We start from the raw sequence: 287,267 nt of genomic DNA, 5'->3' as shown, positions 1-287,267 counted from the left end.
ATGGCAAACGCTCCCTGTGGTATTACCATCACCGCAATCAAGAATTTAACAGTTCCAGCACCCCCTCCAGCACCAAGTTATTCTTAACCAGTAAACTTAATGATACAAATGTGTTATTTATAAATAATAAATGTGAAGACTTATATAACATTGAAGATTTATAAATGTAACGTGCCATAGCAACTGATTAAAGGAGTAAGATATATATGATTGTGTGTATCTTAACAAATTTCAACATTCATACATAATTTAAAAAATCACAGCAAACACAAAGTTGAAATATAGGAAAACAATCTTAATCCGAGGTAGAGAATCATTAGAAACCTACAGCTGTCATTACATATCTTTTGTAATTAATACACCATCCCTTGTAATTATGAAATGTTGAGTGTTTCCCCTTAAGATCAGGAAGACAATGATATCCTTTCTTGTCATTTTTATTCAACATTATTCTGGAAACTTTCTATTGAAATAAGGCAGCAGAAAAAAAGCACAAAGATAAGAAGAAGAAAAAATTTGCTTATTTGAAGTAGCTAACAGTGTTTTTGTAGAAAAAAAAAATCAACAAAACAGCTACAAGAATAAAACATCCACCAAGTAGCAAGATAAGATTTTGTTTTTGTATATTACCAGTGAAACTATTGAAACGTGAAATAAATTAATTCCATATACAATAGCATAAAATATGAATAAATAAGTATAAGTTTTATAAAACTATGCAAATTCTTTATGCGGAGAATTTAAAAATATTAGTGAAGGAAAGGAGAAGAGAACTAAATACATGGTCAGTTATGCCACGACAACAGATTTTAAGACTCAATCTTGGTAAGATCTCAAGTGACTACATATTGATCCATAGACTTAACGCAGCTTCAGTCAAATCCTACTGGAGTCTTTTACAGAAATTATCGACCTGATTCTCAGATTTATTTAGAAATTCAAAGGACATAAAATAGGCAAGGCAAACTTCAAAAGGAAAAACTTGAGGGACCACACCGTGTGACCTCGGGACCTGCCGCACAGCTGCTACATCTGAGACAATGACCACTGAAGTAGGTCACAGGAGAAAAGAACCTTTTCAATGATTGTGTTCCACCATCTGGATAAACATGGAAAAAATTTAATTGCAACTTCTTTCTAGAACCCTACAAACATGAATTCAAGATGTCATAAAAGCTAAAACCAAGAAGTTTCTGGAAGAAAACATTGAAATACCGTTTCATCATTCAAACTGGGAAGGTTTGTTAGAGTGAACACAAAAGGAAAAGCTGACAGATTGGTCTCCATCAAAACAAAGAAATAAACACTTCTGTGCATTAAATGACATATTTAAGAAAATGAGAAGGCAAGCCACACACTGGGAGAAGAGATTCACAGGCATATAGCTGACAAAGGTCTTGTATTTAGCACATATAATGAGCTTCCGTAAATAAATAACAAAAAGAAAAAAACTCTATCATAATGGGCTATAGCCTTGGACGCTTCATGAAGTAAGATCTAAAAATTGCTGATAAATTGCCGGAAAAACCGGCAGAAATCTTACTCTTAGGTTTGGACCCAAGTGAAATAAAGATAGCCGTCCATAGAAGAACTTACATAAAGTATTTTTTATAGTAGCCCGAACCGGCAACAACACAAACTTCAGAGGAATGCGGGAGCAGTTGTGTTACGTTGACACAATGCAACATGACTCAGCAGTAAGAACAAACTGCTTCATCAACAACCTGTGTGAACCTCTCAAACGCTGGAGTGGAAGAAGGCAAACACGAAAGAGTCCTTGCCGGCCGCGTCCACGTGTATGCACTCGACGAGCAAGGAAATCTAGTCTAAAGCGAGGGAAGGCAGAGGGGTGACCAGGGAGCATGAGGGTTGACTTAAATCTGGGAACAGGGATTTTCGGGGGGCACCGGCAGGTTCTAGATCTTCCCTGGGGTGATGGTCACACAGGCATATTGGTTTCTCAAGTCGTCACAACCTTTGTGCCTCATTGTACACACACGTTATCTCCAAACGTAAACTGGGGAAAGACACCTAAGATTGGCGGGACATTCTTGCTTACGTTGCAGAAGCAGCGTCTTCAGTGACCTGAGGGAAAGATGTAATAGAAGAACATCAGGTGAAGAAACATGTCCTATTAGAAAAGGGAGAAACGTGTCCAAGATTTTTCAGGGTAATTTGGGAAACTTATTTTGGAGGAAAAAATAATACTGCAGTGATTCATGGCTTCATTTTTGGAAATTCAGACATTACCACCATGTTGAAACATTACAAGAAGAATGACGTTTTTGTAGAGACAAAAAGTCCATTTCATGCAGGAACAGCCTGGGGTTTGGCTTTTGACTGTCTTGGTGAAATGAAGTGCGTGTCGCATTTTACGAGCAGACCCTTAAGTGTAACGTTTTCCGTCACCATGTCATGTAATATTATTACCCTATATAATCATAGCAGCCCCTTTATACACTCCACAATGGGGTTTATGGTGTCTGCCGTCTGATATCTGAGCCTTCCTAGTTTCTGAGTCTTTTCTACCTAAAACAAGAGTCCCACCAACTGCATGGGATAACTTAATCTTGCTGTGCATTTATTGCTACATTGTGCCCACACTGCACAGCATTTTGTTATGACTTATTTCCATCCAGCTCTATGCTGGCTCAGCCCCTCCAGATTCTGGTGCCCAACGTTAAGCCTTGGCCCAATGGATGGGGTTTGACTTGCTGTTTTGTCCCCTCTCTGTTTTTCTCTTATTTTTCCTTCCCTTCCCCCACGTTCATCTGCTGTGTCTCTTCAATTCCGCATACGAGCGGAACAGCCTGTAGAGACAGGTAGGTAAGAGAGGTTTGGGTTTTGGTTTTGGTTTTTGTCTTCCCATTTCCTAGTGATGGGCCTCGATCCTTCAGTGAATACATTCAGTCCTCAGCCCCAACCATGACCTGACCTATCACCCACAGCCTCCCGTTTGGGTTGTCTTTGATACCAACCCCAGACTTAACTGGGCCTCGGCTGTTTCCTTCCGGACGGTGGACAGGGGTCCTGTCATTTCCTCACTTTACTCCCACACGTGGGTTACGACCTACTGAAACTTCTGCCTCTGGTTTCTCCCAGGTGTGAGTTCCCCAGCTTTCTCGTAAGCCCGGAAAACCGAATCCCGGGGTCTGAGGCATACCTGCATGGCACCCACATCACCGAAGTCCCCACTGGTGGCCAGAGGAGACGGTAGGAGAGGGCGGAGCAGGGAGAGGGGGCTGGTCTCCCAGCCACTGTCCCAACTCTTCTCAGGCTCACGTGCGCACCGTGAGCCCGGAAAGACGAGGATTTGGGAAAGACAAATGGGACTACCTCCTCCATTTCACTGTCTGCCCGTGTGTGAGTCTTGCGTTTGACTTTTAAGTATCACTCGAACTTTCTTGGAAGACAAGAGAAGAAGGAAACAAGAATGGCTGCTCTGCAAACCTTCACAACAGAAGATCCTGAAGAATTCTTCAAACTCGTGAGGTGCCGTGTGGCTAGCTGCGGTTTCGTTCGTTTGCGTATTAGACCCCACCCGGCGGCATCACTCTGCGATCATTGACACAATACTTATTTTCCCAGTAAAGGAAGATTTATTAAGCTATCTATGTGTTCCTAGGTCGCTTCAAAGGTCCAGCTGTTAACAAAGAAGCTTTCAAGAAAACAATGAGACAAGGAAAAATTAGGGTTACCTAAAGGTACATTTTGGCTAATAAATGGGCCTCATTTAACCAAGGTCATTATTAGTATGTGATGCAGGAGATCTATCTCTTCATTTTATGCATTAGCAACTAACATGTAATGAAACTCTGGAGTGCGGCCACGCCGTTTGAGGCTCTGTGGGGCCACAGTTGTGCGGCTCCTTGCAGTTTGTCCCCGGAGCCGTATCGTGTTATTATGCAAGACCTACCTGAGTCTCTGTGGAGGACAAAGCCCCGGCTGCATCGCCATTGCTGTGGAGCAGAATCCTTGCCCCTGTTGCAGAGTTTCTGGAAGACTCTGCCATGAAAATTAGCACTGCTTGCACATTCTTTCAAGTCTTGTATGTTGGATGTTAAATAACGTGAACGCATGCTTTTATTCACATGTGTGTATGCCGCTGTCTCCAAAAGCTCACCCCTTAATTTCCCTTCAGAGCATTTCCCACCTGCCACAGTGCCCCCCACATCACTGCAATAGACCTCCCGAGGCCCCCAGACGCCTCCATTGTTTCCACCGCATCGGTCAGGGCTCTGCCCTCATCTCACGCGACGGTTCTGCAGGATTTGACGCAGCTGATTCAGTCCCTTTGTTTCCGGCCTCCCCGGTTCTCTCCCTCCCCCTCAGTCTCCGTCATCCCTTCTTCCTGACGCGTCCTGTGTGTCTTAGCACCTGACAATGGGGCGGTTCGGGTTCGGCCTGGACACTGCTCTCCCTGCCCTTCGTCTGCACGCGTCCACCCCGCCTGGGCTTTGGAGCCCGCCGGGGGCCGCTGTCTCCCGGCTTGTCTGTGGGGACGGCACCCCCCCTCCCGCCGGTCCCCAGTCTCCCCTGCACCAATACACGATGCCACCGTCCTCCCCGTAACACCAGTCAAAACACTGAGTTCAGTTCTCTGTTCCCCTGTCTTCTCGATCACCACATGCCTCCTAATCTCTTCTCTGGGTTCTGTTGGCTCAGCTTCCAAACGACACACCACGCTTGACCCTTTCTCACGCCTCTGCTGTCCCACCAAGCCACCCTCCTCTCTGCACTGGCCCTACTGGGACACCACCTGGCGTCCCTGCTGCTGTGACCTCCCGCAGGCAGCTCCTGGACAGCAGCCGCGTGGTGTCAGGAAAGCACAAACCAGCTGACTCTTTCTCTCCTTTACTTTTTAATTTATCTTTAGTCTATTTATTTAAATCCAGCTTCGTTAACTTGCATGCAATACTGGTTTCAGGAGTGGCTCCCAGGGATTCACCTCTTACACACGACACCCGGTGCACATCCCAGCAAGTGTCCTCCTTAATGCAACCCCCATCCAGCCCACCCCCCACCACCTCCACTCCAGCAACCCTCAGTCTGCTCTCTGCATTTAAGAGTCTCTTACGTTCTGTGCCCTCTCTGCATTTATCTTATTTTTCCTTCCCTTCCCTTGTGTTCATCTGTTGTGTTTCTTCACTTCCACATATGAATGCAATCATATGGTATGTTTTGCTCTGACTTGTTTCACTTAGCATAATACACTCTTAATGGGGAAAAGCTGAGAGCCTTCCCCCTGAGACCAGGAACACGACAGGGATGTCCACTCTCACCACCGTTGTTCAACATAGTGTTGGGGTCCTAGCCTCAGCAGTCAGACAACAAAAAGAAATAAAAGGCATACAGATTGGCAAAGAAGAAGGCAAACGTTCACTCTTCACAGACGACATCACACTCTCGTGGAAAACCCGAAAGACTCCACCCCAAAACTGCTAGAACTGGTACGGAAATTCAGCAAAGTCGCAGGATGCAGAATCAAGGTACAGAAATGTGTTGCGTTTCTATACACCAATAATGAAGCAGCAGAAAGAGAAATCGTGGAATCAATCCCATTTGCAATTGCCCCAAACCGTAAGATACCTGGGAAGAAACGTAACCAAAGAGGTAAAAGATCTATACGCTGAAAACTACAGAAAGCTTGTGAAAGAAATTGAAGAAGACACAAAAAAAATGGAAAAAGATTCCATGCTCCTGGATAGGAAGAACACATATTGTGAAAAGTCGATACCACCCAAAGCAATCTACATATCCAATGCAATCCCTATCAGAATAACACCAGCATTCTTCACAGAGCTAGAACAAACAATCTTAAAATGCGTGCGGAGCCAGAAAAGACCCCAAATAACCCAAACAATCCTAAAAATGAAAATCGAAGCTGGAGGCGTCACAATTCCGGACTTCCAGCTGTATTACCGAGCTGTAATCATCAAGACAGTATGGTACTGGCACAAAAACAGACACATAGGTCAATGGAACAGAATAGAGAACCCAGAAATGGGCCCACAAATATATGGCCAACAGATCTTAGACAAAACAGGAAATATATGCAATGTGAAAAAAGGCAGTCTCTTCAGCAAACGGTGTTGGGAAAACTGGACGGTGACATGCAGAAGAATGAACTGGATCGTTTATTTTTTTAAAAGTTTATTTTGAGAGAGAGACAGAGGTCTAGTGGGGGAGGGACAGAGAGAGGGAGACACAGAATCGGAAGCAGGCTCCAGGCTCCAAGCTGTCAGCACAGAGCCCGATGCGGGGCTCGAACCCACGAACCGTGAGATCATGACCTGAGCCAAAGTCGGACGCTCAACCATTCTGTTAAACATAATGAGACCAAGCAGAGCAGAAGGAGGACCAGGCTTCTAAAATGAAGGGGATAGGACATCACCATCCCCTTCACCATAATCGTGTCGGTGCTTGGACTGCCCCTTGCAAATGGCTGGTGGCCTTGTGTGTCAGACCCCAGCCCTGGCCCAGAGATGTCTGTAGTACAGAGCTCAGCTGCAGATCGGGACCTGTCCGGGTCCCCCAACCTCCCCCCCAGGATCAGGCCAGCAGGCAGCTGATATGCAGACAAGGGAATTTTGCAAGAAGACCAGGGAATGAATCCAGCATCCTTCACCTCAGCCCGACTGCTAAAAATGAGAAGAGCAGGAGGTTCCCAAAGGAAAGCCAGGAACAATGGCCGCGTCTGGGGGCCGGGGTGGGGCCGACTGCCTAGAAGTCTCCACGGGAGCTGCCACGAGCTAGCCCAGACCTTCTTCCGCATTGTCCAGTATGGTGGCCACTTGCCACATATGGCCATTTAACTGCAGGAAACTTCAATGCAAGAGAAGATCCAGGCCCTGCATCGCACCAGACATTTCGCTCAATATGTCTCGTGGAGAACATCTCCATCACCCCAGAACGGCCTGTGGACAGGCCACAGAATCAGAGGCAACGCTTTTCCAGGATGCGTGGCTAGCTTCTGGCCAAGGCGGGCAGACTCAGGACTGACTGTCTGTTGGGATTTCTGGGGGGGAGGGGGACACTCGGGGTTTCCTGCTTCTCCCAACAGGAGTCTCTTTGAGAACCCCCGGTCCCTCTCTGGTTGAGCCCACGCACAGCAGACAAGCACCTGCTAAATGCTCGCCGTGGGGACGGCCACAGAGCGCCAAATGGGGCTGATTCCCAAGAGCTACAACCTCAGGTTTGTGTTACAAAACAGGAAACTTATTTTCTTTTAAATCTGAGTTTGATTTCCAGTTGAGTCACAATACCTCCTGTGGCAGATTTCACCGCCTCACGTCCAAGTAAAAACCGGCCAGTCGTGGAAGCGTGAGTCATTTCCATTGGAACCTCGCTGATTCAGAGGCTGGCTCCTGTTTCCTTCCCAGGGTGGCGTCTAAGTGCCAAAGGGGCTTGTGCGTCTCCTGTGTGTCTTCGGCGGAGGAGATGTCTGGTCTGCTGCTCTTCCGGACAACCGTTGGGGCTGCTCGGAGGACGTCACGCCGTCTGGCCTGTGGTCATCAACCTCCACTTCTGCCAAAGCTACAGAATGTCCGTGGCAGCCCTGCCGGCCCAGACGTCGGGTCCCCTAGGTCACAGGATGCCCTGGCTGTCCAGAGACCATCTCTCTCTCCCCCACAGCCCACCCTTTTCTGAGGGCTCTGGGTCCCTGCAGCGGAATGCAATTGCTTGAGTCCGACACGCAAGGTTCTTGCAAATGAAAATTGTTCCTACACCACCTGCGCGAGCCTGTGTCGGGGCCAACGCATCGCGTCCTGCCTCCACCTGATGCTTCCCGAGACCCGGCAGGCCAGGGACCGGCTGGGAGGACAGGCATGGGTGGGTGGCGGGCCCGGGAAGGGGAGGGGGCCGGTGTGGGGCCGTGACAGGCCCCGTCCCGTGAGCCCGATGCCGTCTTTTTTGCTGACCTCCCTGGAAGCATATTTGTAAGACAGTCCTATTCTTACAATCATGTAGAATGCTTCTGGCCTACAGAAGAACCTGCGATTTCTGTAACTCTCTTCCCCAGGAGGGGCTCTGATGGCCTCTATCCCTTCCTGGAAATTCTAACAGCTGGGTGATCTGCTCTGCTTTGCTTTGGGTACGTCCCCAATTCAGACAGAATACATATTTCAAATGGGATTCGAGACACAAGGTGATTATGGTTTGAAGAGATTTAACAAAGAAAATTATTATGAACACCTCAATATGGGTTTCGAGTTCATACATAACATTATTTTACCTTCTCTGTATTCTCTATGATTTTACCCATAGTCCTCTCTACTGAGAATCAGATAAGTATTGGGTGTGAGGACAAAAAAATAAAGATTCATATATATCTGTAACTACAAAGATAAAAATATGATTTATTTCATAAAAAACTCATCAAAATCACAATCAATGTCTATCAAGATATATCAGGCTAGTTCTTTTGCCATATACTCTTAGAGGGTTTGGAAGAGTAGGATGCTAACATATAAAAAAAATCGATCATTTGATTTAACGCGGACTCAGTCGACTTCTCAGAATTTTAAAACTTGACTAACGCAAGTAAGATGTGTGAAATGTACCTACCCAGAGTTAGAGAACCAAGCACAGAGTCACCCGTGCTGGTCCCACACTCCCCCCGTGTCCCGGGAGTGGCAGCGGGAGGGGGGAGTTGTACATGTATTGGTTCTGGGCTATGGGGAAAGAGGAAAACAAGTGACGGCAGTGATCTTTAATAACTAACTGGCATAAATCTCACAGTTTCCAAAAGTAACATGACAATGCATAAACATGTCAAAACCGGGCTTTTCGTGTTTATTTTCAGCGGAGGGACGTGAAACACTGAGCAGGGACCACATCATCCTGTCTCCTCCATAGGAGAGAGAAGCCAAGCCACATTGAAGATCAGACTCAACAGTAATGTTCGCCTTTCTCAAAATAAAATCCTTAATTTTTCCTATTAAGTGGTAATCTCTCAGCCCTTATTCAGATGCTCTCATGAGTAAGAATTAAAAAGGAAAAAACATAATGATAAAAACACTTAAAATACCATTAAAATAGCATAATACTCTCACTCTCCATAGCTATGAACAAATATTTTTCAGGCTGATGTAATTAGGACATTCGTGAATTGCATTCTGGTGACAAAAATAGTTTTCTTTCTGTTCTCAGTCCATATTTAGCAGATCACAAATTACCTGTTCTTTCTTCTTCAGGTGAGAGTAGACGTTGGTTATAACTTGCTTCATTTCTGTTGGATTCACATGTGTTGGAAGTCAAACTATGTTGGCAAGGATGCGGAGAAACGGGACCCCTCTTTCACTGTTGGTGGGAATGCACGCTGGTGCAGCCGCTCGGGAAAACAGTGTGGAGGTTCCTCAAAAAACTAAAAAGAAAACTACCCTACGACCCAGCTATTGCACTACTAGATATTTATCCAAGGGATACAAAAATGCTGATTTGAGGGGGCACATGCACCCCAATGTTTATAGCAGCGCTATCGACAATAGCCTAAGTATGGAGAGAGCCCACATGCCCATTGACTGACAAACGGATAAAGAAGAAGAGGTTTGAATACACACGATGGATTATTACTCAGCGATCAAAAAGAAGGAAATCCTGCCATCTGAGACAACATGGATGAAACTAGAGGGTATTAGGCTGAGTGAAATAAGCCCATCAGAGAAAGACAAGTATCAGATGATTTCACTCATATGTGGGATTTGAGAAACACAACAGATGCACACAGGGGAAGGGAAGGAAAAATAAGATGTAAACAGAGAGGGAGGCAAACCATAAGAGACTCTCAGATACACAGAACAGACTGAGGGTTGATGAGGGTAGAGGGGCTAAATGGGTGACAAGCATGAAGGAGGGCACTTTTCAGGATGACACGAGGTGTCCTATGTAAGAGATGAATCACTGGGTTCTACTCTTGAAGCCAAGACCACACTGTATGTTAAACTTGAATTAAAAAAAAGTCAAACCACGCCTTAAATATATATATATATATATATATATATATATATACACACACATATATACATATATATATAATAAAAATAAATACAATTAGTAAAATAAGATAAAATAAATAAAATAAAATAAAATAAAACAAAATGTAAAATAAAATAAAATAAGTCGTGCCTGAGCAGCTCAGCTGGTTAAGCGACTGACTCTTGATCTCAGCTCAGGTCTTGATCTCAGCGTCCTGGCTCAAGCCCCGAGTTGGGCGTGAAGCCAACTCACCGTTCTCAGAGGTGAGCTGGGGTCACGAGTGGACCTGCCCCAGACAGGCCCGCAGCCGCAACTGCAGCTCAGCGTAGCGACTCTCATGGCAGCTGCCATAAATACAGACACAGTTAAACTCCATTCTACCCACGCGTCAACAACAGGAGGTTCACATCCAATTTCGCTTTGAATTCCTCTGCTCATTTTATCTTTATGGGGCTTTTCTCTATTGTGAACGGTGTGAGGAATTTGGAAACCGGAATTCCAAAGGCATAAAGGAGACGCGCTAACAAAGTGCCTCCGATGGAAGAGGGATGTGCGTTTCGTGCAGTCGGTGTCTCTCTTCTGCTCACACAGGGCATTTGTACAGATTCACCTGCGGGACGGTGCTTCTAAATCACTTGGAATTTTACCACCGCTACTTGTGGTTCCTAAGACACGAGGTTGTTCGTAGGTCGGACACCCTGGGCGACAGGAGATTGGGGTGGGGACCACTCAGACCCTGCTCGTGACATACAGGTTCCAGGTCACCACCCATCAGGTATGAATTTCGTCCCCGGATGCTAATAGGAGAACTCAGTTGAGAAAGGCCATTTTCATCAAGGAAGCTGGAGAAAGACGCAGTTGATGTTCTAATGCCTTTAACATAAGCTTCCAAGGTCCGCTGGCTTTCGGGAGCACAGGAGGCAATTTCTTCAGCCGCCCCTGCTGACACTGAATCACTCACCTTACAGTGTTTCCATCTGTTGGTCACCACAGACGATGAGCCAGAGGGGATAAAAAAAGAAGCAGCCGCTCGTTTATTTGCCTCAAAATCAAACCAAATATTTGTTTGAGGTTCCAAATATTTAGATAACTTGCCCGCTAATTTTTATTTTACTTCATGTTTTGCACATCCTTTCCCAGAGCCACAGTGCCCTCGCTCCACTTTATTTGTTGGTTTAAATGTCTTCTGCAAAGGGAAACTGTCACAGATGGACTTTTTAAAATGAGGACACTGTTGTTCATTTGTGCCGAGTGAAAACACTTTATTTTTCTCACCTTTTCAAATATTTTCCTTAAGCCTCGTTTTTAGCATTATAAGTGGGACGTGTGTATCCTTTTTTTTTTTTTCTTAGTTTATCCCGTTGTGGCTCACTGAATTTTTGAATCTGTAAGACGTTGTCTTGCACCATATTTGGGGAGGTTTTACGAGGCCATGGTTTGGCTTCCAGCGTATGTAAATAATCCATTAATTCAAATAATTATTCTCTGAGCATCAGACCCTCTCCCCTCATCCAGGCACACCAGGGATGCGTGTGTTACATTTTGGATACGGTCCCACAGGGTCCTGTGGCTCTGCCATTGTTTCTATTGCTTTCCTCTCTGTGATGCACGTTGGATAACTGTTACTGATGTGGCTTCAAATTCACCGACTTTCCATCATCTGTATTCCACTCGAAAGCCCATCCAGAAAACTGTCGTATTTTATCCACTTAATTTTCAGTTCCAAAGTTTCTGTTTGATTCTTTTTTTCATAATTTCATACTGAGAACTTCACTTTCTATTCATTTCAAGAGAAACTACCCTGATCTCAAGAGCTTGGTTGTGGTAAGCAGTTGTCTTAAAGTCCTAGATAATTTCAACATGTGGGTCATCTTGGGATCAGGCTCTGTTGATTGTCTTTTCCCGTGAGTATTGGTTACCATTTTCTGGTTCTTTCCATGTCAAATAATTTTGGGTTGTATTCTCGACAATTTTTCATATTATATTATAAAATTCTGGGTCCTGTTGAAATCCTCTGGAAAATGTTAAATTTTGTGGGTTTTGTTTTAACAGGCAGTTGGACCTGTTAGGCCAAGACTGTGTCACTTTTGTGGGCAGAGCTCTGGTTTCACTGTCTGACCACCTAGCTGTGCTGCGTGGAAATGTCCCCCACACTGGCCTCTCACGGGTTTGTCCAGGAGGTGGGCCGAGGTCTATGTCACGGTCCGGTGCTCAAAGTTCAGCGCTTCCCTGCGGTGTTAGAGTCTTTCCTGCACATGCGCGGTTCAGAGGCAAACCTAGGATTCGTGTCGGTTGAGACGTGGACTTGGGATGTTCTCCGGTCAAGCTGGGTCCTCTGACATTGCTCTCAGCTCTGAAGGCCTTGGGGTGTTCCCTCGGGAAGAGGAGGCCTGTGCATGACCACTTGGTGCAGCAGAAACAAGAGAGGGAATAATAAGTAGTGGGGTTTTCCCCCATCTTCGACCGCTGGCCGTCTTACCCAATTCATCACCTCTGGCCAGAAAGACAAGAGTCTCATGGGGATTTGGGTTCTCGCTTTGTCACTGTTACAGGGAGCCTGGGACTTGAGCTGCCACAAGAACAGGGCCAGGAGAGAAAACAGCCAACAAACGGAAGAAAAGGGAAAACAGGAAAATAAATGAAGATTTCCTCCTAGACTCTCAGCCTCCCGGTCTCTGGAGGACCCCGCTTCCGGTCCTCAGACAGGCAGACGGTAAAAATCTCAAGAGTTTGCTCTCAGTGTCTGCGCGTGGGCTCCCAACTAGGCGGCCTTCACGTCTGTCAAAGCTGAGACGTAAAAAAAGAAGCGACCAGTACGGCTCCTTAAATTGTGACTTCCCTCCACAATTCGACTGCTGTCATGAACTCTCAGAGTCTCCGGGTGGTTGCTTTTTGGATTTGTTAAAAAAACAAATTTCAGCTGAGTAAAATTTGTACCTCTTGCTGTCTTTATTCGACAACTTGTGAATTAGGCAGCACCTCATCTAGCAAGCAGAGAGGAGCCCTGAAGAACAAAACACAATGAGCATCTTTTACAGGCAGAAGGAGGCAGGAATGGGACATTTGTGGCAAAGAGCGGATTGAGTCAGGCCAAGTCACCCTCCTACGGGGACAGAAGGGGTCTGTCAGGCACATGACCTCACTGGTGCTGACAAGGCAATGCCAGGGTCTGAAACTGCAGTTAGGTTGAGTGTTAGTTAAGTCTTGGTTCGCTGGCGTGGGACTTAACACAAGTCACTCCAACTGGGGCCTGTTGTTCCTTTTTTAACAGTTTTAATTAGTGGGGTTTTTTGTTGGTGTTTTGTTTTGTTGATAATTGGTAGGAGAAGCAGGCTGCAGAGTGCTTGCTCCCTGGGCAACACCAGAAGTACTCTTTTCTCACAGTCTAAACTTCTCATACTGTATCTATATATTGCTTATGAACTACAGTTAGACTGTGGGAAGAAGAAAGGAAGAAAGAAAGAAAGAAAGAAAGAAAGAAGAAAAGAAGAAAGAAATGAAAGAGAAAGGAAGAAAGAAAGAAAAGAAGGAAGAAAGAAAGGAAGAAAGAAAGAAAGAAGTGGGTTTCTTACATCACCAGAAGAAAAGAAAGAAAGAAAAAAGAAAGAAAGAAAGAAAGAAGAGAGAAGGAAGGAAGGAAAGAAGGAAGAAAGAAAGGAAAGAAGGAAGAAAGAAAGAAAGAAAAGAAAGAAAGAAAGAAAGAAAGAAAGAAAGAAAGAAAGAAAGAAGAAAGAAAGAAGAAAGAAAGAGAAGGAGGGAAGGAGGGAGGAAGGTGGAAAGAAGGAGGGAGGGAAGAAAAGCTTGTGGCATTTTGGGGAGAAAAGAAGACGTGACAGGGTGTTCTCTCTCCTGCATGTGGTATAAAAAGGCACAGAGTACCATCACCCCGGATGAGGAAGTAAAACCAAGCAAAATTTGAGTTTCTTCCTCTCCCGTAAAGACGGAGATCAAAAGAAAGGCCGCCCGTGCCTGTGAGCTGGGTTCCGTGGCGTGTGGTCTGCACATGTGGCCCCGTACGGCAAGCCTGCACCCCGGCAGAGGAGACCCGGGGACCCGGGGCACAGCATCCCCCAGAATCTCCGTTTGCTCCTCCGTGGGAGGCGCTGATAACCTCGAGCCTCCCGCGTGGCTGTGAGAATCCGTGAGACGCCCTGGACCCGCCACACGGGGCATAACGAGGTGCTTTCGTAACATGTACGAATAGACGGCACACGTTACCATACGTGTGCAACCGTGAGCGTCACCAAGGACACAAAACCGCTTTGTGAAAGAGCCCTCTGCCTGGGGGGGGGCCACCGAGTCGGCCCGGGGTGGCCCTGAGCGGAGTTTCCCCTTGTGACAACTCCACACTGACTTGAAGTCAATACGACAAAGGGCTGCGGAGCTTGTCACCTGAGCCACCAGCGGGGGTCCTCGGCACGTGTGCCTTGTCTCTCTCGTCGGCCAAGGACGTTTGCTGTCTCTTCTTTCCGTGTATGTTGGAAAGGAAGTTACCCGGGGGGTGCTTACGGAGTAGCGGGTTTCTTACGTGACCAGTCAGACTTTGCCTCCCTCTGTGCCCGCTCCAAGTGCAGGCCGCCCACCCAGGGACAGGGTAGATTTAATTTTCACCACTATCCCTCTCCTGAGGCGCTTACTGAACGTAACAGGGTCGTGTTTTCGCTCGGTCTGCCACGTCTGTTCCACACGGCCACGTCCGCATGACAGAAATGACATCGGTCCTTTCTGTGAAAGTAAATTAAAACTGTTTGTAGAACATATTGTCAGGTTTCCTTATAATTGCCTCCGTAACAAGGTGAACTGGAGTACGGTGAAAAAGTTAAGAGTTTATTTGGCAAAAATCGATTCACATGGGGCAGCACCAAACCAGAAAGGGAGAGTGGGGTTCCACGGACAGGAGACAGGGGACACTGCTACAGAGAACAGGAGGCGGACAGGAGCAGGGGACAATGTTACAGAGAACGGCAGAAAACCTAGCAGGAAGTTAGGGATCGGCTGCGGCTCGAAGCCCAGCTGGCTGTTTGCGACGCGTTGTCCTTATGTGTCCGCGTGCTCACGTGGGCCGCCAGGGCGTCAGAGCCACCTCAGGCCAATGTCCTCCTTGTTCCATTATTTGAAGCCATCACTCTTTTTATTTGCCTGCTTTCTGCTTTTACAAAGCCTTAGTCTTGGTCTGTACGAGGGACGATGGCCGTGCCGTGAATTCTCTTTTTATGGATGTTGTTCAGAAACTCACAGGGAAGAGTCACCTGTGAGCCCACAGCATTGACTGCTTGGCAGATAACCTTTTACCCAATAAAATGTGCCATCAGCAATGACTCTACGATTATTAAGTAAAATAGACGATTTTGGAATCTATCACTTAGATTAATTACCATCTTTATGAGAGGCAATGTCTCCGTGTGGTTCACTTATCACCACGGACCCCAGGAGGGTATAACTTTGCTGGTTTTGATTTTATGTGATGAGTTCTGTTTTTACAAAAGATGTGCTTAAAAAAAAAAAAAAAAAAAAAAACTCCTGGCACTGATATTTACTAGCTCATTCATGTTCTTTGCATAATAGAACAAAATATCTGCCCTGCATAACCTTCGTCTCTGGGGGGGAAAAGTGCTGTTTTGTTTCACTTGATCTTTTGCAGGTAAATTTAAAATATTCTCAGTCTCAGAAGATGGAGAGTGTGAAATAAACCCAGGTGAAACACGTTCAATTCTGTTACCAGAATGCACGTTCAATCCTTCCTTTCAATGGGCTGTTCCGATTTGTTGTTAAATAATTGTTTATATTGTTTTACTGATTACCATTCTGTGAGTCCTCTTGATTGATATGAATCTTAAATAAGGAAATAAATAAATATCCATTCCGTTTAATTAATAGTGTTCTAAGCAGCCCATGTAAAGAGTATGAAACTTGAATTTGACCCCGAGTTCTAACTAATAGTGTCTATACTTTTATGAAGAAGCCACTCAAAAATCTGAGAGGAAAAGCATATCATTCGATTCAGGGCAGAATAAGAGGCCAGAGGTAAGGGGCGCCTGGGTGGCTCAGTCGCTTAAGCAGCCAACTCTTGATTTTGGCTCAGGTCGTGATCTCACTGTTCGTGAGTTTGAGCCCCACCTTGGGCTCTGCGCTCACAGCGTGAACTTGCTTGGGATTCTCTGTCTCCCTGTCTCTCTGCCCCTCCCTGCTTCTCTCTCTCTCTCGCTCTCAAAATGAATAAATCAACTGAAAAAAAAAAAAGGAAGAAGAAGAAGAAGCTGGAGGTAACTATCAAGGGCCTCAAAACTGACAGAAGATGAGAAAATGGCAATTCTCTTCAGATCATATAAAAATATGTTTAACATCTATTAAAATTACACTAGCATACGAACATTTCTCAAAAGTAAAACTATTATATTTTATAACAGAAGAGAAGCATTATCTAGATGAGCACTCAAAAACATAAAATTATAGAGGCTCCTGGGTGGCTCAGTTGGTTAAATGTCCGATTCATGACCTCAGCTCAGGTCTTGATCTCCGGGTCATGAGTTCAAGCCCTGCACTGGGCTCCACGCTGGGCATGAAGCCTGCTTAAAAATTCTAATTCTAATTTGATTTACTAACATGGGGGTGTATTTACCGCTCAGAAAGCTTTCCAGTCCAAAGGTTGTCTTGGGAACAGAGAGCGGACTCATGGCGGTGAGTGCCTCGAAGCGGCTGGCGGGAGGGCCTCGAGAGTGGAGGACACGGGAGCTGGCGTTTTCTGGAGTCCTGCCACGTGCCGATCACGTTGACATACATTTCTACAATTAATGTTCAAACCCAATCTCTGAGGCAAAACGAAACATCGAGACATTCAGTAGCGAGCCCTATTTCTTGTTAGTTCATAAAGGGACCAAGGACCAAGATTCACAACCAAGATCCCAAATTCAAATTCACTGACTTGAACGCATGCATACTTTCATTGTCCTGTGGCAAAGTAAAGCAAAGAAATGCTGAATTTACTCAGTGTAAAAAAAATTATTATTGCTGCCTAGAATCTACCTTTTCTCCCTCTTGGGTTACTTTTCCCCTTCAAATGAAATAATGATGATAGTAGAGTACATTTCTTTATCATGTTTAATCAGGAAATAAACAAGAAAATGAAATGGGCACGATGGGTTGGCCTCCACATGGATCAACGGATTCCGAGTCCATGAAATCTCATCTTTAAGAAATCACTTTGTCTACCACTCCTTGTACTCGTGATATAGGCCATTTCTCAGATCTATCTCAGTAGACAATATGCTTCTTTAGTTTTCAGAATGCAAATGTCATAATTATTATTTCCACTGTATTCCATGAGTTAAAAAAGACCATAGATACCTACTTTTACACGATGAGTCAGAGATTTTAAAAAATGCCACCCCAAACCTGCACTCTTGGAATATGAAATAATCCTCAAAAGCCTCCAGAGAAAGAGCTCAGAAACATGGCATTGGCTTAAAACCACAATCATATTTTGCAGAAAAATATTTTTAGCTACAAAAATAATTACTACTTTCTTCTACTTTCTTGGTAGGACTATAAAAACGTCAGGCAACCAGTGAAATTCCTAGTCGGGAGATCAGGATATTAAATCCATTTTTTACCATTTTTAACAAGATAACAGATTCATTGGAAAACAGATTTTTTTCCCTAAAAGGCAATTTTGATAAGTTTTTGAATCAGAACAGTATTCGCTTGGTAATCTTGACCTTTCCCCAGATTCCTTTAAAGTGTAAGGAAATCGTGGTGTTTTTTGGCAGTGAGGGAGCCCCTTCTGTTCCGTCAGTGGCAGGAGCAGTGGCGGCCTGGCCCCGCGTCGCAGGTGCGGTGGCCTGGGGCAGCTGGCGCCACGATTCCCGGGGAGTCCCGCAGCGGCCATGGATCTGTCTGCCACCCCAGCAGAACACCTAGTAAGGGCACAGAGAAAAATCTGGGGAGTCTCCGGTGAGAGAGAATTCTAGAATGATTTACATGAGTCCTTTTTCACTTCAGAACGGAGTCCAGGCCCGTCACCTGCGGGTCCACACGGCCCAGAAGTTGCCCCGGCGGGGGTCAGAGGGTCTGGGGCCCTGAGGGACACAGGGAGGAGTCTGGGGGATTCTGCTCCGCTCAGGGGTTTTCTTCTGGTGGTTGTTGCTTGTCAAAAATGGACTCTCCCACCTCTCGCAAAGCCTCTGAGGTTTCCAAGGATGCACTCATGCATCGTTTGGGTTTAAAAATGGAAAAATGAATTTAAATGTTCCTTTTTTTCCAAAACTTACTCACGTCCATTAAGCCACATCAATTTTGCTTTTGGTCTGTGGAATGTAGGTTGAACTGGAAAATCTGTGTGGTTAAGGCGCATATGATGTTATTGGGATCACAAACAAAGGGCCCATCAGGAACGCCTCGGGGCCGTAAATGTTCGACAGGCTCGGCCCGGAGGTTCCCTCTCGGGTCCTCACCGCCTTCCGTTCAGAGCCCAGCCTCACCCACATGTTACGATTTCCTCCCCCCACCCCCAAGTTTGCCCATGTGGGTCACGCAGCTAGACAGACGCCTTCTGTCTCGGGGGCATCGCTCCATCGGTTTCCTGCACACGGTGTCCCCAGCCTGCGCACACCCGTGAGCCCCGCATCCGACGGCAGGGCGGCCAGCGTGGCTGCGTCCGGGGGGCCACGGGCCTGGGCACACACACCCTGGTAGAGGGGAGGCCGCCAGGGCCCGCTGTGCGTGGACATGCTCTGCGAGGGGAGAGGGAGGCTGGCATTGGGGCCGAAGGGAGGGGAAGCAGGTGGGGGGGGGGAGGAGGAGGAAGAGCCCGCGGAGCCTGGAAGATGCAGGATCCGCAGCTTCTGGAAGCCACTACCTCCCCTCGAAAACTTGCACATCCCAGTCGCAACCCTCGCGAGGCCTGGCAGGGGGGTTTATTACTGGATACAGAGCAGGGGAGGGGCCGAGCTCTGCGTGGGGGCCGGCCTGACCCGGGGCGACTGGACAGAGGAGGCAGAGACCGGGAAGGAGACCGGTGGGGGGTGCTCCAGGCAATCTCTGTGAAACTGGTTGTTGGCGCTAAATTCCCTCCCATTCTGGATGGCTGGGGAGGGGTTTGGGGATGCTGGTGACCCCGTGACGGGCAGGAGGGAACCCGCAGTCCTGGTGTCCACACAAGCCGGGTCACGAAGAGCTCTGCCCGGCTCTCGCCGCTTGCGGTGGGACCGGCCCTTGAGGGGAGGCCCTCAGGCCACACCTCACCTTGCCCTTGGGCTCTGATGCACTGGTGGTGGGAGGGCTGGGCGCGGCAAGAGCCTGGGCGCGTCCTGGGGAGTCGTGTCCCCAGAAGGCTGGAGCGCTAGCCCCCAGGGACTGTGAACGGGATCTTATCTGAAAATAGAGTCTTTGCAGTTGCGGGCCAGGTAAGATGGGGTCATATGGACCCTAATCCAACATGACCCGTGTCCGTCTAGGGAGAGGAGATTGGGACCCAGGCACCGGGCACCGGGCAGGATCGAGGCCTAGCTGCTGACTGCAGCCCCAGGGGCAGGAGGGAGCCTCCCTAAGGGCTCGGACGGAAGGGGACATGGCCCGAGACAGGTTGACTCCCGACCACTGGCCTCCCGAACATAAGAGAACAGATTTTGGTTGTTCCGGACCACCAGGCTGGGGGTCTTTGCTTCCTCAGCCCCAGGACCCCCAACAGATGTAAACACCACACAGATCGGAAAGGGGTGTGGAGTGATTCTGTGTTTCCACGAGCCCGGCTTGGGGCTTGAACCCACGAACCGTGAGATCACGACCTGAGCTGAAATCAAGTTGGATGCCTAACTGACTGAGCCACCGCAGCCTCCCTCACTTTTTATTTTAAATGTGCATTACAAAATGAGGTGTTTTATTTTCTCACTCGATTGAATAGAATGTTCTGAGAGCATCCAGATGGTAAAAAGAAATTCTTCTTACTGTGTGTACTATGTCAGGTAATATTCAACCAGGGGATTCTTTTGAGCAGATACCCAGACATGTTTAGGGAACTGGTAGCATGAGTTTCTTTCACCCATGGGGTAACACTTCGGTAGGGTCGACCTCCTGTCCCCCGCCACACCCTCTGCCGGCGGAGAGAGAGTTTCTTAACGGACGCCCTGAGGCCTCAAGGGCACACATGAACCTGATTATTAGGGAACTGTTTCCCCGGCAGTGGTAAGATAAAGTCTTAACAAGTGTTTCCCATTGTTTAGCATTTATTTTACGTTGTAAAATGCAGATTTCTCTCTTCAGCTTGTACACTTGGTTGATGATCACGGGGATGTGATGTGGGCAGCTTGTCCGGTCTCCCGTTCTGACGGTGGTCGGCGGGCAGAGCGTTCACTTACCTCCTCCTTAAACCTGTAAAAGAGTCACCATGAAATCTACCTCGTGCGACGCAACAAACGGGAAAAACGGATGCCGCCAGTTTGCGACCCTCCTTGAGCACCTCAAACCCTCCAACATAAGAGAGGAGTCCGGGTGTCCACAGCACAGACGCGGAGGGGACCCGAGCCGGTCGTTCAGGTGGGGTGGAGACCGCCGGGGGGATTTATTTTGGAGAGAGAGCGAGCGAGCAAGGCGGGGAGGACAGAGAGAGGGAGAGAGGGGACCCAAATCGGCTGTCTGCCGAGACGCACGCGAGGAGAGCCCGGCTGGAGCTGGGATGTGCGCCTTCCCCTCCCCGGCACCAAGTGCCGGCACCCGGGCCCCACCTCTTCTCCGGGGCGCCTTCAATGTCTTCGGGGAACAGAGATCTGTTAGCTAGCTCTTCATGCTTTTATATGCACGTGGCCTTTCGGGATAATCTCAAATTTCCCTGCGGATGTGGCCACGCCCAGAGCCATGTCAGCGTGTCCTTGGTGGTGTAGTTCTGCCCTTCCGAGTCTGGCCGGCGCTGTGACCGGAGGCCCCGCAGGGCCCCAGGAGGCGCCCGCTCCCACCGAGCTCCGGCCCCCAGTCTGCTGTGTGTGTTTTAGCCTCCCTGACATTTCTGCCTTCTCGGCACATCTTTCTGACAGTTTTCCAAGCGACGCAGTCAACGCGCCTTGTCCTAGAAGCCGTGTTCATAAAGGGGCATCGGGGGACAGCCGGCACGGGGCAGAATTCAGAATTAGCTCCTAATCTTTCAGGCAGAGTCTGAAAACATAAGGTACCTGAGAACCTGCAGGGTCTGCTGAGAGGCGGGCCATCCAGGCCATCCACGGAGACCGTGACGGAGGAGGGACAGAGCCGTGAGCTTCTCTGGCCTCCCGGTCCCGCGTCACACGTGGTCGGTGCCACCGAGGACCGTCCCCGGGCCGTGACCACGACGACGCGGGCTCCTGGGGGGACCTGTACCTCCCGGGTGCTGACTGACACGTGCGGCCCAGGAGGCCCCCCACCAGCCAGCAGCAGACTTGGCAGTGACCACAGGTGACTGTAAGTTTTAAGTGACATTCATAATTACAGCGTTCGGGAGCAGACAGAGCTGAGGTATAAATAACTGTGTTCAGGGGAGAGCGGTCAGCTCGTGCTGTGGTTCAGCCCATCTGTCCTCCTGGACGTGCGGCCACCGTCACCCTGCTCTCTTCCCACAGCTCCTTCCAGAGCCTCCTGGAAGAACGTAATGCCCGCTTTGCTGGAGACACAGAGAGACAGAGACAGAGAGATGCAGAGGGAGGGACAGAGACAGTGGGACAGAGAAAGAGAGGTGGACAGAGAGACAGAGACGGAGAGACACAGAAAGGGACAGAGACAGAGGGACAGAGAGAGACAGAGATAGAGACAGAGAGACAGAGACAGAGAGGAAGACAGATGGATGGAGAGAGACAGACAGACAGAAAAAGAGACATGGAGACACAGAGAGGGACAGATAGAGAGACAGAGAGAGAGACAGAGGGAGAGACAGAGAGTCAGAAAGAGAGACAGAAACAGAGGGACAGAGAAAGGGATAGATGGACAGAGAGAGACAGAGACAGAGAGACACAGAGAGGGACAGAGACAGAGGGACAGAGAGAGACAGAGATAATAGAGACAGAGAAACAGAGACAGAGAGAGAGACTGATGGATGGAGAGAGACAGAGAGACAGAAAAAGAGAGACATGGAGACACAGAGAGGGACAGATAGAGAGACAGAGAGAGAGAGACAGAGGGAGAGACAGAGAGTCAGAAAGAGAGACAGAAACAGAGGGACAGAGAAAGGGATAGATGGACAGAGAGAGACAGAGATAATAGAGACAGAGAAACAGAGACAGAGGGACAGAGAGAGACAGAGATAATAGAGACAGAGAAACAGAGACAGAGAGGAAGACTGATGGATGGATGGAGAGAGACAGAGAGACAGAAAAAGAGAGACGTGGAGACACAGAGAGAGACAGAGAGAGAGAGACAGAAAGACAGAGACACCCAGAGACACAGAGAGACACAGAGAGGCACACACAGAGAGGGGCAGAAGGAGGAAGTCACAGGGACGGGCTCAACTGCCGTCTCGTGGATGTACGTCGGCCACCACGGGGTTCAAGCCTGTGCAGAGTGGCCACGTTTCTTGTGGAATCCCGCTGACTCTTCTGGAACGTGGCTCCTCCCCTGTCTCCGCCGGGCAGGCGAACGTGGTCCCCGTCCCCTCCCACTTCATCCCTCCCTGTGAAAGGACCACCTCGTGCGCCCTTCCTCACGCAGCACCTTCCCTGCCCGCGCTGTGGCCGTCACCTCCGCAGCAGCCTGCCCCCAGGCGTCCGCGGACCCTCCTCCCCACGTGCTCCAAACCACACCGCCAGACCCCAGGGTGGGTCCCTGTGCACGTGGCCTGTTGCAGCGTGGCCATGGGCTCCCGAGCCCGACCTGCGGCCCAGCGTGACTGGTCTGTGTTAAATGAGGAAATACAACTCTGGGTGTATTTAGTGCTATCTCTGTCACTATTTAGCACGATCCTGGGAAAAGTCAGCCTTGTTCGAGAGGATACTGGGGTGGAAAGACTGTTCTCGTCCCAGGCCTTCGTCTCTCTGTGTCTCTCCGTTAGGAGCCAGCCCTCCTGACCGCCCCAAGGTCACCCCGAGCACCACTTGGGGTCAGGGTCTTGCTTGGTGAGGAAGGAGGGGCCGGGCACGGAGTCTCCTGCTTGTGTTTCTTTCTCCGCTGAGCCTGGAAAGCCCGACTCGCGAGACCGATGTTGTCCAGGAGGCAGACACGGTCCCAGCGCACCGCGAAGGGAGACCAGGCGGGAATCGGGCGCCGCGTTCACCACGCACGCGGCCCCTCTGTGGCCCCCCAGCCTCCCGCCAGGACCCCAGGTGCGCGGGCCTAACGACAGTCGCCAGCCACAGCTGCCTTTATTGACTATAAACAAAAGGAGAAATATTAAGGGGGAGGAGAACACGGCAACCCAAATGGATGCGTTTGCTTTTTCCATTTCAATCATATCGGGTTGAGAAAGGGCAATTATGGAAAAGAGCAGGGAAATGAGCTTTTCTTGTAACTGTTCCCACGATTCGCTGAATCGCTTCCACCCCACACGCAGGAACCGGCGCTCCCCACGGAGGCACAGAAGCTGCTGGAACCCGGGTGGTCTGGGCCCTGGCCCCGTGGCCCCCAGCATTCTGGGGGTGGCTGCATGTGTGGCTGGCCAGGACAATTTGGGGTTTATGGAGTGCGGTTTAATCCACAAAAGAAAATTCCTTTAATCAGGCAACGGGAATGCTGTGCTGTGTGCACCCAGGACCCGCTCCGACGAGCCTGGCTTGTCTGGGGGGGGCTGGGGACCCCTCCCCAAGCCCCGACTGCAGACACGGGTCCGCCGCGGCCACCATCCCTCCGTGCGCCCGCTGCGCTGCCCAGAGGAGCCGCACCAGTGCGGGGTCCCCCGCCCCCACTCAGCCCGTCACGGGCCACTCCGGGCGGTGCCTCCCCCCCTCCGCGGGCGCACGGATGCAAACGGGGGTGCGCTGTTGTCCTCGCCTGGCTGGGGGCGTCGCGGGGAGGCGGGAGAGAGGGTGTCTGAACCACATTCGCGGCGGGCGAAAGGCGCCCGGAATTCCATCCTCACAGGGAAACGTGACGGTCAAGGCCTGCCCCGCAGGAAGTGCCTCGTGTGTGCACACCCGACGCGGGTTCCTCTCTCTGCTCCCAGGAGCTTTACCGAGGTTGCCGCTGCCGAGTTTACAATACTCAGGGTGGCTGGAAGGGTGGCCTGATGGTCGGCGGTGCCGTGTCGCGGGCACGGGGCACCTGCTTTGCTTTTGTCACCGGCGAGACCGCCCTGGTGTGTCCTGAGAGGAGCCGACCTGGTGGCCTCGGGACGGAGGGCTGCCCGGGAGAGAGTGACAGGGAACCCCTGGTTTCACGAGGTGGGGAACACACAGTCCCAGAGAACTTCATGTTGTTCCCAGGATGAAAATCGCGTCTGCAAAACTCTCTGATTCCTGGAATACAGGCATTGACCCGCTTTTCGGGAAGAGCGGGCCACGATGTCGTAAAACGGATGACAATGACAAAACAACGGAGAGAAGGGAAAGCGACGTCAGACTTCGAAATCGCCTGGTGAGCTGGGGTGCCACCTGGGGAGATACAGGGGAGGAGGTGGGCGAGGTCCGGTCCCTTGGGCTGCTGGGCACCTTTAAAGAGACACTTGCACCTCCCAGTGCGAGGGTGCAGAGGCGTTTGAACAGCCGACCGCCCACCGCGCCCTGCACGGGACAGATTCCTCGCGCTCGAAGCTGCTTCCACATTGTTTACCCTCAAAGACGGGGTTGGGAGAAGATACTGGAAATACGTACGAATTTGGTTAAGAGGCAGAACTGGTCATAGAGAAACACCCCAACCTCTCAGATCCTTTTCTTTCCTCCGTCTGTCTTGGTGATTAAGTTTATCTCTGGGGCCGCCGGGAGAGAGGAGGGCAGGACGCAGGCTGGGCTCGCGCCCACCTCAGTGCTCACGCAGCCGCCGCAGGGCGCGCACGTTCCCTCCAGGGGACTGTTGTGTCCGCGCTCCGGACCAGCTCACTGACTGGAACACTGCGGTCACGGCAGGTGACTAGTACAGGGGGCACGATGGTCCTTCCGACTCCTGCTTCCCGAGGCCCCAAGGCGCTCCCGGCCTTGGTCAATCCGTGTGGGGTGTCCCCCACCAAGAGCGTGTAAACGTGGCGCCGCTTTCTGTGGCCCTTGTTCCTTCACTGCCTGAGCTCCTGTTGACAGGATGGAGGCTGGGCACAGGGGATGCGTTGTTTTCAGCCCGTGTGTCTGTCCCGGACCTTTGAGGGCCCGTCACACACCGAGCGGTCTGTGAGGGGGGTTGACCGGGGGAGGTTCTCAAAGGTGTGCAGGGCTGCGTGGTGGGGCCGTGTCCCCGAGGGAGACACAGCCTGGAGCCACGTCTTGGGGTGAGGCGGTAGGGGACCCTCTGACCTCAGAGCGTCCTCGCTGAGCCAGGCCGAGGTCAGAGAGCAAGGGTGGTCCTGGGTGGGAGCCGCTGGGGCCAGGGGGGGCAGAGAGCTGGAGCCTGGACGGGAGACAGAGCCCCTGGGACACCTCCTGAGCCCACCGGGCCCCGTGCTGTCCTTACTTTCCAATTTCAGCCAGAGATGAGGGGCGGGAAGTTCTGTTAGCACTTGGTGAGCACTGTCCTTCGAGGCTTGCGGCTTCCCCCGTCTTTGCCCAACTAAAGCGGGAAAATGCTTTGGCTTTGGGCGTGTTACAGACCTGGGCTATAGCATTCGTACAGGTCACGGCCCTGGAGAATTCTTAAATATTGTTACTTCGTGTTGGTGCTCATCTAAAGCAAATTATTTTTACCAGGTATAAACACAAGACTTTTCTACCGTGAAAGTTTGCCATTAGAAATGTTACCATGGGAGTGAAATCCTGTGATAATCTGTCTTGCTCTGACTGACTTGGTTCGCTCAGCACGATTCCCTCCAGTTCCATCCACGTTGTTGCAGACGGCAGGATTTCATCCTGTTTTGTGGCTGAGTAATATCCCATCGTCCACACGCCACATCTTCTTTGTCCGTCTGTCAGTCAGCGGACCTTTGGGCTCTCTCCATACTTTGGCCATCGTCGACGGTGCTGCTATAATCGTGGAGGTGCATGTGTCCCTTTGAAACAGCACACCCGTACCCCGTGGATAAATGCCTCGTCGTGCCATTGCTGGGTCATAGGGTAGTTCTATTTCTAGTTTTTCGAGGAAACTCCGTGCCGTTCTCCAGAGCGGCTGCACCAGCGTGCGTTCCCACCAACAGGGCACGAGGGTTCCCGTTTCTCCGCGTCCTCGCCAGCATCTATAGCCTCCTGACTTGTTCACTTCAGCCACTCTGACCGGCGTGCGGTGGCACCTCCCTGTGGTTTGATCGGCATTTATTTCCCTGACGAGGAGCGACATCCGGCATCCTTTCATGTGTCGCTTGGCCATCTGGACGTCTTGTCCGTTTCCTGTCTGCTGTACTGTCACCACCCCGTCCTCCTCGTCGCTACTCGGTACCCCGTTGTTTCGGGACGGCGGGGTCAGGGGTGACAGCTGCCCACCGAGGGCCACCCAGCCACACCCACGTGTGCTCGCCTCTTCCCCTGCGCGGTGTGCACCCCTCGGCGAGCGGATGTGTCACTCCACGTGTGTGGCCGTGTCCTCCGGATGTCTCTCCGGGATCTTCCTCGGTGCAGGTCTGTATCTGTGTCCAAATGTCCCCTTCCTACGAGGACCCACCTCTGCGAAGACCCCGCCTCCAACAAGGTCGCATTCTGAGGGTCTGGGGCTGAGGGCTCCAACTCCCCCATGTGAGGGGGACGGGGCACAGTGCACCCAACAGTAGCAGGTGTTGTGCTTTCCCGACGAAGACGCTGAGCTTCAGAGTGTCCAGGTAATTGCCGCAGTTGACGCAGCGGACAAACTCGGAGATCACGCCGGTGTCGTCATCGGGACAGGACGTACTGCCTCTGGAGGCCGCGGGCTGCGCGGGTTTTCCTGTGCGCAAACACGGCCAGGCTCCGAACCCAGTTACCCGACCTGGGTGCCCGCGCTCCCCTCTCGCCCCCACCCGCGGGGGGTCAGGGCCACGGTCGCCCACCGAGGCTGGTGGAAGGTATTCAACGCTCCAAGCCAGAAGGGAATCTCTGAGCACAGGTCTCTGCGGTGCAGGGGGGGGGGGCCTTTGTGGCCGCTGCAAGGAGACCCCGCGGCGGTGCCGAGAAGAGGCGCCGTCTCCCCTGGGGCCACAGCCCAGGGCTGGAGCCACCTGTGCCCACCCTCCTGAGGGTGCCCGGATGCCCACGAGCCGCAGACACCCACAGCGTCAGGAGGCGGCAACGCCACCCGTTCTTGGTGGGGAACCCGGCGGGGGGAGGAGGCCGGGGAAGCCCCCACCCGCACCCCCGGGCGCCCGGCAGCCGGGCTGCTGCCAACAAGGCGGGGAGGAGGAGAAAGAGGAGAGCGGACGCCGGGATCGCTGTTTTCCTGTCTTCAGGAGCCGGTCGCACAGCAAAGAGCCAGCCGGCAAGGTGCCTCGCTGAAATCCTACTGTCCCCCCGGCAGGCACGCGTCACAAACCCGGGGTCGGACCCCCCACACACAGCGGCTGGGTCACATTTTGCTTTTCGCTGACGTTGAACCGGCACAGCAGGATCAAGGGAGTCTGAATTTCGGGCACGGAAGCTGGAGGAGGCCTCCCTCGCTAGGGAAGCCCTCGGGGCCGCGAGGCCAGCTGTGCGGACGAGGCGTGTGCACCTGCGGGCGTCGGGACCCCAGCAGCTCAGGGACGCGGTCACGGCTGCTTTCCAGGAGGGCCCAGCGCCTTGGCGTCACGGGACACACGTTCTCCTCTCCCTCCTGAAGCTAACGGGCGGCTGCCCCCCTCTTTGATGGGTCCCCACGGAGCGGATGGACCAGGTGAGCCAGTCGCCCTGAGACGGCCAGCCTGCTGTCACGCGTTAAATCGTCCGTCAGCCTGGATGGAGCAAGGCACGTGGCTCCCAGTCACGGGACCGCAGACACGGCGGGCAGGGGTGAGGCGTTCTGGCCCCGAACAGGCAGGCCTGCTGATCTGCACAAAGCCCAGCGCCGAGATCCCGGCACACGGCTCAGTGCCATCCTCCTCGGAAGAGAAACGTGATGACCCCGTTTGACCTGCTGACCGACCCCAGCCGTGACTTCTCTCGGCGGTGAAACAGCTTCCCTCGCCCTGTGTGTGGGGGCGGGGGCGGTGCAGAGGCTCTGCGTCTCCACCGATCGGAGCCGGACTCGATCAGAACAGACCCCAGGCGATTGCAGGCATGTGGGCTTCCCCGTGGTGCTTACAGACAGACCTTCCCATCCCTGCTCTGGCTGCTGCTTTGGGCCGGCCGGCCGAGGGGCTTCCTCACGGCCCCCGGCACCCGCAGGTGCCATCGCCCTGGGACCCGGCTCGGGTGTGGTGCTGCCCGCCCACCTCGGGACGTCCTGCCGGGCTCCTTTCTCCCCTGACCTGAGCCCCCGAGGGCAGGCTGCACAGAGGTCTGGTGTCTGGAAGGAATAATCAAAAACGGTTGGATATTTTCTTTCCTGAAGGTTCTCAAGGACATTTCCTTCTCGGAGAACCACCGCATCTCCCACACCACGCCTGTCGGCAGTTTCACGGTTTGTGAAAGAGACACTGGGGGGTGTGTCCCTCCAGGAAGACTCTGGGCTGGGGGTCACCATTACCATCGGCGTGAATCAGGACGCTCTAAGTCCTGTCCAGCGTGCTCTCTCCCAGGGACAGGGGGGCCATGAACCATGTGGTTAAAATGACAGAAATTTGTTCTCGCACGGGTCTGGAGGCCAGGAGGTTGAGACCGTGGTGTCTGAAACCCACTGTATCCCCTCCTTGCCTTTCCAGCTCCTGGAGGCTCCGGCGATCGGTTCCGTTCCTGGGCTTGCGAAGCGTCCCGTCATCTCTGCTCGGTCCGCACACAGCTTCTCCCTCTGTGCCAGTCCACGTCCAGACTTCTCGCTTGTAGGGACCACAGTGTTGTTGGACGAGGCCCACCCTAACAGCCTCACATTAACTAGAGCTCATCTGCAAAGACCCTATTTCCAAATAGGCCCCGGGTGAGAGCCCTTTCAGAAGACACGGTCCCACGCACGGCGATGCCCTGACCGTCTTGCCTTGGGTGACGATTTCTGGCAGGCCGGCTTACGTCTTTCCCATGGTCTCCCGTCCCTGCTTCCTCAGAGGCTCTGCAAATCACAACAAAGCAAAGAGAAACACCCCAGGAAGAAGTCCATATTTTTTTATAACTTTTTACCTTAATAAACTAAAGAATCACACAAAGCAGCTAAAATGTCCGTTTTAGCAACAATTCCTAGGAGGTGTCATTGTGAGCCCAAACTTTTGCATAAGAACCTAATATTTGTGAAGTTTGACCCCATAAAATGCAAGGATTCAAGGGAGTCTCCATCAATCAGGTAAAGGTAGGGGAAACTTCGCCACAGCATTCCTTGTACTTTTATGAAAGAATCAATTATTCCCAGGGAGTCAGGGTGGCTCAGTCAGTTGGGCGGCCGACTTCGGCTCAGGTCATGATCTCGCGGTCTGTGAGTTCAAGTCCCGCGTAGGGCTCTGTGCTGACAGCTCAGAGCCTGGAGCCTGCTTCCGATTCTGCTTTTTGTTCTCTATAAATACAATTCCTATTTGCCATAGAGAATTAGGAAAACGTAGGCGGATATACAGAAGAAATTTCAGTCCCTTATATTTTTGCCACCCAGAGAGAACCCCTGTTACCATTGGGATGCACTCTTTCAGGCTGTTTGTGCATGTATTTATGCAACTGAGATTATCCTGCATCCACGCTTTCAGACTCTGGTTTGCTCCAGGCAGTATCACACCGTGCGCCGTGTAGACCGTCTGGGGGCTGTCCCGTGCTGAAGCGGCTTCCCCCCTCGCAGCTCTCACACCGCCATCCGTAGCCCTGACTACGCCCCAACTGCCCGACTGCCCGCCAGCCGTCGTCTGGCTACCTGCACGTGGACAGCGTGTTTCCCCAGCAAGGGCTGACCCCCCTCCCAACCCTCCTCTCCAGGCCGCCAGGATTGCTCTGGAGGCACGGAGTACTGTTCGGGGCGTGGACCTTACGCTGCACCCCCTGCCCCCAAGCTGCGTGGGCGGGGTCACAGAGGAGCCCCCCCGGTCTCCATGTCCCGATGCTGAGTTGGGATGACGGTGTCCCCTGGGCTGTCCTGAGGACGCACTGAGTCAGTCTGCCGACGGCTCTCGTGACGGGGCCTGGTATACAGTAAGTGCCACCTAAATTGGCACCATCACCCAGCCCCTCACAGCAAAGGACTGACCTTCCACGATGAGATTTCCGGCAGCCCCACGGCCACACGGGGCTCAGCAGCAGAACCCCTCCGACCTCTCCACCCCCAGTCGTCCTGGAGCGGCCACCACGCGCTCAGTAGGCAGAGCGAACGTGTCCCCTGCTCCTCCCCTGGGCTGAGCACGTCCCCAAGCAGCCTCCCAGCGGCTTCGTCCACACGCGGTGACTGCCGAGCTCCAGCTGCAGGAACCTGAATTCGGTGGGGGCCATGGCAGGGCCCCTTGCTCTCCTGCCCCTACGCCCTTCCCGTCCCCACCCCCCCACACACAGGGGCTGGGCACCTGCTGTCCCCTCTGCTGGTGCAGCTTCCCCAATCTGCACATGGCTCGTGTCTTCCTAGAATTCGGGGGTCAGCCCAAAAGTCACCTCCTCACAGAGGCCCTTCCTGACCCCGCTGACATATCCGCCCCCCAGACCCATTGTCCTCGGCCCCACTGTCCCCTTATTTCCCATTACAGCACAGACATTCCCAACGTTGATTCACTGGCGAGTCTGGTCCATCGTTTCCTCTGTGATGTCAACTCCTTGAGCTCGGAGATTTCCGGGGCTCCAGTGCCGAGAGGAGGGCTTGGTCCCCAGTGGGTGGGAGACGCTTGTCTGGGCGCAGGGGGGAGGTTGCGGATTACTAAACAGGAAGAGTAGGAGCAAATCTGGAAGCTGGGGTTTCTAGCCGCCTCCACATACCCACTGTCCCCACGTGCTCTGAAGGCCGCACCCGCCGCTGTCCTGCTCTGTCACCGCTGTGGCAGCTCAGGCCACTCCATCCGTGTATTTGAACTTTGTGTGCGCTAGTCCGAAAACTCAAGTGCTGTTGTTAGGGAAGAACTTTTATAATCAGAACGGACTCCTTCAATCTTGGTTTTGAGAAGCGGTTCATTCTGTTTGAAAATTTACATGATTACAAGCGTGGGCTTTATTCCATAGGCATTAAAACGCATCACAGACCCTCTGCTTCGGTGAGAAGCCAGAACGGCCCTGAAAGCCCGCGGCCTGGTGTCGCTCAGGGAATCTGGGCCCAGAGAGCGCAGATCTGCACAGTCCGGGAAGGAAGTGCTATCCGCACCCACAGGCGTCCAGGTGATGTGTCGTCATGAGTTCCCCCAGGGACAGACGCCCCTCAGCCTTCCCGCCCATTGAAACCCTTAATGACAAAACAGTGCCAGCTCCTGTCCCCTCACCTCTGCAGGCATGACACATCCCTCCCATTAGCGTGAATAATGAACGGTTCGGGGGTCTGGAGAGAAATGGATCAATGCTTGCAAAGGTCCGTGGCCGTAACACGTCTGTGGGCACCAGGTCAGGTGCTCGTTGGGACGGCTGGTGAGCCTCCGACAGGCGGCCTGTTCAGACCCGTGACTGGTGCGGGGAGGAGACGTGGGGTCAGGACGATGGCCCTTACCCGTCACACTCACACTCCACCCCCTTCGAGCTGGTCCCACGTCGCCGTAAAAAGCGCTGTGGATACAAGGACACAGCCCCGTTATTTAAAACTATGAACTGATAAATCTCAGTCATTTTGAATTTCAGACTTGTTATTAGGACTTTGTAAGAGGAAAGTAGTCTTCTGAAATTTTGGGTCCCAGACTTGGGGTCAGATGGCAGGGTCCCTTTCTTCAAGAGAAACGTGGCCCTGATGCTATTCTACCAAAATATATTTGTCATTTGAAAATTTCTGCTTTGGCCGTTATTATTTAGAAGCATCTGCAAACACCTTAAATCAACAGCGTTGTGGGGCGCCTGGGTGGCTCGGTCGGTTAAGCGTCCGACTTCGGCTCAGGTCACGATCTCGCGGTCCGTGAGTTCGAGCCCCGCGTCGGGCTCTGTGCTGACAGCTCAGAGCCTGGAGCCCGTTTCAGATTCTGTGTCTCCCTCTCTCTCTGCCCCTCCCCTGTTCATGCTCTGTCTCACTCTGTCTCCAAAATAAATAAACGTTAAATCAACAGCGTCGTAAAAAGAAACCTCACAGTGAAAAACTACGGTCCTCGGTGTGATGAGTAGGACTCCACATGGCCCCACAGCTTTCCACGTGTCTGCCCCCTCCGAGCGGAGCCGCCGGGAGACACATGCCTTTGCAGCCTGCCTTCCTCACCAAATTTACTTCGGAAAAGGGATGTTATGGCGAAGATGTCGGAAAAGCATTGGGGCTGATGATTTTTACGGTTGTATTTCATTCTGAGATTTGATCGCTTTGCAGTTGATTTCTTGGGTATTCAGTACCAAGGGTTTATCATTTTCCAGCCACAAATGTCCACTCTGTCGCTTTGTCAGGAAGCAGCTGCGAGGGGCAGCCACACTGGCGCTCGGTCTCGGCAGCAAGGAGGGCTCAGCGGGATGGACGCGTGTGGCAGCAGGTGCCCCACGGACACGCCGGGAGGATGGCGATGGAGTGTTCAGTCGCCCAGAATAATCCTCCAGGGGTGAAATACACGTTTCCCATCAGAGGAGCAACCGATAGGCGTGTAGTGCTTCAGATGGCCTTTGAGGTGGAAAGGCGTACTTTCCGTTCATTAAAGTGAAAGGCGTACTTTTTAGTGAAATGAGCTGAGAAATGCGAGTCGCGGGGACACGAGGATTGAGATGGCGGCCGCGGTCCCTGCGCACCGGGCTTTCCCACTGCTGGGATGCACGGTCGTCCAGAAGCTTCTCTCCCTGCCGCACGTTAGCTGCAGAAGAGGCGGGACACACACGGCTCCTGGGACCTGCATGTCCCGTTGTGCACAAGGAGCACAAAGTTCTCGTTGTGAGAGCGCGGGGTCTGAGAAGGAGGGACCCGAGCTCGGCGCGGGCAGCCAGCAGCAGCTGAGCTGAGAATCAGCACCCCTGAGGGTAATGCTGATTTATTTGCTGAATGTCAAAGGATCCCGTGGACGTGGGTCAAAGCTTGTATTCAGATCTGACCTCTGGGGCGTCTGGAATATTCAGAAGGACACTGCTGTTTTGTGCTAGCCCTCTTTTCCAAGTTTATTTTTATTCAAAATTCAAAATTATTAAAAACAACCTAATTGCTAGATTTAACGTCTCATCTGAGCAAGTTTACTCAATTTCAGAGCAACCTTTTCCAGCTTTCCCCAACGGTTTAGCCTTAAAGCACATTTGGCGCCTCTGGAGAGACATGAATTTTTCCTAGACAAGGTTTTTATGGTTTCATTTTGTAACATTTAACTACATGTTTGATGAAGAAACCACAAAACCCCATGAACCTATATGCAATAATGTCAGATGAAATCCGCTGATTTTGTTCAAGGTTCAGAATTGCCATATGACTTCAGTCAAAACCATGCAAATTAAGACAAAAGCAAAACCGGGGGCCGAATGAACGGTTTGGAGACCACACCAGCCAGTGGGGGGGGGGGGTCGTCCCGCCGTGTCCCGCAGCCGGGGGCTCACACGCCACTGCCGCCGATGCCCCTTCTGGAGAGGCGAGCATCCCTGGCTGCCGTGGGGCCCACCGCAGGGTCCCAGGCTGCATTTGGAGATTACGGAAAATTATCTTTAATAAATATTCCGAGAAGTAGGAAAACGCAGCAGCGGAATTTCCAGATGCAGCCAGGGCGCCCGCCGCACCGAAGCTGTTCTCCAGGAGGCTCAGCCCCACGCTCGGCTGGCCCAGCTCCCGCGGGCGGGAGGGCAGACGACAGGAGACACGAGCCCCCGGCCCCGTTCCCAAGATACTTGCGTGTGTGCTTTCCAAATGCAACAGTTTCATTGAAACTCTCACCTCCGATTATTAAAACCGAGTCTGCCCTTTGCTGTGTGCAAATGGAACTTGGACCACAGTCTGGTCTGCAAACATTTCAGCCAGAAAGACTTTCTGTGCACATAGCCTTCCAACACCCAGCTCGGGGCTGTTATGAAAACCGTGGCCATCGGGACACACGAGAGCCCGTAAACACCCGGAAATGGCCGCACACCTTTTACGTCTCTTATCCCAGGGTGAGACAGTGGATTTGGACTCAGATCACCCGGGTCGGTAAGCGAGTAGAAGTCTACACTCGGCAACACTCAGGACAACGTGCTCTTGCGACAGAAGCAGGGATGTGGCCCAATCACGGGAGGAGAAGCTGAGCTAATCTTCTGTTTAGATTACAAATTTCCACCCTCCATTCGGCTTCTCTTTCAGGCTCCCCACCCCCCTGCGCCCCTGAGCCCCCGGGAAGAGTCCCAGAGATCTCGTGCTCTGGCAGGACCTAAGCTCGAGCTTTCCCCAGTGAGTGTGGGCCTGTCAGCTCCACTCCCTCTCCCTGAGCACAGAAGCGAGTTCTTGGAGCCCAGTAAGTCCCGTTCTCACGGCGCCCTGGAGAGCCTCCTGCTGGTCCTTCCATCCCATTCCATCCCACGTCCTCAGGAAGTCCATCCGCGAGTGAGGGAGGGGGAGAAAGCAGGAGCATTTCCTTGACACTGAGTAGCAAAGAAGTCACACCATGTGCCGTTCTCCTTAGCAGGTGGGAGAGTAGACCATCGCCTCAGCTTTCGGGGGAGCCGGGGGCCCCGTGAACTTACATCACATGCTGGCCCGGCTTCCAGCGCACAATCAGGACGTCGCTGTCAAAGTCACCGCAAAATGTAACTCGTGTGTGCACGGCAGCGACCAGAAGGCAGCCTGCAAAGCTAGTCTGCTTTGGAGGGATGAGAAAGCCGGAGCTCAGGGAGCCCCAGAAAGGCACACACAAAGAAAAGCCCCTCGCGGAGACCCAACCCGATGGCCGTGAGTGGCGCTCTGCAGGGTAGCGGTGTCACGGGTGGGTGTGCACGGACACGTGCTGTGTGACGGGTCAGCCTCCCGCTGCATCAGGAGGCTGCTGATGGGCCCGCCTGGTGACAGGACCTGAGAAAGCAGGGCGTTTCCGCGTGACTTCACGGGCACCACCCAGAACGCCCTTCTCCTCCCGTCACCCATGTCTGCTCCGGGTTCTGGACCCTCCGTCGCGTGTTTTCAGGCATCCCCTCGAGCATCTGTGCGGCATTTGACACCACTGACGAGTGCTTCTGGAGTAACGACTCCCGTCGTTTATGTTTGTTAATACGCTTAACGATTCTGGCACTCTTCTGGGTTCTGCCAGCTGTTTAATTGATTCAGTTTGGAATATTAGATTTTAAATTTTATTTATCGACAGCCGAATGTTCACAGCAGCCTACGGAGCAGGCTCGGTTTCGGCTGCAGCTGCCACAGTTTGCTGGCCCACGTTCCCCGGCCAAACATTCCCCTTTGCCTCGCCATCACCCAGACCATTCCAGCATTGGTCCCTGAGTCAAAGCGGTGACAAACAAAAAGGAAATTTCCAGAAAAGTACATAGCATCGTCTTCTTATTTAAATGACTTCCTTATTTTGCTGAAATTATCCTGCCACTCTAAGGATTTTAAATGATACAGGGACATACCCTCCCCCAAATTCATCGCCAAGAGCTAAGCAGAGAACACACAGCAGTGTCCAACGTGACTTCATCCAAACCAGAAGTCTGTCCTGGAAAAAGGTAGGGCCTACGAAGTGGCTCGTGAGTTTGTGCTGTGTCCCTTGGAGCTCCTTCCATCGTGTTCTGAAGTGATTTAAGGGCAAGCTTAGGAGAAACGACATTTCACACAGGAAGGGACAGTGTCTGAATGTCTTCTCGTACCCGTCTGCTTTACTTCACCTTAAGTCGTTTTGGGGGGACCAGACGGGGGACCAGACAGGACCGCGTCCAGTGAGGAAGCAGACAACAGCCCCCTGGAGGGGGAAGGCCCTAGTGCTCAGCCGCCCTGTCAGAGGTGGAGGCCCGTTTCCCCGGAAGCGGCTAAGCAGATTTTGCTTCCGAACTCTTCCCCCCAAGGGTGTGAAGGGGCTAAAGTCTATATCCTGGTTCCGGGAAGGCAGGGTGGAGGGGTTCTCTGCACCCAGGGAAGGACAGAGCGAGCGGGCGCGCTCCGTGGCACATCTCAGCCCTCCGCCTCCTGCTCTGGGGAGATGATTCGTGCCCGTGCGAGGCCACTGGGAGCTCAGCTGCGTCGTGACTAAGGATCACCGACTCCTCCAAAGGAAGCGAACAGACACCCTCGTGAGGGCGAGCACCCACACGTAAACGGCGTCACCAGCTCAGGTCTGCGTCTGGGATGTCGCTGAAATGACAAATACGGAACTCCCGTTATGTTTCTGAAGGGAACTTCATAACGTGCACACGCAAAAGGGAACGTGCACACGCGACGAAGCAGAGGTAAAAGTTACGCAGATCTAATAAAAACCCTCGACGAAACACTGCTTCGCGGCTCGGAAAGTAAGACAGCAGCTTCTGATAGAAACGCTGTTTTCATAATAATCTGTCGGAAAATTCTCGCCCGCAGCAAACGGCGAAACACAGGAATGTAGGTTCAAAAAGCCTCATAAATCACTTTAGACACGCTCGCTTGGGCCGTGTCTGCGGAGAGTTATTCCAGATTTGGGCTCGCAGGTCCAGGAGGGGGGGTCAGATTAGGCGAGGAGACGGCAGGGCCCCCTCGGAGGGGGACGCCCGGAGAGCGGTCCGGCCAGATCCCGCCAGGGGTGGGGGGGCGGTCCCGGTGCTCAGGGCCACGGCAGGGTGCGTGCTTCCTAACAAGCCAGCTCGGTGCCACGACGAGGACAGCGTGGGTCCCCGGCCTGCCCGCCGCCCACGGAGACGTGAGGTTCCAAGCACACGAACACTGAGAACCTTCTCAACCGTCCCTCCTGGACGTCTTCACCCTGCACGAACCGGGCAGAATGAAAGGGTGACACGAGTCATTCAAAGGGCCCGGAAGCACATTCTGGAAGGCCTAGGACCAGTTTGTTCACCTTCTCCTTGCCGGGTGTGCCACTCTGCGTCCCCAAGTAGCGTCCTGCTGGGTCACAGGGGGTGAGGTCTCCACTGGCCTTGGCCACTGGCGGCCAAAGCAACTGAGAATTCGCAAAACAGCAAGACGCCGCTTCAGCTCTTAGCTCGCCGCTTGCCACTGGAGTTCATCTCTGCTGAAGCCCCAGGACACGGGAGGCGAACAGATACTGTCCACCCGTAATCGAAGGCACACAGAACGTGTCAAGAGGCCCACGGCACCGCAGAGCTGCCGGAGTCCGGGCTGATCCTCACGGAGAGTCTTCCCAGAACAGTAATCTAAAAATGTCACCAGCTCCCGCGCCGTTCCCGGCACCGGGCTCTGCACGTGCCTCTGCGTGTGACACGGCAGGTCGCGCTTCTCAGGAGTGACAAGGCAGGGGTGTGAAAGGCGTTCACTCCCGGGCGCTCTCTTCTGCCACGGCGGGGACAAGGCAGGGGTGTGATCCCGCTGGAACGTGAGGCACGCAGAGCAGAGCCAGATTGTTGTACTTGCCATCGTAGGGGACGCCCTTCCTCGTCACAGAGCCAGGCAGCCGACATGCGTGAGCACACCCACAGAGGCCAACGGAGCCACCCATCGCGTGAGCCACGTTCTCCTCGGCAGACGTCGCCACGTTGTGGTGGGTGGCCAGCTTTCTGTCGGGATACACGACTCCCGCGGCAGGTTCCGCAGGGCTCTTCCCTGCCGACCGAACCCTGGTGCACTTGGCCATTTTTAAAGACAATGCTGCCTTTAAAAAAAGTTTTTTAATGTTTTTTTATTTTTTTATTTTTTTATTTTTGAAGGAGAGAGAGACAGAGTGTGAGCGGGGGAGGGGCAGAGAGAGAGGGAGACACAGAATCCGAAGCAGCTCCAGGCCCCGAGGTGCCAGCACAGAGCCCGACGCGGGGCTCGAACCCACAAACCGTGAGATCATGACCTGAGCCGAAGTCGTCCGCCCACCCGACTGAGCCACCCGGGTGCCCCAGTGCTGTTTTTCTTTTAAATTGCTGCATGGAACAGGGGTTCCCACATGCTCTCGTTTCTTTTACAGCATCTTCAAACGATCGCTCAACTTCCCACCTGATTTTCTTCTCCAGGAGATCTGAAGAAGGCCTGGAAAAGCCCTCGCTCCCATCTGAACCCTGGGCCGCACAGCGTCCCGTGTCCAGTCCTGAGGAATGGGGGGTGACGGAACGAGGTTGCCCCTACTCTGCAAACACCTGAGCGACTCTCTGCCGTCCACGCCGCACATTACAAACGAGTGTGGACAGAAAGCCAGCATCGATCGTAAACCACCAGCCGCCCGATAGCCCGCTCCAAACTTCAGCCTGGGCTGGTGACTTCGGATGGACAATAAGCTCCATTTACATGTGAGAGCAGAGGCCAACACCTGAAAAGTAGGCACCAACCAGTACCCATGCTAATTTTCTACCTCCCCTTTTCATCAAAACCCCTCGGTCCTAACGTAATAAGGAGAGTTTTATTTTTTTAATTTTCTCTCTTTAGAAGAAGTCTCATGTAGGATTCTCTCAATGGTTAGCTACGGTTCCTGCTGACCAATGCTTACTTTGGGTAGGTGATGAATAGTTTAATCAATGCAAAATATATTTCAGAAAGAAAAATTCGTTCAAAAACCCAATAAAAGATCACAAAGCCAGGTAGAGTCAGGGTCACGCTCACTTAGGTTATCAGCGCCACACCCCTTCCAGGTCTCAGATATGTGTGCGTGCACATACACACCTACAGATGTCGGTGGTCTCTCTGGGTAGATTTCGATATTCTTGTAAGTAGAGCAGTAAACATTCACTATTTCTTAGTAGCTCACAACTTGGGGAGTTTCTGATACTTTTGCAAGTCAGTGAAGCTCGTTCATTCAGCATTGACTTAACAACAGTTAGCCACGCCTGGTGCTCCCAGTGAGTGTCTTTAGCAGTTCTGGTAAAGAAGTTTGATCATTCTCCAGGCGCCTGGGGGGCTCAGTCGGTTAAGCATCCGACTTCAGCTCAGGTCATGATCTCACCGCTTATGGGTTCGAGCCCTGCATCGGGCTCTGTGCTGATGGCTCGGAGCCTGCAGCCTGCTTCGGATTCTGTGTGTGTCTCTCTCTCTCTGCCCTCCCCTGCTCACACTCTGTCTCTTTCTCTCAAAAAATAATAAACATTTAAAAATTTAAAAAAAAAGGAAGTATGATCATTCTCAATAAGAAATACCTTGACTTTTGAAGGCACCCTCTCCGCCTTCACTCCCCAGACTCCTCCTGTAGAAGCAAGTAAGGCTGTCATCAGCAGCAGCCAAGATTTAACACAAGAGTAAGTGACTCGACATGGATTTTAGTGAAGGCTCAGGAGCTGCTGTCTGTTTGCACATGAAGAGAACGTCCCGCGATCCAAGTAATCAATCCACCAGGCTGTTAAAAAAATATGACAGCTTTACTGCTTCTCAAAATAGGTCTTAAAAGGTGACACAAGTCACACATGGTGGACCAGACCTTGCCCTGCTGTACACGAGAAGGCCGTGTGAAAACACCACCGGCAACCTGCACTGTTTTCATTGGGTCAACAGCAGCACAATTATCGTCAGGGACAGAACCGGTCAGGGAACAGTCAACACTCAGGTTCCCACAAATCGTGCAGGGATCAGACCTGGGCGTTCGTGTGTCTTCTTGGGCCACGGGTTCGTCTTCTTCACCGAACCAATGATAAGCCCCTTGACGAGTCACTGTAAACAAGTAATTACGTCGAGTAACGGAATTAATCGGCAGTGTAAACCAGCTACGTTATTGAGGTTTATTAATTCCTACAAATATTCCTTCAGAAATCTCTTTTATGCTTTGAAACTTATTTATGGAACTGTATCTTTAAAACAGAGAATCTGCAACACACAGTGTTTACCGGTAAGTGAAACATACTATTTTCAGGAAGACCAACTATGCTCAATTCCCCATAATCTGATGGCGCAAATCAGCTACGCATCCTCTAAGGAAACTCGCCAAGATCAAGAAATGAATTTAGAACAGGAGCTGAGACTTCGGGCAAATGGGTCTGCCGAGCTCCAAAATTATGCCTTTGGAATTTGAAGGAAAAGGAGTCATTTTTGGTTGCCAGAGAAACGGTGAAAAAAAGAAAGATAATTTTCATGTCCCAAAATAAAATGAAACGTGTTTTGACTGGGAATTTAGGAGCCTATTGAGTCACAGAGCATAGAAAACCTATGGAAAGATGCTGTTAACGTAAAATAGAGAAGGAATGTATAAAACCATGGAGCAGAGCTGGGAAAATTTACATTTCAGGTTCCATTAAGATCAATCAGGTCTCATCGGCAACTTGAATCATTCCCTCTGCCTTTTTGAGGGAATAGTATGTTTCCAGATCACCTCTGGACCAAACACGCCCCTGCTCCCTGATGGACTGAGCCCCGTCTGTTCCGAGCGTGAGGACAGAAGCCGCAGGAAGTCTCCGGTAGGACTGGTCTTGTCCAGCCGGGAAAATCTCAGACGCAGAGCAGATCGTCCCCTAGCTACCCGCGACCCTCTGCTTGCTGGTCAAGGGGAAAGCTGTCCCTGGCGGCACTGACTCTCTTCCTTCTTCGAGAAGCTGCCTGGACTACGTTTCCCTGTGTGAGTCGCCGTGTTGAGTGGCTTCCCAACCCCGAAGCCTGGGCCTTTTCTAGCCAGGTCGCACCTGGTACCCCAGCATCTCAGGCCGTTGTGGTTGACACTCCTCTCGATGCCACCTGCCTCTTCCTCGTCCTGTGCTCACGTCTGGGGTACCCGGCGCCTCGCTTCCTTCTCGTGGCTGCTGCAGTCTGACCTTCCTGTGCCTCGACGTTCAGTGGCCTTTCGCTGAAAACAGACTGCCTGGGCTGCGCCCCCTTTAGTCCGACATCCGTCCTGGGGAATGTGCCCTTGGCGAGAGTGGACAGATATACACGTGTAGAGACACTTACGCCATGAGGAAACAAATCACCCCGTCCTCCTTCTCACCACACGTATCGATAGAATACACCCACAGCGGAAAAAAATGTGTCGTTTGAGCCAAAACATGAAGCAGACATTTTCATTCAGTCACACGAGTTGAAGTACGAGTTATAACTGATGGTGTACATTCAAAACGCACCAAGTGTGAGCGCAGGGTTAAACCAAACTGCTCTTCCCGGCCCAAGCCTGTGGCGGGTTGGGCACCATCGGGGGCCACACGGGCTCTGGAAGGACCCGTCCGGGTCAGGCGTGCACCACACGCCGGTCCTCCGATGGTGCGCCACGATGCTCACCTGACCCGACCCTGGACACAAGCTTGGATGCGGGTCCCCCTTTTGCCGCACAGCAGAACCCTATCACGGTGTTCGCTGATTTAAAGGAAACGACCTGTTCCTTTGAAACAGAGCTTCAAACCATCTTAATATTGGAGAACTGAAATGGCAGATATTAGGCCCTTCACACGTGGGTCACGTGCTCACACGACCCTGCCGAGAAAAGGTGCCTCCGGAACATTCCAGAATAATGACCACAGGACAGGGCAGGACCCCATGAGCCTCTAGGAAGTTTGTAGGTTGGTTGGACCACTGGTTTTGTTGTTGCTGTGGCTGTTGTTTGGGGAAGCTGAGCAGGAAGTGGAGAACGTTAATTAAGCACCGACTGCATGCATAATTTCAGGCAAAGGCCCCAACAACACTCTGGAGCAGGGGTTTGTATCCCCATTTTAGCAAGGGCGCTGAGCAGTGGAAAAGAAGCAGTGGACGTAGCGACCACAGGTGGGCCTTGGGGTCGGGGGAGGTGAGCCCTCCGTCATCCCACTCTGCCCCTGCCTCACCTTGCCGCCTGCTGACTGCTGACCGGGCTCGTGGACAAGAAGGATTTTGGAATACGGTAGGGAGTGCCGAGGGAAAGCAGGGAGTTGGAATCCTCCAGAACATGTGAACAGTAGGTCTGCTTTCCATCGATTCTAGCACATTGATGAGCCAGACGTGCGGTGCAGCCACGCCAGGACGTTTCAACACCGAGAACTGGTTCCCGGAGCGCCTGGGGGCTCAGTCAGTTGAGCGTCCGACTTCAGCTCAGGGAGTGATCTCGAGGTTCGTGAGCTCGAGCCCCGCGTCGGGCTCTGTGCTGATGGCTCGGAGCCTCGGGCCTGCTTTGATTCTGTGTCTCCTCTCTCTCTGCCCCTGCCCTGCTGGTGCTCTCTCTCTCTCTCTCTCTGTCAAAAATAAATAAACATTAAAAAATTTTTGATATGAATTTTTAAAATACTGAATTTTTTTTTTAATAGTAACGACAAAGAATAAGCAGGACCCTGCCCCCTCTGCGTGTGTCCCGGCCATCTCCCGCACCAGCCCCTGGTGTCGTCTTCGGGACCCGACGCTGCCACTCTGACTCCGTGCCTTCCCCGAGCTCCCCCGGGGGAGCCGGCCGCCAGGCCAGGGCGAGGCCCAGCCCGCGCTGCTCTCCAGGCCTTCGGGCTCCAGCATGCGGTTCCCATTTGGAGCCGAGAAGCAGCCGTGTTCTCGTGCTAGCTCCAGATGAAAGCCGTCTCCTGAAAGCCAAGGGCTCCAGCGCGAGGTGGCGCCCTCAGGGCCTCCGGCAGCCAAGAGCCACACAGAAGGTGCATTCATCCGAGCTCTGACAGGATGTCCAAGGAGGCCGTCTGCTCCCAGCAGCTTGTGCCGCCTGGACCGCGCTGTCACCCAGGGCCTCCGGAGTCAGACAAATAAACACTGAGCGAAAGTCAAGTGCTTTCAAATTTTGGGGAAGTCGTCAGGCCCTCATCAGGTCTAACATGCCTCAGGCTGCCTCCGTGGAAACCCTGGACCAGCGCTCTCCTAGCGGGCACACCCCGACCGCCGTGGAAAATCACACCTAGCAGGTATAGGAATGACCCTACACCCTCCAGCGTTAAGGGGTGGCCGGGACTTAGAATGAACTGGCCATCAACTCAATATTTTGCACCTTTGCTGCTCTTATGAGCTAACTACCTTTGGGGAACAGAAGAGAAGTGTAGGCTTCTTCAAGACATTTGCTTTGTTTTGTTCGTATCGGCCCGTCTACTGAGTAAGCACAGGGTCAACCATGATCCGACCCAGCCACTCTGGTCCCTCTTCTGGAGGGTGAGGGAGACCCTGAGGCGCTAGAGAAACGCCCCGAGAGCCCCACCAGCAAACACACTGGGGGGCTTGCCGAGACCCCGTGACCCGCAGCCCATGCAGCACGAGATGGCTCAGTCACCACCCAGGCTGGTGGCCCCTCCTCTTCGTGAGCTCGTCTCCAAGGTCCTAGAACTCTCTTTCTTTCTGAAACCTCACTGACCACACTCTGGAGAGACGCCACGCCAGCGTTCACCTGAAAGAGAAGAAAGCGTCTCACACGCGATCTTCGCACAGGCACGTGAGTCTGTAATTACGGCATTTGGGGCACAGAGTACATGCGGGAGGCATATTCGTATTTTTCGGAGTGACGCCAGATCAGTAGCGTGTCTTGTTGGAGATAAAGCAGTTAGTGGCGGAAATGAGGCGGACGACTTTCTCCGTACTTTCTCTTCCTCCGCAGAATTTTCTGTGGATGGAATTCAGGCAGCTACACAGCGTCAGTGAAAACATGTACGGAAGAACAATGCAGTTCAACGAATAATGTTTGCAGCCCAGAGAGTAAACTCATCGTATGAATAATAAAGAGTCTGGCAAAAAAAAGTAGTCAAGTGTTTATTCAGCTTCGTATTAATAAGTGGAATCGCCATGGTAGCTCTTGATACGCGGGTAATGAAGTCCATTTTAAATTCTATCCCAAATGCTGCCAATATCACCGCTTGGTAATCGGTCTTTTTAGTTCCCTTTTACTCTGCAACATTAAACTCCGTGTCTTTCCCCTTTCCCCGTATGCGTGTGCACGCGTGTGTACGGCCTGTGAGGGATGCCGTCAGGTGGAGGAGAGGGCCTGGGACGGGGACCGCAGGACCGCAGGACCGCAGAGGGAATCAGAAACGCCAGAGCCCCTCGCTCCGGAGGTAAGAATTCAGCCAGCTGATGCCTCTGAGCAGAGCCAGGCGCACACGGAACCTGGAAATGCGATCTGGAGGGAAAGAAGACATTCCCCTGGCCATCAGTTCAGAGCCCTGGTCTCCAGGATGACACCGGCCACAGGCCCCTCTCAGGACAATGGGGGGTCTTCCGGGAAGGTTCTTGTCGACAGGTAAGTTCCTAACAAGACGTGCAAATCCAACGTGTTGACGTAGAGCACATTTCAGCCGTGATTCTCATTAACTGTGTCCACGTTGGACACAGACGAGCACCAGAAGGATGGGATCTCCGGGACTTATGCCCCTGATCGTTTGAACGGTCAGCATAGAAGAAATTTAGGAAGTCTGCTACCTGCATCTAACTAGCACTATTTCATTCATACCCAATCCATCAATAACTTCCCCTTCTGTTCATTATTTCAAAGTTTCTAGACATCTGCTCGCTAATTCTATGAATTTACGTGGGGCACAGAAGGTCTCAAGGAATGAAGAAAAAGCAAAATAAAGAAGGAAATGCTTGCATACATTAAAGGCCTTTTGAGACCTGTGAGCTAATGACTAATAAATGAGTTAATAAGTGTTACTGTCTATTCAATCACTTACGTTTTGAAGTAATTTTAAAATACATATCTTTAAAATAAAATTAAAAAATAAAATATCTTCGGGCGCCTGGGTGGCTCAGTCAGTTAAGCATCTGACTCCAGCTCAGGTCACGATCCCACAGTTCGTGAGTTCGAGCCTCATGTCGGGCTCTGAGCTGTCAGCACAGAGCCCGGAGCCTGCTTCGGATTCTGTGTCTCCCTCTCTCTCTGCCCCTCCCCCACTCACGCTCTGTCTCTCTCTCTCTCAAAAATAAACATTTAAAAATATGTAATATTAATTATTATTTAATGGTGCAGATAGTTGACATTTTTTCCTTCTCTCCTGCCTTCATGAAAGAGTTTAAAAGAACATTTCTAAACCCAGAGGAGAAAAAGAGTCCATGTTACTTTCAAATCACTATCTACCTTTTTTTCTTCCTGTTGCAAAGGTGTGTTCATTCTTCTAAAAATTAAAAAAAAAAAAAAAATTCCCCTTTTCTCCCCTCAAATCGACTTCTGGGTTCCAGAAATTGTTTTTATTAAAAAAAACAGAAGCAAACCCCAACCTCGCGTCACCCGGGGTGAAGTGATAAATGTATCCCGTGGAGGGAAGGCCACGTGCCATGTGCCCCACGGACAGACGGGGAGGTTACAGGGGTTCTAGGCCCCGGGCTGTGACTTTCAGAGAACCCGCCGGACACACATCCGTTATGCAGTAATTTTAAAGCGTGAACAAATATACTCCAGGACACGGCCTCAGTCACCATGGACCTCACTACCCCACCGGCCGGGCCCCTCCTCTGAGCCGGGGGTCCAGCGAGGCCAGAGAGCTGGGAGGGGGCTCCGGAAGGGCTGAGGCCAGTGGGACCCCCTGGAACTGTGGCAGAATGTGCGCGGGGCCGTGGCTTGCATGGTGGTCTGACTGGTGTCGGTTGATGGGCACATTCCACCGTGCGGGAGCCACCTGGTTTTAGAAGCGTGGAGTAGGTAGGTGGGTGGCAGCAGTGGGGTGTTAGACGCGAAAGTTGGCATAAGCCCGTCACGTGCTCGGAAGCTAGAAGACGCTCCGCTGCGTCAGTCGTGGGCTAAAGACAGTACCCCCAGAATCACACGGGACTTGCCCCGAGGGGTCGAGGAAACACCAGTTCTCACGATTGGCGCGATGCGGGCACGAGGTCCCTCCAGGGCGACCAGTGGCCTTTGGGCCCCGTACCGGACAAGAGGGCAGTTGGAAGGGGATGATCCGAACGTCAGACGGCGGCATGGACCGTCCGCCCTACTCCCCACAGTGTCTCGTTCTGGGTCCGGAGCCAGACACGGGATGGGCGGGACCCAAGTGAGGGAGCAGCCAGATCAGGGTGCTCGCTGCTCCCGACCCCGGCCTGGGGGCGGGGCCTCCCCTCCCGCCTGCCGTGCTTTGCTGGGCTTGGCGGTTCCCCTGTGTCGCGTCCGTCCGCATCTGTCCCCCTCGGTCACTGGAAATAGCTTGCAGCCCGTTTTCCTGGCCGTGTTGTTCCCCCAGCTTCACCTTGAGCTTCTGTTGCTCTTAAATCTGTGTTCTATTTGCGCCCTTTTGTGACTTGTTCATCCCGATCCCGCTATTCTGTCTTGTAAGCGGAGGAGCAGTTTTATACGGGGTGGCCACCGACTGCGGAAAAACACATCGCTGCCTTTGACAGAAGGAAGCCCCATCCACAGGCCCTCGATCTCGGTGAGCGGCGCTGGCTTGTCGGGAACGGTGAAGAACCTGCCGTGTTGTTTTTTGGCCACGGGCACCTCTGTTCGCTGCTTCTGAGAACCTTCAGGTGACTTTTCTTTTTTTCTTTAAAAAAACCATTTTTTTTAATGCTTACTGATTTTTGAGACAGAGAGAGAGACAGAGCACGAGTGGGGGAAGGGCAGAGAGAGACACGCACAGAATCCGAAGCAGGCCCCAGGCCCGAGCTGTCAGCACAGAGCCCGACGCAGGGCCCCAAACTCACAAACCGCGAGATCGTGACCTGAGCCGAAGTCAGACACCCAACCGACTGAGCCACCCAGGCGCCCCTCAGGTGACTTTTCTAACTGGAGATGCGGAAAGTCACGTAAAAGCAGTGACATATGCACCAGCCACGTTTTCATGGCCTGAGTTAGGTCACATCCGCCCAGGGACACGCGGGAGGAGATCCCCAAACACGGCTTTATTTGCACGGCCTGAACGGAGCTGAGGAAGAATTCACTATTTTTCTGCCTAAATGTCATCACCAAGCTTTAAATAGGTTGGATTCAGTGAGTCCTTGAACACATTTGGTTAATCAGTGTCTCCCTGCCCCTTGGTCTTTAAATGCAACTGGGTTTTAAAGGAAATTATGACTCATCTGTTTCTAATTCTCTTATTCTTGCTGAAACTTATCTAACGTTGCTTTGTAATAGTTATCTGATATCTGAAAGTTTTTGAACTTTTAACTGTTTTCCCAAAGTCAGGACCTTATGTTCAGAAAAACAATTAGCTCAAAACCCTACATTTTTCAACTCTGAACTCATGAGGTTTGCAATGACTTTTATACGTGAGCAAATGTTATTCTCTACAAATAGCTGAGGATTAAATCATCGAATTCCCGTTTTCCATGTGGCACCGTAGGTGGGGAACAAGGAGACCGGCCTTCAGCTTTGCATGGGGGCTGTGCGTCCGCGTGAGCAGCGCCCCCTCTGGCTGGGGACGGTGACGGGCAAGGTCCAGGCGCTGGGACGGGGGTCGGGGGCCTGCCCTCTACAGGATTCGGTCCCCACAGATGTCCACGTTGTGTTTGAGGAGAGGCACTGTTTCTCCCAAAGTGAGAGGCGGGGGTAGAGACAAGGGAGGGGGCTCCCCTCTCTGTCTTCACTGGGGAGGGTCCTCTGTCCTCATTGGGGGGGGCTCCCCTCTCTGTCCTCACTCAGGGGGGGCTCCTCTCTCTGTTCTCACTGGGAGGGGGCTCCTCTTTCTGTCCTCACTCGGGGGGGGGCTCCTCTCTTTGTCCTCACTGGGGGGGCTCCTCTCTCTGTCCTCACTGGGGGGGGCTCCTCTCTCTGTCGTCACTGGGAGGGGTCCTCTGTCCTCCCTGGGGGGGGCTCCTCTCTCTGTCCTCACTGGGGGGGGCTCCTCTCTCTGTCCTCCCTGGGGGGGGGCTCCTCTCTCTGTCCTCGCTGGGAGGGGTCCTCTGTCCTCACTGGGGGGGGGGGGCTCCTCTCTCTGTCCTCACTGGGAGGGGGCTCCTCTCTCTATCCTCACTTGGGAGGGGCTCCTCTTTCTGTCCTCACTGGGGGGGGGCTCCTCTCTCTGTCCTCCCTGGGGGGGCAGGTCACCCTCCTCCTCCCAAGTGCAAGGGAGAGAAACGCACAGAAATTGAAAGTACTTGAAAGGCTTCCTTCTCAGTCACCCTGAAATTAGAATTCCCTCGGGATAACTGGGCTCAGAAGCAGAAATTAATGTAATAAATCACTTGGACGAAGGTGCCTCACACAGACAAAAGTGCTTTTTCTCTTCCTCTTTATCTCTTTCGCAAAAAGGAGATTCTTACTCCAAATAAAGAACCTGGTGAGTTTATTTCTCTGATCCCCACAGGCAGGGAGGGTTGGTCCTGTTAGAGGTCCGTGTTGCTCTCCACTGCAAACTGTGTCCTTGTTGAGGCACATATCGGAGCCGCCGGGGAGCTCCAGAAGCATCTGCGGACAGGGGGCACCCAGGGGACCCCAGGCTGCCCCGGGCTGCTGTCCCCACATTAACCTGGACGCCCCGAGCAGAGGATGTTAAGAAAGAAGACGGGGGGTTAAGTCCCGGAGGCCCCAACTTTCAACTCCAAGACCTTGGACAGATAGATCAAACTCACAAGCCGTGTGTGTCCCCATTTGAAAACCGCAAATAATACTTAGCCTGCTTCCCGTTGAATTTGGTAACAGTGTCTGGAAAAGGAAGTAATGGACCCCAGCGCTCTGCACGTGCCAAGCCATGGGTTATTTTTGTCGTCTGCACATGGCCTTCCCGCCTCTTCCCTGCCCTCGCCCACCTGTCCGCCAGGCGTCGCGCCGGCCTGGAGGTGGGAGTTTGTCTCAGGTCGCCTGGGGTCCCCTCGGTGCCCCGATCAGAGCTGTCGGTGAGGCAGACGGCACGGTGTCTGTGCTCGACAGACGCACCTCCAGTGATCTCTGCACAGTCACTGTGCTGGCTCTTGCCCTGAAAGAATGTGGAACAGCCGCGGGGTGGCCCCTGAGTCGGCGCAGCTGTGGCCCGAGACCCTGTGGGCGAGAGGTCCCCTGCCCGCCGCCGTGGCCGAGCCAGCTGCCACTCGCCCTGCCGGGTCCACAGAGCGGGCGCTTCCCCGGAGGCTTCCCTCGACTCCGCGACAGAGGACAGCTGGGTGCCCCTCCCCTAGCAGGACACGGGACGCACTCTGCACTTCACTGGGAAGCTGCGACCACACAGGACCCGGGTCAGGGAGGTCGACCAGAAGTTTCCAGCCAGACAGCATCCCGGCCCAGCCACGGTCTCTGAGAAGTAACACAAACTCCAATAAAACAGTGGAATTTGGTTGAACTTCCAAGTGACCATTAAAATTCTTCTAACATGACCAGCACAGGGAGGCCGGGTCTCACTTGGCACAGGAGGGACCAGGGCAGAGGCAGCAGGGAGGTTTCTCCTCATGCAACACGACACCTGTTGTGGGCCGGATCGAGTCGCTGGTGTTCATAAAGTATTCGTGAGGGTTTGCTTCCCTTCTCCCAAGGCCCCACCCAGACACAGCTTCGGGACACCGTTCCCTGATTTTATTTTTTTATTTTTTAATATGAAATTTATTGTCATATTGGTTTGCACACAACACCCAGTGCTCATCCCAACAGGTGCCCTTCTCCCTGCCCATCACCCACCCTCCCCCCCATCAACCCTCAGTTATTCTCAGTTTTTAAGAGTCTCTCATGGTTTGCCTCCCTCCCTCTCAAACTTTTTTTTTCTTTCCCTCCCCCATGGTCTTCTGTTAAGTGACTCAGGATCCACATAAGAGTGAAAACATATGGTTCTGTCTTTCTCTGTATGACTTATTTCACTTAGCATCACATTCTCCAGTTCCATCCACGTGGCTACAAAAGGCCAGATTTCATTCTTTCTCATTGCCACGTAGTACTCCATCGTGTATATAAACCACAATTTCTTTATCCATTCGTCAGTTGATGGTCATTTAGGCTCTTTCCATAATTTAGCTATTGTTGAAAGTGTTGCTATAAACATTGGGGTACAAGTGCCCTTATGCATCAGCACTCCTGTATCCCTTGAGTAAATTCCTAGCAGTGCTATTGCTGGGTCATAGGGTAGATCTATTTTTAATTTTTTGAGGAACCTCCACACTGTTTTCCAGGAGAAGAAGAGAAATAAGAAAGATCAGAGCAGAAATAAACAATATGGAATCTAAAAAAATTGTAGAGCAGATCAATGAAACCAAGAGTTGGTTTTTTGAAAAAATAAACACAGTTGATAAACCTCTAGCCAGGCTTCTCAAAAAGAAAAAGGAGATGACCCAAATAGATAAAATCGTGAATGAATATGGCATTATTACAACCAACCCCTCAGAAATGCAAGCAATTATCAGGGAATGCTATGAAAAATCATATGCCAACAAACTGGACAACCTGGAAGAAATGGAGAAATTCCTAATCACCCACCCACTTCCAAAACTCAAACAGGAAGAAATGGAAAACTTGAACAGACCCATAACCAGCGAAGAAATTGAATCAGTTATCAAAAATCTCCCAACACATAAGAGTCCAGGACCAGATGGCTTCCCAGGGGAATTCTACCGGACATTTAAAGCAGAGACAATACCTATCCTTCTCAACTGTTCCAAAAAATAGAAAGGGAAGGAAAAGTTCCAGACTCATTCTATGAAGCCGGCATTACTTTGATTCCCAAACCAGAGACCCAGCAAAAAAAAGAGAACTACAGGCCAATATGCGTGATGAGTATGGATGCAAAAATTCTCAACAAGATATGAGCAAATCAAACTTAACAGCATATAAAAAGAATTATTCACCATGACCAAGTGGGGTTCATTCCTGGACTTCAGGGCAGGTTCAAATTCATTCCCTGCTTTTAAAGAACCTCTGCAGAGTCACCGAATGAATGATGGGAAGGTCGGAGCGAGTGGGTGAGGGGCCTCTGTGTCACTGGCCCTCGTGAGCGCTCGCTAAGCTGTCCTGTGCTGGGGGCGTCACGGCACACCGGGCAGTAGGTCTGTCCGTGTTTTGGAACCACACGATGGTCACAACTAAAACAATCATCTGGAACATGCTGGCCGGGGGTCTGCGTGTTTCCACCCGTGAAGCTCCCATGGCAGTCCTGGGATGCATTTGGGACAGACGGGGCACGTCAGGGTCATGAGCCTTATCTTCCTGAGCTTCTGTGTTCTGCTGGAAGGACACGGTTGGGGCACCATTCCTCCCGTGTGGACACCGTGCCCACAGTGGCCGTGTGTGATTCTGCGACCTGTTAAACTGCTGTTGCCCTCAGAGCAATTCCTCTGGGGCGCTGGGGGGCTCAGTCGTTAACCAGCCAGCTTCAGCTCACGTCATGATCTCATGGCTCCTGAGTTCGAGCCCCACATCGGGCTCGGTGCTGACAGCATGGAGGCTGCTTGGGATTCTCTCTCTCTCCTCTCTCAAAATAAATAAATGAACGGAAAAAAAAAGGGAATTTCTTTTAGCAGCCTTAAACGGAGTCTGGAGGAAGAACCCCCCCACCGCCGCCCGTCCAGTTCAGACCCGTTTCCTTCAGGAGCACATTCCCTTCCTATTTTGCTCCTGTACGTCTTTGCTTCACTGTTGCCGAGACGCCCCACCCCCGACCCCAGTGTGGACGACGAGCTCATCGGAGCCAGAGAAGGCAGTGGAGTGGAAATGCTGGAAGTAATCAGCCCGGAGTGGTCCAGACACTCACCCCTGGGCTCTGAGTGTCCTGTGCATCGGCCGACAGGCACCAACCCCACATTTTGGTGGAGAAGGCCGCAGGCACTCTCCGGCTCCGAGGGCCGCACGTGATTATTCAGAGCCATTTCAGGTCTGACGGGTCAGCAGATGGCCGGCTTGAGTGTCACAACCAGGACCGGGTGCCCGGAGCCCCCAGGACATGGGGAGCCCATCTCAAGACCACATCCATGCGGTGTTCGGGGACACGGCCACGCGCCAGCCCCTTCTGGCAGCCCCTGCCAGAGCTCCCGTGCCACAGCCTCCAGGACGACTCCCGTATCAGAGGCCCAAAACATTGTGCAAGTGTCAAAGCCTGAAAACGGTCTTCTTCAGACCCCTGGGCGTATGGGTTTCAAGAATGGACCTGCAGGCTGTGGGCAGTGCCACTCGGGCATGCCACGAGGCATTTCTGGGGCTTGGTTCCCTCATGGGATCCACACGAATTTGTTGTCTTCTGCAGCTCTGTGATCCCCGTGGTCCAATCACGAGTATTGATAACCAGCATGGTGGGTGTGTTTAACCGGGAGAAGCTGAATGAGTTAAATATAGAAAACAAGACAATTCCAGTCTTTCTACTTCTTTATGGAGCCTTTACGTATGATGTCAGTGATGTTGATGGGACGTTTATTTTTTAGATAAAGTTGCATCTGAATCAGTAGACTGTGATAAGTGGATGGTCCTCCGTAAGGTGGATGGGCCTCATCCAATCAGGTGAAGGCTGTAGGAGACAAGCCTGAGCTGCCTGGAGGAGGAGGGAAGTGTGCCAGCCTCTCAGCGTCCCCCGGGTCTGCACCTGTATGATGTGCACACACCCCTCTGGGTTCTGTGTCCCCGGGTGTCCCTCTGACTAACACAACGAGCAGGAACCGGGTGAAAGCCTTCCCTAAAGGGACGATTGCTGGGGCTCTCGCCCCGGAGGTGGCCTTGCCATCATGCTGACTGCCGCCCGCAGGTCTGGGAGGTGCTGGTGTCCGAGCCCATTCGGCTCAGCTGCCCGGGGACAGGGCCGTGCCCATAACTAGACAGCCCCCACTCTGTTCATCTCCGCCGCCCGCTCTGAGCGTCCTGATGTGTCCTGATGCCACAGCAGAGGCCCTAAGTGACGCTGCTGGAGGGATCAACGCCAGCGGCACATCCCGGCCGCCCTCATCCGACGCGGAAGGAGGAACGAGGACACAGGTGCACGTGGTCGGCCCGAGGAACGGCCCCAGTGACCCAGTGACAACTTGGGGGACGTAGCACAGGCAAGGGAGGGAGGCCTCGGAGAATCCTGTGAAACGCTTCTCAGAATCAGTCCACTCCGTGTTGAGGAAACTGGGTGTGTGTTCGCCCCACCCCTGTCCTTCATGGCTTTGGGTCACCCGGCCCCCAAGCCCTGCCTCTAGTCGGGGACCCTCCCCTGGCAGAGCGCAGAGGCCCGCACTTGCCGTGTGGAGCTGTGTGTGTCTGCGGGAACCAGACCAGCTCGGCGGCCTCAGCGGGGGGCCGGGGGGTCCTGGACCCCTGGCGTCCTTCCGCGGCCGCTGCCCCGCGGCTCTGTGAGAGCCCGTCCCCACCGCTGTGTCGACAGAGACTCCCTTCTTTGAAACACGGAATAACATCACACGAAAACATAGGAGCCCCAGGCAGCAGCACAGGGACGGGACCAGAGGTTTGGGGCCAGACATGGACTTTCCCTGCCGTGTACGTGAAGGTCAAGTGGTGGGAGACCCTGGCCAGTGGGCAGCCGTTCTGCACCCTTGGAGGGGTGCGAGACCCAGAAGCACCAGCCGACAGCGTCCGGGGAGGACACCCATCCCCCTTCTACACGCACACGGACCCTCCGGGTTGTCCCGTCCCCGCAGTTCTCAACACACGCTTGCGATGGATACGTAATCATGACACAGTGCGCTCAGGCACGCACATCGCAAACCTGGCTTAAAGATGTGGCCGACCCAGGACATTCCATATGGGCAATGCCAGCACAACAGAAGAATGACAAAATTGTAATAAACCCTTCCCATCGCCGACTCCTTTCATCTTCGTAAAAGAAGCTAATTGTAACCTTGACTCTGGCCGTCTGATGGAGTCCCACGGCCCGAGTGTGCAGCGTCCTAGAAGGAAGCCGGTGGAAATCTGCAAGTTTTAGCTTAGCTCTGCTTACCATCAGCCTGGCTGCTGCTGCCCGATGCTTTTACAGTCCTGTGCGGTCCCTCCCGCTGCAATGCTTTGAAAAGAATCCCAAGGCGGTAGGGAGGCCACTGTTATTTCACCTCTCGGTCTTCAGCAGGACATGAGGCTTCAGGAGAGCATTTAAACATAAAAACAGACCCAGGAAAAATCCACATTAACGCTCATGTGATAATTCAGGCCGTATGCCTCACGTTGTACACGCATGATTGATGTTAACCGAAAACAAAGTCTCACTGAAAACAATTGCAGCTGTCAATGAACACTCGCTCCACATTTGCATGTTTTAGAGAATTCCAGGGCCGAGAAATATGGAACCCACTGTCTTTTAACCATGTTCTCTTGTGATCCGTAACACTGGGCAGCCTTTGGTACAACCGTCCAGAGTATCGCGCTTTGGAGTGCCTTGTGCCTTCGGCCGCGCTCCCTTGGTTGTGTCTAGTTAGAGATCGGACTGAAACCCACCAGAATGAGGCTGAGGGAGGCTGCTTACAGCAATAAGAATGGGAGAGGCTGAGCCTGATCGCTGTGTCCAGAGGGAGCGCAGGAACACAGTTAGACGTCCACAATGACGTAGCCTCCTGATGGCCTTCCCGTTTTATCAGGGACAGATGGAGCCACGGAATTCAGCCGGGCAGTGCTGGACGTCGCCGTGCTAAATGCGGGGCTAAGCCCACTAAGCTGAGAGCTTCTCCAATGGTGGAGCTCGAGCTGTGCTTGGAGGCTGAGTGGCCGTGAGGCCCGGGCACCGAGGGCACCAGAGAGGGCGCGCACAGGGGCCTCGTGGCTCGTGGATGCACCGTGGGGAGAGGCGCTCCTGTGTCTTCGCATACCGGGAGGACGTTCTCCCTGGGAAACACGTTACCAGTCTCTGCTTCTCCATCCAAACTTCTCCCACGTGGTGGGGCCTCGCGGGTGTAAACACTTGAGAGAGACAGAAACAGGCCGACCGGTAGTATTCCTCAAGTTCAGGACGAGAGTGAAGACGGAGAAGTACCAGGAGTTCGGCAGGAAGCACGTGTCGTGTTATTACACAATGTGAATGACTGACACCTGACCCGTTCAAACGTGGTCCAGAGACTGGAACCGCTGGCAGGGACCCGTCGGGTTCCAGCACCCTGACAAGGAGCCGGACAGATGAGGCGATGCTGAGTTAGCGAGCCATGCAGCGGAGTTCCTTTCTTTCAGAATAGTTTCCTACGGAAACACTAGCTTAACTGTTCCTTCTGTCGTCATAAGACGTGTGCTTGAGCAGAACAAAATCAGGTGAGTCACCCGGGCCGTCATGCTCCCGGAGCGCGGGGAGCGCGGGCACGGGGCATGGTCGGGGGACTTTCGCCAGCCTGTTCGGGCCATAGCTGGACCACTTGCGAGGCACGGGTTCCCCCCGAGACGCAGCAGTGCGCGTCCTCAGCGGGTGGCAGGGTGAGGCGAGGCGCCCGGAGGCGGGGAGCGTCCCGCGGGGATGTGCAGGGACAGTTCCTGCGAACTGCAGAAAGGAGGCAGTGCGGCCGGGCGCCCCGGGGCCCCTGGGCAGGAAGGTCCTCAGAGAAGTCAGGCACGAGGATGTGTTCACACATGACCCCTGCATTTGCGGGAAGTCAAACACTAGAGGGCAGGACGGGGGACCGAACAGCTAAAAGGTGACAACTCTCTCGAAAGAGAAACAGAATTGGTGAGAATTCGTTGCCTCTTTTCCCAGTCACTTCCCCGATCTCTCTGTGTTTCCCGAGACTTCTCCCCTGCTCCCCTCCCCCTGCCGGCTGCCTCCTCCTCATCTTTGCGCCTTTTCCTTCCCTGCCTGATTTCTTACTTGGGAAGCTGGGATTTTCACGGATGCAGGCCGGGCGCCACCGCCCGGGGTCCGCCCCTCTCCATGCAGGGCCAGGAGCTGTGAGCCCGGGGGCCCGGGAAGCCGGCACGTCTCCTCCGCACGGCCTTGCAGCTAGCTTGGCCTCGGGCCCGTGGCGGGGTGCTGGGGAGCCAGTTACCCCTGCCCTGCGCACAGCTAGGAGAGGGTCCCCAGAGACGGGCTCTTCCCTGATGGCAAGGTTTTCCCCTGACGCAGCTGGTGCCACGTACACGTCACGGACTTTTCTGCCGGACAGACTGGATCGGAATTCAAGTTCTGCCCCTCGGCCGAGCGTGTGAGCCACGGAAGCACACACGGATGTGCTCGGCGGTCTCGTGCTCGTGACACACGTCCGTGTAAGCGTTTCAGTGAGTGATCTGAGAGTATCTGAACAACGGTCAGGGCCGGCGGGCGTCAACATTCACAGCTGTTTTTCGTTTCGTAGTTACGAGGTGCCGTTCATCTTTCCAAACCCTGTCTGTATCATGTCCCATCGAGGCCCCCCGGGGGCTGGGGGGACACTGATCTGGGCGCAGGTGACAGACGCAGAAAGTTCAGACTCTTAGAGCAAACGGGCTCCAGAAAGGGACGGGGCTTCTCGGGAGCTGAAGGTGCCTGTGGGGTTGGTGTCGGCAGAGACAACGTGATTCGGGAAAAACCATTTACACGGATCATGTCTTGCTCACGGAGGCTCTGAGCCTTGGTGCTGAGAGTTTCTAGCGGAGCAAGGTCGTCACAGGGGGGCCTTCAGCTGTCAGAAGGGTTCAGTCAAGTCCGCCAATGGCACCTCTGTGATACAAGTGACTTATGCAGAAACTTCGGCTTTTAAGAAATACTTATTTGTATTTTTTAACTACTACACACCCAAAAATCTCAGCACCCCCTCCCACACACACAATTGAACACTTGCCATTTCCTTCACCATCAATGTGTTTGCTAAATAAATAAGTAAACAAACAAGATGTACTCTGTCAGCCAAAAACCTTCAAAGGATCTATTGTTAGAGGAAATAAAATTTTTAAAAATGTTATGGAATTAAGCTTTGTTTAAAGTCTTAATATTTAAATTTACAAAGAGAACTTCACGTCTGTTGTGGTTCAGATTTCCTCATTCTGCTGAAACCTGCTGTTAATTTGGAAATGTATATTGGTTTCTCCTTTAAATTTTCATTAAATGTTACCTAGCCCACATGTGCACCGCATGGGAACTAGGAGCTGGGCTTTAATATAAATGGCATGTCCATACACAGGCAAGTTAGAGTCAGACGCACAAGTGGAGGGGAGGGTAAGTTTCCAGGAATGCCCGAGGGGCTCCCTCCACACATTCAACCCCGCGTTGTCTGTGCTCGAGCCTCTCTACTTGTCTGTCCCCTCTCCAGCATTCCCTCCTGTCCCTACTGTCCATCGGTACCACCAAGCGCGTCACCTCCTCCTTCAGCTGTAGTCACTTGTCTACAGTGTTTACCCAAGGTCTCACCCGACCCTCCCAAGTTTACTTCTAACTCCTCACTTCCTAATGAGCTTACTCCAAATGGTCCATATGGAGAAGTTATGGACTGAACTGTGTCCCCTCAAAATCCATAAGTGGAGGCCCTAAGTGCATAACGCAAGTGACAGAGGACGCCAGGCGCAGAGGAGAAAGGAAACTGAGAGTCACCAGTGTCAGTGGACGGAAGGGACCTTGCACGCACAGAGGGCCTCATCCACTAAAGGAAAAGGAAGAGGCACGTCCTCTCCACTGACGTGGAGAGACTCCCCTCTCCTGAACCACGGGAACGGAGGGGATGGACCAGGTCCCACATATTTGCGTGATGGGGATAGGGGGGACTCTGCCTGCGGTCCTGAGGTGACAGGGTGAGAAGCTGAAGGGGTGCAGGGTGGAGGTGGGGAGCCAGGGGAGGAGCAGGGACAGTGAGGGAGTGGCGGGGGATGTGGATAAAGATGTGGCATCATCTTGGAGTGAATGGGAGACAGAGTCGAGACAGAGCAGCCCAGGATTTTCAGACGGTGACAGGAGTCGGCATAATTTTGTATTTTCCCTGCAGCAATGCTCCACTGCGTGGAGCAGAGGTCCTGTCACTAGGTTGACTCAGTGCTGGAGTTTTCCCCACGAAGGTCCCAGAGAATGCGGTCAAAGAGTTGAGGACTTTTGCAAAAGGGTAATTCTAAGGACAAGCCATGGACGGTCACCCGTGCAGGGCGGGAAGTTAAGGTAGCAAGTGGCTGGTGACTGGAATGGATCCAGGGCGGGGTAGGTTCCGGGGACTGAAGGGGCATTTCCAGGAAACGTGGGCATCGGATGCATGCATGTAGGCGCGGCGGGAGCGCTGTCCAGATGGTCTCCACGGTGTCTCGGGGAGGACGGGTACCGCCGGGGAGGGAGGGCTCACTGCAGAAACAACCAGGGATCTGGCGTTGGGTGGAGATCGAAACTGTGAGCCAGGCGCTAAATAGTCAAGGGAAGTGCGTGGGAGCCCAGGATGACACGGGCACCATGCTGTGGGAGACAGCGTGGGACCAGCCAGGAGACCCTCAGGAGCATCCCTGCAAGGAGGAAGGCCTGGGGTGCCGGAGGCTGCACGAAGTCAGGAAAACCTTGACCTTCCCGCTGGGACCTGGTTATCGGCAATCCCATGAGACGGACGTTAATGTTCTCATGTTCCAGGGGGGCCCTGAAGGCCGGACTAAAGATCCTGCCCAGGGTCACGGACTAATAGAGCATCCGGCAGGGTCACACTTGCCCTCCCCAAATCACCGTCGCCCTGCAGGAAAGACCGCACACGTCTTCCACTACCTTCTCTCTGAAAATGGCGTCGATGGTTCATCAGCACTCCGCGATCGTGAACGGAGCCCTGGGCTGCGCACGTGCTGTGCTAGAACGGTACTAGGAGAGCACCCGGTGTCCTCAGTACCGCCCCGGGAATGCTGGCAGGGAGCCCTTGGATTGGCACTGGAAGAGGTGCCCAGAGGTCGTATGATTGGTGCCCACCTCCCAGTCAGCCCCTGTGACTCTGTCTCAGAAGAGAAAACCTGCTTTAATTGATTGAATGCGTGCAGTTTATAATCAAATAAGAATACTTTGGGCTCGCTGCCAGAGCATGTCAATCTATGGGGCTTTTCAGCACCCTAAAGATAGCCATCTGGCACGGTTAAACGCTCCTCCTTTCCAAGTTTTATTTACATGAATGGTTTTGCTTTTAACACTCAACGTGCATTTCATCAGCAAGATGGGACACAGCCCTGTGCCCCATTCTCCGAAGAAGCAGGCTCTGCAAAACATAGGCGTGTTTAGCATTTAATAGCAAGATAAGTTCTCCTCCAGTTTTTTCAAGCATTTGAAAGACCAAAGAGCGTGAAAAATAGCGTGCCCGCTGCAAATTCATCAGATGACATTTCTGTGTCACAGTAAACATACAAAAAATAGAAAAATCAGAAGAAAATTTTCTGATAACTAAGAGACATACCCGAAGAGAGTGGAAATAAACTTGTTGAGAAGGAACTATGTGGATTTAATCACGGAGGAGGTACTGATTTGATGTGAGTGCTAAAATACAGACGATTCTCCGGGAAAGCGAAGTTTTTCATAATTGGTGAGCAAACCGTGAGCGAATTTCATGACCCGAGTGGTGTTTGCTAAAAATATGATCTACGGTTTTGGACGTATGTCCTTTAGAGACATACTTGGCATGTGGATTCTCAGACTTCAAGGAAGAAATCACGGACGGGTGGATTCATGTCATAACTTACACGTAAGGAATTCTCAGCGGCCCCCACGGGTGTCTAGTGAATGATAGTGAGCCCCACCAACACGTTCCAAGCACTCGGGAAAACAGACACAGAAACAGCAAGTTCTGGAAATGAGAAAAGGGTGAGATTGTTCAAATTTGGCCAAAGAATAATTATAGTGACTGACACTGTGGAGAGCCAATGTGAGGCCAGAATGGCATTACCGGACGGGAGTCTGGGACAGTGTGACAGCGCGGTGTGGGCTGACCCACGCGTGGGGGCTGTGACTGCAGCAGGAAGCTCCCGCGCCCCTCGCACTGGACTTCGACATCAGCTGCTCGCTTCCTGGCCAGCGTTTTCAATCCTCTGTTTTTATTTTCTTTTCTCAGGAACATGTCTTGAGACTTGTAATTAATGACAGGCTACCATTTATTTATTTTTTTAAAAGCTTATTTATTTTGAGAGACAGACAGGGAGAGAGAGAGCGTGTGCCCACGTGTGAGTGTGGGGGGGCAGAGAGCGAGGGAGAGAGAGAACCCCAAGCAGGCTCCGTGCTGTCAGTGCAGAGCCAGATGTGGGGCTTGAACCCTGGAACCCTGGGATCGTGACCTGAGCCAAAGTCAAGAGACGGACGCTCAGCCAACTGAGCCACCTGGGTGCCCCAAGGATGTGACTCATTTCTAAATATTTCATTCAATAGACATATTTTCCAGGCAAATATAGTTGGAAAACTCTAGAGAGCCAGGGATGCAGTAGAGGACGTGATCTCGCCTTTATTCCCTACAGTGTTCATGGAGCAAAGGGACCGTCTTCGTCCACCCAGACAGCAGCTTTTGAGCGCGTGTCCATGTGACTTCCCCGTGCCTCAGGGAAGGGGATGTCTGAGTGACAGGCTCTGCCTCGAGGACCTGGCAGAAGGGAAGTTCAGGAAGGGCTCCCTCACCGGGCTGCGGCGTTTCTGGTATGTGAGCGGGGGCCCCAGAAGGAACCGCCTTCCAGCGCCGGTCTGAATGTCAGAACCGGAACGTTCTGCGTCTACTTCGTTCCTCTTTCCCAGCCAGAGAAGGAGCTTCCCGCGAGGCGCAGAGGGTGCGGAGTCCGGCGTCAGAGCGTCCGGAAGCTGCCAGCTGCGGAGATCGCTTAGGTCAAGGTCGGAGGGAAGTCAGTCCGCTGTTGAGATGCCACCCGGGCTTACGCTGGCCCGGCCCCAGGGACAGCAGGACTAACAGGTCAGAAAGGCCGTTTCCTTTTAAATTCTCGTTCGAGTGTAATGGACACGCAGTGGCACATTAGTTCCAAGCGTACAATACAGTGGCTCCTGAATTCTGTACATTCCTCAGCGCTCGTCGCCGTACGTGTCCCCCACGTCCCTGAGCTATTTCTTTTGACATCAGAAATAAATGGATTGCCAGACCCAATCCCAACCCCATCTTAAAACACATTGAAATTATTTATTTTAACTCACTTTTAGAAATATGTCTTTTATCATAACGGGGGCCAGTTAATAAAATTACTAACCAAATCAGAAAGACCATTTTCGTTGATGAAAAAGTAACAGACTCGCCCTGTTTTAAGCCATAAAACTCAGTCCTTCTGTTCTAATGCTCAGAGAATCATGAATATGAACCTCGAAACTAAAGCATTCGGAGTCTCACCCCGAGGCACACTTACAAGATCTCAGAAGCAATAAAAAGGCATGTCTCTTAACTACCGTAGCCACAGTTCATTGAAAAGGCCATGTAAGCACAGGTTGGTAGGGAATATAAAAAATTCCATTTTTTTCAGCAAAGAAACAACACATCGACTCAGCATAATTTCAACTGGAAGGTAAGGAAACAAAATATTTGTTCTGAAGGTAAAAAAATTAATAACAAGATGTATAAAACCCCGCTGCTGGGAAACACCCACGAATGGAATTAAGTTGTCCACCTGACCAGTACTTAACCTCTGGACTTCCAGAGAAAGTGGGCACAAAAGAAGGTATTTGTGTCACATAAAATATATAAGCCGGAATGAAAATCGTTGCGAGTGTTCCAGGAACTGTCGGAGGGCGGCTGTGGCAAACACCTGCCAGCCGCCTGCCAGGAACGCCTTTCCCTCGGCCTTACCGGCCCAGCTCCTGTTTTGTCCCTGGCGGCAAACGTGGTGTTAAAATCCGAAGCCAGGGACGCAAGGGAGGGACACCGGGGGCAAGAAGCCCGCTGGATGGGCTCCGGGAAGCCTCGAGGCAGCAAACGTGCCACGCTCAGCGGCCACAGGCCTGCTGCCGGCGCCCTCCACCCTCCGCCGTGTCCGCTGGCACACAGGGAGATGCTGGGGGCCTCCAGGAAAGCCTCGCTCCCAGACCCCAAGGGGTCTGGCTGAGTCGGCCAGGCCTGCCTGCAGCCTGCCTGCTCGTACGGCAGGAAAACGGCCCTTACAGCACCACGACCTGGCTTCCTAGCCTCTGTTTCTTACCAATGAAGTCAATTCCCAATGAGAAGATTCCCACGTTTCCACCTCTAGGGAGTTTCCTTCTGTAGGAACCACCTGCCATCTGTACCCTGGTGTGTGCTATTGGGCTTCGGATCCGGGCCTCCCCGTTGGGCTTCGGATCCGGGCCTCCCTGTCCTTGATGCTTCTTTCAGGGGGACGCTCAGAACCACTTGATACAAACCAGCCTGACCCGTAAGTTTGAGTTCAAGATGCCTTCGATAGATGCCCGTTTTAGACCAAACGGGTCACACCGTCAATAACCGGGGAAGCCTTCAGCTCTGTGTGGTTGTTCGACAGCATGGTCTGAGCTCTCGCCACGTCTGACGTCGCACCCCGACACGCATCCCCTGTGCACACGTTCTGCTACGCCTCTGAACACCGAGCGTTGCCCACGGGAGATTCAGGGCACACTTGTGCGCTAGAGTGCAGACCAGGTGCTGGGCTCCCTTTCCCCAGGAGGGACCCACCCCCACACGCTGCCGTGACCTCTCGCTGGGAGCCGTGCCTTTCCCCGCCCCGCGACTCGTTCCGACCCCGCGATGGGCTCCGGCAGCAGACACGGGCCGACGGGTCACAAACTAAGGCTGGAACGGGTTCACGCCGCCAGGCCCGCTCCGTCTCACGCACAGCCTTGCGAGGACACGCCCCTGACGTGGTCCCCACGCCGAGGGGATGGGGCAGACCTGCAACCCAGTGTGAGAGGCACAGAGGCAGGTCGGGCCCGGCCCAGACTAGACTGCCCTGCCCCGGCCAGCGCAAGAGTCTGAAAAAGGACACACAAGGGCTGTTTTAAGCCACGGCGTTCCGGGGCTGCTTGGTCCCAGCATTTTAGTAAAAGATGGCGAACGTCACTTTTTAAGTGAGGAAATACCAACAATGGCTAAGTAGCTAGTCAAAAATGCTTTTGATAATTTTGGTCTATGTAGTGTTTCAGAAGAAAACCACCATCGCCACCATCACCACAAGGCCCTGACCTTAGAGCCACGTGCATTCTCACCTTCTGGGGGAGCTCCGCGGTTTGCACGAGGTCTCCGTCCGCTCGGCGGATCGTGATTCTATCAGTCGTTTCACTGATTCAAAAAAAGCTTTCACCTCGTTAACTGAAAAAAAGTTCCAGGTGGGACACTCATGGGCATGATTTCCGAGTTGGTCGGCACACTTCTGAAAAGTCTCGAACTCAGGAGTTTTTGACAAGGATGCAGGAGACCGTTTTCAAACACGAGCAGGGTTGGGGAGGGAGGTAGCTGTCACTAAACACAGCTGCCCGAGGTATGTAAAGGAAGGAGAGCTCTGTCTTAGATTTGGAATCTCCGTGCCTGGCGATGAGAAGCATCCGCTTCAGGCCACGCACACCGGCTCACTCCCTTCCGGACCCACTCGACTCTCCTCTCGCTGCCACTGGCCTTTATTCGAGCTTTTCCAGCTCCCGTGACTGCCTCAGCCCCTCCTCCCTGCTCGAGAAGCCCGCCCAGGCCCCACCCCATCTACCCCATCTTCCGGATGGCTGGCTGTGCTTCTCCTAGCTCCATTTCTGCACAATTGACCTGCCACTATTAGTTTTCATTCTTTTCTGAGTGGAGAAAAAAGCGTGCAAGACGGGATCTACCAGAAGGGAGGACAGGACTGTGGGAGAAGCATGGCTGCGTCAGAAGCCCCTGCATCGGTCCCAGTGAAATACGAGGGCCTGGCCTGGGACGGAACAGGGGGCTGGAGAGGAAAGGAGAGTTGCGGGACTTGACCAATTGCTTCGATCAACATCAGATCCTTCCTTGTTCCTCCCGTGGTCTGCCCTGGCCGCGCGGCATGCGGGGTCCTCAGCGCTCAGTCAGTACTGAGTGCGAGTGACTGCCTCACACGACAGGGTCAAACACCACATCCTTTGTGCCAGGCCCTGTGCACTTCACACAAGCCACACCCGGAGGCGCGCACGGCCACCGGCCCCGGCTTACGGAGGAGACCGAAGCACAGAAAGTTGGAGTCACGCGTCCCGAGTCACACAGCCAGAGGGGCAGGGCCGGGGTCGCTCTCTCGGGCCAAGAACCGTTGCCTCTGCCTCTTGACCGCAGGCAGCTCTGGGACTAAGCAGTGCTAAAGGGCTGTGCTTTGCTGGTAAGAAAACACCACAAGCAGAATTCTGAAAGCATATTTTATTTGAATCTACGAAAAATGATTAAATCCAAAGTTCAGAAATATAAAAGATTATCCAATAAATTTAGGATCCTAACTGTTTCTTAAACAACGTGACAGACACCGAAGCTGGTTTTGTGGCTCCAAAGTTTCGGTTTTTACTTTCGTACAGTTTAAATAAGTAAGAAGCCTCATAAAATATCTTCATGCACATGCACAGAGATCGTCTTACATGACGTGCGTTGGGGGAACTTGGGGCCATGAAGATTATTTTTCCAACCGAAAGCTGGAGCCGAAACAGGATCACAACCCGGCTCCCACAGCTGTCGGCCCGTCCTCCAAACGGCTCGGTCGAGCCAGCGGACGCGTGCGGTGTCGGGGCCCAGCTCTGGGTGCCCGCGGTCGCACCGCAGGCCGGCCCCGCTGCTCACAGTGTGGGCATTCAGCTCCTGACCTGCTCTCACAAGGGCCACTCGGGTGGATCCCCTACGGGCACGTCCTTGTGCCCTTGAGGCCACAGAGAAGGACGAGGCGGGAGCAGGGGACCGGCCGAGACCAGCATCCCGGCTCCGGCGGACGCCGGCTGAGCCGTCTCTATGGAGGGTGCTCCCGAGTCGTTCGGGTGCCCGGTCACCTCCCAGGACGCCCAGAGCCGGCCGGGGCACGGTGGGCAGCGGCCACGTGCCAGGACAGGAGCGGGGCACTCGGCGCTGGCCGGGGCGCGGGACTAAACCCGCTTCTTTGGACGCCGGGCCTCTCCTGGCTGCCTCGGGACGGCAGGGGCGATTCCTAGTATTTTACTGCGTGGTTACTGTGAGCCCAAGGCAACGCGCAAACCGAAGCTCGAGAAGGAAAAGCAGCCCCCAAAGCCAGGCTGGAAGCAGCCTTTCCTACGGGCACTGCCCGGACTCAGCGCATTGCCGCGGTGCCCGCTTGGCTCGTCGGGAGAACGCCATCTCTGGAGAGCGCGACAAAACAAACCAACACAGAGTCCCAAGAAGCAGATAAACCCGTGCGCTCGTTAAGGGCACGATGAGGACAGCAGAGGACTGCAAACTTCTGCGGAAGCTGCCGACGCAGATTCGAAGAGCCGCAGGCACAGCGGACCTCAGAGGGCGCCGGTGAGGCCTGTGGGGGGCGGCTGCCCAGGGCGGGAGGGGGGGGAGGGCAGGGGGTCGGGGCCGCGGCTGAGAGCTCTACTAGGCCAGCATGTGCGGGATAAAGAAATTAAGCCTAAAGCCACTCGAAATACATCTACCAAGTGCACATTTCCAAGGTCCAAAGACGGCACATACATTGTATGTGATTAGTGTTCCGAAGCCAGCCCTTCCATTTCACAGATGAAAGCCGTCTGTTTAGATATCTCATCTCTACAAAGTGAATTTACATTGAAAGTACAAAGTGCAAATACTATGTGTTTTGGGGTTTCTTTAATTGCTTTTTGGTGAGGGAGTCTCCCACGTGTCCAGGAACCGCCTTGGATGTGTGAGCCGCTACCCTTGCTTTCTTGGCTGAAAAAAAAAAAGACAGAAATGGAGACACGGTTAGGAAGTTTCCATCCCTCATCTGTGAGGAGTAAAGCCTGCCTCCTAGGGCTGGCGTGAATCTACCTGTTGGCAACAGGGGAAAAGCAGTATTTTTTTTTTTTTTTTTAGGGGTTAGGCTCAGTTTATTTATTTACTTTTATTTTAGTTTAGTTTAGTCTTCTTCCTAGAACTAATAGTTATTTATTAATAATAGGTTTTGGTATTGTTTATTTACTTTTATGTTAGTTTAGTTTAGTTTTCTTCCCAGCACTAATCGTTATTTATTAATAACAGGTTTCGGTATTCTGTTTTATCGTATTGCACTGCATTGTATTTTTAAATGCACGCAACAGAAACCACTGTTGGTTCCATCACTTTGGGCATAAGGATTAACAAAGACACGATGCCAACGTTAACTTCCGACCCTCCTCTCCCTTTCAGTGATCAGGGCTATCAGGAGAAACATACTGGCTGAGAAAAATTAGCATTTGCTTTAAGTATTTTAAGTAGATTCAATATATTAAATGTTCTGCAGCCTCCCGTCATTTATTATACAAGATAACTATTTTTAGTTTTTTATTTAACGTTTATTTATTCTTTTGAGAAAGAGAGAGAGCGTGCACGCGCGAGTGGCAGAGGGGGCAGACAGAGGGAGGAGACACAGACTCGGAAGCAGGCTCCAGGCTCCGAGCGGTCAGCACAGAGCCCCATACGGGGCTCGAACCCACGGACCGTGAGATCACGACCTGAGCCGAAGTCGGACGCTTAACCTCCTGAGCCACCCACGTGCCCCAATACTTTTAAGAATCTAATTCATGCTTCAAATCTGATAAAGGCATCACTGATTTTTGAAACTTCCTTTTCATCCTTTCCATGTACTAACTTACCTCTCGAGAAGAACTGCGACTTGAAAAGTCTGTCTCCTAAACTACTGTCATTCTGCACCCCGACTGCCAGTTAAGAGCCATTTGGAACGAAAAGGAGAAGCGAGATACAGTCTTCGAGATTTGTTTTCCCAAGCATATCAATTCCTACCAGTATAAATCGATCCATGCTCCTGTTTGGTTATCTAAAATAATCAACGTAAACACTTAGGAGGCTTCCAGGCTGCCTCTCCTCCCCTGATAAACATACTAGTAGGTGGTCAGAACAAAGAAGAGTGTCTCTCCCGCGTCTGAGCTAATGGGAAGTTTTGTTTCAATTAGTTGTGGGTGAAGATAAACCATCAGTATTTTCACAGTTACGGAAACGCGTCCCAACTGTTGGAGCAGACGAGGCTGGCCCTTGTCCACGTCGGCGTGGGGGCACTGCTCTGATCGTGTCTGAATCCTGCCGGGAAATGCAGAAGAGATCAGGAAAGACGCCTCGCTCTTGGATAACTACGGGCCCCTGAATCCTCCTAGCTCCCCTTTGTTTAACGCTTCTTGTCTGCGGTTACTCGGACGGTGAAAGATCTTGGCGCTCAGAAATATTTTATTCCTCAAAGAAAGATCTACGGCCCTCCATTATTTCATCACGTGCAAGCCACAGCTGGTTTATGCAAGGGACTTAATCCCAGAATCACGGTTTACAGTAACAGCCCTTGGAACCAGGGCATGGAAGTCAGTATAGCCATCCTGACACCATAGAAACAGCAGGAGCGGCTGTTCTGGCTTCTTTTTCTGGGAAATAGCTGAAGAGGGAGGCTGGCATCTTGAACCGAGTTCACCGCGCGCGTGGCCATCGTCACCGCTGGGTAATGACAACACCCCGTGGGCGTTTCGGCCGGGGTGACTGCTTTCAGACCCGCCGGGCTCTAAAGTGGAGGTGACTTGTGGTAGGATTTAAAAAGTTAAAGCCGTAAATATTCGCTAAACAAAGGAAACCGTATCACACGTCTTTCCTAACAAAATGGTTTTTAATTACATCCAAGGTGTGCCTTCGACGGCTCCGCTTAAAACCCACACCAGATGCAGGGCATGCCTTGGGAAATGTCCACTGACGTCCAACCAGTGATCGTATGAATGGGCCAGCGGTCCTAAGGAGGGAGGCTTTTTGTCGTGGCTTTGAGGGAGGGAGAAACGTACCCACTCACGTTTGCCCTCTGGAAAATATTCTAGACTTTGATGGGTGTGGCTTGGGATGCTGGGGAGAGTCCACACAATTACCTACTTTACCCGCACGCGTGAAGGTAACAGGATTCAGAAACACAGAAACATGTGTCTAAACACACACTGGGGGAGGCTGAAAATCCCTTTTGGAGCAGAAGAGTTGTCTCATTAAGATCCCCAGATGAAAAGAAAATGTTCACCTGAATGCCCAGAGGGTCTCCTGTCCCTGTGATCTCCTTAACAAATTGTTAAGATATAAGTTGCAAATCCCAATTATTTTTTTAAAAAATTTCCACAAAACAATAGGACTCCATTTTTTTTCTAAAAATAACAAAATGAAATTTCAAAGAGTAAAAAAAAAAAATTAAGACAAATCTTTAAGTTGATGATTTAACGAGTTGATGATTCTGATGGAATTTTGCAAGGTTCTTTTGGCCACACTGGGATTTGTATATGAAACGTGGCTTCTCCTGTTTTGGGAAGGTACTTTACTTTCCAAATCTCCAGAACCCCGAGTTTTCATTGCCTATAATTAAACAAGTTATTAACGCTAAAATAGAGAGAACAATACTTACCTGTTTATTAGAAGTGCTTTCAGCATTAACTCTGGGGGCTAACAAGGAAAGAAAAAAAAAAAGACACCATTAAAAACCAAATACTCTTCATTTAGTGAAAATTTCAATATCACTTTTCAGGAAGGGAACAAAATCACTTTAGGACAGTGTCATCAACTGACACACTTTTCACATGAGAAAATACGTCTAGAGGGAGACAGCACAGATTATAAGCAGTGGCTTCGGAAAGTGACGATGTACAATTTTCTAACAATAAACGCTCCAGTCCACCTGGGAAGAAGGTTTCATTTTACCAAAACTTCCAAAGCAACATCTACTAACCCGAGACCTTTCTTACCCGTGTTTCTTAAACTCTCCCCAGGGAAAGGAGGCCCCAGGCAGGGTGCAACACAGTTCCCTGACACGTTTTGGTTTTATATTTAACTCATAAGAAACTAGCGTATTTGGCTCAAAACAATTTTTCCAAATCCTCGAGGGAAATGGAAGGTGGAGGGAGACACATATAAGACGCACAGTGTTTGTCCTGTGGCCTCGCCATGTGGCCCATGGTGGGAGAGCAGGCGGGAGGCTCAGACCCGGCCCCCAAGGTCACGTCCCCCATCCTGTGGGCAGTCCTGGGTCCAGTTCCCGGGCACCTGCCTTCCTCCTCTGCTTCCAACATGGGCCTCCACCTTCCTGGGTTCCCTCCTCCCTCCCTCCCCTGCCCCTAGACAGCACAGCGCTGTTCCCAGCAACAGGGAGCACGGCAGCCCTACCTCACTAAACCCAGGGGACTACACAGAGAGGGGACTGGTGCCCAGGTGCCCAACGGGCACAGCATTCAGGAACCACTGGCAACCAGTTTACGTCACTGGTGACAAGTGATGCGGAGGGCTCCAGGTGACCCGGCGGACGGCGGTTTGTGGTCAGGCAGTACGCCTAGAAGGGACGCGGCTAGTATGGCAATTTGGTGGAAAGAGCTAATTTGGTCAAAAATGAGTATTTCTTAATTACTGAGTGTCTGTGCAACGGCCATTTTGGAGACTCGTGAGGGAACGAGGCAACGTTTTGTGAATGTTTTTCCTGAAAACTTCAGGAAGATTTCCTTTCTTTTTATTGTTTATCAACAGTTTCAGGTATTTTTTTTTCTTTTCTGTTTTCTTTTGGTAATAGTGAAAATCTAGATAGCAGCTTCCGCTAATATGTTTCAGTTGAAATAATTCAAAGGTAAACTGTTGCGTAATTTCCTAAACTAAGTGTGATCAGGAAGGAGATGTGTCACGACCCCATCCTGTAGTGAAACGTCACAGCTGGCACGCGTGTGCGTGCGCACACATACAGATATTCCGGGGGAATATATGGGTCTCATTACGTCTGAGGAAAAAAGCCACGTTATCTGTTTTTTATTTAATTTCTGATATTTGTTAGGATAAGACATGCATTGTTCAGTAGTGAGCAGAGATGAAGGAAACAAGATAGTGGCAACAGTTCGCCTATTTAGAACGTCCGAACTAACCCTCTCCTGAATGTGCAGGTTTTTCTGGCTTTTCAAAACCTGTTTCAAATCACACGTGGCAGGAAGAAGGAACTGATAATAAAGCTGAAAATGAAAATAACAGTAGGAAAAAAGAGAAATTCTTCAAGGAAGAGAAGGGTTGTAGAATCAAATATGAATCTAAATCCCCAATGCTCACTTTTGACCAAACAGCCACTTTGACCACATTTTAGCTTATTTCGAGGGGATTCATCAGCCCTCTTCTTGGTGGCTAACACGGCCCTCAACTCAGGACATCGGCTCACCTGCAGCCACCTGAGGAATGGAACACTCCAACTTCTACGGTGACAGGGCTTTCTATTAAGGCCTACCAGCCCCGCCCCTGATCACCCCAGGGCAGGTCCTGACAACCAGCCCCCCACCCTGTCACCCCAGGGTACATCCTGGCAGCTAGCCCCCCACCCGGTCACCCCAGGGCAGGTCCTGACAGCTAGCCCCCCACCTGTCACCCCAGGGTAGGTCCTCACAGCTAGTCCCCCGCCCTGTCACCCCAGGGTAGGTCCTGACAGCTAGCCCCCCACCCTGTCACCCCAGGGTAGGTCCTGACAGCTAGTCCCCCACCCTGTCACCCCAGGGCAGGTCCTGGACAACCTGGGGCAGTCCTGACACCCCAGAGCCCCCTGCAATCACTCAAACCAGTCCGTCCTGAGCCTGCTGACCTGCCTCACGTGCCCCTCACCATGGAAACCTCAGGGAAGTTGTCCACGTCTCCCCCGTTCCCTCTGCCCCGACTGACCGTGGTCCCCGTGTGGCCCTGTGTGTCGTGCTGTGCCCCCTTCTCTTGGGACCGCGTGTCACAGACTGTCTTCCCCATGGCAGCGGTCTCCTGCCCTGTTGGCCCTAACATACCTCAAATCCTCTATCGATATACTATGTTTTGAAACAACAGAATATTTAATCGATTAAGGCACTCGAACCCAACTCCAAAGGCCAGCACTGGTGTTCACAGGGAGGTGGGATTTTGAGACAATCGCTGGTCATCACCAACCAGGCGTGTGACCCTGGAGTGCCAGCTTCCTCAGCTCCCTGACCCCTCCAGGTGAGGGTCTCTGGGGGGGAGGATGACGGCGGCCCCTCCTCGGAGCAAAGCAAGGGCCTGACCCCTCCAGGTGAGGGTCTCTGCGGGGGAGGACGACGGCGGTCCCTCCTCGGAGCAAAGCAAGGGCCAGCGTTTGCAGGAAGACCACCTTCCCACCCTGTCTCTTCCACAGACGGCAGCCTTGGCTGAACCACTCGGTGGAATCCTCTAGAGGCCGCGGTTTCTCACGGGTTTGCCCAGACGAGGCTGTTCTCTGGGACGCGCACAGCTACCGTTCCTGCCAGGCCGCCCTCCTCTGGCCGAGTCAGGCTGAGACTGCCGGACGCTCAGATGCCCCAGAGCCCTGAGGCACGACGGCAGCTCTCCAGGGCTCCATCCCGACACCCCGAGGGCTGCGCTCAACATCACTCCCACCGAGACGCCCGCCGAGCTCCTCAGCCACAGCCCGGTGCCGTGTCCCCGGTCCGCCGGGCCACGCTTTGCACACGCCGCCATTCCTGCGCCTCCCCCGGCTGGGTGCTTTCGCTCCTTTCCTGTCAACTGGAACTTCCGAGGCTCAGCTTCTCTGTCCGCCCCTTAGTTGACGGCAGACGCTCGGCCATTTGCTGAGTGAGTGAATGAGCGAATGAAGGGCGTCAGCCCCAGAGAAAGCAGCTCCAGAAGGCGACGGGGACAACATCACCGTGAGGTCGCGGCCCCCTGGCTGGCTGCAGGCGATGCGTTCACCTTCCCGGCGCCGGAGCTCACGCCGCTTCCGAAGCCGGGCAAAGAGCGCAGAGACGCGGGGCCCGGCGGGGATCACCTGGAGCCGGACCGCACCGGGTCACGGCTGGACACGAAGCACGCACGCCCCAGGCCCAGCGCCTCCGCAGACGGCCGGTCACGCCGTGCACTGAGCCGTGTGGGTCGGGGAGCGCGCGGGCTTCTCCGCAGGAAGGCAGAGTTGTGCGGGTGGGAGGGCCGCCGCCTGACCGGAGGAGACCCCGCTCCGTCTCAGCGCCTGGGCGCTCTCACCACGCTCATCACCCCTTCACGGGGGTGCCCGGAATCCGTGGCCCGCACGGTGCACCTCGACAGACGTGCCGCCACCGGACCCTCAGCTCCAGATCCGGGGCACGTATCAGGCCACCGGACAGATGCCAAGGGGAGGGCTCCCTGCGAACAGTGGGCCGGTCTGTGCGATCCGGAAACGGGCGACGCGGAAGATCCTAGAAAGAGCAGGCTGCACACGCGGCTGACCCCGTACTTAGGCCACTCGCGGTAGCCACAGGACCTGGACACGGGCTCCAAAGGGAGGCGGCACCACGCCCAACCGGCCACGGCACACGGGTCACGGGGTGGGTGCCCTGGTCTGTCCCCGCGGGAGCGCCACGGAGCGGAGGCCGACGGCGCCCTGGTGCCGCAGCCGCGGGGTCGGGTGGCCCCTGCTGCCCACCGGCTCCCGTGACGACCCCCGAAGGCCTCCGAGTGGCCCCAGCTCTGGCATTTCTGGCTAGAACCGCACAGGGTCCCTAGTTGCCGGGGGCCCTCGGGGAACCGAAGAAGAAGACAAGGTGAGGGACACAGCGAGGGTGGCTGTCCCGGTCCAGGAAGTCACAAGCAGCTGCGGAGAAGCACCAGAAAGGACCCCGAGGCCGCAAACAAAGGAGCGGGGGTGGGGGCTGTGCTGGTGCAAAGGCCTGGAGGCGGAGTTTTGGTTTTCACACCAGTGCCGTCCGGAGGTTGTGGGCCGGCCTGCGGTGGGTCAGGGGGCCCGACAGAAAGCGCAGCCCGGGCAGGGGCAGCCGTGAGGGTCGAACGCTCGGTGCCAGGGCCGCTGCGCAGGGAGGATGGGGTGGAAGCCGGTGCCAGCTGCGGAGCCCTGGGAAGACCCCCAACTTCGGCTCCGGCGGCGGTGACAATGACAGTCGGGACGCTGTGGCCTGCACGCCACCAGCCGGCACAGCCGGGAGAAGAACAGCGCCTGAGCTGGTTGTTATGGGTCATGAGTCCTGTGGGCTCTCGTGCAGCTGGCTCGGGGCCACTGCTGGCCTGGCACGGGTCGCGACCGGGGTGGCGGGGTCACTGTCCCGCTCGCGTGGAGGCCGCACTCCTCCCACTGTGCCCTCAGACACGTGGACACAAACACACGGACCCGGCCTGGAGCCTGGTAGCTGAGTAGTGTTGGGGGACCCTCGTGACAAGGGCTAAGGACACAGGGACAATAAGACAGAAGGGAACCGCTGCTTCTGGAAACCCGCACGTGGCCAGCTGCTCGGGGCTCCGTGTTCCACAGCCGGGCTGCAGACACAGGACGGCCGAGCCCGGCACGACGAACTCATGCTCGTCTACTCCCTGCCTTGACTTCTCCTTTCTTTCCTTTTTTTGTTAAATTTTTAGATTTTTTTTAATGTTTATTTATTTTTGAGAGAGAGAGAGAGAGAGAGAGCGTGAGCATGAGCGGGGGAGGGGCAGAGAGAGAGGGAGACACAGAATCCGAAGCAGCTCCAGGCTCCGAGCTGTCAGCACAGAGCCCGACGCGCGGCTCAAACTCACGGACTGTGAGATCATGACCTGAGCCGAAGTCGGACGCTCAACCGACCGAGCCACCCGGGCTCCCCTTTCTTTCTCGTTTCCACATAAAGCCAAGTTAGTTAATATAGAGTGTGATAATGGTTTCAGGGGCAGAACCCAGTGGTTCATCGCTTACGCACCACACCCAGTGCACATCCCAGCAGGTGCCCTCCTTCGTGCCCGTCACCCATCTAGCCCATCCCCCCACCCCACCCACCTCCCCTCCAGCAACCCTCAGTCTGCTCTCTGTTTTTAAGAGTCTCTTATGGTTTGCTTCCCTCTCTGTTTTTATCATATTTTCCTTCCTTTCCCTTACGTTCGTCTGTTGTGTTTTTTTAAATTCCACACAGGAGTGAAATCATATGCTATCTGTCTTTCTTTGACTGACTTACTTCACTCAGCATGATAATCTCTAGCTCCATCCAACTTGGTTTCCTGCTCAGAGGTGTTACGGAAATTGGTGACCCTCCCCGGCACCCACACTGTACAAACGAGGCCGTCAAGTCCCACTCGCCCGTGCAGCCAGCAGGCAGGAGGTCCATGCATGCTTCCTGCTGAGGGTGCTGGGATCCACCCACTGCGGGGAATCCTCTTTCTCCACAACAGCTGGTTGGTCAGGCCAGCCTCCGATGAAAACATACACTCGACCGGTAAAACAGCTAAAATAACGTTTCCAGCCATCACAATAGTGGGTCTGCATAACAGGAACTACCGAACTGCTTACAAGCCGGCCCGAACGTCCGGTGGGAGTCGAGACGCGGTCCCCAGATTTTCACCTCAAACACAGGACGACAGGACACGTTTGGAAAGCCGGCCACCGCGGTCGGAACAATAAAACACTTGTCTTCACACAACACCCAGCTCCTCCCCTTCCAACCGGCTTCCCTCAGACGCTTGTGGACGATTTACTATTATTTCTACGGACAAATGAGCTACACGTAAGAGGCACACAGTGCTTTTCTTTCGCCCTCACACCAAAGGACAATCTACACTTGTAAGAAGTCGCGGGAGCGGGCGTCGGGACCCGATGCGTTGCAAAGCACAGAACAACGAGAAAGGCTCTTACTGGGGCGCTTCCTGGCACTGGCTTTACCTTCTTCTTTCGTCACCCCCAGGCAGCCCATCAGCTCCGGCACCGAGATGGACTTGTCATTATTCACGTCGCAGTATTCGACAAACTTCTTCACGCATTTCTTGGGTTTTGATTTTTTCCGAAGGAACCTCTTGAAGGGCTTGATCTCCTTTTTGCCAATGTCCCCACTGGAGTTCTTATCAAGTAGTTTGAAATACCAGTGGACCACTCTCTCCTCTAGCGTGTGGCTGGGATCGGGTTCTGAAAGCCTGCAAGAACACACAAGGGCGTCAGGAGCCGCGGCCACACAGCCGTCACCGCCCTGCCCCTGCCCGTCTACGGAAGGCACGCCGTGCGCACCAGCCCCCCCAGAGGGGTGCCCTGCCCGTCACTCCCCCGGTGCCGGTGCCTAAGCCACCAAAGATTCACCGTTCCATATAACGAGGTTTAAAAACAATTTAGAGAAAGGGCTTTAAAAAATATTTCAAGTCGGTTTCAAAACGGCAAACGACACAATGAATTTATGCGTGTGAATTACACAGTTGGTGTCGGCCAAGCGTTTGAAGACAGAAGCCCCGGGTCTCAGGTTCGGTGCTCCGTGGGGTTGGCGGGTCAGCTCGCACATCCATGGCCCTACAGACACTGGGACCCCGAGGCTCCCGACTCCTTTAAATGTGACTCACAGGCATACATAGCAGTTTCTACCACAGGGACACTGCCGGATGCAAATAAAAATACATCTTGAAGTGGTAACCAGACATTTACCCTTGGATTTCAAGAAAAGTTTGGCATTTTAAGATCTAGGAGATGAAATACTCAGGAGGGAGGCCAGCACTCTAAGGAAGTAACCATGGGAAGAGTCTCCCTCAGAAAAAGCTCTTCGAAAAAAGAAATAAATTACTGCTAATTCCCAGGGGGACGCAGGGCTTGCCATGAGACGTCCAGGCAGCGCTGGGAGGTCCCCTGGCGCCCACGGTTACTTGTGGGGAGCACACGGCGTCAGGATGCCCCCAGGAGGGCGCGGGGAGCACGGCCCGGAGCCCCGGAACCCCGACCCCCTGCGCGGCACCGGACCACCCGCGTCCAGAGTTTCGCAAGTCACCGTGAGCAGTGTCACTGTGAAAAGTGCCACCGAATTGTACACTTGAGATGGTAAATCTTACGTCTTTGGGTTTTTCCACAACAGACACACAGTATTTTGAAAACGTGAAACCAGACATCTTAATTCAAACTGTGAAAATCTACTCGATGGCTCTGAAATGCAACTCCAAGGCATAAAGCTGTCGGAACTGGGGCCCCGCTTTCCGTTCCTCTCCCGCCTCACACCCGCCATGGCCTGGTGCAGCCACTGGAAATCCCAGGTTCTGGCTCAACCCACTGTGATACGTGAGCTCCGTGAACCCCAAAGGGTCCCCCCTCCATCCCCGTGAGCCCTGTGGGGTCCCCCCTCCATCACCATGAGCCCTGCAGGTCCCCTCTGTCCCCATGGGCCCCGCAGGGTCCCCTATCTGTCACCATGAGCCCTGCAGGTCCCCTCTCTGTCCCCGTGAGCCCCGCAGGTCCCCTCTCTGTCACCATGAGCCCCGCAGGTCCCCTCTCTGTCCCCATGGGCCCCACAGGGTCCCCTCTCTGTCCCCATGGGCCCCGCAGGTCCCCTCTCTGTCCCCGTGAGCCCCTCAGGGTCCCTTCTCTGTCACCATGAGCCCCGCAGGTCCCCTCTCTGGACCCATGGGCCCAGCAGGGTCCCCCCTCTGTCACCATGAGCCCCACAGGGTCCCCTCTCCATCCCCATGGGCCCCGCAGGGTCCCCCCTCCATGACCATGAGCCCCGCAGGTTCCCCTCGCTGTCCCCGTGGGCCCTGCAGGGTCCCCACTCCGTGACCATGAGCCCCACAGGGTCCCCTCTCTGTCCCCATGGGCGCCACAGGGTCCCCTCTCCATCCCCATGGGCCCTGCAGGGTCCCCTCTCTGTCCCCATGGGCCCCGCAGGGTGCCCCCTCCATCACCATGAGCCCCGCAGGGTCCCCTCTCTGTCCCCATGGGCCCCGCAGGGTCCCCTCTCCGTGACCATGAGCCCCACAGGGTCCCCACTCCGTGACCATGAGCCCCGCAGGGTCCGCCCTCCGTCACCATGAGCCCCGCAGGGTCTCCTCTCTGTCCCCATGAGCCCCGCAGGGTCCCCACTCTGTGACCATGAGCCCCACAGGGTCCCCCCTCTGTCACCATGAGCCCCGCAGGGTCCCCTCTCCGTCACCATGAGCCCCGCAGGGTCCCCACTCCGTCACCATGAGCCCCGCAGGGTCCCCTCTCTGTCCCCATGGGCCCCGCAGGGTCCCCTCTCTGTCCCCATGGGCCCCGCAGGGTCCCCCCTGTCACCATGAGCCCCACAGGGTCCCCTCTCTGTCCCCATGGGCCCCGCAGGGTCCCCCCTCCATCACCATGAGCCCCACAGGGTCCCCTCTCTGTCCCCATGGGCCCCGCCGGGTCCCCCCTCCGTCACCATGAGCCCCGCAGGGTCCCCTCTCCGTCCCCACGGGCCCCGCAGGGTCCCCTCTCCGTCACCATGAGCCCGGCAGGGTCCGCTCTCCGTCACCAGGAGCCCCGCAGGGTCGCCTCTCTGTCCCCGTGAGTCCCGCAGGGTCCCCTCTCCGTCACCATGAGCCCCACAGGTCCCCTCTCTGTCCCCGTGGGCCCCGCAGGGTCCCCCCTCCGTCACCATGAGCCCCGCAGGGTCTCCTCTCTGTCCCCATGAGCCCCGCAGGGTCTCCACTCCGTTACCATGAGCCCCACAGGGTCCCCCCTCTGTCCCCGTGGGCCCCGCAGGGTCCCCCCTCTGTCTCCATGAGCCCCACAGGGTCCCCTGTCTGTCCCCGTGGGCCCCACAGGGTCCCCACTCTGTGACCATGAGCCCCGCAGGATCCTCCTATGCTGACCATGCCTCTGATGCCTCACGGCTGCACCAGCTTCTAGCCGGTGATCACCAAGGCTCCTCGGACCCTCACTGACCCTCCTCGGATCCTGCCACGTACCTGCCGGAGGAGGGGTCGGACACGGCGTGCACCATGTCCGTGGACAGCGCGTCCAGAATGCTCGTCAGAAACTCATTCTTTTTGGCACCCGGACAACCTAAAAAAAGAAAGTCAGCATCTTTTTTTTTTTGCTCGTATTTCACAGAACCCACAGAATAGAAGAGATCTTTCCCTGTGATGAAAAGAAATGTTTATGTCTTGGAAATCAGTATGTCGGGGTACCTTAGTATCAGTGAGCTCATATGAACACATGGCAACACATATATTGATGTGGGGTCCTGATTTTCGTGAATGATGGCATCTGACACTTACCAAGTCGCCACACGGGACTCAGAGATTGCAGGCACTGATATCCACAGTGGCAGTCCCGGGTGGCACCCCTACTGGCCAACACTACGTACGAATTCCTGGTGCCTGCGGGCATCGGGAAACGCGCGAGGTCCCTGCTGGAGACGGACGTGGCCGGACGCCTGTCCCGGTGGGCCTGGGGGACCCCGCAGGCGCAAAGTGGCTGGCTCACGGGCAGCTCGGCTTCCCTCAATCTATTAACCCGCAAGACACCGCCTAGCGGCAGCCCCCCTTCTCTACCCTCACACCACTTGCAGCTCCCCGGCCCCCGCACCTGCCGCACTCCACCCCATCCTGTTCTGGGACAAGGACAAGAGCCGGGCCAGGTGCGTCCTTTCCGGGCTCTGGAGAGGTCAGAAGACTCGGCCTGGGTCGGACGGTGGTTCAGTGAGACGGCCGGTGAGTCATTCAAAGACCTACATGTTATGCGGTTAAACACACTTTGGTTTTCCTTTTGACACTTGAGTTGCGGTTATCATTATGCAAGTATGTGTTGGCTGCCTACAGCAGGCATCCATTCAGGTCTGTCTGCGCTTCATTAAGTACACGTATCAGAGAAAAGATGTGAGTCCTCACCGGGGGGAGGGGAGGTTAACAGTGAAAAAAAGTGGTGTTATTCCCCTTTGACAGAACCAAAAAACTAGATCCCACTCCATAGGGAAAACACACACCATTGAGAGAATGTTCCTTCTCAAGAAAACATCATGATCTGCTTAGCTCTTCCTTCTGGGGGCTGCCGGTGAGTCGCACGTGGTTCGGAAACCCAGGGAGCCTCCCGCAGCCCCCGCACTCCGGCTGGGAGGACAGGGGCCTCGAAGGGGGCGGTTAGGAAGAGAGAGAGAGATAGAGCATGAGTGGGGGAGGAACAGAGAGAGAGGGAGACACAGAATCCGAAGTGGGCTCCAGGCCCTGAGCTGTCAGCTCAGAGCCCGACGCGGGGCTCGAACCCGTGAACCGCGAGATCATGACCTGAGCCAAAGTCGGACGCTCAACCGACCCAGCCACCCAGGCGCCCCTTTGTAAACTTCATTTTAAATAAAGAAAATAAGAAATGCATTCGTCTCACAAAGACAAAGCCACCAGACCTGCAAGACTGTCCTCAAGCACACTGGGTCCCACGCCGTGCCCACGCACTCTGGGTGAGGTTAGCTGGACCTCTCTCTCTCTCTCTCTCTCTCTCTCTCTCTCTCACACACACACACACACACACGGTCCGCCTGCAGATAGGAGGTCCTGCTCACGCTGCTGCCCTTCCTCCACAGACACTGTTGAGGCCCCGTGAAGGCGCTGGGCCTGGTGGCCACAATCACCTACACGGAGCGAGCGTCCCGAGTCCCCACCTCAGCCGACAGGACTACAGAGTCCTGATTTACCCCAGACTCTGGGAGCACGCGGTCACCACTCTGAGGGTAACAACTGAGACAGGAATGGGGGTGCCACTCCCCATCAGTGGGGGAGTGGGTTTCACTGCGACGAGGGCTCGGGGAGCATGGTCCCACGATCCCCGCGAGTTGGGGCACAGGCAGGACCGCAGGTCACTTAGACTGAGGGGTGGAGGTGGGGAGGCCCCGGAGAAAGCAGCCGGCCTGGGTTTGTGGTGTCTGCGCGGCATCTATCACGGTGTTCGGGGGCTGCTTCTGAGAGGACTCCCCCCGGGAGCAGAGCGGAGACCCCCCCCCCCAGTCCTAGTCACCCTGGGATGAGGGTTGCCACTGGGTGATGGGGGCTGCTGCTCAAAGCCAGTTCTGAGACAAAGCAAATGAAAACGCAAAATGAGAAGAAATCAGAAAAAATTCAGAACCCACTGAGCAGATTTTCCTTGCGTGGAAGTGACAGAGGTACAAGAATGGAAATGTCACCACGAAGTGGACCAGGTCTTGGAAATACACGAAAGCAGCAACAGGCCTGACACAGAAGCAAGGCGCCCCCAGACCTCGGGGGCTTCTGCTGGGAAGACGGGTGGTCTCTCCGGGGACAGGGCGCCGTGACCCGGACAGACACGCACACTCCTCGGGGACAGAGCCACTGGTCGGAAGCAGACAGGCCAGGGTGGCAGTGAGGGCCGAGACCTTCTCAGGGGCCTGCAGACTGCTTGCGGGGCCAGGGCGGCGGGGAGCCCTGGGGGGCCACGTGCTGACAGGACGGCCACTCCTGGCCGGGCCCTTGCTCCTTGGCTCGCCTCCTGCTCACCCTGCACGGTGGCCCCTGGGGCGGCTAGACGGCTGCCCTAGATCTTGTGTTGTTTAAACCACAGCCTGCAGGCTCCGCGACGTGACACAAAGTCACACGGGGACAGCTGTCCACACGAGTGAGCTCTCCCGGGGAGCGCAGGGGCGGCCCCGCAGGGAGCAGGCAGGGCGAGCGTCCTGCTGTCCACAGGCACACAGCTAACAGCCACTTAGAGAAACATCGCAGGGAGAGGAAACCAGCCTGCCCTTTTCAAAGCTGGGAGAGAATGACTGCAGCAATTTGTTTATAAATCTGTGGCCAAACAAAGCCTACAGCTTAGCCTGACGATGCTGTTGATCCTGTGTCTATCTGCAGAATCCAAGTAAAACCCTCGGCGCTCAGTGCGATTTCCGTGAAGACACTTGAGCACTAATCCTGGTTTGGGGCCACAGGGCCGTGCCCCAGGCTCCAGTGCAGCCGCGGACGGGCCCAGCCAGCTGCCCCGTCTGCCGCACGCACTGGGGGTCTCGGAGCCTGGTTTACACGGGGACACTTGAAAAATCATTTCATTTGCTGACTCAAGGTGAACGCATTCTTCGCTTTCTATCAAATATCCTTCTTTTAAAAAATAGGAGCTTTTCGTACGGATAGTGCTGCTATACACATGGGGGTGCGTGTGTCCCTTTGAAAGAGCACACCTGTATCCCTTGGATACGTGCTTAGTCGTGCCATTGCTGGGTCGTAGGGTAGCTCTATTTTTAGTTTTTTGAGGAACCTCCGCACTGTTTTTCAGAGCGGCCGCGCCAGCGTGCCTTCCCACCAACAGGGCACGAGGGTTCCCATTTCCCCGCATCCTCGCCAGAATCTGCTGTTTCCTGAGTTGTTCATGTTAGCCATTCTGACAAGCACCCCCAAGTTTATAGCAGCACTATCCATAGCCAAAGTATGGAAAGAGCCCAAATGTCCATGGATGGATGAATGGATAAAGAAAATGTGGTGTGTGTGTGTATATATATACACACACACACACACACACACACACACACACACATACATATATACATACACACACACACACACACACACACACACACACACAATGGAGTATTACTTGACAACCAAAATAATGAAATCTTGCCATTTGCAACTACGTGGATGGAACTGGAGGGTATTATGCTAAGTGAAATTAGTCAGAGAAAGACAAAAATCATATGACCTCACTCATATGAGGACTTTAAGAGAAAAAACAGATGAACATGAGGGAAGGGAAACAAAAATAATATAAACACAGGGAGGGGGACAAAACAGAAGAGACTCTTAAATACGGAGAACAAACTGAGGGTTGCTGGAGGGGTTGTGGGAGGGGGGATGGGCTACATGGGGGAGGGGGAGGGGCACTAAGGAATCTACTCCTGGAATCATTGTTGCACTAGATGCTAATTTGGATGTAAATTTAAAAAAATAAAATTTAAATAAATAAACACATAAATAAAAATAAATAAAAAATAGCTTTTCATATAGAAATTAGAATTTCTTCTTTTCCCTTTTTCTGTCAAAGACAAACATGCATCTTCAGGATGCTGCCTCAGTCACATGCAAAAACCGCCCTGTGCATTAAGTAGCATTCACGTCCATCCTGCCCCCTGGCTCGCTTGGGACTGCCACCAAAAAGAAGCAGGATGATGGAGGTTTCCTCGGACATCATCAAGAGAAAGCATCACATGACAACATCCATATTTTTGGACCCGTGTCAGCCAACACTGACACCCGGGTGTGGGCTGGGCACTGACCAACAGGTGACTGCATGGGCTTCTGGGCCAGGGAAGTGGAAGGGGCCAGGCTTACTGACAGGTCCTGCGTTTTAAGTGGCCTTGTGGGGTGGGAAGTGTCAGCGGTACCCACACGAATCGATTTTCGAGCATCTAACAGTGACTGGCAGGAAGTTTTGGCTGCCTGCTTGTATGTTCATTATTTCAAATGTATAGGAAACTGATGTAGGCGGCCATTTATAAACACAAGAAATAGGGGCGCCTGGGTGGCTCAGTCAGTTGAGCATCTGACTTCAGCTCAGGTCATGTTCTTACAGTGGATGAGTTCAAGCCCCGCGTCGGGCTCTGTGCTGACAGCTCGGAGCCTGGAGCCTGTTTCAGATTCTGTGTCTCCCTCTCTCTCTGCCCCTTCTCTGCTCATGCTCTGTCTCTCTCTGTCTCAAAAATAAATAAAAACATTAAGGTAAATAAAAAATAAAATAAAAAATAAAAACAAGAAATAAAGTTGCTTTGATATCGTTTAAAACACAGACTCTGGCAAAGCAAAGAAGGAAACATCGCACACACTGATGCTTGCACAGAGCAGAGACACTCGGAAAACTGTGGCCCTGGGCTGCTGTGAGGGAAGGAGGGCAGCAGGACAGGGGACGACCCCCCCAAGGCGGGGTCCCGGGGGCCACTGGAAGAAGCTTGGACTTTACCTACAGGGAAACCAGCCTTCGGGGGGGTTTATAGGATGACACAATCCGACTTATGGTCTTCAAGTGTCCCATGTGCACTGTGGGGGCCCAGGGGGCTGGGCTTTGCCTGTGGTCCAGGGAGGAGCTCAGGGGGCATCAGGGAGGACGCGGTACTCTGGGGGGCCCGGCCTGGGTTAAATGGGCCTCAGTCTACACAGCAAGTATGCAGAGAACGTCCTTTGCAGGACACGGGCTTAGGTTCAGTCCTGAAAGCCCATCTGTCCTACAGAGGGACTCAAGGCTCTGTCCTGCGGCCACAGCAGGAAGTGAGGGTACAACCCGGCCCTGGGTCTGAGCACTGTGCCGAGACAAGGCGTGAGGCACAAGTCCCCTGCCACTGAGAAGCATCTCCTCATTAAGACTTTTGCGAGGCCCAGGCCTACTCACCATTGTTCAGTCCACACTGGAGGCCACGAGCAAGGGCCTACCCGCAAACACAGCCTTCGGGGGAGAGCACGAAGATTTCCAATCTTCTAAATTTTTTTAATTTATATATTTTTTTACATTTACTTATTTTTTGAGAGACAGAGAGAGACAGAGAACAAGTTGGAAAGGGGCAGAGAGAATCAAAAGCAGACTCCGGGCTCTGAGCCGTCAGCACAGAGCCCAACGTGGGGCTTGAGCTCACGGATTGTGAGATCATGACCTAAGCTGAAGTTGGATGATCAACTGACTGAGCCACCCAGGCGCCCCAAGTTTATTTAAATTTAAAGACAGAGAGAGAGAGAGAGAGAGAGACAGAGTGTGAGTAGGGGAGGAGCAGAGAGAGAGGGAGACACGGAATCCGAAACAGGCTCCAGGCTCCGAGCTGTCAGCACAGAGCCCGACGCGGGGCTTGAACTCACAAACCATGAGATTGTGACCTGAGCCGAAGTCGGATGCTTAACGGACTGGCCACCCAGGCACCCACGAAGCTTTCCAATCTTAAGATGAAAACAAAATCTCGGCTCTTACGTATTGACTCTGGTTTTTCTATCTTCTCTGTACTTACTTTGTATATTTGTTTTCATATTTCCGTATTTCCAACATTTTCTCATTATTCTAAACAAAGAGTTTCACAGGCTGGCGACTGTGCTCTGATTAGTCACCATGACGTGTGCTGGAAATCGGCACTGGGCCATCGCCTGTGGGACTCGAGGATCAGAGTCTCTGAGCCCAAGCAGGGCAGAGGCAGAGAGAGAAGGAGACAGAGGATCCTAAGAAGGTTCCTGGCTCTGAGCTGTCAGCACAGAGCCCGACACGGGGCTCAAACCCACGAACCGTGAGATCGTGATCGGAGCAAAAGTCAGAGGCTTAGCCCACTGAGCCCCGCAGCGCCCCTAGAGAAAACTTTCTTAAACTACTAGCTCATTTATTCCTACTTCCAGTGGTTTGCTCCTCGTTATTGCCTCTTTCATATCCTTTGTGAGGAAGTGAAGAAAGAGCACGAGCCTTAAGCACGAGACAGACCGCCCGTATGTGTCAAAACTGTGAACCGTGACTGTCACAAAAAGTCAGCTTCCAATCTATGATATGCTTGTAAATCATATTTTATAGCACCAATGACCTTGATGTGATTGCCAAGAGCCACCACTAAACTCCTCACCGGCAAAGAGCGGGGAAGTGTTTCCCAGCACCGTAAGGTGGACGAAGACAACTTTTGTCACCTTCCTCATCGCTAACCAGCACATGGCAGCCGTGTGGAGCGGGTGCCGTGAGGGACGCCGGTGCAGGCGGGAGTGGGCCGCCGCGGGGCAGGCTCGCGGTGGGTGCAACCACCCGACTCGGCCCTTCTCGCGGCTTCCTGGCGCGGGACGCGGTCCCGTCAGACAGCAGCGGCAGGGCCAGGGGCTTCCTGACTCGGAAACGAGCAGCACAGGTGAGCCCAGGTGGCAGCCTTCGCCCTCTGTCCCGAGCCCTTCTGACATGTTGTGAGCGCGTAATCCTGCAGCCCGCTCCGCTTGAAACACCCACGCTGCTCTCCCGACCTTGAGCTACTGTCTGGAACGGCCTGGAGTTTGGAAGCCTCTCCAAAACACAGCCACTGAATCTGTGCTTGGCCAAGAACAGCTAACCCGGACAGCAGGACACACGGCCGACGGAGGTCCCCCCGTCCCGTTGTCCCCGTCGTGCACACAGACACAAACATCCGCTTCGTGCCTTGCAGGATCGGTCACGGGCGCCGTGCTTCCTGCACGTTACGTCTCCCGGCGAGACACTACGTCGCTGAATATTCGTCCTGCCCTTTAGGCTCTGCATCACCCGGACCACGGACCACAGAGGGAGCCTTGTAAAACTCCAGAGGTCTCTGACCAGCCCCGTGGCACCTGAGGGATGCGGCTCTCAGCACTGACATAGAGGGGGCTCGGCGAGCTGTCGCTGAGGGCCGGAGGGGCAGCCCCCACCCTCCGGGGGCCAGGCTGTCTGCTCTGCGGCCACAGGCATTCCCCCTGCACTTGGTGGCATCGGGCCTTCACCGCAAGTCACTGAAGCAGGGCCCGTGCTGCCAGGGGACGTCCGAGACGCGGGAAGCCACGGCTCCCCGCAGCCAAATATCGCAGAGCCCGTTCTGTAAAACCACAATAAAGTCATGCTGAAATCATGCTCGTAAACCGACTAAAAGCCACACGCATTCTTTCAGGAGGCGAGGGAAACCAGAAGTGAGGCCGACCGCGTGCCTGGAACTCAAGCAGAGGCTCCAGACAGCCCAGCCCCGGCCGGCCCGGCTCTGACACGCTGTGCAGGACACTCTCCAAAGCACCCGGGGCGCCCACACCCCTGCCCGGCGCTGCCCCAGAAGCCGAGCCCTCGGGGAAGCGGCCGCGGCGGCCAGAGCGTCGACGCCGGGTCAGCAGCTGCCCTCTCTTCCAGAACGGGGCATCCCCCGACAGACAGCCGAGGGGTGGGCAAGGGTGGGAGCGCGCCGAGACTCCTGCCCGCCCCTAGGTCCCCGACACCCTCGGGAGAACGTCCTCGTAGCCGCGGCCGTCGGCGAGCCAACGTCATCACAGCGCACTCGGCCCGCGGGTCTCCACTCTGTGAGCGGAGCCCAGGGCTGAGCCGACACGGCGTCAGCCCGTCCCACGAGAACCGCGGCCACCTACCCCCTGCGCCGATGAGCACGGTGCACCACACTGCTGGGTGGGGGCAGCGCTGGGCTCCTGAGTCCCGGGCCCGACCTCAGAGCCCACGGCTGCGACCACGGAAAAGGCGCCCCCACGGGGCCGACACGACGGGGCCTCTGCTCTGGGGACGGGCTCCACGCCTCGGCCGTTGCTGCTTCCCCGCACGGTCCCTGCCCTCCCTGCGCCTCCCGCAAGGAGCCCGGCTTCCCGCTCACCTCCACGGCAAGTGCCGTGCACCGTGTCCCGTGCTGTGACAGCCTCGGCACTTTCTCCCGACCGGCTGACTTTGCAATTACTGTTGAATGGATCCCATCCGCTTGTTCACTTTCATTAACGGAGGTCGAGTCCATGCAGACGAGGGCCACGTGTCTGCGTTCTCGCAGCCCAGTCTACACCTCAGAGCGGCTGTGCGCTGGCCGCTCAGCCGGGGACCTCCCTCTCTGGCTTCACTTTCCTGCCATTTCTGAGATGTAGGCTTTGTCCCCAGGAACGAAGACATGGGGGGACCAAACCCTCTGGCGCATGTCTAACGTGGTTTCTGAAGTTTTCAAATGTCAACAGATTCCGTCCACGTTCTCTCCTCCACGTCCACGTGACGGACAGAACACAGCAAGGGCCCCAAAGTCCATTTCCCATGTCACCTTCTCCCTCTTATTCCCCCGGGAGAACCGACACACAAGGAAAAACTATCCAAAGGAGACAAATGGCATCACTGTGATTTATGTTCTCTGAAGAGCCCCGACAGGATCAGCCTGGCTGCTCACGAGAATGCTCAGAAGACCATGTGAACGCCTCACGGTTCGGAGCAGCCTCCGTTCCAAGGGGAAGATGGCACTCAATGCTTGCCCCCCCCCCCCCCAGGATTCACCTGGAGCCACCTTTTCTCACTTTGAGCAAAGACAAGATGACCTCTCCTCAGGTGACAGAGGTCAGTGACTTGCAGCTTTGGGGTCAAGGTGTTAAGTCAAAGGACTAGGGTCAAGGTCAAGTGAGTTCTGCAGGGGCCATGAGACCTGCCTTCAGCTCTCTCATTTTCAAAAACACCCTTGCAATGGCACGAACGGAGAAGGACACTCATGCTGAGTATGAAACTTGGAAATAGCATGAAAGTGCGGATGGGTTGTAATAGGCTACATAGGAGACTTTTAAAAATCATGACTCAAAATTGTCATGGGGTCCGGACACTGAGCCAACCCCAAGTAAGGTGGAAGGCTCGCGGTGTGTCTGTGCAGGTACAGGCTGGACGGCACCGTATACAGCCAGGACTCTAAACGCTGAGCTAAAGACCCATGGCTACCCAATCTTATCCACCAGCTGGCACGGAAAAGCCTTCAGTCTGGCAGGGCACAGAGGAAGGGGACAAGACACAAGATGTCACTTCTATGGCTTTGTACTTAAGTTTTGGTTTTTTTTTTCTTTTTAGAAAGAGAGTGAGAGTGTGTGCACGAGCTGGGGAGGGACAGAGAGAGGGGGAGAGAATCCCATGCAGGCTCCACGCCGTCAGCACAGAGCCCGATGCAGGGCTCCGTCCCATGACTCTGGGATCATAACCTGAGCCAAAACCGAGAGTCAGACGCTCAACCGACTGAGCCACCCAGGCGCCCCTGGTTTTGGACTTTTAAAAACAGTATTTCACAAATAAATTGACAAGGAGAGAAAAGTTACTGATGTCTGGCACTTACACTGTGAAAAATCTGTTCCGGTTTGTATGGCCAAAAGTTTGCAGAAACGGACCTAATTAAGGAGCTACTGGCTATCGGAATGAACTATCAATACGGGATATTACTTCTCGTATGCCTGAGTTAAGTCATTAACTATTAACCAACTCACCCAACCATTAATCAGCTAGGTGTCACAAAGTCTCCTGTCATTTTAAGAACTCATGTGAAGGTGTTTGAAGATTCTGGAGGGTCTGTTTTAGTTCATATTTAGGAAGCGTCAAGTCTGGAGATGCTAAGAGGGGCACAGTGTTCGTGAGTGATTTTTATGATTCACATTGATCTCCTAAGACTGTGTTTGTGAGCCAAGGTCTATTTTGGTAGCTGGAGAGAGGCTCTGTCCTTCTCCTGGTCTGCCGTGCCACCGACCCTGCCAGCAGTTATGAGCCTGCCTCGCGAGGCTGTGGCTCCAGCACAGGATTTCTGGTAAATGGCAGAATCTTTGAAGAAAAGATTACACACATGCTTCTCCCTTGGAGCCACAATCAATGACTGTAACTGGAAATCCTATCTTCCTTAGAAAACAGCCTAATAGTACGATGGGATAGGAAAACAAAAACAAAGAAACCACATCACTTTCTGTCTTCCTTGAATATAAGCTCTTCCCAAACACATGCCTTAGGTGTATTAATTGTGAACCCGTAATTTATACTTGTGCCTGGCTGCTCCCGGAGCTCACCCCCACCCCTGAGCTCACCCCCACCCCTGAGGGTCCATTCTCTGCCTACTCAGTCCCGCCCCTTTTCAGTAAAGTAGCTCAGGGGCGCCTGGGTGGCTCAGTAGGTTAAGCATCTAACTCCTGATCTTGGCTCAGGTCAAGATCTCATGAGAGATCTCCTGGGATCCAGCCCCGCGTCGGGCTCTGTGCTGGCAGCACGGAGCCTCCTTAGGATTCTCTCTCCCTCTCTCTCCACCTCTCTCTCAAAATAAATAAATGAACTTTAAAAGAAAGTAGCTCAAAGCTCACCTTCTTCAGGAACACTTACTGCCTAGTTCAGCAAGCATGAACTGCCTTCTCCTCTGTATTTCCAATGCCTGTAGCAGCCATATGCCCACTGGGACCACACCCACCGGGACCACGCCCACTGGGAACCAGACCCTTCGTGCAGCTCATCTCCGGGGCTTCACGAGTGGGTTTTGCTGTGACAGCTCTGTGTTGAGTTTAGGAAATCAAGCCATGTGTGTTTGGATTCTTTCTACTGTACAACCTGTGACAAGGCGGGGCTCTTGAAGGAAACACCCGAGCTGGAGACGAGAAAGACGCTCCCCCAACAAGTCGTTTATCCAGATGCCTGATCCGGAGGTCCTGAGCAGTGAGGTTTCAGGGCAGACCAACCACAGGCGTGGCCTGGTCTCACATGCTTCCCAAAAGTTGACCACACCAAGTCACCTGCCACTTTCAAGCGAATGACTGAGCTTTGACGAGCTGCGCGGATTAGCTTCATGACCACTGGAAACACCTACACTTCAGCAGGGCTTTAAAAACGGCCACATGGATGAGGTGAGTCCAGCATCCTCCTATGGAAAGAGCCTAAATGTCCCTCAACCGATGAATGGATAACAAAATTGTGGTTTATATACACAATGGAATACTACGTGGCAATGAGAAAGAATGAAATATGGCCCTTTGTAGCAACGTGGATGGAACTGGAGAGTGTGATGCTAAGTGAAATAAGTCATACAGAGAAAGACAGATACCGTATGTTTTCACTCATACGTGGATCCTGAGAAATTTAACCGAAGACCATGAGGGAGGGGAAAGGGGGAAAAAAAAGTTAGGGAGGGAGCCAAACCCTAAGAGACTCTTAAAAACTGAGAATAAACTGAGGGCTGATGGGGGGGATGGGAGGGAGGGGAAGGTGGGGGATGGGAATTGAGGAAGGCACCTCTTAGGAGGAGCACTGGGTGTTGTATGGAAACCAATTTGACAATAAATTTCATATTAAAAAGAAAACGACCATATGGAGCCACGGAACGATGACAGGCATTACACGTGGCACGTTAAATACACGGGAACGGCTCCTCCCTGCACCCACCAGCCTGTCCAGCTGCCCACCGAGCAGAGCGTCTGTTTAATAAAAGGTCTGAGCAGGGGCGCCTGGGTGGCTCAGTCGGTTAAGCGTCTGACTTCGGCTCAGGTCATGATCTCACGGTCCGTGAGTTCGAGCCCCGCGTCGGGCTCTGTGCTGATGGCTCAGAGCCTGGAGCCTGTTTCAGATTCTGTGTCTCCCTCTCTCTCTGCCCCTCCCCCGTTCATGCTCTGTCTCTCTCTGTCTCAAAAATAAATAAACATTAAAAAAAAAAAAAAAAAAAAAAAAAAAGGTCTGAGCAATCATTTCCACCTCCTGAAGACTCTCGGGGTCCCCAGGGCTGCCGCACAGGCAGTGACATGCCCTGCAGGGTCCCTCTTGCGGAAACTCAGGCTGAATGACTTGCGTATCGTAAACCCAGATGGATCGGAATTTCCCAGATGACCCACAGCGATTTAGTTAACGCCTGGGAAACGCGCACTCAGGGAGCCCGTTGACACCCGTGACGACCCCGGGCCCAGAACCCAGAGCCTTCCGGCGAGCAGAGGCCCTGAGAGCCCCGTGTCAGAAGGGACCCGAGGGCTTCTCCAGGCCCCCCTCCCCCCTCGGTTTTTACAGGGGGAAAATGAAGAGCAGACAGAGGGAGCATGTCAGAGAACAGGGTGCACCCCACCTGACATCCAGGGTATGCAGCACCAGGCACGTAGGACGGGGGCACCTGCTCTCAGCAGGTGCAGACACCGCCGCCCCCCGAGGCTGAGGGCAGTGCCCTCGTGACCCGCACACACCTCGCTGATGGGCCTGCTTCCCACCCGCACCCCAGCCGCCCCGGGTCGGGAAGCTGGCGCTGCCCCTCCGAGCGGTCTCTGCGGGACGAGCGCCCTGGATGAATGCCCTCCCCACCGGGCACTCCGCGCGTGCACGAGGGCGGCTCCAGGGAGCCGCGTGCAGAGCTCGGAAGGCAGATACGAAGGGCAGGACGACGCCAGGGGGACCCCGCGGAGGACCCGACCTGTGGCTTGGGGGGCTGACCGCGAACCCTCTGGACACCCTACCAACTTGACACTGAACTGAAAGCAGCTTCATGTTCATTGTCTGCTACAGATTTTCTGGAGGCTGGGCCCATAGGCGGCCCCACGGAGAAACAGATCGTTTCCTTTTGGGATGTAGTGCTTTCACTCGATGTCTCAATGCGTATTTTGTCCGGGTTATGTTAATTTAAGGCAGAAATATCGCCTACAATCCAATATTTTTATTTGAGAGGTAGCCACAGATGGCTAACGGTTCTCCCCGGAGGGTAACTGGATTTTATCGCTCTGTTTCCAAGAACCGTTGCAGGCGCTGTTTCCTCGATATGATGGTGACCGAGCTAGAACGGGCCGTGTGCACACTCACCTCATGGCCACGCGGGACGCCCCTCGGGGGGCAGTTAATCACAGCCACACGTCCACCGCGGTGGCGCCCGCTGGACACCCACGGCTGCCCTCCCCTCGGGCCAGGACCACAGCCCGAGAGCCAGAGCCTCCCGCGAGGCCACACGGCGACATAGCAACCCATCGGCCCGGGAAATCCTCACCTGACTCCTTGCTTAGATGTGACGCCACTGCACAACGAGCAGAATCGCCCGATCCTATGCTTTGCATTAAGAAACACGTTTCCCTCGTCAACATTATGCCCACGATTGTAGTACCACCAAGCACGTTGGGCGAAAGTGTCTTTCTTATGACTCCAGGGCCACGTCAGTCTGTACCTTTTGCATCTTTCCTCTTGGAAAATGTAGTAAAATCAGGAGATGAAGGCTACAGATTTTACAGCACAGCACAGATGAGAAGTGGTTTGGGATCTGTGTGTTTACATAAGCATGGATTTACTACCGAACTCCCCTGGATGCTACAGCTTGCCAAACTACACGCACCGTATCACGGTAAGATTCAAGTGTAAATGAATGAGAAAGACGTCAACACAGAGAAAAAGAATCATGGTAAAGAAGGATGGCGGAAAGTAGACTTAGGCCGATACAAGAAGGCACATTTGGGTGGATGGAGCCACGCGTTTGAAGGAAGGTCCCCCCGAAAGGAAACAGCATAAACCAGACCATAGGGACATACAAGGCCACTTGCTGAGTCTGAAACGAGAGAAATGCTTCCTGTGTCTCACGTAAGGGCCCCGTGGTGACGACAGCCGGATACTCGCCGATGTCCTGACGAAGAACACGGCTTCCAAGGACTACTTTTACGAGACACGCCCTCTGCGGGCCGCAGCAGGGCCGGAAGCTGAGAAGCTCTTCTTACGGCAGGCAGGAGAATCGGGTGGTCTGCACGGACAATCACCTCAACGCTCGCCCAAAGTCCCCGCGCGAGAAGATCAAAATAGTGTGGATTTCTTCCGTGCACATTTTCTGTTTTCTCAGGGTCTGGGAAACTGAGCTCCTCCAGATGCTGGGGGCCTGGATTCCATCTCCTCTCCGAAGTTGGTTAAATGAGGAACTGTTTGCTTTGAGAATCACATCAGTTAGGAGTCTGGCCATAACACACGCTGGCTAGAAGAACGTTCTTTACCTACAGAAGTCGCAAGTCAAGATTCTCCTCACAAAGCAGTCTGGGGCCACTCAAGACCACGGACCTCGGTGATCAAGGTCCCGAGTTTCCGGAGCCAGATTCCCAGCCTGCAAGAGGTTGGGAGCTGGCATAGCCGCTACTGTGAGCCCCAGTACAGGTGCTGATTCTGGGGACCCCCTCAGACAGGTAGGTCGTGAAACACGTTGAGGTAACACGAGGAGTGTGGTTGTCACCTAAGTTTGCTGACTATACACAAGCAAGTGATAATGCTTCCTTTCAGAATGACTAACCTACAGCCCTTCTTTGTGGGCGATAATTAGAGAGTAGGGACCATTGCCTTTTATGGCCCCGAACGGTGCAGACTGCCGTAGAATGCCGTAGCCAGCAAAGACGGAACCCAAGCGGCCACAGGCACGTTTGTGGAAATGTTACGGCCAAGTCCTATTAACTGTGTCCATTCTCGTTCTTTAATAGAATGTATATAAAAATGCAGCTGTGTCCCAGACGTCCCTGAACCACGCCGGGTAATCCGAGCCGTGCCTGCAGAAACCTCTCACACATGGCCAATTATTTCTAAAGAGGGGAAAAGCAGCGGCTACGTAAGAGCTCAGAGGTTCTAAGTCCTTCGCTGGAGCCCGAGCCGCAGCGGCCTCACACCCAGGGCGCACACGGCAAGCCCAGCACCAGCCCCTGAGCACGGCCGGTTGCCGACGTGGCCAGGCCGCGGCGGGGCCGGGCGGGCTGTGCCAGGCGGACGACGGCTGGCCTCCCCGATGCCGGAGGGGGGGGAGTCTTCCCTCTGGAACTTGGACTTCTTCTCCTAACCAGCGTCAGGGACGCAGCTCTTTAATGCGACACGTACACACATCTCGTCTCTGGTAGGCCCGTCGGAGCGATTTCTCCAATTACCAAAGTCACAGCCTCGATTTTTAGCGTTCTCAGCGAGGCAGCTCTTGTCTTAACAACGCCTGCAGGACATGAAAGCCAGATCATGTCTTCACTCCAGCGCCCAAGAAGGTGTGTGACAAGCTGTTAAAAGTGTAAACAAAGAATTCACTTCCTCCTGCAAGGGCTCCTTGCCTTCCGCGCTGACAAAACCCAGGGCTCGTGTGTCTGCGCTCTCTGGGCCCACAAGCTGGCTCCCCTGACGGATTGACGAGGAGCCCCGGGCACCCTGCCCCTCGGAGATGCCAGGGGGGCTTGGCGGGCGGGCCACACCCATCTGCCTCAGGGCCGGGGGCCACGGGGGACCCAGATCTCAGCCCACCTTTGCTGTGTGCACCCTCACACACTCACAAAGGAAAAGGAAGCTTTCCGGGAGGTGGTACACGAAACCAGGTGGTAAACTTACGGCCAGCCAATCGCTTCCTGTGTTTGAGCCTGCGCTCCGCATCGTCATTCAGCAAAGAAGAAAGAACGTGAAAATTATAGCCACAGAAGCCAGTGCCATTATGAAAGGAAACTAAGAGCCTGATAACACGGACAAAAGCCGGACTTTCAGTCCAAGAGGCACCCCACGCTGGCTGTGGGACCTCGTGCAGGCCACACGACCGCTCTGGACCTTAAGGTCCTCACCTCAGAGCAGTGCCCGGACGGGCTGCTGTCCAGGCCAACGTCCTCTCTAGCATCCCGTAATCTCCGTTGGCTGGAAACCTGAACAGGCAGAAGCGAAGCTGGGTCTCTGGGCCCATCACTTGCCACGACCAGCCTTCCAAGAATGTGTGCGTCACGAGCCAGGGCTAGGGACGGATCTCAGCTCACTCGGGGATGCTTAGCATCCTCAGTGGCTGCGAGGCCCGGGTATCTCTCTACCTCTAGAAGCGAACCCTATGCAAGGGTCCCGGGGAAGAGAGGTGGGAGAACATGCAGAGACACCTGTGAGGCTCACCTTTGGTAAGTGGAGCCTCATTCCAACGGGGCACAGATGGTGTCGGCCGTGGTGGCGGTGGCAGCAGTCGGCGGGGCGATGGTGGCGTGTGTGTGTTCCACGGCACGGAGCGATAATTACACTGCCATTTATTTTGGTTCCTTTAGTCATAAACCCCAGAAGGCATTCAACAGAACCCACCTTACAACCAGTGTCATGTTATAAAGAATTTTGTTCTAGTAAAATCCCCACAAGCGTGCGTGCCTGCGCGTGCACGCACGCACACGCGGATCCCTGACTGGCTTCTGCACGAGCCCGGAGAGGCAGCTCGCTGCACCACCGTGGTGAGGCCTGAACTATACCGACTTGGGATGTTTCAGGTCAACACACGCATCCACAGCGCGAAGCGACCTGTCCTCACGGACGGCTCTGAAGACTGGCCGAGCTGACACACGCGAAGCTTCTGCGCTCACACCTTCCGCGTCCCCAGTCAACGCTCACCAGCACGAACGCCAGCGTGGTTCTTGGTGCGATCGTGCTTTTTAGTCTTGGGCACCTCTGACTCACCATCCACAGCCCTGTGAGTGATGTCTTTTAATGAAAAATTCATTGGACAGAACCCGTCCAGGAGACCATCCAAATTCCTTAATGGGACCTGATTTGAATCCTGCCAAACCTCAGGCTTGTTTTCTCCTTTTAGAGTGTCACATGGCAACCTCGGTTTGCTTCACAAATCCAGCTTCTCTGGCTTCACGTATTTAAGGAATTTCTATAGGAACGCCTCAGATGGCACCACCAGCAGATAACGAAAGGGATCACTGGATCTACATTCCTTTATGTAAAACTTGAGCTAAGTCGCTGACCAGACACAGGAGCTATGAAAACTAAACCCTTGTCTGTCGAGAGGGCTCCTGGAAAGATCACTCTTCCCCGTGTTCGTGAGGCCGGCTGTCGGGACGGTCATTCTTGCACTCACCCTGAGCGGTTCCTGCTTTCTGGAACTGTCCTGTGCTCAGAGGTGAGGGAAGCACTCTCACGAGTCCTGGCATAACAGCCCTCTCTGACTTCTCTCTCTCTTTTTAAATTTACTTATTTTGACAGAGAGTGGGAAAGAGAGCACACATGAGCAGGGGAGGGGCAGAGAGAGAGAGAGAGAGAGAGAGAGAGAGAGAGAATCCCAAGCAGGCTCCATGCTGTCAGTGAAGAGCCCAACAAGGGGCTCGATCCCATGAACTGTGAGATCAGACCTGAGCCGAAATCAAGAGTCAGACACTTAACTGACTGAGCCACCCAGGTGCCCCTCAGCTGCTCCTTTGTGAAGGAAACTCTGTGTAGACGTGTTGACATCAGAAACGATGCCATAAAGTAGAAAGGACTTTGAATTAATGGTGGGTAAAGAAGGATTGTTCGACTCTTTGTCGGCTCCCTTGACACAAGGCAATCGCTTCACTTCTGTTGAGTTTAGATGTGAAGTGGTCAATCAGAAATCATGCAGAAGTAGACTCTAGGACTGGTGCATTCTGGGAAGATAGTATGTGCCAGAAGAGTTGGTTCATTTCACAACAAAGAGTGATGTCAACAAATGACATGCTGTGACAAGAAGGGGAGGGTCACGAGGAATTGAGACGTGCATAGGTGTCCACTGTCTTTCTGACACTGGCTGGATTCCTTCCTTTGCTTCAGAAATAATTTCTTCATTACAGAAATTACAAAGACATGACTCCTATTCCTTTGCATTTGAATAAACAAATTCACCCCATATAAATGAAAAGTGGTGTGTAAAGTGTTAAATAAACTATTGACTTCGACTGGACTTTTCAGAGCATATTAAATGACGCTGCCAAAAGTGCTATTTCATAGCAGATGATGCATGTTTCTCAGGAGATTAAAAAAAAATCAGAAATCTAGAACTTCTTGAATTTAAGGACTCTACATCAATCGGTCGGATCCCAAGAAGTCAGACTCTGAACACACAGACGCCTCAGATTCCCCTCTGGAAACAGGACATTACGCACTTCCAGTAAGGTACCTAATTTAATAAGCAAAAGCACAGAGAAAAGATGGAATGAGAGCACAAAGCTCTAAAGTAGTCTGCAGGAAACCGCTCGCGAAAAACCTATCCCAGGCACGTCCGAAAGTTACCTGAAAAGCAAGGAACGGCCCATTTATCCTTTTCTGTCAGAGGCAGAAACCACTGACTTCTCTGAAAAACTGTTCTTGATCTGACAAGTCGGGAGAGCGAAGAATAAAATTAAATCATCCTGTCAGGCAGAATATTCTAGAAGTTTCCATGGCCTGCTGTTCTTCATTATAAAGTAGGTTCTGAACATTTCCTCCCCTCGTTGGCCATCTGGGAGGGTCCCAGCAGCCTGACAAGGAGCTTATGAATCTGGGCGCTGCGCTCTCGCTTTGTCCACTGAAATTCCTAAAGAATTAAGTTATCGGGAAGAACCGAACTCCATTTCTACTGTCAGCTGGGCTGTTTCCATGAGTCGGGCCTGCGTGCTCGAAGTAAAGCCCAGTGCTCTGGCCCATGTCCAGCTGTGATCATTGGATTTTGCCTGTGTGCACTCCCTTGGGAATTTCGGGGGGAGCAGTGACGTTTCACCGCGACTCCCCAGCACCACGCGGTGGCTGGGGAGTCCTCACTCCAGCAGCGCCACCTGGGGTGTGGGAGAAATGCTCCTGACACTGGCACAAACCCTGGAGAAGAGCTTTTAATGATACCACGATATTTTCAGACATAAAGGTAGAATTTTATCCTGTGTCAACCTCCACTTCCTTAGCTTTTCTAACTTTTTATCACGCTGCTCTCTTGTTTAAGAGCATCCTTGCTGGGGTCATAAACTGCAACCTTCGCTGCCCCCGCCCCCTCCTCCCGAGGACAGAAGCGGGTCTTAAGTGCCTGGGCGTCCCCCAGCCTCCGGCACCGGGCCATCGGCACGAGAGGCACGCACAGATATTGGCTCACAAACTGGCCAGGAAAGGACTTCTCAGAGGTAACAAGAGGGCAGAACAGTTTCAGCGTTCTGACCCATTCTGGGTTTAGAAACAAGAGGACCAGGAGGGGAAGTGAGACAGACGAGAAAGACTCAGGAAAGGGCTGGGAGCAAGGGCGGGAGGTCCCAGCAGCCCTCGACCCCGGGCCCGCCTGCAGCCCTTCGGGACACGAGGCCGGCAGGTGCAGAGGTCGGGGCGTCTCGGAGGGGGCGCAGGGGCCGGTGCCGGGGGCTGGCATTGACCACAGAAGGCCTAGGGACACAGAACACGCAGGACTGCACTAAGGAGCCCTCCCTCTGCGGCAGATGCCAAATTCCACAAGGGAAGAAGCGTGGGTCCAGACGCCGGCCGGGGGGCGCACGGACCCCTCAGACCCTTCGCTCCGGGGCGCCACGCCTGTGCTGTTTACTGCAGCAAATTGTTTAGATGAGTCTGCATTACAGCAGCACTTCCATCGGACTCTGGCAGAACGTCCCCAAACCCGGCTCAGCTCTGAGGGAAGCCGAAGTTAAGGAAAGCGAGCTGCAGGCCAGTTAAAAGCAAATTCGTTATTTTCGAGCATACGCCATACTTGGGAGGTGTTCCGAGCGGTTATTTTGGACAAAACTGCTGATCACGGAATAACAGTTGTTTAATGACGACTGTAACTTACTGAATGGTGTTCGAGAACAGTCTGTCCTCTTGAGTTCTCTAAACTGTCTCTGAAGCATCGCTTTACCCCCCCAGTCGGTCTGGCACGTGCTTCTTCACGGTCAGTGCGGCTCTAACCCTCATTCCCTCTCTCCCCCGCAGAACCGTGACTTCCAAAGCAACGGAGGCCAGGCCAAGGAGGAGCCAGAGCACTAACGCCACTGACAACACTCCCTACTGTCCCAGAGTCTGTTTAATCGGCCCTTTCGATGAAAACCGGGACTTCGCGAATGACTCCGGGTGCCTGACGCCCGAGCTGCCCGTGTTGGCCTGAGCCGTGCCCTGAGAGCTCCTGCGGCCTCAGGAGAGGTGCTCACCAACACCGGGTTCTCCGCTGTTTCCGCAAATGCCTGGATACTGATGAAGATACTTACCGTGCTGTTACACCGGGAAACAAGAGACCGGCTTAGAAGCTGTGAATTTTAGAAATTAAAAACTTCAAAAAAAAAAAAAAAAGGAGGCGACCTTTTTAACCATGGGTCACTGTGATTCCAGTTCAGGAACCCTGTTTACCAGCGTCGGGGGGGGGGGGGGGGCTGTGGGTCATGTGACGCTTTGGGGTTCCTACCGCCTTCTCGGCCACGCACGACCCTCGTGTGCCCGCGGTGACAGCCCCACGTCCGGGGTGTGGAGCGTAGACTGTCCCCAGTCCCTTCCGCTGCCCGGTGAGCGTGCCCCGGCCCCAGCCTGCGTTCCCGCGTCCACGTCCCACTGGCTCGTCCACTGCTACCACTCGCGGCCCGGCTCCGGCTCCTCGTGACCGGACGCCAGGCGAACCGACGTGTTCCCACACATCACACCCGGCTAACCCGAAAACGATGGGGCCTCGTATTCAAAACGCGCGAGGAAGCTCACAATGGTGCCGCCACATGGTTACCCGGGCCGCCCCCGGGAAGCCGGCCCTGCTGCTGATAAAATCCCTGCCCAGATACTTACGTCCGAGGCAGACAGGGTAGTGAAACCTGTCTGCTCTCTTGGACAAGAAACAGACGGGGGGTTAACGGTACCCAGATCTCAGATCATCGTACCTCTGCTGGACCGCATTCACCGGGCAGCCAGGACGGGGTGGCTGCATCACTTATAGACTTTGAGACACAGGCGCCTTCTTTTCTGGAGCCAACGACTGAATCCTGGGGTACAGGGTTCTCGGGAAGGTGAGGCGTTGGCCTCGATGGGCCTCACCTCCGTGACACGCAGGCGGCTCTGAATCCGTCTGGAAGCGGGGGACCCTACAACCAGTGGCACCACAGGGCAGGCCCGTGCTCTCCTAGACCCCACAGCTGCAGGTGCCGATGGGGGAGGGGGCCACCTGGGGACCTGGCCGGGGAAGAGCTGAGATCAGCTGGTGACAGGTGACAGGATCCGAGGCTGAAAATGGGGATGTGTCCAAGTAGCTGTGAGGCTCCGGGCAAGAGTGAACATCGCTTCTAACCAATTAGTCGCAAATATCCATCTGAGAGGATACGAAAGAAACGGGCTCTCCACTTTCCTGCATTTTTAATAGCTCTTTTTAAAAATGTTTTATTTATTTTTGAGAGAGACAGAGGGTGAGCTGGGGAGGGGCAGAGAGAGAGGGAGACACAGAATCCAAAGCAGGCCCCGGGCTCCGAGCTGCCGGCACAGAGCCCGACACGGGGCTCAAACTCACGAACCGTGAGATCATGACTTGAGTGGAAGTCAGACGCTTAACCGACCAAGCCACCCAGGTGCGCCCGCATTTTTAAACTACATTTTCATCCAAATATTATCGCAAACTAGATTTCTCAACTCTCTTTTAGGCACAAGAAGCTCCCCTTTATATTCGGTGACTCAGACAAGGAACCGCCTTAACACTCTTTCTCAGTTGGTTCAGTACCGAAGCATTAATACTCGGAAACAGCGTCTGACTTTCTTGTAAGTAACTGAAAGTTTCCAGTCGACCTTTAGGATTCCTTCCTCTGCGTGTTAAGACCAAAAAACAAAACAAAACAAAACAAAAAAACCTTTGCTTCTTTAACTTGGCCTTAATTTGTTCTTATTTTACTGTGAATGAGTAATTCCCACAATTTTCCAGCAAACCTCCTCCAGTTTATCTTCATTCTCTTAAAAATGGAGAAAAATGCCAACTGAACTAAATACATATTCTAATAAAAATCTCACCAGGAACGAGGCGCCTGGTGGCTCAGGTGGGGGAGCGTCTGACTCTGGCTCAGGTCATGATCTCACGGCTTGTGAGTTCGGGCCCCGCGTCGGGCTCTGTGCTGACAGCTCAGAGCCTGGAGCTGCTTCGCATTCTGTGTCTCCCTCTCTCTCGGCCCCTCCCCCACTTGCTTGCATTCTGTCTCTGTCTCTCTCAAAAATAAATAAACATTAAAAAAATAAAAAATCTCACCAGGAACCCCACCAAGTGCAGCACAGCTACGACTTTTCAGTCCTGGCTCCGTGTATGTCTTCTGTACCTTCAGGATCCCACCAGCTTGTCTCCTAGGAAACGGGGTGCAGGCACCCCACTTTCTCAAGTTTGCCACACGCCGCCTCGCCTTTAGGAAAGGCTTACCTTAGAAGCCGTGTTCACTGACCAAAGGCAGTCTGAAGACAGTGGGATGAAAACAAGGAGAAAAGTGCCCATAGCCCCGCGTCGGTCCGCAGCCAGCTGGCACACGGGCGGCAGGCACTGGGCACCCCGTTCCCCGGAACCACATAAGCATTGCCACCCCCAGCCCCCAGAGCCCAGGACCGTGTCTGGGCGCATCGGGGCATCGTCTCCGTGTATGTTGTGCGTCTGTTAGCAAGCTGTGCCCCGAGGTCCCAGAAAGGTAGGTTTTGGGCTCTGGGAACGCTCAAGAACTCTTCTATATAAATTTACAGTAATGGCCTCTCCACTTTACCCATTTCGACTCACGGAAGGTTTCACCAGAACGCTCTGCTCTCGCGGAGCACGGGTCCTGCGCTGGATACAAGTCCCACTTACCGCGCGTTCCTTGTGTCCCGCGGGGCTCCCAGGGCCTTGCGCTGAGTCCCTGAAACCCCTCCCCGAGGAGGAGCTGGCGTCTCAGGATGTCCCCGTAGACGCCGTGTCTTGACTATCAGACGTTCTCAACCAGGGGACCCCAATGCCCTTGGCCCCCCTTGTCCTGGGATTGCTGTCCCCCCAAGTCTTTAGGACGGGAAATACGTGTGTGATTTTAACTGGGTTTTTACTCCGCATCTTTCCCCAGTAAACCTGGACTTAATGGCCCATCTCTCTGTCACGCATCCTACAAAATGCAATTTGCATCTAAAGGCTCGGTAACCTTACTCACTTGCAAGTTTAAGTTGGTATTTAAACCGTCAAGATCATTAGTCAAGACATAAAATAAAGTAGCTCGGGTCTTTCTCCCAAGCACTGCTACTCAGTCTCCTGTCACATCCAGAAACCCAGACCCAAACCTCGACCCCGAGTTCACAAGCACCAACGGTTACCGTGATGCCATCAGAGAGCTCGGCACAGGACGCACCGTGTCCTCGAAATCCTCTCCCCACTCAGCACACCTGCTCTCACCTCCAGCCCCTCTACCCTGGCCCCTGTTAGCAGGCAGCTGGCAGGAAGCCTCTCGGCGCCGCGGCTGACCAGGGACGGCGCCGGGAAGACTGAGCCGCCGAGGGCACAGAGCACGCGTGTCGCGGCCCCGAGCTGGCTGCGTCTGCAGGGACACGGGGCCGCCCATCTCAAATGAAACGCTTTGTTCCGAGCCCAGCTGCAGTTTAGCAGACTCGTGGCTATGAATTGGGTATGTGATCTGACACGAAAGTCGTAGATGTTGACATTTCCAATGGGTGAGATATTGACATCTGGTATTCTCTTCGAAAGGGCCTTGAAGGCCACACACAGAGCCCCCTTTGGAAGAAAGGTAAATTCTGGAGTTTTCCAGGTGCGGCATTTAGGGTCCAGTTACCCTTTTGTTCAGTGGGAGTTCAACTGCCACACGGTGCCGTGTTTGTGTGGGACCCAGTGGTTCCGTGCTCGCCACGGAAGGTCACCAACGCTACTGTCTTACGACCTACCCCTGTGCTGTGCCCAGTGACTTACCGCTTTTGCAACTGTTTCCACCCTCTTAATCCCGTCGTCTGCTTCACCCATCCCCCCACCCACGTCCGCTCTGGCCACCACCAGATTGTTCTCCGTGCTCAAGAGGCTGGGTTTTTGTTTGTCTCTTCTTTTCTTTGTTTCACGTCTTAAATTCCACATATGAGTGAAATCATATGGTAATCGTCGTTCTCTGTCTGACTTACTTCACTTAACATCATAAATATATAAAGAACTTCTATGAATCAACACCAGAAAAACAAATAATCTGATTAAAAACAGGCAAAGAACCTGAACAGACATTTTTCCAAAGAAGGCAAACGGCCGACAGACGCATGAAAAGAATCTCGAGTGCTAGTGAGGACGCGGAGAAAAGGGGCCCGCGTGCACTGTTGGTGGGAACGCAGACTGGCGCAGCCCTGTGGGAAACAGTACAGAGGCTCCTCAGAGAGGTACAAACAGAGCCACCGTGCGACCCGGCAGCCGCACCAGTAGGTGTTCACCCAAAGAAAATGAAAACACTAAAACGCTAATTTGAAAAGATGTGCCCTTAGGTTTATTACCACATTATTTACAACAGGCAAGATGTGGAAGCAGCCCACGTGTCCGTCGAGACAGGAGTGGAGAGGATGTGGTGTGTGCGCATGCACACACACACGGACACACACATACACACACATATACACACGTAGACACTCAGACACATGTACACACACATACACACACACACATACATATACATACACATATACACTCACACATATATATACATACACATACACGCACATATACACTCAGACACACGTACACATACATACACACATATACACACATATATACACACACGGACACACATACACACATATACATACATACACATATACACTCACACACACATATACATACACACATATACACACGTAGACACTCAGACACATGTACACATACATACACACACATACACACACATACACACATATACATACACATATACACTCACACATATATACATACACACACATATACACTCACACATATGTATACATACACATACACGCACATATACACTCAGACACACGTACACATACATACACACATATACACACATATATACACACACGGACACACATACACACATAAACATACATACACATATACACTCACACATATATATACATACACACACATACACACACGTAGACACTCAGACACATGTACACATACACACATATACATACACACATATACACTCACACATATATATACATACACACACGTATACACACGTAGACACTCAGACACATGTACACATACATACATACACATACACACACATACACATATACATACACACATATACATTCACACATATATATACATACACACATATACACTCACACATACATATACATACACATACACACACATATACACTCAGACACATACACATACACACATATACACACATATATACACACACGGACACACATACACATATACATACATACACATATACATTCACACATATATATATACACATACACACACATACGCACACGTAGACACTCAGACACACGTACACATACATATACACACATATACACTCAGACACATGTACACATATACACACATATATACATGCATACACATACATACACACATACACACATAACTACATAAAAATACACACATACACATGCATACACACATATACACAGAGATACACACATATACACAGATACAAATATACACATATATACACATACATATATGAACATACACACTGTACACATATGTACACATATACATACACATAATTACACACATATATGCACACACATACACACATACACAAATACACATATACAAATATATACAAACATACACACATGCACAAACCTATACACACATGAACACACATAATTACACACACATACATATATACACACGCACACATAGGCAAACATATACACATACAAACATACACACATGTGAACACACATACACGTGCACACACATGTATACATAAATGCACATACATACACACACACACACATACTTGCTATTCTCAGCACAAAGTAAGGATCATTTTATCTTACCTTAGAAAATCATAATTAATTCTGCAAAAAATTAGAGCACTGTGAGCAGAGTACTTGAGAGATGCAGGGGTGCTTTTAGGGTTCCTAGCTGAGTCAAAGATCCCAGTGCACCTGCAGTCACCAGGGCCTCGAAGGGCTTTTTGTCTCCGTAGGCTTGAAAAGACTGTGTGTTGTGGTTCTACCCCCTTCTGGGGTCTCTGGGGACAGGGGCCCCCGGCTGCTGGTGGCTGCCGCATCTTGTCCCTGCAGTAAACGTGTGCGCCACATCAGCGGGCGGGGAGAGGGGGGCTCAGGGCCGTGGGGTGGGTCTGTCAGTCTCGTCACGATGCCGCAGGCTCTGCCCAGAACGGAGGAGGAGGAGGAGACAGGCCTTCCTCCCCTCAGCCGGCGGCAAGCCCTCAGGGGGGCTGGCAGGAGCAGGGAGCTCCATCCACCAGGCCATCCTCCCCCCACGTCAGGAGCCCAGGCGTCTAGGACTTGCACTGCACACCTTACAGTCTGCAAACCGCTTGCTACAATAAAGTCCACAATGTCACTCGGCCCGGAGCAGCCAACAGGCTTAGAGGAGGAGAAATGCGGCCTCGTGTCCTTAATTTACAAACTCTGTGCCACGTATGAGCGCCTCCTCTGTGCTGGGCGCTGTGCCAGCCGGCGGGGCCCCGGGAGGCTCAGTCCCCCCGTCCCGGAAGACATGAGGGCATGTGCCATGTGCACACAGCCCACGTGAACACATGTGGTGGCCGTGTCCCGCAGACAGGTGTCCGGGACAGGCTCCCTAAGGAGCCGCAGAGACGGCACAGAGCTGCCCCCGGGGAAAGGCTCCGTTCCAGCAGCCCCGGGAACAGAGCTCTGCAGGGGACACGGCGGGTGGAGGTCACCGGGTGGATGCGTAAAGAGATGTGACAGACAGATGCCAGGACAGGAGGAACTCAGACCAATTCGTAGATGGAAAAGGGGCAGTTTAATGCCTTTGTTTAAAATTGCCGCCACCCTCGGTGTTTACCCCTGTCGGGATGCTATGACATGTCCCGTAAGGAAACTCACGGAATAAAAGAGCCCCAGTAATGACCCAGTCCTCAATAGGGGACCCGTTAGCGGGATCTTGACCTCCCTCCACACGGTAAAGCGCCAGCCCCCAAAGATGAAATCATCACTGAGCGGCAGCTCGTGAGAGCTGGGCACGTGCTTACCGCCCCACGAACTGTGGGAATAATTACCTGAGAGTCAACAAACCCTCTAAAAACGTGGACTGTGAGTGAGAAAATTACAGCATGTCTTAGAAAATAAAGGGCCCTTACTGGCCGGGGCTTAGAAAGCCAGTTAAAGCGAAAACTGTACCTTTTAAGAAGAAAATGCACCAGCCTCAATGTGGCTTGAAGCGCCTGCCCACGGGCCTGCCACTGTGCTATTCTGGAAACGTTTCTCCTCTCGACAAGAATAGCCTCTAACCTGGAGTCATTTCAAGACCTACTTGTTTTTCCCTAATAAGGAAAACTGTCTCCAAAAAATCAAAATGATTAAGTGGTCATGAGCAGTACTAAGCAGAATGTTACACGGTTTGCATACAGTGGTCTGTGTGTCTGGAGGGCTGGTTTTTATTTAAGGTATGAGCGGGGGGGGGGGGGGTCTCTGTGTGACAGCCCGATAACCCAGCCGAGGGGACAGGCTGTCCAGCTGCGAGGACGCCTCCTCGCAACGTGTTCCCTGACACTCCCGAAGGTGCTGTGACGGCCGCACCAGCCAGTGAGACATCCGCGTGCTTCTCAACTGGACCCTCAGCTGCTTCCACGAGACAAACGACCATTCCCGTCTTGAATCACGAACCCGGTCGAAACCACACACACTCTAGTTAGAGGCAGTGCAGTTCCATATTATCAAATAAGGAAAAGGTAAGCGTCTTGGACCCTCAGAGCCAAAGTCAAACAATGTGCTTGACGTTTATGAGACAGCATGAAGACCAGCTGAACACAGCGAGGGCCCTCCGTGCACCAAGCGCCTGCTAGATTCACTGTTTCCTGTGAGGAACAGTCTTGTCCACCGCGGAGACGAGAGATCGCACCCGACGACGCAGGGAGAGAAGGCCCTCCGGTCCGAGAACATGAGGGCGCGGGCGATTGGGCAATTCACTGAGCTCCTTGTAAGGGTAAGACATCATGTATGCACAAGGCGCTTAACTGGGAATCTGCGTGGGTGTTTGCGGCTGCACCTCCATGCCCTCCCTCCCTCCCTCCCCCTCCCAAGACGCGGGAGCCTGATCCCAGAGACACAAAGCAGGCAGGCCACTCCCAGAGACAGACACCGTGCAATAAAAACCGTGTCTCCCACAGGCTACTTGGACCTGTGTCAAAAGACACTGGTGGGAGCTGGGGGACAGCCCCCCACGCGGGCGTCTCAGGAGAAGCGAGGGCGACGGGCAGAGCTGTTCTCACGGAGGAAGCTGCTCCTCTCCTCCCTCTGTCTTAGGAACTTTGGTTCCCAGTGTTGGCTGGGTAACGGACGCGTCTCGGTGATGTGCCAGTCTTTTCTCTCTTTATTCATAAACAGGAAAACATCTTTACGTGTCAGAGTTTAAAACCCTCTTCCCTGATACTAGGACAAACAACGCAAGAACTGCATCTTCTAAGCGGAATTTTTACGGACTTTGTGTAAGGCCAAGATCAAACGTGTGCTCTGAGCTAAAGGACATTAGAGAAGGATTTTCACGGTCTCTGAGGCATTGGTGAAACACAATCTGGAGATACTTAAAAGAAGAAAAGAAGACCCAAATGAACTGGCTTTGAAGCACCACACGATGTCAGAGCTTCGTCTCTAAACTCCTTGATCTCATGACTTGCGCCCGGCCGCTGAGACCCCGCCGGCCGGCACGCGGCCCTCTCCCCTAATCCCACGCAAACTCTGGGGGAGACGCAGCCCCCACGAAAGGCTTCAGGTGTAACTGTCGAAGGAATCATTTTTGCTGTACCACGAACACTTACGTGCTCTTTGCTGAAAGACACCGCCTTTTCATGAATGTATTTTCAATAATTATAACGTTTAACTCACCGCTTCCGTTTAATTCGAAATGGTTCTTTGCAACTAAACGTACTTGGTACAGAGATCGAGCTCATGTTTTACTAAAACCTAAACTTCAGCTCCTTGAACCGTTGATTCCATTCTAAAGGAATGTCAGAACATGACATCTGACTCACTACTTTCTTTTAGGTAAGCCAATTAAAGGGTCCTTTTGGTTTAGAAGTTCTGATTTTAGAGACGCCGTTCGCTTCTCGGAAAGGCCGGGTCTTAGGCTCGGCACTTCCGGCCTTGCCGGCCACAGGTGCTGACCTGGGCAGGTGCCCGTGTGAGCCCGTGTGAGCCACGCCCCGCAGGTGCCCACTTGGGACAGAGCTGGAGAGATTCCTTCTCATCCTGAAGTTTCGAGAAAGCTCAGGGGCCAGGGGAGGCGTGCCCACCACGCCTCTGTGGCGCTTACCTTGCAGTGGACGGTCCTTGTACAAGTCCCTTGTTCGGGTCGGGTGAGCCCGGGCTGTGTTGTCACATTTTGGCTGCTCGTACCTGTGAGGGAACGGAAGGGAAAGCGGGTTCAGACTCAGAAGGCGCTGCTCTCCTCTGTTTCCCAGGCAGTTGTGCGACGGCCCCCGTCCTTGGACCACAGAGCATCTGTGGTGTCCACTTCTCAGGACTGAGGACTTTCCGTGACCTCTGTGACAATTTACTGAAGTTTAGTTTTCACAGTCTGGAGGAAGGAACACATTGCACGAGACTCCACCTCTCCGTCCGGTTTCTGGGACAAATCTTACACAGCGGCTGCCGAACACCAACCCCATGTCTTCCAGGATTTGTTACGGTTCAGAGGGGGAGGGGCCGGGGGCAGGTGAGGGCAGTGGCTGTGGCCCCGGGAGAGAATGCAAACTCTCAGAAAGAACCTCCGAATTTTTTATTTATATCTGAGAGACCAACTAAATCTTAATCCAATTTATGAAGCTACTACAGGTTGTCCCTGTGTTAAGAAAGGAAGGAAAAAGGAAGGAAAGAAGAGAAGGAAAGGGATGGAAAGAAGGAAGGAAGGAAGGAAGGAAGGAAGGAAGGAAGGAAGGAAGGAGAGACGGAGGGAGGAAGGAAGGAGGCAGGGAGGGAGGGAGGAAGGAAGGAAGAAAGGGAGGGAGGGAAGGAGGAAGGAAGGAAGAAAGGGAGGGAGGGAGGGAGGAAGGAAGGAGGGGAGGGAGGGAGGAAGGAAGGAAGAAAGGGAGGAAGGAAGGAAGAAAGGGAGGGAGGGAGGAAGGAAGAAAGGGAGGGAGAAAGGAAGGAAGGGAAGGAGGGAGGGAAGTAAGGGAGGGAGGGAGGGAAGAAGGAAGGAAGGGAGGGAGGGAGAAAGGAAGGGAGGAAGGGAAGGAGGGGGGAGGGAGGGAGGGAGGAAGGGAAGGAGAAAGAAAACACTACGCCCAGCCCCCATCAAGTGGACAGAAAGGCGCAGAGAACGGACAGGTGGGTGGGGGCCGCGTGGAGCAGGCGCTGTGGCTGCCGCTGACGCCCCCCTCAGGAGAGCAGGTGCAGGGGTGGCTCTAGCACTGACGGGCCCCCGGGCACCTCTGCTGAGGGCTCTGATGCCAGGCCGGTAGCCGGCACTGGCCCCCCGAGGGCCTCCCGACGGCTCCTCAGGAACGTGTGTGGGAGCACCGGCAGTGGAGACCCAGGCCGCAGGGAGGACGGCCCCCGTGCCGCGGGGCCTCTACCTGCGGGACCTGCCTCCCTGAGCACCCGTGCGGTCAGCCGGGTCTGGAAAGTCTTGGACAGTGTGAGCCGGGGGAGGGGACGTAGGTGGAATGTTCCGGACCGACCCCTGCTGACTTTCAGGGAAGTGATCGGGGTTCCAGCGTCCATTCTGCCGTGGTCTCCTTCCTCACTCTGGAAGGGGCGGGGCACCACGTTTCCTTCTCCCAGGTCACTTTGGGTTCCTCTTTCTCTTTGCTGTTTTGTTTTCCCGCCACAGGGAACAAAAGAAACTCAAGCGTCTCCCCGGTGCCCAGTCCCAGGGCGGGGGGACGACCCACTGCGGCTGAAAGCACCAGGGGGAACCCGAGCCCCCCGCCCCCCACCCTGAAAAGTCTCTTTGATGCCAGAGAAGTTAACACTCACTCACACAAACGAAACAGACTTTTCAAAACGTTGATTTTGAACCTGAAGCGTCCCCCACGCACTCAGGCGCACAGTTAAGCTGTCGGGTTCACACTAGCCTGGAACGCAGTGGGGTTCGGCGTCGACGGCAGCGGGCCCACGGTCACGACACCCTGAGCACAGGCGAGGGGACCCGCCTCAAGCAGGGTGGCCCCCACACCTGGAACCGCAGCGGGCACAGGGGAGCCGAAATCCACCCAGAGAGAGCGAGCGAAAGAAGCCAGCGGTCGGAGGGATTGCTGCTAAGCTCCCGTTCTCACGGGTGACGTTTGCAGAACTCACAGTGTCCGCAGGCTGGAACAGGCTGGAACCGGTGCCCGTGTGAGAACGGGCACCATCACAGCTGACGGCCGTGTGAGGAGCCGAGCAAGTGCCCCCGCTGCTGACGGGACAGGTGGGAGCTAGGGACGGAACTCCCGGCGGACAGTCAAGTGCCCGGCCACTGAGGGCACGTCCTGTTTGCAGGAGTAGCAGGGGGTGCCCCTCGGGGACAGCCACGGGCCGCTCTGTGGGGTCAGAGGCCAACCCCCGACGTGGACTCTGTGCGGAGCCTCCGCGTGGCAGTCCCCCCCTCCGAGCCTTTCTTTGAAGCGGCCTGGAAGCCAGGCACGCTCGTCCTCCCGGCTTGGTTCCGGGTTTCACTGGAAAGCTCTTAAGAATCCTACACGTGCGGATTCAAAAATGTCTACTTAGATGACAGCATTCTGCCTCTTTTAAGAGGGTGGTGACACGCCGCAACTTGCGGAAACGGCGATCTCAAGGAACCGAATTAACGCCTTTGAAGTCTCAAGTAAAAACAAATCTCAAACTCGGTGTTTACGCCCCTCACATTCTTTTCAATAGCGTTTCGCTCACTTGTGCGAAGCAAAAATGAGCATCTCTCCACTGTCTGCTTGCCCGTCAGATACCAGGCTCTCCGCTGGGGAGGAGGGTGATTTCGCGTGCACTTGGCCAGCGACAGAGTCGGGCTCTGGGGTCGGGAATGGGGGGGCTGCCCTACTGCGAGGTAAGAACAACCTGAAGTCTGGGGCCCCTGGGTGGCTCAGTCAGGTAAGCGTCCGACGTTGGCTCAGGTCACGATCCTACGCTTCATGAGTTCGAGCCCCGTGTCGGGCTCTGGGCGGACAGCCCAGAGCCCGGAGCCTGCTTCGGATTCTGTGTCTCCTTCTCTCTGCCCCTCCCCTGCTTGCACTCTGTCTCCCCAAAATAAATAAATAGTAAAAAAGAAAAGAAAAGAAAAGAAAAGAACAGCCTGAAGTCTAATGGCAGACGGGCGAATGCTTCATCGGCCATCAGGAAAGTGAAAGACAGACGGCTCTGCTCTGGGAGCTAATGTAGGAGCTGGCCATCAGCCCGATCCACGCTTAGTCGGATAACCGGAGAGCCCACTCAGCTCTCCCCACTATGAAGTAGGGGCCGGCTGGAACCCGCCCCTCTCCTCCCAGATCCCACTGGACCACAAAGGGCGTGGGCTCACGCGGGTGCCTGGGCCCCGGCCCACAGGGAATCACCACTCTCCAGCCAAGATGCCAGTTCTGACACCAAAAGGCAGGAGAACCAAGAGGCACGTCTGCGCGTGGCCCAACCCGTTTCTGCCCCTATGATCATCCGAACCAGAAATTCTGTGCTGGACGGAAGCCACTCTCCACGCTGGCAGGCAAACACGTACTTCTACTGTCCCCGGCCCCAACATCCGGGAGTTTTCATTACCTGGCCTGGTGAGATGAGGAAAAGGGAGCTACCTGGCTTATAACAATGGTGCATTTCAATTCTATGCCTTCTGTCTTGGAGCTTTAAATTACTCTTCCCGTCCGCAAATATAGACGATAACTGAGGGAAAAAACGTGCACCATCTACACAAATATACAGCGAAACTACAAAGTATCTCCCTGGAACTGCTTGTTTCAGAAAATCGTAAGAAAATAGCATCGATGCGACAGAAAGAGGACTTTCTGCAGGCTTCCTGCCCAGTCACAGTACAGCCAGTCGTAGATGTGGGTGAGGCTGACCCGCAGCTTATCAGATATCCCTTAAGGTGGATAATTTTGATTTCCCAACATCCATGCCTCTCTAGAGATCAGTCTAAACCAGGTCCATTTTTCATGCCAGTCATGAGTTTGCCCGTGGTCGTGCGATCCAGTTCTGGCCAACAATCCATGAATTAAATTTGCTAGGTAACGTTTAGGGAAGGTCGTTTGGACTCCCGGTAAAGAAATGGGCTGTGTATCCTCTGAGCACTGTGGTGTCTGGATGAGATGCCCGGATGCCTGCAGCCATCTTATGACCATGAGAAGAGTTCATTCAAGGGTAAAGACAACACAGCGAGGATGTCAAAGTAAAGACCTGGGAGATCCTGTGTCATCAGTGACATCACCAAATCATAGTGTCAACTGAAATGCAGCTTTCTTCATCTCTAATTCTCACCTGAGGTAAACGTGGCCCCTCACTGTTTATGTCCACGGATGGATGATAGACGGATGGACAGATGCACGGATGTACGGGTGGGTGGAGGGAAGAGACAGAAATGCAGGCATCCAAAGGGTCTTCCTCACTGGGTTTAATTTAATGCTGTTTCTTGAAACTCAAAGTTCTAAGAGGGAGGTACTCCCTTCTGTAGGCAAATTCTGAGAAAATGAGAACTTGATGCTCTTCTCCCTGAAGTTTTTGAAGCCACGATAAAGTCTGGGCAGAAAGAAATCGGGACAGATGGGAGGAAAGAGGGGTTCCTATATTGCTTGTCTGATTATGATAAACATGCATACAGGTCCCCTAGGGACGACACCGTAAACCCTGGTCCGGTCATCTCAGAGCCAATACGAGCAGTTCTGGTTTCGACAGCATAAGGATTTCCGTTGGCCAGTGTGAACAAAGCCTCTCCCGGCGAGCCTGGCCCCCATTTCCGGAGGTGTGGCCGAGGGGCCATCAGGGCAGCAGCACAAGCCCTGGCCTGGGGAGCGAAGGCCCCAACCTAAATGCACAGTGAACAAGCCTGAGTTCTAAAGGCAGAAATACTGCTTCCTGAGAAAGGTTTTTAGGAAATAGTCCCTACACACACGGGCACGGGAACCAAGACAAAGCACTCACGCCAACACCCTAAACAGATTTATGTTCTTCTCAAGCCGTGCAGGGCACACTTGTGTGGACGCTTTCCTGCAGGAGCCGTGTAGTCGCTGAGCCCCACTCACTGGCCCGCAGGCCTGGGCGGGGGTCTGCTCTGGGCGGGCACAGAAGGCATGTGGCCAGAACGGGTGACTCGCTGGCCACCAAGAACCGGCTTGGATGCTACTGTGTTCTTCTGATTTGCTCCCTGCTTGTCCCGGACGGGGACCAGGTGTGGGCGCACTGCACGTCAACCAGACGTTTGCGAGCTGGTCACCTGTCCTTCGGCCGCCTGGAATCCACTTGGGCGGCTTCCTCCCCTAAATGTCTCATGGTCACCCTTGAAAGACTGGGGGAAATAATTCCGGAAGCGTCAAAACGCTCACGCCTAGATGCTAGATATGAAACCAGCGGCCGGATTGGATGACTTTTGAAATATTTCTGTACATTGGCGAATTATCTTATCAATCTATGAAAATTCAAACTCGATTCACGTAACAAAGGACTGCAAACGCAGCTTCACTCGTGTCTATCCCAATTCCACGAGCAGTTCGTGCGCTTCGGGCACGATGACGCAACCGCCTGGCTCAAACTCACACACAACACGAGGGAACAGATGTGTCTGCATCTCAGACCCTTGAACGGCTCTTGCTGAGCTCGCCTTTAGCACACGGTCTTGATTTTTATGCTAAAGAAAGCCATTTGGAAAAAACAAACAGAAAAAAGAGAGCCATTTGGGGCGATCGGTTCTTTCGGCTTAGAAAACGCGGGGCTCCCCGTGCCACAGGCAGAGCAGGGGAAGCCCGCCGTGGACACGCGGCGCATTCTGCTGCCCACCCTGCTGGATGCCGAGCCCGCTTGCCCGACGGCAGCCGGCCGGAATCGGGGCCCGGGAGCCTCGCCGTCACCGCTCCCCGCTGCACGCTGGCAGCTCCCGGGGGCCGTCGGAGGGGCGGTGTGCTCCAGGTGCCGACGGCCGGAGCCATTCGTGTCCGCGGCAGCCCCACGGCGCTGTCCGGGCAGCAGAGCGAGGTCTGGGGCCGGGCGCCCGTGACGGCGGCACCCACAGCAGGCGCGCCTTCCCTGGCCTCCCGCCCGCGCCTCCCGGCCCGCGGGCTCAGCGCTACCTGGTGGACGTGCCGGGGATGGGGCGTCCGGTGTCCACGAGGACACACCAGCAGTAGCCGGTGGACGGGTGGCACTGCACCGGCTTGTAGAGCCCGCCGTGGGCGCACTCCGGAATCACCACGTTGTCGTTCTTGGGCTGCCTGGCCTCTTCCAGGGCCGACTGCTGCTCCTGGTCGCAGGAGGACACTGGGGACAAAGGACAGAGGCGTGAGCGCAGTGGGTCCCTCGCGGGGCCCGCGGGTGCGACCGGAAGGCTGCAGGAAGCCGGGGAGGAAGGGGCAGAGGCTGGCCAGTTGGAGGGGGGGGCCGGGTCAGCAGGGCTCAGGGAGGCACGGTGGGCCCAGGTGACCGGCAGCCACCTGTTAAAGGAGGGGCGGCTCCGGGTGCACGACGATCCGGACGGCAGCATCGGCCTGTGGTCCCGCACCCAGGTTTCAGTCCAGGTTGTAAAAACTGAGGCCGTTTGTCAGTATTTGCAAACTTACTTTTTTTTTTTTGCAAATCAGTGCTGGACTTTTAATTATCAATTAGTTTCTACTTTCAATTTTGTCACCAACTTTGATCTAAGATGACGCTGAAGCAAAGGACGTGAAAGCACACAAGCCCAGCTTATGTCCGAGCGCCGAGGAACCCAGTCTCGGCAGACGGCGAGCCTGGGGCCACACGGCTGCGACAGCCACAGGGCGTGTCCACGGCACACGATGGCGCCGGTGACTGTGGAAAACGCTTGCTGCTAACGGGGACAGAGGCACAATCTCACGGCATCCACCACTCATGTAACAGGCAGCTGCTCGTAGGGTTTTCCAAGGGCTAGACCTGCCCTAATTCATTTCGTGGGCTTTCTCAGGCAGCCATTTGGCAGATGAGAAAACAGAGGCACGGATAAGCCACTTGGGGAAGGCCACGCGGCTAGGAAGGGGCTGACTCAGAGCTCAGATCCAGACCCGTCAAACTCAGAAGCACAAGGTCTGACCGGTTTGTCAGCCTGCACCCGTCCAACCTCCGGGCAGATGCGGTTCTCGCGCCCCCTGTGTGACACTGACTTCAACATGCCTCCTGGGGGCACCAGGGGGGCTCGGGACGTAAAGCGTTCGACTCTGGATTTCGGCTCATGATCTCACAGTTCGTGAGTTTGAGCCCCACATTGGGCTCTGGGCTGCCAGTCTGGAGCCTGCTTGGGATTCCCTCTCTCTCCCTCTCTCTCTGTGCCCCTCCCCTGCTCATGCACACTCTCTCTCTCTCTCTCTCTCTCTCTCTGAAAATAATTAAATATTTATAAATAAATAAATAAGCCATCTGGAAAACAGTATGGAGGTTCCTCAAAAAAGTTAAAAACAGAACTACCCTATAATCCAGCAACCCCACTACTAGGTATTTACGCAAAGAATACCAAAACACGAGTTCAAAGGGATACATGCCCTTGGATGTTTACAGCAGCGTTATCGACAATCGTCAAATGATGGAAAGAGCCCAAGGTGTCGATCGATGGATGAACGGATAAGGAATATGTGGTACATGTACACAACGGAATACTACTCGGCCATGAAAAAGAATGGAATCTTTCTGTTCCGTGTGTAACAACGTGGATGGAGTTAGAATGTATTATGCTCCGTAAAATACGTCAGTCAGAGAAAGACAAACATCAGATGATTTCCCTCACATGTAGAATTTAAGACACAAAGAGAATGAACACACGGTGAGAGAGAGACAGGAGAACCAAGAACCAGACTCTCAACTACGGAGAACATACCGACGGCCACCAGAGGGAGGGAGGTGGGCAGCAGGTGCGACGCGGGTGCTGAATCACTATATCACACACCAGGGGTTAACTAACCCGAATTTAAATGAAGATGTGGAGGACAAACAGCTCTGCAAGCAAGCCGACTGCACGGGGCTATCCGCACTCCAGCACCCCCACAAGGTGAGTGCTGTCTACTCCATAATCCTCAGAGGGTAAGGAACTCGAGCCCAACAGAGTAAAACCTGGGGAGCACTTTATCCTTCGCTGTAGAGTCACACACGGTGTGAAATGCAATCTAGAAACAGTCAGCATATTCCAAACACTCCTGTTCTGGATAATTCCGGCCTAAACACAAAAGGGTAAAAATTAACACCGGCAAATTAAATCTCCCTCCTCCCCCATTTTAAAGAATTCCAAATGTGTGCGCTTGTCTGCACTTTGTCTTCGCAGTGGGCTTTCTCCGGGAGGGCCTCTGACCACTCAGCCCCTCGAGCGGACATGCGGAGACCCGGCCACTCACCCCCTGACCCCAGGAGGCTCGAGATCAAGGCCGATCACAGAAGTGTCGGAGGTGGGACCGGTCAGGCTCTCACTCACGGAATCACTGCAGAGAACAGAGCCCTGTGTCCCCGGGCACATACGTGGCTAACGGTAGGGCGGCTCCGGGCCCCCCAGGGCTGTGGGCCCTCTCCCCCTGAGCTGCCCTGAGGGACCCCAGGCCCACAGCCCTGGGAACACACCCGTCCTCCGCCTGAGCTTCTCTATGGAATCGAGTCATGGCATTCTTTTGCCTTCGCATTTCTCCAAAGGAAGGAAACGGAGAGAACAATGCCTTGAGTGGATATAAAATCTTTATAGCACTTTCCTGCTTATGAAGCGATTTTCCATAAACCACGCTTTAGCCTGTTCGGAACCAGCTGACTGCAGTTCACAGGGACTTTGCGACTGTCGACGTAACATCGAGCAGGTGGGACCGCCGAGAAGCTGAGAAAGAATGTGCCGTGGGGGACCAGCACCCAACTCAGGGGGTCCCACGAGGATGAAAGAGGTTAGATGCACGAGCAGAGCACGAGGGCTGTGCTTCCCAAGTGTCAGCTGGGATGGCCTGGCACCTAACAGGCCCTCGAGGAACTGCTCTTTTCCTTTTTAATTTTTTTTAACGTTTATTTATTTTTGAGACAGAGAGAGACAGAGCATGAACGGGGGAGGGTCAGAGAGAGAGGGAGACACAGAATCGGAAGCAGGCTCCAGGCTCCGAGCTGTCAGCACAGAGCCCGACGTGGGGCTCGAACTCACGGACCGCGAGATCGTGACCTGAGCCGAAGTCGGACGCTCAACCGACTGAGCCACCCAGGCGCCCCTAGGAACTACTCTTTAGATGAGAAGCGGTTCTGGTATCGACAGTGAGAGAAGGACCCAGGTTGCAGTTCCTCTGGCCACTCCAATTACAACACGAGGACCCTGATGTGTGGAATTTCGTGACTTGTCCCTTACCGACTGTATTGCCAAATGCCAGGAGACTTGTTAAAAACCATACAAATTTCCGTGTACCCCCTCGGAAAAAAACATTAACATGTTGCGTTTCAGACCCTCCTCTGTGTTCCCACTACAAAGTGTTTTCCCTGCCATGGCCTCCTGGGCCGGACGCAGACTCCTGAAACCGGATGAGCACGACTGCGGCTTCATCAATCAGCCTATCTGTCCAGGTGGACATTTTGTAGGATAATCAGAGAGGCCATAAATCATTCCAATGTCACAGTAGATGCCAAAATCACGGTCATGAGCAAGAGGGAGAAGGAAAACCTTGGTCTCTGGGTGCACAGCACACTTCCTGTTCCCAATAGCCAGTGCTCTGGTCCCGGTACAGAAACCCCGGGACCCAGAAGGTCCTAGCGGCAAGCGCTCCGGGCCAAGTACAGAAACGGCCCGATCCGCCCCGAGTCCAGGGTGCAGACTCCTGCCCCGGGCACAGCCGTGCCTACTTGGGTGCCGTGTCCCTGGCACGTGAACACAAAGGAGGCCAGGAGAAGGTCTCCGCGGGACTGTCCAGACCACAGGAACCCACTCCGGGACCCTGGGGAACACTTGGCTGTGCAACTCCCACGCTTCGAGGCCTCCAAGTATTTCCAATAAATCCCCTGTGGCTCCATTACCCAGAATCAGAGTTTTTTGGCTGTATATTAAGTCCTTTAAGCAACAATGTTCTGATCCTAAAATAGCCCAACATTAGGATCGGGCATTTGGTTTTCATTTCAACAATAACACTCCAACGATCGGGGTACCCGACACACCTGGCTGAAGATCCCGTCAGGCACTGTTCCAGGTGCCGGCGAGGCGACCCACGCGACGCGGGTGATTTCTAAAGATGTGATTCAGCTCTAATCCACAACAATAACTCACGGCCACTACATCTCTTATAACGCCACCACGCAGCTCTTTTAAATTTTTAATCTGTTCCCTGTAAGTTCTGTCCTCTTCTGCATATGCTGGAGTTCGCTCAGCAAATACACAGCTCCATAAATAAAATCCATCCATGCTCACATGGTCATCATAAAGAAGCTTTCGCTCCAACCACAACTTGGAAACTGGCAACAAGAAAAGGGCAGTGATTGGCACTTGTGGCCCGCATTGCCCCGTGAGTCACTTCAGACCATGACAAGTCACTAGGGAAGGTGGAGCAGAGCCACACCTTCTCAGAGGAAACCCTCAGAGCAGTTAGCCCATGACTACCAGGACTCACACACTTGGGAGGAGAGCTGATTCCCAGCACGCACCCTGGAAAACACACTGCTCACTGTGAACGTCCACTTGGTTCCTTTTCAGAAGTTTTATTAGTGAACAGAATTTACGGTGTGATTATTTGGGCACAAAATACTTCTCAAGCTCTATCCAAGGACATTCTGTATCTATAGAAATGGCTCTGGGAAATTCTCGAAATGTCCCTTTGGAGTATTTCATTTCATGTTTGAAGGTTCATCACAAGCAAAGTAAGATTAAGTCAACAATCTCTTATAATTTGCCAAGAACGTTGTAAAATATAGAAGATATTATAGCTGAGTCAGAAGAAATTTCGTGTTTGTTGCATAAACATCCTGGTCAGTTAGAAATGTTAAATTAAGCAATTTTATTCGGTAAATCTGGCTCCATGAGGGGAATTCAAACTTGTTGGAGAAATGCAGTTCTGTGTTCCATTGCTAAGGGCCATGATGAAGGAAGAAGGCCTTTAGACAAACCAATGACAACCCCTGGGAACAGAGGCTAAACAGAAACTCGATTTCTGCTTTGGAAAGTGGCTCTCCCTCCCTAAGGCAGCACCGGCCCCAGGGGACCTGACCTCGGCTCACGCTGGGGCCACAGGGAGATGACACAGACACCCTTTGTTCATAAAGGGCATGAAGCACTTATAAGTGGAGATAAACACGGAACAAAGCTTATTTTACCACAAATCCAGAAACTTTCAAACACTGAGACACAGAAGCAGGGCTTTAAAAGGGCCCCACAGAAATAGGTTTCAAGGAAGGTCCGGAAACACGTGGAGGGAGGCCCCATAAAGCATTAGGAAAGGAGGCGCCCAGGGAGGGGCGTCTGGGTGGCACAGTGGGTTAAGCATCCAACGTCGGCTCGACTTCGGCTTAGGTCATGACCTCGTGGTTCATGAGTTGGAGCCCTGGGTCGGGCTCTGTGCCGACGATCCTGTCAGCACAGAGCCTGCTTGGAATTCTCTCTCCCTCTCTGCCTCTCCACCGTTTTCTCTCTCTTCCTCTCAAAACAAATAAAGTTAAGGAAGGAAGGAAGGAAGGAAGGAAGGAAGGAAGGAAGGAAGGAAGGAAGGAAGGAAATAGAAAACTCCCAGTGCAGCTGTGGGGGCGATGGGACAGGATGGGATGGCTGTTCTGAGCCAGGATGATGTCATTAGGGGAAAAGGTCAGGTTCAGGAGTAGGAGTCAGGCCCCCAGCTTTCCTCGGCCCCTCAACCTCTTGTCTGACCAACTTTAGCAGAAATCTAATCCTCACTTAAGCCCATCCTGCCTCCCAGGAGGACTGTGTGACCGAATGGCACAACACCTACAAAGTGATAGGTTCTACACAAACTTGGGAGTATTATTAATGTTGAGCACAAGGTTTACAGAACCCACCGGGCACAGAGACACAGAGATAAGAGGTCCTATAAAGAACTAGACTCGCAGCCCCAAAGAAAATTTAGATACTTTCAATACCATCCACGTAGAGTTTTTCAATCACATATTCAAGCATCAGAATGGGGAAATCCGAGAGCGCTATTTCTGCCACGCGTCCATCCAGCACTTTCTGTGTCTGGCCACGGAGACACCTCTCGACCCTCCAACCTGGCGTATACAACCCGTCATGCCGGCAAAGCTCAACATCCTCCACAAACAAGCAGCCTTCCATTCAGTTTGTCGAGTCCGTTCTCATCCAGGCCACTGGCTTTCGGTACTCTAGATGGCCCTCCTCTCGCCATGGCTTCGTGGCATGCCGTGCTGATACCGTGAGCCACTTGACCCAACATAACTGTGGTGACTGCACCGCTCTCTCTTCCACAATCCGTTCCATCTACGCTCGTGCGGTTCCACGCAGGTGCATTTGTGCCCGACTCCACGTGCTTGCCAATGTGTGTGGCTCAGACACGTGGCCTCCTGGGCCATGCACCCCGTGCCGAGCAGATTCCTCAGAAGTAATTAGCACTTTGGAGGTAATCTGCCTCAGTACTTTTTCATGAAAATATTAAAGTAGAAACATGAGTGCAACGCCAACTTGTCTCCGTAAATTTTCATTTCTACAGTCATATAACCACTCTGTGCTTTTAGAATACTACCTCTGCAAATTTGGTGGGATTAAAAAAAATTAGTTAGCTTTTAAAATTATTTTATCTCCCAGGCCATCAATAGATTTCAGTGACTTATAATGTGTCTGAAAGTGTGTTCAAATAATCTGACGACCAGAGGGAAGTCAGATTATAACAAATGGCTGCAGGACATTTTTGAACTTAAAGAAAAAAAAAAAAGCACTTAGTCAATGGTCTCATCAAGTATGCCCCACTTGATTTTAGTATGATGATGCCCCAAATGCATTTAAAGAAATTACATTCATTCCAAAAAACAGACAGACAAGAGACCTTTGGGTTCGGCCATATTTCATGGGTATGCAGGCTGCAGCAGTAAGTTTTGGCTAGCTCACCTTCCAAGAGTTTCACGTTAATATTTAGGGTTTCGCTGCTTACTTTTCGACAGGCACAGAATCCTGGGAAGCTTTCTAAAAAGCAAAATATTTGAAGCTGTTGCCCATTGCGTGCCCACCACCACAGATGCAGAATTGTAACACCAGCAGGTCAACAGGCGGTTCCAGTCCTCTTCTTGATTCTGAGTTTCCTCTGTTCCGCCCTTAGCTGTCAGCACAGTTTGCAAGGACGCCACTCCAGGTCCCAAATTCTCCACAACAGGGTTTCCGTTGTTTGTGTCGTGGGGGAGAGCGACGCCCAGATGGTGGGTGGCTGGATGGTTATTGTTGTTCTTTGTAAAGGGACCCTGTGTCCCTTTATCCACATGATAATCTGCTCTTGGAACATTCTGTTTTCCCAGACACACCTCATATTAAAGAATCACATAAATTCGCCATTCAACAGCAGCCAACGCCGTAAGGGTTCTTCAGAAACGATTTGCAGGTATTGAAAGTGTGCCCATACATTACCCTAATGGCTCTGGCTTATTGTATTTGCATTAATTCGTATCCAGTTTATACTGACAGATTCTATTTTCTATTTACCCTCATTTAGTTCTATAAAGGAAGAGACAATGAGGAAAAATTAATTTTCAAAGTCAGCATCGTTACTTAAATCTCTGGCAATCCTCCCCAAAATATGGCAGGTTGCATGATGTGAAGTAGAGAAGACTGAATAAGATATGAAGAAACACAGAGTCAAGACTGCTTCGTCCGACCTGGCCCATGGCTTTAGGGAAGTCATGTAAATGATGATGGAATCGCTTGCCACGTAGTATCACACCAGTCTAACTGCCTCCTGAGATGGTCAGAGGAACTAATGGAATAATATAGGAGTGTATGTAGAAAGAAGGATAAGGCGTCTTTCAAAATTGAGGGACTATTTAAAATACTAGAGGGGCGCCTGGGTGGCTCAGTCGGTTGAGCGTCCAACTTCGGCTCAGGTCACGATCTCGCGGTCTGTGAGTTCGAGCCCTGCGTCGGGCTCTGGGCTGACAGCTCGGGGCCTGGAGCCTGCTGCGGATTCTGTGTCTCCCTCTCTTTCCCTCCCCCACTCATGCTCTATCTCGCTCTCTCTGTCAAAAATAAATAACATAAAAAAAATTTTTAAATAAAATAAAATAAAATACTAGAAATAATACTCAGTAACTCCTTTAGATGCTTTAATGACATTATACCCTAAATGCAAACGTTTTCAGTTACAGTGAAACTATCCATTTTTATGCAAAGAAAACTTAGGTGTTATTTTCATTAAGGTGAATTACTTCATTCACGAAATGGCAAAACGCCCAGAAAACTGGTATTAGAAGAAAACTTTCTCTATCTGATAAAAAGCATATATATTTTATTTTCTTAATTTTTTAAAGTTTACGTATTGATCTTGAGAGACAGAGAGAGTGAGCAGGGGAGGAGCAGAGAGAGAGGGAGCAAGAGAATGCCAAGCAGGCTCCGCCCTGTCAGCGCAGAGCCTGATGCGGGGCTTGAACTCATGAACCGGGAGATCACGGCCTGAGCTGAAACCAAAAGTTGGACACTTAACCAACTGAGCCACCGGAAAAGCATATATTTTAAAAACGCACAGCTAACATCAGATTTGATGATCAAAGACTTAATGCATTCGCTCTAAGATTGGAAATTGTGTCACCACTTATCATTATACGGGGTGTCCTGGGCAACGTAGTAAAGATAAGAAATAGAAACACAGAAAGATTGGGAGGGGGGGGGATGTAGAACTTTCTCTAATCACACATGACGGGATTATGTATGTAAAAAGAATCTAAAACATCTACAAAGAAAAAACTGCCGGAATTAATAAGTGAATACAGCAAACCCTCAAGACACAATGTCAATATGCAAAAATCACCTGTCTATGTAGTAGCAAGGAATAACTAGATAGAAAGTACCATTTTTAAAAGGCATTCCCAATACCATCAAAAGCATGAAATAAGTTTATGAAAAGATGTGCAAGACATTGAAAAAGCACTGCTGAGGGAAATGAAAGGAAACCCACACAGGTAGAGGGAGAGGTACCATGTTCATGGACCAGAAAACTCGGTGATGTTACAACGTTCATTCTTCCCAGACTGTCTGTGGTTTCAACATAACTTCCAACAAATCCCTAAGATGCTCTTTTGTGGAAATTGGCATTTTCATTCTAAAATGTATTTGGAAAATCAAAAGACCTGAAATATCCAAAGCACTCTTTTGAAAGAACAAAGTTGGAGGACTAATATTGCTGCATTTTAAAGGTCGTTATAAAGCGGCCTCTCCAGACAGTATGTGACTGGAATCAAGATAGCTAAATAGATAATGGGAAAAAATGAAGACTTCATAAACAGACCGCAGAATACATGTTCAATTGATATTTAACAAGGCACCAAAGCAATTCAAAGAGGGAAAGTCTTTTCAACAAATGATTCTAGAACAACAGGCTATCTACGCTCCAATAAAAAAAAAAAGTCTAAAGTACACCACACACAACAATTTATTTGAAAAGACTTTGAAATCTCAACATAAAAGCTAAACACTATAAAGCGTCTAAAGAAAATACGTGAGCCTGTGTTTGTGACACTGGGTTAGACACTTTTTAGGTCCGATACAGAAAGCCTTAAGTACAGAAGAAATATGTAGTAAATTAGACTCTACTAAAACTGAAAACATATACTCACCAAAACACACCAAGAAAAAAGTAAAAGGCCAGGCCACAGACTGTGAGGAAATGTCCCTAAGGCATACATCCGACAAAGATTCAGGCTATATAAATGACTCCTACAGATTAATAAAAAAAGACGAAGAATTAAATTGGGCAAATATTTGAATAGATACGTCAAAGATATGTGACCGAACAATAAACACTTGAAAAATGGTCTAGGACTATGTGCCACTAGACTGGCTCAAAGTAAAAATGCCAAAGCCAAGGGCTGGGACTCTCACACAAATGCAAATGATAGGAACGCTTTGGAAATCTACTCTTGGGTAAATGCCCAAGAGTAATGGATAAAACATCCATAAAATAACGTATAAGAACATATATGGAAACTTATTTGTAAGAACCCTAACCTGGAAGCAATTGAAATATCCATTAAGTGGAAAAAATAAATAAATAAATAACAAATAAATAAATAAATAACAAAATATCCATTAAGTGGAAAGTGCACAAATTGTGGAGTATGCATACAGTATGCAATTATGCATACAAAGTATAGAGAATAAATGGGTAATATAGATAATCAAGAAGGATGAATCTCAAAACTATTATAATGAGCAAAACAGAAACAAGGGGGCATACAGTGCATTATTCCATTTATATGAAATTCTGGCCCAGGTAAGAGTAACACAGAACCATGGGATAATGGAAATCAGAACAGTAGTTGCCTCTAAGAAGGCGCTGACCCAGAAGGGCCTGAGGGAGCTCGCCCGGTGATGGAGACCTTCTCTGTCTTGAAGGATGTGACTTCCATGGGCATTACTGCTTGCCAGAGCTAAGCTCGTCTCACTGAGCACCACGGTCTGTGTATCTCACCGTATAAAAATATCCTCAATAAACAAACTGATACCTAAATAAATCTTCAACAGTTTTCAAAATAAGAATAAAATAGGGGGCGCCTGGGTGGCTCAGTCGGTTGCGCATCCGACTTCAGCTCAGGTCATGATCTCACGGTCCGTGGGTTCGAGTCCCGCGTCGGGCTCTGTGCTGACAGCTCGGAGCCTGGAGACTGCTTCGGATTCTGTGTCTTCCTCTCTCTCTGCCCCTCCCCTGCTCACGCTGTCTCTGTCTCTCAAAAATAAATAAATGTAGGGGCGCCTGGGTGGCTCAGTCGGTTGAGCGTCCGACTTCGGCTCAGGTCATGATCTCACAGTCTGTGGGTTTGAACCCTGCGTCGGGCTCTGTGCTGACAGCTCAGAGCCTGGAGCCTGCTTCGGATTCTGTGTCTACCTCTCTCTTTGCCCCTCCCCTGCTCATGCTCTCTCTCTCTCTCTCTCTGTCAAAAATAAACAAACATTAAAAAAAAATTTAAATAAATAAATAAATGTAAAAAGAATTTTTTTAAATAAAAAAAAGAATAAAACAGGAACTCTAAGAGACGAGAAAATATTGGTCACAGTTTCATTGGCGACACATTGTTTTTTTAGTGTGTCTTATGAAGGGTGGTACCTCAATTCAATGATGTGCAAACCACGCGTGAAAGCCCACAGTCAGTCCCCAGCAAGCGGCACTTAACGAAAGCTCCGTCTCCTCCTCCTTTTTTCCAAGAGGACTTGGTGTGCACGCTGTCTACGAAACCAAGAACTCTGACCATGAAATGCAGCATAAAGAACAGGACAGAAGCACCTACCGGCCGAGTGACTCTACATGTGCAGCGGTAGCTTTGTCCATAATAGCTCTTGGGCCTCCAAGGACTGACTTAACCGGCTGCAGAAAGTTTCCCTTAAAAGCTGTGCGTAAGACCCGCACAAAGTCTGTTTGGCCCCGTGTCCAAAGGGCCCTGATTAATCTGTAAGAGCCTCCAAGTTATAAGCGGTTTTCCCGTGTGATCGGATGTATCACATGAACAACCCCTGCGTCCACCCCTCCTCTTTGCTTCCTGGTACCGTCCTCACTGTCCTGCTTCAGGGTCCTCTGCTGGCCTGAAATCTCACTACTATTGGCTGGCCCGACTCCCAAGATCTCGTGGGCCTGCCACACGGCTCTGACGTGCGTGGACTAGAGTTTGTTTACTCCTGATGGCCTCTGCCAAGTCCCAGTTACCACTGCAACCGCAGCCCGGAAGGCTAGAAATGCCTGTCTCCTCAGCCGATTCCCACCCTCGTCCCCGACTGTGCCTCACATCCTCCAGGGCCTCCCACTTAGGAGAATTACATACTAACTTCAGGACTCAACAGATGACCTTGCTGGCCCGTCCTCGCTCCCTCCCCGTCGCCAGAGTTTCTGCAGCACTTCCACACGGGCAGGGCGTCACGTTGGGTCCAAACACGTGAGCTCCCTGGCTCAGAGGATGTCTGCAGGCATCAGACAAGCTGGGGCTGGACAGGTGCACGGAACTGCTTCCCTCACCCCTACTCTTGCCCCGAGAAGAACATTCTCCTTTTCTCACTCGCACAAGGAGGAGGAGACACGTGGGGCAGAGCCCAGCCAAGATCAGCAGGTGCGTGAGAAACAAACACCGATCGCCGATTCCCACGAACATTCTGGGGTTATTTCTTGCGAAGCAGTAGCTCTCTGACACGACAGTCATTCCAGCGTAAGCTTCCAAAACCACTATCTTCTACTTTGGTTTTTTTTGCCTCTCCTTACAGTATTTTCAAAAGTCACCCCCCAAATACTCCTAATTAAGATACCAAATATCTTACTTCTCCAAGCATTTGGTCACATTCCCTCATTAGCTTATGACCCCTGCTTTTAACGTGCATACAATTAACCACAGGTTCACTAAACAGACCTGTGCTCAGCAAACTTGGTGTGTGGGGCACCGGGCCACACACAAGGGTGCATATGGCTGTAGAGGGAGGGTCCCCAACAAAAGGTGGACATGCAGGGCAGCAGGGGCCAGACTGAGGGACCCCTGAGCCAGGTTCAGGGGTTCCCACAGCACGGGAAGCCTTGTAAGATTTTCAAGACTGCTACGATCGTATCTGTACTTTAGGAACCCTAGAGGCAGGCTTCTAGAGGACCGACTTGAGGCTATCTTACATTACCTTACCTACTAGGGTACCCAGGCCTTAAAATATGAGACGCATAGGAGATTAAGTGACAAACACTGCAAGCATGAGGAAGCCCGGATAAAAGTACATAGATAATTCAGTGCAAATGCAAGCAACGACTAAGTGCCCAATTAGAGGTATAGACCGCTGTCCTTTGGAAGGCCAAAGATCTCCCAATTTACCTCCTGAAGCACTCAGCTGTAGGTGCACACCGACCCGGTCCACGCACTGAATCAACAGGGAGCCTAGCACCTTTGTTCTGTTGTTTTAAAGGGCATGTAAGCCACGGGGGCTCACAAAATGTAAGCTACTTTCCATCATACTGGCTACACCACCGCTGTGTGTGATCACCTATCATCTAACCTGTGGACATTAAGAGTTTCACTGCTACCTGAAGGGAGGTCAGTAAAGTATCTCAAGGTTTAAAAAGGACACCTCACATACACAAGTATTTCAGAGATAAAATAATGAACAGTTTGCTGGGGCACCTGGGTGGCTCAGTCGGTTGAGCGTCTGACTTCGGCTCAGGTCGTGATCTTGCAATTTGTGAGTTCGAGCCCCGCGTCGGGCTCTGTGCCGACAGCTCAGAGCCTGGAGCCTGCTTCGGATTCTGTGTCTCCTTCTCTCTCTGCCCCTCCCCCACTTGTGCTCTGTCTCTATCAAAAATAAATAAAATATTTAAAAAATTCAGAAAAAAAAAAACAATAAGTTTGTTCAGTAGAATCCCACTTATAAAACCATATGGATTTTGCAGATGAGCAGAGACTGGAGATTGACTACAGCTTTTTCACGTATTCATTTACTTGGTTGCATGTTAATTCTGTGAAGGGGGGTTACCGTCATCGTTTTACAAATTCGGTGATGGAATCAGAGAAGGTAAATTATTTTCCGAATCTGGGTAATGAGCGACAGAGACAGCCGGGAACCAAAGTGCTGGGTGGGGGTGAGCACTTCTGACAAGTTGCCAGATAATGCTAAAGCAGGCATATATTTTCATCTGTCGCACATGTCAACAGAGAGGTTTCCATGTGTTCTTAGCATCGATTCCCTGATTTGTACTCATATTGTCTTCATCAGTCATGGAATGCCTGTGGCTTTCTTTTTAATTACACAACAGATGATCAAAGAAGGCAAAAAAGAAAAAAAAAGAAAAAAAAGAGAAATGCACCCTTACAGTTTGATTTTCTAGAAATGGCGGATTGGGCAGAGGGCAACCTTGAAACTCATAATATAAATGGAATACAATTACCTGCGTGTCCACGTTCAGGAAGACACCAATCGGGGTTCTCAATGCTAAGGCTTTGCCCACAAGCAGCACGTATGTGTCACCGGCCACGCAACTTAATTCCAAAGGAAGGTTTTTAAAGTTAACTTTTTAATCCAGAATCATTGCCTTAATATTTACAGGCATCACAGGCACGGAGCTCGGCTTCCGCATACTGTCCTGCGATCCCGGTAAGCACAGAACGAGGGACGTGTATTCCCACCGTGAGTTTTTCCAGTGAAGAAATGGAGACTCTGGAAAGGCCTACGGCTTACTCGAGACGGCAAAGCTAGGGAAAGCGGAGTGGGAACCCACACCCACGCGGTGGCGCAAAACCCACACTCCAGCCACGGTGCCCCTGCCCCTCGCCGCCCTCTCGAGAGACACACAATATGGGAAACCACAGCCAAACTCGAGTCTCGAAAAAACAGATCTGGAAGCGATTCATGGATCCAGTTTCTTTGCAAAGAAAATAGTGACCACGGGTGTCCATTCTGATGATTTTTCCCATATTTATTTCCCATAGCAACAGACCCAGCCTTGAGTAACTGGAGACCTAGAAGTCATTCCCATTCTGAAACATGAGCAAAGCCCCCGGGAGAGGAGGAGAACACAGCCAAGACAAGGAAAAGCCACCTCAGCGGGATCTTGGGGCCTGTGATGCTGAATGATCCCCAATCACACCCCTTCCCATCTGTGCCCCAGTGTTTCCGGAGGGTTCATCCACGTGAAAGTCAACCTCACCCAAGCCTTCCATCAGTCACAATTACACCAACACCACTCCACAGTGACCCCTTACCCACTTCTCTGCTTTTCTTCCATCCTGAGCCTAACTCTCTGAGGTGCTCCCCAGATCCTGTCCCTGTTCTCCAGCGCCCCTCCCCGGGGTTTCTGCACCAGGAGCCCCCACAGGGCCACACTGTCCCTCCACATTCATGGGACAGAACTCCACAGCTATCACCAAGCAGCCCTGCCCAGCACCCACCCTCCCAGCCACTGCTAACGAACCCCTTGAAGCCTTCCTCAACGGTGAGTACAGCACCCCTCGCCCGCTGTCTCCTGAACGACGTCCGTTATGCAGAGTACGACACCGATTTTCTCAAAAGGGAGGCAATAAAAGTAGTCAGATTTTATATTTGGATTCCTTATACACAGAATTAGAATATTTTCCATTTTCCAGAAAAGTCCCCCATCAAGACTGGTGGTTTTATCTAAATCTAACACAGCTGGTTACCAACAAAACTGATCCCGCCATCTTGTTTAAAACACATCGGGTCCACTCAAGCCAATGTCCAGACTTGGCCAACTTTCTTCAAACTAGTTTTCTTTGCATTTCGGTAAGGGAAAGAAGAGATGAGAAAAGGAAAAGCCAGCAGCGGCATTTTGACACAAACGACAGATGTTTGAGGACCACGTCCCTGTGCCACACGATGCAACCTGGTGCACCAGACGTGTCCCGTGTGGGAACAGTGCAAACCCTCGAACTGTGCATTCTTGAGCTGACTTTTCAGTCAACTGCAAAACGAGAACAACAGCCCGTACCTCATCATTGTGACAGAGAGATAAAACCTGATATACACAAATCCTGTCACACAGAGTGTCCTATGCTCACCTATCCCTTTCTCTAACGGGTGCAGAAGAAAGCACATGAGGCCACAGAACTAGGTCAGCAGAGCTGCATTTTACTGCAGGTCGGTGAGACTGCTACTTAATGGTTTTTCACCCTTAGAACCAGGAAGAAATGATATTCCAAAGCCTGAAAATCATGCCCCAAAACACCACTATCTACAGCCAGTTCACTGTAACCGGTGTTTTTGCTGAGACTAACATATAAAATGATGTTAGAAGCAGCTCTTTTAGGAACAGAGATATGGTGTCACCAGAAACAACTCAATCCTAGTAGAATTCTTCTCCCTCCTTCGAAAACACCACGTGGAGCCTTTTGTGTTCTTGGGGAAACTGTCACCTGAAGGCAACCCCGTGGGTGTTTGTCCGGAGCCTGGCTGATCGGGGAGGGTGTGGGCTGTGCCTGCAAGGAGATTATTCAGAGACGAACAACCTATATACAATTAGAGCAGAAAGGACCCGAGAACCGTTTAGGTCTTCTGAGGGGTTCTACAGGGTTTAAAGAAAATAAAGTCACATTTCTACAGCCCTTTTCATCATAGAAGCACCTCCCGTTCATGTATTTGATTCAATTCTAATTGCTGAGGACTGCAGAGGGGTCAACAAACACTGGGCACTATCCTAACCACTTCGGGGGAGCTCATGAATAGTCATGGATACTCACAGATGGTGACAGATACTCATAGAAAGTTATGGATACTCATAGGTGGTCATGGGAACTCATAGATGGTCATGAATACTCATAGATACGGATACTCACGGATATTCACGGACAGTCATGGATACACACAGATACTCACGGATACTCAAAGATGGTGACGGATACTCACAGAAAGTTAAGGATACTCACAGATGGTCATGGAAACTCATAGATGGTCATGAATACTCATAGATACGGATACTCACGGATACTCACGGACAGTCATGGATACACAGATACTCACGGATACTCACAGATGGTGATGGATACTCACAGAAAGTTATGGATACTCACAGGTGGTCATGGAAACTCACAGATGGTCATGAATACTCATAGATACGGATACTCACGGATACTCACGGACAGTCATGGATACACACAGATACTCACGGATACTCACAGATGGTGATGGGTGATGGATACTCACAGACAGTCATGGATACTCACAGGTGGTCATGGAAACTCATAGATGGTCATGAATACTCATAGATACGGATACTCACGGACAGTCATGGATACACAGATACTCACGGATACTCACAGATGGTGACGGATACTCACAGAAAGTTATGGATACTCACAGATGGTCATGGAAACTCACAGATGGTCATGAATACTCATAGATATGGATACTCACGGATACTCACGGACAGTCATGGATACACACAGATACTCACGGATACTCACAGATGGTGATGGGTGATGGATACTCACAGACAGTCATGGATACTCACAGGTGGTCATGGAAACTCACAGATGGTCATGAATACTCATAGATACGGATACTCACGGATACTCACGGACAGTCATGGATACACAGATACTCACGGATACTCACAGATGGTGACGGATACTCACAGACAGTCATGGATACTCACAGATACTCACGGATACTCAGCTTAGAAGCTGCTCTCGTTCCATTTTACGGGTGAGGACATGAGACACAGAGTGACTCCACCCCTTGCCCCGGCTCCCTCAGCTCTGCACAGGCACAGCAGGCACACAGACCAGGCCGTCCCACCCAGAGTGCTGCCACCAGAAGCACCCGGTGGTTTCCATCCGTCGTAAGCACCCGGACGGCGAGCGCCGTATCAGCCACGGGTTCCTCGGGTGGGCACGGGCGCAGGGACGCTCGGCGGCTTCCCGAGACTGCACGACAATAATGGTTCCAGAAGCAGGACATGAGCCAGCTTGTTAGATCCCTAGCCACCTTCTCAGGAGCCTCACACTCGTCTCTGAGGAGCTTCCGCTGCTCTCGGGAGCCAGTGGGGTCCACTGTGGTCTCCCAGCAGCTGGTCTCCCAGCCCCGGGCTCAGCTCGGGGGACAGGCAGTGATACACAAAGCACCTCTGTACCGTCGCGTCCACGGCCTCGTCCAGCCCCCCGTCTGGGGCCCTGTCTGCTGGGACGTGCCTGACCCTAGCCTAGACCTGAGCGCCAGTCGTGCCGTGACAATGCAGCCGATGGCTTCCGGGTCACGGAGGGTCCTGCCAGGGCCAGATGCGGGACAGCGACGCCTTCCGCTCACCAGAAAGTGCTGGCAGCCAGCCTCGGGGCGGCCGGGACACATTTACAACGTGTTCTCTTAGAGTGGCCCCCCTGAGAAATTCTGACATTCTCCGAAGATTTCCAATCCCTGGACCCAAAACAGCCATCACGACTGAAAACAGAGCCAGTATCTGTAACCAGGGCAAGAGAGGAAAAACCAAACGTCATGAAGTGAGTGCCGGCAGGCTCTGAGGGGACGGACGCTGAAGTGTTCAGACAGAAGAGGACATCGTACCTGAACTCGGGCCCCAAGATACTGTTGTAAACATGGACAGATTTCAATGGGTAAATGGCCGTTTCAGAACAAGTATCTCCAAGGCTACGGTGGCTTGACTCCCCTGTCCAGGGCTGTTTTTCTAGGAAAACCTTCAGGAAGGGCCCTTCACGCCCCGCACACAAAGCGTATCCCCATACTTGCTTTCGGAGAAGAAATCTAAAGGCCCTGCCTGTAGATGTTTGGGGCTGAGGAACCAAGCGGTCTCCCTGGGGATGTAGGCTGTGTGTGTGCGGGTCCCGGGCTCACGAGGCTTGGCCACAAAACCCCTTCTTTCACTCTGTCCCACGTTCTCAGGGGATCCCCCCAAGACTCCCCACCAGCAAGGGATTCCCATCGTCTGAATTCCCACTGAGCTACTCCACTTTTTCTCAACCATCGCAATGACCGTGCAGGCTTCTCTGCCTGCTCGTGCTATGTCTACTTCGTGTCCCTACTCCAGAGCGGCGGTTCTCAAAGCGGGGCCCCAGGACCGCCAGGACAGCCAAGGAGGTCAGAACCGCCTCCATAAAATATTACCGTGTCCTCTGCCTTCTGATTCTCACGAGTGACGTGTGATGCTGATGCCAGACGGAACGTGCCCCGTGGATTAAACACTTTTCAGCTTGAATACTGCCCGTAAATGTTCACAGATATAACCCATCCTAAGAAAAGCTGTTCGGGTCCTCAATAAGCTTTAAGAGTAAAAAGGATTCTTACACCAAAAAGCTTGGGAACTGCTGAATTAGACCACACACTTCGGTTATTTGAGCAGGGCCTCGGGCCGGGCGTGCGTTTCTGGACTCTCCCGATAACGGCGGATGCGTGCAATGTGCAGTCGGCCCTGTTCCACCCGCCCGTCCGGGTCCTCACCGTGGCTGTGTGCGAGCCACCATCATCGCCCCACTGGACCGTCTGACAGCTTCAGCCTCACGTACACGCAGGCCAAGCCGGGGAGCGCCGGCCACCGCGCCGCGGCTCCCGCACCTGCTGTGGGCAGGGGTGAACGTGGGGGCTGTGTGGGGCGCGGATGCTCCGCCCGCAGGGGTGGATGAGCGGCTGTACGGGGCGCGGAGAGCTGAAGTCAGTAAAGTCCAAGTGGTCAGTGCGGCCCCGAGACAGGCCCACGGCGTGGCCAAGGGGGCAGGGACCCAGGACGGCAGCGGTCCCGATGGGAGAAGCCGCCTACGGGGGCGGGGATGCATCGGCGAGCCGTGTCCCCAAACCGGCACCAGGCAGGGGGGCGGCCCGGCACCCGGAAGGCTTCCCTCGGCCGGGGGATGGCCCGCGTGCAGCCGAGTTTATGTTTCAGTGTTTACAGCCGTTTCGAACGGTTCTGCTGTGTTTTACTTTCCTCCCCCCGCTTGGCTCTGCTTCCTTCACAGACACTCAGCCTCTGACGCGCTTCTCCATCTTCCTCCCGCATCCCGCCCTCCTGTCGCCATCGGGGGCGTCCCCGCGCAGAGGCGACTCTGCCTCTGGCCAAGGGACGCTCTGAGTGTGTGCGCCCCGCCGGGCGTGAACAGGCGTGCAGGCCTTAGAAGCGGGGAGGGGAAGACTTTCCTGAAGGCGAATCGGACACACATCTGCGGCTCGTTTCGCGACCTGACGCCCACTGTAATTTTCACAGAACCACTGTTTGAAGGCGTGTGGCCGTGGACCACCCCCTCCCGCCCTGGTGACAACCGAGCGTGGCTGGGCTGGCCCCTGGGGGACCGCGGCCGGGCCCGCGCCCCGGCCACCTCCGCTCACCTCCCCCGGAGGCCCCGTCCCCCGAGGCCGGACGACTGCGCGCTGGCCGCCCTCCCTGCCGAGAGAAGAGAACCCAAAAACACGTTTTGGCAGAAGTGTTCAAACAAAACCGAGTCTAAATATTTAACATTTTGCAGATCACAGTGCGCACAGGAAACGGCGAGTCTGGCACAGAGTCACCTAATAAGGCAGCGTCTGCTCCGGTTTATGCAAAGGGCGGCGGCCGGCCTGCCGACCGCCTCTGCACACGCATCACACTCGGGGCGCCTGGTGTGATTTGCAACGCGGAGCCCTCCCGGCATCTCCGGCGGCGGGCCACGGAGCGTGGCTTCTTGGAGGCCGGGGAGGCCAGGACCCCGGGTACGGCAGTCAGAGGCCGAATCTGCCCCTGGTCACCCTGCACCGAGCCACCGGGCCACCACACGGGCTACCTCCCTGAATGGGGTGCACGGTCCGAGACCCTCAGGAGCAAACCTGAGCTCTGGACACTCAGCTGCAAGTTTCCAGAAAACATGTCTCCCCTTCCTCCACCCGTGCCCGGGGCTGCACCTCGGTGGCTTGCTCCCTCCTGGGCACTTCCACTTTAGTCTTGCAGTTTGAGGGGATCTGGGCGCCCAGGATGCGTGTCACCTCCTCACGACGCGGTCCTGCGGGCTCCTGTCTCGTGTCCCCTCCCTGCACCCAGACCGTCCTGCCGAGACGCAGGCCTGCAGCTCCCTTACCCACCCCACCATGAGCCAGGTGACCCCCCAGCACTGCCGCCCTGGCCCGGGCCGGCCCTCACCTGCACCGTGTGCGGGAGCCCTGGTCGCCCCAAACCAGGTTTTCCAGCGGCACAAAGAGCCTGCCTGTGAGAAGGGCCACAGCGACCCCCATAACGCCTGTTTCCTTGCGGGCACCCCTTCCTCGCCTTGGAGGACGAGGGAACCGTCGCCCCACAGTCAGCCCGCGCAGCGGGTTCGAGGCCCACAGCCACCCTCTCCCTGTCTGCGGCGACGGCCCCCGGCACGGCCAGTGAGACGCCCCATCCCTCTGGCCCGTGACCGGGTCAGGGCAGGACGAGTGGTCCCACACCGTCTGCTGAACACGGCATCTGGGACTTTCATTTTTTAAAACTCCGCCGGCCTGTGCGGAGCCGCCAGTGCCCACAGGTGGAGGAGGGCCAACCTAGCAGCGGAACTGGTAACGGACGGGAGGGGGGCAAGGTCGCGACAACGCGGGGTGGGCCCTGAAGCCCCCCGAGCTGCAAACCGGGACCACGGCCAACGGTCGGACGTTCCAGTTGTGCCACGGGCACTGGCTGCTGAAGCCGTGGGGACGAGAGCCACGTTCCTTGCTGTCTCCCCAGCCCGCCCAGGCCATCTGCGGTCCCAGGGCCGGCGGCCCGGGCGGCCCCTGGGAGCCCGTCAGATACGCAGGTCCCCCCCCCCCCCCGCTCGGTGAACCGGAACCCGAGCTCCGACGTGACTCCGGGTGCCGTTCACGCATGGACTCGCTCGGGCAGCTCGCCCAGATCCCCGGAACCCCCGAGCGACAGCCACAGGCTGATATGCTGAGTGAGGGGACAAACGTCCAGAGGCTGGGCTGACGGGCATCCGGGGCTTGGAAGACACAGGTCTCCATCAGCCAGAGGATCCAGGATCCCCAGGAAGCCTATCCCAAGGACATAATCACAAAAGTGCAGAAAATTAAGAAATTTGTTCCTTAAACAATTGTTAATAGTGGCAAAATGCTAACATTCCTACAAGAATCTGCTCTCAAGAAATTGATTCTGTAAACTATGCCCCACCACACAATGGTACGATAAAAATAATACTGTAGAAAGCATTTCACAGATGTTACTGTGGAAAACAATCATCCGGAGAACTTTATTTTTTTAATATTTATCTATTTGGTGGGGGGGGGGGACACAAGCAGGGGAAGGACAGAGACGGAGGGAGAGAGAGAATCCCACGCAGGCTCTGTGCTGTCAGCGCAGAGCCCAACGTGGGGCTCAAACTCACGAGCCATGAGATCACGACCTGAGCCGAAACCAAGAATCAGATGCTTAACCGACTGAGCCCCCCGGGCGCCCCTCATCTGGACAACTGCACGAGGCTTCAAATCCCGGGGCCCACCAGATGCAGATCCGGTGACACAGCAGACCAGCCCAGAGACCTGCGTTTTTCCAGTCACCTGGGGTGGGCTGTGGGCCGTGGCGTAAGAAACACCACGGCAGGACGGTGTTTGGAGACACTGAAAACGCTCCCTGCCATCTGCGAAGCACAGAAGGAGGTCATATGTGCAAGGCACGTGCGTATTAGGATGCTGTCCCCTCCACTTACCTCTGGACTGTGACTCCACCAGTTACTTTGTTTTATTTTCCTTGTTTGCGAATATTTCCTACAATAAATATTTGAAAACTTTGGACCGGGGTGCCCGGGTGGCTCAGTAGGTTGAGCGTCCCACTCGGCTCAGGTCGTGATCTCGCAGTTCGGGAGTTTGAGCCCCGCGTCAGGCTCTGTGCTGACAGCTGGGAGCCTGGAGCCTGCTTCCGATTCTGTGTCTCCTTCTCTCCCTCCCCTCCCCCGCTCATGCTCTGTCTCTCTGTCTCTCTCAAAAATAGAGGAACCTTAAAAAAAAATTTTTTTTTAAAGAATAAAATGTTTCCGGCTGCTAGTGTAAACCCAGGCCCGTGTGCTCCCGGCCAGAGCTCCCTTGCAGTTGGATGAAGGGCAGCCATGTGGGTCTAACAAAAAACATGAGGGTTCTGCTTCCTGCCCCTGAATACCCGCACCCCCTCCCCGGGCACCTCAGTGGCAGATGAATGTCCCTCAAGCAAGATGCTCCTGGGGAAGATGAAGCCGTGAAGAGGAAAGGAAGAAGAAAGATCCCAAAAACTCCCTGCCAAAAATAAGTAAATAAAGCAGAAATAAATGCAAGGAAGCATTGGGGTGCCTGGGTGGCTCAGTCGGTTAAGCGGCCAACTTCGGCTCAGGTCACGATCTCGCGGTCCGTGAGTTCGAGCCCCGCGTCGGGCTCTATGCTGACAGCTTAGAGCCTGAAGCCTGTTTCAGATTCTGTGTCTCCCTCTCTCTGACCCTCCCCCGTTCATGCTCTGTCTCCCTCTGTCTCAAAAATTAATAAACGTTAAAAAAAATTTTTTTTAAATGCAAGGAAGCATTAGAAATATTCCTACCAGAAATAAGTGTTAAATTTTCCAACTATGACAGTGTTTAAAACGGTAACTAAAATTATGTTATCTTCAATTGTCTCCTCTCCTGAAATTTTCCTTCCAAATTCCTTCTCGAGTCACGTGGAGCCTTTCTCCCAGGTTTGCAGATGCCCTCCCTCCCCCCTCCCCCCATCCTGACGGGGACGAGGCCCTCTGTAAGAGCTGCCCCCCCTCGCCCCTCGGACCTCCTCCTGCAGGCTGCCCACTCTCCCTGCAAAGGAGCAGAAGCGGAGCCCCAGCCCAGGGAGGACGCTGGAGGGACGGCTGTGAGTCATGGGGAGCGGGGAGCGCCCTGGGACCCACTCGGACTCCTAGGTCAAGTTCCTCGGGTTGCTCAGAAGCAAACGTGGCCAGGAGGGCACATCTCCGCAGCACCTTCCTGTTCAACACGCGTCCGCGATCTCACCTCTGCTCCCCACTAACCCCATTCCCAGCCAGCTACTCGGCCCATCACCGGGTTTGGAACGTTTTTAAGTCTCAGCACTGTTCCGGAGCCCAGGAGTAGATGCCCACACATACACCTGAGGGACGTGTGAAAGAGAAGCTGAGACACACAAAGGAATAAGGACAGTTTTTCCAACAAGAGTTCTGGAACAGCTGGACGTCCACATGCAAAAACCAAATCTAGACACAGACCTTTACTGTTCACGAAATAACTCAAAACACATCACAGACCTGAATGTAAACTGTAAAAATGTAACATCTCTGGAGAGAGTGCAGAGAAAGTCTAGGGGGCCGTGGGTTTGGTGCAGACTCTTTGGACAAGACACCAGAGGTGTGAGCCAGGGAGGAGACGGCCGATGACTCCGGGTTGTATCAACACCGATATCGTGTGCTCCGTGAGTGACACCGTCCCCAGAAGGACAGGACGCAGAGAAAGTGCCTGCGAAACACATATCCCATAAAAGACTGTGTCTAAAATAAGCAAAGAAAACAACTTGATGAAAAAATGGGCGAAAGACCTGAACAGACACCCCATGGGAGAAGTCACCCAGTGGAATGAGCACGTGGAAAGAATTTATTCAAAGCAATTTACTGACCTGCTCCCACCGTCTATGCAGCCTCACTGTAACCAGCGGTGATTGCGAAAGGCAAAGCAACGGCTTTAGACACAATATTTCAGGAATCATGAGAACACATCATGATTGAAAAATGCTGAAAATTTAGAAAAAATCTTGAGCTAATAAAAACTCTCTTCCCAGGGCGCCTGGGTGGCTCAGTCGGTTGAGCGTCCGACTTCGGCTCAGGTCATGATATCGCGGTCCCTGAGTTCGAGCCCCACGTCGGGCTCTGTGCTGACAGCTCGGAGCCCGGAGCCTGCTTCAGATCCTGTGTCTCTCTGTCCCTCTGCCCCTCCCCTGCTCACACGCTGTCTCTCTCTCAAAAATAAATAAAGATTTAAAAGAAAAAAATTTTTAACTGTCTTCCCAACCAAACATTTTAGAGATTTTTTCCTTTTATTTTTTTTTTAAAGTTTTAAAAACTGACTTCTAAAATGAAGAAAATACCCCCCTTTCTCTTGTGGCAAAGTCATACAAAACATGAAAACAAACTTATTTCCAAGTTTCCAGACAAGAGAGAAAACATGCCAGCTAGCCAGGACGAGTCTTGGACCTTCCTTCCCGAGTCAAGTTCACACAGTTGCGAGCAGCACAAATGCGGGCTGGAGAGTGCTCCCTCTGTGCGCTCTTCATCCAGTCCTCCCGGTGAATGAACACTCTGACCCCTCCTACTTGCGGGAGCCCCCCCAGGCCTTCTCCCCACTGTCTCCCCCACACGTGTCCAGCAGGTATGCCTTCCAGAGGACCACGTGTGTGACACCACGCCCCGCACGGTCCCACTCGTGCTGGCCGTGCCCAGTACTGTTGGTAAAGGGAGGCAACTCTTTAGCCTGAAACTGAAATTAAATCCGTAATTATTAAGTTATTAAATCCGCAAATGTACAAAGTAAAGGCCAATCATCTAGTACAAGGATTGGCGATAAAACCTCAGACGGTGACTTTGTTCACAGTGGGTGCCGCTGAGAAGTGCACAGGAATTCTGTCCACCATCAACAACCGCACACATCAAGGGCAGGCTTGGGGACACAAGAAGCATTGGGGAAAAGTCCCCACGGGCAGAAGCGGCAAAAACATTTTGGTAGCTTAATAAAACAGGTGCATTGTTTCTTAGTTTACGTGAACCGTACCTGGCCCATTTTCACAAACGTGGGGGACGGGGGAATTACCAACCGAAAATAGCTATTGTATACAAGATTCCTGTGGTAGCAAAAGCAATAGCTAAATTTGTGTGAAAGTTTCAGTCGCCTTCATCCAAAATTTGATTCGCTGCAGTCAAGGTCATCGTGGTTCAAAATGAGACTTGCATCAAAGGTGCATGAGAAATTACCAGAATGGCTTTCCTTACTGCCTACAAAACCATTCCTGTTGGAAAGGAACTTTTTAACAGGCAACTTAAGACTCGAGGGTGACCACAGAAGAGTAGAGGAGGAAGGCATGTGGTCGAAGACGCCCACCGACAGGGAGACCTTCCCATGGGGAGTGTCACCTCCAGGTGGAGCCTTTTTACCAACAGGTTTTGCTTTTAGTGCAATACCTCCAAATTCAAGCCACATTAAAATAATTCTGTTCTGTATGTTACAGCCTGAATTGTGCCCCCCCAATTCACATGTGAGAGCCCCGACTGCTCCCCAATGTAACTGCTTTTAGAGACAGGGTTTTGAATATAATCACCTTTTAAGGAGTTGGGCTGAGGTTGGAGGTCAGGAGGGTGGCCCTGCTCTGAGCTGACTGGCGTCCTTACCCAAAGAGGACGGGACGCCGGAGAGGTGCACCTGCAGGGGAGGAGGCAGGAGCGGACTCGGGGAGAGGGCGGCATCCGCAAGCCCAGGAGAGCCTCCCACGGGGCCCACTGCTGCACCCGTGTCCTGGCCTCCCAGCCGCCAGGACCGTGAGGGATAAGTTCCCGTTGTTCGAGCCGCCTGGTCCGTGGCCTTTTGTGAGGACAGGCCTAGCAGGCGAGCACCCTGTGTCAACATTTGATTGCTGAAGAGAGTCCGAGGAAATGTTCTCTGTTCAGGTGAGCTAAACAAAGGCTGAGCGCCGGGAATATTCACCCAGGGGCAGATTGACAGGGAAAACGTGGAATGCCAGGTTAGATGCGAATTTACGGTAAGTCCATACCACGCAAAATTTGCATTTTTTTCTCTTATCCCATTTCCTCTTAATCTTCCCCCATCCGGAGTTCCTACTGATGTAACTTTTAACTGGATACACTTGCTTTAAAAAAGAAGCTCAAGGTGAAGAGAGGAAATTATCCAGCAGAATTAACCTCAAGGTTCAGATTGATCTCACGGAAGAGGAAGGTGTGAAGGGCGGGCATGTCGGGGGTCAGCGTGAGACCTGCTGCTGGGGGCGACTGTGTGCACCCCCCCCACGGAGGATGTACCTCGCTCTCCTCTGACTGTGCACCCCCCCCCACGGAGGGTGAACCTCGCTCTCCTCTGACTGTGCACCCCCCCCCACGGAGGATGTACCTCGCTCTCCTCTGACTGTGCGCCCCCCCCCCCACGGAGGATGTACCTCGCTCTCCTCTGACTGTGCACCCCCCCCCCCACGGAGGATGTACCTCGCTCTCCTCTGACTGTGCACCCCCCCCACGGAGGGTGAACCTCGCTCTCCTCTGACTGTGCACCCCCCCCCCACGGAGGATGTACCTCGCTCTCCTCTGACTGTGCACCCCCCCCCACGGAGGGTGAACCTCGCTCTCCTCTGACTGTGCACCCCCCCCCACGGAGGATGTACCTCGCTCTCCTCTGACTGTGCACCCCCCCCCACGGAGGATGTACCTCGCTCTCCTCTGACTGTGCACCCCCCCCCCACGGAGGATGTACCTCGCTCTCCTCTGACTGTGCACCCCCCCCCCACGGAGGGTGAACCTCGCTCTCCTCTGACTGTGCACCCCCCCCCACGGAGGATGTACCTCGCTCTCCTCTGACTGTGCACCCCCCCCCCACGGAGGGTGAACCTCACTCTCTTCCCTGGAAGGGGCTCCAGCCTTACAGTTCCTCACATGTGAGACCAAAGCACAACCAACAGAACGAAAATAGATAAAGTGGATTTCATCGAACATAAAAGCCCTGGTGATTCCCAGGGCACCATCAGGAACGTGAGCAGACGAGTCACGGAACGGGATAAAATACTTGCCAGCCACGTATCTGATAAGGAACTTGCATCTAGAATACCCCAAGAAGTCTAAGAACTCAATGATAAAATGGCAAGTAAGCGGCATTACAACGTACACAGGATTGAACACACGTTTCTCCCAACAAGACACACAAGTGACCACGTGGGAGTGCGCGCGATCGGTCATTGAATCAAACCACAACGGTGCAAGGCCCCACACACATAGGGTGGCTGCGGTTTTTTTAAAAGATGGAAAGTAACGAGCGTTGGAAAAGATGAGAGGAGAAATTAGACACCAGATGCTGGTGAGGACCCAATGCAGGCACTTCGGCGGTTCTCAAAGACGCTAAACAGAGTCACCATACGGCCTGGCGATTCTGCCGTCGGGTAGGCACTCAGGAAAGAGAAAAGGACGTGTACACAACATCTCTACACAAATGTTCACAGAACCATGGAAACGAGACAACGTCCATCAGCTGAGGAACGGACACATCAAACGTGGAGCAGGATTCCGGCACCAACGGGGATGAGACGCCAACATCCGCCAGAGCGTGGCCGGTCCTCGTGACCATGGCGCTGAATGAGAGAAGCCAGTCACGAAAGAGCAAACACAGGAGGCTCCACCCGTGTGAAGGGCCCAGAATGAGGAAGTCCACAGGGACAGAGGTAGACTGGTGGCCATCTGGGGCTGGGGGTGGCAGTGGGGAACTGCTAATGGACACGGGGCTTGGGGTTTCGTTGAAAGGATGAAAATGTTCTAGAATTAGAAGCATTGTGATGCTGCACAACACAGGGACGACACTGAAAACTTCTGAGTTGTACCCTTCACGCGTGGGAGTTTTACCAGACCTCACACAGCTGCTTAAAGAAAGCTCGCGGCGTGGAGCGTGGAGGCGTGTGGATGAACGAGGAGGCAGCAGGAGGGTGGCGGGAGGCCACGGATGGGCCTCGGGCCGTATGAGGTGATGGGGGCATCACGTGAGAGGACTGAACAGAGGAGGGGCTCGTGTTTTTAAAGGCCAGCATTGAGAAAGCTGCATGTGGACAAGACTCCAGCAGACAGGTGCGCGAGGATGCACAGAGACCCGGGGTCCGCCGCGGTGACCCAGGTGCCATGAGAGCGCGATTCAGGGAGAGGGGCAGCCACCAATGTGGCACACACAGTTCAAGTGCAGGACGCTCAGGCTGGCCTGCAGAACTGAACACAAGGGGTCGGGGAAATTACGTCAAGGACGACTCGTGTTGTTCGACCTTACCCCGAGATTCAGATGCCTTTGTGAAATTTAGTGTTTTGTTTTGCGTAAATGTGTAAGAAATAAAAGTCAAATGTCCAGAACCTTGTTGATAATAGTTAACATGTTTGTTGTGGTACTTAAATTTTAATGTTAAAAAAGTCACCAGATATTAAAGAGCAAACTTATCTTGGGTCACCTGGGTGGCTCAGTCGGTTGAGCGTCCGACTTCGGCTCAGGTCATGATCTCGCGGTCCATGAGTTCGAGCCCCGCGTTGGGCTCTGTGCTGACAGCTCAGGGCCTGGAGCCTGTTTCGGATTCTGTGTCTCCCTCTCTCTGACCCTCCCCCGTTCATGCTTTGTCTCTCTGTGTCTCAAAAATAAATAAACGCTGAAAAAAATTTTTTTAAAGATTTAAAAAAAATAAGTGTGGGAAACAAATAGTTAAAAGTTCTTCCTTGAAAAAAATCTTATTATTGAAACCAAAGTATCAATTTCTGGCATCCCAATCCAAATGGAAGTGTAAAAGCATTGAAAATTCTCTCAAATTCACTGCTGAGATTGGTGTTTTAAAAGATGGTAATGGGACGCCTGGGTGACTCAGTCGGTTAAGCGTCTGACTTCGGCTCAGGTCATGATCTCATGGTTCACGAGTTCAAGCCCCATTTTGGGCTCTGTGCTGACAGCTCGGAGCCTGCAGCCTGCGTCGGATTCTGTGTCTCCCTCTCTCTCTGCCCCTCCCCTGCTTGCTCACTGTCTCTCTCTCTCTCCCTAAAAAATAAACATTTTACAAGAGAGCAAACTTATCTTGATGAGCACTGAGTGGTGTATGGAATTGCTGAATCGCTATACTGAGCACCTGAAACTAACACAACGCTGTATGTTGATTATACGGTCATTAAAATTAAACACTTAATGAAAAATGCTCAAGCCCTCAAAAGAAAAATCACCCGAGAAGCTGCTCAGAACACAGCTTTGGAAACCTCACACCCGAGACTCCAGTATTCCACTCCGGGAAGGACAAACGAGACACAAGTGTGCTAAGGATTCTAGGTCGGATGACGCAGGACACACACAGGCACTGCCCCAGGAGGACAGAGGACCGATGAAGAAGGCGGGTGAGCAGCACGCTGGCCTTGCCAAGCAGTACGCCCTGGGCTGGAGAGACGGGGCACGAGTGCACAGAAATTTTTAGCGGAAGCGAACAACTACGCACGTATATGATATGAATACAGCCTCGCGCATATCCCCACACAGCCATGTGTATATACATACGTCTGTGTGTATGACCACGTGAACGCTGAGAAACGATCAGGACCTAATCCATGTGGTGAGGTTATAATCGTATTTCCTTTTCTCCCAAAGACTACATCCCGGGCTCCGCGAGCACCTGCCACGGCAAAGCTCGGTGGAGAGTCGCGGCGGGCCACGAGACTACAGGCCCAACTCCTTCTCTGGCAGGGGGCCCTGGGACTAAGGTCCCTGTGGTAGGACCCCAGGGAAGGTGGCGGCCGCGGCCCAGGCTGGGGCTTCAGCAGGGAGCACTAGCCGCCTCTGTACTCTCCTCCTCTCCCGAAACCAGCCTCACGGAAACGAGGCCTAGAGGACAAAAGGTACCAGGGTCCCGGCGAAACCGCCCGGAAAACCAGTGCTCACCGGGGCTGGTCACCGGAGCAAAAGGCAGACTTCTGACGAGCAGGGGCGTTACTGCCAGCACCCCGCCTGGTAAATCCAGGGGTGTCACTGGCGGCACAGGGCCAAGTAAACGGAAGCGTCAGGCCGGTCGCCTGGATCTGCCGTTTCGGTGAACTCTGGGACTTTCCTCACGTGTAAAAAGGGAAAACAAGATCCTCTCATAGGCCTCAAGTGAGGACGGCCTGGAAATAATTTCTCTGCTCAGAGCTAAGGCTGTTGTCCGGGGCGAGTCAGGCAGGTCCCAAATGACACACACTTTACGTCTTCAGTTACCGGAGTACCTCGAGAAGAAACTCGTATGACCTTGAAGCCTTACTGGTTGGCACACAGAACCTTAACAGGACTTAAATATTCTGTGTTTGGATGCAAATAGTTATTTAACATAGAACTTAAACGACGTCTTTTTAAATGACTTCCTGGTCTGCTTTTTCATCCAAGATACAATTGCCTGATGTATTCTGGCGTTAGCCACCAGTGGGATTTCCAGGCACAAAACACGGGGAAATACTTCCAGACCAGGATTTATCTGGGACACAAATGTAGGACGCAGACATATTAAAGAAGAAAGATAACCGATATAAAGAGGAGCAAAGGTAAGGAAAAAGGTTGCATCCGTGGAAAGCACAAAAGTGTCTTTCAGACAAAAGTAAACACTTAACACGTTGGCTTGTATACAGAAGCTTGTTCACATACATACGCACATGTCGCGTCATTCTTGGGGAGAGACCCAAATGCTTTCGCAAAGGGACTGAGGTTTTTTAACCTTGCCACAAATCACTGGCCAGGGCCAAAAGTCACACATCAATCCAGCGTTTGTGGGGGTATTTCCTCAGTGTTACAGACTCTGGCCCGTTTGGAGGGAAGCTGTGCCAGTGGGAACAGTCTGGGCTGGCAAGACCCTATACCGCTCCCCCAACACTACTGCCCACAGCGAGTGAGCGAGAGCCGCGGGCAGCACAAGACGCACTGCTCTCCCTGGGGGTGAAGGCAGGAAGTCTAACCTCCGTCAACCGTGGGTCATCTCCAAGACCGTTGCTCACGAGCCGAATCGATTCTGATTTAGTCTTTAATGTAACTGACGGGAAGACCACGGGAACAACCACAGCGGGGTCTGTTCTGTCAGGTTTCTATTCCTAAGTGTGAAAAGCAAGGAGAGACACCTCATTCAAAGTCAGGCTGCAAACCACATGGGCATTCGCTGCAACCAGCAATCCTTTCCTGGGGCACCCGTCACTTGTCACTGGTCCCCTCCTTACAGTTTCTAGCACCTGAACTCTCAGTGTGGGTCTCTAGAACTCCACACGGAACGAACACGCACGCACACGCTCAGGATGCTCGAGGACCGTCCTCTTGTTATTTGCAAAGTCTAAGACTGACCTTCGACCCCAACAATTGACACAAAGCCCGTCCTGCTGAGTGGAGGACACGGACGGCCCCAACGGGCCGCGGGGCTTTCACACCCGTGGCCTCACTCATGCCAGGCAGTCGCAGCACTGCCACTTTGAAGGTGACACGCAGGAAGGAAGACGAGCTGGTGAGGGTCCTGCAGAGCGAACCCCAAACGGGCCCCAGTGACACAGAGGCCGCGGAGGTCCTCAGCAGCTGTTGAGATCCTGCTGGAAGAAAGGCCGCGGCTAACTCTTGGCCCCTCGGGGAAGGGACGGTCACACCCGAAACTGCCCCGTTGGCCGTGTCCCCACACACACCGCATGGGCGCACGGCGTCCCAAAGCACCTTCACGGCACACGGTGCCTCTCTCTCTGGTCACCTCCCCTGGTCCAGTGCATCCCTTCCCACGGAAACGGTGGGGGGGGGGGGTGGGCATGACTTTGCTTTCAGGTTCCAGAGTGGGGAGGCTGCCACTTGCCCTGTCCTCAAGCTTGTGGCCTGACCCACACTTAGGCCAGTGCTCCTTCCCATCATGTCACTTCTGCGGCCATACCCTCCCCGGGGTCCAGGCCCAGAGAGGCGCGAAATGCCAGCACCCGTTCAGAGCCCACAGCAGAGGCACAGCGGCCGGGCCTCCTGGTCCACCATCCAGAGAATCGGGCCAGACACATCTCACGGTGCACCCGCCGGCCGTGGAACAGGCCACACCCATCTGATCTGCAAAGCAGTGGTAGGAAATCTGGAGCTGAAAATCTTGGCTGAATCTAAGACTCTGCCACTTAGAAATTTTGAAAATATACTTCCCTGTGAGTTAAGAATCAGGCTATATTATCCACTGAAATACACAGCACTCTGCCTGACGCATAACGAGCTTTCTACAAATCGTAGCTACGGTCCTATTTAATATGAGACCTCGTCAATTCAACGGCGAATTAGATGCACGTCTTCACATGCCGAGGGCCCCAAGTCTGGACGTACACCCGGCTGGTGTGTGTTTGCAACCGGCTTGGACGTAATGTGCTTGCTTCCGTTACCGTGTTCTGTGCTTACACTGAAATGCTGCATCCCGATTATTCAACCCCACCTTGGACACAGAAATCGAAGAACTGAACGTGACTGAAATGAAAACTCCCCTTTACAATGAGGAAAACTGAACAAATCCACGTATGCACACTCTTAGGTAGATTAATTACTATTTTTTAAATAATACAATCTCACAGTCCATGTTTAAAAGAAGTTATTGGATTTGGTTTAATGCGTCGATCTCTTCAAATGACTGCGACTTTATCACTTAAGAATCTCCTTGGTATCTTGATGTTTGAAAACTGGAATAAAAAAATGGGGCGCCTGGGTGGCTCAGTCGGTTGAGCGTCCGACTTCGGCTCAGGTCATGATCTCGCAGCATGTGAGTTCGAGCCCCGCGTCGGGCTCTGTGCTGACCGCTCAGAGCCTGGAGCCTGCTTCCGGTTCTGTGTCTCCCTCTCTCTCTGCCCCTCCCCCGTTCATGCTCTGTCTCTCTCTGTCTCAAAAATAAATAAAACCTTAAAAAAAATTTTTTTTAAATAAAAAAAAAAAGTAAAACTAATACTTTAAAGCTTAGGGACGAAGAAAGAAAAATAACGGCTATTACTTTTCCCCGGGAGGGAATGCAATTTACCATGATTTAAAGCAGAATCAAAAGATAATTATCTTTTGGCACTAATTTTAATATGTGCAATAAAACAAAAATTATCAGCTCTGAAGAAAGCAGAAGAATGTTTCCACTGCGGGGGTCCCATAAAACCAAGGCGCATCCTGGCATCGGGGACGTCTCCTGGATATACAACAGAGCTGTCTGGGAGAGTTCGGAGAGGAAGGAACATTTTTCTCCCAAGCGGAAGGGGATGTCAGAGACGACAAAACAGGCCCCGTGTGCCCTCAGCTCACACACACAACTGGAAAATCCCGACCGTGGAAAGGTCGTGGGACCCGAGGCCTCCAGGGTGGGCTGCGTGGCCCCGGTGGGGCTCTGCCCTGGGGTCTCCGAAGGGCCAGCGCTGCGGCCTGACCTTGGCTGTCGGAAGGGCCACGGGCAGAGAGGACGACAGGGAGCGCCGGCAGCTTGGGATGGGAGACGACCCTCCGGCTGAGCCACTGGGGGAGGCTGCCCACTGCCCCCAGGGCTGCTGCCCGGGCCACACAGACAGGCCCGGCGGGGACGGCGCCCTGGGTCAGCTTGTGGCCTCAACACAGAGAAAGGTATTGAGCCCTCACCTTGCCCCAGAGCAGGGCAGCGGGCGTGCCCCTGATGCCGGACCCACACCCTCCGGCAGAGGCCCCGAGCATGACCCACCACGGCCCAAGCCCCACTTGGCCCCACTGGGTGTGGCATGTCACACTGGGGAGACGTCATCGGGGTCCACGGGGGAGAAGGACTTGACTGAAACACGAGGCCCCGACAAGGCGGTGGCCGGGTTCCCTGGTCTTCCCCGACCCAGAGGGCAGACGGGTCACCTGCCCGGCCGTGCACAGCTCGCCCGCCAACCCCCACGCCCAGGCCCACACCTGGCATCCGGGCTCCCCCATCCTGCTGAGACGAGCCGACCGAACTTCCGGGGGGAATCCGCTTCCCTCAAGGTCGGCCGATTTAAATGTGCATCTACAAGGCACCTCCTCAGAAACACGCGGGCGTGAGGAGCGGCCGCCACCGGGGCCACAGCGCTACCTGGGCTCCTGCAGACCACGGGGGACACGGGCCGTCCAGGACTCTGCCCCGCCAGAAGCGACCCCGGCCAGACGGGCTCACCTGCTTTCTCTGCAGACGCTGCCCTGCCCCGGGGGCTGGGGGGCTCAGGGGTGTGGCTGCGTGGGGGTGCTGGGAGTCTTGCGCGGTGCGAGGCAAACCCAGGCCCGGCCCCAGGTGTCATCAGGCCCCCAGTGAAGCCTGAGAAGCCGGCCCTGCACCTTCCGAAAGCGGAGAGCTGGGGCCTGAGGGTCTGGGGAGCCTCGTCAGGACCCGCTGCACCCAGAGAAGCCCCTACGACCCCTTTCACACGAGGAGTCCACGGGCCCCCGGCCCCCACGTGCGGCCCCACGCACGCTCACGGCTCCGGCCCACAGCTGGTCTGTGAAGACCAGCGCTGTCCTCGTCGTATTCCGCACGCACGGGGGCTGACACGTCGGGGCCACCAGGGGACCCCAGATGGGTCTGGAGACGCTGGGTTTGCCCCGGGGCTGAACAAGGTTTTATCTCTACCCTCGACGAGACCTCACTCCGAGCAGGGAGAGACACGCCAAGAAACACACGTACCTCTGAAGACGGAGGCGCATCCTGGAGAGGAGGGGCGGGTACGGAGAGCGAGCGGTCAGGGGCTGGCGGACACAGGGGTCTCTGCACATGAGGAACGGGGTCTAGGGGACGACCCATCACGTGAAGCAGATGCGTAGGCAAGACGTAGCAGGGCTGCTCTGGGCCGTCTGGGGACAAGGGGTCAGGGACAAGAGTCTCCTGGAGGACATGGGAGCAGCAAGGGGACAGAGCTGCAAGACGGTGTATGTGTCCGTGCAGGTGCATGTGCCCACGGCTTTGTGTGTGACGTTTGCGTGTCCGCAGGAGCCTCGGAGACTTGCCAGCGATACGAGAATCTCCCACGGGCACCTACGGGGGCAGACGGCTGTCTTCACTCCGTGAGAAGCCCGGCGTGAGGAGCATGACTGGGGTCGGTCAGGTGTCATTTCGGTGCCCGCCGTCGAGAGCCTGGGATGCGTCATCTGAGCCTGTGACATGGACGCAGGACACGCCCGGCCCCACCGGCCTGTTGCGAGGACCGAGTGGACGTGAGGGACTTCGCAGGCAGCCGCGTGCAGGGACCAGGCTCCCCTGCCACTGTCATTACCGCTCACGGGGGGGAAGAAGCCTCGGGAGGCGGTCAGCAGATAATTGCTCGCTGTCCCCAAACTTCCCGTTCATCACGCTTCCCAGCAGAGCCCTCTCGTGGGCACGGTGACTCCACTTGCGTGTCAAAAGCGGATCGTTCTGGGGCGCCTGGATGGTGCAGTCAGTTGAGTGTCTGACTCTTGATTTCGGCCCAGGTCATGGTTCTAGGATCGAGCCCCACGTCGTTCTCTGTGCTGACAGCTGGAGCCTGCTTGGGATCCTCTCTCTCCCTCTCTCTCTGCCCCTCCCCTACTCTCTCTCTCTCTCTCTCTCTCTCTCTCTCTCTCTCTCTCTCTCAAAATAAATAAACCTTAAACAAAAAAAGGAGGTCACTCAGATGTCATGGAGCCTAATACGACATCGAGCAGACAGTCATGGTTACTGATTGTTAACTTAACCGGTCGTTTCCTGAGCTAATAAAGAGATAAGGAGAAACCTCTGACGGCAGGCCATTTCTTCACAGCATGGAATTTTTACTTACTTTGGTAAAAATACTTCCAGAAAAAGACCTGAGGGAAACACGCGAAATTACCATCGACGTGAAAGTCAGAAAGTCTCTGCAAGTTCAAAGGTGGGCCAGAGTCACCCCCACCCCAGACCACGTCTGTGTTTGGGGGACACCCTGCACGTGCAACGCTATTACGGGAGCCAGAGTACGAGGCTGCTGGCCGTGTCTAGGCCGCGTCACCTCGGCTGCCGTGCCACGATGCCATTTCGGGAATGAGTAGGTCCGTGCATCTGCTCATAAACCGAGAAAGTACCGAACTGTGGTCAAAAGTTATGAAGAGCCCAGCCCGTGCCCCACCAGGTACAGGGGTCGTAAGGTGTCAGTTTTGGGGGCCGCGAGGAGGGCTGGCGCAGCGAGGGCGACCCTCGGCCGGGGCACGGGACACGCGAGCGTCCCGGAGCGGGTGAGTGGGGGGTGGTGGTAGCACCCAGGGCGGGCAGCACCGCGTGTTCCCAGAGGAACGCGGACTGAGGGGGACCCGGAGCAGAGGCGCGGTGAGGACCGCGACTGACCAACAACAGCACACACCCTCACGGCCCGGTCCAGGGTCAGTATCCACCGGGGCCCCCCCAACCCTGTGGGGCTCACCCTCTCAACGAGGCTCGCGGATTGCTAGAACATTCCGAGTGAGGACGGTTATGTCCATGCAACTTGGCTTCTTACCGAACAGAACATCTGACAAACATTCATATACACCTGTGCTGCCCTTGAGCGAACTACTTGGTCCCTCCTGACGTCCTTTTCTTCCACTGTTCACTTAAATGGGGTGAGTGAGGTGGCCTCCGTGGCTTTGTTTTTAGTTTTAAGATTCCATAATCCCAGTAACTCTCATCCATTATGGGGCACCCAGGTGGCTCGGTCAGTTAAGCGTCTGACTCTTGATTTCGGCTCAGGTCGCGATCTCACGGTTCACGGATCCGAGCCCCAAGTCGGGCTCTGTGCTGACAGCGTGGAGCCTGCGTGGGATTCTCTCTCTCCTTCTCTCTCTGCCCCTCCCCTGCTTGCTCCTCCTCTCAAAATCAGTAAGTGAACTTAAAAAGAAACTCCTATCTAATACGCAAAGCATTTCCGAAAACGTGGCTTCTTCGTGCAACTTACTCATTAAGTTGAAGAAATCACAGAAATGGCACTAAGTCACTCCCCTGAGCTGCGGTGAACGGGTTTCTTCATTTCCCTGAGATTCAGTATTTTGTTTTCCCTTTTCCTTTAATTTAGAAAATGAGGGGGCTGGGCTACACGACACTTAGGGTCCCTTCCAGCCATAAAACCGAACGGTCCTCCTCATCTAAATCTATCCATTTTACCCTCTGTTCCCTGAACTCCTTCTCTGTGCTAACTAGAGGCCCACAGCTCAAAGAATACTGACTTCCTGTTTTGTGAAACGAAAGCATTCTTAGAGAAATTTCGTGTTCAGAAACCATCTCCTACTTCTTTCACATTCTACAAATTAATTTTATATAATTCAAAGACAGTAAGTTACAAAACCTCTTATCTGGTAACATTTGGTGACCGACTTTGAGATCTTACTAGATAGAAATAAAACAGTAAGCAAAATGATTCGAGAAAGTAGTTGACGCTCAATTTTATATTGAGAGGGAAACTGAGTAATGCTTTTTTATTTTTATGTTTTTTACATTTATATATTTTTGAGAGACAGAGACAGAGCGTGAGCAGGGGAGGGGCAGAGAGAGAGAGGGAGACACAGAATCTGAAACAGCCTCCAGGCTCTGAGCTGTCAGCACAGAGCCCAACACAGGGCTTGAACTCACAGACTGCGAGATCATGACCTGACCCGAAGTCGGACGCTCAACCGACTGAGCCACCCAGGCGCCCCCTGAGTAATGCTTTCTTAACTAAAATACAGTTTCAGATTTTACTCGCTAATGTGTAATGACTCGCATAACAAGAGTGATGCTCCTCCTGCTGGATGAACCACCAGGAGACCGTGTCATTTATATTTATATTGCATTTCAATTAATAAAACTTCAGCAGTCAAACTGTACCTAAATTAATTGTTTTCTGGTTATTTATCTATTTGGTTTTTTTCTTGTTGTTGTTTGCTTCCTGTAGTTTGTTTCAGGAAAATAAGTAATGATACCATCAGAATCACCAATGAACATACGAGGGCAAAACTCTTTACGGATTTAATAAATACTCATGGAGTACCCAGCACGTGTACATTTTCAGACTAGGGTGCTGTATTTTCCTTTGCAGGAATGGTCCCTTCTAATGACTCCTACCACCGAATGCCCCAAAGTGTACTGACCACAGCACAGGGAACACACTCATTAGCACGGCGATCGTATTCTACGTACCCAACAGCACGAGTAATATTATGTTACCTCAGCACAAACTCATGAAGCAAAAAATAGAGGGAATTTTAACTAATGAAGAAACACCCGAGCAAAAGAGAAATCCGTGCCCAGTCTGGCCTCTTACAGGAAATGACACAAGAGTTAAAGACAAACAGCTAATTTTCTAAAAATCTGGGAATAACACACAAATCACCACTTGTGCTTTGTTAGATAAATGTGCCTACTTCTATCGGAGAAGGTCATTAGTGAAAGTATCTGCTAAAAATAAAAGCTAGGGGCGCCTGGGTGGCTCAGTCGGTAAAGCGTCTGACTTCGGCTCAGGTCACGATCTCGCGGTTCACAGTTCGAGCCCTGCTCGAGCCCTGTCAGACTCTGTGCTGACAGCTGGGAGCCTGGAGCTGCTTTGAATTCTATGTCTCCCTCTCTCTCTGCCCCTCCCCTGCTCACGCTCTGTCTCTTTCTGTCTCAAAAAATTTCTGTCTCAAAAACATTAAAAAAAAAAAAAAGTTGTGCCTTTCCATTAAAAGAATTGTATGTAAAGGGCATCTGGGTGGCTCAGTCAGTTAAGCAACCAACTTCGGGTCAGGTCATGATCTCGCCGTTCACAAGTTCAAGCCCTGCATCGGGCTCTGTGCTGACAGCTCGGAGCCTGGAGCCTGCTTCGGATTCTGTGTCTCCCTCTCTCTCGGCCCCTCCCCTGATCACACTGTCTCTCTCTCTCTCTCTCTCTCTCTCTCAAGAATAAATAAATAAATGAAACAAACATTAAAAAAATTTTTTTAAATAAAAGCTAAATGCAACTGAAGCTCATCTTACATTCAAGATCTCAACAGCAGCGGCTGTCTGCAAACCCCACGGCCGTCTGCCGTTTCCTTGTTACACGTAATTAAATACTGTTTTTAATACTGCGAAATACCGATTTGATCTGACTTTCTTCAGACCCTCAGAAAGAACATGCATCTGGACAACTGACATGAAACAAACAGAATCCAGTAATTTCATGCCCCACGTCCATAAATCAACTGAACGTCGTCTTTTTGTGTCCTGCCCATTTAGGCTGATTTAAATCAAATTATAGCATGGGGTAACTTATGTAAACTGGCATTTCCTGAAACATCATTTTCAGTCCCACGAAACGGTGGAAGCCTGCATGGTTACTGTTGGTTAATTATAATCGACGGGTCACTTAAGGCCTGAAAATCTGGTAACAGCCTGTGAGGAGCGAGACACAAAAATGGGCTTCTCCCATGAGCTTATGTACTTACTGTCAAAACCTGAAACCTCTGACAATTCAGACTGCTTTTATAGAAAAATGCACATGTCCAGAGACATCGTTCAGAATAATTTGATACGTGTTCCTCAGGGAAAGCGTGGGCACAGCCACACCACCCTTGCATGGGAAGCTTCCAAGATCCGGCAGTCAACCCGAAACATGCCATGTTTGGTCCATTATCCCACACACTCATCGTGTGCTTCCGAAGAAAATCTAATGAGCTAACTTCTGGAAATACAGTGACAAGATTGAACACAACTAACTCCCCATTTCGGAAGTTCCTAAGAGAAGTACGCATCTTTATACACAAGGTAAAACGTTTCCCAATCATTTCTGAGGCAATAATTTTCAAATTGGATAAACATGTTTTAGATTTCCCTGCCATTTGTGCACACGTATCTGATGGTCAAACCTTTGGATTCTTCCCTTTCTCACCTCAGCCCCAGGGAAGCCACAGCCAGGAGGGATGAGGGCCCCGTCCCAGGCAGTAACACGTGGGGCTGGGGACAGCGATGGGAACATCAGGGACAGAAGCCACACAAGAACACATCAGAACGACTCCATCCCAAACCCTCCTCTGGAGCCTTCACGGCTCATCCCGCTTGTTGCCTCTCAGGCTGTAAATCGGTGACCGTTCCTGTCACAGAGAGCGTGTCTTGGGGCCTCCAGGTGGTGGGAACGTACCAAGACTCAGGGCCTCCCCTCAAGAGTCCTTCCAGAAGGAGTGTGTAAGGACGCAGGTCGCGGGAGAGAATCAAAGTACTCTTAGTATCCTGAACTTAAAGAAATCTGAGGGGTTTGCTTTGTTTTTTTCGGAAATGGACATTAAAACGCACTCGGAAAAAAAAACACTTCCAAGCACAGGCACAGAGCTGTGATCTCAGGCTGCCTTTGTGAACATTTACGGTTTTTTCACTGGAGGCTGATCACAGAATATTCGCGTTATTACTGAGTCTGTGGACCCTCAGCAGATGAATACTTTAAACCCAGAAGGACACTTTCTTTCAGTAAGTTTTTTTTTTTTTTTAAAAAAAGCAACATCTGAAAAGGCCCGAGGAAGCACACACGCAACCAACTAAGGACGAACGAAGATTACAGACAGAATCTGATTTCACGAAACCTGTAAACACCACTAACCAGATGCCAGGCAACCCACCTCCTCCCCACAAATGTCAGAACAGTCGGCTTTAACACGTAAAAGTCGGTCAAACACTCCTTTGTAGCAAATGCAATCCATACAGCTTTCAGGATTTGGAACTAAATTAGCCAAGGGTTTGGTCATCTCTGAAATTTGGTCAAAAACAAATACTTGTTATCAATTATTGCTATATTTATACCAGAAGCTATAGTTTGTTTGGCATATTCAGAGAAACCGTTTAAAGAACTTAGGAAATTTAATAAAACCACCAAAATCTGAACTACATTTTGGCGGTCAGGTCACAAGAATTATTTGCATGACTCACTGGAAACTGAGGGAAAAGATGGACTCTACACACTGAACTTCCAGAAAGAGAAACCACTTCCTACGCCTATTAAATCCCTCCTCACAAAGCAACGTCGGGCCCCTTTTTACCTGAATTCTTATTGGTTTTGTTCTGCCGACTTTTAACTTGCTCCGTCCAAAGCGTGGGGTAACGGGACGCGATATCTAATAAAACAAAACAAAATGACGATTATTTTTAATCATCATGAAAACACAGTCTCTCAGTTAAAGACCTCAGTAGGGAGCCTAAAAGCTGCAAAGTCAGTGGGCTAAATAAATGCATATTCCACACTTTTAAAGATACTGTTAAACTGATCACATATTTGAGACAAAAGGAAAGAATAATATACATTTATAAAATGTTAGTATATGTTTTTTTTTTCTTTCTTCTTCCAAAAGTATAAGTAAAATTTCTATGGATCCAGAGTGGCTCCACTTGAGAGGAGTGGGGTTCAGGGAAAAGCCCTGATGTACGGAAACATGTCCTCGTGCCGTAAAGATTCACAGTAACACACGAGGTTTCGCTCAGGAAAGATTCATCCCAAACTACGCTATGCAAAATGCAACTCTGCGTAAAACAATTCAGGAACTCATCGTTTTCAGCAGTACTGTGTCACAAGCCACTGAGTATTCGCCGTGCGGGCCAGTCACACCGCGGGCCCGAGAACACACGGGAGAGGCTGCCTCGGTCCTGGCCGCCCTTGGCCACTATCAGCCTGGAACGTCAGACGAGTTCTCGTCTGCGAAACGGCATCTGAGGACTCGGTGGGCTAATGACACCGTGTAGCCCGTGCCGTGAAGACATCGTTACCGCTGTCACTGTTACCTGCGCACGCTCACTCCTTTTGGCCTGACAATTTGTGCCACTTTGGCAAGTCCCTCAGACAATCTGTTAAAGGCTAAGAATGGGAAAATCTGTCTTCGTCGTGACAAAATTCAAAACACCTCAGAAACATCCTCACACGCGTGACCTTACACAGCTTGCCTCCCCTGCCTCATCGTGGCCAGCACGAGATGCGAAAGACACGAAGTCCAAGCAGGGAACAAGGCATGTGCTATCGTATGCTTCTGAAATATACATTTTATATTATCCAAATTATAAAATTTCAACTCCTCGATTTTGATTTGGGGGGGAAAAAAGAGAGACTTTTGCATCGTGCTGTATGTATGCCACAGCCACATCCACAAGCCGTGCCCCGAAGCCACCGGGAAAGACAGCAGGTGTCATAAACTTGGAAGCAGCCAAATCCAGTCCACTCTGAGAGGACTCCCGGCAGGTAACCTGCCTGCACGTCCCAGTCCCGTCCATGGCCGCCCCAGCGCGTCCGCGGTCCTCCCCCATAGGACCCTGTTTCAGGCTGGGCTCACCTCCCCCAGCAGGACCCTGTTTTAGGCCGGGCTCACCTTCTTCGTCTCCTTGAGGCTGAGTCTCCAGCGCTGGGGCCGAGGCATCATCTGAATTCAGAACGGAAAAGATTTGCAAGGAGACTACAATTATGAGAGTAAGTTCAGTAAGTGTGTATACGGGATGGAAGCTGAGGGCTCGCATGCACCCCACACACCAGCCAAACCACCACCACCCCCCCGCCCCGGGGCGCACAGGGACGCGGGGCCCGGCAGGAGCCCGACCGAGACGGCACAGGGCGCCTGGGCGAGCAGCCACCTGACGGCTGGTCCAGGCTGCAAACCGGGCCCCGGGGGGAAGTGCTGGGATTCCCATCCCTCGGAGCCAGAGTGGCTCAGGGCCCGTGAGGGAGAGACAAATGACCTAAGCAAGGGGCCATGGCAGTGGGAATGGGGGCTCACGTCAACAAAATCGGTGGGTTGGGGTGACCGGAGACAGAAGAGAGTTGGGGGGTGGACTGGGGTGGCTGGGGGAGCCCAATATCCCTGCTCTGCCCCCCCCCACCCCGTTTTGCCAGGGCAGGTATCTAAGGATCAGGCCCTGACTTGCTGCCCTGTGCACCCCTGAACTACCAGCCCCTCTGTCACCCCTGCAGGAGCTGGGAAGCAAGAGTCAACATCACAAAGCAGGACACGGGTGTGGGTGACAGAGCTGCTCTAACGCCATTTCTCTAGAGGCTGAGGCTACAGTGGATAGTGTTTAATTAGCAGAAAGACTGTGGTTCCCTGGAACGGCGTCAGGTTCTAGAGAGTTCCGAGCCGTGGCGGGATGGCATGGAGAATGAGCTACGGGAAGTCTGCCCCCGGTAAGCGGGGCCCCCGTCAGGGACGCAGTCACAAGGCACTTTGTGGGGCTGCTTCTCGCTCGAGCTTGCTCATGTGACCTCGTTATATAATAATTTGAGGATTAAAATACAATAAACAGTGTGGGAGATAAGGGCCAGCCACGAGGCTTATCTGTGATTCATGACTTTCCCAGATGTCTGGGGAATAAAGATGAAGTTTCTCATAAGTTCTTTTTGGGGACAAACCAAAAGGCTTTTTTACAAAACTTCAACACTGAACAATCTTTTGAAAAAAGGCTTGCTCTCTGTCAGAACGCTGACAAAATGTAATGTCGCCTGTTCGAGAAACTCAAGTTCTAACCCTGGAACAGCAACTGTGAACCGTTGAAGATCGTGTAATCCCTTCCAGAAACTACGATGAAACGGGGAGCATATCTACAGCAACCACACACGTTATGAGTGCTGTACATTTTCACCGAGGCCTGGACACATCACCTCTGTGGGGCCACCGGCCCATTCCCCAAATCACTGGCAGCCTGAAAACTCAGACTGGCCCACTCACGGCGACCCAACGACCACCCGTAGGCCTTCCCTCATCCCCCACCAACGCCAGGGGCCCTTCCTGTCAGCGTGACCCTGCTCACATCACTGGCCATGCTCTGGTCCCTTGTAGACTTCTGTCCCAACATAACAAACACGTGGGCACCTACTGAACTCGGCCTTGAGAAAATGAAACAAAACCGTGGGCAGCTGTGTGCTTTTTATTTTTCCCACTAGAGTGTGTAACGTCTCGTTTTTATCCATAAGCCAGTTCTGTTGCTTAATCTCAGGTATTTTCTCTCTCGTGTGCATGTCCAGAGATCAAGAGGCTTCAGTAGAAGGAATGTATTCCTGCCCTACATGAACTTCTGTGCCCACGTACCAATTCCCTACGGATTTTTGTTTCACTTTTACAGGGACTTCAACATGTGTTGCAAGGAACAGGTTTAGGAAACACCTTCTGAAATAGCGATTCCTTTCCTTTCCTCCTCCCCTGAGCACCGGATTGATTTTCGCAATCATAAATACTGCCCCTTCCTGTTCTCTACAAAATACTGATATGCCCACCTCAGGATCTTAGAGACTCAGATCCAAGCCATTCATCTAACATTCTAGGCGACTTTATCCCCTTTTCCAGACGTAAAGTCTCGCTCCAGCCAGTGTTCTGACTATGCCCGCCCGTCACGTCTCTCCTATTTCCCTCAACTACGAGGTTCTTCTGTTCTACGTTATGCCTGTCCCCTCTCCCACCCCCTCTGTGGCCACCAGCACCTCCCCTTTCACGAGACCACTCGTGTGCCAATCGGTGCCTGTCCCAAGCGTGCACCCGAGGGGCGCCCAGCTCTACCGTCCCGCCAGGGCAGCCACGGTGCCCACCGTAGTCTCAGGACACAATGAAGGCAACGTACTTGACCGAAACTCAGCTCTATCCGGCTTCACGCCCCTTTCTTTATCACCGGTTCCTATACTATAACCTACATCAGAAAAAAAGAGTTGCCTACAAGGTTGGTACTGAAACCTTTTCTTTTTTTCAGTTTTGTCTTGAAAATGACTTCTGACTTTAAAGGTCGATGTAACATAAAGAGAAAAAAACAGTGTCACCGGGTCTAAAGGATGATGGCTGTGGGAAGGGCGAAGGTGGGGCTCCTGCAAGGTCATGGTGGGCGCGCTGTAGTTTGCGCAAGACGAACCCGGCTGCTACGGAAATGGCTCGCTGCTCTACCTGGCTCTCGTCACTACCGGTCCCAGGGGAGGCGACTGTCACAATGGGGAGAAGCATTCCTCTTTCTCATGAGGAAGAGTTGAGACCTCTTTCTCGGTGGCCCTCAGTATTACACTCCCGAATTACACGGGGAACCCAAACACCACGCCTGAGCCTCTCCCCAGGCAGAGACTGTGGCACCGAGCAGCATGGACAGGTGGCCCCGACACAAGCCACGTCGGAAGGGTCCTCCCGGGGGCATATGTGGGTTACGTGCTCCGCACCTACAGGACCCTGGAGGTCCAAAGGCAGGAATAATACAGTGCATTGAGTGAATATGTAATGAACCGTGTCAGCTCTCGTATCGTTTAGTCCATATTTAAATTTTAACTCGAGGAGCTATTTTAAGGCAGAGACTGAATTAGCTTTAATACACTATCATCATGAAAATTCATTTTAAGATAGTTACCTGTTTTTCCTGTGCCTTCCCGTTGGGGTAACTTTTCATTTATGGAACCTAAGGGGGGGAAAGAAGGAAGAAATTATCGTTGGCTCCCAAGTGCCCATCCACAGTTGTCACACAATGCTTCCTTCCACTTCCAATGGTTCACCGTGCTTGTCACTTTCTCATTAGGCTGCACAAGCCACCTAGTACCCAGAGGTGACCATGTCATCTGCCATCACAAGCCCTAAGCTAGTAAACCAAAGATTAGTTCCTACTTCTGTTGCTAACTAGTCGGCCACGTACCTGAGACACGCACTCTTTAATATACAACACGTCAGTCTCTTCACCTGAAAGACGTCATCATCCCCTTCACATACCTCACCACGCTGGGGCAGCAGAATGAATTAGAATTAAAAAGGAAACATTTTTAAAGTAATAAAAGTTATGCAACCGAAGATACTTGAAACCCTGGTTTCGGCCGGATTTCGTTCCATAGGAAAGAAAGTTGAGGAGCCATCTTAGATTGTAGAAGAACGCAGGAAAATTCAGAGCCAACCGAGTAATTCCCGGAGCGTTTGTGATGTCTCTGTTACACCGAGAGATCCGTGAGATAGATGGGCGGCCCTGTGCTCTCTTCCTGGCAGCTTGAAACAGCACGAGCACTGACTTCCTCCCGCACCATTACGATGCCCTCCCCCAAAGGAATAAAACAAAAAACCGTGCTCAGGACGAATTTGGAGTCTACCTGCTGATGGGGTGAGGACAGTCGGTGCAGGACTCACCGAGGACTGCCAGAGTCACATGCTGGGCTGCGTACCTAGTGCGGAATCACAGACACAGACGCGAGACCCATCGCTTGTCTTACAATCTTGAATGTGACATTGACGTACAAACCATCACCTAAACTAAAGATGTAAACCGTACGGTATTTTGAGACTATTTATCCTGTCTCTTGGGCCATAACGGTAATATAGTAGGAGACGTCCAAGCAGGTCACTGTAGGAAAGGATCTCACGGGACAGGCGTTCACACAACCTCGCAGATACCGTTGGTTCCCTGGAAGCCGGACGGAAGTCAGCAGGTTTACCGCAAGGGACAAAGGGCGGTCACGATAAGCACTTCTCGAGCACCGCCAACCTCGGGAAAGCCCACTGGGTCTGCCGCAAGTGCGCCCCGTCGGCCCCCAGCTCCGGAGGAGACAGGCTTCTTCCTCCAGCCCTGATTCTGGGAAATAACTGAGTCATGTGCATTTGGAAGCTTTGCTCTCCAGGCGATAGAAAGGACCTCGTTCTCCGTAGGGCGTCAGAACTGCTTACGGACGACCACGCCGGGTTACCGCTCTCCCGCCATTTGGGGAAAAGGTACATGGTTTCCAGGCTTCAAAACACAGCATTCTGCTTTTGGCAAGACTCCCCAGGATATAAAAAGGGGCCCACGGCGTGGCCCCGTCCTCAAGCCTTTGGGGCCTGCCTTTCTTAGATTTCTCAAGGAGCTTAACTGTCTTTCCTCCTCAGCTTACTGTTATCATGTGTTTCTGCAATGAGTCAAAAAATGTTTTCTACTTTTGCCTGAAAATGGTAGTATTCCAGTAATATTTCCGAATGTAACTATTTAGGCATTAACATTTTGAGCTACATGTAAATATCCTCCGTAATAATCCGACGCCCCGCACGAGAGGGCTTCTCCACAGCACTGAGGACAGTATTTTGTAATGCAACCATCGAGGACCATACGCTGTGGATTCACAGTCGGCTGAGAGGCCTGGGGAAAGGTCTCCCTCCGCCCGCAGGCCTGCTTTCTCCCAGACCAACCTCTGCCAAGCTTGCTCACCAGCCCCTGCACCAGTCCACGCAAAGATAATTCCACCCTGTTCTCAGTACGTAAGAAACGATTTTAAAGCACAGTCCAGTGTCGCTGCTAGCCTGCTCCCTGGTTCAAGGATTCTGCAACAGAATCTGAAGAGGTTCCAATCACCGCACCTTCCGAATGCCTCTGGACAAAAATCTCCCCAAGCTTCACCTCCCTCCCTGACATCCTGTCCCCAAGGGTGTGGAAAACAGCCAAGCACCGCTCTCCACGCAGCAACACCGCTATGCTGAGTCCAATCCATGAAGCCAGAACCGGAAAGCAGCTCTTATCTGTCATTACAGCTCTCCAGAGAGAAGGACTTGCTGGAGAATTCCCGAGGGCGTGGGACAGACGAAACTCTAGGACGTGGGCGCAGAAAGGGGTTTTGAAACGGGGGGCTCGGAGAGAGCGAGCGGCTTCCTAAACCACGAGCTGGTCGGCTGAACCTTCGAGGCCTGATCACTGCTCACGGACACAAAGACTGCCCTCACATTCACGTTTCAGAGGACACAGTTGAATTCCCTCCCTTTGTGCGATCTCATCCCCTTTCAGTGCTATTTTGCTTTTTCTCTTACTGTTCAGTTTTGTTGGGAGATCACTGGCATATGAGACCATATCGATCCAAGGCACACATCACAAGGACGGGGCTTACCTGCATTGTGGACTGAACAGCAAGGTAAGTTTGACATCGTCGTTTCCTACAGATACAAATCATTTGATGCTATTTGAAAAGAGGTGGCTCTCTCTCTCTCCTCCCTCTGCCCCCCCCCCCGTCTCAAAATAAACAGAAACACTTAAAAAGATATTTTAAAAGAGGTGGCTTTTTCCGCAATCAGGGTACGCGTCACTGGTGGAGGAAACCACAAAAACAACGCAGGGAGCACGATATCTATGGCATAAGGGGAACAACGTGAGGCTCGTCATTCTGGGCGCCCGGTTCCAATGCAGCTGCCCTCGGGAGTACCGACCGGTTGCCAGAGCGGCCCTGATGGAGGGTGCCGTGTTCTGCTGAGAGCGGGTGCCCTCAGCAAACTCCTTCCCCAGCGCCAACCGCTCCTTAGAAACAGCGAAGGAGGCGGGGTCTGGGCGCACGGCTCCGGCGGAAGGGAGAGGTTCCCGAGGTCAGCCCGTGGCGGGCCAGCTCGTGTCCGGCAGGCAGGGTGTGGGGCTCCTTCAGGGCCCAGGTGAATAAGCCATGCTGATTTATCCCTTTCTGGAAACTGCACATCCAGGGACAGATTTACAACATCAGAAACAGAGAGAGAGAGAGAGAGAATGGGAAAAAGGAAGAGAGAAAAGGAGCAGAGGAAGGGCAGGCTCCGCTCCTCCTGTACTTTCCGGACACGCATCTCGGCTTGGACACCCGCTCACCCATCTCTGCCGTGAGTCTGAGAATCCAGCCGATGCCGAGCTCTCTCGAAGCAGAGGCCCGGAGGCCCTGCGCCCAGAGACGGGCCCCTGCGTCCCACCAGCCCCTCCTCCGTCCGGCGAAAACCAGCGGGCTTTGCTCAGGAGCTGCCCGGCTGCTTCTGCCCTCCCGCCCCGAACGGACACCACGCGGTGCAGGGAGGAGGCGGAACCTGGGCCAGAGAACAACCCTGCCGGCTGCCGGCCCCGCCACCTGCTCAGGCGGCTTCCCCGTCCCGACCTCGGCTCCCTCATCCGCAACATGGGCAGCGTCGGGGGCCGCCCCCCGCCCCCTCCCGGTTGAACGAAGACGGGACACCAACAGGCGACGGGCACACGGGGGACGCTCGCTCCGTCGCCTGCCTGGTGCCTGGTGCCCAGGCCACTGGGGCCTCTGTCTTCACACAGGAGGCTTTCATCTGCGGAGGGTGACACGGCCCGTGCGCCCCAGTGGGCCCCGCGGCCTCCACTCGGAGCAGGTGGCCAGGCCGGGCCCGCTCTCGTGTGTTGCTAGACAAACAACGGGAGAGACGCAGCCCGGAAAGGTTTCGTCTACTTTGGGGAGACAAGGGCTAACTGGAAATTACTGGAATACAGTACACGGTAGTTGTGTGCACGGCTAAGCAACACAGTTCCTGCTGTGTGCTGCTCGTTGCTCTAAGTACGCCACGCGCGACGTCACTTAACGCTGACGAGAGCCCTATAAAGTAGGTCTCATCGTGATGCCGTTATACAGATGAGGAGACTGAGATCTGGGCGGGTGTCTAACGGGCCCGAGTCACGTAGCAGCATCCATGTGTGCAGCGTGAGCCCCGGGGGGGCTGAGCGGAGGCAGGAAGGGGTGAACAGGCCCTGGAGGAGGAGGCAGCGGAGGGGTGGGGGGGGTGAGAGGCGGGCTGGCGGTGAGTGGGGACACGGCGTGTCCAAGGGGACGCCTGGGTCCTCGAGCGCACCCCGCAGGCTCCTGACCCCCATCACTCTGTGCACGTCCCCCAGGCAGGGACTCTCCTGTCACCTCGGCCTCCACAGAGCCTAGTGGAAGAGCCTGGGTTAAGAGGCAGCCTGCACGGGACCTGTGAGGGCAGACGAAACCCTGCCGGCTCCAGACCTCCTGCCCTCAGACCCGCTGACCTGGCGCTGAACGGGCCGGGGGTGGAGAGCGGGGGCAGGGAGGCCGTGCGTCAGATGCAGCGGGTGCCGAGGCCCAGGACGGAAACCCACACTGGCATCAGAGCTCAGAAACCCGCCAGCCCCACATCACGCTTCCGTCAAAGGTCTGCCCTACAGAGGGCGCCAGGCGTAGACATGTGGCTGAGCCAAGGTGCAGGGGCGGGGGGGCCCGCCTGCCCCCAACTGTTAGTAAACCCCTAGAGCAGGGCCCCTGCCCGCGTTCCCTCCTCGGGTCGCTGGGACACCCGACCCCATTAACGCCAGCGTCAGGGCTGAGACCCTGGACGGTCCGGAGACAACGTGACCTTCGCGATCGTTCCATGAGTTTGCAGAGCGCTGGCAGGCAGCCCCCAGGTCCGCGTGCTGCCCTCCCGGGCAGGACCCCGTGCCGATCAGTGTGTTCCTGGCTCCCGCCCCACGGGACCTGCTTCGGGGAGCGTGGCTGCTCGTCCTCACGGTAGTGGCTGATCCGGTTTAAAACCAGCCCCACTGTGGCGCTTCCTGGGTGTTGGCAGATGGTGCAGGGGCCGCTTAGCCAATCCCTCGTCTTTCCTGGATGTAAGACTAGATGTCATGTACCCACTGCACACAGAACGTAACAGCGGGAAGGATCGCCTGATACGAGACGGCGATGCGTTTCCATACACCACGACTTCAACGACCAGACTTTTGGTACGTGCCTGAGGAACCCAGGCTTTAGAGTCATCGCAGAGAGAAATGCAGAGCTTTCTGCATTTTTTACCCCTGCCTCGGTTTACCCTTCCTATGGACTTCCAGGTCCCACGGGTGACCGGGAGTACAATGTTCACAATCAGGGCTCGCTTCCAACGCGCGAAGGTGACTCGCTCCCCCCGGACTTTCCCGGGTTTCCTTGCAGGTGACACCACACCACCTGGAGTACGACGCGGCCCTGAACCCCACCGGCCCCCGAGAGGGTGGCGAGCGCTAACCTAACGCAGGTTTTCGTGAGGCTGGGCCCCTGGGGAGGCCAGGCCAGCAAGGGAGCCCCTCTGTCTGCAGCAGCCGCCCCCAGGCCCAGGACGGAGACGCCTGCAGGCCTCGGTGCCGGTGGACAGCGGGGGGGGGGGGGGGGGGGCTGTGTGGGAGCCGTGACGAGAGTGAGCCCTGTCCCCTCCAGGCTGACGGAGCCACGAGTCTTTTCTGAGCGCCTCAGATGCGGAAAGGGCCTGGTCCGCCACACTCCTCGTCCCCACAACCTCGGGCAAGGACAGGTCGAGCGGCCCCTGACCAGCCCCCACCCCCACCAGCCATCCTTTAAGGTTGGGCCATGCCCAGCAGGTGGGGGTGGCCCTGGGGACAGTGCTGGGCAGAAGAAAGCAGAAATGAGCTGCATTTGGGGCCCTGAGCCCTGTCCCCCGGCACAACACGAACCCCTGCGCCCTGTCCCCTGGCACAACACAAACCCGATGGCCCAGGAGAGCAGCATCGGTCACCCTGGGCTACAAGGGCCCCTCTGAGCCACAGCCATGCCAGTCGGTGGTCACTGGTGGCCAGAGGGCCAGGTGACAGCTCCAAGCCTCCCCAGGACTCGCAGGGCGGTTCCCCTCATCACCCATAACCCTGCCCCAGGGAGGTCCTGGGGCCTCCTGCCCAGACTTGGGCCCCACCGTCGCCTTTGCCTGAGGCCCAGGCCGATCCCAGCAGCCACAGCCGACCTCTCGCCACCAGATGCTACTGTTCCCGCCATCACACACCCCGGGGTCCGGCCACATGCCCTTTCCGTCTCAGGTGGCACAGAGCCGGTGACAGAGACAGGACCCCAGCAGGACGTTCAGGCCGCTTGGAGGAGACGCCGAGGCAGATACCGTGTCCCTCGCCCAGAGACAGCGAGGGGTGGCTGGCTGGGCGAGTGTCACCGCCAGGAGTGGGTCACCTGGAAGCTCCTCAGAAACCAGACACCCCAGCCTCTCTCCTCCGGGCCGCTCCGTGGACAGAAACTTGAGGACCGCGCTCCGCACAGGGAGGCCCGGCCCGTGCCTTCTGCAGGCCTGGTTATTACGTGCCACTGTCCTCGTCACGTCCACGTGTCTGCGTCCAGTCCCGGCCGGGCCACGGCCACCTCCCGTTGCTCTTTTGTGCTTCTGTGGCCAAGAAACGAAGCCAATCGACCCATCTCCTCTGAGCGAGCCTGCGGCCAGGCCCAGGCTCGCCCCGCGGGACGGAGGGCAGGTGGCGCTGGGGTTGCCTTCCTGGGCCTCATCTCCTGTGCGGCGAGGCCGGTCCGGACTCCCTTGTGCAGGAGCGTCAGAGACCAGGAACGCTCTGAATGTGCCGTCTGCCGGGCTGAGTGCCGACGATCCCGCAGCTGAGAGCTTCCTTCTCTGCGACGGCAGAGGAGGGGTATGTAAGTCTTTCTTCACACAGCCCGAGAGAATCTTTCTGGATTTATCTCCCGTTGGCATCCATGTAATGCCTGTGATGTCTGTTTCCTATGCTTCCGTGTATGCGTTGGAGTCTCAATTCCACGCACATCAGCGGGTACGTCGCTGGCACAGAGCCCCGCGGCATCGTGGACGGCTTCCCGGCACGGGAGCTCAGCTGCTGCACACACAGGTGCCATAAAAATAAGTTCTACTTGTTCAAAAAAGTTCAAAAGAAAACACACATCCTTGTTTGTTTTTGCATAGAATGTCTCTGGAAGGACACAGCCACTGGGGGTGGGACGCAGACCTCGGGACCGTCACTCTGACAGGACCTCTTGATTTCTTTTACAGTTTTAGTAAATATTAGAAAACACGACAGAACAGCCATTGAGGCACAGGTGTGGAAAAGGACACCCTGAAGTGCTAAAGTCGTGAAAGCCTCAATTACAAACTAGCCACCGTATCAAATGCACAGTCAAGTACAATAATCGAGCAGACTGTAACACAAAAATAAAAACGCAACGGGGCACCTGGGGGGCTCAGTCGGTTGAGCGTCCATCCGACTCTTGATTTTGGCTCAGGTCACGATCTCACGGTTCGTGAGTTCCCGCCCCACCTCGGGCTCCGTGCTGACAGTGCGGAGCCTGCTTGGGATTGTCTCTCCCTCTCTCTGTGTCCCTCCCCCACTGTGTTCTCCCTCTCTCTTTCTCTCTCAAAATAAGTAAATAAACATGTTTTAAAAAATAAATTAAAAATGCAAGTATCAGACACCTGAAAGCACTCTTTTTTCCCAAAAGGAAAATTAACAGTAAAAGCATTAAGTATTTTTCCAAGAAGGAAAAGTAACCACAAGAAAATACCATCAGCACGTAGTTGAATAATTCAATACCAAGTCCAAATTAGCAAGGAACGGGTGAGCAGACCCAAGGCAGGGCCCTGAGAGGCCCCCAGCGGGGACGGGCAGCAGCCAGCCAGGCCCCCGCGGCCACCGGGACTCCGCATGAGGGGCCGGGCCGCGGCCGCTGCTGCCCAGAGGCCACCGACCCACAGGTCCTCAGACTGAGTCTCATGCAGGCTGCGGAGTCCTGTTTGGTGTAAAAACCACACCACGTGACCCTCTCCTTGAATAGTTGACTTCGTTTTTTAAAGAGATTTTCAGCATCAATCCACTACCTTCAGAAAGTTTATCAGAACGTTCACGTACCTTGTGTCGGCTGTATCCCATGACTACTTGCACCTCACCAGGGATGTAAAACAAATGTCCTCAACGCTTCAAAACTGGTCACAGGGGTCCCTGACGATTTATATTTTTCTCTGAAACAAATCTTGGTGAGTGGCGTCTACACAGCAGCCCGGCAGCCCAGGGGGGCCGGCTGGTTTTCGCGCCACGGCAGGGCGCGCTCCCTCCGGGCGTACCTTCCCCTCCGTTAAAGCCGTCTGTGCATACGGTCCCTTGCCAGTGTGCACCGAAACATTCTGTTTTGCTACCATTTTGGGGGAAGAGGATTGTTAAGCCTTAAGAAAAGGCCATTTTGAGGGGGGGAAGGGGGGCTCCTTCTGATCGGTGACCTTTCCAATTCACACAAAGCAGCTTTGGACTTGCATTTCTGTCCTTTTCGTGAAGAAATGCTTCAGAGACGTTAGAAGCCAGCTGTAGCTGTTGATCTCAATATTTGGAAACTCGGTTGTGCTGGATATTTCCTTCAAATTCCTCAGCTGCGCAGGGTCCTGAACTTAGTGCCAGGGAAATTCATTAGTGAAAAACGAACAATTAGCTTCTATGAACATAGTGCAAATTTTCAGAAACAATTAGCACAGTCACAGAAATGTGAATTTCCTCCACGCCAGGCAGAGGCCAGAACGGCAGGCGTTGTGGACAAACGGGAGGACCGCAGACCCGCCTACCGTGTATCACGTAGACACATTGAGGGGCTCCACGGAACCCCGCGTCCTCTGGCATTCACGCCTGGGCCTTCGCAAACCCAAACGTGTAAGCTGCCCAGGTAAGTAATCGGAATGTGTGAGTGCCGTCGGCCCCAGGAAGGGACCGTGAACTTACTCCTTCCCATCCGGGGAAAAGCAAAGCCTCCAATCATTGACATCGAGGGAGAGATGGCACTTGTCACAAAACTTGCCAGGAAATAATCAGGGCCGGAGAGGTGGCTTTCTGTCCCGAGCCACAAGAAGGCGCTGGAACACGGGGTGTGGCGACGTCAGGTTGAACAGGCTCTCCGTCCTGCACTCGAGAACTCTCCCCATAACCCACCCTGCTGCAAGACGGGGTGAGGCGGGCGGATCCCCGGAGGGCCTCAGTCACGGTCGCGGGACGTCTCCCCTCCGCGCCCCTGTATCCCCAACTCCGTAGCTGACTTCAAACACATACCCCAAGCTGAGCTACATACCAAGATTCTGGGGGTGCTGAAATACAAAGAAGTCGTGCACACAGGTTCAGTTTACAGGGTCTCAAACCGCTTGGTACTCTTGCCAGGAATAAGCCCTTGGCCACGGGGCACAGTTACGGAAGGGACGTGAGATTAAAGACCCTGAAGCTATTTCCAAATAATAGCGAATAGGCGAGCTACAAAAATCCTCCCTGAGAGAAAAGTCCTTTGTGTCTGACTCCTACCCAGCCCCCAGCAACGTTACTCTTCAAATCGTTAGAAGGAGGAGGAGAACACATCCTTACAGAATAAATACAAACCAGCTGTGTTCAGATGGAGACACGTTGACCTGGCCGCTCACCAGCACAGACGACGGGGGCCACGCTCAGCGCGTTCCCTGTCATTTCCTTCACCTCCGGAGCGTCCCCGTGCAGGGAAAGACCCTGTGCAGAAAGCCGTCTGCAGACCCAGGGGTCTCGATCAACAGGCCGAGGCGAGCTATAAATCCCCAAGCCATGAGTAAGGAACACCCGTCTTCCGGCAAGCAAGGCCTGGAGTGCATCTGGATGCAGCTCAAAGAGCAGCTTTTTGGTCCTCAATACTTCTCAAGGCCATACGCTGCCTGCCACGGACATTCACGCTCTCCGCACAAAGGGAGAGACCTCCCACCATCCTCCAGGCCTGCCTCAGGCGCAAGATCAGCGAAGAGGAAAGCAAGAAGCGGGAACCATCTAGGATAAACGGTAGGAACAAGACCATTCCGCTCCCTTTTTATGCCAGACTTTCCCAGAACGATCTCTCCCTCACCTGTCCACCCCTGCCGTGTGCCTGCAGCTCCTGGCCCGAGACCACGTGTCCGCAGACACCTCAACGCCACACGCACCTTACCTGGCAAATCCTCAACAACAGATAAATTAGTCAGCGATAACAACGAACGGATTCCTCGGGAGAAAGGTACGGTTGGATGTGCCCCTTGAGCCCTAGGTTACGGGTCACGCACGCTACGATTTACTAAAGCGGAATCTTAGTACTGCGTCAGGGGTTCGCCAGGTTCAATAATCCAGTCATCAGGAAGGGGTGTCAACTGGGCAGAAGGGCCGGGTCCACCGCATCCCCTGAAGCCTCTGCTTCTCACAGCCCGAGCACCACTCACCCGGCGGCCGTGGCTGGAAACACCAAGCAGACCACCCACTAGCTGTGACAATCTGAGCGGCGTCCTCGCCCCAAGGGACCATCCTTGACCAGAGCTGGTTATAGACGGCAGGTCTGCAGAAGTAACACCGAGGTGTTAATGTGGTTGGGGGGCCGCAAGTAGCCTCCTGCCCTCCGAGAACCTTCGACAGAACTTCCACGTGGCCGTGGATTTCAAACAGGGACTTACATTCTCAGCAAGGCGTTCAAGGCCCATGGACTTACATTATTGCACGTGGCCGAAAATGTGGGCTATGGAGGCAGAAAGACATAGATTTAAGTCCTAGCTCTGTCCCTTAAAGCACGGAGGCCTTGGGCACAGTCCTCACCTGTAAAATAGAAGGTAACCCCACCTCCCACCCAGGCTGCTGTGACGCCCAACACACGGCGGGACCCCACGAGTGGCGGCCACCAGGCCTGCCACCCCCCGCTGTCCCAGAACAATGTGGAGGGCAGACGCTGAGGCCATTCGTCCCCAAATCCTCATCCACACCTGTCCCAGCCTCCCTTCCCGCCTCGGTGCGGCCGTCCTCACAGGGCTCCTGAGGCATCTAAACCCCCGCCCTTCCCCCCTGGGAAGATCCTCCGGGAGATGTGTGACCTCACGAGGAATTTAATGCACTTGTAACTTTCCACACCTTTTTAAATCCATGAAATCCTGCACTCGTGCCTGAAAGAACATAAACACGCCGGCAGAGCATGATGGACTGTTGTCAAAGACGCAGAGAAACAGCTTCCGGGGCAGGAGAGAGAGTCCCCACGTCCAACCCCCTTTCCAGCCAACACCCCTCTCTGCACCTGTAGTCGCCGTCCTGGCGGTGTGATCACCCCTTCCTCGTCTGTCTCTGCGGCTTCCCACCCGAAGAGGCTTCTCAAAGTGCCAGGGGTGAGTTTTGTCTGGTGTTGCATTTTATTTTTTATTTCAATGTTTTTTATTTATTTTTGGGACAGAGAGAGACAGAGTGAACGGGGGAGGGGCAGAGAGAGAGGGAGACACAGAATCGGAAGCAGGCTCCAGGCTCCGAGCCATCGGCCCAGAGCCTGACGCGGGGCTCGAACTCACGGACCGCGAGATCGTGACCTGGCTGAAGTCGGATGCTCAACCGACTGCGCCACCCAGGCGCCCCTGGTGTTGCATTTTAAATGGACCTGTGTGTCCTGTGTTTCGGTGCATCCACTCGGGACCACACTGGAGCCCCATGTCGGCACGAACCGAGCGAACCACGACAGGAACCACGGACATCCAGCCACTGCCCGGATTTGGTGGTTACAGCAAATGCTGCTGTTGACGTCCTGGTGCCAGTCTCTGTCCTGCCACAGACGTGAGTGCTTTTCTCCATAGCCGCTCTGTGTCCTGCCACCCGCACGGGAAGGGCGCATGGGTTCTGCACCGGTGGCTCCGGCAGCCGTGGGAGGTTTTGTGGTTCCACGGCCTCGCCGGCACATCACGGATCACTTTTTCTTGGCGGCTAACGGGGTGGTGTGTGGGGACCCGACTGTAATGTTCACGTGCGTTTCCCTGCTGCATGAGTCTCAACCCCGTCTCCCGTTCGCTGGCCATCAGCTTCCCTCCTTTATAACGTGCTGCCTGCTTAAGGCTTTGGACTTTGACTAGAGTCGTCTCATTTTTCTTATCCATTAACAGGAGCCTGGGTATTCTGTACTAATGGCTTAAAAATACATGTTTATGGAATATGTTTCTTTCGAAGGTCCTCCTGGGAGAAGGGAGGAGGAGGAGGATCGGGGGCAGGGGCTCTCGTGTGCCGCTGAAACCTCACCAACACGCGGATGTCTGCCTCCCTCCGCTGCGGCCTGCCTCCGTGGTTGCGCGTGTTCACGACAAACACACACACGTGCACATTCTAAGTGACGGTCACTCTTTATGGCTACGTTTTAAATCTCTTCTCCCAGTGTTTACATTTTTATAGCATGAACTTACAGGATAAGCCTGGTGTGAACTCCAGGGCGAAAGGTAACTGTTGAACACTGAGGCTAACCCAGTTTTAGTAAACCGGGCGGGAGTCACGGCCATCGTTCACAGCCATGGCTAAGGGACCCTAGCCATGAGGCACACCAGCTACGAGACCAGTGGAGAGAGGGGGATACACGCGGAGAGGGAGTCCCTGGCTGTGTGCAGATGAAAGCTGGGCCCTCCGTGGTGCGTCCTAGTGTCACGGCCCCGTGCAGAGCGCCGCCTATCGCCCTGCCGTGCTGCCCGACCTGGGAGGCTGTGTCAGCATCTGGGAAGAAGTTAAGCCACGCTGTGCAAGAGTGCGTCATCAACTGTTCACGTGTGTGTGTGTGTGTGTGTGTGTGTGTGTGTGTGTGTGTGAGAGAGAGAGACTGAGCGTGACCGGGCATCGCGCGTGCGGGCGTCGGCTCCCGCATCCGGAAGCTCCCTGGTCTGACTTTCTCAACAATCCCCACGACCTGCGGAGCCTCTGAGCACAACACCTGCTCTCCACGTTCACGTTCGTGCAGAATAAGGGCACGGCTACGGCGGGGGGCTGACGGGCCTTTTCCGCAGCTGCCTGGAAGTCACTCAACGCACCAGCGGCAGCAGCAGGCGTGAGGCCACTGGCCTCACTGGCCACTGGCCAGGCCCCCTGAGGTCACAGCCCCAACCCCGGGGAAGTGGAAAGGGACGCTGACCTGCAGAGAGAGGGTCTGAGAGGGCAGCCGGCCCCGTCCTCACCCCAACTCTGCCCTGAAACACGGGGCTTTTCCTGCGGTTCCCACACGACAGACACCGAACTCCTGAGCAGACTGTTGTCCATCATCCATCCGTGGACCAGAAAACCCACACGGGCACTGAGAAAACGGAGCACATCTATAGAGTCAAATTATAATTACCGATGCCTGCTTGGAAAAAACTGCCCAGTACAGTGGTTTGATTCCAAAAACAAAGGACTGTTTGGAGAACGTAAGAAATTCAGCCGATTCTGGACATAAAGACCTTCCCAATAAAGATCTTTCAGACACAGCTTCATTTTTCAAACGGTACCACTAAAATCACAGAGAACGGGTATCCCCTGGCTTCCTCCTTTGTACAATAAGGCTCAGCGCAAGCTGGTGCCACACGCCGGAGGTGAAGTAAGTCTGTGAAAGTGCATCCCAGAGCGAGGGACACACACGGAGGCCGACAGTGTGTGTTCATTCCCCCCCTTACTCCACGAGTCTGCACAAGAATTATTAGGTGCAAAGGTTAGCTCGCTAAAAATATTTGTCAGCAACTTTTAGCTCTTGGGTAACAAAACAGTTATTTGAAATAAATATATTTTAATTTCGCGTTATGCACACCCCGTGGCTTTTAAGCGATGACCAGTCACTGGAAATATTAGGTTTCGCGTCGCTGTTAATCACAGACGTCATCAGGCTGCAGCGGTTATGAGTTCTGGCCTGTGCCTTGGCTGCTGGTGTAAGCGTCTGAATCATGAGCAGAATTCCTAATTAGAAGATGCCTGACCTTTAAATAAAAAAAGGAGTCTAGAAGTAAATCCTGAACGCAAACGTTTCAATATTTCCCGTGAAAAATCAGGACTAGGCTCTGTCCTTTATTATCCCCGCGGCTACGTGCTACGACAGTCTAATGTAGGGACCGTGATGCAAAGGTCAAGCGGCCCCTTCACAGATGCGCCGATAGGTCCTCTCGGCCAATTAATCACAACTCAAGGGGCGACTGGGAGGCTCAGTCGGTTAAGCCTCAGACTTATGGTCTCACAGTTCGAGCCCCGCGTCGGGCTCTGGGCTGACGGCTCGGAGCCTGGAGCCCGCTTCGGATTCTGTGTCTCCCTCTCTCTCTGTCCCTCCCCTGCTTGCACTCTGTCTCTCTCAAAAATAAATAAACATTAAAAAAAATTCTTTTTAAATCACAACTCAAGCTGAAAAACATTCTCAAATAAAAATGACGTGAATCATTTATATCATTTTTGGTAAAATATTAATGGAAAACGGACCATTCCGTAAGTTACTCTCCCGCCGGTAAGATTACCTTCGGTGCGTTAGCTCTCTTATGAGTAATAAAGCAACACAAATAAACCATCTGGGGATGGACCTGTGAAGAATGGTCCTCTTTCTCTTTGCAAACGCATACACATAAAACCAGAATTTTCCTTTTTCTTTTTTGCCAAAGAAAACACGTGGGGATCTGCACTGCTGACTACAGCCCTTGTGGTCGTTCCTAAAAGACTAAGAACCCTGAGTCGAAGAACCTACGAACCTTCAGACCAGCGCTTCGGCTGGGAAAGCCTCTTGAAACCATTTTCATCCTGTTTTAGGCTCTGTCAGCGACACGAGCCCAGCGCCCGCTAGCCCTCACCACCACCTACACCGCATTTCTTCCGAACCGCGAGCACACAGGCGTGGAGGGTCAGGACGCGGCGCGCGAGGGCACCTACCGGGGCACCGGGGCGTCTTGTGGGCCACGGCCGTGCCACTGACGGGCCTCCCGTTGGGCGTGACGCACCAGCAGTATCCCGTGTAGCTGTGACACTGCACCTGCGGGACGGCAGGACGGGGTCAGCTCGCTGCCGTGCTCGAGGCGGCCCCACTAGGAGGCCACATGCCTCTTACCTGGCTGCATCTGGACACAGCGACAGACAGGCGGCCCCAGGACCCAGGGGTTTGTACGCGACCCAGGCGCTTCTGCCGCGCACGCCGGCTCGCCGCCTCTGAGACGGGCCCCAGCAATCCCGAGACAGGCTCCGTGTCTCCCCACTGCGCCCAGACCGCGATGAGGGAGGGATGGCGTCCATCCCGCCCCCGAGGTCTCCCCAGCATCCCGCCTGCCCCCAGGGTCTCCCCAGCACCCCACCTGCCCCCCGGGGTCTCCCCAGCACCCCACCTGCACCCCGGGTCTCCCCAGCATCCTGCCCACCTCCCCTGCACCCCTGCACCCCCCCGGGAATCCACAGCATCCCACCCGCCCCACTGGGTCTCCCCAGCATCCTGCCCACCTCCTAGCCCCGGGGTCTCCCCAGCACCCCACCTGCCCCCCCGGGTCTCCCCAGCATCCTGCCCACCTCCTAGCCCCGGGGTCTCCCCAGCACCCCACCTGCCCCCCCGGGTCTCCCCAGCATCCTGCCCACCTCCCCTGCACCCCTGGGTCTCCCCAGCATCCCTCCCACCTCCCCTGCACCCCCGGGTCTCCCCAGCATCCCTGCCCCCCACCCGGGTATCCACAGCATCCCACCTGCCGCCCTGGGTCTCCCCAGCATCCTGCCCACCTCTGAGCCCCGGGGTCTCCCCACCACCCCACCTGCCCCCCAGGTCTCCCCAGCATCCCGCCCACCTCCCCTGCACCCCCGGGTCTCCCCAGCATCCCTGCCCCCCACCCGGGTATCCACAGCATCCCACCTGCCGCCCTGGGTCTCCCCAGCATCCTGCCCACCTCTGAGCCCCGGGGTCTCCCCACCACCCCACCTGCCCCCCAGGTCTCCCCAGCATCCTGCCCACCTCCCCTGCACCCCCGGGTCTCCCCAGCATCCCTGCCCCCCACCCGGGTATCCACAGCATCCCACCTGCTGCCCTGGGTCTCCCCAGCATCCTGCCCACCTCCGAGCCCCGGGGTCTCCCCACCGCCCCACCTGCCCCCCAGGTCTCCCCAGCATCCTGCCCACCTCCCCTGCACCCCCACGTCTCCCCAGCATCCCTCCCACCTCCCCTGCACCCCCGGTTCTCCCCAGCATCCCTGCCCCCCACCCGGGTATCCACAGCATCCCACCTGCCGCCCTGGGTCTCCCCAGCATCCTGCCCACCTCCGAGCCCCGGGGTCTCCCCACCGCCCCACCTGCCCCCCAGGTCTCCCCAGCATCCTGCCCACCTCCCCTGCACCCCCACGCCTCCCCAGCATCCCTCCCACCTCCCCTGCACCCCCGGGTCTCCCCAGCATCCCTGCCCCCCACCCAGGTATCCACAGCATCCCACCTGCCGCCCTGGGTCTCCCCAGCATCCTGCCCACCTCCGAGCCCCGGGGTCTCCCCACTGCCCCACCTGCCCCCCAGGTCTCCCCAGCATCCTGCCCACCTCCCCTGCACCCCCACGTCTCCCCAGCATCCCTCCCACCTCCCCTGCACCCCCGGGTCTCCCCAGCATCCCTGCCCCCCACCCGGGTATCCACAGCATCCCACCTGCCACCCTGGGTCTCCCCAGCATCCTGCCCACCTCTGAGCCCCGGGGTCTCCCCACCGCCCCACCTGCCCCCCAGGTCTCCCCAGCATCCTGCCCACCTCCCCTGCACCCCCACGTCTCCCCAGCATCCCTCCCACCTCCCCTGCACCCCCGGGTCTCCCCAGCATCCCTGCCCCCCACCCGGGTATCCACAGCATCCCACCTGCCATCCTGGGTCTCCCCAGCATCCTGCCCACCTCTGAGCCCCGGGGTCTCCCCACCGCCCCACCTGCCCCCCAGGTCTCCCCAGCATCCTGCCCACCTCCCCTGCACCCCCACGTCTCCCCAGCATCCCTCCCACCTCCCCTGCACCCCCAGGTCTCCCCAGCATCCCTGCCCCCCACCCGGGTATCCACAGCATCCCCCTGCCCCCCTGGGTCTCCCCAGCATCCCTCCCACCTCCCCTGCACCCCCGGGTCTCCCCAGCATCCCTGCCCCCCACCCGGGTATCCACAGCATCCCACCTGCCGCCCTGGGTCTCCCCAGCATCCTGCCCACCTCCGAGCCCCGGGGTCTCCCCACCGCCCCACCTGCCCCCCATGTCTCCCCAGCATCCCTCCCAGCCCCAGCTCCTCTCCCCCCCCATCCCCACTCCTCCATCCACAAAGACACACACCACAGAGGGCATCCCCTGCTGTCGGTGCCTCTGCCCACTTCTCCCCCACTCCAGCCCCCTGCCAGGCCCTCGGAGGCCCAGTGATATAAAAGCACAGCGTTCATGTCATTGTTGGTTGGACAGCAGACTGTTTCTCTCTGTGTTCGTTAGCACCGCACTTCAGGAATTTTTGCCTTAATGGGGAACAGTGGTGTTGACGGCAAAGACTCGGCCACACATAAGACAGAGGACTGGGTTATCTTCCTGACTGACTCTGACCAACAAGGTGGGAGGAAAGTCACAGACCGCCCCGCACCAGGGTCACCAGCGGCCTGCGCCTTCCCGCACCTGCCCCAGGAGTGGTAAACTTCCCACGGAAGGCCCAGGGTCAGTGGGGCCCGCTCGCCTCCCAGAAGGGCTGGGCCAGGCCAGCGCCCAGGGACAGCGGCCGGCGGCACGGCCCCGACGTGGGCACTTGCGCCGGGACGGGCGTGAGTGAGTGAGCTCACCAGTACCACCGCCAGCTGTGACAGTCAGCCCCGCCGGGAACTCCCTTCCCAGCTGTGCACGGGGGCCCCCAGGGACACCCCCTCCCCACCCCGCAGCTGGGAGCAGACGCTGCGGGGACCGGACGGGGCCAAGGGCCTCACCTGGCTGTAGGTGCCGTCGTCGTTGCATTCCGGAATAAACACCTGCTGCAGCTCCTTCCGGGCCTGCTCCTGGGTGTACTTCCTCTCGGCCACACACCTGGACACGTCTGCGGGGAGAGCACAGCACACGCACCAGTTACACCACCGGGACCCACGAGCGCGTGAGCCACCGGGCCACGTGGGGGCGCGGGGCCGCAGCGCCCCCGGCGGGAAGGTGATGGGAGCAGGTTTTCTCTGCACTCGATGAGTCAGGGAGCTGAGGCTCAGAGAAGCCGCTCTGCCTGTCCTGCTAAAAGGCAGGTGTTGCCTCCTGGGAAACAAAGAAGCTCCGGCCGCGGCCGGCTGCAGGCGGGCTCCCTGCGGGTCCAGGCCGCACGTGGGGGCCCTCGGACACCGCGCCGGCCCGGGACACCCGCCCTACCTGAAGACCGCCTCGGCGGGACCTGCACAACGGCCCTCGCGTGTGTCACACTGCCCCGGGGCCTCAAAGCGATACCAAGGTCCTGCCCCCTCCAGCTCCAGGAGGAAAACCTGACAGCACGTCAGATGAAAAGCCAAATACCCTCAGCCCTCCCTCCGCTCTGTCCCAGACTTTCAGGTGTTGGCATTAGCGACACTGCGGCAGAACCTGATAAAAAGCACCGAGTTCCTACTGCTCCTCAGGAAGCCGTCTCCTGCGACCCGGTAAGTCGGTGAGAAGGGAAGCAGCTAAAAACACTGAGTGCGTCTCGTCTCCATCCGGACACGGACACCCTCAGACCAATCACGGGCACGCGGGTGTGCACAAGGGACACGGCGGCTCGTGAGCGAGGCCGCCGTCCCCTCCGCCACCCCCCCAGCCCGCACCGGCCTGCGTGCGACACGGGGGCCCAGCGGGCAGCGCCTCCCGCGGTGGGCCCCAGGCCTCCCGGGATGGGCTCCGGGGCGCGAGCCCCTTGGACACCGCAGCACGGCGTGCGTGGCCAAGCACCCACGTGCGTCGCCCACGGGCCTCTCGCCCTCCGACACGCCACCACAAGTTCACGCTCCCTTCTTTGGGCCGCCGTGCGACGTAGCTCATCTGAGATTTAGAGCTTGAAAAGACAGGCTTTCCCCGTGTTTCTAAAGTGTTTCCAGATTTTTTTTTTAATTTTTTTTTTAACGTTTATTTATTTTTGAGACAGAGAGAGACAGAGCATGAACAGGGGAGGGGCAGAGAGAGAGGGAGACACAGAACCTGAAACAGGCTCCAGGCCCTGAGCCGTCAGCACAGAGCCCGACGCGGGGCTCGAACTCATGGACCGCGAGATCATGACCTGAGCCGAAGTCGGACACTTAACCGACTGAGCCACCCAGGCGCCCCAAGTGTTTCCAGATTTAAATAACAGGCTGTCTCGATCTGAAAGGGCCTCTGGACTCCAAGAGCCGCTTCTTCAAACGTGTCCCCTGGCCAACAGCTTTAGATGGCGACTTCTCATGGTCTGGTAGCAAAACCTGCTGGCCCTGACTGCGTGCCCTGTGGGCGCCCACTGCGGGGCTCGGGGCCGCAGCCACGGCCCCAGCGGCACCGGCCTGCCGAATACAGACTCTGCTGCTGAACATCCCCATCTCCGGCTTCTGCGGACCCCGGGCCGCCGGCCGCGCCGTGTGTCACGGGCATGCGCGCTGGAGAAGACGGTCTTCCCTCCAGGCCGGTGCTCGTGTGTTGATCTACGCTTTGGCCCGGCCAGCCGGCACTCGGCAACATGTGGTTTTAGTGCAGCCTGTGTTTTAGCTGAGGACAAATCACCGCTTTGCTGGGCCTGTGTCCTCGTGTTTTTAGCATAACCTGTGGTTTGACCGTCTAAAAGGAAAAGTGACAGGAGTTCCAGCTTGCACGGTCTCCACCAGGGTCCCGACGGAATCGCAAATCATTTCTAATGCTTGAACTATCGTGGAACGTGCACAAAGAGCATACGTCTTCCAAACAACGTGTGGGCCTCGTTCCTGGCCTGGATGCACCTCCTTCAAAGACTCTGCGCTTAGCGCTGATCAGACGTCCTCGGACAGGCAGCGCTCACGTCTGACGGAGACTAAATTCCAAGTTTTCCTGGCACAGGAAACAGGACTCTGAGGCCCGGAACGGCAGAGTCGGCATCAGATGTCCCCCGAAGTTAAGTCCGTGACCACCTACTAAAGGAACGTGCCGTCCGTCTCCCACCGCCGGCCTGGTGTCCCTTTCCTAGATCTTCTGAGTGACGGTCTTCACGACTGAGCAGGGTGTGGACAGCACCCACCAGATCAATGCTACTGAAATATGCAAAATGCCAGGGATTTTGCTCAGAATTAGTCACGCCTCCCTTGTGCTCTCTTCAGCGTGTTACTTCCTCCATCGTGGTCGGAACATTTCACACGAGACCCACCTCCTCAGCAAGCGCTTCTGGGTTCCACGCGCCACAGAGCACTACAGGTGATCCCGCATCGCTGACACTCTCCGCCGCGGCCGCAAGGTCACTTTAAACCCCTACCTTGTTAACGTGTACACACTCGGGATAAATCGAACGCCCCCTTTACAGAAATCCAAGTGTTCAGCCCAGCAAGATGCGGGGCGAGGCTGCATGTTTTTCCGGCCGGTGACTCGGTCTGGAATGGCTACCGAGCGGTTTTGACTTTCAGCCTGATACCGTATGCTCTCTGAGGTCCAGACGCCCTCACGGCTGTGTGCCCATGCCCGGCACAGGCCCGGCCCCGGGTGAGGTTGGCCTCAGGGCAGGGGAGCCGGATGAGCAAAGGCCACCAGACAAAGGAGGCACACTCTCCTTGGGCGGCGGCCTCAGAAATGATGGCCCTATGAGAGACTTTTATTTTTGCTGGCATCCAGTGAAGGCAGACGCGGGATTTCAAAGGTTGTAATATTTTATCCACCCATAATTTCAAAGGCCAGACTCCGAGGAAAACGGAGGACTCGGCACCACCACACTCTTCGCTTAAGTAGAACATTCTGTGCCTCCTTAACGTCAGTGGGTGTGCGGTGATGCAAGACCAGAAGGGCGAGCAAGGCGCCCCGTCCACCGAGCCACTGCCGGTGGGCGAGGGCAGGGGTGCCGTACGTCCTCCAGTACCACTCTGTGACCGCAGCGCTCTGGAGCGGGAGGGGGAAGGAACAGAGTTTCCCTTTTACATAAGTGTTATCGTTTCAAATGCAGAAAGACAGAAACAAATTATAATAGGAAAACCTCGAGTACACGCTTGGGGTTGCCAAGCCATACAGGAAAAAACCTACATGCGCTGCAAGCTGTTGCAAGAATATATCGAAGTATTCGGAGCCTGTGCAACATTCATACAGGAGACGCCCGGTCACAACCATCTGCCGGGTAACTGATAACCGCGAGCATCAGGGCATCAAAAGAGACCACGGCGCAACCGTCACCACGTCCCCTTTACGGAGTCTGAGTGCCACCCTCCCGGGCCCGGCCCGGCGCTGCGCTGACACTCCCGGCTCTGCTGGTGAACCAGCGCTGCGGGAACACGCATGTTGGTGGAGCACAGGGAAGACCGTTCTTCACGCAACATTCCAAAGAGTCTTGTGCTTCTGATCGCGGCTGGAACGTGCAAGCAGTGATGCTGCTTCCCGTCGTGTCTACCTTAGTCCGCAAGGAAGGACATTTCTAACCTCAGACCTGTTAGAACGCCATAAAAGAGTGAAGGCGAACGTGACCGGCGTAGGGTTTCTGCAAGAGAGACGCACAGATGTGACGAAAAAGTCCTAGGACACCGCTTTATGCAATGGCTACTTCAGGTGGCCTGCCTGTGGGAAGGAAGTGCAGCTTCGACACGGCACATAGCACGAACAAGGACCCCGCCTGAAGACTGGATGCAGGAGAGAGTCATGTGTACCCACACGTGCACGCACGGAGGCACCTGCACACGCACACACAGGCAACTCCCTTGCTGTCAAGTTCCTTTTAGAACAATGCACGATTGATCTCTCCCCTTGTCTGGTGGCCCAGAGGTTTTTACTCACCATCTATGCACACAGATGCACACACACACACACATCTGTACACATACACATGCGTACACGGGTACACGTACATATATGCACAGATACACAAGTGCACGTGCACACACAGATACACACACAATACACACCCACACGCAGGTATGCAGACACACAATACACACCCACATGCACATGCACACACATATATGCACACACAATATACACCCACATGCACACACACACACACAATACACACCCACATGCACACACAGATATAAACACACTATACACACCCACATGCACACGCACACACAGATATGCAAACACACAATACAATACACACCCACACGTACACACAGATGCAAACACACAATACACACCCACATGCACACGCACACAGATATGCACACACACAATACACACCCACATGCATACGCACACACAGATATACACATGCAATATACACCCACATGCACACACAGATATGCACACACACAATACACACCCACATGCACACGCACACACAGATATACACACACAATATACACACACACACACAATACACACCCACATGCACACACAGATATGCACACACACAATACATACCCACATGCACATGCACACACAGATATGCACACACACAACACACACCCACATGCACATGCACACAGACATACACATATACACATATATGCACACACAATACACACAGCTACCTATATACACACAGCACACAAGCATATGTACACATACACATATATATGTACACATGTGCATGCACAGATACACACATGCACACACACACAGATACACACAACACACACAAAGATATACATGTGCACACTAGACACACATGCACACACATGCATACACACAGAGATAGTCTTGCACACACACACACACACATTCCACACATCCCGCATAGATTTCTTTTGCAGAACTCTGTTTTGTTGAAGAAAATAATAGCAGGCCAAGAGCTGACTTAGCGCAGCCAAACCACACTCTGGGACCGGACACTTGCTGTGGCTCACAAAGCCTCCTGGTGAAGCTACAGGACACACCCAGACGGCTCTGGCCTCCCAAAGGCGACGCCCCTGAAGTGAAAGGAGCCTGTTTCTTTACACTCCGCGTGTAAATCAAGGCTTGTCAGGGGCCTTCTCATGATTAGGAAAATGGTTGAACAGGAAGAATTCTTAGTGTTCACCTGGTCCCACCGCCCTGTTTTAGAGACAAGAAGGCTGGTGTGGACATGCGGCCCCAGCCAGCCGGCGAGAGAAACCGAGGCTGAGTCTGCAGTTCGCACACCTGAGCGGGCTTCAGAGCGCTGGGAAGTGTGCAGGGCAGGCGCTGGGCCCTCCCGGCACCGCCCCACCCCTCGGGGGCCCCGATGTCCGCGTTCCGAGCGCCCACGTGGACAAACAGGCAGAGAGGAGAGGCCAGCGACTGTGGAGGAGTCTCGGGCTGCGGGACGGTTACATCACATTTTTAGCAAAACTAACGGAAAGGTAGAGGGCGTTCAGAGACGCCAACACCAAGCCCAGCGGGGGTGAGCGACGCCTCCGGGCTCCGCAGAAATCCTCGGGGACGACACGCCCCGCACGCTGCCCTGCAGGTCGCTGCTTCCCGCTGGGTTTCCGGGACACAGGTGCCCAGCGCTTGGGCTGCCCTCCTGGGGGTCTGGCCGCTCAGAGCCCAGTGTCAGCGAGAAGTCCCTCCGTGGGCAGCCCGTGGACCGCACGTCCACAGAGGGAGGCGCTGGGGCCGCCGGGGTCTGTCCCCATCGAGGCCGCGGGCTCTGCTGTGTGTTCCCCATCATGGTAGGGTCCCTGGTGCAGCTCACCAGCTATGAGGTAACACTCCCCAAGGCGCCACCCCCAGTGGCTCTTCCCACCGCCACCAGAGGCCCAGAGGGACCACGGGTCTCCGCAGGGCTGCAGGGAAGGTTCCAAGCAGGCAGCCGTGGCGGGAGGCCTCTGCGGATGGGCCAGCAGGTTTCCCCAGACAGCACTATGACCCGGGATTTGTCCCGGCAGGGACTGACCACGGACGGAGGCCCCACAAGCACGTGTTCTGGCTTCTACTTATAGTCGCCACTTGTCCAAGAAAACCCTGTGGGTGTGTGTCACTCGGGGTTCATGCAACACGATCGTCATGAAGAACAACAACCACTCATCCGTCCATCCCCGATGTGGGCACGCACTTCTGCCTCCACACGGACGTTGCCAAGGCCCCGCACGTCCGGCCCGCGTGCCGTGTGCTCACCGTGGCGCGGGGAGACTGTGGCCTCGCTCAGCCAGCCACGATGAGGACCACGACAGGAATGGGGCAGCAAACAGGAATGGGGAGAGATCGGGAGCATTCTGTAAGCACATTCCTTTTCTTAGAAACTCCTGGGACCCGGAATCCCCGAGACGGCTGTTTCTGTCACGTTTCTGCTATGACTTTGCTTCCGGAAATCCCAAAGTCGCTCCTACGCCTCCTGACGTTGGACCGTTCCTCCTCCTTATTTGTTTTCTGGCTTTTTCATTGGATGCCAGAAATGCTGTCGAAAAGCAAGACAGCCCCAATGGACTCAGATCAAAGGGAAAATATTAATGTGTTTGCTAAGCTCTGAAAACCCAAACTCCACAAAATTTCTAAGAAAACATGAGAAAAATCCATCGGTGCCAACCACTGCATTTCTGTTCAAGGGCAACACTTAGATCATGACATCAAATGCATAAAATATTTTAATCCAGCTTAATGAAACGTGGACTAAAACATTTTAGTTGTTTTCAAACCAGTACATTCAAAACAGGCCAGTGGGACTGCCACCCACCCAACGTCCTCAGAATATGCGATTGCCAATCGGCCAGACTGACACTATTTCAACCCCAGGGACGATGTGAGAAAAACCCAGACGGTTGTTTGTAGCACGTGAAGCAGTGCAAGGGGACCTTCGGTCTCGTGCCCCCTCCTTCCCGTTCGTAGACGCAAGCTTCTGACCCGGCTGTGCTGTCGAATCTGCTGTACTCGTGCCCTGAGAGGGACGTAGGCAGTACCATGACTTCCCCAGTCCGGCAGGATTCCTGTCTCTGGCCCCCATCCGCACCGGGGCTCCCTTTTACCTCTTCCCACTCCCCGTGAACCGTTTCCTCCCCGTTGGAGCCCTGGGCAGGGGAACGGCGTTGGTAAGCGATGGCACAGTTCGCCAGTCTATACGAAGGAGCCCATCCCCTGGACGGGGGCCGATCGCCACCGTGAGCCGGGATCCAGGCGGAAGGCTGCTTCCGCAGGGACGGTCCCGTCGCAGCCTGGAAGCCCCTTTCCAGGGCAGCCCCCAGAGCGGCACAGGTTCCTGTCCCCTACAAGATGAGGGCTGTTCCCAAATCATGCATCACGCGTATCAGGGGTGCGTGACGCCCAGTTATTTTAAACAAACGTGTGACTAATAATGTCGCTGTCAATAACCTTAATATTCACTACCCTTGCCAGCTGAAGCACCAAATAAACTTGACTTTGAAATCTATGGGCATCCGTACATTCTTTTTATTTTAACCCCTTGGATTTCAGAGGAACCAGCTTTTGTGAAGCTCACTCCCCTTGGCACATTTTCTGTGTCACAGATCTATGGTCTGAAATTGGTTGAGGGAAGTGGATGAGAATCCCAGCCAAGGGAATTTCCCAGAAAACTTAGGCTGGATCCAAATACAAAGAGGGGAACGATGACATTATCAAAAAGGACACACGCGTCCAAAAGCAGCCCAGCACGGACGCCACGGTGGGCAGAGCAGAGCCCTGAGTCAAGGTGCTCTGGAGAGCGATCTCGGGAGGTGTGGACTCGCAGGCCTTTGCGTCAGGTTTCCACCCAGGGAGGACAGGGGCCCGGGCCCTGGTCTAACTAACCCCTCCAGGTGCCCGCAGGTGATCGCTAAGGCAGAGACTAACCCCGGCAGCTCCCCCGTGGCCTTCTGGCAGAACAGCTGATCGGGGTCATCTACAGGAACGTGGCACGAGAAAGCAGCATTGACTCAAACTTTACCACCGCCCCCACAGCATGCTTCCGCGGGCGAGGCCAGCACAGGTGACTGCTTCTAGAAGCTTCCCTGAAGACCAAGTCGCCTGATATTTGAATCTATTCTTAAATCGCCTCTCCTTTCTCAGCACAGATAACTGACGTGTAAAACTATAACCGAGGCGTCCAAATTTTTCTCAGTTTGACGAGTTCAGAACGAGAGTACAGAAATTAGACACGGAACAGAGAGGAACAGAACTCCTCACGCGGGTGCTTTTCTTTGAGGCCACTTTTCCGTGAGACGTGGTCATGCCGTTTCTGGCCAGGCCCACTGCAAATCACTCTTAAGTTCCAGCACAGTAAACACGCAGTGTTATATCTCAGGTGCACAATGTAGTGATTCTGTAGTTACACATACCCTCGGTGCTCATCGCGACCCACGTCCTCTTTACCCGCTTCCTGCTCCCCACCCCCCTCCCCCACCACCACCTCCCCTCCGGTGACTCAACTGTGTTCTCTGTAGTTCAGAGTCCGTTTCGGGCTCGTCTCTCTTTCTTTTTCCTTTGTTCGTTTGTTTTCTTTCTTGCATTCCACATACGAGTCAAATCCTATGGCGTTTGTCTCTCTCTGCCTGGCTTATTTCGCTCAGTATGATACACTCTGGCTCCACCCATGTCGCTGCAAATGGCAAGATTTCATTCTTTCTGATGGCTGAGAAATATTCCGCTGCATACATACCGCATTAGCTTCATCCATTCACTTATCAACGGACATCTGGGCTGCTTCCATAACCCGGCTGTTGTAGATGATGTCGCTAGAAACATTAAGGTGCACGAATGCCTTTGAACTGGTGTCCTTGTATTCTCTGGGTAAATACCTAATAGTGCGACTGCCGGATCTTAGGGTGGTTCCGGAACCTCTGAGGAACCTCCATACTGTTTTCCAGAGTGGCTCTACCAATTTGCATTCCCACCAGCAGTGCACGAGGGGTCCCCTTTCCCGACACCCCAATATCTATTGGTTCCTGAGCTGTTAACGTTAGCCATTCTGACAGGTGTGAGGTGGTATCTCAGTGTGGCTTTGACTTGTATTTCCCCGATCGTGAGCGACGGTGAGCATCTTTTCATGTGTCAGTTGGCCATCCGGATGTCTTCTTTGGAGAAGTGTCTATTCATGTCTTTTGCCCATTTTTTAATTGGATTATTTGTTCTTAGGGTATTGAGTTGCATAAGTTCTTTACAGATTTTGGATGCTGACCCTTTATCGGACATGTCGTTTGCCAATATCTTCTCCCATTCCGTAGGCTGCCTTTTAGTTTTGCTGATTGTTTCCCTTGCCATGCAGAAGCCTTTTATTTTGATAAAGTGCCAATAGTTTATTTTTGCTTTCGTTTCCCTCGCCTCCGGAGAAATATCTAGAAAAATGCAAATCATCTGAATCCCCGCACAACCGTCCAGACGCCGTCTTTCCTAGTAAAAAGCGCATGAGGGGCACCTGGGTGGCTCAGTCAGTTGGGCGTCCACTTCAGCTCAGGTCATGATCTCACAGCTTGCGGGTTCGAGCCCCGTGTCGGGCTCAGTGCTGACAGCTCGGAGCCTGGAGCCCGCTTCGGATTCTGTGTCTCCCTCTCTCTCTGCCCCTCCCCTGCTTGTGCCCTGTCTCTTTCTGAATGCAACTCTGTTGGGGCTCAAAGCATCAGCATACTCTGCGGAGTGAAACCCTTCATTAACATAGGAAGTATTTCAGTGTTTTGCTCGGAGCGTGCTAGTTAAATGTAAATCTGCTTCCTAAATCAGGATAATCAAAAATTTCACGTGTAAAATCAACGCGAAAGAAATCGCCATCGACCCCACGGGTGCTGTGTGACGTCCCACTGGCTGGAAGGGGGGACAAGACAGGGCTGATGGAAGCAGGATTAACTTTGGTGAGAATAAAACACTCAGAAAGTGTTCCGTGAAACGCCGATACGCGTGTGTTGAGATGGCACCAAACAGCCTAAGAAAAGAGCACGAAACAAGGTAAAAGGTGCCTCTGCCCTTGAGTCCCCAAAATTTCCCTCCTTCCTGACACAAACTTGGAATCCCTGAGTTTTTACGCATAAAAACGTTGCAAAGGTGAGAACAAACCACTCGGCCTTACGCTTAGCGGTTGATCGGCCGACCTCTGAGCGAACGATCAGACACGGCTCACCTCTGCAGTTGCCCCGGTAAGCGATCTCCAGCTGAGGGTCCTTGCACTTGGCACGCTGGAACTCGCAGCGGGACAGGAAGGTCCGGCCGTCAGACGCGCACAGTGGCTTCTGTGAGGAACCCGCACACACCAGCTGGCAGTCCTTGTCCTTGTCTTGATCCACTCGCAAAAACTTGGGGGAGAAAAGAAAAAGAAGCCAGACAAATGTAAAGAGGCGTTTCTGCAGAGCAGCGGGAGACGGACGTTGGCCTGAGGCCACCGCCGATCGCAACCTGCGGCCGTCAGAGACATCGCGGGGACCCGAGGACCCTGAGCCACGGGCCAGCAGGGAGGTCGACGGCCCGCGGTCTCCAAGCCAGCGTCTGCGGCTGGATCCCGGAGCTCCGGACTCAATGGTGCATAACACGGTCCATCCGCAGTGGGATGTGTGGGAAACCCGCTTCACCTCCATCGTCCAAGCGACCGGGATTTTAATCTGTAAGTTCACTCGCTAGTTCCCTCCTGCGTGCGCCACGTCTCATGGTCACCCTGGAAGTTAGGGCCGTGAGGAGGGCACCGGAGGAGCCAGGAGGCGGTGGCGCCTCACCACCTCCCTGTCCCAGCGACCCCCTCCCGCGTACTTGCTCAGATTATGGCTTTCTGAATAAACGCCCGGGCCCTGGGGGAGCTGCTCGCTCCCGGGACACGGGGCATGCCCAGCAGTCAGGGGTCTGCCCGCCCGGGGCCACAGGGGCTGCGAGCCTGGGACCACGCGAAGGAGCCAGTGCAGAGGGCCCGGCGGCCCCCAGCGCCCGCGCTCGCAGGGGTTCCCCGTCCCACGTCGGCTCCTGCTGACACCCCGACGCGGCATCACGGAGCCTACGGTGCCCTCCAGTGGTCCGGCTGCCCCCACGCCGGGCCCTGCGTGGACGGTCCCACTGCAGGCGGCCCACCTCACGCCTGTCCAGCGTGGGACGGCTTTGTACCACGGCATAAACGGCACCTCCGGGCGCCTGTGGCCACTGGCGCATCCCCCGCCCCACGTGGGGTTTTCTCTGCTTTGTGAGCACGAGCCCCGCGCTGAAGGAAAACGCCGGGGGCAGAGCCGCGGTCGTCACCGCCTCCCGCGGGCACCGCGTACGTGTGAGCAGGTGGCCGTGGCGTCGTCTGTCCCGGAAACACCTGCAGAGCCAGAGAGCGCCGTGCTCAGGGCCTGTCCCCTTCAGAGTCCGCAATGGGGGACACGCGGGAACGGGCCCAGAAGCCCAGGGAGCCTCACCGGGAAGAGAAAAGCAAGCGGAAAGGCGTCGCCGCTTTCCCGGGGGCGTGCAAAACGTGCTCCTGTGCTCAAACCTGGGCGAAGCGAGCGCGGAAGAACATCTGACTGAATTCTGGCCACAGAGTTTCCGGGCCCGGTCGTTCCACTTTGCCCAAAATGTGTTTTAACTTTGCGGCCCCAGAGGCGTGCCCGCCCCCGGGTCCACCCAGCTCCTGGGAGGTGCCGACGCGTCGGCCTGCTGTCCCGGAGGGAGAGCGGCCCCCCAGAGATGTCACCCCCAGCCTCTCGGGGCTCTGTCCCTGCCTCGTCCTTCCGCAAAGACAGACCTCCTCTCACACCACACAGCTGGGCCCTGACAGTGTCGTGTGGGAGGGACAGACAGACAGAGACACAGACACAGAGAGACAGAGAGACAGAGACAATACAGAGAGACAGACACAGACACAGAGTCAAGACAGAGAAACAGACAGAGACAAGACAGACACAGAGACAGAGAGACACAGATAAGACAGAGAGACAGAGACAGAGACAAAGAGAGACACAGAGACAAGACAGAGACACAGAGAGACAGAGACAAGACAGAGACACAGAGATAGACACAGAGAGACAGAGAGACAGAGACAAGACAGACAGAAACAAGACAGAGACAGAGAGACACAGATAAGACAGAGAGAGGGAGACAGAGAGACAGAGACAAAGAGACAAAGATAGAGAGAGACACAGAGACAAGTCAGAGACAGAGACAGAGACACGGAGAGACAGAGACAAGGCAGAGAGACAGAGATAGACACAGAGACAGAGAAAGAGACAACACAGAGAGACAGAGACACGGAGACAAGACAGAGACAGAGTCAGAGACAGACACAGAGACAAGACAGAGACAGAGACAAGACAGAGAATCAGAGAGAGACATAGACAAAGACAAGACAGAGACAGAGAAAAGACAGAGAGACAGAGACAGAGAGAGACACACACACACAGAGACACAGAGAGACAGAGAGAGAGACACAGACAGATAAGACAAAGAGTCAGAGAGAGACACAGAGACAAGACAGAGAGACAGAGACAAGACAGAGAGAGTCAGAGAGAGACACAGAGAGACAAGACAGAGACACAAAGAGACAGAGACAGAGAAAAGACAGAGAGACAGAGAGAGACACACAGAGAGACACAGAGAGACAGAGGCAGACACAAGACAGACAGACAGAGACGGTGTAGGAAACAAGGAGCACAGGTGAGCCTGTGAGATCTCAGGGCCGGCCCCACCCCCAGGCACAATAAAGGAAAGCCTAGTATTGGGGCATTTGGAATTTGACCATAACTCTTGATAAGTGAATGGCGTGGAACTAACAATGGAGGCATTCTTTGCCAGAAATAAGACAACTCACACTTCACACACGTTTCTCCCCCTTCCCATTTTTAACAGCAATTATGTTCCAAGGAGACAGTGCATTTACCGGGGCTGTGTTCTTCAACAAGGCCGCTTAAGGGGAAATAGAACAGTCCTAGTGTAAAGAATTCACCGTTTACCTTTTTAAGTTCATCTATTTATTTAGAGAAAGAGAGAGCGGGCGGAGCAGGGAGACAGGGAGAGAGAATCCCGACCAAGCAGGCTCCGCGATGTCGGTGCAGAGCCCAACAGGAGGCTAGGTCTCAGGACCAGGAACCACGAGATCACGCCCTGAGCCAACATCGAGAGTCGGATGTCAACCCACTGAGCCACCCAGGCACCCCAAGAACTCACTCTACTAAAAGAACTTGGTTGAGGGTCTTCAAACTAGTTCAGATAAAAGGTAATTTGCCAAGTTTAGAAAGGAATCAATAGGACCTTGAGCGACGCTATTTTAAGGAAAACCTCAGAGGTGCAGGGGTCCCCATGTCTTTGTGTGCCCGACGGCAAGGACAGCGGCAGGGGGTGCCCACGCAGTGTCTGTCCAGACACCGAGGGAGACATCCTGCATGGACGCCAGACAGGTCAAATGCAAATGGGTCAAAAACACGGTCTGTATTTTGATTAAAGCCAGGGTGTAAGCCGGAGGGAAAGTCAGAACAAGATCCAACCATTAAAGGAACGGGTTAAAGCGTCCCCTAAGTCTGCATATGGATGGATCCTCCCACAGTGAGATTGATTCAAGACTTCTTTCTACTGTTTACGCTATGGCGTAACATCAAGAAATACGTAGGTCTCCAGCTGTAAGATTCGCAAAAGCATCAACTTTCTAACCCGGAGGCCACTAGGCAGTGAGTTTAGCTCCTAAGTGTGTTTGCTTCCTCTGCAGACGAGGTTGACCCTGGGGATCGGGCGGGACAGAAGCACGGTCAGGGGGTCTGGATGCCTGCACACCGCTGGCTGGCGCGTAAGAGGAAGTAATTCTGAGAGCAACTGAAGGACAGGTGTGAGAGGTCACAAACGCAAGCCCGTTCTAAGGAGCAACGTCTCCATTTTCAGCCCTGAGCCTTCCCTGCTGTTAGCAAATGAGAGAATGGAAACCCACGATGCCGACGTGGAGATCTCGTAAAGTCTACGACTTGCGCTCAAGGGGGAAGGGAAGCACAGCCCGCTGTAGGTGTTTCTCCCGGAGACACTGCCGTTGCGTTTACTCACCCATTCATTCATTCATTCATTCGTTCCCTAGAAGTAATATAAGCCAATTCAGATGCAGCTTTAATTGAACTTACTTAATAATTATTCAGTCACTGCTGCCTACCTCCTCTCATCTCCAGGAAGGTGGGGCTCAATGGAAGGCCTGCCCCTGTAGAATTTACAATTTAGAGGGCAGCAAACCTGGGACCACAGACAGTCACCGTGTCATCTGGGACCACACATGATCACTAGGTCCTCTGGGACCACCCGTAATCACCACACCATCCAGGGCCACCTGTGATCACCAGGTCAAGAGAAAGTAGCAGGTTTCTGAAGGAAGAGTCAGGAAGAAAATGAAGGGTCAGTCCTTCTCTCAGGGTCAATGCAGAGGGGTGCTGTGAGAGGAGGACCCAAGATGGGGTGACAGATGTGGGATGGGGTGATACAGAGGCTGAGGCCACGTGTGTGAGCAGCAAACCCCAGGAAAACTCTCCACCCTGTGTGGGACCACCACAGACCTCTCAGGACTTGAAAGCAGCCAGGGGAAACGCAGTCTCCACGGCCTCGCTGAGACGCTGGGGCACACAGGTTCTAGATGCTTCTTATGGCTGGGAGTGATGTGGAAACACACTATGATGGAATCAGGAGGCCTAGAAACCATTATCTTTCTTGTTTTTTACCATACTGACTTCACTGTTTGAGTGAACATAGATTGGGGGGGATGGTGGGGAGAGACAGAATACAAGAGGGGGAAGGGAGGGAGGGAGGAAGGGAGGGAGGGAGGGAGGGAGGGAGAGAGAGAGAGAGAGAGAGAGAGAGAGAGACAGAGAATCCCAAGCAGGCTCCACGCTCAGTGCAGAACCCAACCCAAGGCTTGATCGCACGACCCTGGGATCATGACCTGAGCCAAAATCAAGAGTCAGACACTCAACGGACTGAGCCGCCCAGGCGCCCTGACAGAAGACTTTCTCTGTGTTTTTAGAGACTCTGTGATGGCTTTGGTCCCCAGACCTGTTGTTTCCTGGAGCTCTTCCAGCCCCTTCATGGACCCCACCTGCCGTACGGTGAGACTTAGGCTCCAGCCCCCGACTCAGGGCGGCCACATGCTGTGCTGAACTGTTTGCTCTGCAAATCTCTTCCCTTTCCCCCAAACACCTCCGTTTTCTCTGTTTTCCTTGCCTGCTTCCACATCAATAGCAATTGCAATATTCATGTATTTTTGCTTCTCTTTAGCACTTCTCGGAGGTAAGTCAAGAAGTCTCTTGGGTTATTCGTTGTTCCAGATTTATGTTTGTTTGAGATTCCATGAGAACATGGTTATTATAAAATTCTTCTTTAAAAAATATCGTGCAGATGGTGTAACCTTAATGCGAGACTTTGGGAACAACAAAAAAATCACCTTAGTCAACATCTGTCATTATTTCCAAGTACCAGATTTGACTTGTCTGCCCACGGCAGATTTGGATTCTACAAATACCCCATAAAGATTCCAGGCAGCCGAACTCCCAGTCTCAGACATCACACCCTCTCACCAAACGGTCTCACCATATTTGGATCACTTCAAAGTGTTTACAGAAGGTCCACCGGACCTTGGGCTCAATCTTCATTAGTTTAAGCTACAACCAAGTCCCAGTTCTTTATCCAGAATCCCAGGAAGCATCGAGGACCATGCCAAATGAATATGCAACGATTTACGTGTTTTTCTTGGGCTCCCGCCTTGTGAAACAGGCCAAGGCTGGGACATAGGAAACCCTGACAGCGGACATCCGATCAACGGCTCAGAGCCCCTGGGACGGGGTAAAGACGATGTATGTTCGTCTGTGCGGCCTTGGCAACCCAGCCACACAGGGGGTCTACAGTTGGGGCTCAATAAATGCTTGTATTGATATACCTCTGGGAAACCCATTATGGAATTACTAGGACACACTGCAGAGGAAAGAGAAGGTATTCGAGCAAACTGACGTAAGGGCGCAGGGATGATGGAGAGCCAAGGCCACAGACACTCGAACTTCAGGAGGGGAGACTCACACTGGGCACTGTCTGCTGTGACTGTATCAGAACGAGCAAGCCTGGGTTCCACCCTGACACCTTCACGGTCTCTCCGCCACCCTCTGAGGCACACTCCTTATCTCGTGGGGACTTCCTACATCTCCGGACTGAGGCACAGAGAAGCCCAGACATCAGATCTGCCCTGTAGTGGCACCAAAACAAGTATTCTACCTGGAGAGCAATTCCCAGTGAGAGGTTAAAATAGTTTAAGTGAGAAGTGTGTAAACATAAAAGGGCAGCACTATCAACAACAGTCAAATTACAGAAAGAGCCCAAGTGTCCATCGATGGATGAACAGATAAAGAAGATGTGGTATATATATGTATATATATATGGATATACATATATATATATACACACACACACATACACACACACACACACACACACGCACGCACACAATGGAATACTACTCAGCGACGAAAAAGAATGAAGTCTAGCCATTTGCAACTACGTGGATGGAACTAGAGGGTATTGTGCTAAGCGAAATAACCCAGCCGGAGAAAGACAAGTATCCTACGATTCCACTCCTATGTGGAATTCAGAAAACACAACAGATGAACATAGGGGGAGGGAAGGAAAAATAAACTAAGATAAAAACAGAGAGGGAGGCAAACCACAAGAGACTCTTAACTATGGAGAACAAACTGGGGGTTGACGGAGGGGAGGTGGGTGAGGGGCAGGGGAAAGTGGGTGGTGGGAGGGGGGCACTTGTTGGGATGAGCACTGGGTGTTGTATGTGAGTGATGAATCACTGAATTTCAGCCCTGAAGCCAACACCCCAGTACATGTTAACTAACATGAAATAAAATAAAATAAAATAAGTAAAATATAAAATAAAATAATAAAATACAATAAAATAAAAACAAATACATACATACATAAAATATGTGTTCCTAGAGCTCAAAAAAAGAAAAAAAAAATCAACCTGGGAATCAGACGGGGCCCATGTCAGAGCCGGTGTCCTGACCTTGGCCGTCTACACACCGGGGTCCCCGCAGTTCGGCGGCACCGCGGTCAGCTGGGCAGCTGGCCGACCGAGCGGATGCCTGGCCTCCGCCCCAGCAGCGAGACCCTGCTTTGCAGGCCCGGGGCGGCGCCGGGAATCGCCCGTGTGCGGGGCCCCGACCCTGCTTCTCGGCGGCGCTCCCTGGCCAGGCGGCGGGAAGCCGGCGGGCAGGTGTCCACGGTGCTGCCGTGCAACCCTGACGGCCAAGCCTCGGTGTTCGGAGACGGGCTCCGGACGATCCGGAGCCCCCAGGAGCCCCAGCGTTTTGGGAGGCAGCTAACCGGGGCCACGGGCCGCGGCTGTGGTGTGTTGGGCCCCCGCTTCCCTAGGGCTATCGAATCCACTCCGTTGATGAAATGACATTTTCCAAGGCGTTTGGCCAGTTCCTTTCTCCAGGCTCCTGCTCATTTCAAAGCATTTAGAGCAAATTCCACTAAAGTGCATGTTAGAGGACACCAAGTAGCCCGCAAGGCAGGGGGCGCGCATCCCAAAGCTGAGACACCAGATCACTCGTTCCCCAGCCAGACCTCCGCGGGGACCACGTGCTCCGCAGCGAACCCGCTCCCGCTGCAGACGCGGCCAGAGGGGGACGGGGGACAGGAAGACCGGGCCCACGGGACACAACCTGCCCACGCGGCCCCAGGAAGCCCGCCCGGCCAGGCGTGCGGGACGGGACGAGCCAGGAAGCCTCACACACGCTTCCTGCGTTTGCGTTCTTCAAGCGCGGAGGGTGAGTACCTCGCCTTAGGGGCAGGGACCCCCGATCTCCGGATGAAGACCGAGCAGGGTCCGGTTCCCGAACTCCAGCGAGACCCACGCGGTGTCCGAAATACCGCCTACGTCCCCTGCTGCAGCGAGCCCTCCATTTGCCCCGCGCTCGCCATCTCGCCCGTTCTGGGACAAGACGTGCACCCCACACGGACTCGGCCAGCAGGGACGCTCGGCTGCTAACAAGGTCACGGGCCTGGTTCCCGCGGGGCTCTCCGGACAGCCCATGCACAAAGCAGGTTCGAACAAGGACGTGCCACGTGATGAGCCGGACACCGAGCGCTCCCGTGGCGTCGAGCGCTCCCGTGACAGCCCGCTCGGGTCCCGGGCGGCAAGAATCCTGCTCCTCCCACCACAGAGGCAGGCGTGTGCTCCCGGGGCACAAGCGGGGAGCACTCCGCGGAGGAAAAGAGCGGACAAGGACACCGTCATCTCTCCTGTACTCGCCTCCGCCAACACGACTGCCACACCCCCAGGTGAAGGAAACCGGTGCAAAAAGGCAGAGCCCTTCCCCGTGACACAAAGAGCCAAATGCCCTTTGCTCACATGCCCAAGGGGCAAGTGCAGAGGCGTCCCCTTCAGAAGGAACACTGCCAGGGCCTGGAGCGTCAGGGGGAAAGCCCTCGGGAGCACCGATGAAGAGACCAAGGCTCTCAGAGGACACCACGCTCAGATCTTCATGTGACCGATGAAGAGACAGAGGGTCCCAGAGGAGGTCACACCGTGAGCACACACAGCAGGGTCCTTGACCCGCAGGCTCTGGGGCTGGGTCGTCTCTCTCCGGACGTTGACCCCGGGGCTATGATATCCACCCCACACACGGACCAGTTTTCTGGAAGAAACCTCAGAAGGCAGCGTGGAGAGGGACTGGAGGGTCGGTGACAGAGTGGCCCTTCCGTCCGCCTCCCTCCTGGGTTTTCATCCTCTGGCTTGACGGGCACTGGCTCATGTCGGGCATCATCAGAAGAGGGAGATGGCTTTTCCCCTCTCACCTTGCTTTACACGTTAGAACAGATTCCTCACATTTTTTAACAGTCTTGGTTTATGTTATGAGATAGCCAAGGCATGGGATCCTTCCACAGGAATTCTCTTCGCAGTCGTTTGAAATGCAGCATCTGAAACCTGTAAAGCAGTTATGCCACCATCGAAAACTATCATCATCGCTGAAATGCACCAGTACAATCTCTGAGATAGGTGGGAACGGTTCTGGAAGCCCCACACTCGCCAGCTGCGGCTGCTTCTGGAGTCCATCACCTGACACCTCGGCCCGGGGCGTCGGCATCCCGCTCCCCGAGGGGCGAACGCAGGAGAATCGGCTCCCTGTCCTCGTCTGCGGGCTTCCTACATCCCACAAGCAAACCGTGTTTCAGCAGATCTGGAAAGCTGGGAGGCACGAACCTGCAATTCGCCCAGAACCTTTGGATCACGCAGCCTGCGGCCCTCTGGAGCGGCACGGCCCAGTACAGAAACCGTGAGCCACGGGCAGCCATTTATATGGAGATGAACCAAAATTAGACGGGACTTGAAATCCAGGGGCCCCCCTCCACAGCTGCTTTGAGTTCCCCAGAGCACCTGGGTGTGGAGCTGAAGGCAGGGGACAGAGCGTGTCCATCGCTGAGGACAGCTTCCCGACAGTGCCATCCAGAAGCGAGGGGTAAAGCGGAATTCGCCCCTCCCCTTGCTCCCTAAAGCCCAATTTTTAGAACAGTCGCAAAAACACAAATGAAAATCAGTTCGTGGCTCTATTGGTAATGACACAAATCCAGAATGCCGAGAAAAGAATCTTCTTTTGGAAAAAATTATGTTGAAATTAACACCTTTAATTACAGAGCAGAGAGAAATGCCTTAATTACAAGGGAAGGGGAAGGGGAAGGGAGGGGGAGGGGAGGGGGAGGAGCAGGGAAGAGGAAAGGGAAGGGGGAGGGACTGCAGGGGACTACAGTCCTTTCTGCAGGACGCAAGGGCATTTCAGGGCTGAGGCTCGAGCTCAGGAGCAGCGAGGGAGGTGAGGGGCAGCTGGGGGCTGGGGGCCTCACATGGCCTGGGTGAGCATGGGGACACTCAGGACACACACCCGGAAGTCCCCGTGGTCACTGCCGACCAGTCATCTTCCCCACGAGGCACTCGAAGCAATACGCACATCGTCCACTTTTTACAGAGAAATTAAATGTCCCAAAGAGACACAAAGAAAACCTCGGGTTTCTCCCAGGAGGAAAATGTCAGAACTCTGGAAGCCAGCCCCACGGTGTTGACTGGAATCAGCCGCCGTGGCCCTGGGTTAACATCAGACAGTGCCAGACAGGCAAGGTCATGAATCAAACCCACCACCATGGGTCTCCCAGAGCCCACAGCCTCCAGCGGGGGGAGCTCCTGGATGTGGAGTCCCAGGGTGGGGGTCGGGGTGCTCCCCAGACGTGCAGAGTCCTGAGGGTAGGGGAGTGGGAGTGCTCCCCGGGAGTGCAGAGTCCCAAGGGCGGGGTTGGGGGTGCTCCCCAGATGCGCAGTCCCGAGGGTGGGGGGTGGAGGTGCTCCCCGGACGCACAGAGTCCCGAGGAGTGGGGGTAGGGGTGCTCCCCGGACATGCAGAGTCCCAAGGGCAGGAGTAGGGGTGCTCCCCGGATGTGCAGAGTCCCGACGGTGGGGGGAGTTGCTCACCGGACGTGCAGAGTCCTGAGGTTGGGGGGGGTGGGAGTGCTCCCTGGACGCGCAGAGTCCCGAGGGCGGGGGTGGGGGTGCTCCCAGACATGCACAGTCCCGAGAGCGGAGGAGGGGTGGGGGTGTCCCCGGTGTAGAGAGTCCCTAATTCTGTGTCTCACTTAGAGACCGAAATTCCTGCCGGGAGGCAAGTCCACATCCACACGGGCTCTACACATCCTTGGACACACCTGGCTGATTAGGGGCCAGGAACCAATGCCCCGAATTGGCAAGGCCAAGGGACCTCCGGCTCCCAGACAGGCCCCGGGGGGTCGGGGCCGATCAGCGGCTGTACCCTTGGTGGCCTGGCTCTGGGACGGGACTGCTCCGGCCTGCGGCTGCACCGGCTTTGGGAGAAAGCAGCAGAGAACAGCAGCATAAGGAGACAGACACCCTCAGATTACGTCGGCTCCGCGCCCTGGGGCTCCCGGCCCCAGAAAATCAGTTCCACCCTAAGTCAGAGGCACTGCTAAGTTCCAACATCCTCATCAAGTTTCTCCCATCTTCTTGGCCGTGACGATGTGTCCAGGAAATATTTCTAGCGTGGGTTCATTTATTCAAAAAGATTTTGACAGGTTCCTTCTCCGTAGTAAAGCATTTCACTGAAAGTCCAGAGAAATGCTAGGTGTTAAATTCGGAAAAGTAGGGGAGGGAGGAAGAGAAGACTCATGTCCCTGAAGGCCTCCTAATGAGGGTGGAACCGGGATTGCCACAGCGCCCGCCCCACGGGTCAGCCTCCTGGCCCCAGACGCTGCATTCTGCCATCACACCAAAAATACCCCCACTGGGAACGTCTCAGGGGGAAAGCCACTCTGAACAGCATCTGGTAGGACTATTTAACAGACTCGCCAAGATTTGGACCAACGTGCCTGGAGTCATGTCAAACCGAGCAGACAGTGAGGTTTCTAATGGAAACAGAGACACGACCTTAATTCAGGACTGCTCCGACAGCATTAGAATGGATCCACACTCGTAACACGCCACAGTTACTGGTCCACGGTTGTTGACGCACAAAACCCACAGACGCGGCCGCTGCACGGGGTCCGGCTGCTTTTCGGAAGGGTGATTCCGTTAGGAGCTCTTGTCACACAACCCCGGTCGGCAAACCCAGTGAGGACAGCAGCAACAACAAAGTCACTTCAAGACTAGAACACGGGTCCAATGAGATAGGTTTTCTTACCTGTCATCTCACCGGGGAAAGAAAACCAGGATTTACATACTTTCATCCCCACATTAGCAACTTGCTTGTCTAACACTGATTTTAAGTAACCAAGGGGTAATATACCTAGAACTTCGATATCAAGATCTCAAACTAATATAATTTTAAGTTATGATCCGATTATAGGGCCAAATCTTTTCACAGCAGTGTCCATTCTGAAGATATCTTTATACTTGGTCATTTTCCGAAGTTTTCCTTTGGTTCTGGAAACCTGTCACCCGGAGTTGTAGACCATTCATAAAACACTAACTGTCACCACTGTGCAAAGCTACGCAATATCTGACACAAAGTAATGGGAATTGGGTTTTTTTTTTTTTTCAACGTTTTTATTTATTTTTGGGACAGAGAGAGACAGAGCATGAACGGGGGAGGGGCAGAGAGAGAGGGAGACACAGAATCAGAAGCAGGCTCCAGGCTCCGAGCCATCAGCCCAGAGCCTGACGCGGGGCTCGAACTCACGGACCGCGAGATCGTGACCTGGCTGAAGTCGGACGCTTAACCGACTGCGCCACCCAGGCGCCCCGGGAATTGGGTTTTTAACAAATCCCTGCCAATAAGGATCAGTGTTTCAGCGTGTGTCCCTCCCCAAGATCACTTCGAGCATCTAAATACTCCATTCGCGTCGTCTTTCTTCCAACTTGTGATGTCTCCTTGGAACTACCTTCCCAACAACGTACGAACGGCTCAGGACAATGTCCCAGGTGCATTTTCCCCTGGATGGTCCTGCTGGACCCCAGCAAGGCCCGGCGGCACACGGGGACATCAAGAGACGCCCCTCGCAGTGCAGTCGGCGGCCTGGACACGCTGCTCCGCGGGGGAGCACCTCGTCCTGCTGCCTGCACGTGGTGTCTCAGTGTCGCTGAGCCGTGGCCGCTGTCCTCCCAGAACCAACAGAGAAGCCTGTTTAGCTAAACCAATCTCACTCCATAATCATTTTCAGTTAATCTCGTGGGGCAGCGGATGCCAGCATGGCCCCTCCAGTGCTGGACGGTCACTGATTTCAACCCTGAGGACGGACCTGGCCGGCATCCGACTAATCAGATCTGATCAGCCGGGAGCCGTTAAGGGGGTGTGAGTGCAGACACCGGCTGGGCCCGGGGGCGGCCCTGCCTTCCGGCCTCTGGAGAGTTCTGGATCTACACGTAAGGGGAGCTGGAAAGAACACCAGCGTGGGAAGAGATGAAAGTCCGTGAACCCAGCGGACTCCGCGCCTGTGCGTGTTCTGACTGAAGGGGGACAGCGTCGGGGCCCCGAGCGTTCTCGCGGGAAGGGCAAGCTGAAACCCGCATCTCTAGTGACGGGGGGCATTTCCGCTTGAGATGGAAGGGGCCTTATTTTTGCCTCCACGAGGAATGTTCCCTTCAAACACAACCTGCGGTGTTTCATGCGCGAGTAAAAGAAAACGTTATTGTGTTTAAGTAAATTCATCCGTAACTCCAGAGGCCAATTCAACACCAGAAGGAACTAAAATACAAAGAGATTAGTTAATCAAAGGAATTTCATACATTAGGACACTCGCTTCTCGAGTGAGGACACCGGTTCACTGAAGAAGGGCTGGGGGATACGTGCCTGGTGCTCCGGCCGTCACGGAAGGTACTGCTGATTACTTAGCGGCATCCAGATTTGCTCCAGAAAAGACACAAGACACCGGGCGCAGAATGCTCTCCCCGCATTTATAATCTTCCGCAGTGAGTTCCCACCTGGCTTCAGTATTTCTAATACGGCCAACAGGACAGTCGCTCTTGGAAAATAGCAAAGTAAAACCACAATTCCGTAAACTCAAACGGCTTTTCTGCATCCGTGTCTGATAAGACTGAAACATCCCTGCAGCTCACATGTGCATGTATTTTAACTCGAGCATCCAATCAATGCCTTGCTTTAAGTTTTCATTAAACACTTTATCACAAGTCATGACATTTTTGATCTTCGAACACGCACGAGCTCGGCCTGACTCAGTGGGAGTCACGCAGGAGGATTTCAGGGCTCCCTGACCCCAAACTCTGGTGCCGAAAGACACATCCTTCTTGCCCTTGACTCTCATGCCGGTCTCCGTGTGCTTGGGAAACTACCTTAGCATCCGTTAATCCATTACTTCACATATACAAGTTATGTTGTGATTTTAATAAAATAAAGTCCATTTTCCGTTCAGCGTTGTTGATCTCGGGCTTCTTCATTAATCTAGTTCATCCGGCGTCAAATGCACCCAGATCAAGAACACCGCGCAGCTCAAATACATGATAGGGAAGGCCTGATATGAGAAATAGTTGCAGTGACCTGGCCTGACCCGCTTTGGATTCTACAAGATGATCCAGAAATATTTCCCGTCTCAGGCGTGACCCACCCAGAGTTACGCAGGGTCACCCTTCACGAGGAAAGAATGTTCCCTGCCCTGTTCCAGTGATACATGAACACACTCAGGCAGGTGCGGGAGGCTCCCCTCCACGTCCCACCCCAGCGTGAGAGGGGAATGGAAACCCCAGAGCCCCTCGGCCCTGGCTGCTGTGAGTGTGTGGCCGAGGCAAAGGGCACTGAGCAGGGGGACATGCCCTGTGAGAAGCGTGTGCCCACCCCCGGCTGCCTCCCTGACAAGCCAGCAGCTCGGCACCCGTGTGTACCCACCTGCCCTCGCTACACCTGACTTGCCCCTGGGATGGGTCTATCCCGACTCCAGGTGGACTTCATCATTTATAAAACTGGGGCATCAGGTGATTTCTCAGATCTCACAAGGTTTCAAAATCCGAGACCTCTTTTGGCCAACTGCTTGTCCCCGAGTCCTACCATGCCCTGGCCCGGACAGCGCTACGTCAGAAGTCTACTGGGGCGGGGGGGGGGGGTAGGTGATGTGCTAGGAAGTGCACCGTGTGCCGGCTGCCCCCCACGGGCTGGTGTCACGACCGCCCCTCCCGGGAAAGGCAGCTCCGCGGAGGCACAGGTCCTGCCCTGGACTTGTACTCTGCCACGAAAAGTCACGACGTGGACTGGCCGGCAGAGAGCTGGAACCTGGGCTATTTTTCTTGTCAGCCACAACAGAATCTGAGCAAACCAAACAGGGAGCCAGGTTTTCACGGGTGGGCCCAAGCACTGTCACCGATTCACCGGTGACTCACCACGGGTTTGGACGTGTAGTTGTGGCTCTGGGGCAGGAGGCCACAGGGGAGACTCCAAGACTGATACTCTTTCAGACCAAGGCCGCTCCAGCCCAGACCTCCAGCCCCCGTGGCCCTGCTCGCCACCTGGGCTCCCTGTCTTCGCAAGTGACAAGGGACACGCAGGAACAGAGGAGGGGACGCGAGGGTCGCAGGCAAAGGGTGAAGCGTGGCTTTCAGAGCCGATTAGCTGTCGACTTTATTTTCCTGATGCTCCGTTAGATTTTTCACCCACTTTGGTCACGCAAGCCATTCCCTTACTTGCGTCCCTCTGGTGAACGCTAGGCTGGCCCCAGGGCCCCGCCGAGACGAGGGAACACACAGCGGGACTCGGGGAAGACGGAGATTTCACGGCCCAGCACGATCCACTGAGGAGGGGGGCACCGTCCTAAGTCCTGCCTTCATTCCGAGACGTTCCGTGGCTCGGCACTACTCAGAACATCACAGAATTCATCTCTTACGTGCGGTGCCTCTGGATTTGACCAAGAGTCAGAGGAACCCGTAGGAAAACTCCTGAATGGTATTATTGACACACAGAACCTACTAACGTTCTCTGCCTCTTGATTCCCTTTACTCTGTGGAGCAGAGACGCCTTATAAATGTAGCTTCTAAATACATTTTGATATAAATGATCAACTACGCACGACGGTCTTCCAGTTCTCGCTAATATAAGTCAAGCACAGGATCTTTACCTGCTGGTCAACGGTGGGATCATCCTCCGTAAACCCGAGCGGTTCAAAACCAGACGTCGTTGGGCACTGGAGCCCCAGCTCTCTCTCCGAGCTCGGGAGAGGGCGAGCCGGCCCCCCACGGCTACTCTCTGTCCCGCAGACGGCTCGTGGTGCTCGAAGGACAGCCGGACTGTCGCCCCAGACGAACCCCGTTCTCGTCAGCCTGCGGCCACACCACACACACGGACACTGGATTCCAGCGTATCATCTCCATCCCGTTCTAGAAACACCTATTTTCAGGCCACTCTCCTGCCTGCCTCATGAAGCTACCTATCCACGCTGACCTTCCGTACGGGCAGAAGTCACACAGCTTTGACGGCCCCACTAACCCTCTGCCTCCCCCCCCCCAATGCCATGGCAGAGCAGCCCAACCACAGTCACCCTGTCCTTATCCGAATTCCTTCGACGGTCACGGTGCGAAGCACACAGGACGTAGAGATACTCCAGACCATTCTCTGCTCATTCCGTGCCTTTATGCCTTTTCTCCCCACTGGACGGAAGGTCTCCCAAGTCCAGGAGAGGTGGCTTAAGACTCGACGCATCCCTCCTAACGTCCAGCAACAGGCACACGGCAGGTCTAAGGCACACAGGTGACACGGCCCCGCTTTGCCTCACTGGAGGCCGGGGAGAGCGTGGCTGCCGTACATCCACAGAACGAAGAATGACGAATGTCCCTCGTGCTGGGGGAGAAATGAGAGCAGTGGGGTCGGGGGAGATGTCTTCCTCGCGGAGAAGCTGGGCCCAGAGGCATGGGACAAGTCTGCGGAGCACGGGCTGCGGGAGGGGGTGAGGTGGCCATGGTACTTCTGCTCAGAGGCCTTTTATCTCATCTCAAAACAGCAAGCGTATTCGGGAAGGCACTTTCTTTCCTCCCTTCCCTTCCCTTTTCTTCTCCTTCTCCTTTTTTTTTTTCAATATATGAAATTTATTGTCAGATTGGTTTCCATACAACACCCAGTGCTCGTCCCAGAAGGTGCCCTCCTCCATACCCATCCCCCACCCTCCCCTCCCTCCCACCCCCCATCGACCCTCAGTTTGTTCTCAGTTTAAGAGTCTCTTATGCTTTGGCTCTCTCCCACTCTAACCTCTTTTTTTTTTTTTTCCTTCCCCTCCCCCATGGGTTTCTGTTAAGTTTCTCAGGATCCACGTAAGAGTGAAAACATATGGTACCTGTCTTTCTCTGTATGGCTTATTTCGCTTAGCATCACACTCTCCAACTGATCCCACTCACAATTGCACCAAGAAGCATAAAATACCTAGGAATAAATCTAACCAAAGATGTAAAAGATCTGTATGCTGAAAACTATAGAAAGCTTATGAAGGTAATTGAAGAAGATATAAAGAAATGGAAGGACATTCCCTGCTCATGGATTGGAAGAATAAATATTGTCAAAATGTCAATACTACCCAAAGCTATCTACACATTCAATGCGATCCCAATCAAAATTGCACCAGCATTCTTCTCGAAACTAGAACAAGCCATCCTAAAATTCATATGGAACCACAAAAGGCCCCGAATAGCCAAAGTCATTTTGAAGAAGAAGACCAAAGCAGGAGGCGTCACAATCCCAGACTTTAGCCTCTACTACAAAGCTGTAGTCATCAAGACAGCATGGTATTGGCACAAAAACAGACACATAGACCAATGGAATAGAATAGAAACCCCAGAACTAGACCCACAAACGTATGGCCAACTCATCTTTGACAAAGCAGGAAAGAACATCCAATGGAAAAAAAGACAGTCTCTTTAACAAATGGTGCTGGGAGAACTGGACAGCAACATGCAGAAGGTTGAAACTAGACCACTTCCTCACACCATTCACAAAAATAAACTCAAAATGGATTATGGACCCGAATGTGAGACAGGAAACCATCAAAACCCTAGAGGAGAAAGCAGGAAAAGACCTCTCTGACCTCAGCCGTAGCAATCTCTTACTCGACACATCCCCAAAGGCAAGGGAATTAAAAGCAAAAATGAATTACTGGGTCCTTCTCCTTTTTTAGAGAAAGAAAGTGCACACACGAGTGGGGCAGAGGGACAGAGAGAGAGAGAGAATCCCAAGCAGGCACCATGCTGAGCACAGAGCCAGACATGAGGCTCAATCCCTAGGATCATGACCTGAGCTGATAGCAAGAGTCAGACCCTCAAACGACTGAGCCACCCGGGTGCCCCCTGGGAAGAGCGCTCTTAGGACATCACGTCTAGAACATTCCCCACCCTCCCTTGCGCGCACACACGCACTCTCTTCCGCCAGGCCGCCATCCCCGCAGCAGACAGCAGGACACGTGGCAAAGAGCTATAACCTCTGCTCACCATGTATGCTTTGCTCCCTCACCTCTTTACTGACCAGACCCGGAGACGTCCGCAAAAGAACGAGAAAGCGCTCAGTTATATGTCCAAAACGTCCAACTGTACCTGTCAACTCTCTTGGTGGAGGAAACAAATTATAAAGCACTTATAAATGAGAAAGAAATGATTGGAAGCCCATCTAAATACACAGCACATGACAAAGCACCCACGACGGGCCCAAACTACACATCTGCACGTGCAGATCGAAAAAGTGAACAGCAGTGATCGGGGTCCGAGGCACGAGGCCAGGACTGAGCGGGCGTGTGGTCAGTGGCCTCACGTACGGATCTGGATGCCGATCTGTGCAATTCCCAGTCTGGTCCTTGAGTGGCCTGGGGAGTCCCCAGGAAAGACTGCCCTGACGGGGTCTGAGCCCCTCTGCTCCGAAGTGACCCCAGGATTGGAAAAGTGTGTGCAAACGAACTGCGGGGGCCGAGCTTCTAAAGCTCACTGACCTGAACTAAGACCCAGAAATAACTAGATTCGGTTCAACCATGGTTAAAGGTGTGAAGTCCTTTTGGGGCGCCTGGGGGGCTCAGTCAGTTAAGCGTCCGACCGCACCGCAGGTCACGATCTCGTGGTGCAGGAGTCCAAGCCCCGCGACGGGCTCTGGGCGGACAGCTCGGAGCCTGGAGCCTGCTTCAGATTCTGTGTCTCCCTCTCTTTCTGCCCCTCCCCTGCTCATGCTCTGTCTCTGTCTCAAAACGAAACAAAACATTAAAAAAAATTTTTTTTAAGGTGTGAAGTCCTCAGCGGCACGGCACACAGAAGTCTACAATAAACATAGATTCTCAGATCAAAAACCAAGGAAAGCAGATTTGCTGATTCTGAGCTTTAAGCAGTGACTTGCTCCAAGTACAGCCAACAGTGCCAAATGCTTCACAGACACGGAAACCGTGACTAATTCCGTAACGTGTATTAGAAGCCTTCAAAAAGTTGATCACAGCAATTCCATACCGCAATATACGTGAAGAAAAAATCAGAAAGGCACATGTTCATGCAAGTTTTGCTCGCTGCAGTATTCTTTCGAATAGCCAAATAAACCTGGAAGACTTAAATACCCAACAAGAGAGGCCCGGATAAACAAACGGCTCTAAGTGCATGCATCAAAAACATGGCAATCCATTACAATCACATAAAGGCGTAGAAAATAGTTTCAAACGAGAATATTTAAAGTGCAGGTGAAGAATGGATCCCAATTGTATACGCACCCCACGCTCACACGCACACTAGACAAGACCGCAACACGTCAGCCCTGCAAAGTTCTATCCGTGTTTAGTCTCTGGGTAACGATAACACAGGAGATCGACGTGCTCTCTTTTCCAAATACCCGCAGTGGATCTGGGCTCCCTCTCTTTTAAAACACCATTTATACGCTTTATTTTTAACTCATAAAACACCTCGAACCTATGGCAAATAGGTAAGGATGTGCCTGCCCGTCACCCAGTGGACATGTGTCGATAGCAAAGTAGGAAAAAAGTGTCAGTTACTAAAAGCAACAGCAAAGAACAAACACCCCAAACGCCCGGTGAAACAGGGCAGGCTCACGGTGTGCGCCCCTCGAATACGTTTCGAGTCACCATCTCAGCTAACGCGTGATTACGCACAGTAAAACGTGCCAAAGACACACTGGTGTCAGCCCTGTCACCACCAGATCTGGATGGACCCCCCAAATCTGACACACAGCCGACTCTTCCCTGTTTTTGCAGGTGCCTTCTACAGCTTGGGACGGCCGAGAACAAATGCAAGCATGTGGGTTAAAGCCCCCCTTCTCTCCCATCACGCAGGCGAGCTCCTCTGCGTCCGTGAACTCCCCGCCGCTCCGCTGAGGGGTCAAGGGACACGGAACGCGCGAGAAGCCTGGCATCCGGCATCACACCACAGACACTGGCCATCACACCCGAGACCCCCAAAGCCTGGTCCCAAACACCTCCTCCTCCTGCCCTCCTGCCTGTCCTACCGGATCTAGGGCACCCACACCCCCGCCAGCTGGGATTCTGGGCCCCCACATCCCCACGCTAACCTTGGCCTCCCGTCCGTCACCCCCAGGACGCACCCCGCCTTCCCAGGCAGGACCTCAACGCCTCGCTTCCCAAGGCTTCCACGGGTTTTTATGGAACCGAGCTCCGCGTGCGCATCTGACTGACTCCCCCCGTGCACCAGGGAGCGGAGCGGGATGTGGGATGTGGTATTCATCGGGTATTGCTGCGTGCACGTGCACAGCCACGAATCTCTCACAAACAAGTACACGGGCGAGCTCAATCGCCTTCCACGGGGAAGAGGAAGAAGGCACTAAAATGTGATGTTTGCACAGGATGCCAGCTGCCCTCTGTGTGCGACGTCTCCAGAACCAGAGAGGCCACAGGGGTTCTTCGCGTGAGGAGACCAAGGACGTAAGAAGCTGTCTAGTCCGACATCCCCCGGGGCAAAGCCACACGGGGACCTCAGCCCTTCTGACCCCAACGTCTCTGGTCTCCACGGGTCTCTGAAATGGGATGTGATCGGACCTAAGTCCGCATCGCGAGCGGCCCCTCCGTACAACGCGGTCTGATCTGAAATTACGGCCGAATCTGGCTCACGTTCTTCCTTTTCTCTGTTTCCAGCGTGTCTGAACCTTGAGTCCTGGGACAAGATGCTGACTTTCCATGCAGTTAGCAGCGCGGTACGATCTGCAAGGGGAATGAAGAAGGAGTAGCACGTCCCAGCCGTGAGGCCACAGCGTGTGACCCGCTCTGCGCGCGGCCACGTCCCAGCGGCGGCAGGTGTCCAGGGCTCGGAAGGCTGAGGAGATGCTCACGGCTAACTCGGTCCTCTGCTCCAGGTTTTCTAAGTTGAACGACAGCAGTCACGACAGCCGCCACCTTCTAAGCCGTAACCCTGAACTCGCTGCTGTGCTGCACTGTGTAGGTCAGCGACACGCCCCGGACGCGTCCAGTGTGCAGCCCGTGCAGCTGTGAACAGCGTTCTTGGCCACGGAGCTATCAAAGAGGAGGTTGGATGCGAATCCGGAGTTCGGCCACGTGGACAAGCTTGGAAATCATCAGACGGCAGGTGCTGTTTGAAGACTTGGACGTTGTGGCCTAAACACGAGACGGGGTAGGGTGTGCAGGGGGCACAGGGGCCAGGACCAAGCGCCAGGCAGAGGGCGGAGAGGGCTCAGTGCAGACGGGGGCCCGGGCGTGAGGCTGAACAGGACCCGTCGGCGCTGGGACAAACACCGCGAGGGGGGCAGTGGCCACGGGGCCCCGGGGAAACCTCAGAACGAGGAAGCCGTGGGCTCGCTGAAGTCGCCCCAGAGCCTCAGCCTCGCGCACGACTGGAGTCCAGCGGGGCGGTGAGCCGCGCCCTCCCCTTGTGACACTCGGGAGGCGGCCGTCCCCCCGCAACCCACGCGTGAAGGAGGGGCTGGGGCCGCCTTCCTCCCAGCGCCGGCCTTCCTGACCCTGGGAGGTGCTAATGTCGTGGGAGGAAGGGGCCGACCGGCCGGCGTGCCACCAGCGCACGAGAGGACGTGCCCGTGACCCAGCACCCGGCCCCACGCGGTGTGTGTGCTGGTCGCAGGGCGCAGAGAGATTCCCTTACACACGCGCTCACACCCACACGCAGACACACGCTCACGCACACCTGGAGAGGAGGGAGAAAAGGCGGCAGTGAGGGCGCGCGGACCCGCGGATGGGCACAAACACGGGCGGCGGATGCAGCAGAGGAGACCCCCGGGCGCCAACCAGCGGCAGTTCCCGACGGCACGCGTCCTCCCCCCCCCGCCCCCACTCCACCTGCCCGAGGTCCAGGGGCCCGGTCCACCTGCCCGCGGCCGCCCTCCCAGGGGGGCCGCCACGGCCTGGGTCCCTCCACCCTCCCCGTCAGGGCCGGGGCGGCACCCGAGCGTCAGTCACCCCGGGGCGTGGGGACCAGACCGGAGACCTCACACGCCAAACTCGCGTCCGCGAGAGGACGGGGGAGTCGCGGTCCCGGGGCAACAGCCGGCACAGACTCGGCCTGTGCCCGAAGTCAGCAGCTCGCCCTTGGTGACCCGCGAAGGAGAGAGAGGACAGCGTGGGGGCCCGCAGCAGGGGCGGAGGGGGCCGGGACCAGACGGCTCTCCGGGCACACGCGTTCCCGTCCGGTCCTTTCCCGTAAGAGGTGGGGATTCCCCCGTCTGCCCTCCGGTGTTAGCTTAAAACGTGAAACACACGCAAAAAATGATCTTGTTCCCGAGAAGCCAGCCTCTCTCTGCAGCGTGGCCCCATTCGCGCCTTGGAGGGGAAAGGCCTGCGTTTCCAGCCGTTCGCGTGGCGGGTCATATGTAAGATCTCATTCGGCAGAAGCCTTATCATACCGTCACCGGCAGATCAAGGCGCCACAGGCAACAGCAGTCTGCTGTCACGACAAAGCGGAAAGTTTCACGGAAGTCCGTGTGAGAGGCGGTTGCCTTCAGCAGCCACGCCCGGAGGCCACGGCGGCCCCTGCCACCCCGGCCACCACTCACGTCGGTGCCTTTGCGCTCCTGGAGGGAGCCCTTTAACAAATTATTTGCACAGACACGTCAGCGTTTTCATAAAACCGAACGGAGACAACAAGGTGTGCATGTAAGGAGCTCTTAGAACCTCACATTTGCTATTTCTTGCCCTTTTTTATGTTTTGGTAAAAATTATTCTGGAAGTGCCCCAGACGGCCGTGGAGAGAATCCAGATTTCTTGCTAATCTTCAGTGTCTTGGGATTTGCGGCCTTAGATGCATTTAGTATGACTTCATTGAAAAATAAAATGTCAGAGAGACACTTTGTGGGATCCTGGAATAGAAACATTTCTCAAAACTTTGGCGATACTTGTTCAACACAGAACAAAGCAGCGTCACGGGGACCAAGTTTAGAAACTGGGTTTTTGAAACAACAAACCACCCGTGTGGCAAAGTGGCTTCGCGGGCGGGTCTTCTCCACGAAAAGGAAAAGGTGTCATACAAAGGGAAGGGCGAGAGCCTTGTTTCTGTCAAGTCGCGAGGGTTCCCCAGAAGACCCCACGTGAAGGGTGTCCCGGCTCCAGCCCACAGACCCCGATTCGGGGCACTCAGCGTGGGCGCAGGCCCGCGTCGCCTCCACACGGCGGGTGGCTGGGTAGCTGGTGGGTACCAGCCCCCGCTCACTCTGTGAGCAGCTCTTAACGCAAGCCTAACACGTGCTCACTCGGGCCAGCTTTGAAGAAAGGGACATCCCCAAGTCGTGTACGTATCTTCCGCGAGCACGTCGAGCTTAGAGAACGTTACTGTCCAGCATAGCCCTCCGGCCCAGAGACCAGGAAAAAGACACAGGCACGATTTCCTTGAACGGCCTGGAAATTTCCATTCAACTTTCTCGAAGGGATGAGAAAGCCTTTCCAGTGAGACTGCAGATCAGGAATCTTGGCAGCGTGCGCGATGTGGGAGACGCTCTCTGTCTTCCTAAATGTCATCTCGAGAACCAGCTACGCTGGGAGGGAGCCTGATGCCCTGCTTATTTTTACCACAAAGGCCTGTGATGTGGGTTTTGGTGCAGGGCCTGAATTTGCACGGTGCTCGGAGCGGCTAACGTTTATTGATTTCAGGACACCACGTACAAACAGAAAGATTTAGAAAATCGCTTCCGAATCCAAACCCTGACCCTGTGAATTCTAAAGCCCTCCTGCCCTCAACCAGCCAAACCTTCACATTTGTGTGAACCGGTGGGCCCGCATCTGTTTACAAAACACACTCGGTCACCCCCAGCAAGGCCCACCCGCTGTGGGCTCTGCTCCACTTTCCTCACTGCTCGCTTAGAAATTTCCAGAAGGTTTCCAAAGGCACTACTGAAACCACTTCCCCCTGATGTTGCCACAAAAGCCAGACACGACACCCTGGAAGATCCTTAGCTCGGGGTCAAGATTCCTTTAATAGTCAGTGGGGCCGGGGGGTGTGGGCGGGGGGGGGGGCACAGACCTGCCCTACACAGAGGTCCAGAACGCGAGCTGACAGGACCTAGCTGTCACGGCTGGTTACACCACGGCTCGTTTTCTCTGAGACCACGGGAAAGCAGGGTTATCAGTAAGACTAACGCGGCACTTCAGAAACGTTTGCCGCGTGCACAGAAGTGAGAGCTGTGCTAAAGAACTCCAGAGTCAACACCGACGCTCGGAGTCACTGCGGGGCGGCGGGCCATCCGTGTGCCGGGGAGACGCCGGGGCGGGTCTAGGTCTCCACGGAGCGTCTCCACGAGCTGAGAGCAGGGCCTTGAAGGTCACTAACCCCAGCAGCCCACACGCACTTGCGACCACGGGCGTCTCAAAGCACAGCAGGGCTGCAGAGAGGCAGACCTCACACACTCCTCACCTGCTCTGACCACGGTGGGACAGGACGGCCCGGAGGCTTCCATTCGTCGGCCTGGGCACAAACCCGGGTCAGGGTCCCGGCCCTCGCCTCCGGCCTCCGATTTTGTTCAGTGTCGGCACTGAGCAAACGAGCATGTGCTAGCTGAGCCACAGAACAGAAGCGCACACGGAGAGCTCCCTGGAGGTGCCCTGAAGCATCTACCTGTTCAAATGCGTTTGTTATTTAAGCAGAAAACGTAATTGCTGCCTTCTCAGAATACACAGGAGCCTGCAACTTTTCCTATAGTTCCATCACACGTACAGTAAATCTTCTCATGTAACAGGTATTACACGGGATTTAAGAAAAGTCTGAAAAACAGTCACCCACGGCAGGGCCGTCAAAAGGAAAATATCTTTCATCGACAGGAAAGTGTCTGGATAAACTCAGTAAGACACTGAAAGTAAAATACAATTTTCACAGCTTCGTGGACGTGTAGCCCACATATTATAAAGTTCACATGCACAAGAAACAATCTGCATTTCAGCCAGACTGCGCGGGTTCGGGGGCTGACGAGTTCAGGCTGCGCGGCCAGGAGCCGCAGGACCCCGGAGACACGGCCCGAGCGCTCGGTGACCCACCCGTCACTCCAGAGCCTCCAGCGGCCACTGAGACGAACCCCAGCCGGAGCCCCCTTCCTCAGAGGGTCGGGGGGCAGCCCGGGGCCCAGGCCTGGCTCAGCTCCCGTCCCCCCACACCTCCCCGGCACCTGTGGGGAGGCCGGGCCAGGAGCAGGACCTCGTGTCCGGCCTCCCTCACCGCCCCCCCAGCCTCCTTCCCACGCCGTTCTGCCTCACGGGGACGTAAACACACTGCAGGTGTCCCCTGCCTCCAGCCCGGGCCTGGAGAATTCGTCCTCTGGGACAGACGCGTGTGCACACATGCTATGAAAAGTATGCTTTCTTCTGAAGACTTCTGGAAGCTGCCTCCAGCGGACGTTCCTTCCTCGCCTACGGACCCAGACGGCAGCCAGCTGACCCTCGGCCATGGCCACCCTCCCCACCCGGCGCTGCCCTGCCCGCTGAAGGGCACTCGGAAGTTCTGGGCTGAGCAAAGGGGTTGGGAGCCGCTCTCTCACCGCCGACAAGAGTGAAGTCTGGCCTTCTATCTGCAACCCAGAATCCAAACTATAAAAACTAAATCTGAGGGGCACCTGGGTGGCTCGGTCGGTTGAGTGTCCGACTTCGGCTCAGGTCACGATCTTATGGTTCGTGAGGTCGAGCCCCGCATGGGGCTCTGTGCTGACAGCTCGGAGCCTGGAGCCTGCTTCCGATTCTGTGTCTCCCTCTCTCTCTCTGCCCCTCCCCTGCTCACCCTCTGTCTCTATCTCAAAAAATGAAAAAATGTTAAAAAATTTTTCTTAATAAAGAAATAGATAATAAAAATAAAAAACTGAAGTCGAGAAAACTATAGAAAATGACAGCTGCAGGATTGACGACTGTTTTTTGCTGAGTAGAACCATATAAACCAACATAGAAATTCATTTTTTATTAAAAAAATAACCCAGAAGGAACGTGTCAAAGATTTGGCAAGAAGCAGCAGTTAAGTAAAGCAGCAGGCAGGCACCCACACAGGCGGGCTGGGCTCTCCCCGCGCCGGACGGGACCCAGCTCTGATACACACAGTCTGGCCCGGGGGGATCTACCCCAGGCATAGGTAGCCCCCACCCCAGGCAAGGCTTTGCTGTGGTCCCTGGGGCCTCGCCTGGGTCGCTGGGCCCCCTCTGTGACCGCCGTGGGGGGCACACGCGTTCGGGGCTGCAGACAGTCGGAACCCGGGCAGGCTCACGGGCACTTGCGTAGACACTACCTGGTTCGAATTCCCTTCCCTGGTGGCTCACACTTTCTACTCCTCTGCCCACTGGCTTTCTTAACACAACACTGTCCCAGAGTTTCCTGTTTCTGAGACGGCAGAGTAGAGCTGACTAGTACAATCCTGAGGGAAACCTGGGAATTCTGAAATACTACTGCTTACGAGTTCAATAACAAATATGTTGAAAGTCTATGGCACATGATATCTCCAAGTCTGCCCATCCGCGGTTTGTGGGAACGTCACCATCAATGGGACGTAATGCGGACCTCTGAACCTCGGGTGCACGGGTGTGGGAAGAAAACAGTGGCAAAAAGGACTGAACACGCGTGGGACTGGTGGCGACTGGGACAATCCTCGTGGGAGGACTTGTCTAGCGCTTCCCCAGGGAACAGAACACGTCCAGAAACAGCTCTGGACAAGCCGCCCCTCCAGCTGGATGAACGGGTTGCCAGTAGGTCATCCTGGAAGGAGTCGCCTCGAGGCCAGCGGCCACAGCTATCGCCCGCGTGGACCCAGGGTCGTGATGCGGAACCCGACCCCAGCTCTGTCCTTTCCGGCTGGCCTCCCTCCACAGAAACCCCTTCCCTGCAGGTGCACCTGCCCCTCGGACCTTGGCAACGCCCCGGGACCCCGCTGGCCCACACCGATGTCCCCTGTGGTCACCTGAGAATGACCATTAGGACAGCGGTAATTTTCTAGGTCGGTGGGCAAGGTAGCATTTTATGACTTTCTGTGTTTCAAGTTTGGGTCAGTAGGGTGTCTTAGAGACAGAGCACCTGAGAGCTGGATGCGTGAGGGAGGGGTGGTAATGTCCCTGGTGATGCAGTGACACAGAGCAAGCCCACGAGAGCCACCCCCACTGTCCGGCAGGGCCGGACCCCAACAGCGTCCCCAGATAAACGTAGGGACCTCCAAATAACACACCGCTTAGTGTCTCACAGATCACGACCAACATGGCCGAAAGTCATTTGAATCTTCAAAACTGTGGGGAGAAAAGTTTCTCCCACTACCTGGTCACCCACTTGGCCCTCTTCCCAGGAACGCCCCCACCACTCAGTCTCACCAGGTCACATAGCACTTAGGGTGGCGGGCAGGGGGGCGGGCATACAGCATACACTGGGAGCCCCTGAGGTCAGGTCACTTCCAAGGCTGATGCGCCCCATCTCTGGAGCCTCCTGTCTCCCTACGACCTCTAAGCTCCCCTTCCACTCCCCCTCCCTAAACATCTCTGCAGAGGTATGGGAAAGCATGAGATGAGAGCCTCGTGCGTGTCCAACACCAAGAGTTCTGGGTTCTGCAAGCAAACAGAGAGCTCAGAGGGGCCCGAGATCCTCAGGGCAGAGGCTGCCCAGAAGGGGCGCTGGGAGAAGGAGGATGCACCCCAGCGCAGAAGGGACCACCTGATCCACGGACGCCTGGCAGTTCTAACCCAGGCGCACTGACGACCCCATTGCAAGTGTCAAATTTTCCCCAATCTGTCAAAGATTGGCACGAACTTCAGAATATGGGAACAGCCTTCATTATACTTGACGGAACGAGAACCCAAAGTTACCCACAAAGCGGGCTCAAGCAATGGACCTGCTGACCCAGAATCGTCGAAAGCTAAGGGGGGAGAGGGAGGGATGGTCGGGCGGGGGAAGGGCACAGCCCAGGCCTCTTGGCTGGTCTAGACAAGAGGCACCATCAAGGATTCCTGTGAAATGAGCAATGACGCTCACGCTCCTGCAAAGCTGACACACCACCTCCTCGCCAAGGGCCTCCATTTATCCGCATCGAAGCCCCGACCTGGAATGTCGCACGTTAGATGGTAGTGTCCTGAAAAAACTTAGGACAGCACGAGCCCCACGGAGAGTCAAGGGCACTGGGGACGCCCGGCGTGCGCCTCACTTCCCGCTGGGTGCCAGATGCCAGGTTCGGTCACGAGAACCGCATGTCCGCACAGATCCTACCTTGTTAGCTATGCTAGGAGAGAAGACCAGGTAACATCCCGAAGGCTTTAAACACTGCAAGTCAACCCCAGCTTCTCAGTAGATATTAAAAGAAAAACCAACACGATGGTCAAATGAAAAGCCACTAGAAGAGTAAACCTTACTCAGTGTGCTGTACGAGAAGGGGTGAACCTCTAAAAGGTTACCCTGCACATTACCGTTCTAGGTAGTCTCTAAAAAGCACCCCAAAAGATTGCCAAGTGATTCCTTTTAAGTTCATAGTGTGCCCAGCACCAAGGGGATGAGCTTAGACTTTCCCTCTCCAACCAAATTACCACGTAAGCACGGACATCTTACAGATAGACGTGTGTCAGGGCTCCCAGGGTCTGCAGCCAAGGCCAAGGGTCAACCACAGACCTTCCTGTGCTCTCCCGGGGCCAGATTGTTCCTCCCCCTCACGTAACAAGCATTTAAAGAGAAGAAAAGCCCCAGGGGCATTCATATTGTTTTGTGCCCATAATGTCAAAAATGGATTCCATTGTCTATTAACACATTTCCACCAAACTAAGTCCTTCACAATAATGGATGTGATTACACTGTGGAGGTTTGAGTGCTGAAATCATTTTTGGTGAAAATCAGCCTTAGATCTCACCTTAAACATCAAGGGAGCGAAGAGGGTGAGCAGACCCCTGACCCCTTCTAACTCCCAGGCCGGTGACAGGACTCTCTCTCTCGCCTCCCCAATGCCTCGACGCTACTGAATAAAGAGATTAAACACTCTCATCGCCAAAGTGTTTTTCAAAACCAGGTGGGAAAGTCGTGAAGTCGACGCAGCAAAATCAAGTCGGTGGGGTTATCTCTCAAAATGTCTGTTATGTGGTTATGTCGTTTCTAGAACGTCTTCTAATCTCCTAGGAAGGACACCCCGTCCTGTCTCCGTAAAGAGCTGCTCACGGGGCCGGGCTTGGGGTACGTTCTTCTTTGGAGGCGCCTCTGGCCACTTAAACGTGTGCTTAATGGTCATGGGGGCGTGACCACTTAAGTCGGAGGCAAGGGCAGGGCCCCCGAGGAAACCTTGTTGGCACATCAGTCCGGCATCGCGACCTCCACCCACCTCCACTCCATGCGCATCACGTCCGAAGGTGCCTCCCGAGGGGGCCTGCAGAGCTCACACTGGCAGCCCGAGACACAGGCACGGCGAAGCCTTCGGAGGCCAACACCTCCACTTGGGCGACTCACGTGACTCGCACAGGAGACCATGGGGCGCGGGGAGAAAGGTCTGGCCCGCAGCCCCACGGGGACCCTGGACAGTCCCCCCCACGACAGCCTGGGCCCCCAGATGGCAACAGCGCCCCCCACCCCGACGACGCAGCTACTGATGCTTAATCCATCCAGGCCCCAAGTTCCTCCCTGAAAAGTGGAGTGTCAGCAGCCCCCTCGGGGCACCGCTTGTGGGGAGAGGGCATCGGCGTCCCAGTAAGTGGTGTTTCTAGCGCAGCGGTCCCAGCAAGGGGGCACTCTGCAATTCCTTTTAAATTGGTCCGCTGGTGGGGCACCTGGGTGGCTCGGTCGGTTAAGCGGCCAACTTCGGCTCAGGTCATGATCTCACGGTCCGCGAGTTCGAGCCCCGCGTCGGGCTCTGTGCTGACAGCTCAGAGCCTGGAGCCCGTTTCAGGTTCTGTGTCTCCCTCCCTCTCTGCCCCTCCCCTGTTCATGCTCCGTGTCTCTCTGTCTCAAAAATAAATAAACATTAAAAAAATTTTTTTTAAAAATTAAAAAAAAATAAATTAGTCCACTGGTTTCCAAGGTGTACTTAATACATTCGCTTTTAATCGTTACAAAGTGAGAGTAATAAGATATGCCTGACTCGCCGCCCCGGCTTTTGTGCGGCTCCTCGCAGAGCTGGCCCCAGACCAACCTGAGGGTCCGGAAGGCTTACCGGAGGAAGAGCCGGCGTTTCTGGCAAGTGAGGGAGGCAGAGCACACAAACACCCCGACACAGGACGCCCGGCAGGAGTGCAGGTGGGGCTCGGCACAGCAAGGGCGTAGCAGGCCACGCTGCAAATAGCCCAGCGCAGGGTGGACACGTGGAGGTTCGCGGCCGAGCCCAAGACGCCTGGTCTCCCTTCAAAGAGCTGGACGCTAAGCCACCGCGGCGGAGGAAGCGTGTGTTGACAGGGACAGCGATCGCAGGCACGGTGACGGAGGGGGACGTCCTCCCATCCCGCAGCACCAAAGACTGACACTCCGCGGCTGGCCCCGCCCCCCCACCTCGTGACCAGACTGAGTCCTCCTGCCCAGTGACCACAGGGGCCCAGCGAGGGGTCCTCCTGCAGGATTTCGTCCCCAGGGGTCCCTCCAGAACAAGTCCGGGAGGCCCGTGTGGCACTAAATCCCACGCCAGAGTCTGTCTCGGGACGGGCCCCAGTGTCCATTTCTCCGGCGGGTGAACAGGGTGGGCCACGTGTCGTACCCCGAGGGCCGGCAGGGGAGGACGGCACACGTGAGGGGACGTGGCCGTGAAAGCACTGAGACCAAGAAGAACGGGAGCAGGATGTCACTATCAGACCAGTTAGGAAGTTCCCGAACAGCAGGCGAGAGAGAGAGAACAAAAGCTTCTGGACAGACCAGCACTCTCCCTCTGCTGGGCCCGCTGCCCCCATCACCTGGGCCAGACTGATCTCCAGTGCGCTCCTCCCGGGAGACAGGCCGGGGGTCCCCGGCCCCCAGACGACAGCCGGAGCAGCGCGTGGCCAGCGCCCGGCGGGTCTGTGACCCTGGCAGTGCTCACAGAGGCGGCTGGCTACGCAGGGTCCGGGAACCCCTATCACACCCACACAGGGTCGGTACGGGCCGCCAGTGAGTCCTGCACAGGGGCCCCCTGTGACTGTGCCCGTCAGTCCCCGGCCCTCCCCCAATGAGGAGTCACTCCTGGGTGAGAGGGGCAGTGGCCACTCCGGACGCATGCTGCTCTGAGCTTTGCTCTGATTTATACTTTGTTTCTGTTTCTCTGATTTATACTTTGTTTCTGTTTTGTGTCTTAATTTTTGTAATTTTATTTATTGTTGAGAGAGAAAGAGAGCATGAGAGGGGGAGGGCCAGAGAGAGGAGGAGTCACCGAATCCCAAGGAGGCTCCAGGCTCCGAGCTGTCAGCACAGAGCCCGACGCGGGGCTCGAACCCACAAAGCGAGAGACCATGACCGGGGCCGACGTCGGGTGCTCAACTGACCGAGCCACCCAGGCGCCCGTCCCAGTTGATGCTCTGTAAAGGGTGGAATGCGTCACACACGTTTCTGTTCCGTGTTTGCACGTGTCCCCCACCTGGGCCCTCAGGTCAGAGTCCAGACCCGCAGGTCTGTCCAAGTTACAGGACAGAGCAGGATGGGTCCAGCCGCCCGCAACAGGTCTCCGGGAGACGGAGGATGCCAGGCGGGGCCTGGCTCATTCCACACTGTGTACCATCCGCCACACTGAAAAACCTGAGCGTGACCGGAAAACGGCCACCTCGCACCCATGCGTGTGCACCTGTTCCCGGTCAGACCCTTCAACCTCCTACCGCCTGACTCCCACCTAAGCTCACGTGGCTGGGGCAGAAGGAGGAAGGCTGAGCTCACAGACTTTCCTCCCGCATGGGCCACTCACCTCCCTCCCCGTCCGACTCCCCGCTGCTCCCTCCCTCTGCTCTCTGGTGACACTTCGCAGTCCCTGGTCCTGTGCTGTGCACCAAGACCCTCCTGCTAACAGTACCTGTCCCCAGAGCCCCCAGCACCCTGCTCTCCCCGACTCCGTCCTGAGAGCACTGGTCAACCTAGCTCCGCACAGAGAGCCCGTAAGTAAAGGACACTGCGACCCTGCAGAGTAGACGCTTTGTCTCCACCATTGCCAAACCACGAAGCCCACACCCAAAAGTCACTGTCACCACCCAGTAGCAGCAAGAAACGTGTTCAGGAGCAGCCCTACTAGGGGGCCACGAGGGTCCCGATCCACAGAAAGAGCGCGGGCGTGGGAGCGACCCTCCACGCAGCCTGGCTTCATTGTACATCCAAACCGGGCCACGGGATGCAGGTTAACACCAGGGAAGGACCGTCCCTTGGGAATGCCCACCACCCAGAGTCCCATCCCCTTCACGCCCCACGCATGCCAGGGCCCTCCACCCCTCTCCCCACCCGGACCACCACTGCACCTCCCACAACCCGCCCACATCCCGCCTTCTTCCATGCCCCACCCACTCCCACCCACCCTGCCTCCCCCACCCCCCACCTTCCACACTCCGCCCGCCCCACCTCCATGCCCCACTCACCCCCACCCATCCCGCCTCCCCCACACCCCACCTCCCACACCCCGCGCGTGTCCCGCCCACCCTGCCTCCCTCCACGCCCCGCCCACCCCGCCTCCCCATGCCCCACCCCCACCTTCCACACCCCCACCAACCCCACCTCCCTCCACGCCCCGCCCACCCCCCCACCCATCCCGCCTCCCCCACACCCCACCTCCCACACCCTGCCCACGTCCCTCCCACCCTGCCTCCCTCCACCCCCCTCCCCCTCCACACCCCGCCCATCCCATCCCACCTTCCACACCCCGCCCACCCCACCTCCTCCCATGTCCCACCTCCTCATGCCCCACCTCCCTCTACCCACCTGCCTCCCTCCAGCCCTATGCATACCCCCACCCCTGCCCAGGGCTCACTGGGCCCACACACCTAGCCATCTCCCTGCTCACAAGCTGTGACCGTTCACAAGTGTGTCATTCAAGAGTGACGTGTGCGACAAGCTTTCAAGTGGCCCCTGGCTTAGCAGCACTCACAAACCAGCCCTCACATTGTGACACCTCCACGGGCGGCCCAGCCCCACCTGCCCGCATGAACGTCTGTCCCCCGGTCCTCCGCTGGCATCCGCACACTCAGGGGCCGGCCAGGGCACTGCCACCCTTCGCAACTGGAAAGCCACGTGAGGCCCCTACAGGCACTTGGCGGGGACCCCGAGCTCATTACCCATGTGCCCCTGCACCACCCTGCACCGCCCCTGCACCCCTACATGCCCTCGAGGCACCACACTCGGAATGTGCACTGGGGACTCTAGAGCAATTGCTTCCCCAGGGTCCTCCCTCCATTTGGGTGACATCAGGATGGCCTTAGGGTTTTTTCACTCTTCCTTCACTGTGGGGTTCCTGTCTCCACGGCTTAACTACCAACCCAAGGGCTGGGCCGGGACATCTGACACCAGTGATGTTGAGTCAGGCCCCAGGAGCAATGATGAAATCTGCGTCCTTCTGTCCACACTGTCTTACCTGATTGTTAGGGAACCTCCATAAAGTGAAGCAGTCTCAAATATGCTACAGAAAGTGAATTTTAAGGAGGGAAGGAGAGAGAGCATGAACGTTTCCAAGTTGAGGTGATGAGAGAGAAGCCAGCCTCTCCCCACGGGGAACCCAGTGCAGCCTCCGGGTACACCTGGGCTTGCAGGGCTGAGCCGGCCCTGCTGCCTCCCTCCTCCTGCCTCCCTCCTCCTGCCTCCCTCCTCCTGCCTCCCTCCTCCTGCCTCCCTCCTCCTGCCTCCCTCCTCCTGCCTCCCTCCTCCTGCTCTCATTTCCGCCTCTGCACAGAGACAGCAACTCTCGGGATGAAAGGCAGCACCGGGAAATTGTTACTGTTACAACGTTGGCCTATTTTCAAGAAAATTCCTACATGAGAATCAGACCAAAGCGGACACCCCCCCCCTCCCGCCCCATGGCCCGTCCAGGCTCCGGCAGCGGAGAGCTCCCGCCCTAACCCTAACCGAGAGACAGCTGAGGAGCCGGCACCAGGGACCCCCGCCCCAGCACCACAGCTGCACCCCTGCTGACACCCCTGGAGGCTCCCGGAGCAGCCCAGCCTGCCCTCTCGGGGCGCTTCCTGCTCTTGCCGACCCTCCCCAAACCCTGCAGCCCGGGGCAGGGGTGGGGGGCTCATGAGACCCTCTCCCGTGTCCAGGAGCCTGTCTTCGTAGTTTCCGCCCCCACCCCCGCCCCCCTCCCGCAACATTTCTGAAAGCGGTGACCCCCTCCCGTGGCCCCTGCCCCCCGCCACGCCTCCAGCCCGACACAGGTTGCGCGGCACACAGCTGTCTTGTCTGCGGGACGGCGGAGCGCCCCCGCGGCTGGACGGTGACCTGGGAGCAGCACCAGGCGCCCGGGGGAGGCTGCACGTCTGTCACGCGCCCCCCGGCCCTCAAGCACGTCCGACGCCGGAACTGCTGTGTCGCAACTTTATTTACACACTGCGCGGGCCCGTCCCCCGGGGCATCCTCTGCTCCAAGGGACGCGCGCCGAGAGGCCCCCCCGCCACGTGGACCGGGCGCTGGGCTGCAGGCACGTGGGTCACGGGCACCTCGGGCACAGCTGGGGGCCGCTCCCCCACCCGCCCTGCTGCGCTCGCCCCTGGGAGCACCCGGAGCTGGACCTCACAGCCGCGGACGCACGCAGGGCTATCCTGAGCTCTCAAAGAAACTGGGAAGCCCAGAAAGAAAAGGAGAGAGAGTTAACTTAAAAAGTTGCGATGTTTTAAAACAAAACCCGGTTAGGATTTGGCCGAGTCAAGTTCTGGGTTAGTTCATGTGTTCTCAGACATTTCAGCTCACGGAGCCCGACCACCTAGGGGCCTCTCCATCCTCCCTGTGGGGCCTCCCTGCTGATGCAAAGAGGCAGCCGAGGCCGGAGGCCAGGACGGCGGGGCCGCTGCAAGGGTGAGGCTGGCGGGCAGTGACCCCGTGCACGCTGCAGACGTCAAGAGACCCAAGGGCAGAGACAGAGATACAAATGCATAAGAGACACAGAGAGACAGCTATAAAGAAAGAGACCGAGGGAGGGAGAGACAGAGATGAACACCTAACTCTGCTTTGCCAATTATTTTGTCATGTTTTGCTAAATTTGGGGTTTAGGTAAGAAGAACAAGGATGGGGGGAAAGGGCTGAGGTGCCAAGCCACCGGGGAAGGAACGGTGCTCAGGGAGCACTGACCCGGGGCTGGACCCGAGCTCTGGGAGGCTGCTGGCCAGCCTCCTGTCCGATCGCACCCCGGAAGCATCGGCCCGGACGTGCCCGCCCCCAGGGAGGCACTGGATAGAGCTGCTCAGCCTGGATTCTGCGGGACACAGGCTGCCCCACCTGAGCGTCCAGGGCCTGCTCGAGCCCGGGGCGTGGGTGCACAGCCCTATGAGGGACGCAGACCAGAGGCCAGGGCCCCTCGCGGCCCAGGCCGCACTCCAGGACTCCCAGAGCCCGGGGACAGACCCCCCGTCCCAGCAGCAACCCGCAGGGCTACCCTGCACCACACTGGGACCCTGACAGCCTCCAGGAAGCTGGGAATAAACACCGGGCGCTGTGGAGGTCTGGAAAATCCCAGAACAGCAGGCATGGCCTCCTGACGGCCTCCAGAGCCCAGTCTGCGGGCCACCCAGCGACGGCAGAAGGTGCAGAGAGAAGAGGTCTGGACACGACGGAAGGGGAGGGACGGAGAAATGAATGAGAATGGGGCCAACAAGGACTTTTCTAAATGTCCTTCCGATTTTGGGCCACAAAGAAATGTAAATGGCCCCCAAGCCCGTGCAGGTGAGCGGTCCACAGGAGCATGTGCAAAGAGCCCGCAGACTTGGGGAAGGGGCACGATCGTTTTCCGGGGAAGATCCATCATAGAGTAGTCTGTTTGAGAGCTTCTGTCCCTGGAGCACGAGGACAGCAAATAACAATTTAGGACAAAGTAAGCGAAGCCACTGCTTCCGATAACAGTCAGACGCGCTGAGTGAGCCCATCTCGCAGCGTCCCGGGGGCAGCGGGGGCCGCCCCCGACTGGCTGCTTAGAGCCACCGTTCTACCCCAGTAACACGGCGCGCCAGTCCCACAGCTGAGCAACAGCCCGAATTCAACAGGCTGATCCCAGACTTCCAAACACAGCTTCCAGAAACATCAGCTACAAGTGTCCCTGTTTCTCCCTTCCCTGATTTAGCATCTCCTCACGTTGAGTCAAATCTTTAAAACTGGGGAGTTGAATGTGGGGCCTGCACTCACACTAAGTGGCAGCGGCCCATGGGGTCTTCTCGATGTCAAGGTGGCGGGGGCTCGGCTGGCGGTCAAACCCCAAAGCCCACCCAGGAGCCCCTCCTGGAGCCGCAGCCCGGCTGCTCTCGGGCTCCCCCCTGTGGCCGACGCCGGAACGTTAGCACCTGAGCATAAAACCCAGCCGAGCGACCACACCTGTGCTCTCTGAGCCGGGTGTCAAGGTGGCCCCGGAGGCCAGAGTGCCTAGGAAGGGCTCCGGGATGCCACCTGGATTACAGCTCTGAATGCAAAGAATGATCCGTCTGCGACCACTCCCTCCAAAAGATCAATCTTCGAAGAATGAAGACCTGATTATCAGGAACACACATCTGCAGATTCCGCAAAGCTACACCTTAGCAAACGTGTATGTTCAGGTCAGAGCTGTTACTCACTTTCCTTATCCTGAGGCGCTTACAAAAATCTAAAATACACACGCCCACGAAATATATACAGCGTCTTGGCCAGTATGAGGACACGTGAGATAACATCGCAAGAGCACAGGAAGCTGGCTGTCTATTTTAAGAGAGAAAGAGAGTGTGAAAACAAGTTATTATATCACACGGAACTCCTAGTCCCACGAACCAGATACAGTCGTCCTGACGCTTAGAAGACCACGTCCACATCTCCGGGAGATATCCTGTGTGCAAGGAGCTAGAACCAGAACAGCTAGGAGTATCCGTAGCTGGTGGAACGACCTTATTCACAAACTGTCAGTTATCAGGGTTTTTTGGAGCAAGGTTCACAGGAACGTGTACTTGGGCGTCTGACGTAGGGCTTCGCTGATTTCTGAGGCACTGATTCTCAGGGCGGGGGGAGGAGGGGACAGACATAGCCAGAGCTCCTGGGGCTTCTTCCTTGGCACAGCGAACCAACGCGGCAAATGGACATGTGCCCGTGTCTCATATCCCGGGACTGAATCCTAGCCTGTCCCTCGGGTGCATGGAGGACAACCCTCTTACTGGAAGACAGAGGAGTGAGTGCTCAACAAATTTGCATAAGCCAGAGGGGACAGTCCCCATCTGAGATGATGGGATCAGGATGCAAATCTAGTTGTAAAGGGAAAAACACAGAAAAGACCACTTACAACAACGACAGGGAGAGTCACCACATGGAGAACCCCGCATCACCCCACTACTGCCTCAGACGAGGTCGTGCTTGGCGGCTTAGTGGCCGACTGCTTTTGAGCTCTTGCATCTAGACTGAGGGCCATATTCCCAAAAGGATATGGGTCGGCCAGAGCCCAGAATGGAGCCCGTCCAGAAAGGAAGCCGGGAGCCTCAGGCCTGCGGATCCCCGTAGAAGGGCCGACAGCAGACTCGGGGCAGTGCTCAGCCGGCGCCCCGGGCACGTGGACGAGTTCCTTTGTCTTCAGAGCTCTCTAAACCCTGGAGAGACAGCCCAGGCCTGAGAAGCAAGGGGTCTGGCCTCCAGAAGACCCAGTGATCTTCTCTAACCACCTCCACGAATGGCCCATGCAAACCGATGACGTAAATTCTTGTGGATTTGGATACAGATGAATTTTAATTTTTTTAATGTTTTTATCTATTTTTGAGACAGAGGGAGACAGAGCACGGGCAGGGGAGGGGCAGAGAGAGAGAGAGAGAGGGAGACACAGAATCTGAAGCAGGCTCCAGGTTCCGAGCCGTCAGCACAGAGCCCGACGCGGGACTCGAACCCACGGACCGCGAGATCGCGACCTGAGCTGAAGTCGGACGCCCAACCCACTGAGCCACCCAGGCGCCCCCAGACGAATTGTTAAAGACTGTGTGATTCTCAGCCCATGTTAAAACCAAACCCCTTCCAGAGAGAATCCTGCTGATGACAAATCGTATTCCGTAGTGGATGCCATTGGAGCAGGACACAGACGTTTCTATTCTCTCTTTTCAACATGTAAAACTTTGCATGTGTCTGTTTCCCAAAGATGAGGGACTCTGGGCCCTGACGCCCGGCACTCGGCCAGTTCCCTCAGCCAGTTCCATGGGAGACGGGGGCCTCCCCATCCCCTCCCCCTTCCTCCCACGCCTGGCCCGTGGGCGGAGCAGAGGCGGGGGGGGGTGGGGGGGGGAAGAGCCCACACTGGACTGCAGGCCCGCGGCCCGTTTGGGCTCCGTTTCCAGTGAAGACACTACAGTTTAATAACGCACCTAACGTGCCTGATCTCTGGGAAGAAAGTATGATGGGAAAGCAGAACGTCAGTTTTCACTGCACCAAAGGGGACTGCATGTCACCAAAGCGTGTCAGGGACACCTGTGCCCCACACTGGTGACACACCGTCAGCATCACCGACCCCCAGCCCGCCAGGAACCCCCACGCTCCCATGCGCGAGGCGGCCTCAAGCCTGCCCGCCACAGGCTGGCGGGACACTCGCTTCTCTCTCCCAAAGATCTTTTTCCATTAATTTTACATATATTTAAAATCTCAGTCACACACTCCCCAACCCCATGTGGAATGAATCAGTACACAGCTGAGAACAAACAATGCACTAAATTCTGCTCTAAAACCTTCCTTCGAATCTGGAGCATTGTTTTCAAAATTACCAGCGTTTGTGGAATTTATTATCTTGTAAGTTCCCTTTCGTAGTTCAGCGTGATTGGCTCTCCTCCACGGGGCGACTGCATGTTATGAAGCCTTTATGTCACTTTGATTTGGAATGCAAGGAAGGGTCCCTGCGGCCGGGGAGCCGTGAGGGTGGCTCTGTGACAGTTGTGTTCACCCGTAATATTTCTCAGGGCTCTAGGAATCCTTAGGGCAGGGTCGCAGAGGGAAGCTGCCCCGTGCAGAGTCAACCAGAAACAGACCAGCTGCGTGGAGAAAGGGCACGTCGACATCCAGTCCTTCGACGAGCGAAGAAGGGGAGGACAATGAGAAAGCCCCCGCGCTGGGGTCAGGTTCTGGGCCACAGGGGGGCCGCCGGACCCCAGCGCCAGAAGCTCCAAGGCAGCTGGAAAGTCTTGGGGAAGGGCGCCTGCCAAACCCCAGAGGCAAATCGGGTCCTTCACGAACACCAGGTTCCCTCAGAAATTAAGATCATCAGTCGGCCCGCTCAGCGACGCACCGTCCGTCCTGCCTCGGAGCGCGTGCGAACACTTCTCGGCCACCTCCCGCCCAGACACAAAAGTGTGGCGCCCTTGCAAAGAGGCAGATCTGCTCGCTGGTCAGAGGACCCTCGCCGTCGGGGCAGATGGGACGGCCAGAAAGTCTCCCCGAGGCTCCAGGTGCCCCGTGCCCTCCCCTGCCGCCCTGAGGGAGGTGGGGACCCTGCCGCGAGGGCTCCCCAACGCGGTCCTCACAGGACAGGGCCCGAGACAGCCTCCCTCACGGCGAGGCCTCAGCATGGCCTCCCGAGCGCCAACCCTCACCCACACAGAACGTCCTCGGCCTGGCCCGGGACACGTCCATCATCCCGTCTGCCCGTTGTGGGCTGGGCGGGGCACCGTTTCACCAACAAGCCGACGAACTTGCTCTCTAAGAAGTGACCAGAATCCAACAAGTTTGCGAACCTCCAGAATGCAGCAGGGCTGACGGCCCCAGGCCACACTGAAGTGTTCTCAAGCGGTGATCAAACACGCCACACGTTATTGTGTTGACCTCAAACTCTTCATGCTTTCTGAAACTTCATTATTATCGGGAGAGACCGTGCCAGCAACCTCAACCCTTAAGCGCTGGCTTACCACCCCCCCCAAAGGCGTGGGGCTTGCTAACGGACAGGTCGTAACATGATGCGGGGGGACAGAATGGCAGCCGGGCCCCCCCCCCCTCAGCAAGCTGACCACTGGGGCAGAGCCGGGAGGAGGGGACGCACCAGCGCTGGCAAGGAGGGACTGTGGGGGACAGCAATCAGAAGGTTCTTCTGGATTTCAGGGCCAGCTACCGCAGCCACGGCCGCACGGATGGCGGGTGTCCTGGCGACAGGGCCGAGAGGGCCCGCCGTGATTCGGGCAGAAGGAGGACGAGAAAGACCACCAGGGAAAAGCAAGTAGAGGAGGGAAGGCCCCTCCCGGAGGAAGGAAGCACTCACCGTAGGGACACTTCACCTCCTCTGCGCCAGCCCCGTCCATCACCTGCCACAGTATGTCATACGCGGCAAAGTTTGGGCAGAATCGGGGTTTTAGTCGTCATTCTAAGACTGCCCTCCTGTCAAAAGTTCTCGTTAAATTTAGCCAGATAGTACACAAGTTTCCGTTTATTATTTCTTTTTTTTTTTAATTCTGACGATATAAATGCGTGAACGTTTTACTTGGCTCCGATTTTTTGTGTTTTATTAGGAATCTTTGCTCTTTGATTTTCAGCCTGGGACTGCGAAGCCACATAAAAATGTCTGTTAGTAATACTTTGAGAATAATTTCTTCTCAGCCCATGTGAACTTAGGATTTTATTCTCTGAATTCTTTCCTCTTGTGGGCTTTGGTTAAATACTTAACGTATCGAGCGTTATTCAGACTCCAAGCATGTACGGATATTAATAGCGGGATCCTACCCCGTTACCAACCCCATCAAGCGGGGACACAGAGAGAGGAATTTCTAATTTTCTAATTCTAAGTCGTAATTTTTCTTCCCTAATGCCAAATCCCACTGGAGATTCATCATCCTCAGCCTTCGTCTGGTATGTGGAGAAAAGTGCAATTGTCATTCAGAAATAGAGGTGTTACCTCGCTCTGTCCCACTGTTCTGCCCATCTTAATAACAGCCTCTGTCCTAACATCCTAGGGGGTCGGGAAGGCTTCTCTTGATATAGAATTGCCTGGAAATCTGTTCTGAGTCATCGTTACATCGATGCCCATTTACCACCCGATCCTCGTAGGGCCTGAGGCTGCTTATGTGTTTATTTATGGTCTTGATGTTGGGGCTTCTAGGTTGGAGACTGTCGCTTGTGGTGACTTCTCTCCTCCCTCGCCGCCTCCGTGGCCGCTCTGCTGATGAATGAAACCCGGCCTTCCCGGAGCACCGTGCACTCAGAGCATGTGCAGTGGGAGAAAACACGCAGAATCACTGCCTGTTGGGCACGTCTCATGCTGGGACGGTGCACATCCCACACACACACCCCCGCCGCCGTGGCTCAGAAACGCTGCTGTCAGACCCTCTCGGGGACGTGCTAATGACGAAACATTTTAAAATTTATATTTGAGCAAACACTGTCACTCCTTCCCCCCCCTTCTCTTTCAAAGCAAAGAAATACACATGGGGCACAAAACAGCCATCTCGACCCTGTCCTTCCACGTCCCCCAGACCAACGAGTCCAGAGCACGTCCCCTCCCCAGGGGGAAGGTGGGAGGGAAAAGAGTGCAGAGTTATAAAGTCCCTGAAGGTGTCACCGAAATTAGAGCAGGGAATGCCCATCCCCCAAGGGAAGGAAAATAATTCCGGGTTGAATCTGGAAACAGCTAGATCAGCTTAGTGGCAGGGGCAGCTTCCCTGACTCTCCAGCGTGGGCGCAGCAGAACCTTTGTGGGCAGGTTGTTGAGGGCACACAGGAGAAGCACACACAAGATGCCCTTGACAGAGTGTGTGGTGCACGGAGGCGCTCAGTGCCACCACCTGTGCCTCCGGACAGGGCCCAGGAGATGGCACCCGCTGGCAACAAGACGTGGCAAGACGCCTGCCCCCTAAGCGTGGGCACTTGGTCTGCTCTACAGCGAGCCCGCTGGCCCAGCTCAAATTCCGTGGGAAGGGGGTCGCGTAACGCGCCTCCTCGCCGCCCCGAAGGAAACCTGCAGGGACGGGCTGGCCGTCCGTCTGTCCAAACCCACACGACGACACTTGTGGCAAAGTGAAAGAAAAGGGATCGCACATGCCCATGCTGTGCCACAGTCTCAGCCCTTCACAGAAATAGCTCGAGACAAGTCAACCATTCCCACGAGAAAGGGACACCGTCTGGCCTTAGAATGTACCCACCTCTTAAAGGAAGGCAGACAAGTGGCCCCAATTAGGGCAGATTAATCACTTCACACCACCTGCTGATCGGCAGGAATACTGGAAAGTCTCACTGAGGACCAGGAGATCATAAAAGCCATCAGAAAGGGCTTCATGGTGCCATTTCTAAAGAACAACTTGGAAGGGGAAAAAAAAAAAAAGATAATGGTCAAGCAAAGCAGATTCCCTTAGCCTTGGACACAGAGCAGTGGAGGTGATCGAACCCAGGGACACTCTGACCGCACAGCGCCCAGACACAGACCGGGCGGTGTCGGGAGGAAGGCAGGCAGGTGCACGGTCCTGGGAAGCCAAGCGTGACGGGCTTCTGACCCACAGAGGTGGGGGAGTATCCCCATCTCTAGGTGAGAAGAGAAGGTGGGAGAGACAGTACATTGTCCAGCCCTGCACAATTTACCTCAACTAAGCACAGGTAGCTGCCAGGAGCAAAGCGGTGCGTCCTAAGCACCCTGTGACGGGCGGGGAAAACCACGAAAGGCCAGTGCCCTCACACCCGAAGGACACAGCACCACAGCCGATAGTTAAGGTCTTTCAAACTACCTCCTATGGACCAAAGGCATGGGCGCCATCCAAAGCAAGGTGAATGGGAGAAGAGATCCCCCGCATATGAAAAGCCTTATCTTCAATCCTCACGGCAACCTAATCAGACAGCACTTTGTCCACACTAAGCAACCTGGGGATTAAGAAACTTCAGTAACGTGTCTAGGGTCGTCACCCATCCAGAAGACGCCACTCCCGGGCTCCCGGACTGTCTCTCGGATTTAGTGAAGATCAGATGTAAATCTTGCAGAGGAACCAAAAGCTCCCCGAATACTAGGCAGGGATGTGAAAAGAGATGGTCCCTACACCAGATCCAGGGCTCCCAACACTTCCCCGTGACCCTTCGGCCAACCTCTTGAATTCTCAGATGGCGGGGTGGGATGGGGAGGAACATGCCAAAATATTTGAGGGCTTTAAAATCTTCTCCCGCCAGGGCACTGTGTTTGCACACGTAGCTTTCAGGCAGGTCTCCTGGGAGGAGAGTGCAGTAAAGGGCCATCGCCCGCCCTGGAGTCCCCAAGCAGCTTTTCCTGCCGCCAGAAAACCCGAAGTAAATGTCACACAGAAGGGCGGCAGGGAGAGAAGAGAACTTACAGGGATGTCAACGGTTCCAACAGAAGAGGCGGTTGCCTCTTCTGCTTTTCCCGGGAGGTACCAACAGACCACGGTGCCCCCCGGGGAGCGGGCACATGGGACTCCACCCTTTCCACTCTCAGAAAATCGTGGCAAGGGTAGGTAAGCCGCGGCCACAGCTCTAGAAGGAAATGCCAGTGTCTTCTTTTGAGAACCGGTCTGTTTCTCTGTGGCCTTCAGGGAGCTACTGGGGGGGGGGGGGGGGGAGGAGTCTGCTGTGAGGAGCTTGTGCCCTAAGCGTGTTCGGGCCACGGAGGTAGACACCGGGATACGCACAGGAAACAGTGTCTGATGGCCTCTCCCGGAGATAAACGTTCTGCAGGAAGGCTGAGCCTGTGAAAACCTCCTTACAGCTTCCAGGGAGCAGTTTCTAATCTACAAGTCATTTGCAAGACACAAGGCAGGGACCCAAGGACGGTTCCAGAAGAATTTTAGGTATGAACAGTGAACTCACTAACGTCTTTTCCCCCTCACACTACTCGGAGGGGGAAAAAAAGGCTCATAGGACTGCTTCAAATTTTTGCTGAAAAGCAGAACCGGACCACAGCTCCTTTCAAACCTCCGGTATTTTCGATACAATAAACGCCTTGAGGACAAGTCCCGCCACTTAAAAGGCATCTCTCTACCAGAGGTGTTCTCTCCACCTTCGTGTTTTCTCAAGCACTTGTTCAAAAACACATTTAAGTGGAATGTTTTCGTTTCTGCAGATTGCATTAATTACGGGTTTGCAAACACTGCGGAGCCCACGAGGTCCGCCCGAGCTGGGGGCTGCAGACACCCGGCCTGGGCCGGCGGCCGGTGGCTTGGCTCGGGCCCCGCACATAGCTCCGGGCTCGGCCCCGCGCGCCGCCGGCCAAGACTGCTGCAGAGAAGTCTCGGCTAAGAAAGAAAAACACACGGCGGTCAACCGCGGTGACCCACGCGCTCGGGAGCGCGCCTGCCTGCGCGCAGCACCCGGACCCGGAGAGGGCCCGGAAGGAGGGGCCGCGGGACGCGATTGTGCCCGCGGAGACGGGCGAAAATAGGGTTTCTTTTTAATGTCACGTGCCTCCTCCTAGTCTCTCTCAGGGAGGGTCTCTGGGGCCGGCGGGCGAAGCACGGGGGGCTCAGGAGTTGGGCCCAGGACAGCAGCTCGCCCCCCCCCACCCCACTCCCCGCAGGGGAGCCCCGGTGATGGAGGGGCGCGAGGCCGAGCGCGCTACGGGGCCGACGGGCCGGCAAGTGCGCGACCCGCCGAATGCTGGTGGGGGGTGGAGGGGAGGCCCTCGGGGCAATCCGGGGTCCGCGCGGGGCCCTGCCCACCCGCCAGCCGGAAGCGCGGGACCCCGAGGGCACCCCCACGCGGCGGGAAGAGCCCAGAAGCCCCACGCCGTCGCCCGGGCACCGGCCCGGGCCCCACCTGCTCGCACCCCGCCGGCGGGAGGCGGCGCCACGCTCCCGGGGGTCACCTGCTTCCCGCGCCCCGGGCGCTCGCGCGGGAAGGGGAGGCGGGGGGCCGCGTCCCCGCGGGACGACTCACCGTGAGCGCCGAGAACTTCTGCGCGGGCGCGGGCGGGAGCAGCCCGGCGAGCAGGGGCAGCCAGCAGAGCTGCGGGAGCAGCATGGTGACGCGCGCGGCACGCGGTCCTGTCCCCGCGCTGCGGGCGCCCGACTCCACCCGCCGCCCTCCGCACCCGGCGGCCCTCCGCGTCCCGTGCGGCTCCGCCGGCGGCTGTCAAATAACTCCCGAACTTCCCGGATCCTCCTCCCGCTCGCTCGCTCCGTCCCTCCCTCCCTCCCTCCCTCCCCCCCTCCTCCAGCCCCACCCCCGCGCCGCCGCCGCCGCGCCCCGCTCGGCTCCGCTCGGCTGCGCGCTCGGGCCGGGGGGCCGCCCCGGGCGCGGGTCTGCGGGAGCGGGAGGTGGAGACGGGCCCCCGGGGCTGCGCCGCCAGTCAGTGCCGCGAGCGTGCCGGCTTCCCTGCGCGCGCACATGCGTGCACGCACATGCACACACGTGCACATGCATGCACACGCGTGCACACATGCGCGCGCGCGTACACACGTGCGCATACATGCATACGCGCGTACACACGTGCACATACGCGCGCACACATGCATAGGCGCGCACACACGTGCACGCGCGCGCGCTCTAGGAGAGTGCCCGGCACAACCGCAAGACGCGCTGTGCCTCCTCCCCTCCCCGTGTCCGGTAGCAGCGACCAGCTCCACTCACTGCAGGCCCCGCGGTGCCCACCACTTGACGAGCCCAGGGCAGTCCCCAGCCCCCGCGGTTGTCCTAGACCTGTGGATTCCGATGCTACCGCATCCAGTCCTCAAGGTCGCCTTTCAAATCTGCTGATGGATTAGCTGGCTCTCCAGCAAGAGGCACCATCAACACCACAGGATCCAGAAAATTCACGGAGGGCGGTGCGCCTTTGGCATTTTTAGCAGATTAATGCACTTGGGGGCGAATTTCGGAGTCGAACTTGGGGGGCTGACAGCGAGGCAAGTGTGGCAGGAATGCGGCTGCTTGTAAAGCGGCTCTGTGAAGGCGGCTCAGGTGTTTACGCAGCGAGCACAGCGGTGGCACAAGTTGCAAGGTCCGCAGCGAGGACCGGTTGGAAACGCAGAGAACTGTGCACACCCAGACTCTGCATAGTATCCATTGCAGACGACATTGCTGAAATAGTTTAGCCTTGGCTTACAACTTTACAGGAGGAAAAAAAAAAAAAAAAAAAGCTAATTCTGGCGCGCACAGAAAACCAGAGTGAGGATTTTCAAGAACAATGCCTCAATTGACTTGTCAGGGGCACGGGGAAAAAGAACAAGACAGAAAATCCAAATCTGATTTTTAATCGGATGTTTAATCTGAAGCTTTGGCCAGAAGAGGGGCTGTCTCAGCAAATTCTGCGACGGGTTACTGAGACAAAAGCTTGGTATTCCAAGCACAGGGTCCCACACTGCGGGGGGAGAGGGCGTCTCATTTCTGTCCGGGGAGTGATGGACACAAGGCCGGGGAAGATGGGGAAGAAATCGGTCTTCCTGAAATCCACTAGGAAGTCCCCTTCAGATTCCAGAGCCCTGAGAATCTGCTGAGTGCTGAGATGCATTCCTCCTGGCCGGAGGGCTCAGGGGAAATTATAATAAAACTCTTGGGGCCTGAGAAACAGGTGAGCAAAGCAGCTGCAAATGATTCCGTAAATGAGGAATGCAATTAGGAAACATTAATGGAAATTAAGGCAGAAATAAAGAAGGAAACACTGCATATACTACTAACTGTGAGATCATCCAGAGAAAGTTTGCATTCGGATCTGACATAAATCCTTTGAAAAGCACTTCCTACTAAAAATTCTGTTTTTACTTTCTACTCGATTTCGGGGACCGCGAGACTGTTTGACGCGTGCACTTTTCTACCGAACTCGGGAGACTGAAAACATGCCCGTGCTGTCACCCTCGCTGCCTACGGGGAGAAACCTGAATTATTCCCATTTTACGGAGGAGAGATAAAGGCAAGGAGGTCAAATGCCCGAGCCCAATCTCACAAGCAACAAAATCGGGACCGGACCTGAGGTGCCCACACCTGTGGTCCTGGGAATTCTCCCTCCCTTCCTTTGGAGGCACCGGGCGCGACGGGGAACAGAAGAAAACGCGACTCTCAAAGCCTTTTACTCAAGAAAGATGTGTCAACATGTCTGTCACACATCACCTGCAGACCCTCTGGGGATCCCAGAAAGACACGTGCAGTGGGTTTGTCTACGTTTCTGACGGATGAGGCAGGGCTGGGCCCTTCAAAGCCCCCCTAACAACGGGAAGAGAGCACGGGACCCAAGAGCCAAGTGTCACTTCTTACAGACAATGGTGATAGAGTCTGGAGACACAGTAAGTCTCCACTTTTCTTTGGTGGTGGGGGCGGGAGGGGGGCAAAAAACAACACATTTATTTAAAGCACTAGGTCATGGTTATGTCTGTCTGTCACTCTCAAATCTCCAGAAAGTTATTACTGGCATGAATACCAGGTAAACATCCCATTAGTAAAGACACGTATACATGTAAGTGTTTCACAATTAAGACAGGAAATAACTCAATATTTTCCAAACAGTTCCTGGAGGACAGAGCAGTCCGTAGAAGTTCCTTTCTCTTGGAAATGTGGGGATTTTTAAAGTAGTAAGTGTTAAGAGGTCATTCTAAAACATGCCTTATGGATCCAGAGTTTAAATCCCTTTCACTGATGGAAGTTACAATGCAGAAGAGCAGGAGAAAGTCAGGGCCCAGGACGCCAGCCATGCTCGGATTTCCAACCCACTTGGACCATTAGCAAAACGCCTTATCAGGCGCACCGGCTTTCTTTGTTTATTTCTTTTACTATGCTAACACTGCGACGGGATTTTATTCTTGCTGGAGACACGATAGAATTTAATTATTATTTCTGGCTAATTTGTGTTTGGCCAAACGCTCTCGTCAGCCCTCTTTCCCACCTCGACGTGCCAATGTAGGGCGATTGACCAAGGGTCTGCGATCGTGTCTTCCCAAGCTCACCGCAGAGTCCCCGCACTGACGGTCAGCTGCTCCGGACTGGACAAGCGCTGGTCGGGGTGCAGACCCCACGTCGCCGGCCCCCTCCGCTCACTGACTTTACTGATGCTTCTCCCAGCTTCTACTTAATCCTGGCAAGAAGGTCTCCCCAGCGCAACTTTTCCCTCCCTTCGGGAGACTGTGGGTGATGTGCTCTCACCTCAGTTCTGGGCTTTTCGCCCAAGCCTCGACTCCAGAGACCTGTATGCCAAAAAAGAGTCACAGAGAGACTGAGCTGAGCGGTCAGGCAGGTGGACAGCGCTGGGGAAGCTGGCCTTTGCCATGACCGTGAGACAAGGTGAGCACAGCCAGGTCGCGCTGGAGAGTGGTCAGGGTCCAACTGCGTGAACCCTTTGCCTAACTCGGAGGTTGTCTATTTTTACACATGAAAGTAACAGATCATTTGAACTTGTCTTTGTTCTCAATAAAATCATGTAGACAAGTTTGTCCTTCCTTCTCAAGATGCCTTATAACAAGTTTTATGACAACACTTTAAGGGCACCTTATGGAAATTCTGAATAAATTGAAATATACTGAGTGTTTTATACATATTATCTAATTAGTTCTTGCAGAAATTCTGCAATGTGATTATTTTCCAGATGGTAATAAGGTAGGAGCAGAACCCAGCCTCCCCCACACCTCTCTTCCACATCGGCCGACATTGCTGAGTGCGTGCACAGGTGAACCATCCATGGCTGGCACTGTTGTTTTTTTTTTTTTAATGTTTTTACCATTTATTTATTTTTGAGAGAGGGAGAGAGAACGTGAGTTGGGGGGGCGGGCAGAGAGAAAGGGGGACAGAGGATCCAAAGCAGGCTCTGTGCTTACAGCAGAGAGCTGGACATGGGGCTCGAACTCACAAACCGTAAGATCATGACCTGAGCTGAAGTCGGCCGCTTAACCGACTGAGCCACCCGGGTGCCCCTGGCGTGCACTGTTTTGCACATTAAGATCCATTACCTAACAAGTAAAAAAAGCACTTTATAGTTGTCCTTGATTTATCAGTAATGCTTCAACCCAACTAGAGTGTTTTCCAAAGGTAAGATGTAATGTTTCCAAAGAAATACAAGCTTGCTATAAAGCCAAATGCAAAATTGCTACTTTTCCAGTGAGAACATTCCCTGTAAGACAGGAGATGCCTGGGCCACTCCACAAGGATGTGTTTCTGCTGCCAGAGATCCACTCAATCCAACAACTCATCTAACTTCAGGTCCCAACATGCCATTACCCCACTACCACCACAGACATAGCACAGGCTTACTGAAATCTGTTTCCATAATATCCAGAAGCTGTTTTTGCCATCTGGGAAACTGCGTTTATTACTATACAAAACTTAACAGAATGTGTCAGTTATAGAGCTGAAAACAATGATCATTTGAAAAGCCCGTCACTGCCAAGACCGATGGAGGCATAAGGTGCGAGCGTGGAGAGGCCTCGAGCCAGTCAACGGCTCCTAACTCAGCTCAAAACTACCTTTGGATTCTCCTTCCTATTAACCACAGTCTAGGGGGCCCTTCCTCCTCTCTTCACATGAGAACTGCCTTTAGGAGGGGAAAAGGTTTTAAATGGCAACTGGAACACAGCTTGCCAAGAATACTCTGCCGTTCGTGGCCCACGCAGATGGGAGTTACACCAGCAGAAAGCAGTGTAAAAAGATACCCCAATAAAGAAAGCTTCTGATTGCCTTCAGCAGCGCCCCCTTCCCTGGCCCAGCACACACACCAGCACAACACTCTACCAAACCCTGTGCATCGCCCAGCTCTAAGCAAAATATTAAGACGTATCTGCCCAAACTTAGTAGAAGGAAGGAAATAACAAAGATCAGAGCGGAAATAAATGAACCAGGTACTAAAAAGAACAGAAATGGTCAATGAAGTAAGAGCTGGCTCTTTAAAAAGATAAACAAAATGGGCACATCTTTGGCCAGACTCGCTGAGAAAACAAAAAGAGAGCTCAAATTAATAGCATCATGAAAGACGAGATATTACATCTCTGCCACAGAAATACAAAGGACCATAAGAGGTTACTGTGAACAATTATACGCCAACAAATTGGACAACCTCAAAGAAATGGATGAATTGCTAGAAACATACAAACTACCAAGACTGAATCATGATGAAAAAGAAACTCTGAACAGACCAATTACTAGTAAGGAGATTGAATCATTAATCAGAAACCTTCCAACAAACAAAAGTCCGGGACCAGATGGCTTTCCTGGTGATTTCCACCAAATATCTAAAGAGGAATTCATGCCAATCCTTCACAAACTTTTCCAAAAAATAGAAGAGGAGGGACCTTTTCCAAACTTATTTCACAAGACCAGCATTATCCAGATACCAGATAAGGACACTACAAGAAAAGAAAATTACAGGTCAACATCCCTGATGAACACAGATGCAAAAATCCTCAGAAAAATGCTAGCAAACTGAACTCAACAGTATATTAAAAGGATCACACACCATGATCAAGTGGGATTTATTCCAGGGATGCAAGGATCGTTTAATGCCTGTAAATCAGCCAATATGATATACCATATTAACAAAATAAAGGATAAAATCATATGACCAGCTCAACAGATGCAGAAAAAGCAGTTGACGAAATGTAACATCCATTTGTGATAAAACCTCCCAACGACATGGGTATAGAGGGGAGGTACATAATAAAGGCCATACCTGACATGACCCCAGCTAACAGCACACTCAGTGATGGTGAAGAGCTGAAAGCTTGTCCTCTAAGATCGGGAACGAGACAAGGATGCCCACTCTCACCACTTTAATTTAACATACTATTGGAAGTACTAGACAGAGCAATTAGGCAAGAAAAAAAATAAGAGGCATCCAAATTGGAAAGGCAGAAATAAAGTGTCACTATTTGCAGATTACATGGTATTATCTATAGGCAACCCTAAACACTCCATCAAACAAGTGTTTAATAAATGAACTCAGTAAAGTTGCAGGACACAAAATCAATATACAGTAATTTGAAACGCTGGTCAGCATGAAAGTGTACTTGAAATTTTTAGCCAAAAAGAGTCCTTGAATTTCATTATTTGTTTATTATTTAGTGACCAGGATCATCAGAGGTATTTGCCAGCCTTTTATTTTTAGGATTTCGGTGCCATTTTAAGAATTTGTCAGATTATTTTATGACTCCTCGGCATTTCTTTACATTTGTAATTTATTTCCACCTGTAACATATCGGAACACAGAAAAGGCCGTCATTGGAAACATACCACTATTTTATCAGCCGCCATGAAAGGAAACAACCTTCCGAGAAAGTCATGACCCGGTCTTACAAGTCTGTGCCTCTGGGAGACACCACAATGTGGAGAAAGGGCACACGTTCACGTATACACTCAGTATACTCAGCGGACTCAGAGTCCACTCTCTGCTGTAGCAATCACAATGGTGATTGCTGACAATGGGCTTGGTTTGTACTTAGGTTTATTATTTTTGTTCAAAGTAAGATAAATACATATCCACTAGAGAAAGAAAGAAAGAAAGAAAGAAAGAAAGAAAGAAAGAAAGAAAGAAAGAAAGAAAGAAAGAAAGAAAGAAAGAAAAAAGAATTCAAACAACACCCGGAGTTCTCCAATTAGCGACCGTGGTTGGGATGCATACATTTTCTCCCGCTTTCTACAGAAACACCTCCAAAGCAAGGCTGGCAGAGCTTTTAAAGCCATAAATCTACAAGGAGAAGGAGAGCCGAAGAGGTGGGGAGGTGCAGGAAAATCGCGGAAACTGGAACGCAAACACACAAGTGGAAAACGACTCAGAGAGGAGGAAGCCCGGCCCCATCACGGAATCGTCAGGCGGCTGAGAAAGGACGGATGAGCCCAGAGACAGCCCCTGTCCCTGTCCCACCGAGCAGAGGGGGCAGCGAGTGTCGGGCGCCCGGATCGCTGGACACCTGGGACTGTCCGGGGCCGGGCCCCAGGACGTGCGTGCAATGGAGTGCAAGTCTGTGTAACAGAGGCTGGAAAAGCTGTTTGTCCCCGACTCACTCCCTGAGGGATCACAGGCAGGCTGTGCCCTCCGGTGAGGGGTCTGGAAGAGCGTTCTCCGGGGTGGCCTGTGGCACAAAGGGAAGCGTGAAGATACCGACAGGTAGAAACAGGGAGCCCACCCTCAGAACCACGGCCGGCGGGCCTCACACACACATTCAGAGCCACAAACCGCTACTAATGTCTCGTCTGCAGTACGAGGGGACAGTCAACAGGAACCGCGGGGCAGTGGCGGGGAGCCTCTCCTCCGAGAGGCCGAGCCCACGGCCGACCTACCGAAGGAGGCGCCCCTGCAGGAGAGAGAGCAGAGCAGCGCCCCAGGCCGTATTCTGACACACGCCTCCGAGCAGTCTACACACCCAACAGGCAGGAACTAGATGCTTGGGGTTTTTTTCAAAGCAACTTCAAATAGGAAAAGGCAATACGTACTCTCTTAGCAGAAATGGAAAATGTAGTACAGTGGTTGAAGATAAAGGTGAAGAAAGCCAGGCGAAAATGCACCGACTTGGAAAACGGGAGAGAAAACCGGGGGTGATCGGAGACCCCGGCCGAGAGAACACAGCCTCCTCCAGCCCCCGTCACCTGCTCCCCTGGGAACAGGCCTTTGAGAAGGGGAGAGGAAGCAGGTCTGGGGAGACCACCCCCGCCTCGCTGACCCCTCCGGTGCTGGGAGGGGAGTCCAACTGCCCGCCCCCCCCCCAATCCGTGCAGAAGCCCAGCCTGGTCTTGAGGAACGTGGCCCAAAGAAACAGTGGCCAGAACCACTTGGGACAGGCCCGAGGGTCTGGCCCAGACTCCCTGACCGGTTCGTCTGTCCCTCCATCCTGAGGTCCAACCGGTGGGCCAGGTGCTGGGAAGCCTGCTTCCCGGTCTGCCGCTGGGAGGGGAGCCGGTGTGACCGCGGTGGAGAGCGAGCTGTGTCTTCTGTCACAGCCTTTCTGAGGGACGGCTCCCAAGGACAGGCCAGCCTCTGGGAAGGAGGCTTCCTGGGACCCCCCCCCCACCAAGATTTGGAGAAAGACGGGAGCTCCGAGGCCAAGAGCTGAGGGGAGACTCCTGTTCCCCCAACCCCTAAACCAAGGCAAAGAATCAGGGACCCCCCTCCGAGTGCCCATGCCTCTCCCACAAGTCCCTTCTGCACACCTAGGGGATTTACTGGTATTGAGACCTTCAACGAGAACTCACACCCCCGAGTCTGGCTTGCTTGCTGATGTATTTATAGACACAAAATCAGGCCCCTGACACTGATGGGGACAAGCAGGCCGTCACCATTAAACACGCTTTTGCGAAGTAACTGAAGGGGGTCTGCCCCTCCTGCAGCCTCACTGTCACCAGACCCGTGCAGGGGCGCGCTCGGGGCAAAGAGGGGAGGGCGCTGTCCCAGGGCAGCACTGTGACGGGCGTAGAGGGGTGGGGCTGGGGGCTTGGGGGCTCTGAGGACCTCTCCGGGGTTAGCACCCGCAGCAGCAGGGCCCAGGGAGAGCAGCGGCTCTCTGTCCCGGGCTTCTGAGCAAACGGAAGCCAATCCAGACACCCGAGCCAGAGAGCTGCGTGCCTGCTGCCCTTTCCCAGTGCGCGGGCTGAACACCCTGTTCCCGGGACACAGAGGCTCCAGGAAGGAAACGCGCTCCGGAACGTTAACACGGTGGGTGCCGTCCACCCCTCCCCGCAAGGCCCTGCTCTGCAGCTGTAGCACACTCTGCTGGCCTCCCTGCGGGCCGGCCACCGCCTGCGGCCAGACGCTCAAAGTCCCCTGTCCAGGAGGCACTGCCTGGGGGACTCCAGCTTTGCCCAGGACGCGCAGCTGGCAGCCGCCAGGGCCCCTCGCGACCTCCAGAGGGCAAGGGGGCCCTCGCACAGCCTGATGTCACGGTGAAAGCTGTCCTTTCCAGGGCGCCCCAGCCGTCCTGAGCCGGTCCGTGGGTCCAGCCGCCCTGGAAGGGAGGGGGCTCCCAGCCACGACCCTGAAACACGGGCATCGCGGGCAATTCTCGTGGGGGCCACCCACCCAGCACAGAGAACGCCCCCAAAGAAACAGCTCCAGGACGTTCCCAAACAGGGACAACATTTTTCAAGATTGAAGGGGCCTCCAGTGCTCAGAAAAATGAAGGAAAATAGTCTGAATCCAGGCACTTCCTCAGGGGCCACAAATCAAACGCCCACAGGGAAGGAGACATATTTTCACAGCAGCCTGAGTCAGGGATGCCTCAGCCTCGTCAGCAGTGCAGTGCAGGTGGGGACAGGAGAGTCACCCGTGCACACACAGCACACGTGTGCACACATACGAGTGTGCATGCACAAACACACGTGTGCACATCCATAGCACGTGCGTGTACACATTCACAGCACACGAGCACACATTCACAGCACGAGTGCACACACAGTACACGCATGTACACACATGAGTGCACAGGGACACAGAGTACACACATGCACATTCATAGCACACATGTGTGCACACATATGAGTGCACACGCACACACAAACATGCATGTGAACACGTAGCATACACATGTACACGCACCCTTCACGTGTACACACATGCACACAAACGCATGCACACACATGGTACACGCATGCACATTCACAACACATATGTGTACGCGTTCACAGCACACACATGCACACATGAGTACACATGCACACACAAACATGCACACACATATTCACAGCACACACGTGTACACAAACCGTGCACACGTGCACACACATAGTACATGTGTGCACATCCATAGCACACACGTGTACACATTCACAGCACACATGTGCACACTCATTACACACTTGTGCACACACGAGTGCACACAAACACACGTGTGTGCACAATGCATTGCACACGTGTGCACAAACACATGCACAGATATACACATACGCACGTGCACACAAACACTCACATACCCTCCCAATTCCTTTCATCTCAATCACCTGAGAAACCCCTGTGGCCGGCAAGCCAGGCCCCATCCTGGAGCAGTCCCTCTGCATCGGCCAGGGGCTGCCCCCACCGGGGGCTCCCCTGTCACAGATGCCAAGGAAAGGACACCGAAGAGGGATCCGTCTTACGGGCTGTGAGTTTCAGGGAAGAAAACAGCATTTTAAATAATTTCCCACAGAATCAGGGACACAGTAGAGACCACTTGCGTAAAAATAGAGATGGACTGAGCCCTCGCCCAGAATGACACTTCCAGTCAGCGGGTCCCCTGCCAGGGAGAGGGGAGGAGAGGAAAACAGGGGTCCCGACACAGGGGGCGGCCGGGCAGGGTTGACGTGAGACCGTGTGCCGCGCGTCCAGCTGGGGCCCGGCTCCGGGGCCCTCGGGAAGCCACACCGCGGGCGCTTCCTCCTTCCGTGGCCCGCGTTCCCCGCAGGGACGCCCGTCTCTCCCTTCCCACGCCTGTCGCCCGTCGGCACCGCCGGCGTCCTCAAGGGACTGCTCGTTTGTGCGCGTACTCCCTCCTGCCTGCACGCGTAGCTCTCCCGGCCCCCCCTCGAGGGCCACAGAGGGGGGCACCCCAGAAGTCTGCCCTGTGATGTCGCCGTGCAGTGCGGGAGCCACGCTGGTCCCCGCTTGCCACGCTCAGCACACAGGCGTCTGGAACTCAAATACCCACCCAGCAAGAGCAGCTGCAGGGGCGAGAGATATGCGGCCGAGATAAGGCCCCGAAAAATCTCCCTGGCAGCTGGGTGCACGTCTAGAATTGACATTTCCCTCCAGGGTTTGGGCCTCTGGCCCTCGGTTTCTCGTCCGCACCCCAACTGCAAGGACGGGCCTTCTTGCCAGTCTTCCCTGTTCTGGCTGCCGGCCCCGCCTCCACCCCACAGTCTCCGCAGAGACAGAGACTCTGTCTCTGGGGAAAGGGTCTCTTGCCCCCCCAGGCCAAAGACCACACTGTCTGTTGTTGAGTTGTCTGGGCACTCATCGAACTCGAGACCTGGCTGGGTTTCCCCAGAATTTGGCTCCCGAACACCTCTGACTAACACGTCTGCTATTCTGGCTCCTTGAGCTGGGCCCGTGAATCTACTGGCACCGAGGGAGTCCCAGCCCTCCGGGGTGCACGTCTCACCCACCCCTGCCTGCTGCCAGGCCAGGCCTCGTGAACCAGCACGACTCTGCCTCCCGGCCTCCTCCCGTGCCCCGAGCCCTGCGGCACGCACTGGGTCCCCGCGTCCCCGGTGCCCGGCGCGCACGCTCGCTGCGAGGGGCAACTGAGGCGTGACTGGGGCACTGGGGCGGGGGGTGGGGGTCGATGTGTCCGTGGACTGACTCAGATGCAGTCACAGAGGACGTGGGGCTTCAGATGACTCTTGCAGGACAGGGGAGTTTAGAAAGGAAAAGTGAACCAGAAGCCCTCCGTCTGCGGGAAGACGGCTCCCGGAGGCGCGAGCTGAGCCCTGAGAAGACGCGCGCGGCCCGAACGGACACGCTCGTGCAGAGGTGGAGGTTGATGTAATCGAGCGTCGGGTCAGAAAATTTCTGGTTTTGTGGCAAGCGGTAGAGAGCAGCTGTACTTGTCAGGGATCCCCAGAGAACAGGTCGATCCCTCCGTCTAGAGAGGCTGATGGTCCAAGACCCGGAGATGCTGCCGTGGGAGCAAGGCCGTCTGCGGGAGAGCCCCTTCCTCCTCAGGGAACCTCACGCTCTTCTCTTCAGGCCTTCAGACGATCAGACAAGGCCCACCACCGTGTGGAAGGTCGGCGGCTCTCTTCAGACTTGACTAACTTCTATCTCATCTAGAAACAGCTTCACGGCGGCATCTAGATGGGGGTTTGACGGAACACCCAGGCGCACGGCTGCTACGGCCAGCCACGTCAGTCGGTGCGTGCTCCTGGGGTGGAAAGGACGTCCCAGCACGCGGAGCACGGCAGCGGGGGCTCTTCAGCGGGAGGCCTCTGGAGCCGCACGAGGTCCTTGCTGCGCGGGGACCCTGCCTTCCAAGGCACGACAAAGCAGAGAAGATACGGTCGGTGTTGCAGAGGACAGCTCACTTCGAGAACGTTCCGTGCCCTTTGCCTTGTGCTGTTCTGACGTTCCCTGCTCCTCACGAGCTTGGAGAAGGGAGGACGGACAGTCAAAGGGCTTCAGGAGGGCAGCAGCCCTGCGGGGCCTCTCCTGACGTCCAGTGACGAGCCTGACACGATGGTTCTGAGGCCAAGGCACCCGCACAGTCCGTGTCTGGTGAGAACGTGCTTCTGGGTTCAGAGACACGGTCCTCCCCTTGCCCTCACGTGGCGGAAGGGGCCCAGGGGCTCTCCGGGTTCTCCCAAGGGGGCTCCACCCCACGACCTCATCACCCCCCAAGCCCCACCTCCTAACATCATCACATCGCATTGGGGGTCAGGGTTTCAGTATAGGGATTTTAGGGACACGTGTCCTTAACAGGGGACAGTGTGGTAACAAAAGCAGCAGGTGGCTTTTGGGGAAATGACAGTCCTCTATTTCATAATCGACAATGAAGCTGCCAGCAGACTGGGGACCTGTCGCCTTCCCGCAGCCCGCAGCGCCCAGCCCACACTGTGGGTCCGCGGGACAGGACTGCACCTGAACCTGAGGCTTTCTAAACACGGACACGGACAGGACTGGGTCTCGGTGGTTGTCTGGGCAGCTGGGGCTTTCGCCTTTGGGGTCGTAATTGCACAGGGCTGGGGGGAGAAGGGGGCGCGTGGGCTCCTCGGAGGGCCCGGTGACACAAGTGTGACCCCTGGCCCCAGGCCCTGCCTCCCATGCAATTGGAAGCTCGTTCCTCCGGGGCCGGCACCCGAGCTCCCTTCCTCCGTGCCCCGGCCCCCCGCGCGGCCTTGTGCCAACCCTGTGAACACCTTTGTCGGGACAAGGCCTCGAGGGCCTGGCGAGTCAGCGTGTGCTCTGCCCAGAGGGGCCTGGCATGGGCATCCCACACCAGGCTCTCCCCGTGGCCGCGGGCACGTGGGGGCCCTGGATCTGGGCCTCGGCGACGGGACTCAGAAGACGGGGAACTGGCAGAGGGCACAGCGTGGACGCTGGTGCGGGCCAAGACACTGATGTGTGGGACGATGTGGGGCACAGCAGGTGACCTGGGGCCGCTGAGTGGGCTACGAGTAGCGACTCCAGACAGGAGAGGTCAGAGGGCACGGGAAGGGGGAAGGGAGCGTGGTTTTCACGTGGTGGCCCGTGGGAGCCACAGACGTGGCGGTGACTCGAACCCGATGAAGAGAACATTCAAGATGCTCAGGAGAGAGTCCGGGGGGGAGATGAGCAGGCCACAGCTGCGCTGGCCAAACGTGGGCCCGGGGACCTGCCCTCGCCGTTCCCGCCTGGGCCGAGCGTGTCTGTTGTTGAAGCCGCCTGATCCGAGGTGTTTCCACGTTAGCGGCCAGGAAGGATGGAGACAGCCCCGTTTTCTGCCTGGTAAGAGTCCTGCTTAGTCACACGGGGGGACGCTGGCCTCTTCCCGTTGCTGGTTCCACCCCTGTGCTGTCCCCAGACCCTGGGGATTTGCTGTCGAGGGACAAACGCAAGGGCTGTCGGCAGCCTGGCCCGCTCTCCTCTTCTCTCCCTAACCGCCCATCTCGTACTCGAGGCAGAGCAAACACCCCAACTACCGGCCAGCGCCTACGTCCGCGTCCACTGTGTCCTCGTCCTCGAGCGCGGCCGTTCGGTGGCTCGGATGCCAGAGGAGCTGCTGGCTTACAGAGCCGAGGGCCACACTTTCAGGAATTTTCCGGAGCTCCTCGTTAAACGCAAATCAGGAACGCTTCCACTAGCCCTTGGGCCCCAAGGAACCGTCACCTCTGACACGGCCACAGCAGAGCCCACAGTAACTCAGGGAGGCGACTCTCACCCTGGACGGGGCTCCTGGGAGAGCCAGGCTGTTTCCGCAGCCTCCCCGCCCCGCCGCCCCCGGAACTTTGCTGTCAGTCGGGGCCTCCCTTGCCCGCGGCCTGTGCTCTCAGGACACTCAAGTGTACTTCTTGGCTGTAGACAACAAAAGACTTCAGAAGATGTTTACTCCCTCCTAAAATATTAGCAATCTCCTCGGAATCGGAGCACGGGCCCGCGGGACGAGCGCCTTCAGCCCAGGCTTGGAGCCCGTCCAGGGAAAGTGGAAATAAGGTCTGTACCGCCACATGTGAATAGCATTTCTGTTTCAGCCCAGCAAAACTGATGCAGTTAGAGAAAGGCCAGAGAGAGCCGCCTCCCTGCCGGCTCAGCCGTGCCGCGAGCACCAGGTGCCTGATTTTACCTTTCATCAACAAATGAAAATTCTTGGCTCGTTTTACACCAATTCTGCCTCTCCTTTGGCCCACCTGGGATGCTTACCTACAGCTTTTGACATGTCTCAGGGGAAGTTTGCTTTGCAAAACTGATGGGAACTGAGGAGGAGAAACACAGGATTCAGGACGGTTCGTTGTACGCCCGGAGCTCCCGTGTCTGTCCAAACAGCTGAACGCGGAAGGCTGGAGCCACAGAGCACGGGCCCTCCGCCGCGCCGGGCCTGCCGTCCACACCGTAACAGCCTCTACGTGGGCACCCGGGTTCTACAACGTTCCGACGCCTCCCTTTGATTCTGCACCATGTGAAGGCACAACCACGGTGCCCCTGGTGGCCTGAGACTCTCAGGGACGCCTCAAGGAATTTGGTTCAGCGTCTTTGGCAACCCCCAGTCTCCCTGTTTTCAGAGTGCCTTTCAAAAATGAACGTTGAATTATCCCTCAGCATTGGGTAACACCTCTCTTCCTGTAAAGACAGGCAAGCTGTGTCTGCCCTTGTGTGAAAGAGAGAGAAAGACGAAATGGGGAAATCCATTTAAATGGTAGAACTGTGTTTTAATATGTCCCATTCACGTCCACACTTCATCGTTATTTTTGCTGAGTTACTCGGTGTGATGACCCTGGAGGGGTCCTTGCTGCTAGGGAGGGCCCCACACACACATGGGGACACAGCCCGGCGTGCTTCCCCATGCACCCAAGGTGGTCCTGGGATGCCCGTGTCCCCAAGGCCTCCTGCGGAGCCCGGCGTCTGTCAGAAGCCGAGGAGGCGGCCTCTGGGGAGGCTGCGTGTGGGGAACCTCAGACGGCCTCTACGGTCCTTTCTCAGAGGCACTGAGGACGCTTCCTGGGACATCAGGCATCGCTCCAAGCCGGTTTTGAAAGTATCTGATAAATACCTAATGAAGACGTCAGGTGCCCAAGAAACATCAGTGTCTTCATCATATAGACGCATTTCTGCTTCGGTAGGACCTTGCAGCCCGATTCCGAACCAACGCTTCTGACATGGGCAGCTCTGGGGCCGGGACCGGTCCAAGTGCAGCCAGGGGGTGGGGGACAGATGCTCAGCCAGCGCGGGGAGGAAGGAAGGGGCGGAGGGGGGAGGCGGGGCGGGCAGCATGTGCAAGGAGCCGCCTGCCAGAGGGCCGTGCCCCCGGCCTCCACCTCTGCACCCGGGATGCACCTCGGCTCCGAGGGTCAGGTTGGAGCAGTGGGCCCGTGGGGAGTCCGCCTCAGGCTCCACATCCTCTTCTCTGCTGCCCCCCTTGCAGCCGTGTCCTCCGGGAACAGCCGGGGCCACCAGCGAGAGAACCGGACGACACGCGGTCTCTGCCCCCCACGCTGACGGGTGAACCCCAGGAGGGGACAGGGAGTGTGGCCGAGGCGGGAAGCTGCTTCTGGTCACAGCTCTCCAGTGGGCCTGTGGACCCCCCCGCCTCACGCAGACAGAGCGCTGCCCAGGGCTAGGAATTCCCGTCTTTGCCTGGAGCACGAGTCCCCTCCCTGGGCGTCACCCTTGGAGCCCTGACCCAGCCCAGGGGTCGCCCGCAGTCCAGGGAGGAGCTAGCCGGGGTCCAGCATGCGGTCCTCCGAGCTCCCCAGGGGAACAGCGCGGGGACACAGGTTTTCCCTCTTTGGTCGCAGACGCTGCGGCTCTCGGGTGGCCGGGAGCTGCGGGTACCCGCCCCCCTGCGCCGTGTGGCAGCTCCAGCATGTGCCAGAGGGCCCAGGGCAAGAGAGAGGGCGCTCCGTGCCTGCTGAGAATGCCACCTGCAGCCGGCCTGCCCCAAGTGCCTACTCAGTGGGACAGTGAACCCAGCACTGTGGTGGGGGGCAGGGACACAAAGACAGCAAAGATAAATCTGAGCGATCAGGTGATGAGGCACAAAGCCCCTGTGGCCACGGGAGAAAGTGCTCTCGTGACAGTGTGTCAGCACCTGCAAAATGTCACAGCAAAAACCCCAACGTGCTGCTTGGGGTGTGGGGGGCGTGAAGAGATCGGGGGGCTGGCCGGTCTGGGGAGGCTTCTGAAGGAGCTGGGTTTCGAGCTGGGTCTTCCAGTAACAGACACGAGCCGGCAAAGCCAGGAGTGGAACGCGGGACGCGCCAAGATCAGCATAACCCCGTCCGGCGGGTGCGCGGTACCCCCTCCCCGCTCGTGTGTGAGTCCCCCACACCCCACACCGCACGCAACACTGGGCTTTACTCAGGGTGCCCACAGACCCTCCTTATAATCTGACACCCAGTGACCCGTAACTCTCTGAAAGCTTTCTGGCTGAAACTATTTAGTCTCGGTTTCTTTTTCCCCAAAGAGGCGATTTTGTGTGGATGTTTAAGGCAGAACAAAACTGTTTTATTTTTGAGTCATGAGAGAGAATTTTAGAGACGTCTTCTTTGCTCTCCAGCGTGATTTCTGAGCAGGGGGGAGGGGGGAGGCTCGGCGTGCTGGGCCCCCAAGCAAGGATGTTCAAGCGTCCACCCCTCTTTAGTTTCCAAGGGGAAGATGCCTCGTGATGGGGAAGGTCCGAATGAGCTGGACGGCGAAGGGTCTGGTTTGCAAATCCACGCCCCCCCCCCCCGCCCGATGGCACCTGTCTCCGCGGCCGGGCCCACGAATGAAGGCATCCTGGGAACAGGCTGGCATGACCTGGCACCCCCCACGCCCCCGCAAGCATGGTGGGAGCCAGGTGAGTACGACACCGTGAAGAGACAGCAGCCCGGACAGAGTCCCGAGCACGTACCTGAGAGACACCTGCACCCCCGGGGTCCGCAGAGGAGGCGAGCGGAGGCGGGACCCCCTGGACGGGGACGCCGCGAGGAGAGGGGCCGCTGCGGCTGTTGGACTGCAGAACCCAGGTCCCGGCTCCTCACCCCGGGGCCCGGACGGGAGCGCAGAGCACGGTTGCCACGGCGGCCCCTCCTGACGCACCTCTGGGGCGCGTTTCGAAAAGGCATAACAAGGTGCCTGGACTTAGCCCGCTGAAGTGCACTCTTAAAAATGCTTGGGCCGGTGAGTTTTATGTCGTGGTGGTTTTGTGGGGTTTTTTTTTTCACCATGACTAAAAATAAAAAAGGAAAAACGGGGGAAAGCCGGGAGAGGAAAGGTGCCCAGGCCCACACAAGGCTCGCCCCGCTGGGCCTCAGGAGCCCCCTCCCCCGGGAACCCGCCTCCCCGTGACAGGCCGCGTTACGGGCGTGTCTGGTGTGACGTCCCTGGGGCGGGGGGCGGGGGGTCCTCTTGCGGATCCAGGCCATCTTCCCCACGAAGCGGGGCTCCCTCAGGCAGACGCCTGCCTCTCCTCTCCCGCACGGCCCCACCCCTGCGCACACGGGAGGGGCGCCCGGGCACCGAGCGCCGGGGGGGGGGGGGGGGGGCGGAAGCCGGGGCCTGAGAGCTCCGTCATCAGTGAGGGGCCGTGAGTTCCACACAGAGCCACAGGCTTTACCTGAAAATACGTTCAGCTCTTAGTGAGACGTTCGGCAAGTCGCTGCGTTGCCCTAATAATCGGCTCCTTGGTAACGTGACCCTGACGTGAACGTGAAGATGTCCTAGGAACCTGGGCACGGAGATTATGGATTGAGCCTCGGTGCAAACACCCCGCTCGGCCAGGAGGACCTCCGAACGGTGTTTGTCCACAAAGGGGGAAACAGCCGCAGCAAGTTCCCAGACAGCAGGTGGACGCCGTCCGCAAGCTGAGGTGGAGGCCAGAGGTCGCCCCGGCTGTCACGGTGGAGTCCCGGGCAGGTGGATATCGGGGGGCGCCGGGCACCTCTGGACCTGGGGGCAGAGGAAGGCTGGACGGCACAGCGCCCATCAGAGGCCATCTGGGGCCTGCCCCGGGCCCCAGGCGCGGCTGGGGCATCAGAGGTCCCTGGGCTGGGGTCATGCCGAGGACGGGGGGCTCGATGACACGGCATGCCTCACACCGCCCCTGCGTCTCCCCCCCCCCCCCCGTCTGGCTTGCGGAGTCTGGCAGCTGGCACTTCCCTGGACACTGGCCGGCCGGGCAGAGACCCCAAGACCCCGGCGCCGGGTCCCCCGGGAACCAACAGGGACAGAGCACTCGGTGGAGAAGCCAGAAGACTTTCCAGCACCGGCATCTGGGCAGCTACAGACACCTCCAGAGTTGGGGGGGGGCAGTGCTTCAGGACACTCCACGTGAGGCTTACGTGCACTCGGGTTGGAAATAAGAGGCCAGACCTTAGAGCGGAGAAAGGAAACAGCCCCCTAGGAAACACGGGACGCAGAAGAGTCACAGTGTCCCTACAGTCAGGGAAAGGAAACGGGGAAATGCTTCGGATATCTGGCGGAGAGCAACTTCCCACCCGGACGCTGTCGCAGACGAGTGTGCGTCCAGTGTGAGAGTACTGAAGTTAGTAGGTGTGTAACATCCCCAAACACTGACTTTTCATGTGTGATGTCTCAGGTGACCCTCTACCCAGACTAGGGAGGGGAGGGCGGGGGAGTATAGGGGACGGCAGGGGAGCAGGGAGGGGAGGGGAGGGCGGGGGGAATAGAGAAGGGCAGGGGAGGGCAGGGAAGGGCAGGGAGGGAGTGGGGAGGACAGGGTGGGGAAAGGAAGGGAGGGGAAGGGAGGAGAGGGGACAAGGAGAGGAGGTGAAGGCAGGGGAGGGCGGCGATGGGTGAGGGGAGGAGAGGGAACGGGGGTGGGGGCAGGGAGGGGAGGGAAGGGCAGGGCAGGGAAGGGAAGGCAAGGAAGCACAAGGGAAGGCCTCCTGGGGGAGAGGGCCCCACCCACAGCATGCCCTCCACCCCTGTCCACCGTGCTCCCTGGGGTACGACTGTCCTCCCTCTGCTGTCCTCCCTAGTGAACAATTGTCCTCCCTCTGCTGTCCTCCCTCATGTACCACCGTCCTCCCTCTGCTGTCCTCCCCCGGTTACCACTGTCCTCCTTCTGCTGTCCTCCCCCAGTTACCACTGTCCCCCCTCTGCTGTCCTCCCCCGGGTACCACTGTCCCCCCCTGCTGCCCTCTCCCGGTTACCACTGTCCCCCCCCTACTGCCCTCCCTGAGTTACCACTGTCCCCCCTCTGCTGTCCTCCCCTGGGTACCACCTTTTACTACAAAAACTAAAAAAAAAGTTAGGGGCATCGTGTGCATTCTCCAGTTTCTAAGTTTGGTCCCCAGACACCCCATTTCAGACGAGCCGACTCGGGGCACACGGGCCTTGGGAGGGTACACACTTCAGTGAGAGCAGGCATGGCCTCGGTCCTCAATGCAAGGAACCCACTGTCCCCTGAGGGGGCAGAAGCTCCTCCCCTGCTCCCGGGCCAGGAAGGCGGCCCTGTGGCCTGCTGACCCGCAGCCGTCTCCCCCTGTGTGCATTCTGCGGCCGGGCCTCTCTTCGCGCCCCCGTGTGAGGTGGGCAGCAGGTGGGCGCACACGCCCAGACCCCACGCCCCATCCGCGTGGCCTCCGGCACCCACCACGGCTGTGTCGCTGTCGTCGCCGAGCGCGGGCCTCGCCGGCAGCTGTCCTGAGCCCTTCAGATGCTCCATCTCACCGTCAAGAAAGAAAGTACGGGAAGCGAAGGCATGGTTATCATTCCGCGGAGGACAGCGTGCTTGCCCGACTCACAGGGGGGTTTGAACCCGGGCCCTCCGGCCCCACGCGTCACAGGCTGGGCCACCTCAGCAATGCCCCGCCTGGGGTCACCGCGATGAGAGCAAGAGCCACGCTGGCCGTCAGAGCCGCTTCCGTAAGGGAGGACTGGACAGCGTGGAGGGAGGGAGGAAGGAGCCCGATGCCGGGAGGAGCACTCCAGCGCGAACCGCCTGAAGCCGGAACCGTCGCAGTGCGCAGAGGGGACACTTTGGTGAGGAGCTAATGGCCTGGCCGCAGAGGCGTGGGCGCCAGGCTGGCTGTCCTCTAGGGCCTGAAGGAGCCCCCGCTTTCGCCGAGCGTCCACATGCCTGTCCAGGCTCCATAAACACTCGCTCCCGAGGGGTCTGAGCCCCATGTCCGAGGAAACACGTGGGTGGCCGTGTGGCTCTCACGGACACCTGTGGGCGGGAAGGCAAGGCCACCGCCTTCCCCCGCACGGACGCGGCCTCACTCCGGGGTGATGTGGGGCGGGTTCTGCTAAGCGGTCAGCCACCGACTTGGGTTCTTGGAAGAAAATAAGAGACGATTTCTCTATTGTATAAATCTGAAAATCCACCCCTTAATTCGAGTCTGAGTCACTGTGTGAGCAGACCTACCTCCCCGCACCGGCCTCGCCTCTGAGGGAGTGAGTGAGGGCGCGTCGCCCTCCGAAGGACCCACGGCAGCTCGGGGAAGGCCTTGGCATACGGGATCCTGGGCTCCCCCCCGGGGCCCGCGTGCACTGGCACGGCCCCCCGTCCCGAGCCCCACGGAGAGCCCGCCGATCATGCATCGTAGCACGTGTGGAAGGACCCAGGGTAAGTTCCACGGATTATCGGAATTATCGGGTCGAGGCTGTCGACACGCCTCTGTACTGCGACAGACGGGGCTCTAAACGCCGCTAAAGGGAGTGAGCGCACCTACTTATCCACATACCAACTTTACCCAGCGGTCTAACGGCTTACAGAGGCGAAGGAGTTTAACACATGTCCCCCACTCCCTCTCAGCCGTCACTTACCAACGTTCGATAATTTCTGTGTTTGGTGCCGCGAATGCAGAGCCTGTCGCGTCCCCCCCTTTAAGCCTGAGGGAACGAGCCCATCCGGACGCCCCGCCTTTTCTCCTCTCCCGCCTGCCGGCACCTGGCACCCCTCTCGCCCCTTCCGTGCGGTCGCTTTGTACGCATTGCACCCCTTTCCCTGCCATCGTGATTCTGAATTTTGGAAAATGTAGGTCCTCCGTATTCTGCCATTTTATACAACATATTCGCTGCTGGGCCGGACAGCTTGAGGGAAGCAGCGAGGCTGCTCGCAGGTACACGGGTCCACCGTCGAGGTGAGACACACATTCCTCCGTGTTCTCTTACTGCTGCACAGACCACGTTGACTGGTAGCTGGCTTGACACGCATTCACTTATTTGCTCAACAAATATTAATGGAGCGTTTTTGATGAGCCAGAACTGGACGAGCTGGAGGCCACAGATTCACCACCTTGGGACTTGACTTCGGAGGGCGTACACAGCCCACAGAGCAGTCAGGTGGAGGGAAAGCTGGAAAAGGAGTAAGAAAGTGCCACAGGGAAGAGTATTGCTTGTTGCGTAGGCAGCCAAGAAGGTCTCACCTAGAAGGTGGCATCTGAGCCAAGACCCGATGATGACGGCGAAGGAAAGAGCCATTCGGACGTCAGGCAAAGAACTTTCCAGCCCCTGGGTCAGAAAGGGCAAAGGCGTTGGGGCACCTGGGTGGCTCGGTCGGTTGGGCGTCCGACTTCAGCTCAGGTCATGATCTCGCAGTCTGTGAGTTCGAGCCCCGGGTCGGGCTCTGTGCTGACGGCTCGGAGCCTGGAGCCCGCTGCGGATTCTGTGTCTCCCTCTCTCTCTGCCCCTCCCCTGCTCGTGCTCTGTCTCTCTCTGTCTCAAAAATAAATAAAAACATCAAAAAAAATTTTTTTTTAAATGGCAAAGGTGCTGAGGCAGGAGTCTTCCTGCCTGCTAACAGCACAAGGTGGCCACTGTGGCTGGAATGGACCCTGCAGAGGGGCAGTGACGGGACAGGTGGTGACCGGTGGCCAGAACACAGCCTACTCAGGCTTCTAGAGGCCACGTTAAGGTTTTTGCATTTGATTCTTACAGTACTGAGACTCACTGAAGTGCTTTGACCGGGGCACTGACATCATGCGACTTCTGTTTTTAAAATATCATCCTGTCTTTTGTGTAGATAACAAAGCCGGGTGAACGGAAGACAAGTGGCCTGGGCATGGGGCAACTGGGGGTAGAAGTAAGAGGAGCCACGGTGTTCCAGAAAAATTGATGGTGACTCCAGCCCACGTGGCGGTGAAGGCATGAAGATTGGTTGGAGCCTGGATACCTTATAAAGAAAGAGCCAAGTGCACATCCAGACTGATGGAATGTGGAATATAAGACAAAGCAAGGGGTCACGGATGACAGATTTTCGACCTGTAGAACTCAAAGAACGGCGCTGTCCGTGGATGATGTATCTGTCCGTGGCCGACGGAGCTGTCGATGCATGATGGGACCGTCCACTGATGATGTAGGTTAGCCCGTGGGAGCAGCAACGTGTGGGGTGCAGAGATCATGGGTTGGGCCTATTAGACACGGGAGGAGAAATGTGAAGCCATCAGTTGAATACATGAATGTGTAATTCAGAGCTGAGTGAGGTCTGGGCTAGAACTATGAATTTGGAAGTTGTCACATCCAGTGGTATTTAAAGCCAAGAGGCTAAATAAGGTCACTATGACGGTTGATTTTATGAACAAACTTGACTGGGTCACAGGAAGCCTAGATACGCTGAGCGTGTCTATGAGGACGTTTTGGGGTGACAGCAACCCCTAAATCGGTACACTGAGAAACACAGACTGCCCTCCTACTGTGGGTGGGCTGCAGCCAATCAGTTGAAGGACTGAATAAAACAAAAAGGTGGATACTCCTTCAAGTAAGGGAGACCCCTCCCCCCCCCCCCGCCTGACTGCCTTGAGCTGGGACAGCAATATTTTTCCTGCAGACTCAGATGGAAACATCAGCTCTCCTCGGGCGGCAGGCCGTGAGACTTCTCAGCCTCCATCACAGGAGCTGATTCTGTGTACTCTCTGTCGTCTCAGTCTCTGTCTTTCTCCAGGTCTCTATCGTTCTGTGTGTGTGTGTGTGTGTGTGTGTGTGTGTGTGTGTGTGTGTGTGTCTTTCTCCCCCTTCCTTCCTCCCTCCTTAGGTTTTCTAATTACACAGACAGGAATCCAGGGAACACGTGGGATAGGGTGGAAAGAACATAAAGTTGGATCAGGTCCAATTCACGGACGTGAGCTCACGGAGCAGAGATTAGTGCTATGGCTCGGGGAGTTGGAAAGGACTCTAACAGTTTGATTGGCTAGTTGGCTAAAACATGCCGAAAGGTGGCCCAGAGCGAGCAAATTAGAGATGCTTCACCTTGGTTTAATCTAGAGAAAGGGATTCAAAGCCTGGAGGCGCGAGTGCTTTCCCTTCTTTCTGGAAATGCGTATTACGACATTCCACAGAAAGATTGTCAGCCTGTTCCTCGGTTAAGTATAAAACTGAGTACTCGTCGTTTTGAGTAGGCGAATCCGCGTTTACTCATTTCCTGCAACATCTTGAATGCATTGTAGAAGGGTGGATGGATTCCCTCTGCTCCCAGCTGACCCTCCTGACCCCAGGCGGTCACCTGCGAAGTGCACGTTACTGATCATAAGTTGAGAAAATGAAGATGGGTTGATTTATCCGTTTCTGCTGTTGGAAAAACCCATGGCGCTCATGCCAGCTTGAAGACAAATCTGCATCAGCATATCGAGGGCACATTCATTTGCGGCTTGGTCGCCTGTGTTGGCAGGTAGAGTCAGGGTATTTTTGTGCCAAAATATGTTCTGTTGTCCAGGCCACTGACATCAGACAAACGCCCTCCAAAGGCTCTGCCGGGAGGTGCGTGTGGAGAAATACAAGGACAGCATCGTCCCCAGTGGTGTCTACGTGCCTCCGGCACCAAAGCCGAGCGCCCAGGCCGCCTGGCTGCACTTGCCGAAATCCCATCTACGCAGACACTCGGCCTTCAGAGAGTTAGTTATCAGCTTCAATAACTTCTTTGGTTTGCTCTAAATCGGTTGCACATCTCAGGGTTTTTATTTAACAGGAAATAGCCAGTGCCTGGCCTCAACAGCACTGGATACAAAAATCACTTGGAAATTTTCCCACGCCGACACTCCACAGGCTCTATCTGCAAGACCTTTAGATGCGCCGTTTACAGAAGAGCGTCTGTTTGCCTTGTCTGGCTCGTCGAACGTCTCTATCGTTCAGTCCCCCCGCTTTGGTGTAACGACACACGTTCCCCCCCAATCTGTCTACCTTTATCCGGGAGTCCTAGCCAAGATCAGATTTTCATGTCCATGACGGTCCCGCCTGCGAATAGTTACATCGTCAAGTGCTTCTTGAGCAGAAATCCCCCGAGGAGGACGCCGAGGGTCCAGCTTCTGGACATTAAATTAAAGGAGCTTCTCTGCGTTCATCTCTTCTCTCAGCTTGGTCAGGCATCGGGGCTCAGGGTTTGGGTCTTCGTGGTAGAAAGTGGGTAGTAGAGCCTGAGTGGCCTGTGCTGGCAAGCCCACGCCCCATGTGAGCGTCTCGAAGAAAATGGCTAAGATTCCTTGTGTTCAGAACAGAATGAAGTACTTTATATCTATTATCTAATTAAATGCTTCTAAGAATCGTGTGAGTTACAGACCGTCACTTACACTTTCTGGGGGGGGAGTCACTGGATATTAGAGGGTGTTGTGAGCTGAACTGTGACCCCCCCAAATAAGGCTCATTGGAGCCCTGACCCTCGTACATTCCTCTGAAGGCGACCTTATTTGGAAATAGGGCCTTGAAAAAGGCGATCAAGTCAAAATGAGGCCACTCGGGGCCTTATGGGGCTGGTGGCCTCGGACGAAGGGGAACTGGGGGCAGCCACACGGGGAGGGAGAGGAGTGCTCCCCTACGCCGAATCCGGGCCAAGGCCGCGGGCCCGCAGCACCCCTCCCTGAGCCTGCGGGTAGCTTGGCCCTGCCCACAGCTACATCTCGCGCTCACAGCCTCCAGAACAGTGAGGGGATACGCTTATGTGGTTCGATTTGCTCTTCACTCTGAAGTATTTTGTTACATCAGCCAGAGAAAACTCATACACGAAGTCGCCTGCCCAAGACCACGTGGGAGCGTGGGATTAGACACAGTGGTCTGAGCGTGATCACTCCGCCAGGCCACCTTCCTGAGATGATGACGTTGGGCAGCTGGCTTTCTGCCTCGTCCCCATGCCCACGCCTCGTGCAACATGGTCACTGGCACCGCTCGGGGTGAAGTCCCCCGACAGGGACACTGCGGTCCGGGGGGTCTCGCCATCCAGGCCCACACCCGGCCGTCTGGCTGGTGGTCTAGACGCTCCTGGGCTTCAGCCTGGCTCCGGAGGTCCCCAGCACACATGCCAGTACGTCTGCTTCTCCAGAGCGGGACCAGAGGGGGCCGTCCAGCTGGGGGCGAGGAGAGGACCCTCAGGGTCTGTGGACAGGGAGCTGGAGGGGTCGCCTCCTGAGCCTGGCTCTGTCATCCCGGTCTGAAGCTGCCTGGATGGTCCCCTTCCGTCTACACCGCAGGACAGGGCCACCCCCGTTGTCCTTGTGGCCAGAGCATGTCTGTTGAACCGCGTGATGAGGAGGCAGGGGTAAGGGGTTGACAAAATTAGGCTTCAGCCCGCATGTGATGAAAAGCCGTGGCGGGAACACACGGACCACACCTGCCCGGAGACTTTGGGTCCTACTTCGCAGATAAGCGGATACAGTATCTGAGGATACCGGATGCTGACGGGTGGAGAAAAAGAAGAGGAAAATCTAGAGCTCAGCAAGAGGGCAAATCCCCGACTGTGTCCGGAAGGTCGTGGGAAATTCAACGTGTGCTCACGGAGCTGGTGGGGAAACAGCACGTCGGGCACCCAGGGCCATGTGACAAAGCTCCTTGAACAGCAGGACTCCCCTCCTTCCTAGTCTGGAGGCTGAGGTGCGGGGTGGGGGTGCGGCAGATGCGGTCCCTTCTGTGCGCGGGTCTGCTGGCTTCCTGGGCGTGCTCGGCAGGTGGGGAGTCGCCCTTCTGCCTCCACGTTCACACGGTGCCTTCCCGGCAGCTGAGTCTTCATCCCGTAAGGACACTCCACCCGATCGTGACCTCTTCTCATTGAATTGCATCTGAACTGACCCTTTTCCCAAGTCAGGCCAGGATCTGAGGGGCTGGGGGGCTGCGACTGCCACACACGAATTTTGGGGCGTGGCTACTTCTGGCCGAAGCGGTTGGATTTTGTGCTCAGCGGGGCGGCTACGCGGCACCCTGGAAGGCTTGAGGTTTGAAGCCAAGGACAAGGGACCCTACCCTTGCCTTTTAGGAAAGCACCCCGACAGCCCACACAGCACCTTGCTCACACCTGACTCACTGGAGCGCAGTCTGTGACTGGACTGGTGGCAGGGGGTGCGGAGCAAGGCTATGATGGACGTGGACGTACTGCCAGAAGCTCCGTTCCTGCAGAAGAGGAGGCAGGGGTGAGGGGATGAGCCACCGGTGCCGTGGGTCAGAGCAACAGGGTCGTTCTTTTTTTTTTTTTATTAAATATAATTTATTGTCCAATTGGCTTCCACACAGCACCCAGTGCTCATCCCAACAGGTGCCCTCCTCCCTGCCCATCCCCCATTTGCCCCTCCCCCCCATCCACCCTCAGTTACTTAAGAGTCTCCTATGGTTTGCCTCCCTCCTTCTCTGTTTGTATCTATTTTTCCCCTTCCCCTCCCCCACGGTCTTCTGTTAAGTTTCTCAGGATCCACATAGGAGTGAAAACATATGGAATCTGTCCTTCTCTATATGACTTATTTCACTTAGCATCACACTCTCCAGTTCCATCCACGTTGCTAGAAAAGGCCGTATTTCATTCTTTCTCATTGCCACGTAGTACTCCATTGTGTATATAAACCACAATTTCTTTATCCATTCATCAGTTGATGGACATTTAGGCTCTTTCCATAACTTGGCTGCTATAAACATTGGGGTACAAGCGCCCCTATGCATCAGCACTCCTGCAAAAATTCTCAAGAAGATACTAGCAAATCGAATTCAGCACCATATGAAAAGAATTATTCACCACAATCAAGTGGGATTCATTCCTGGGCTGCAGGGCTGGTTCAACATTCGCAAATCAATCAACGTGATACATTACATTAATAAAAGAAAAGATAAGAACCATATGATCCTGTGAATTGATGCAGAAAAAGCATTTGACAAAATTCAGCATCCTTTCTTAATAAAAACCCTCGAGAAAGTCGGGATAGAAGGAACATACTTAAACATCATCAAAGCCATTTATGAAAAGCCCACAGCTAACATCATCCTCAATGGGGAACAACTGAGAGCTTTTTCCCTGAGATCAGGAACACGACAGGGATGCCCACTCTCACCGCTGTTGTTTAACATAGTGTTGGAAGTTCTAGCATCAGCAATCAGACAACAAAAGGAAATCAAAGGCATCCAAATTGGCAGAGATGAAGTCAAGCTTTCGCTTTTTGCAGATGACATGATATTATACATGGAAAATCCGACAGACTCCACCAAAAGTCTGCTAGAACTGATACATGAATTCAGCAAAGTCGCAGGATACAAAATCAATGTACAGAAATCAGTTGCATTCTTATACACTAACAATGAAGCAACAGAAAGACAAATAAAGAAACAGATCCCATTCACAATTGCAGCACAAATCGTAAAATACCTAGGAATAAGCCTAACCAAAGATGTAAAAGAGCCTTTCTAGGTTGGGTTCCTATAACTGTAGGGTCTTAGACTTAAAAGGATCTCAGAACCTGCTTAGTGTCCCTGCTGCTTAAGTAGGACCCGCCCACAGTGTCCCACAACAGTATGTCCAGCAGTGGCCCCCTGGATACTTCTGGTAACGGGGACAGTGGAGGGTTTGGACAAAGCCATAGCTGGGTGCTCCTAACACAGGCCCAACACCACTAGCTTGTCTGCCCGGGGTCTCCCTGGTCTGTCCTGGGTCTCTGTGGTCACCCAGGGTCTCCAGGGTCTTCCCCAGGTCTCCGTGGTCTGCCCGGGGTCTCCCTGGTCTGTCCTGGGTCCCCGTGGTCGCCCAGGGTCTCTGTGGTCTTTCCCGGGTCCCACAGACTGCCATCCTGGAGCTTCGCCATGGTGAAGAAGGAGGCACCCTGGGTTTATGGGGAAAAGACAGGAGCACGGGCACCGGTGGGGAGCAAGGGGGTCGGGGGCGTGTGGCCCCTCTGGAGGGGGGGAGCAGAGGCTCCGGAGGAGCCAGCACTGCCGTCCACCCCCAGCAACCGCACAGAACCGCCCGCAGGACCGGGTGGTCCCCACCGCTGACCCTGGGCACAGGCGACTGCCAGGGGTTAGATGGGGTGTGGCCCCTCCATCCCAGTTGTGAAAGCATTTGAACAGCTCAGCTTAGATGACGGGACCTGAGCAGGGGTGAGTCCGGGCAGGGTGAGGAGAAGGTGAGAATGAGCCAGGGGCAGGTGAGGGGCGGGGGCTCAGTGGGCCACCGGGAACATGAAAATGATCACTGATTCTCTCCTTCATTCATTCAAACAGACTCCTGTGGACACCATCAGGGCGCGAATGTGGGCGGCCGAGATCTAAGGTGACCCCAGAACCTCACCCTCGGATGAGCCCTCCGCTTGCGTGAGGGCAGACCCTGCAAACACGATGGATGTCACTCCCTGATTAGGTCCCTGATCCGGTGAATCAGACAAAAGGAAAAATGTCCTGGGTGGGCCTGACCTCATCAGACTGGCTCCAGCCCTTAAGGACTCAGAGGCACTTGGGCACCCACACTCTCTTCCTCCCTCGGGCACAGAGCTACCCACAAAAAGGCAGTTCTTAAACTTTGTTGGGTCTGTCCCCGAAGAAACCTGTTTAAAGACGGCATTTCTGGGACCCCCACCTCCAGACTCTGGGAGCAGGCAGGGGGCTGGGGTGGCCCTCTGACGAAGCCCCAGGCAGGTTGGAGGCAGGTGGCGCGTGGGCCACCGTCTGAGGAGCCGGGACCGGGGACCGCGCGGCCGAGGAGCCCGGATCCGATAGCCGCCTGCCTTCCTGTCTGAGGTCGGCTCCTTTCTGCCTAAACTTCGCAATGTTTTTATGAATGAGGAACACTCACAGAGAAAGCTCATCTGCTCCTAACTTCCGTGGGGACAGACGTGGCCTCACACCACGGGGCGAAGAGCCGTTGGCACGGGCCCGGCTCCGCGTGGCCGCACTGGGGCCCCGGGAGGGCTGCTGGCAGGCGCGATGACCGCCTCTGTCCCGGAGCCGCGTGAGAGCGCCGCGTGGACGCGCAGAGAATAAGCACGACCCGAGCTCTGAATCCTGACCTCACTGGGGGGCTTGAGGCCTCAGCAGGCATCTTGCCCCCTCCAGGCGCTCGGCCCTTGCGCGTCTAGTGTGGCGGATCTGGCCGAAGCCTCACGTCTGATTCCGATTTATCTACATTTACCTCCTCGAAATACTAAGGCTCTTTAATGTCAAAGAGCCTTTTAATGGCCTTTTAATCCTTTTCTCTTGAAAGCAGGAGCTTGTGATTTGCCCAGTGTGAACAAACACAAAACATCAAAAAAGTCCATTTTTGGCCCTAAACCGGAAGTCTGCAATGAGCGAGGGAGATGATAAATGTGGCAAATGTGTTCCCGGTTCCAACTTCCCCACGGAAGTCTTGACTACTCACCTTGCCGAGAGCCGCCTGGACGTTCCCAAGGTGCAGAGCTCACCCCCCCACACGCACACATGGACACTCACATCTTCACACTTGTGCACACACATGCTCCCATGCCCCAAGCACACGTGCACACTCACTCATGCTCGTGCACACCCTCACAAATGTACATGTGTACACACACACACACACACACACACACATGCAATATGTTCATGCATATCCTCACACATGCACACACGCACACACGCACACACAGGCTCACACACTCACATCTTCATACAGGTGCACACACATGCTCACACTCGTGCACACACATGCACCAGGCACACGTGCACACTCACACATACTCATGCACATACTCACACTCAGGCATATCCTCACACATGCACACACACATGCACACACAGGCTCATGCACACTCACATCTTTACACAGATGCACACACATGCACACACTCGTGCACACAATGCTCCCAGGCACACGTGCACCCTCACTCATACTCATGCACACCCTCACAAATGTACACGTGTACACACTCACATACACACACATGCACATACGTTCATGCATATCCTCACACATGCACACACACATGCACACACAGGCTCATGCACGCTCACATCTTCACACAGGTGCACACACATGCACACACTCGTGCACACAATGCTCCCATACCCAGGCATACAGACACACTCAATCATACTCGAGCACACCCTCACGCGTGTGCACGTGTACACACTCACACACAGGCACACACAGGCACACGCAAACAGAAAAACACACTTAGCTCCGTCTCGGAGCTACCCTGGGTTGCTGCTCTCTCGGTTCCACCCCCCGCCCGTCCAGAATTTCAGCTCGGGGAAGCTGCCTCATCGAGCCCTTTGCCTTCAGTTCCGCGTGGTGCTCCCTGGACCAAGGGACACCCTGCTCCGTTCTGAAGCCCCTGTGCACGCTGGTCCCCGTCATCACAGGAGCCCAGGGGACCGCCGGCAGGGGGACAGGACGGCAGCGGAGAAGGTGTGCGGTCGGCAGGAGGTGCCGGGACATTGCTGCTTCCCAAAGCGTCGCCGGACCACGCGCGTCTGAAATGCACCTCCTGGGCCCGTGCCACGACGCCACCACATAGGAAGGCTGTGAACGAGCGGCCGAGGAAACAGCCAGAGAATGCACAGTGGTTCACTGGGAAGGCCCTCACGGAAGCTCAGAGCTCTGCTTACCGGAGAAAACTCCTGCTGCCCTGGACGACAGGGGACTGGCTCCACAAATCCCCCCGCACGCAGCGCAGAGAAATGTTCAAACCGCGATGAGAAAAAGGGTGTTCTCCATGCCGTTGTGTTAGGCGTGTTTACACTGCACACCCGCGTGTCTGCGCCCACAGCTCACCGCGAGCACGGGTCCCGTGCAACCCTGCGTGCTTTCCTCACGTTTCTCGTCTCTCGACACTTCAGGTTCTCACTATTCACTTAATTCCAGCCCAGCTTCAGAACGAGCCCCGGAGCCCAAAGTGCTCTTTACTCTGACCCCTCAGTTCAGCCCAGGGGACCATGACACGTGAGTGCAGTGCCTCTCCAGCGTGCTGCACCTGCACGTGTGTGTGTATGTGTGTGCACGTGTAAGCCTGCACGTACACGTGTGAATGTGAGTGTGTGTGCTTTGTTCTGCACGCGTGCATGTGAACATGTGTGCACATGTGTCTATGCATGTGTGCATTTGTGCTGTGTGAGCATGTGTGTGCATGTGTGCTACGTGTGTGCATGTGTTAGTGTGTGCATGCACCTGTGTTCTTGTGTGTGTTGTGTGCATGCATGTGTGAGTGTATGTTTGCATGTGTGTGCAAGTGTGTGCATGTGTGCACATGTGAGTTGTAGCAAAAGGGATAAACTTCAAGTCTCAGGTGTCATATTATGGAAGGGCCTCCCTCCTCCCTGCCCCCTCTTCTCCCTCCTCCCTCTTCTCCCTCATCCCTCTTCTCCCCCCTTCTTTTCCCTCCTCCATCTTCTCCCTCCTCCCTGCGCCTTCTTCTCCTTCCTCCCTCTTCTCCCTCCTCCCTCCTCCCTCTTCTCCCTCCTCCCTCTTCTCCCTCATCCCTCTTCTCTCCCTTTCTTTTCCCTCCTCCATCTTCTCCCTCCTCCCTGCCCCCTCTTCTCCCTCCTCCCTTTTCTCCCTCCTCCCTCTTCTCCCTGCCCCTTCTTCTCCTTCCTCCCTCTTCTCCCTCCTCCCGCTTCTCCCTCCTCCCTCTTCTCCCCCCTCCTCCTTTTCTTCCTTCTATCCTTCCCGCCCTGTATTAACTTCTCCTTTTCTTACAGAAAAGGACTGCATTGCTTTTGTCATCAGACAGCAGGTTGCTCATCAAAGGGAAGGTGACGATCGTCTTTAATTTCCGGCCCCACAGTGAGGGGCCTGGTTGGGCTGGGACGGGGTAGTCTCTGGTCGGTTTCCTGCATCGGGGGTATCAGCCCAGATCTTGTCCTGGAGACCTCCGTGGGCGTGATGGCACAGAGACCTGGGCCCTCTAGCTGATGCTGGGAGCGCTCTCCCCAGACGCAGGGGAGGAAGGCTTCCGGGAGCAGGAGCGGGACCCCCCCCAGGCCAGGCGAGGGGCTGCGGGCACGCCCTGAAACCCTCCAGCCTGGACAGTGGCCAGCATGTGACTCCACCGAGCAGTGCCGGAGGGAGCGCCCGGGGCCGCTGCCCTCTGCCACTCCGTGGCGCTCCGGAGTCCGCTCTGAGGCGGGACACGGCGTCCAGCCCCATGAGCGGTGCTGGCGATGGCCTCCGCAGGGAGCTGCGCGTCTGCCACCCACGGGCAGGGGCTGAGCCTGGTGCCTGCGCTTCCGCGGGGAACGCCGCTGGCTCACCCGCACGATCCGCGGACTGCGCACGTTTGCCTGGCTGGCTGAGCCCGTGTGTCTTAGTTGGCTTTGCCGGGGGTGACCCAGAAACAAGGGGGGGGGCGAGTGGTTACCTTGGGAGGTGACTCCAGGAGACACCCGCAGGGTGCGAGGTGAGCGCAAGCGGGAGGAAGGAAGGGCTGTCTCCAGTCGCCAGCCCCGTGCCGCCGGGGCCTCCTGGAGCAGGACGCGAGGTGTCCCACGAGCTCCCAGCCCCGGGCAAGCGGACTGGGTGGGGCGGGTGTTACGGACTGCCACCCGCCTCTCAGGGGCTCCCGGGCCAGGGCCTGGGGCTCCAGCCGGGGCAGCGGCCCCCACAGATGGGCGGCCCCAGGCAGACACGGCAGCTGTGGGGTAGACTGGGAAGCCGGCTACGTCCGTCAGTGCGCACAGGCCAGCAGGGAAGAGGCCTCCCCAGAGAGAATGTCACTGTGTAGCAATTGTCGGCAATAGCTTACTTTTCAGACGCACCAGGATCGGGGATTAAAATACTTGCAAGAACAGAATAGTATTTTCATCTGTCTTACTTTGAGGGCAGGGACCAAACCTGTTTTCGATTTGTGTTGCCAGCAAAGATTGAATGTGATGGATGTGTTCTAAAAAGTAGGTTAGTCGGATGTGCCCAGGTTTTTATTTACCCCTGGACATGGTTCCAGCATGTTCTGTCTGTAATATTTTAGATTGGCTTTCAAGCTTGGGTTTCTCCACTCACAAGTCACTTCCTGGGCAGTGTCCCGAGGCCACACAGGCCCCTGGGGTGGCCAGGCCTGGCGGCCGCTGCACAAACCCAACCTCCCGCGAGGCCAGCAACTGTCAGGGGGACCGAGCGGTCAGTTGATGTATGTGCAGCCGAAACACAATGGAGCAAACAGCGTTTATTTTAGCCCAGTAAGTATACAGCAGCCATCTGAAACTAAAGTAGGGGTTTCCAGACATTTCTTTAGCCTCAGATTCAGATTCCTTTCTTCAAAAGAAATCTCGCCCAGAAAGGCAGACACAAGGAGCAGAGAGTGTACGACTGTCCCCCGTGATGGCACAGGAGGCCTGGCTGCCGTATGCCTTCGCCGGGGACCTCACGGCTCTGAGGGGCCGCAGGGATGTGGACACAGGCTCTGAGAGCCTCTGCGGAGACAGCCGCACGGCCGGCACTAACCAGACCAGAAGCCCGCGGGACCGAGGGACCAGGCCGCCTCCTCCCGGGGCGTCCTGCCCACCGGTCCCGTCAGTGGGCGGTCTGTCGGTCCCACTGCCCTGCGAGCCGCAGACAAGAGCGACGGGAAGGTGCCCGATCCTGGCCTGCTCGCCTCGCTGTCCCCGGCAGCTCTGGGAGGGCAGGGTGGTGCCGATGTCCTTCCCAGCCTTCCGTCAACAGCTGGCGGCCAAGCCGCATCACGCAGGGGGCCACGCAGGAGGCACTCACCAGCAACCTGTGCATTAGACAAGGAACGCTCAGGGACCTGGCCGCGTTGGCATTCAGGCTGCGGTGCACGGGCACCTTCCCAGAATGTGCTGGTGCCAGAGACGGGAGGGTGTGGGGGGACGGGGCCCCGGGCCCCGGGCATCCACACGGCTCATGCCCAGCCCTGACCTCGGACGTGCACAGCGTTACCGTCAGTGGGAGGCCGAAATGTGCCCGCGGTTGTGTCGTTTAGGAAAGTACATACGACAAGTTAAAACTAGACAGAAGAATGCCGGAGGCCGTGCTGCTCCGGGAAGCCTGAGAAGTCAGACAGAAAACGCTCCCTTACGTGCAATCATGAAGCCGTTCTCCACGGGGCGGGAAGGCGCAGGGCCCGTGTCTGCGCCCCCCATTCTCTGGGTTTGGCTTAACCATGCGTTCGCCTCCGTGGAACCACCTCTGGATCCTGGGGACAAAAGAAATGCAGAAAGTTCACCTGGTTTTAAACCAAAGCCGTCTTTTCTCCCGGCCTCACCCTCCCTGAAAGAGAGAGGAAAGCCGTGGCTCCAGCGTGGCTCCCAGTCGGGGCTGTAAATCAGCCCAGGTGCGCTCCAGGCCCCACCAGCCTCCTTGGCGCTGCCAGGCCGCAGCGGGCCAGCCTCCGAGGACTCAGGATCCAGGCTCAGGAATCCGCCGGGAAACCCGGGCCAACGGCTGGCAGGCAGCCCCGAGAGCCGCAGCCGGGTTTGGGGTCTTTTATGACCTGGGACTAAGGACACTGCTGGTTTCTGAGAGGGCTGCTGTCCCTGCCCGGCACACGGGCGCGGGCTCGGTGTCTCCCCAGAACCGCGGCGCTCCGCTCACAGACGGGCGAGCCCCCAGGTCCAGGGCCCTTTGTCCCTGTGGGTTTCCAGAGGGGGCAGGACGGGGGAGAGCAAGCACGAGGGCCGTGCCAGACACACCGCGCGCCGGGCCAGCCCACCCACCTCGCCGCCTCGGCCGGGCCTCGGGGCCTCGCCAGCAGCTTGGACGGTGCCCTCCCCACCCGCCTCTCAGGTCTGAAGCTGTGGCCAGCTGTTTCCTGCTTGCCGGGAGGGTGGGTTTAGACGACTTCCCCACAAGAACGGTCCTCGTCTCCCCAAACCTGAATCCAGAGACCGGTCTGGCTTCCCCGCTTGAGCCTGGCCTGCAAACACCCAGACCCCCGAAGTGGCCAGCGGAGGCCCGGCTGGGGCTGGCGTGGGCTGTGCTCCAAGAGCCGCCGGGGCACTGAATCCCAGCCCTCCCCGCAGCGCCGGGGGCCGGCCGTGGCCTCGGAGTTCCCCACAGCCCGGCCGCGCATCCAAGGGCAAACGCGGGGCGGGCCCCGAGATGTTCTCCGAGGTGTCCGTTCTGCAGGACCACGTCTGCCCATTCTACAGCCCATCTGTGGTACCGGGTCCACGCTCACCCAGGTCCACAGCGACGGGTCCGTGGGCCACTCGGCTTCCACCTCCTCCTGACGGCCAGCCGTGCCCACCATCAGCCATGTTGCCAAAGGATCGTCTGGGGCCTCCCCGAAAAGGGAAAACTGGGGGAAAACACAACCACATTTATCGTGGGTGTGTTTATTTCCGCTTTAGAATTATGAACTTGTCTCCTGTGCTTCAGGGCGAGGCGCTGGGGTCGGGGGGGCAGCTCAGACCCGAGCCGGGCGTCCTCTGCGCACACAGGCACCCATGTCGATGCAGACCGTCCGTGGCTCCTCTGTGGCCCCTGTTACTCGAGTGTTTCGGCATGTTTTTCACATACCTTCGGTTTGATTAAAACCCCAAATGCATTTGGCCAACTGCATTTCCCTCTAATTTTTTAGCATATATTTATTTTAAGGGAAATCTAAGCCATGCATTTCTGATTCACTCATTGTTCGTCCACGCTGGCTGCCGGGGGCTGGGGGGTTTCTTCGGGTGCCCAGGGCTGGCCCCGGCTCCTCCAGAGTGACCCCGCCGCCCCGCCCCGGAGCCCTGCTGGGGACACGCAGGAAGCAGTCCTGCCCAGGGACATACTGACCCTGCAGAGAGTCTGTAATATCTATAATATGTGCAGGGTGAACATGCCTCCCAGATCTGAGCGGGATTGAACTGTTGTTGTTGTAACTTAGAACCCATGATTTTCGAGCGGTTTCTGACTTGGAAAAGCACAATTTCCCCTCCCTGACGGACAGAAAGCTCAGGTCGGACAGAGGCTGGGAGGGATGTGTGTGCCCCGCACCCCACACGCCGGCCCCCTTCTCCCGCTGCAGGTGAGGGTTAGGGTCTTGTGCTGCGGGAGAGAGAGCAGACAAGGGAGACGCGAGTCCTCTCCCTTGAGGCCAGGCAAGGCCGGGGAAGGGCTGTGGCCGCCGCAGGGGGGCTGGGGGCGTCCCCAGCGATGGGTCCTCCTCACCCTGTCCCTTGCGGCTGGCTCTCCTTCGAGGGGAGGTTCGGGGCCAGGGAATCCACACAGAGTGAAGGGGCTGAGTCGGCGTCCAGGCCGTCCAAGGGGCCCCGTGCCAATGCCCCCCCGACGTCCACACTCGAGGCTGCCTCATCCTGCGGGGCCTGGCACTCAGACGGCCTTCCCCCCCGGGCCACCTCAACACTGACCAGACTTTCAGTGGGTGTCGTCCACCCGTTCTTCCGTAGACCCAGCAGTTGCCGGTTACTTGAACTTGTGCACGTTGCCAAAACTGACGGCCATGTTTTCTGTTGGTCATGCGTTTGATATTTTCACCATCCTGTGCTATTGTGCCCATGCAAAAATCACCTGAATGCCCCACGGGTGCCAATATTTCGGTGTCCAAACTCCACCTGCTGGGTTACTTTCCGTCCGTGAAAGCAAATATTTGGCTCCATCCCTGGGAAACCCACCAGATGCCTTTCCCGGAGAGCTCGGCTCCGGTGCTAAGGGCTGGGACCCTCTGTCCTCTAACACATTTGAGGGGTGTGTCCCTTGAGGGGACGGTCACCTTACTAACTGCCAGGTGACGGCCATCATCACGGGTTAGCAGTGAGGGGGATGGGCAGGGATGCTACAAAATACGTGGTCATCAGGCTGGGTGCCCATGGAGACTCCGGAAGAAACCAGTCGGGGCACTTATTGGCTTTGTTACTTACGAGCACAGTTCCTGCTCAGTAGGCCGCCTGTTCACCCAAGGATGTCTGGTGCACGTGTGACAACAGCAAGTGATTCGTGGCCCCTTTATTTGACCCTTTAAACTCCCTCCAGTGAATATCACTCAGTGTCACGTAAGTGCCCCCAGTCTACACCCCGGAGGCAGGTAACTTTCTAGGTGAGAATCCTTGATCTGGCTTATTTCACCGAGCATAATACGCTCCAGAACCATCCCTGTCGTCACAGATGGTGGACCTCATTCTTTCTATGGCTGAGTAATATTCCAGTGTGTGCACGTGCGCGCGTGTGTGTGTGTAGCCTATGTTCCTTGTCCGTCTGTCTGTGCACACTTAGATCGCTTCCATATGTTGGCTGTTGTAGATAATGCTGGAATAAAACAAATGAATAGGGGCGCCTGGGTGGCTTGGTTAAGCGTCCAACCTCGGCTCAGGGCGTGATCTCACGGTTTGTGAGCTCAAGCCCCACGACAGGCTCTGTGCTGACAGCTTGGAGCCCAGAGCCTGCTTCGGATTCTGTGTCTCCGTCTTTCTCTGCCCCTTCCCCACTCACGCTCTGTCTCTCTCTGTCTCTCTTTCTCTCTCTTTAAATTTAAATACACTTGGGGCGCCTGGGTGGCTCAGTCGGTTAAGCGTCTGACTTCGGCTCAGGTCACGGTCTTGTGGTTCGTGGGTTCGAGCCCCGAGTCGGGCTCTGTGCTGACAGCTCGGAGCCTGGAGCCTGCTTCAGACTCTGTGTCTCCCTCTCTCTGCCCCTTCCCCCACTCGTGCTCTGTCTCTCTCTCTCTCTCTCTAAAAATAATAAACAAACATTTTAAAAAGTTTTAAAAACAAATAAATAAATGAACAAACAGCAGAATCAGACCAGTAAATACAGAGAACAAACGGATGGCTGCCAGAGGGGAGGGGTGGGGGAGGGCAAAATGGGGGAAGGGCAGAGGGAGACACAGGCCTCCGGTTATGGGGTGGGTGGGTCACGGGATGAAAGGCACAGCACGGGGAACGGAGCGATGGTATTGTGACAGTGTCGTGCGGTGACGGGGGCGGCCGCAGTGTGGTGAGCGCAGCGTGACATGACTTGCTGGGTCACAGTCTGTGCCCCCGTAACGAAGGTAACATCGTGTGTCGACTACACTCGAGTAAAAATAAAAATTAACGCGAAATGGGCACGCTCAGCCTGGACTCGAGGCGCCGGCGGCACGAGGCCAGGGTCGGAGAGCCTGCCTTGCGCATCCTGGGCGAATGGCTGGGAAGGCGCCGCTGGAATTTTCCGTGTGCACAGCATCAACACGGAAGGTCTGCGGTGGGACATTATCAGCCACGCACAGCCTCCGTGTAGACACTGAGGAAGGAGTTGACCCCGGGCGGTAGGCTGAGTCAGGACCCCAAGGGTGCCCACACCCCGATCCCTGAAACCGTGAAGGTGTGGGGCTTTGCAGCTGCGACTGGGCTAGGGGTCCTGAGGTGGGGACTTCATCCTGGACGGCCCTGCAGTCTGTGACTGTGACGTCAGGAGTCCGTACAAGACGTGATCACGGGAGACAGCCGGCAAGGTGCTGGCCAGGCGGCGAAGGAAGGGTTGGGCTTTGCCGACGGGGAAGGGCCATGGCCCCTTTCCAAAGGTGGGAGGGCGCACGCTGTCCCCTGGACCCTCCAGGGGGAACTGCCGGCCACCCGGCGAGGCGGGTCCCAGAGGCCCGGCCCCCAGGACTGTACGGAGCTCGCCTGTGCTGTTCTCAGCCCTCGGGTCTGTTCCAGCAGAAGCCAGAGACTCCGGTGGCCCAGGTACCAGGACGCCCACGGGTAGGAGGGGCCCTGGCCACTCAGACTCGGCTCCCCTCGATTTACTGGCTTTGCCCCCGTTCCCGTGTCTATCAGGCCAGCAGCAAGACAGCTCTCCTGGGCACCGCATCGCACAGAATTAGACAATATTCAGGGGACAGAGGGGACCTCTTCTGGTACATCACCCCCAGCAAGCTGTCTTCACCTATCATCGCCCGGCGTGGGTCACAGGCACATTCAGAAAGATCTCTGAAAGGAGGCTTGGCTTGTCATGGTCGGCGGGGACCGGGGCTCTCAGCAGGGCTCAGTTCTGTCCCCAGCGGCTCTGCAGGGGGTGCAGGTGGGGGGCGGGCTGGTCCTGGCACCAGAGGGCAGAAGGGCCACGGTGCTGCCGAACGAGCTACAGACTGGCGGCCGCCTTACGCCGAGGGCTCCTGCGCACACGCCGGGGCCGCCTGGGCTGAGGCTGAGCTGCGTCCGCCTCTTCTGAGCAACACGCCCGCACTCCAGGGGCTTTGGAGCAAATCACATCCTGTCGGGACGGAGACGTGGAGGGTGTGCGGTGGCAGAGCACCTCGCGGTGGCCTCCGGTTCCGCCGCCGGCGGGACGGCGACAGGGCGGTGGGCTTGCCTGAGAGGACGAGCACCATGAGCTCTCGTGGCCCTGGAGGGGCCCTCGCCCTCGGGGACGGAGGCACCGGGGTCCACGGATGGCCAGGGGTCAGAGATGGAGTGGAGGTGCTCGCCCCCCGAGTCCTGGCGGGATCCGGCAGCTCTGGCCGGTTGCACCAGGAGGAAGTGTCACTTCGAGGGCAGGAGGAAGTTTCAACGACCTGCACGTCAGACTGGACTTCGGGACAGAGGGGCTCACGCCTCCATCCAGGAAGGGCAAGCCCGCCGCCTGGCCTGTAGGGGACGGCCCCCGAGTCCTGTAGGGACCCCATCCCCCAACGCGACATCGTCCCAGCCTGGGGGAGGCGTCGTCAGGGGCAAAGCCAGGCAGATGCTGAGTTTCTGCGAGCGCGTGCGGGTGAGACGGCCCGGAGGTCAGAAGTGTCTGGACGGCAGCCCGGGGCGGGCACGTGAGTATCTCCGCGGTGGGATCCCGGGACACAACAAGGCCTTGTTAAGCGCCCATCGTATTTAAGAATTCACTGATTTCTTCCCCTTAAGTTTGCATGGAAGTTTGGCAGGAAGAACAGAGAACACCAGGAACATAGAGTCATAAACCCCATGTGTTCTGAGGGACCTTGACTGGCCTGCCCCCGGCCCTCCTGGAACACGGGGCCTCCCGGCCATCCAGGATTGAGGAAGCGTGGGGAAAGCCACCTGCGTGAAGCCACACATGGTCTCTGGGTCTCCAGGAAACGCACCAGGGACTCCGCACTCTCCACACTTCTAAGGGAAAGGCAGGGGGCCTGGGGCAGTTGTTCCTCCATTCAGTCCCACGCCCTTGCCGCTTTTTACACAAACGCTTTTAGAGTTTTCTTTGGGGATTAAATGGGTACTTTACTAAATTCAACAGAGTACTTAGCATCTTGCGGTATGAAAACACAAAACCAACAACAACAAAAAACCCCGAGAGATGCCTTTATTAAAAAACATAAATAATGCATTTAACCATGTGCACATGTGCTAGGACCACCGTGATGGCACCAGCCTTTCATTTTTAAATTGTAACTACAGAAAGATTATAAATGTCAGGCTTTATGAGGCCCTAGGAGAAAGCTGTATTAGCTTAGATATCGTAAATCATCGGTGCGTGCACACCATTACTTGACGAACGTACGTTTACAAATAGACGCACGGGGATGGGGCGCCTGGGTGGCTCAGTCGGTGGAGCGTCCGACTTCGGCTCAGGTCATGATCTCACGGTTCGTGAGTTCGAGCCCCGTGTCGGGCTCGGAGCCTGGAGCCTGCTTCCCGAGTCTGTGTCTCCCTCTCCCTCTGCCCCTCCCCTCCTCATGCTCTGTCTCTCTCCGTCTCTCAAAACGAAGTAAACATTAAAACATTTTTAAAAAGACTTTCCAGATAGACACGCGGACAGCAGGGTTTGAAAAGCAGGGAAGATCACTTACTCTATAAGCTCTCGCACAGAGTCGCTTTGTTAGGAGTGATGCCACCTGGTGGAGGGAGCCAGCCACGGACGGAGGCCGGGTGAGGCAGGCAGGTCACGCCAGGGGCTCGCCTGAGTCACGTCACCCCAGGACAGCTCACCCTTTACAAATTTAAAAGGCAGCTCAAAATGAACCGTGTTTAGCCTGCTTTTAAGACAACACCGGATTCACAACTGAATCTTCTCTCTAACCACCCACAGGACGTTTTCAAGCAAGACACCCTCGTTCTGACCCTGAGGCAGAAAGTCTCGGCGGAGAATTCCCCACGGCTTCTGTATTGCTGCTCCGCACACAAGCTCACATAGACGTCAGATAATAATGCCGTCTTAGAACATACTTCCGTTACAGAAAGACAGAGGCTGGAGACCCCTGTCCCCCAGACTCCCCGGTGCACATGGGCCTCGGGGTAAGCACAGGTGCCCCGAGCCCACGAAACAGGAGAGGGCAGCATGAGCCTGGGGGGGGGGGGGGGCGGGGGGGGGGGGCGGGGGGGCTCCGGAAAGTGGCTGCTCCAGGCTCCCCCCGGGGGCTGTCTGCGTCAGGAGACCGGAGAAAGGAAGCAGGCTTGCGGTCTCCTGCTTGGGGCCTCCCGAGGTTGCTATCAGCTGGCAGGTGTCACCCTTACCACCCCCGCACCTGCGAGGCACGGTGCTGTGAAGGACCGGCTATGACGTTCGTTCCCCAGATAAGGAGACTGAACCCGCCAGAGGTCAGGTGATTGTCCAAGTTCCCAAAACTACAAAGCAACAGCACCAACGACGTTCGGATCCACCTGGCTTGACCCTGCCCCTGAGCGCCATGGCCTGACCCAGCACCCGGGCGGGACCGTGGCTTTGACCGGTAGCCTGGGCCAGGGGAGAGTGTGGGGCCCTGTCTGCTCTCCCAGGGAAGCTGGTGGCTTTGCTTGGCTGGCCGGAGGGTCAGTCTGGGGTTCCTTCCTGCCCTGTGGTTCTGTGAATGGGCAACCCAGGCTTTCCTCTGATCCAAGAGCCCTTCGGCCAGTGACTCACAGGGTCCTGGCATCAGAGTCTTTTGTACAAACATTATTCTTTGAAACCCCAAAAATAAACATGCAGGGGCAAAGAGATCTAGTTGGGGCGAGCCGCTCCGGTTGGGGGCATGGGCGGACCTCTTCCAAGGGCCCCACCTGAGACACTTGGGGAAGTGCGGGAGTTCAGAGGACCTTGGAGCCCCACATGGTCTGGCATCTCGGCAGCCGCCTGGGAGGGCACGGGTTTGGCATGTCGTACCGAGGAGGACATAGGAGTGACATGCCCAGGCTTCTGTCCTCACAGACGGCCTGAGGAAAGATGTGCCCCAAGTCCCCCGAATCAGAGCTAAGCCGCCCCTGTGTGGGGGTAGTTCTCTAGCTGGTGGGGAGGCGCTGGGGGCAGGGGGGACCTTCCGCAGAGGGCAGGGATCCCCTTGCAACAAAATCCCTCTCCACTTCGGCCTCTGGGAGAAGAGGGAGGAGACGTCCACTCCCTGGGGCGTTCCAGGGCCTGGAGTCCCCCTTGGCGGCTCTGTCCCCTGGCTCCGCATGCCACACCCAGCTCATCACGTGTCCGCCCAGCTGTGCTGGACTGAACCGCTGTCCCAGAGGCCACAGGAAGTGGGACGCCGGCAGCCCATGCAGCTGGAAGGATGGGCAGTCGTGGGAAGGAGTCGAGTTTCTTCCGAATTCCACTTCTCTGGAGCGCGCCCTGCTAGGAAGGTCTGCGTTTGGCTCCCCCTCCCCGTCAGGCCGCTGGTTGCTTTATCCCTTCCCATCAGGCTGAGCAGTTTCTGGGGGAAGCGGCCACGAAGCTACCTCCGGAAACACGGAGCGTGTGTCCCGGGGCTGGAGCCACAGGAGTGAGAAAGAGCCCATAACCGTCCACATCCGGTGCCCACCAATCCGGGACAGGTGAGGACACAGGTGGGGACACAGGCCCAGAGCAGGTGGGCCTTCCTGGCTCCCGGTGCCTCCACAGCTGGCCCACAGCCCGGCTCCCAGCCCACGTCCGCGTCTGTGACTTGGGCACGGGTGGCTCAGTCCTCCCCCCGCAGACTGCCCACATGTCTACCTGGAAATCCGCACCGCGTCCTAGACTTGAACAACTGTGCGAGAAGGAACAACTTAAACCGCTTCTCACATGAAAAAATTCCCCTAATTTACTGTGGGTTTCGAAGCATAGGGTTTCTGTCGTTTCCATTCTTTTTTTTTTTTTTTTTCAACGTTTTTTATTTATTTTTGGGACAGAGAGAGACAAAGCATGAACGGGGGAGGGGCAGAGAGAGAGGGAGACACAGAATCTGAAACAGGCTCCAGGCTCCGAGCTGTCAGCACAGAGCCCGACGCGGGGCTCGAACTCACGGACTGCGAGATCGTGACCTGGCTGAAGTCGGCCGCTTAACCGACTGCGCCACCCAGGCGCCCCTCTGTCGTTTCCATTCTAACATGTGTTGAATTTAGTCCCAGAGTGTATAACAAAAATAAGGGGAAATAGTTGCTTTGCAAACTAGTCCTGGGTCGTCGCAGGCGGGAAACGCTCGGGCACACGGAGGCGAAGAAAGAGGCGGCTGGAGCCGCAGGGGACGGGGCCCCCCCGGAAGTGGCCCTCGGGAGCCACTGCCCCCAGAGCGGGTCTCCAGACAGAGGCGGACAGGAAAGCACCTGCTGCCCCCACCCCTTTCTCCCGGGGACGAGCGAACCAGAGCTCGGGCTCGGGGCCCCATCGGGAGCCCTCAGTGCCCATCTCAGCCTGAGTGACGAGGGCTGAGCTAAAGCCACAACTAAAGTCACCTCCCTTGAAGGGACACCTTCAACCACAGGCCTAACTCGGGAATAAAAACAGTCATCTTCTCTGACACTGTTAGTTTTCTGATGAAAAGGGGAGCCGCAGATACTGGTCTTTCTGGGTAAATACAACGTCCCGCTGCTGGAGAGATGGGCACTCCCGGGGGAACAAGTCCACACAGGCGCTTCCTCAGGGCGGGAGGCAGCTGGGGGTGCTTCCCTTCGAGCCAGGCCTCCCGCCCCTTGGCGCACATCTGGGCCTGGCCCGCCTGGATCAGGAAGGAAGCTCGGGAGGCATTAAACCTCCTTATCAATAACTGCCTGCTGTGCCCGGCGTATCCGGCTGCAGGCACCTGTAAAGCAATAAAGGCTGCTGGGACGGCCACCGCACACGCCCCGGGAGCTCAGCCGCCGGGCCGTGGCTCCAGATCAACGGCGTCTGCTCTCAGGGAGCAAACGTTCACATCAAAGCCGCGGCGTCCTCCAGGAAACCCGACGACAGCCATAAAAGTGAATGCGAGGGGTGAATGAGGCTTTGTTACCTCGACAGGCAGCCCGCGTCGGCCCTGGACGTTCACCGGGCTGCTCCGAAAAAGGGGCGCAAGTGTGCCAGGGGGCCGGTGGAACATTCCAGAACCCTCACCATGGACTCAGGATGCCCCAGGGGGCCGGTGGAGAGTTCCAGAATGCTTGCCATGGACTCAGGACCCCAGGCACACATGTCAGGCCATGGGGACAGGAACCAGGGCCCGGCCTCCTCTCCCTCCATCGCCTAAAGACCTTGGCCCGGGGAAGCAGCTGCACTGTGGTGTGCCTCAGGCCAAGATAGTCCACACTGTAGTGTGCCCCAGGCGGGGGTCTGCTCCTGACGCACGCGCGCGTGTGTGCACGTGCGTGGACGTTGTAAGTGGGTGCACGCACGTGGATACTGGTGTGTGAGCACAGGTGTGTGCACGGTCGCACCTGCGTGCCTCTGACCGGCTGGCTGCTGTGCCCTCAGACACGGTCATCTTCTGCAGCCCCGTCCGTGACCCAGGCTGCTGACCCAGGCTGCTCCTGGGGACCTGAAGTCTCCCTGCACCCTGGCCGGCCCACCTATCCAGTGAGCTGACAGAGGGGCCGCCCTGGGTCACTCCTCCAGCACCCACGGCAGGGAGGTGCGTGGGCACCAGGCCCCCACCGAGGCCACGGTCTGCACCATCGGGCGCTCCCAGCCGAGGGAGGAAAGCGGGCCTTTCAGCCACGGCCAGCGGCTGGAAGCTGAGCGCAGCGGGAGGGAGGTGGGCGGGGCCGTTCCTCCCCCGGACCAGTGTCCCAGGGACGGCGGGGCGGGAACCGGCCCAGAGCGGCCACACAGCCCTGGACAACAGCGCCATCAGGTGGCGACTCCTCCTGCAGGGCCTCCCCAGGTTCTGACCCTGAAACCAAGTCCGAGGGAGGGACACACACGCCAGCGCGTGCACGCAGCCTCTCTCTTGTTATGGCGCGAACGGTGTCCCCAGAGAGGGGTGCCCAGGTCCCAGCACGGTGCCTGTGAGTGCGACTCTATGTGCGCAGACGCTGCCGGGTGAAGACGGGGCCACCCTGGAGGAGGTGGGCCCGAATCCAGCGCCCGGCGTCCCTCCGGGAAGGGCAGAGACAGGCGCACCTGGGAGAGGCACCGTGAGCGACAAGCCGGGACCCGGGGCCCCGCGGGGCCGGAGGCAGCGGGGCGGACCCTCCCTGGAGCCTCGGAGGGAGCACGGCCCTGCCCACCTGCGAGCTGGGCCCCCGAGCCTGCGTGTCTGCCCTCCCGGGCAGGGAGCTTGACCCGCACGGTGGGCGCGGGCCCCTGGGGGAGACGGGGCAGCGGCGGGGAGCCGGTGTGCGGAGGAGGGGGGGCCGGCCGTGGTGCGCAGGGACCCGGAACACGGCCGGGGACCGCGTGGGCGCACCACGCGGGGAAGGACCCAGGCAGCACCCCTGACACGGAGCGTGACCGACGCACGGCCACGGAGCAGCGCCGCCGTCGGCAGAAAGCTTTCCAAAGCCTCGGGCAAGTCCGCTCTTTCTGCGGGTGTTTCCTCGCCTCGGAAGGCGGCTGCCAGGGGACGACGCCGCTGTGCTCCCCTCCGTCCTGCCAAAGCAGGAACCGGCCGCGGGGCCACACAGCCCCACGCGGGGCAGGGACCGGGCTGAGGAGCGCGGGGCCCAGAAGACAGCCGTCGGGACAAGGGACACTTGGCACAGCGCGTCGAGGACTCAGGACGAAGGCGGAACTCCGTGAGGAGCGACACGGGGGCGGGCTGCGTGGACACAGAATCAGGAGGTCTGGCTTCCCCCCCGCCCGCCACCGGCCCCACGTGAATTTGGGAACAAACCAGGGCCGCGCTTCCTTGCCAGGAAGAAATGGCAACCCGAATAAGCTGCGGAGTAGGGGCGTCTTGGGCCTCTGCCCAAGGGTCAGGCCCTCGGTCCGGGGCTGCTCCCTGGTGGCAGGCGGCGGCACTGCACCGTCCGGGGCGGGGAATCCTGCCGTTTTTGAACTTTTTCATCCAGCCGCCAGACACGTGACATTGGTTTCAGGTGCACAGGTCGTGACTGGGCAACTGTATGGGTTACGCTGTGCTCACCAAGGGGAGCCTTCCCCTGTCACTGTCACAGTGTCACTCACTCTATTCCCCGTGCTGTGCCTTTCATCCCGTGACCCACCCACCCCGTAACTGGAGGCCTGTGTCCCCCTCTGCCCCTCCCCCTCCCCCAGCCCCTGGCAGCCATCCGTTTGCTCTCCGTGTTTGCAGGTCTGTTTCTGCTTTTTGTTCGTCTGTTCATCTGTTTTGTTTTAAAGGTTCCGCCCGTGAGTGACACGGCGTTTGCCTTTCTCTGTCTGACTTACGTGATACGCTCCGGTCTCTCCATGTTGTTGTAAATGGCACAGTCGCCTCCCTTTTTGTGCTGCTTCATATCCCACTGTATCTGTGGCACACCTTGTCCGTCCGTCCATCAGGGGACACTTAGGTTGTTGCCATAGTTCGGCTGTCGTGTAGAATGCTGCGATAAACATAGGGGTGCTCGTATCTTTTCAGAAACAATTCAACAGCAAGAAAATCCCGTGAAAAAGTGGGCAGAGGACCTGAAAAGACGTTTGTTCAGAGAAGACCCACAAATGGCCGACAGACACGTGAAAAGATGCTCAATGTCACTCCCCATCAGGGAGATACAGACCAAAACCACACTGAGCTGGCGCCTCACGCCCTTCAGACCGGCCAACGTCAACAGCACAAGAAACAGGTGTTGGCGGGGATGCGGAGAGAGGGGGACCCTCGTGCGCTGCTGGTGGGAATGCAAACTGCTGCGGCCGCTCTGGAGAACAGCGTGGAGGGTCCTCAGAAAGTTAAAAGTAACGATCCCGTGTGATCATGCATCTGATGGAGGTTTCTGGATCCCACCACCCGCATGCAAACAATTTGATGAATTTCTAACGAAGTGACCGCAGCTCCTCAGGGGCTGATGTCAATTCATGAGGCCTGCAGCAGAAAATTCTCACGTACCCTTCCCTGAGACATTTTTAAAAAAGCGGTATTTCATATTATCAAGAAGTTAAAATAATGCCAAGCATTAAACAGGTTTATAGGTATTGCTCATGCTTCTGTTCATTTCCCGTTGCACTGAAAATATATTTACCCTAGAAACACGTAAATTGCCAGCAATCAGATACAACGTTGTACTGATGGTTCACTTACATAAATGATTTAGAGCCTATGCTGTTTCTAATTTCATATTGTGGGGACAGACTCGGCCGCAACACAGAGTGTAAACGTCTTTGTACCAACTCTGATGCACGTGATGTGATAAGGAAACACACAGTCTGTGTTTAGTGCGCACCGAGCTCACTAAGAGGAACCTGGGGCCCACCCACCAGCTTTCAGTGTCTCAGCAGACGGGGGGCTTATCCGTCCTGCGAACCCCTTCCTGCTTTCAGCCGAGGAGCCTGGGAGTCAATAGCCACAGAAGCATGGGTGCTTTTTCCGGGCCCTGGAAAGGGCAAGCGGCACAGTGAACACATGTCCTAACGTAAGTCCCACGGGGCCTCGGAGGAGCTCCAGGGCACAGCACTGAAGGAAGCTGTGGCTCCTGTGGCCACTAGGGAAAAGCCCAAGGCCCCCACGGCCTAGCTGCTCCAGACACAGGGGGACAGTGAGAAGCAGACAGCAGGGCGTCTCCTGCACAGTGTGGGGCAGGAGTGCGGCTGCAGGCAGGCTGCAGGGGACGGAGTGAGGGTCCGGGCAGGGCGGGCAGGCGGCCTGCGGTGGACGGGCAGGAGAAGCGCCCCGCTGGGGCAGAGGGACCAGCGGGCCAGAAGGGGCCGGTGTCACAAGCGGCAGGACGTGGTGCCCAGCCGGGGGCAGGAGTGAGGTGCAGGGTTAGCCAGGGTGGGCTTCAGTGTGTGGCCAGGGAAGGCAGCCACGGAAGCCAGCTCTGGCCGCAGGGAGACCGAGAGTCCCTGGGTCCCTTCCCCCACAGCCCCCGTCGGGAGAGAAGTGGGGGCAGAAGACGGCGGTCTCTCCAGGCAGGCGGCGCAGTGCGACTGCGTTGGCCTTGTGCCAGCCGGCTCTCCTGGGATTAAGACCATGACACAGAATAGGCCTGGAAGCAGGACCGCGTCTGCCCGGCGGCCTTATTCCTGTCTCTCGTCGCTGCTCTTACCTTTGCCCTGGGTTTGGACTCTGACCCAGAAATCCAAGTGGGTGCACAAAAAGGGAGCAGATCCTTCCCCAAAAAGGGAGTCGGTTATAGTCTGTGTCTCCAAGCAACCTCCAGGGAGCCCCTCTGCCCCCTCCCCTGCCCCCCACGGGAGCCCTGGATAGACCCTGGGAAGGGTCAGCCCTGCCAGGCTCGTGCCCATGGCTCCGTCTGAACAGAGAAACCCTAGGCCTTTGCTTTCCTCCAGCACAGCTTCCGCGGCCCCTGGTGTCCAGGAGGCCGGGCCGGAAGTGACCTCCTTCCTCCCGCAGTCTATCAACGTGTGTGTGTGTGTGTGTGTGTGTGTGTGTGCACGTGTGGGTGTATTTTACTTTGTTCTGTTTGAAATCACACTTTTGTACCACGTCTGAGAAATCTTTGCTTCCCCGAAGGTCGTACAGATTTTCTTGTTCTCATCTGGGAGTTCTGTAGTCTCAGTTTTTACATCGAAGTCTCTGATCCATTTTGAGTTAATTTTTGTATACGGTGCAAAGGCATGGGTCAAAGTTTTCTTGTTTGGGGCACATGATGCACAATTTTTCCAGCGCTGTTGATTGAGAAGATTTTCCTTATTTCACTGAATGGTCTTTAAACGCTTTTCAAAAAGCAAATGTCCACATATCCATGGGTCCACATCTACAGTCTTGACTGTGTCCCATCGACCCATCTGCCCGCCTCTCTAGCGACATCACATTGCGTCCATGACTGTAGCTTTGTAGTAAGTGCTGAAATGAGGGCGTGTGAGTTTCTGCGTTTTGTTCTCCTCTCTCCAATCTGTTTTGTTGTTCCAGATCCCTTGTAATTCCAGCTTGTCCGTTTCCACCGAAAAAACCCAGAGATTTTGACTGGAATTGCGTTAAAGACGTAGCTCAACTTGGAGAGAGTTGGCATCTTACCGATAGTGAGTCTTCCGACCCAGGAACAAGATCTATCTCTCCGTCCATTCACATCATCTTTGATTTCCCTCAGCAACGTGTTATAGTTTTAGTTGTATAGGTTTTTCACATGGCTTGTCACATGTATCCCTAAGGGTTTTGTCTAAACTCACTCAGTAATCGTATTGTTAGAAAATTATTGGTAATATAATTTTGAAACAAATATAGGTATATTGTAAGATAAAACAAAACGTAATCCTGCTAATCTCGTTAGAAACCAATATGTTCTGCACAAGAATACAAATGTGCAAAGCAATGAAGATTTTTACTTCATTAAGATCTGATTTACTAATTAGTTACAAATAGGAAAGAAGAAACCTTACGGAGGGGAAGCCCGGCCGCCAGCACCTTCAGCAAATAAGCACCACGAGCAGTGAGACAGGGAAATGGTGTGTCCCTGGCAGGTGTGGCAGGAGCACAGCGTCACTGCCTGTGACCTGGGGCCTGAGCCCAACCTGCACCGCGGGGCGTCCTCCAAGGTGACGGCGTTCTGATCCTCACAGGTGCCCAAGTCACAAATCAAAGACAGATTCGGAACTGCTCTGGACCGAAGGAGAGGCTCCGGGAAAATGACGAGCCACCCCGAGGTCGTTCAGCCTGGATCCCCTGCTGGAAAACACGCAGTCGAGGCAGCAGGCAGAGCTCCATTTGGGTCCGTGGCTCAGGGGCGGGTGGGTGCCCGTCTCCTGACTGGTGCTATGGGGATCATGGCTACTCGGGAGCTCGTCCGGGCTGGTGGGAAACACGTGAACATTTGATGAGCATGTGGGGGGTGAGAGGAGGGGCTCAGGCTGGCAACTTTGTTTTCAGGAATGAACAGTTCTTTGCATGGTAAAACTTTCCTGTAACTGTGTCATTATTTGAAAAATAAAGAATTTCGGGTTTTTTTAATGTTTATTTATTTTTGAGAGAGACAGTGCGTGAGCAGGGGAGGGGAAGAGAAAAAGAGGGAGACACAGAATCCCAAGCAGGTTCCAGACTCTGAGCTGTCAGCCCAGAGCCGGATGTGGGGCTCGAACTTACGAGCTGTGAGATCATGACCTGAGCTGAAGTCAGACGCTTAGCCGACTGAGCCACCCAGGTGCCCCTAAAATTAAATGTCTTTTTAAAAAAGCCACTTTGTTCGTTCTCCAAAAAGCTGGGATTCCTGAATGCATCCGCCTTCTGTTCTGGAAAAAAGCCAGTCAACTCTCTTGTCCCGGAAGAAGAAAGAAGGGCATCTCTTTGCTGGTTCTGGTGTGTGCTGACCATGCCTGTCCCCCGAGCCTCATGTGTGCCCTGCTTAAACCAGCGCGTCATTTTTTCCCTTACTTTTCCAAAGTCCTGATGTCCAACAGCAGTTTATAATAGTCATTTCTCTCTCCTATTACGGGCTGACTCCTTCCAAAGACCCCTAGACATAGCAGGTGCACAGAGCACTCCCCTCTACGCGGAGGACATCACAGGACCATGGAGTGCACGCACGCCCTCCTCAGGGCACCTGGGGAACAACGCAGAAGTCACTGGAAGGCCCCTTGTTAGCATAAAAGAACAGCTCGTGTTAAAATGTAGGTATCGATCGCCCTAAGCTGCCCTCAGCCAACCCCAGACCTTAGGGTGAGTGGTTTAACCGAGAAGCCCAGCACCCACCAGCTCACAAAGGAGAAGAGTCCTCTTAGCAGCCAGCTCAGGTTGGAAACACCTGCTGATGTGAACGCCGTTCCATGAATCACAGAGGCTCTCCCACCTGCCGGGGCCACCAGCTTCTCAACTAAACTCTGCATGAGAAATAATTGTGCAGAGTAGGTAACTAATATCGTAAGGAAGCAATACGTTGTCATTAATAATATGGTATGTGTTTTCTAGAATACAAAGGCAACTGAATAGCGTTAACAACCATGCAAAAACCAGATTGTTTAAAAAAAAAAAAAAGAGCATTTATCTGTGGTCACCAAATCGTATAAAACAGAGGCAAACAGAAATGGCTAATGTGGGTACTCACTGAGTAAATTCACAATACTCTCCTTTTTCATAAAATGTTGGCATCTGATTAGTACACCTTGGCTATTTATATTGACTGGATCACTAGGCAATTGCTGAATGCTTTTTAAAAACACAGCTTTTTTCCTTGAGTTTATTTATTTACTTATTTAGAGAGAGCGAGAGAGAGAGCTCGTGCAAGCAGGGGAGGGGCAGAGAAAGACGGAGAGACAGAATCCCAAGCAGTGTGGAACCCGATGCTCGAACCCATGAACCGTGAGATCATGACCTGAGCCAGAATCAAGAGTCGGACCCTCAACCCACTGAGCCACCCAGGCGCCCCACGCTGAATTTTTATATTAAAAGAGGTATCATCAGCCTGGAAAACACCACATCCCATGAGTCTCAGACGTGGCACCTGTGATCTGCGCATTTTCCAAGCGTGTTCTCGCACGGCACCGGCTCAATCCAGAGAAGAGTGTGAACTTCAGAGACCTGTGCTCAGACGCCCTTGGCTGTACGACAGGAGGACGGCCCCGTTAGCAGCACCTTGGGAAGGCACCTGCCTCCAAGAGGGCGGGAGCCGCGAAGCCAAGGTAATGCCAGGCACGAGCTCTGCCCGGTGGTGTTTTGTTGTAAACCGGCAGCAGAGGTGAAGACCGTCTAGATCTTAGTCGCACGCAAGTGAAAAGTAACACTGAGATTTTTGAAATAGAATTTTGTCTTGGGAAAGGAACCACAAGCTGCCCAGAGCTCCCGGCTCCCACCCGCCCCTGCCGGGGCCCTCAGCTCTTCCCCCAAGTGGGGACTGCCCCTGCCGGGGGTCCCATGTGTCCCCTCCCCCTGAGCCACTCTACCAAGGAGCCCCTCCTACCCACCAGCCGGAGAGGGGAGGGCCTGCTGGAAAAGGAAACCATCCCGTGGTCGCACGGCCTCCCCAGGGCTGCCCTGTCCACGCCGTTTTGTCCCACGTCTGTGTGTTTTACGGTTCACCCCCTCGCCCGCTGCTCGGTGGTCTCACCCCACAGACAGCGCTCACCCTGAGGTGACTGGGGACGTTGATGCTGTGTGTGGGGACCCAGTGCCTCTGGCCTTCGTGTCTTTGTCTCCTGTGCTGACCACCGGCCACCCCCATCTCTGCCCTCCCCCCTGCGGGGTAGACTCCCCCCCTCTTACCGCCCTCCCCTGGCCGCCTCTCACACGGCGGTCCTCGGCGTCCTCTTGGATCTTGGCCATCGCGCCCTTTGGGCTGACGGGTTCCCGATCACGGTCTGCACCCCTGTCCTCCAGCCACGCCGCACAGCCGAGCACGGGCCGGGCATCCGCATCTGGACGCGCCTCACCCCCCACAACACACTCCAGTGCCTTCTTCCTCCAACCTTTTCTGACACCGCCATTCTGCACCCTGACTGTGCGTTCCTCCGGCCGCCCGTCTCAGAAGCCAGAAATCCACATCCGCACCCCACCGACGGCTGGGTCTGCCCGCTCCCTCACCCCTCGCCACGCTTCGGTCACGCCTGCGCCCGCCGCTGTCCTAACAATCTCCACGAGCCCCCTGCCTCCGCCAGCTGCACCCGCCCCCACTCACAGCCAAGCGCCACAGGGCCCCGTAGGGTGTCCTATCCCCAAACAGCCCTGTTATGCTGTCCCACCGGCTTCCCGTTGCCACAGGTGAAGGCCAAACTCCTGAGTAATGCATCCCCTCCGGTGTGACAGGCAAGGTGCCCCTCACAGGCCCGCCTGCGCTCGGGGCCACCTGGTTCCATGCCCAGGACCTCCTGCGTGAGCAGGCGCACGGACGGAGGGGGCTGTTAGGGGACAATGACCTGGGAAGGAGCATGGGGAGTGACCACCCATCATAACCGCCCTCATGAGCTGGACTCTCCCTGCAAGACAGGAGCACATCTGTCGTGGGGGCACTGCGGGGACAGGAGCCATGGCCGGCACGGTGGCCCGGGCATGAGAGGCGTGAGCACAGGGACAGGAGCCGGTGAGACAGTGGGGAGGGACCCCACCGAGAGCAGCGGGCCAAGGGGTGGACCGTAAACACGCAGACATGGAACAAAATGGCGCGACAGGACAGCCCTGGGGAAGCCGTGTGGCCGAGGGACAGCTTCCTTTTCCTTCCTACAGCGTCTGACCCCCAGCAGGGGCTCACGGAGGACAGAGGGACCCTGCCCGTTAGTCAGCCCAGCGGCCGTTTCCTCTCCCGAAACCACAACAGGCTCAGGGAGGTTAAGGGGAAGAGGAGCGTCGTGAGTCCAGAAGAGCAATCACCTTGACTTCATCTGTCGCGCCGGTTTTCCACCGCGAGCTAACGTCTTATCAGAAAGAAAAGGCGGTCAGCTGCAGGGACGCTGCCCGTCAAAAACGGGGACAATCGTAGATGGCGCTCTAAGCTGCTGTCGCGGGCACGACGCCCGTGGGGCAACTCCGAGGGGCCACCCCCAGTCCCAGCCCCGGGCCCGCACCCCGCAGGCAAGCTGTTCCACGCGGCCGTGGCAAGTGGGGGTCTCGGTGGCTGTCACCTGCAGGCCGCCCCAGCTGGGTCCCCCACCCCTCCTGCAGGGGGAGGGTCTCTTAGGAGGTGGAACAAGGGGAAAGAGAGGTCAGCGCACACCGGCTCCTCCAGGCCCCGAGTCTGACTGACTGGCGCGTGGCACAGACACGGATGACGCTCGCTCGCCCGCAAGTGAGGGGCCGGACGCCTGAGGAGCCGAAGCAACGGGTCCAAAGTCGGGGGGAAGTTCTTCCCGGGCCTGAGCTTGACCCCCCGTCCTGGGTCCCAACCTGCAGGGGGAAGGAGTGGAGGCAAGGCGGCGGCAGAAGGCCGAGGGCCACGTGTGGTCAGCAGGCGGCTTCTGCAGAGGCTGCGCGGGGAGGGAAGCCCGCGGGGACGGGCCGCGCCTGATGGCACAAGGCAGTGGGGTGAGGTGGGGTCGGCCGGGCCGTCTCCAACCTTCCTCCCAGGGGGCGGCGCCTGCAGCCTCCCGCGCGCCGCCAGGGGGCGCCGTGCCCACGCTAAGAGGAGCGCGCCGCCCGCTGTCCCGTCGTCTGGAAGGGAGGGCGGGAGCCACAGCGGGCTTCCGCCTGACCCCAGACATTGGCAGTTCCCACCTGCTCTGATTTTCAGAACGAGCCCGTCGGGGGCTCCAGCACATCAGAACCGTCTGCCCTTGTAGGATCCCGGGGTGTGTTCTCCCAGGGAGGGGCGGGAGACCCGTCCAGAGGAGGAGGGAGGGTCCCGGGCCCCCGCCCCCCCCCCGAGTGTCACCTCCAGCCACAGGTGTCACCCTCGAGCGAGACCCCTGCTTGCTCTCTTCGCTCTGAAAACCCAACATTCTGAATCAAGCGAAACAGACACAACGTGAATGCAGGGCATCGACGTTCAGTCTCGGGTGAGGAAAATGTCGGAAAACACAGAATGCTCTCTGGGCCAGGGGATGGCCAGCGGTTCCCAGCCCTGTGGTCCTAGTGGGACAGCTTCTTCCACAGCTGGGCTTGGAGAGCGGCCCGACAGTCCCCTCTGAGGACACCAACCTCAGGGGAAAATCCTAAACATGGAGCCATCGCGATACACAAAGATGTTCGCAGAAGTGCCTCTGCATTGGTTTCTGCAACTGATAAGGAGGTGACAATACCCCCCCTCCTACTTCTCGGGGCTCTTGTGAAGCTTTAAATGAAATGACTCGTGTTAACACGTTCCTGCAGATGATAATTACAACCACAGAATATCGCAAGCCGTAGATGTGAGTACATCATCCCTTCCAGGTGACAAGAGCTAACTCATTTATTCACCAAGCATTTCTTCGTTTTAGTGAACATACTGAGCATCAATCGCTCAGTATGAGCTCAGCGCTGGGGACGTGAAGCCGGGTGAGGCATCGTTTCTTCCCCAAAGGCTTCCCCAAAGCCTTTTACAAACTCCTTCTGGAAAAGCCAAGCAGATCCAGAGCTTGCCCATGATGCAGGAACTTTTCTCCTGGAGCATATGTTAATCTTCAACTTTAAAGTAGCTTCATATGACATAATTCTTTTATTTTTAAAGAAGTATATTTTTAAAAGTCCACTTCTAGAATTTCCAGCAATCACATTGTTCTGGTAGAAAAAGGATCATTTCAGGGCACCTGGTGGCTCAGTCGGTTTAGCGTCAGACTTCAGTTCAGGTCATGATCTCGCGGTTTGTGGGTTCGAGACCTGCGTCGGGCTCTGTGCTGACAGCTCAGAGCCTGGAGCCTGCTTCAGATTCTGTGTCTCCCTCTCTGCCTTCCCCTCCCCTGCTCATGCTCTGTCTCTCTCAAAAATAAATAAACATAAAAAAAAAATTGTTTAAACAGAAAAAGAATAATTTTTCATTTTAAAGAAAACCACTTATCTTTGGAGTTTTGACGTGTTTACATGCTCTAAGTGGCCAGCAGGAACACAAGTAAATATCCATGTTCCCAAATAAGTTCAGGGAAAGCCTCCTACTCTCAAGTCCTGTGGATCATCTGCTTTCTCCGTCCTTGAACCATGAGCAGCTCGATGGTTCCCCCTGTACCCCTGGGTCATTGCCTACCCCCCTGGTCTTCACTCATCTTGACATACATCAGGAAATGGGGCTCAATGTTCTACGTACAGCCTCAGACATCCCAGCATCCAGAATCTTCACAAGGCAGGAAAAGAGCAAAGCACTGCTCCGGAAGGGAAGCCAACGCTGGCCAATGTCTTTCTGAGCAGTACTCGAGGTTTTACGCCTAAAGATCCAAGTCATTTACTTGGTGCCCCTGCTCCCTGGTGGGCTGGGAAAGGCCACGGACAAGGTTTTTCTGTTCAGTTCCTAGAACCGTGTTACCTCATTGCAAAGCGCCTCAACCTCTCCTTACAAATCACATCACAGTAAACACAAAAGTGCACTCTGCGTGTCCTTTGTCATAAGTCACGGCAGCTTTATCGGTGATGGAGTAGCGGTGCCCAGAGCCGGGTGAGGGGA

General features: G+C 54.7%; 1 protein-coding gene and 1 long non-coding RNA gene across 6 annotated transcripts; one reads left to right on the top strand and one right to left on the bottom strand.

Annotated features, from left to right (window-relative positions):
• The first annotated feature begins 45,920 nt into the window (after positions 1-45,920).
• On the top strand, positions 45,921-48,391 carry LOC131513547 (uncharacterized). The gene is made up of 3 exons (XR_009262639.1): positions 45,921-46,013; positions 46,357-46,482; positions 48,261-48,391. It is a non-coding gene; the product is annotated as an uncharacterized LOC131513547 (long non-coding RNA).
• Positions 48,392-64,002: 15,611 nt separating this feature from the next.
• On the bottom strand, positions 64,003-231,140 carry SMOC2 (SPARC related modular calcium binding 2). 5 transcript variants are annotated; one of them, XM_058735935.1, is made up of 13 exons: positions 230,912-231,140; positions 186,297-186,468; positions 176,152-176,258; positions 173,136-173,235; positions 158,382-158,429; positions 155,387-155,470; positions 154,073-154,147; positions 112,951-113,137; positions 107,022-107,104; positions 77,416-77,512; positions 74,381-74,655; positions 68,189-68,226; positions 64,003-65,508 (listed from the first exon to the last, which is right to left on the bottom strand). In XM_058735935.1, the coding sequence occupies exons 1-13, from the start codon at positions 230,993-230,995 to the stop codon at positions 65,491-65,493; spliced, it is 1,368 nt and encodes a 455-aa protein (XP_058591918.1). In that variant the 5' UTR covers positions 230,996-231,140; the 3' UTR covers positions 64,003-65,490. The 5 variants fall into 5 exon arrangements, with proteins under 5 accessions (XP_058591918.1, XP_058591919.1, XP_058591920.1 ...); XM_058735936.1 differs by having other exon boundaries at positions 74,408-74,655; XM_058735937.1 differs by having other exon boundaries at positions 155,387-155,437; positions 230,912-231,139.
• Between the last annotated feature and the right edge of the window lie 56,127 nt (positions 231,141-287,267).

The sequence above is a fragment of the Neofelis nebulosa genome, chromosome 6, assembly GCF_028018385.1.
Source record: "Neofelis nebulosa isolate mNeoNeb1 chromosome 6, mNeoNeb1.pri, whole genome shotgun sequence".
NCBI classification, from domain to species: domain Eukaryota; kingdom Metazoa; phylum Chordata; class Mammalia; order Carnivora; family Felidae; genus Neofelis; species Neofelis nebulosa.
Note: the sequence above shows the minus strand (reverse complement) of the source record. Positions and strands in the feature narration are given on the sequence as shown.

Bases quoted from the DNA above. Each gene is read 5' to 3' on its own strand.
- SMOC2 (XM_058735935.1), bottom strand. From the start codon at position 230,995: ATGCTGCTCCCGCAGCTCTGCTGGCTGCCCCTGCTCGCCGGGCTGCTC. The intron at 107,105-112,950 runs GTAGCGCTGAGC...GTTCCCTCACAG, and splicing joins ATCCCCGGCACGTCCACCAG to GTACGAGCAGCCAAAATGTG. The intron at 77,513-107,021 runs GTAAGCGCCACA...TTCTTTTTTTAG, and splicing joins CAAGGACCGTCCACTGCAAG to GTTGTCCGGGTGCCAAAAAG.